The sequence below is a fragment of the Phaethon aethereus genome, assembly GCF_964289735.1.
Source record: "Phaethon aethereus genome assembly, chromosome: 1".
NCBI lineage: Eukaryota > Metazoa > Chordata > Aves > Phaethontiformes > Phaethontidae > Phaethon > Phaethon aethereus.
In genome coordinates, this window is record NC_138575.1 from 77,724,656 (window position 1) to 78,013,013 (window position 288,358).

General features: G+C 41.1%; 4 protein-coding genes across 5 annotated transcripts in view; 2 read left to right on the plus strand and 2 right to left on the minus strand.

Annotated features, from left to right (window-relative positions):
- Positions 1 to 6,913: 6,913 nt before the first annotated feature.
- Positions 6,914 to 56,196, plus strand: MPPED1 (metallophosphoesterase domain containing 1; the record flags this gene model as incomplete). 2 transcript variants are annotated; one of them, XM_082014469.1, is made up of 6 exons in its annotated part: positions 6,914 to 7,065; positions 12,189 to 12,374; positions 27,994 to 28,215; positions 47,549 to 47,664; positions 52,340 to 52,473; positions 56,059 to 56,196. In XM_082014469.1, the coding sequence occupies 6 exons, from the start codon at positions 6,914 to 6,916 to the stop codon at positions 56,194 to 56,196; spliced, it is 948 nt and encodes a 315-aa protein (XP_081870595.1). The 2 variants fall into 2 exon arrangements, with proteins under 2 accessions (XP_081870595.1, XP_081870596.1); XM_082014470.1 differs by having other exon boundaries at positions 52,340 to 52,453; positions 56,078 to 56,196.
- An 18,695-nt stretch (positions 56,197 to 74,891) lies between these two features.
- On the minus strand, positions 74,892 to 188,954 carry EFCAB6 (EF-hand calcium binding domain 6; the record flags this gene model as incomplete). Its single annotated transcript, XM_081999877.1, is given in 32 exon segments — positions 74,892 to 75,014; positions 77,402 to 77,551; positions 80,021 to 80,205; positions 80,636 to 80,813; positions 82,701 to 82,787; positions 86,187 to 86,399; positions 95,610 to 95,680; positions 95,683 to 95,797; positions 98,969 to 99,164; positions 102,252 to 102,407; positions 111,609 to 111,624; positions 111,627 to 111,835; positions 113,430 to 113,548; positions 114,580 to 114,676; positions 116,907 to 117,142; positions 118,276 to 118,409; positions 121,340 to 121,454; positions 126,487 to 126,623; positions 126,626 to 126,657; positions 132,791 to 132,942; positions 133,413 to 133,425; positions 136,675 to 136,835; positions 139,243 to 139,446; positions 146,035 to 146,152; positions 146,422 to 146,477; positions 146,481 to 146,535; positions 151,673 to 151,821; positions 158,267 to 158,394; positions 161,628 to 161,746; positions 183,625 to 183,740; positions 184,683 to 184,903; positions 188,900 to 188,954. Coding segments are annotated over 32 exon segments (4,116 nt in total).
- A 13,021-nt stretch (positions 188,955 to 201,975) lies between these two features.
- On the minus strand, positions 201,976 to 233,678 carry SULT4A1 (sulfotransferase family 4A member 1; the record flags this gene model as incomplete). Its single annotated transcript, XM_082003916.1, has 7 exons — positions 201,976 to 202,088; positions 206,681 to 206,819; positions 208,271 to 208,365; positions 211,602 to 211,728; positions 211,866 to 211,946; positions 213,374 to 213,504; positions 233,510 to 233,678. 7 exons carry the CDS (start codon positions 233,676 to 233,678, stop codon positions 201,976 to 201,978), a joined length of 855 nt encoding a protein of 284 aa, XP_081860042.1.
- A 34,354-nt stretch (positions 233,679 to 268,032) lies between these two features.
- Positions 268,033 to 288,358, plus strand: part of LOC309405271 (1-acylglycerol-3-phosphate O-acyltransferase Pnpla3-like) — a gene marked incomplete at its 5' end in the record, with an annotated part of 20,708 nt that continues 382 nt past the window's right edge. Inside the window, 9 exons of the mRNA XM_082000003.1 lie at positions 268,033 to 268,219; positions 274,083 to 274,315; positions 275,045 to 275,110; positions 277,952 to 278,161; positions 279,289 to 279,349; positions 281,336 to 281,551; positions 282,521 to 282,653; positions 283,903 to 284,019; positions 288,239 to 288,358. The exon at positions 288,239 to 288,358 is cut by the window's right edge and continues 382 nt beyond it. Of these exons, the coding sequence (XP_081856129.1) occupies positions 268,033 to 268,219; positions 274,083 to 274,315; positions 275,045 to 275,110; positions 277,952 to 278,161; positions 279,289 to 279,349; positions 281,336 to 281,551; positions 282,521 to 282,653; positions 283,903 to 284,019; positions 288,239 to 288,358 (1,343 nt within the window). The remainder of the gene's footprint in view (positions 268,220 to 274,082; positions 274,316 to 275,044; positions 275,111 to 277,951; positions 278,162 to 279,288; positions 279,350 to 281,335; positions 281,552 to 282,520; positions 282,654 to 283,902; positions 284,020 to 288,238) is intronic.

Sequence of the window (288,358 nt, forward strand, 5' to 3'; positions counted from 1 at the left end):
ATATAATCTTTTTATGACAGTTAAAGCTAACAGGTACGTTAGTGTTCTTTATAAATAAAGTAATGAGAGAAACATGTAAAATATTTGTGTTTGAGAGCGATGGAAGAAAGCTAATTTGAAGAAAAACATTAATTGTCAGTGAAGAATTTTGTCATACGGTATTTGACAGGTCATTAAAATCAGGAAAGGAGAACAATGTGTGTTTTAGCATGGTGAGGAATATCTTTTTTTTTTTTCTAATGCAGGTTAAGGCAATTGTAATTACAGAGAAATAAGAGGTCTTATTTAAGTCAGTGAATTTTTTTCACATTACAAAACAGATTGCTCAGTGCCCTGTAGATCTGCAGTTTAGAAATATGTGATATATATGATGAAGCACTGAAGTATTCATTGCTAGGTGAAATAGGAGATTCGAAACAGAAGAGGATAGATCTTGCACTCAGCTCATGGAATTCGGTAGGATTTTGAGGCATACAAGTAACTCAGAATTATACCCCCTGGTTTTGGTTATATGGGTGGGAATAGGTCTGACTTCCAGGAAAAAGATACGGTCACAGAACCGAGTATTATTTGACAGATAACAGTTAGGAAATACAGATTCTCTAGCACAGAAAACCATCTCAGACGCGTTTTAAAAAGACCTCCCAAAGAGTCCCCTTAATAAATCATGGGGATGGTATAGCTTCTTTCAGCAGAAGTCACTGAAGAGAGCAGAGACTGAAAAACGAGATGCTTGAGATCTCTGATCTCAAGAGATACACCATAGGCAAAGGTTTTTGAAGATACTGTAGTAGAGCGTATGCTCTCTAGTTACCAGTGAGGATTGTGAAATCCATGGTAAGAGCTATGGTAAAGAGGCATTTGTAAAGGTTTTATTCCAATCTTTGACCTTAAGACAACTTTACAAACTTGCACAGCAACGTACTCTTCGTTATGCCCAGAGGAGCAGATGGAGCAGTGTGCGTTGCCACCTCATGGCACTCAGTACAGATCGGTGAGTGCGTTCCTGTTTTTTCTTTTTAATTGGCGGACATAAATCTGCATGACAAAACTCACCCTCGTTTGTACATTTATTTGCTGCTTAAAACCAGGGATTTCTTAGCCCGTGCGGACGTGAAGTTAGAGCCGCCCTTCAGCGGGGTCGGAGGCAGACAGGCGGGCCGGGGGAGGCCTGGGCTTGGAGGCTGCAGCCTCGAGGTCTGTCACCCTGGCACGTTTCCCCACCGCTAAAGTGGCGTTTAGAGAAACATGCCACACTGCTTCTGTAGCTGAAGTAGGGTTAAGTTTCCCAGCGGGATTTCTCGGTCACTACGTTCATTGCGAAGAACTCTGGGAGGTTTGTAAGGGTAACACCTGTAAGGGTGTAACCCACTTGTAAGGGTTTGTAAGGTGGTAAACACCTTAAATAGCACCACAGGTTGTGAGGTTGGAATTCAGATACCCTCGAGGAGTCCATTTGTTTTTTAATGCTGTTGTTTAGTTCTCATTGACACAAACTGTGGGTACATAAAGCGTTTGCTTTGGGAAAAGGGCTTATAAGTGCGTGTTTCAATTCATTGTAGTTTTATTTGTTTATTTTTTAAACGTAATGGGAAATGTTTCTGCCTACGACAAATCGTATTCATTTAGAAAGCCTAATGATTCCATCAGTTGAAATGTGCGTGATGGACCTTCAAATCTGCAAGTGTCTCAATGACGTTTGATCTTGCTGCCTCCACTTTAAAGAACTGATTTGTCAAGTGAGTCCAAACCAGTCTGCTAAGGAGAGTCTTGGTGGTTTTGGTTTGCCAGGAGTTGCATTCTGTTCCAGAAGCTGAAGAGGAGGAAGAGGCGAGTGTATCCCTTTGGAAAAGCTTTCATCTGCAGAGTGATTTGCCTGGCTGATCCTTTCCCACAGAATCATGCCTTTTTAGGATTAATTCAGCATTAATTTCCCAATGGCAGAACTGAAGATAGCAGACTAATTCCATTGACTAGCTTCTGTCTGAAATATCTGACATGGCTATTTTAGACAGCAAAAAACCTTTAGGATTTTCAGCCTATTTCTCATAGTAAGTGATTGCTTTACTGGTTCCAGTGTGTCTGCTTGTCACTGGTCAGTCTATAACAAGCTTTTTTGGGGGGGAGGTTAGAGCAAAAACAGTAATTTGTGATAATGAAGCCAATCACTAGTGGTTATAAGAATGACAGTTGGGACCATTGCTGCAGAATACTCTGTAGTGCTTTTTTGGGACTGCTTCCCCATGTAAAAGATTACCTGATGGTTTATGAAGAGCACTGTAGTGCAGTATAGGGGAAGACCAGAAGCCTTGATGAAGCTCCTGGAAGGGTTTCTGGTTAACAGTGTCCAAGATTTGCACAAGAAGCAAGTGTGTCACTGTGCAATCTATCACAAACTCTCATGTGCTTCTTTAAGGTATTTTACTTCTATTGTCTTACTGGCTTTCCCTGAAAAAATACGGCTTTGGTATTTTATAGCTGCATGAAAATGCCTTTTTTTTTTTTTAATACTATGTTTCGTTTCTTCATTGCCTCCTCAAATCCCAGCTTGTCAGACTCTGAACAAAACTAACATGTTTTCAGTAGTTGCCTCTCTGCCACTGATGTTGGTACTGCTGGGAATCCCAGCACATCCTCCTCTATCTTTATGTTACCTCACTGTTATTAGTGCAAAATCTGGCAGCTGCCCCTCCTCAACTCTTGCCAGGGTGTGTTATAGCTGTGTTGTGCTTCTTGACTTCCAGATTTTTCGTAACATAGCGAAGGTCATTGCTCAACCCATAACTCCTTCATAGTTTTCTCTCTTAGTTTGTAACTTCTTTTTTATTATCAATATCATCATCACTATTTTATCTTGGTTTCTAATTATTTCAGTGACATCTGCTTGAGTCATGTTCTCTCAAGTCTAGGTTCATACTGTGTGTTGCTAGAATAATTTTCAGGAAGTCTCAATGTTGTTTTTAGGCTTGAGACATGGGATGTTTGATGGAGGGAACAGTGGGGACAATGGAATAAGATATGGCGAGAGACAGTGGAGATGGGAGTGAACTGAAGGATGAACATAGAATAAAGCAGAATCTGTGCATGAAGAAGTGAGATTAAAATAAAATGTTGGCTTGAAATGGAAAAAAAACCCCCAGAAATAGGATGCATAAAAAGGCTGGAAAATTCATGTAAAAGAGGGAAGTAATTATGCCAGCTATACAAGAAGGCTGTGAGATGACAATATCAGAAATTTCAGGCTGAAAAAGTAAAAAAATCTTAATACAAAGATTTATTTGAGGACCTCACCAAAGGACTTAAATATATGTCTGAGTGCAAGCACCTGCCTAGACCAGTAATTCCTCAGGAGAGATGTTGCAATCCACATAGTTTATGGCTTGATGCAAAGCTTTCTGAAGACGGTGGAGCAGTGCCCATTGTACACATCGGGCTTTGGGTCAGAGCTCTGTGAACATTTGAACACATGCTGGAGAAAGCAGCAGGAAGATAATGTATGAAGAACATTCCTGCCATCAGTAAGGAGATGGCTTAGCTGATTAAATAGCTTTTTCTCAGTCTGTGATTCCAACAGCCAGGTTTGTGATATTTATTTTAGTATTCATGTTCTTGCAGTCCTTTTTACATTTCTCTATTTTTCCCTGGCAGACATCCCGCAGCTCCATAAGTCTGGGGGAAGAGGATGGTTAGCGTGTTGTTGCTGTGGGGATTTGAGTCTTAATGCTCTGTGTTGGTAATGCTGGGCATATCATTTTAAAACTTGCATGCTGTAGAAGCAGGTAATTATTTTCCTGCTGCATTTTATACTCTGGTTTGGGAAAGGAAGAAATTTCAGAATATTGAAAGAAAAAAGTTACAATTTGGGGGACTGTTGGAAATGGAAACAGAAAGAGGGTGTCAGTCTGGTTATCAGTCAAGCTGGAAAGAGACAGCTTGTTCTGTCGAACACCAAGAATGTCAGTAGTCAGCCAACCACTTATGCAGGAAGAAAACCCTAGACTGAAAGGTAAGGTTCAAAGACATCTGTGTATGTTTCTGAAATGAGCTTGAATTAAGCTTGCTATTGAATTATGCTTACTGATTATGTGTGTTACATATTTGATTTTTGTTTATCACAGGCTATTCATATGATTGCTAGTTATTTTATTTTTATTGCAGGATCTGGCTCTTTCTTTTCTTTTCCAGTCTAGGATGCTTTTTATGTGTCCAGGGTTGACGCTGAGTGACTGTCATTTGGCAGAAGGCTTAGCAGTGCTGTGGCATATCTTTTTTTTTTTCCCCTTTTTTTGTCCTTACCTCAAGTGAAATATGTTGTCCTCCCATTTGCTACATGTTTATATGGTGAACTTCTTGTTGAGTGTCTGTGGCCAGCATCCTCTCAAGCTGGCTTAATGATGCGATTCACGCACTCTCCCATGTGCAAGGATTGAGCCCCTGCTTAAAAGAACTCTTCAGCACTAAAGGGTATATCAGCGGTGTGCTGACTGTGGTTTGTTTCTGTTTGCAAGCAAATTTGTTCTTTTGAATTAGTTTGTGTTGATAAGTGGTTTTTTCCACTTAGACAGAAAGAGGAAGCAGAGCTTTAGAGTGGATATTGGGGTACCTGCATACGTCTGCTGTTTCTGCAGCAGATTTGCTGTATAACTTGAGAGAAGTCATAAAAGACAGGACCCAAAAAGGAGGCTGACAGAAGCCTTTTTCCCAGCTGCTGTGAGCTCCTGAGGATTTACTGAGGCCAAAGGGAGATTCTTGGTCCCTAAGGCAGTGCCTTAACTCATTTGAAATTGCAGTTTAGTTGTGTGTAAAGTGGGCATAATCCCTGAATTATAAAACAAAGGCTGTATTTTTCAGGTGGTTTGAAATCCTTATGTAGAGCTGTGGAATCATAAATTATTAATCTTAGTGGAGAATATTTGTAGAGGTCAGCAGTTCTAATAGTTTCTTTCAAACAGAAGTAGGTTCACTTAGAACAGTTTGCCCCCTATAAAATCTCTGACCTTGCCTATTCAAACTTCTTTACAAATGCATCATTTAATACAGGAAGCTCCTCAGGGAGAGTTCTTCACATCTGCCATCATAATTTCTTATTTCCTAAATGCAGCAATTTGTACTTGATTATTCTTACAAGGATCGTGCCTCCCTTCCCTCCCTCTCCTCTGGCACATTCCGTTGTGTGGCTGCTAGTTCCGTAGCCTGAACGCAGCATCTGAGAGTGTTTAAAATCCAAAATTTTCTTTGCCGTTACTCTAGCATTTCCTTACCACTCAATTCTAGGGGGGGGCATGAAGGAATCTGCTCTTTTATTCTCAGGCGGTTTTCCTGCGCGTTGTTAGCGACAGCAAGTTGTCATCATTTTACAGCCATTCAGCAAGTAACAAAACTGAGCTGAATCTCTCATTTCAGTTTGCTAAGAACAAGATTTCCCAAAACAAAAATATGCTGCCACTTCTTGGAGCACTTAACATCTGTAGTAGTTAAGCAAAGGACTGAAGCCCAGATTTTTCAAGATGCTTAGATGCTTGACTGCTGCTAAAACTGAATTGGACCTAAATACCTGTAAATACCTTTAAAAATCTGAGTGATTTACAAAGACCTCCCTCATCCATCACTCTTGGCAGTGGTCCCTTCAGAGTGGAAGTAAGGCACATCAGCAAGGTTGCATGAAATACTTGTAGTCCTGCGTTCCAGAAACTGCACATATGAAGCGAATTGCTGCATTCTGACATGGCTTTCCATGAAATATATCTTCTGAAGCAGATTACTTGGACTCCCGAAAAGAAAAGAGCCCTCGTTTGCATGAAAGTAAATATTTAATACAGACAACTTTTAAAAAGGATGCAAAATTATACTGTAAAAATACCCACCTTTATATCTTATAATCCATTTTTTATTAAAACTGGGAAATAAAAATAAAACTCACATTTAAATTACTTTCTGCTGTTTCTAGGGATACTCTTTGCATTCCAGTTGCTTTCACTTTGCTGTTCCTCTACCCATTTTCAGTGCTGCTGTTCTAGACTTGCATAACCTTCAGGGAAGAATTTATTCCCAAGCATAAAACCTGTATGGATTTTACTTTTTAAAATATTTAATAGCATTTAACTGTGTGTTAGCCTTTGAATCACTTTCTTTTCCGGTGAATCCAGAATGTTGGTCTAGTGCTGACTGAGAAGAGAATGTGTTTGAAGTGGGAAGCCCTTCATATCTGTCTCAGGAGTTCCTACCAAACCAGGAACAAGTGCACAGAAGGCCATTTGCTCTGTTCCTTAGGACATAAAGAGCAACCGCGTGCAATGCAATGCTTCCCCGTAATAATGGCGCAGACTTTCTGAAGAATCGGTTAAACTGGTCCTTGTTTAATTAACTCGCATCTTAGTTGTGCACAGCCGTGTGTTCCATTTCAGGTTTGGTGGGGTTTTTTTGAAGGAGGATGGGAAATAAACATTCAGCAATGCAATAAAAGAAGACAGTAAAATAAATGATCGCGTTGAAGAATCATTATTATTTGACGCACCATTCTGAATGACTGCCTTGTCTTTTAGATTTGTATTAAATGTCTGAAATATTTGAGCAACTTGCCCCTGTGTTCTTTAGGAAGTTTACTTCCACTCCCTGCTTCCCACTCCCAACTAAACTACACTCATCAAATTGCTGAGTTGGAAATGTTCGTGAGGCGTTCTTTGAGCTGTGTGTCTTCGTCCCTCTATGTTCCCCTCCCTTCATCTCATATTAAATAAAGCAAATTCCAAACAGATTAACTGTTGAACAGTTATGCTCCGTCTCTTCAATCTGTTTTTAGGATTTTCGAAGGGGAGTGTGCTGATTAGGTAAGGAGATGTCATGGTCTTCTTCCGTCGATGTAGGAAGATAGCAGGTATGATCGCCTGAAGAAGCCGAACAACACGGTGCAAGCATGGCTTTCGCCCAGTCGCACATTATGGCAGCTAGAAGGCATCAGCACAGTAGACTCATAATTGAAGTGGATGAGTACAGCTCCAACCCCACACAGGCTTTCACGTTCTACAACATTAACCAGGGACGTTTTCAGCCCCCACATGTGCAAATGTAAGTATTATAGTTTTGTTACTGCTCTAGCACAGCCTTCTGAATTGTTATTGCCTTGTCGATGTGGTATTTGATGGACCAGTCGAAAAGAATTCAAAGAACACAGTTTTGCTGCCTTTCTGATAATAATTACTGTGATGATACAAAATCAGTCCATTTGGAAAGTATAAGTACTTCATTAAAGGATGGGGAAAAGATCGCTCCACTAGTGTAACTTTAATACACAATACTTACAAATTAAAAAGAGAAATAAACCAGCAGTGGTAATAAAGTGAGAGATGCTACAAGGATGATACTTTCTGCAATCTTAATAATACTTGTTTGCATTGTGCACGTGCTTATTGATGTAAATAGCTATTGAAAATACCAAGCCTGTATCTGTACAACACATCCTGTTTGGTTAGTTATATTACAGCTACATACAAGGGAAAAATCACATCAATAAATAAAATAGTGTGGGCACCCATCCGACAACTTAACTTTCATACCGATGTGCCGAAGATGCCAAGTGCTTAAAGAGTAATTAAAATAATGTGTTTGTTTCTGACTTCTTATATAATGACAACATCAGTAAAATTAACTGCTCTAAATGATTTACTTGTAATGTAAAGTTGAGAATTATAATTACAAAATGAAACCTGCCATAAAGTTTAAAGCCAGAAGGAAGAGCAAAAACAGTAAAGCTATTACAAATAAATTAAGTATAAAATTCTGTAAAATATTTTTATAGGGAATAAAAATGTCTGCACCATTTTATTGTGTTTATTAAAGGGAGAAGCAGCCTTATCTTTGTACCAGAAGGCTGGTTTTCATTTTTTTTAAAGGAAACTTTTTTTCCTTTAGGAAGACTGAATAAATAATCACCTTGTTCACATTTTTGGTATTTAATATGATTTGGTAATTTACAAACATAGGCTATGATTTCTGCAGCTAAAAAACTCGGCAATTACGACGGGTTGAATGCTATGTGTCTGCTTGGTGAATGCTTACGTGCATTCTTTGCCATAAGTGAGATATTATCTGGAGACTAACATAGAACAGGGTGGTGAGCAAACACTCAATTTTTGGGGGCTATGTATTAGTTTACGGCCTCTTGTGGGGGTTTTTAGGTACTATTGAAATGCAAACAGTAAAACGAGTTGAGTGGGAAACATCTTTTGTTTATAGAGCTGGCAAATGGTAGCAAGAGTACAAACAAACAAATGTGAGTTCAGAAATACTTTTAGAAATGAAAATGCCAAATGCAGGTTGCCTTATCTGTCGAAGCGTAGCTATTCTTTGTGAATATTCAGACAGTTCCTTGAATTTGTTCACTGGTCTTAAAAGCTGAAAGTTTTTTACTGGGCTGAAAGTAAGTTAAGTTATTAGTATCCACTTGGTACTCAACAATATGCTGTTCAGACTTCTAACCATTAACAAATCGTATTACCGGAGGGCTTAGACAATCAACTGCATGATAGAAGTTCGTAATAAAATAAGCTGTCCTTAGAAAATGGTTCCTCAGAAGAGTTTAGCAATCTCTCATGAATGATTAATACTAGTGAAGAAGCTTGTGCAAATAGAAAAACAGGCTAAATCAATTGAAACATTTACCAGAATCTGACCTGCTCTTTCTCTTGGTACAGAAATTGTAAATAATGTTTCTGAATACCAGCGGGATTGCTTTTGCCTCCTACCAAGGAATAGAATAGTAACAGAGAAGGGAAAAGTAAACATAAAAAGTGTAACAAAAGCACCTTTTATTCACATGATTGCTATGGGTGAAATTTTAGCCCTGCATTAGTCCGTACAAGTTTTGTTGTTAACTTCAGGGAGGGGAGGGCTTTGCCATGTCTTTTTGTCTGTCCAGAACGCCTAGGTTAGTGATGTTTCAGGCAATCATAAGCAGATTTCACAGAGACCTGTTAATATCTGAACTCATATTAAGCTACTTTAACCACAGGGGCTTTTTTGTGCTCCTTTTCTTCTGAATTCAATCTCGTAGCTCTTCCTTGGTCCTCTGTGCAGTTTTATATTTCTTGTTTCACTTTTTAGCACCCGTAACATGCTGACAGCCCTTTCCTAGCACCATCTTAGTCTGGCATCCCCATGCTTGTGAGATGACTGGGTTGCCATTGACACTAAGGGTGGTAAATTCTGCCGGTGTTTTCAAGTCCATCAGTCATATTCTGGAAAGTTCCTGTCTTGCTCCTTTGTGAGACCACTGAAATCTAGTATATAAACTAAGCTCAGGCAGTGTTTTTTTCTCTGAGATTTTTTAACTTTGCTTTTCAGTTTCTTTGCCAGTTTTCATACTGATTTAAAGAAAAACGAAAGCATTTGCACAAAAATAATCAGCAGATCTTTATTCTTCTGCTCACGCTGCAAGCAGTGCATTGGGTGTTGGTGTGACAGCTGCTGTGGGAATGCGTTACACAAGAATACAGGGATCGAGCCTTCAGAAATTATTGCCAGTAATACAACTTAGATGCGTTTGTGAAACTCGACATATGTTTTTACCTATATATGGCCTCAGCATGTGCATATCACTTCAACGTGAAAAATCTGCATCTCTTTTTTTTTTTTTTTTTTTTTTAAACTGTTGTATTGATGCCTTTTTCCCATGAAAATTCTCTGGCCCGTTGCACATCTTCCCTGCCCCCATCCAAAGTATAAGAAGAATCATGTGTGTGATGTGCTGCATGGGTTACCGTGGTAAGTTGTCGTTTTTCCATTCAGCTTCGGAGGAGCAACATGTGAAACGCATGCTCCTCCCCAGCACCCAACTTACTGCTGTGTGGAGCTTTAAAAGGTTTCTGAAGGAGAAGCAGCACCTGTTTCAAAGGCTACCCTACGTGAAAAGTCAAAAAGTGGTATTTTAGACCAGCGTATATCCTTATGTTGTGCCAGGGTGGTATGCATAATTTAAAGCTGGTTTACTAATACGATCGGTAACCCACTTTGTGAAGTGCTGGGCGGGGAGAGCAATAATCAGAAATTTGTTTACTGAACTGATGTTTATTCTTTTTAGCTTGATAGCCAGGGTCAGCTCCTCATCATTTTTATCCAGCCATCCCAGTTCACTTTGTGGAGGAACTTGGTGAACCGGATGTGTTACCCTTCCCCCAGCTCGCACCTTCTGCGAAGCCTCTCTCACGCGTCTAAAACCCACCATTCCCCATCCATATTCCTGTGCACCCCTGCTACCTCCGCTCACCGCCCACGGAGCTCGCCCTGTGGCAGCTCTCTGCCCGCCAGACCAGGCATTTTTCCCGTGCGGTGGCAGTCATGCAGCTGCGCTGTTTTGCCGTCGTGACCTCCTGTGCCTGCCTCCCCCCGGCATCCAACTCCTTTTGCCATCTGCCCTTCTACCTGTGGCTGCGGTCCTCTCGCAGCGTACGCGCTCCCTCAGCCCTACACGCCGTCTATGCAGCCGCTCGCTCTCAGGGGCCGGACGTCCCACTCTTTGTCAGCCAAGCTTTACAATTTCCAGTCCGTGCTTGCTTACGTATCCCGCTGCGCGTGTACGTATCCCGCTGCGCGTGTACATGCCGCTGGGCGCTCATTAGGTCTGATTTGGCCACAGCTGGTTTTGCTCCTTACCTCATGTTTGGTTACTTTCTGCTCAAAAACTGGAACTTCAGAGAGACGACTACAAGGTGCCTGTACTAAATGAAAGGCTGTTTCTCCAGTACTGCTGTAAAAACCCCAACATTTCTTCTTCCAAAAAAGGTATAGGAAAGACGGGTACAAAATGATGTCTTCATACTCTAGTTTTGTAGTTGTATTGTAGAAAATCCTAAGAACTTTTTCTATATTTAACAAGATTTGAATGTTTTGGATTTATTCCTCACTTTCTCACTAATCTTGTGAAGTTGTCAAAAACACCTCGGTTTACCCACCTATAAATTTCATAGAATTCTTTGACTTAGAGAAAAGATTGTGTGATCAAAGATTATTATCTTATGTCTTTCAGGCAATAAAATGCCTTTTGAAAATTTGCCTAGTAAACAGGGGTAGTATTATTCATAGCAAAGATCTCTGACTTTTTTTCGGAGATTATTTATGTAAAAGTAAGCTCCTGAATTGAAGCACAACCAGCAAGGGGTAGGAATATGTATTACATACTGCGACAGTGAACAAAACTAATTTTATTTGTCCTTTCAAAATAAATGTTGTAAAAGGAAAATAATTCATAACCATTCTGTATACCTCTCTGGTTTCTAGTGACAGAAATATAACTCTTGCACCTCTGGCTTTTTGATGTTATTCCACCAGAATTCCCCAACTGGACTAGCAGATATGGTATAGATGCATATAGATACATTTGCTTCTATATATTCTAAGAAAATATGGATTGAAGGTAAAAAGATTGAGTTGAAAATAAGTATTCATCACACAGCAGAGAGGTGTTCTCTGCTTTCCTCTTCTAAATCATAAGTAATTCTCATCAAACTGGGTCAGATCTTTTAGTTTCCTCAGTTTTGAATATTGAGATTGGGCTCTGAACAATGCAGCCTCACCCCTCACAGCATCTGATTTCACTTAATATAATTAAGCCCAGAAAGTTGCTACATTTGTCCTGACAATAGTCAGACTTGAATGTACATTTACAGCTGTTGTCAGGAGAGTTCTTATCTTGCTTTGCATTAACACACTGAAACATATCTCCAAAATGTGTTAATTAAATTTACTGGAATTATATAACTTGTAGGAAAAAAATTATAATTAGAAAAAATGCATTTAAATGTATTTCTGTATCTAAAATAAATCTTTTCCCTGTGTACTGCGTAATCATATTTAAACAATGAAATGGGATAGTACTATTCCTTTGAAACTGGCAATGCCTTTGATTTATTTGTAAGTATTTGTTTCAGAGTTACTGCCATAGTTCAATCTCTTTTGCTTAATCTCTTTAAATTAATCCATCTACCCAACAAATACTGAAAATGTTGTGATGCGAACATCAAGAATTTTTACACCTCCCATTAGTGTTGGGTTTGTTTTAATAAATCCCTGCCATCAGTCAGATCTAGAAGTCTGTGTAATCTTTTGTAAAGGTAAAAAATAGTGTTAGAATTGCAAAGTATACGCTAAGAAGTACATAAGTACTTTATAACCTTGTTGCGATGCATTTCTTACAGGGTTGATCCGGTGCCCCACGATGCTCCCAAACCTCCAGGGTATACACGATTTGTCTGTATTTCCGATACTCACTCAAGAACTGATCCCATCCAGATGCCATATGGAGATGTGTTAATACACGCCGGTGATTTTACTGAGCTGGGACTTCCTAGTGAAGTAAAAAAATTCAATGAGTGGCTAGGTAGGTACTGAATTCTGTGTGGATTTAAAAGTGGATTTGTTTACTGATTATATCTGCCCCTTCTGCCTCCCAGTAAAAACCATCATGCACTCAGAAATGATGAATATTAATTTGACTTTTAAATTTGAATGACAACGAGTAGGAATCAGATTTTTTTTTTGCAAGTATTTTTGCATTTTTCCAACTTAGCAAATAAGATTTGCGAGACTATTCATCCGTTCTGCCTTCACGCTCTCAAGTGTACATTAAGCAACTTCTTGGTGTTAGCAACAATGTAAGTCAGTAGGCCTTTAATGATTTACATAAAACCTCTTACATACATTGTTATGGCTTTGCTTCTTTGCAAAAAAAAAGTTGTTGTGACTGAAAACATTTGTCTGTTTAACCCCGGAGGCTCATAGTTTTTTTTTAATCTGAGGCTCAGCTGCACCACAGTGATGAATTCCAAACAAAGCAAAACGTGTGCCTGTCGTTGCTGTCTTGGATGTAGCAGACCAGATGTAGATGCCTTCTGTAGGCAACTGTTGGCATTGGTAACTGAAATTCTGTTCCACTGGGCAAGAGAGTGGTGATTTACATGTGCTTCTGCAATGTTCTGTATATGCTAAAAAAAAATGACAGTGAAAATTAGAAAGCATGCACTGTATCCAGACAAAAACCCTGATCGGTATTGTTCCTGCAGCAGTGCAGGTACCTCAGTTTAGAATAAGAATGGATTCTGGATTCTGATACTTTATTATCAAAAAAAGGGTGAGAGGAAATGAAGGAGTTGGAGAGAGAAAGGACAGAGTTTAAGGATAATGGATTTCAGTTTTTAGGTCGATTTTCTTTCCTGTAGTTGATATTTTTGCATTTTTCCTGTCTCTTTGCTACATGATACAGCATTCCACACTGGATGGCACAAAGCAGACAGATGCATGTAGGCTGAAATGGAATACAAAAAAAAGTCATGACTTCAAAATTTAAATGCATATTTACTAGCAAATAATTATCAGCAAGGCTGATGCATATTTGTTTGAGGTTGGGAACCCAATAATATGCCCCACATGGAATAATTGCATTGTTCTATGAGTGTTAAGGTCGGGGCAGCTTGTGGAAGTAACACGCTCTGTTGTAGTGCCCTCACCTCTGTCTCTGTACCCAAATGGAACAGGTTGGTTGCAAAACAGAAAGCAAATTTTAATCCTATTTTGTAGGTCTCTACCATGTATTATAATAATGTACTGAAAATAGCATATGAAGATTATACAAACCATATGGTTATCCCTTCTAAATAATACCCATTTTATTTATCCACTGGTGTGGGAAGAAAAGTGCTTTGGGATATTGCTAGCGAGCAAGGATGGGGGCTACACACATTACTTGCTGTACAGTTTTTGTCTCCCTAGTTCTCCATCTGCCTCACTGCTGGTCACAGCTGTACAGTGTTCTGAAGAAGTCCTTAAGCTGAAATCCTCGCAGTATGGTAGGGAGATTTCCCAAGGCATTTCTGTGATGGTCTCTTCATCATTTTTATTCGAAAAGAAGGCTTAATTTTCTGACTTTTCAGGCATGCTTCCAATTTCATGGTAGCGTGCGGTTTGGGAGAAGGTGATCTTGGTGGTTTGAGTTATATTTTTGCAAGAGCATCTTTGAGATATGCAAATTGAGCAAGTTAAAGATATTTTTTTTAGTTTCTTGGCAATTTGAAAAAATGGTAAATATAACTTCATTTTTTAATGCATTCTGGAGAATCCAATAGAATAATAATTTGGCATCACTACATAGGTTTTATTGAGCTATCATTTAAGGATTTGTTCCAGTTCAAAACTGTAAACTTTTAAAAATTGCAGTCAATGAGATTTCAAAATGGAAACTTTAGCTTTTTTTGAAAGTTTGTTTTTTGTTTTAAAGGAACAATTTATCAACTCGAGGATACCTTGAGTGTTTGCAAAATCTGCAGTAAATTGTAGAATGGTTAAAAGTGTTCTCTTCGAGAAGAAGAAATTTCAGAATTTTTTTCTCATTCGTTTTGTTGTGAAAGGCACTAGTCTCCAACAGTTTTGATTTTTCTAGATAGCTGCTGCCAGTACCTGCCATGATTTTGCGACTCCCACAGCCTACCCAACCTCCTCCTTCTTCCCTGTCCTAAAATTTCAGTAGTTTCTTGAGAAAGTAATTGACAGACTGTGGCACGGACTTTTACTTCCACCGTCATTCTTACCTGCTGCTGCCAAATTCCCCTGTCCGTTCCTTCCTCCCATAGCAGAGGGCTCACCCTCCCATGTAGTTATTTTTTTCTGTGTCATATCTATGTCTTCTGCCATCATTAGACTATAATTTTGTTTATGCCTTGGAATAAACACTAGAATATTTGTTTGTTACACCTTCCCTTGATCTCAGCTTCCTCTTAGGCACAAGATTCCTATCCTACTCCTGCTTTTGCACCATATCTTTATGTGTAGCATTGATTCCTACCTGTTAGCTTTCTGTTCCGTCATACCCTCTTCGGTCTGTGCCACTCTGGTCTATCGGCCTTTTTTCATCTTTTCAGGAGGCCCTTCAGCAAGTTCAGATTTCACCTTTCTGCTCTACATAAAATTTCAGTGCCCATCTGATGCAAAGTGTATTTTCATTAACATCATTAACTTCCATGGACCTTATGGTTATATCAAGCACATGCTCAAGTGTTGTGCTAATAGAGGCACGTTGGCTTGCTTAGTCATACCCTAAAATATGTTCTCTCTTTTTTAGGCTAACTGTATGTGGGTACACAGGAAGGCCTGTACCAGCTCAGATGATGTGTCTCTCTAGCCCGGTCTTTGTGGCTAGCAGCCGAGGTGCTCTGCTTTGTCTGCCCCTTAGTTACCTCGTTTTATACTTTTTGTCATCTGACCACTAATGCCTGCCACTTCATTTCATTTCACTTCGTTCTTTTCTGTAATTAGTTGTTTTCTTTCACTTTTCTTTTTTCAAAGCCCCCTCCCCGCTTCCCAGGGAGGGATTTGAGGTTTTACTAGGGCCAGGTTGATGCCTAACTCTGTGGAGGAGATGAAATGGTGGTGATAACTGGATGTGCATATTTTCTCAGCTTTCTCTGGTAGGCAGTCCAAGGACATCCTGAGCCACAGCATTACTTTGTATTTAATTTATAGATTTTTCTTCTCTGGGCCTTTTAATTGCCTTTGGGATCTATGCAAATTTTGAGTGCTGACAGAGTCTTGCGTCGGAGTTCCACAATGTGATATGGACTGTGTGAAGAACTGTTTATGTTTGAACCTGTCACCTGCTAGTTTCATTTGGTATTTCCTAATACTGGAAGGGGCAAGTGAACAATTTCATTCTTCATTCTGCTTAAGAATTTAGAGGCTCTCCTCAGATCTGCCCTTAAGGTATTTTTCAGGCTGAAGGCTGTTTAGAAGTCCTTAAATGCCTTTGATCATCTACGTCAGTCTTTGTATCTCTTTGTTCTATATCCTTTTAAAAATGGTGAGACCAGAACTGCACATGAGCTGAGAACACCACAGATTTATCCCCTGGTATAATGAAATTTCCTAGTTTGTTCTCTTTTGCTTTCTAGTGTTGTGGATTATTATGTTTTTATTTTTGACTGTGACTGAACAATGAGATGGCATTTTCATAAAATTGCCTATTATAAATCTATGGGTGATATCTAGTTCAGAACCCATCAGTATGTATCTACAGCTGGTACATTTTTTCCAGCACTTGAATTATTCTGCATAAATTTATATTCAGTTTCGTCTGTCCTCTTATTGCCCAGTCAGGCAGTATCATGATGTACTTTTGCAAGTCAGATTTCTGTTTTGGTACCCTTATTCAGGGTAGCTTAGAAAAAGAAGGGAAAAAGGGACGAACAGTCAGTTTACAAAGCTTGCCAATGATGCCAACCTGGTCTTTTCCTCCCCTTTCTTTTCCCAAATTGACCTTTCTCCTGTTTTTCTATTTAATCTTTTCCTTTTTTTTACCTAGTTTCTTCTCTGACTGTATTTGGCGATTTTGGAGAATCAGAAAAAAGGAAGCACAAAATACGTGTTACAGTAGGGCCAAATGGAAGGCCACGAGGCCAGTGAAACTTTCTAATGGTGTTATGACAGCTTTGAATATACGGTAATTTTCCGGTGTGTCCGGGAGATTTTTAATGACATCCCTTTAAGCAGCCAAAAATAATTCAGGGGAATTGTTTCTAAATACATGGATCTGTTAGAGCAGGTCCAGAGGAGGCCACAAAAATGATCAGAGGGATGGAACACCTCTCCTGTGAGGACAGGCTGAGAGAGCTGGGGTTGTTCAGCCTGGAGAAGAGAAGGCTCCAGGGAGACCTTATTGTAGCCTTCCAGTACTTAAAGGGGGCCTATAAAAAAGATGGGGACAGACTTTTTAGCAGAGCCTGTAGCAATAGGACAAGGGGTAATGCTTTTACACTAAAAGACTAAAAGAGGGTAGACTTAGACTAGATCTAAGGAAGACCTTTTTCGCAATGAGGGTGGTGAAGCACTGGCACAGGTTGCCCAGAGAGGCTGTGATGTCCCATCGTTGAAAATGTTCAAAGTCAGGTTGGATGGGTCTTTGAGCAACCTGATCTAGTGGAAGATGTCCCTGCCCATGGCAGGGGGGTTGGACTAGGTGATCTTTAAAGGTCCCTTCCAACCGAAGCCATTCTATGATTCTGTGTAATCAAGGCTAGGTAAGGTGGATTGTATCGTAAGATATATCAAGCTCACTATGCACTATCCTTGTCCTCAGCTTTTTCATTATTTTTGTTTTTGTTATTTATTCCCTACCTGCATATAAATCGAATGTGTTGTAGGACAAATACAAAGACACAAGTCCTGCTTTAGTGCACTTATCAAATAATAACTCCAAAACCATCCCTGTTTTTTATCTCCCATATTGTTGGCACTGGAAATTGCCTGCTTGGCTCAATTGCTTTTGTAATTCCCCTTGCTCACGTCTGTAATATCATTTTCAAATTGTGTATGCTCCAGGACCCACTGTCACTTTGAGCTGCTAGGTTACTTTCCTGGAAATTTAACAAAATAGCTGACCTGTGATGTAAGCTGCAACACATACTTCCATATTCTCTCTGAGAATTTTCTTCTGTCCATGGATTGGAAAGATTACTTAAACTAACACATTTTATAATATCCATTGTTTCAGTGTGTTTGCTTGAGATTTTCCAATGTCAAAGACAGTCTTGCTATTTGAAATTCAAGTTCAAGCTAAATTTGAAATAAAAAAATAGAAGGTGGCTTTGCATTGTAGTGGAAAACAATAATACTCTTCAGAGTATTTTCCTGAAAATACTAATCTTACTTGCATGTTGTACACACACCAAAAAAAATGGATTAAAGTATTTGACGTGCGCTTCAGGAATTGACTTGGGCAGATTCAGCTCAAAGGTTAATATTTTTATTTCAGACTAAAAAGTATTTAGAGTGAAGGTGCCTTCCCAGCTATAGTAACTAGCACTACTAGAATTCTAATATTAGATTGTATAACAAAATCAGCTAATTTTGATCAATAAACATTATCCCTACTTTTAAGTTCTTCATAAAGAGTAAGAGATTTTCAGAAAAACCTGAAACACTAGGCTTAGCTTTACTTTTGCTTTACAGTTCAGTCTTGCAAAATAATGGTAGTTATTTTTCTTCCTCTCTTAACAGGTATTTTATATTTTTGGGTTCAATAATACATTTAAAACAGATTAAAATCGTGTTGAAGAAGAAAGAAAATCAGCTTCAGAGCAGCAAAAGAAATTAGAATTTATAAATTGTAGTCATGCCATTTTGACCATCGGTAATTACACTATTTTTATGTTAATGTAGAAACCCCTTGAAAGAAGTATTTAAGGACTAATTATCTATTTACAAAAGAATGGCTTTGGAAATGCAGTGAAAAACATTGAGCTGTGTAGGGATTTAGAACAGATGTCATTTTTAAAAGACTGGGCATACTAAAAAAAGTGTTGGTTTTTATTGCATTTCTTAAATGTGTGATGGCTCAGATCCGTTTGTGCATCTAAGACTCAGACAGTACAGCATAGAAAAGTGCACTGCAACACTCTATTCCAGTATTTCTCCAGTTCCAGGGAATTAGCATGTCCTGAAGACTTCTGAATGTTACACTGGCTGCCGAGTCTCGGGGAATATTTAAGCTACATCCCTGTATTGGGAAGATGACCCAGCACAACTGTTTTCCAGGTATTCCTCCCACGCTAGTGGTGAGAAGCTGTAGAAGCTACAGGAGTGGTAGGTGCTAAAGGATTTTTCCTTCATTCCCTCCTTCCAAGCACATGTATGCTTTTGGGGGAGTTCTTGCGCTTCGTACTAATCCTGAGGTTGCTTCTTTCCACTGACGGAGTGGGAAGTGGCCAAACTTCAAGACTCTTGAGTCTCTGTGATTACTCACCTAAAAACATCCTGTGATATTCATAAATATCGAGATCCCTGACCCCCAAAATAAGCAAGTGAGTAAAAATATGATGAGTCTTATTCCTATTAAGTGTAATTATTAATTAATTCCTATTAACTCTAATTATAAGTCTAATTCTTATTAAAAATAAGTGAGTCTTATTCCAGACTAGCAGACAAGTGTAGCTTTAGGAAGGCGGTGTGGCCCAGAAGTGCAGAGAAAAACCCGGGTACTGAAAAATCTGGAATATTATTCTGTGAACTGTCATTGCCTCTGGCGGAGATACTTGAAAGAGCCTGAGGAAGACAGGCAACCAAATTCTAGTTAGTCCTCTTCAGATTTGACAGCCTCTTTATCGTTTCCCCTTGCAAAACAGTGAAAATGGTGCTTGATCCACCTACCACATGCATGTGTTGGAGGATTAATTGTTCTCAGTACAGCACTTTGAACACCTATTGCAAAGCACTATACGCAAACATGAAGCGTTGTTATTAGTGCTGCGCAACCTCGTGCGGTGACGTGACACGCAGCTCGTTGTAGTCTTCCCTTCCAGAAGCTGACAACTGGGAGATACTGAAAGCACCTTTGTGGGACCTGAAGATCTGAATAGGAATCTGTATCGGTGTGCAGAGAAATCCATGTAGGAAGTCTAAAGTTTTTTCAGTTGTTAGTTTTTAACACAGTTCTCTTATCTCCTTTGCTTTCACTGTCCCCAGATAACATGTTGTAAATAAAAACTATAATATTCTAAAGGGCAGAAAAGCTGTTGTAGAAATTTATCTCCTCAGAAAGGTGTATGATTTAAGACTATAACTATTCCAGGAAGTAAAAAAGAAAAAAATATTTATGAAAATGGACCCTGTGGCTTAGGTAGTTGGGGATTCTCAAACCATTAATTGCCACAATCTAAGGGGACATATCAGAGGAAGGTTCAAGCTAGACGAACCTTGCAGTTGTACAATTTTCTAGGCCCCTGTTACTGACTACCAGTGGACAGAAGGTACAGAGCCACACAGTCTTTTGGTTTGACTCACTACAGCTGCTCTAGTGGCCTAGTTTGCAGCATACATTGTGGTGTTTCTGGATAATTACAGGGTAATTAAATAAACCAGGGTAAAAGGAAGCCACTTTTCCTTTTGAAGTAATTTTGTCCAATTATTATACGTGTGTGGGTGCATATAAGACACGGTATATCAAAAAGCCTAAGTTGGACTATTATCAGATATTCTTTAGTTTGATTTGCCTTTATCTATTTATTTTAAGAAATGCTGTTTTGCAAATGCGAGCAGTGTTATGTGTGTTTGCTGTTTTAGTGTTTGATATAATTACTGGCTTTTACAATGCAAGAATGTCTAGAGCTAGCAGGTTACAGATGACTTAGGAGGGAGTGTTCATTTACAATGTTATTCCAGATTACACACCATACAAAAAGTATGTTAATGTGAATTTCCCAGACATCAGCCCCAGTGTTTAAACACAGAACTGTCAAAGAGATGCTAAAAAAGCAATCTGAGACAGTTATGCAGTCATTTTACTGTATCACTCACTGCTGTATTTTAAAAGGTTGAAATGAGAGGGAAAAAGCATTAAGTGGGCACTTATATGATTGCCACTGCTTTTAATGAATACTAAAATTCTGCTCAGTACAATACCAGGAGAGAAGCAAAGCACATCTGCTTGCAGAAGTTTGCATTTATTGTGGTGAAGTTGCAAGTTGATAACGATTGTAAGCTGCAGAGGAGGTCACTGGTTGATAAAGACGCCTAACCTCTTAGGACAAGAGGAGCCTGGAGTATAAACATCGTGCATGTGCTTTTGAATTATTTGCAGTGTTGATCTAATTTACGGAGAAGAAGGCTTGCTGATGGAATGGGATGAACCTTTAAGCACACAGAATTCTACTTTGAACCAACTCAGATGCAGAGAAATAGCAAACAAAGGCATATTGTTCAGTGCTTTGCATGATGCAGTTTGTAGTTCAAGTAATGGTTCCCCAGCATTTCAAGTTATTTTGTAAAAATAATGTTCAGCATAAAAAGGACCTACTGTAGTTTAGAAGTTAAGAATTGCTGTAATAATTTTGTAATTGGTGCATAAACATGAAAAAAATTAGATGTTCAGTTCATTTTCTTAAATAGTAATCTACAGTAATGAAAGGAATAAACAAAGATGTTACTAGCTAAACAATATATAAACTCTTATACACATTATATTACCAGAACTACTATCAGATTCTTATACTAAGCAAACAAAGGCTAAGAAACTTTCTGAGGAGGGCTTGCCACAACTGACAAAAACTCCATGTGTCTAATTAAGAAGTTAGTAAGATAATAATACCATCTGGCTATATATACGTGAAATATGATATCCTAGGCTTTTTGATAGTAAAATAATCTCAAAGAATAATACATTGCATTGATTTAGGAGATTTAGGGCAGAATTTTTTGTGTGATAAGTCGTTCTGGGAGCAGAACCACTGTTGCCTGACTTCTTGGATTTTGCCTCCTAGACCGTCTGTGGGTTCCTAGGTGTCTCATTCCTTTAAAGCCTCTCCTTCAGACTGGGCATTAGCCTTCTCAGACACTTGCTTTCAGGAAACTCAAGGCAACATAATTATCTTTGAGGCCTTTACTCTTCTGCTGAATACAGTAAATGTCTTTTGAATCTGTTGGGCATTTTCAGAGGGATATTGAGAGACAACTGTACAGAAATATAAAGCATCGTACTCCTACAAGTTGTGTTTCTGTGAGAAAAAGATACCCTTTGATAAAACCGCTGAATTAACTGCAAGATAATGTGTCTCCAGCATTTTTCTGCATACAGGGGGGAGTACAAAAAGGAAAGGAGAGGGAAAAATGAGGCAGGAAACAGGAAGAACCATGTAGCAGAGACGAAGGAAAAGAAAGGGAAAAATCTCTCATCCCATGTTAAGATAGAGGCTGAAAAACTGGATGGTGGCTTGGAGCCCCATTCCAAATTGGCAGAAGACAAAAGTTGGATGTGGCCTGAAAGTGAAAGCCCTGAAGCCCAGGACAGAATTTGAACAAGTGTGTTTCTGATGGAATTTTGATGTGTATACATTTCTGTTGATTCAAAATTCAAGTAGGATGAAGTGGCTAGAGGTTGATTACGGAGGAAAATAATTTTAATTTCTTGCAAGTTAGACATTATGGGAGGAAAAAAAACTTCATTTAGGAAAAAAAGTGAAATTTTGCTTAGAAATGTAGTTTTTACCCCAAAATATTTTAAACTGACATTTTGCTTCATTTTGTTTCCTTGGTAATGTCAGAATCACTACATAAATTTCCAAATATATCCCATTCCATCCAAGTGGTATTTTAATAATTTTAATACAGAATACTGTTCAGATAAAATTTTTCCAACCAATTCCAGTTGTAGTTCATCTCCAGGTTACAGCGATATTTTAGCAGAAGCTTCTCAGGTGAAGAACAGGGCGATCCCTGGTCTTTGGGCAAAAACATTTGTTTTGGCTAGTCAAAATAAGAGGACAGGAAAAAAATGTAGCTTTCCCCCAAATTCATAACTTTTCCTTTTTTTTTTTTTTGTTTCAAAATACATCTTTGACTCCCGTAGCATATGTTCTTGCCTGTGTTTCTTGGCACTCCTGAAGGGCAGATCTATTTCTTACATGCTTGCTGCCTTAATTTTACTGGGGAGCGAATTTTGTCCTGGATATGTGTGTAGAATTCCTGTGACAGCCATAAATTTCCTTTAATATTTTTGTATACATGGAACTTCTGTATTAATACCAAGTTTGCTACCTGCCCACCAGCAAAGCCATATGCTAGCATCAAATGTTAATTGGCTATCAGTTGGCTATTTAGTCCTACTCATCTGCTAAATGGATAGTACAAGAAACTTATACCAAAGTTAATGGAACATAATCTCTAGTCCTGTTGAATTGCTTGTCTACCATAGATTTGTTCCATTAGAATCACAACAGAAAATGAGTTTTTAATTTCTTTCAGCATTGCATGCTGTTTAAAATTCATGTTTGTTTTCCAGTATAGACTTTACTGAAACCTAGAATCACACAGGACGGAGGGGACCTCTGGAGGTCATTGAGTCCAACCTCCTGTTCAAAGCAGGTCTAGTTAGAATAGGCTGCTCAGAACCTTGTCTAGTTGAATTTTTAGTGTCTCCAAGGATGGAGATTTCACAGCTCTCTGGGCACCTGTTCACTATTTGGCCATCCTCAGGGTAAAATTCTTTCCTTATACTGTGTTCCCACTTGTGTATGTTGCCTCTTGTCATATCTGTGTGCACCTCTGAGAAGAACCTAGCTCTGCCTTCTCTTTATCGTGAGATCAGGTAGTTGCAGACAGCAGTAAGGTCTTCCCTTCGTCTTCTCTAGGCTGAACAGACTCAGATCGCGGCCTCTCCTCACATGCCACATTCCCCAACCATCTTGTCGGCCCTCTGCTGGACTTGCTTCAGTTTGTCAGTGTTTCTCTTCTGAGGAGCCCAGAACTGGACACCACACTGCAGTTGTAGTTTCTTAAATGCTAGATAGAGGAGAAAGATCACTCCCTTTGTTCAGCTGGTTTCACTGTTACTAATACAGGCCAGGATGTGGTTGGCTGTCTTTGCCACAAAGATGCTGCTGAGTCTTGTTGAACGAAGATACTCCATCCTCGGTGCAGGACTTTGCATTTGCTTTTGATGAAGTTTATGAGGTTTCTGTCAGCCCATTTTTCCAGCCTTTGGAGGTTCCTCTGAAGAGCAGACATGCCCTGCAGAGTGGGTCAGCATATCCCCACCCCTGATTTGGTGTTGTCTGCAAACTTGCTGAAAGTGCACTCCATCGGATCATCCAGGCTGTTACGAAAGAAGAGAAGCAGTATTGGCTCCAACATCACTAGCTGGGGGATACCTCTAGTGACTGACTGCCAGATGGACTTTGTACCATTGATTCTAGCCCTTTGAGACCAGTATTCCAGATGATAACTCGACCCACCTTACTATCCATCCTTATCTCGCCAATTTGGCTATAAGGATGCTATGGGAGATGATTGTGTCAAAGGCTAAAATCATGGCGAACAACATCCAGTGCTCTCCTTTGTCCAGAAAGCCAGTCATCTCCTCATAGAACACAATTGCATTAGTCAGGTATGACTTACCCATGTTAAATCAATGATGGCTGTTCCCAGTCGCTTTCTTGACCTTCATGTGCTTGGAAAATTACTTTATGGGAAATTTGTTCCATAATTTTCCCAGGCCTGATGTGAGGCTTGATGGCCTGTAATTCCTTTTTTCCAGCCATTGGGAACTTCTCCAATCCGCCTGACTTTTCAAAGGTGATAGACGTGTGGTAGGCAGGTGATAGGCTTATGTCCATCTATTGCAGCACTCCAGTCAGGTGAGCTATCCCTCCATAATCCCAGAGATGTCACAAGCTCTCCACTGTGCCTGGACTTCTTCCTCCTGGTTGTACCCCATGCTCTGTGTGTGTGCATACAGGTAACCTGAGAGGAGCACCAGTGAGGCTGCTTTTACAAGGGTAATGGAAGAGCCTTCGCCATCCTGGGGGACACCCAGCTGCTTCCTCACTGCCTTCACGCCTTCACTTCTCTTGACAGTATGACAACCCTTCCCCAACACACCTAATTTAAAACTCTTCCCACTGTATTAGTGAACCTGTTGGCAAAGACACTCTTGCCGCACTTTGCCAGGGGAATGCCATCCCTACGCAACGGTCCTTGCTCTTCAAAAAGGCTCCTGTGGTTATAGAAGCTGGAGCCCTGCTTGCAGCTCGAGCCAGGCAGCTTCGTGTGCATTATGGGATGCGACCACTCCCACCAGGCCTGCATCCCCCTCACTGTTACCTCGGGGCTGCCAGCCACCCTTGATACACTCAAGGTCACTCTAGTGGTACCATTGGTGCCCACAAAAGATGAACAGTTAGGGAACCTAGTGTTTAGCATATGGCTATTTTGGAAAAGAAGAAGAAAAAGGGAAAACAGCTTAGCAAATGAAAATGTTAGCCAGTGCTAGTTTCCTAAGGCTTGTTTTCATGGAGTTTGTAAATGGAAGACAAAAGGAACCCACTGCAGTGGGTACATTGTAGCCACAGCTGTCTTTGGTAGGAATCTTTCTTAGCAAAATACAATTGCTGTAAGAAGCCATGAAAACCTGCGTGAGTGGGAGTTGAATCTTCTCAGCTCAGTTTGTTCAGCAAGGGACAGGAAATGGTCCTGGTGTCTTTTCTACCCAGCTTGTCACTAGTACCCACTAGCTGGTGTGGGAATAAACTGGTCAACCTGGAAGTTTTTGAGTTATCTCTGATCAAGAGCTGGTGGCACAAAAAATAATAGATGGAAAAGTGGTTGTTCTAAAGGTATGGACACATGTGGAAACACAGCCATACAACAGCTCTTCGGTTGTGTGCTCTTGGAGAGGTCTTGGTCCTAGCCAAGGACGAAGCCAAGGCTACAAATTGTGCAGTAGTCTGTGCCTAGGGCTGGAAAGCCATGTATTTGTGTTGGAAGGACATAATGGAATAAGAAAATACAGAATAATTTAAATAATAACATAGAAACAGGCAAAGTAAGAGATTGTAGGTCAGAAGTAGGACAGAGTTGCTGGTTTAAAGTAGTTTTCAGGTAAATACTGATGGGATATTGCTAATGTTTGGTGGATCTTAATGCTATAAAAGGCACTCGAAACAGTCAGCGTTTCTCAGGATTGTGCTGACCCACCATGCTGGACTGTGGTCCTGCTGCAGTAAGGTGATGTTGGCCCCTCTGAGGTCGGTGGTATGGAGGACTATGCCTTTAGTGCAAAAAGATGTTTCGCATTCAGTGTAGACTTCTGCATGTGGACTAGAGTGAGCATTGGGAAGTATGGATCACACTGGAACCAGGGAAGATGGGAAATACGTAACCAGTGTTGTTGTCTGATAGCTGAGGGTCTTCATCTGCAGCCACTCTACTGGCGTCTTATATATATAGGTCATGACAGCAGTGCCCAGCCAAGAACAAGGTTTCAAATATTTATGGCTAAGGTTGACTTAGGACTTAGAGCAGTTGGGGTAAAAAGTGAAGCATGTGCATAAGTCTTCTAAGGAACAAAGTTTAAGCAAAATATTATTAAATTTATGTGCAAGCAGCAAAAAATACCCATGTTAGACAAAAAATTAAGATTTAAAGGGTAAGGAGGGCTTGTGGAGATGGAGAGAGGGAGAGAGGTTTAGCAAGTTGCCGCCTGGTATGGAATGAAAGGAAAAAAGACTGAGCTGCAAACTCATCAAAAACACAGTTGTTAATTGAAAAGCTGACAGACCTGTAACTACAGCAGCGCTTCTGGCCGCCACTGTAATAAATGTAACTGTACATTTAGAGTAATTTGCTAATTTGCCTAAGTAACACCCACAGACAGCAACATGACATAAATACATTAGTGGAAGCAACAACTATAACCAGCTCGTACAGGTTCTTGGCTGCTAGATGGATGGATCAGATGAGCTGGAAAAGATTTACAAAACAGAATAGAAATGGAATTGTTAACAACATTGCGGTATACAGGATTTCTTTATTTTCCTATTTCCCAAGAATGCTTTAAGGCCTGCAGATGCCCATACATATTGTAGCATGTAAGTAACATCTTTAACTACTGTGTGTATCTGTGCACACACCCGGAAAACTTGCGGAGATGGAGTACACATCTGCAAAATGCTTAGCATCTCAGAAGCAAAAATGACAACATTTATATCTCAAGTAGTCTTTCAGGTAAATAATTGAATCTCCAGCATTCAGTGTATAATTATAAATACCTGAAAAGGGTTTCTGTTAACAAATATTCTAAAGGCACATATGTATTGTGTCCACAGGAAAGACCGGAACCTGTATGATCATTTTTCATATTACAGGTGTTACAATTGTCAGAAACTTCTATTTCAGAGTTACTCAGACCTTTTCATTTGGCAAATAATGAGTTCAGCCATGTGGCATCTCCTCTGGGCTAGCACTGTTCTCCATCTCCCGTTTCCATAATTCTCAATCAAGCTGTTGAATTTTATTCTTAAGTCCTACTCATGCCAACTTTTGCCACTGCATATTGACTGGTGTTTTAGGTTCTCTAAACATCCTATGTCTAGGTTAGGCTTGGGGTCATCACCTTTTTTGAATAAAAAATGACAAGATTGCTGCTATGCAAGGTGGGTATCGTCTTCAATAAAATATTTCTGCTCCCAATCCCCTGTTTTGACTGTCTTCATCCTGATGAAAATTAATAGTGCAGAAGCAAAGCTAATGAATGCAGCTTTACACCGCTTCAGTCTTTGTTTCCTCTCAGATATACTTGGAAGGTTTCTGTTGAGCTTTTTGAGAAAGGTGATGCCTGCTCTCAAGGGCAGACTCCAGTTGATAACCAAATGTGGAGTCAGCTGGAAAGTTTCTGTTGCAGTGCTGTGCTCAGGAAGAACCCGTGTGTGTGGGCATATATATTTTTGCCTTCAGCAGGAGGTTGTTGTAAGGTTTTTCACTAAATACAGGTTGTAAAATATTCTTGAACATGAGTCACTTTAAATTATAGTCCCTGGATCTAAGGAAGTCACTGAGAAAATGGAGCAGGAAAAAACATGGGATAGAGGCAAACTGCAAGGCTTCCCTGTGGGATGTGGAGTTTTGACAGCTAAACCCAAACGCTATCTTGCTTGAAGGCATGATCTTAATGTCAGGGCAAAGAGGGCAGCAGACCCCTCCGGCTGACCCAAGTTCTGAGCCTGTAAGACCACCTCAGTACAAGCTGATAAAGACCACAGCTCTGGGAGAAGAAAGCTGACATTATTTTATGAAGCGTTAACGGCCGATCTTCTTTGAGCCCTAATTTCTGTCAAAGACTTATCATCACTGTCACAGTAAGTGATACTTGCAGCATAAATGGCAATTAACTAGAAGTAAATACTAGAGCAGAAGTCTGCAGACTGGTTTTTAAGGTTGATGAGTTGAAAGTAGTTTCAAGACATCAATGCTAAGCATGCTAAATCATGGTGTGCCCTGAAAAAAACAGTAATGATGTCATTTACCCAAAATCGCCAGGAATTACAGTAACGCGTAGTAGGGATATGCTCGATTGTTTCAAATATGTGAGCGTATTCTAGGAATGAATAGTAGTTTGTGAGTCTGTCTGTTTTCTTTTATCAGATTTTCCATAAAACAAGTAACTTGTTTGTTTTTCACTGTTTTAGGTAGCCTGCCCTATGAATACAAGATTGTGATAGCAGGAAATCATGAATTGACCTTTGACCAGGAATTCATGGCTGACTTAATCAAGCAGGACTTTTACTATTTCCCCTCTGTTTCTAAGCTGAAGCCAGAGAGCTATGAAAATGTACAGTCTCTTCTAACAAACTGCATCTATCTTCAAGACTCTGAAGTGACGGTGAGGGGATTCAGAATATATGGCTCCCCTTGGTAAGCAGGTTTTTAAGCATACATAAAAAAAATACTGTTGATTGCTATCACATCAGCCATTTCATATGCATCAGCTGTATTTGGATTGCTGTGTTAGGAAGAAAAGTAATACTCATTTTGATAAAGTTTTATATTTTCTTGCAATGAATCATTCCTGTGACAAAATAATATACCTTTATATGGGTATTGTTAACCAAATAATGATGGGGAAAAGATAGTGTGCTCTTTAAACTCTCAGCCAGGAGCAGTTCTCTAACATAGTCCATGTAGGGGGTTTTTGTGCCGTAAAATATGTTTTCTACACTTAGTGAGTTTATATAATTACAATTAATTTTATTGCACGGGTACATTCTTTTGACAATTCCCATCCTACAGATAACATTTAAGGTTCATTAGTGTATACAGTAGTCATTTAACACAGCAAGATTGTTTCAGTTTTTGTTTAGGATTTTTTTTTTTCAATATCCCTCAGAACCTTACTTTTTTTTGTACAGTAGTAGCTTTCCTCAAGGTATAGCTGAGCTTCTAAACTTAAGTCAACAAATCAGTGGTAACCTAGTATTTCATGGATTTTGCTCTACTGCATAGAGTGAACACTTAGAACTCCTTGACAGTATCAGAGACAGATGGGCTTTGGCTTCCTGACCTCCACCTCGGACCTCGTATGTGCTGCTTCTGTGTCTCTTACTTACGTTACGTTACTACTATGTTTATTTCTGCTAACAGGACTGTAAATTCGGTCTTACGAGCATTTGGTATATATTTAAAATCAGTTAAAATTTATTTTAAAAAGCAGTTTTTTAAGGGAATCTGTTATTCTTCCTTTTAAAATCACATCAGGCTGGAATGTAGCAAACAAGTTGTCAAACCTGATGCATATACCCCAGTGTGAATTTCCAGTGTGAATAAACTGTGAAATCTCTTGGATTTTTTTTTTTTAATGAAAATTGGCATTTTCCCATTTGGTTACTTGAGATGGGTGTTAATTTTCTCTAAGCTTCTTATTCTACATTTGTCTACATTAAGTAGCTTCCCTCTTAAATGCACCCTTCTCTCTCTCCCTCTTAGATCTCCAGATCTTTCTGGGTTTTTTTTTCAACCTACCCACCTGCTGTGTTGTAGTTCATCTTCCTCTTGTGTCTACTGTGTAGTCAATCAATGTACAATTTACTTCATTTTCCAAATTATTAGGGAAGATATTAAATGGTATCAGTCCCAATATTAACTTATGAGAAATGCCACTTGGCATCTCTTCCCATTTTGATGTTCAACTGTAAATACTGTAATTATGTTCTGTTTACAATATGTCTGGCAACTTCATATCTTCATTGCAATATTCATAACCAGGCACCGTATTTCCAGTGTCAGTAATAATTTTCCAGGCAGTAAAGTACCAAAACTCTCAGCAAAACACTATCTATAAAGTACCACTAAGTAGAGGCTAAAGGAAACCATTTGAACTTTCTGTGTATGATTAGATCTGTAAAAACCTGTAAAGAAAACTTGTGTCCACCCACTAACCCATAAATAATGTTTCTGTAATATCAGATCTGCTGCATTCCCCTTGTGTGCTAATCCTGTCACTTTGCACAAGTTGTCTAAGCTATCTGGCATGACCTATTCTTCATGAAAAAAGATTGCTTTTCATCTTATATGCATTTTCAGGTTATATCTAAACTTCCACATTACATGTTTCACAGTGTTGCTAACTCATCTCCTACCCCCTTATGGTCCTGGAAGATGAGTGTTGTAAGGTCCTTTGAAGATCTTTGATTACTCCATATGGGAGAATGTCTTGATGAAAGTCTTTCAGACAAACTGGGGTTTTTTTGTTACTATGCAATGCTGAATGAAGCTTCAATGCTAATTGACATCATGTCCAGTGGAAACGGCAACAACAACAACAATAATAGCCATAATAAGTTGCTCCTCATTAGTCTGTCAGAAGAGCAGATGCAGAAGTAATGAAGTCACATCAGCCAGCCCACCAGTCAACAAACTTAGGAAGAGAAACAGCTATTTTGTGTGGGTTAAACTAGCTGCCTGCTAGATTGAACGCTGTAGTACAAGTCTGTGCCGACTGATCACTACTGTTCTTTAGTGTTTCTTTTTATTTCTATACTTCATTCACCCTGAAAGGAGAGGCTTGTCATAGCCTTTTTGGAAATCAGTCTCAGTTTCTTCCTACGTCATAGTGATGTAATCTCTAAAAAACTAGAGAGCTTTGGTGAATTTTCCTTGGTGAATCTTTTTTTGCCCTTGCATCATGAAGCCAGTCCTTTAGAAAATGAGGAAAAAGACTAGGTTCCTTATGAACCTAGTCAAGACTTCAAAATTTAGAGTTCTTTAAGATCTCAGAACTCAGTAAGACAGCTAAATTTCATGCAGTTGCTTCTTTAGTGTCCTAAAATATTTTCTTTTCCAGCCTTGAAAATATGTGTATAGCTTTTTGAATGGATTTGTTTAATTGGAGAACTCCCAGTTATGGTCTGTGTTTGTGGTCCATACATGACTCTATTTAATGAGAAGGTGAGCCATCTAGAAATGAAAGAGCCTGTGGCCCCAGATCCTGCCTTTCCATTTCTGGTTTCAGCCCTGACCTTCTGTCTTACTTCACCCTTTATAAAAATAAGTGTAAGCTAGAGATATCCCTCCTTTATAAAACAGGTTAATCGATAGTTGCAAAGTACGTTGAGAATGCTGGAGTAAGGTCTGAATGAAAGCCAACCGGCATTAACTTAGTGTGTTTACCTGTAGCCATCTGCGTTGTTATATATGACCTTTACACAATTAGATTGTTCTTCTGCTTGAGATGTTTTAGTTGCAAAGTAAACCATGAGAGCTTGATTGGTTTGCATAACGTGCCAATCTCTAAGGCCTTTTAAATATGTACCGTTTGTGTGCGGTTAAATATTTTCAGTAGCACTTGGGTATTTTGACCTCTACTATTATCTAAAACTCAGTGGTTGTTTTTAATTGCATAGAAGAAATGGGACACTGTCTTGTCTCAGAAACCAATGCTCTAACTCTCCTGGGCTCCAAGGGCAAGATTTCAAGTGCCAAGTTGAGCCTCTATTCACTAACGAAAATTTAACTGCCTTAAATGTTAATTAAGCAGGGAGCAGCCATTTTTAAATGCAAGCTGCAACACACAAAAGCTGCTGTTTAGGAATTAGTATTTGCAACACTGGTATCTTGGACCACGGATTATCAGTATAGATGGTGAGGGGGAGGAGTATAAAAACATTAGATGCTTCATGAGAAATTTGGGAATACCAAGATATTGCATGTGTCCAGAGCAATCTTGAATTTTAAGGGTGGCTGTGTTTGGCCTAGAGGGCTGATGCTTTTGACAGTGCACCATGCAGTGTTGGTTGCCAGATCTGGATGAGCAGGGCATCAGTAAGAACGCAACGTGCATCCTTCTAGCGTAGCCCAGACTGTTGGGTTTTTTCCCCCCATATAAAGCCTGGACGCTGTGATTTTTTTCATAAAAAGTTAGGCACAGGAAGATGCACTCTGGTTTCATCTCAGCAAAACCCAGGACATGGCCAGAACATATTCACAGACCTGGAAGCAATATTGTTTAAAGAACAGCCATAGTTGTTATGAATGTAAAACAATAGCATTTATTGTAAATTGGAAAGCTTCTTTTTGGAAAGTACTTTTAAACACCCTATTTATTCTGGACTACTATGTCAAAAGTCAAACTGGCAGATAGAATAACCCAAGTAATTCTATATAATGTACTTTTGACTGCTAAGCCTTTGCAAAGATGAAGCCATTTTCCAGGGGGCTTTAATTTGTTTTTCAGTAACATACAAAATCATAGCATAGAAGTAAAAATACAACAAGCAGGAACACCAGAGAGGTGGCAGAGAATCCATCCTTAGGTGTTTTCAAGACTTGGCCAGGCAGTCGTGGCTGACCAGATCTAGTGGTGGTGAGTGGTAGCATGTGGTAGGTTGGACTAAAGGTCTCCAAAGGTCCCTTTTGAGCAATGTTTCTGTGATTTTGTCAGTCCCACTACGGAGCTAGAGCTAGGCGTCAGTGTTGATACCTGAAATGAACAGGTATCAACAAAGTCCTTACAACAGGGAGCTTTGCTGCTGGTGTCAAACTTCCTACAAGCAGTAGCTGGTCCTGACTGGTGGTTTGGAAGTCAGGAAGCTGAGATAATAGTGGAAATTTGAATTTGGATTCGAAACAGAAGGTCTTTTCTGTGTCATCAGGCTGGGTATTATCTCTATGACAACATCATTCATGGAACCATGTTAATAAATAATAAATGATTAGTGAGTATTTCAGTTACAGCTTTTCAGCCATTTAGACTGGATATTAGGAAAAATTTCTTTACTGAAATTAATTACTGAAATTACTGAGAGAGTGGTCAAACATTGGAACAGGCTGCCCAGGGAGGTGGTGGAGTCACCATCACTGAAGTGTTCAAAAAACGTGTGGTCGTGGCACTTCAGGACATGGTTTAGTGGGCTTGGTGCTGTTGGGTTGATGGTTGGACTTCATGATCTTAAAAGTTTTTTCCAACCTTAATGATTCTATGATTTTGTGAATTATAGTTCATTACCCCCACAATGTGTTACTATTTTGCAGGTTAAGAGTTTTAGTGTTAGCTACAGCTGGAAAGAAGATAGCCTATACAATCCCCTCGTGCCTCTGCGCTGCTAAAGATTTTAATTGCACATTCACACACTGTGTTTGCACAAAAAACCCTGATGCACTTAGTGCACAAGATCTGCTGTGCTTGATGAATGAGTCAACTACATATTATTCCTTTCATAGTCATTATACAGAATTGCCATGTAAAAATAAATGCCTATAAAGGTGCACGTACATCGACGCGAGAATGCCTCTCTGAGGCTCATACTTGCATGTGTGATCCTGAGTGTTGCTACATCTGCTTCCCTGCTGCACAAGGTTCCAATAATGGACTACAAGGTTCCAATAATGGACTCTGCCATACTATGTGTCTTTTCCATTGACTTTTTTACAACTCTCTGAGTAACTAACTTGGCACTCTGTTCTCCTGTTGCATGCAGTAACTAATGACAAAACCTGAAGACTAATGAAATGACCACTGGTGAATAATCAGAAGCTGTTTGTGTCTGCCAAAGATTATACTGGCCATCCCCCCAATGTCTAATATTAGACCTCTGCCTCAAATTCGTAGAAAATATGTGCATTTACAGAAGTACAGGTATTCTGTGTGTATGCTCTGGTCTTGTGGAAAATGGCATGAATTCCAGTGGCATTTTCTTTTAAAAGGTAGATTATTATGCATTAGTGGCAGGGTAAGAGTACACCTTTTGCTTGACTTACCAAGAGAAATGCAAGTGGCGGAAGGAAAACACCTTTTTCCTAGGCGCTGAATTTCCATAATGCTTCCAAGCAGCGGTACACAACTGCAGGAGAAATTTGGTCCTCCTGCCCTCAAACAGGCATACAAGGTAGCAGGAGAGCATTTTATCTCTTTCAGTGCTTTTTTTCATTTTCCACAATGTGGAAAAGGAAGGGACAATCTTGCCAAACATATGACAATTTCATTATTCTAAATGACGTATTGGCCTGGATAGCTTAAAGAAGCCCTTTAGGATGAGATTGCCTCCAGACTCATTATCCAGAGAGTGGGTTTTTGCTTGGCTTTGATTATCTGGAGGGATCTATTCCTGTGAAAGAGAACCTCATTTTTCTTTTTGCAGAATTACAGTTTTTTACTAGTGTCTATGTATTCTCATTTCCTCCTTCATTCTTTTGTTATAGGCCATCTGGAACTTCAGAAACTTTCATTTCCCAGTCAGTGAAAATGGGAGAGCAAAGATTAATATCAGCTTAGAAGGACATTTGTGACCATTTGTTCTGAAGTGACAGACACCCGGGCTGGACTCCTGGATTTTTTTGTAGCCTCTCTCCAATGGAACCTTGATTAGATGTTGCCCCCACATGTTTACACATGGGCCAACAGCTCTCGTACAACATTGTTGTTTAGATAATGGGAACTGAGTGAAGAAGGTTGGGGGGGGGGGGTGTGGGGAGTGTTTTTTTGTTGTTGTTCAAGTATTGTTTTTACTGAGCTTAGCATCCTGGGTCAGGGCCATTCATTGACCCCAGGCTATGTCAAGAGAAGATGGCTGAATTCCTTCCCGTGTAAGAGACACCAGCCTGTAGGTTGCATTAGTGAGTATCAGCCACCAGCTCAGCCCAAAGCAACCTTGCTAATTCTCAGCTAATTCTCTGAATCGTCACCCCGCTTTGATGTGAGGGCTGGAAATCTCTTCCAACCTGTTGGCCCTTTTCTTGGTGCACGGCAGCCATCTGTACTGTTCCAGTATGCGGCCGAGTGTCTTCACGTAAGCTGTATAGTCCAGTGTGATCAGTCGTGCTGTAGGTGTGTAACTCTCATCTGATCTGGTATTTTCTTGGCTGATGTGTTTTTTCATCACAAAGTAGGTGACTCCTTCTCGAATGTTCTCTCTCTTTGTGTGCGTGTGTGCCCGCACCTGTGCACTTCGCGTAGAAGGACTGGTGACTCCCACGTGGGATTGGGGTAGTCTCAAAGGGCACGCGAGGGGCAAAATCAGGCAGGCTTCTTTCTGTTCCACAGACTCTAGGCCACTCGAACCCTCTGTTTCAGTGCCTTCCTCCTCCATCTTTTCAAGAACAGCTATAATAGTCTCTTTCATTCCTCACTGAACTCAGTTTCCATCAGTAAAATAATGTAGCAAAGATTTATAGATTCATTTCATGAGAGGGACACGCTTTCACTTTGCCAGTGATGAATCATCTAATGTTTACTTTCCCAGACCTGGTACAAATCTTTACAGTCATTGAGGAGAACATCAATTAAAATGAAACTGTATTAAAATAAAATATTGACTTCATTTAACATAATATACCTCCCAAGTTGAGAGTGTGGCTTCCAGATAGAGCAGCAGCAGCAGCAGCAGTGCAAGATGTTGTACTGTGAGTTTCATTCCCTGTAACATTCGCAGAAAATAATAACTTCTGCCTCCGAGGGACCACTCTGATTCTTAGTTCTTATGCCCCCTTTCAAATCTGCAAAAAAACGATTCAGTACCTTGCACATGACTAAAATATAGAGGGAGTCAAAAATTTGTGTTACTGGGCAAAACCATACTAGAAGTTTTTCTATGTAAAATAGCTGATCCTCCTATGTTCTCTTCTTTCTGTACCCTCACTTGGTCAAAAGATACAAATAACTAAATTACAATTGCTTCCGTACTGTTTTCTAAAGCTTTAAAATGCCACTCCCAAATTCTTGCAAACCCCAGCTTAAGTAGATTTTTCAGCAGGTGGCTTGTTTTCACATCTAGCTCTGTCAGTGCTACAGTTTTGTATGGATGGATGTGGACATATTACAGAATGGTGGGTTTTGGTTGCTCAGAAATAGTTTAAAAAATCATAGATGTTCTCTGATTTTTAAAGTTGGGAACTACGTGGAGCTTTTTTAATTAGTGACTTTGAGGCAGGCAATATAAGAGTAATTTAGGTAGACTGACGTGGTTCTTGAAGAAAATGAAAACCAGGAGTGGGAATAATAGACTCCACTTGCTACTTAGAATTGAGGCATCTCAAGTTTCAGAAATTTTGGGGAGAAGGCTGGCATCTAAGCCTACCTGATGTGGCTGCATTACTGTGGTTAGAATGCTGAAGATGTTTCATTTCAGGCATTCAGTAAAAAGTGGGTAAGACGTGACAGATGTGTAAGAAACAGCAACGTTTTTAGAAGAGAAGAAGCAAAATTCATCATCTTGTTAAAATATATTAATTAACAGTCTGAGGCACATAGATACAGTTTTAATTGTCTTTTAATAGAATGCTGGAGTGATATTTTTATTTCCTTTTCCATACTTATCAGAAACCATTTTGTATTTTGGAAAGTGTTGCTTCTAAACCACTTAAAACCACAATACACTGTAGTTTAGTTTGCAGCATGTGGAAGATCGTAAGAACGTTTTTTCCTGAAAAATTATTTTGATCTATTAAATTCAGCTGTTCAGGGAAGGTGGTGGGGAGAAACTTAAGATATTGAACTCCTGAAGTATGGCAGAAGGTGAGACATTAAGAATGCATTCTAGCTGTTTTAACATAAGAAACAGATCACTGGATCATTTTTCTCCTCACTTTTTCTTTGCTAAAATTGGTGCATTTTGTGTGATAAACACGTCTTAGAAAGCTGTTCTTTTACATGACATGGAAATACAGGAAATGTGAGTCTCATTCAGCAGACACTAGGTATACAGGTACTGTTGCTCATGTGAGCAATCATACTGAATTCAGGAGAGATCTTCTTAATGAACACTGCAGTACAAATTAAGTGATTGAAACAAATTAGCAAGTATCCTTAACATTGCTGAAAAGAAATGTGCATGGAACAAACTAAAACTTTCTCAGACTCCGAGTGAATTTTCTACAGCATGTTAAAGGAACATAGTTGTTACTAATTAAATTCTGCAATAGGTGTGTGAGCGAATGAAAATGTAAACTGAGCTACACCTATTGTAGCCTATAAGTATCATCGAAGTCAGACCAATGTGGTAAGTTCTAGTTATCATGTGCTCCTGAGAACTTTTATTTTTTCATTTCCCACAAGATTTTTTTTTAGTCACAGCTGTTTAGAATAACCCTTTTTTCTTTTCTTGTTAATGAACATTACAGAAAATGGAATTTTCTCTCAAATAAAATTTCTTCCCAACATTGCCCAGGGCTGAGGAGTCTGGAACAGTTCAATCCTAGAATAGTCACAATAAAGGAAAACCAGTAAGTCAAACACCTTTGCGTGCTGCTTACTTGTATGTGCTCGTGTAGTAGGGATATGGATCAGTTCTCTGACACGTTTCACAGGGTTTCCCATAGAGAAGGCTCCAGGGGGACCTTCTTGCAGCCTTCCAGTACTTAAAGGGGGCTTATAAGGAAGATGGGGACAAACCTTTTAGCAGAGCCGGTTGCAACAGGACAAGGGGTAATGGTTTTAAACTTAAAGAGGGCAGATTCTGAGTAGATCTAAGGAAGAAATTCTTCACAACGAGGGTCGTGAAGCACTGGCACAGGTTGCCCCGAGAGGTGGTAGATGCCCCATCCCAGGCAACGTTCGAGGTCAGGTTGGACGGGGCTCCGAGCAACCAAAACCAGTCACCCCTTGCAGGGTCAGCTTAATCAGTTGCTGAAGCCAAAGATGCTTTGCGTCTGCTTTGCAGTTGTGTCCGTCCTCTGTGTCTTTACAAGTGAGCCGGGTGTTAACGCTGCCCATGTGTGCTGAACGTAGACCAGAAGTTACGTTGCTTTCACATAACGTTTTTGGGCGTCCTGTTGCTTGTAATATCTGAACACGTTGTGTGGCTTTACATTTCTTAATGTGAGTGGGGATTTGCATTTGCTTGTTTTGTTGCAAATGTTTCTAGGTTTAGTTAAATTTGAGAGCGGTCGAAAAATATATTGCTTTAGTTTTAATTAGCTCGGTAGAAAAAAGTCCTTTCTTTGGCAGTAATTATTAGTTGTATATTATTAAAAGGAAGTAGTTCACATTCAGTTACTTAGCAGAAATAATTGAATCTTCTGATCCAGTAAACTAGCTCACTTTGGATTCAGCTGGTTTTTAATTTAAGACCTATAGAAGAGGAGACCTGTAATCTCACTACAGGGAATTGGCTTCGCTTTCCTGCAGTTCATAAACCACAAGAGCGAAATTGCAATCCCCCACAGCAGTTTTCTCTATTTTTCAAATTTGCTTGAAAGTTTAATTTTATGAGACAGAGCTGATTTTAAAGTTTAAAGTGCTTTTTTTGTTGTTTTGGTGCGTTTTTCCCCATTTTTTCTTGAACAAAAGGACTACCAGCTCTATCTGCAGTCTGGGCTGTAGTCTCGGCAGCAATTTCAGGGTGTTTCAAAGATGTAAACACAGTTGCATACTGCGATGAGCCCTTGGGCGGTATTCCAAGAAAAACACAAACAGATAACTAGTTCGGAGCGGATCCACACGGAGCTGATTCTCAGCTGGAGTAAACTGGCAGAACTCCACCGGTTTTTGAGCTGTTTACACCTGGTGAGGGTTGGCCTCCCTACTTCACGGTAGCTTGTGTGCATGCGTTTTCCCTACGTTTTTACACAATAGATGCCCTGTTACTACATTCACAGAATCACAGAATCACTAGGTTGGAAAGGACCTTCAAGATCATCAAGTCCAACCATTAATCCAGCGCCACCATGTCCCCTAAACCATGTCCTGAAGCACCACATCCACGCGTTTTTTGAACACTTCCAGAGATGGCGACTCCACCACCTCCCTGGGCAGCCTGTTCCAATGCCTGACCACTCTCTCAGTGAAGAAATTTTTCCTAATACCCAATCTAAACCTCCCCTGGCGCAACTTGAGGCCATTTCCTCTCGTCCTATCACTAGTTACTTGGGAGAAGAGACCAACACCCTCGTCGCCACAACCCCCTTTCAGGTAGTTGTAGAGAGCGATAAGGTCTCCCCTCAGCCTCCTCTTCTTCAGACTAAACAACCCCAGTTCCCTCAGCCGCTCCTCATAAGACTTGTGCTCCAGACCCCTCACCAGCTTCGTTGCCCTTCTCTGGACACGCTCCAGCACCTCAATGCCCTTCTTGTAGTGAGGGGCCCAAAACTGAACATTGAGTTCTACATTGAGAAGTAGATGGTGACTTTACATTGTGCTCTAAGTGAAGAACTGTAAATAGAGCCACCATCACAGAAACTAATTGTAATGCAGTTATCTTAGTTCTTTTGCTTTTCCCTGACCAGATTTTAAGGGTAAAAGCAATTTACTACTTGTTGTGAAGTGTTCTGTGTTTAACATCGGAACATTTCCTTTGGATTTGTTGTTCATAAATTAATTCTATTTAATAAATCAGCATTGTTTAGTTTGAATTAATATGAGTATTTTCTTCCCCAGTAAGAAAGTAGACTAAATTGGAACCGATATTACAACGGAGGGCTGCACCTGTGTTTGTCAAATATTTCTAATCACGTAATTTACATCAGATAAGTATATGATTTTTTTGGAGGTTATCTCAGAATTCCTAGCTGGCTGAATGAGCATCCAGGTGTTAAAGCCGTACCTTTTTGGTGTAGAAAGTTATATTGCAGCAGTTGGTTTCCACCACTGTACTGTGGGGTGAATTTAGGACTGCGGGGATACATGCATTTGGAATTTAGGATTGCGCGTGGATGTTGTTCGTTTCAGGTAGAAACATGGCACACGAAGTATCAGTACGTGCTTAAGAAGTAAGTTCATCTGTTGCTAAATTGAAAATGTTAAAAATAATACACTTTATGCATATATGCACACATGCTGTATTAATTCATTAGTTTCGGAAGCATTTTCATGCTTGTTTAACTCAAAAGGGCTTTGAATTTTCTAAGGAAAGGAAGGTAAAAAAAACAAAAAGGAAGGAAAAAAAGGAAAGAACTGGCAGACAGTTAGTCCATATGGCCTAATTATTGCTGGTATTTTGAGAAAAGAATGTAAACCTGGTGAGTTACTAAACTGAGAAGTGGCTGCTCTGAAGGCCTTTTTTATCGATTCGCAGTGCACCTATTACACATCCTACATATTTAGTCATATTTCATCTAGGAGAGTCCCTCCAGGAGCTGCATCGTACAAAAAACCCCCAAGCGTAGCGTCTCCATTTGAAAGGATATTCCATCTCCTCAGTTAGCAAACTTCTGCAAGGTCTTACAGGACTACAGTAAACACTAACTAGCCGGATGTGTGGAAGAACATTCTTTTTCTTAAGCTGTCTGGTCATTTGATAGTGAAAAAGTGGAAAGATGCCGTGCAGAGATGGGCCTCAGGTTATTTTTCCTTATGGATTGGCCCATTCATGGCAGGTTTTACATTTAAAATGAGGTGGTGACTGTACTGTGGACACGGGGGCTGTTGACGACTTCTTTCTCTTAACCCTTCTTCTTCTCTGTGACTATCAGCTATCAGTATCTGAAGTACAGTGTGGATAACCTGACTGTACCTACATTTTTAGATACTGAGAATCAGAGAGACTGAGGAAATGGACTCCGAGACGTCAGGAGCTTGACAGCTTAGCCCTGCATTGAATCCATAAACCCGTACTGAAAGTCTGTCCAGTTCTACATCTGTACCCTCAGCGCTGAATCTCTCAGCTAATTATTCCAAATTAGCTTTTGAGTTTGTTTGTTGGGTTTATTTTTCTATTTTTAAAAAATATCAGATGGGATATTATCATTTGGCTCCCAGCAGAATTAAGTAAACTATTTGCATTTGGTGTTGGCATACTTTAAATTCACTCTTTCATTAATTTTTTCTCCTTACCTGTTATCTTCTGTTTTCTTGTTATGAAGATAAAGTAGATTTCATTTTATTTTTCATTGTTTTAGAACAGATTACTGTTTAGAAATGATCAGTTCCTATTAGTCACAGCTCATTCTTTCTTCTTTCCAGTCAGAGATGTATGAAATCCTTTACTAAACAAAGGATGAATGATTTCATGTGTAACTCAAATTGCAAAAGAAATAATCACTGACAAAGGAAGGGCCACATCATGATTTTTTACCCTCCTTTCCTTTTGGGAGAACAGTAATTTAATTTGATTCAGAGTTTCAAGGGTGACAACCTTGGATGCAAAGCAAGCAAGGCAAAAAAACCAAGAACACGGCAAACTTCTGCAGGGAAGGGATGTTGCCTGTTGTGGCCAGCAGACTGACGAGGATCTCGGCTCAATGCGCTGCTCACCGCGGCCTCCCGAAGTAACGCCGTGCAAGCTTCCAGTGTCCTGGCACCCACCCTCCCCTCCCTTCTGCTTCCTCCTTCCCACCCGCTGAGCTGGGCTTTGTGGCCCTGTGTTCCCCGGGATAGTCTTATGTGAGATGAACCTTCATTTGCATTTATTAGTTTTAAGTATAAGGCCTTAGCTTTCATTAAAAAAACCCTGGTTCCAATATTACGGATGAGTGAATCCAAGTTTCTTTTTCGTGTAATTTAATTCTTTTCGTACACTGCTTTCACACTTCTCCTCTAAAATCGTACCGTCCTTGTCTCTCTCACATGGAAGTTGGTCATGATGTGAGTCCCCTCGTACTCCTCAAAACTTCTGAAACCTGTTTTTCTTTAAATCTCAGTTATGCTGTTAAAATGCTCAGTTGCCAAGGTGTTGAACAGTTTTCAAAGCCTATAAACAAACAGTGCCTTGATAGTCCTTCTTAGCACTAATGGCCTAATAGCTAGTTTCGTCCCTGCCTGCTTTGGATTGTCCTCTTGAATGAGAGGAAGAAAAGACAGAAAGATGAGTGTTATTTCACAACTACTTTAAATGTAGAAACAGCCACCAAAAAAAAAAAAAAAAGTGAACTTTTATGAATCCTAACTTGGAGGGAAAATTGAGCAAAAAGCAGTAGAAATACTTGGTGAACTGGGTAGTTACTTACTGAGGAAAAGCTAAAAAGGCAATTACAGAGATCAGGTAGTATCAGCGAACAGAGTGATGGGGAATGTAAAAATATGACACCTGGAGGATGTGAACAGCAGGCAGACAGGGAAGGTGTACAGTGTATATAGTACTGTATACCCCTGTTCACAGGACTGTAGCTAGTTGTAATAGTAAGATTAAATCAAGACCGGGAAAAATTAGACTTAAATGTCCAACAGTGAGATTTCTTGGGCTGGGAATCGGGATGTGTTAAGAGCTTTGCCTGTGGTTGCCACTGCTGAATGTAACTGCTTTTTGGTGCTCGCTGGCCCTTGACTGGTCGCTTTTACCAGTATGACTTTCAGGACGCATAGTCCAGTCTTCTAAACATTGAGTATGTGCAGCTCTGCGATTGTCGGAGAGGGGAGCAGGCGTGGGAAGACTGATTTGGTCCGTTCTTCTCCCGCTGAGCTTCTTTGCAGTCACCGGCCAGTATCTGTTTATTTTCTGATAGGAGAAAAATGACAACTGTTGTGGAGGAAGGACTGAAGCAAGTTACGTGTGTTTGTGAACCTTTGAAATTTATTTTGTAAGCAAAGGAATTCTAGTGAGAGAACTTGCCTTTCAGCTGCAGAAAGGATTTCTGTAGGAAACTGCAGAAAGGAGGAGGCACGTCGTGTTTTAGTTCTGCCTTTTTTGCTATCAAGGTGTTTGCAAGGTGCTGCCGACCGATCACTGTGATACGCTGATGGCCATTCAGTCAGTTACCACCCATAGCTCTGCGTGGCTGTTGGACTATGCAAGGCAGTTTTCCCTTGAAGTCAAAGAGAGTAATTGCGTGCCCACTGGTGGCAGGATTTGTCTTGCTCAGCTGGACAACCTGGATGCAGCTGCTGCAGTAAACCTTGCAGTCCTGAAGTTCTCCTGGTGGCTGGCACCCTGCAAGCGCGACGGGCAGCGCCGCGGTAGGAGGATTTCCTTGGCTGCCTGCTGGCTGCCTGCCACGTTTGTCTGTAGCCGATGACCAGGTACCGTGGAGGGTCCCCTTGGGCTGGTAAGTGTACGGAGGGGAAGGAATCCGTTCTTTAAGTTCGAACATTTAAATTGAATCAAGGTAGTGGAGACTCAGATTTCACTCTCTCGTTGCTCGTAATAGAAGAATTCATGCACGTTGGTAGTTTCCCCCCGTCAAGGATCCTTTTTTGTGTCTCCTTTTTGTACGCCTGCTGAGCAGATTGAGATGGATGCCAGTGGCTCGAAAATTGAAAACCTTCAATTTTCACGTAAATGACAGGTCAAATCTGTGTAGTGCATCACCACCCTTTACAGTAAATCACATGTAAAACTTAAGTTATGCCCCACTTAAATGACAAAAGAATTCTTGGACGGCATGGTAGCTCTTTACAGTAGTAGCTGAATAAAAGAAGAAAACCTAATAAATAATTAAGGCTGTAATATGTTTGACCACTTTTTTTTTAGCATGACTTCTTTCTGTTATTATTGTAACAGAAATGCTCCTTTCAAAGACAACTAAAGCACTAATGATAGCCAAGAAGGTCATTCCTAGGAGGTTAAATGGGTTTAATTAAAATATATGAGAAGGTTACTATCAAAGAGCAGAAAGATGTTAAGGGGTTAACCTATAAGAGATTACATTGTAGTCAGTGTTCTGTTAAAGTTTGAATTAATTTTTCCCATGGGTTTTTCACATTCTAATTTTCAACTAAATGAGACATCTGTTTCAGAAAAGGAAAATTTGCTATGGTTGTCATAGCAACTATCATTCTGTAAGAAAATTATTCCAATGGTTACTTTAGAACAGATAGATAGAAATTCAGTACATAAAGCAACATCCGATTGCTAGCACAAATTCTGATAATTCAGCCCTTTTTGTATGGTAGACTATTTGACCTGCCAAACTTGTTCATATGTTTTTAACATAGGGTTAATTGTGCTGTAAACAAATTCACTTCCAATATATTTTCCCCTTAGAGTCTTATATGTAGACAGTCAGTATTCTTATCATAATAACAATACCGTTGAATTTCCTTGGTATGTGGAGACACTCAAATTGTTCACTTTAAGAAGATAAGACCTAAATTAAAGTACATTTCTACACCTGAGCGCTTCACTTCAGAGGTGAAATACATTCATGATGTATGTCTTTAATTGCCAAATACATTTTTCTTGGGGATTTTTTGAGAACAGAAGATTTTTCTCTTATCGAACATACATGACAGTATTTTCTTTGTAAAATGTAAAGTATTATTGAAAAATAATCTGTAAAAAAACTTCACTTTTCCTGAGCAAGCAGTAGCTGCAGATCCAAAAATTCTGTGCTTGGTGTGAAGACTTGAACTTTGCTTTCGGGTTCGACCGTTAATGGAAATTTTAGACAAAGTTGTCTTTGCATGATGCCCAGGTCACGGGCTCGTTAGTGGGTATTAGAGAAGATTTTGCTTCCCTACTCAGAAACTTTGATGGCTGTTTTTGCAGTAAATTTTCAGAAGAAGGGACTTGGGGATTTGTAAGATCCCGGTGTGCCTAGGAGGACGGTTTTGCTTTGGGGGTGGGGGCACTGAAGCGTATGATCTGCCTGTCTTCCCTCAGACGTAAAGCACGCCGACCTCCTCTGCCGAGTCCTTCCTCGGACTTCAGGTGTTCTTCACCAGAAATATTCCAGACATCTCTTTCAGTCTCGGGGTTGTCACAAAAGACAGGATAGCGGCAAGTCACGCAAGTTGTAACGTCTGCCCCTCACAAAAGAACGGCTCCGGCACGCGTAACTTACCAGCCCCGCGCTTGGGCGGCGAGGCGCTGCCGTCACCGCGAAGGGAGGAGGGGAGGGAGGGGAAGCTGCCGCTTGTCTTAATAAGCAGATCATGCCTATTCATAAGGGGAAACGGGCTTTTAAAAAAGTGGCCATGTACAGGCTGGCCCCAGCAGAGGCAGGCAGAGACTCTCGCCGCTGCATACGCCATCCCCGGCCGTGTGGATCTCAGCAGGATTAAGCTGACTTCTGGCAAGACCTGTGACAGTCACGAGCGTTTTATAAACACTTCATTGTGTACTTAAAATAATTATTCCGTAGGGTTTTGACCACTTCTTCTTGGACAAATACTGATCTTTCCCCTTGGGTTTCTTTCTCGGGGCACGGGGTGGCCACGGCCCCTTCTGCTCTGGCTGGCACGGCTGCGCGGTGCGGGACGGCCCCTCGCCTCGCTTCCCACCGAGGGACCTGACACTCTGTTTGCCTCCTGTTTGCCCTTGCAAATAGTTTCGGTCGGTGAGGTTTTGCTCCTGGAAAACTTGCCCTGGGCCTAAGGACAAGTTGCCCAACAGCTGAATGTTTTCATCTTGGTGAAAAAAGACACTTGGCATGTAAGGTGTGGAACGCAATCCCAAGGCAGGAGCGGATGGAGAGTTCAGAAAAAGCCTAAGCTCTATATTTTTATAAAGCTTCCCACTTATGGAATATCCAAGCCCCTCACAGACTTCAGTTCATTTATTCTCAGGGCATTCCTGTGAGATAAAAACACTCCCGTTCTGACAATGGTGAGCTCAACGTAAAGACAGGCTGATGGAGCTGCACGAGCTGGGGTGCGCTTCTGCCTGGCAGTCTTACGCGGTAACGTCGCTGGTAGCTTACTGCAGGGTAAGCCAGTAACTAGAATCGTAGAATCATTTAGGTTGGAAAAGACCTTTAAAGTCGTCAAGTCCAACTGTAAACCTAACACTGCCAAGTCCACCGCTGAACCATGTCCCTAAGTGCCACATCTGGAGACGTTCCAGGTCAGGTTGGACGGGGCTCTGAGCAACCTGGTCTAGTGGAAGATGTCCCTGCTCACTGCTGGGGGGTGGACTAGATGGCCTTTAAAGGTCCCTTCCAACCCAAACTATTCTATGAGTCTATGATACATGTCTTTTCAATACCTCCAGGGATGGGGACTCCACCACTTCCCTGGGCAGCCTGTTCCAATGCTTGACCACCCTCTCGGTGAAGAAATGTTTCCTAATATCCAATCTAAACCTTCCCTGACACAACTTGAGGCCGTTTCCTCTTGTACTATCGCTTGTTACTTGGGAAAAGAGACCAACACCCACCTCGCTACAACATCCTTTCAGGTAGCTGTAAAGAGTGATAAGGTCTCCCCTCAGCCTCCTAACTGGACCATGAGTCACCACCCCAGAAAAGTGTGATTTCATATTCCTGATACAGGGATGTGTCAAGCCAGCGGCCTTGGTCTGAGCAGCCTGACTCAGAACAAGGTTTCCACTTCATTGCTACTGCTGTTAGCGTCTCTTCTTCCCACACCTTCTTCACCTCCCTCATCACAGTTTCTGGAGGCTGGGATATATTGCTGGTCCCAGTGGCAGATGTACAGAGTTTCACTCCCCCCCACCCCACCCCGGGACACCTGCTTATCTAGACCCTGGTTATCCAGGGCGTGTGATGAAGAGCCAGGAGATGAGCTCTTAGCTGTGGACACAGAAAACCTTTCAGTCATCTGTCTGGAATAGTTGAGGCTCTTTTTGTTGTGGAAGAAAGGCAAGAAACCTTCTGCAAATCCCCCTTCTTCCTTTCCTTGTACCAGAATTTTATTTTCTTCCCTGGCATAAGCCACATCCCTTTATATTTTAGCAAGCTTTGTATTTTTAAAACTGTTTTCAATAAGTATGTGCTTTACAGCATTCCGAAAGGAAAACTGTAAAATACATCATCATGAACACATGCTAATTTTTGAAATGTTAGGCAAGCATCAGTAATGGAAGAGAATGAATAATAGCTTTATGGGCATTTTCTTTTTTTTTTACCATACATGATGCAAAGTGGAGTTCAGAGAATTTGTTTGTAAGAATTTTTTCTGCCTTTTGATGCAGTGAGGGAGTGTAAAGCTTTCTTCAACAAAGTAAGATCTCAAAGCGAACTCTGGTTGATGTGTATGTATTTATAAACACTAAGGCTGCAATTATCATAAACCTTATTAAATCACAGCAGCCTATTTGTTGTTCTCCCAATATGGATATGGCCAGAGGACGTCAGTCAAAAAATTACAAAAAAATGCCAACCCAAAAGTAACCCCTCAATTTTATGACCTAGAATTAGAGCATAGTCAGCAAGACATAATTTACCACTGTGATATAATTGCTGTGAAATACAGTTTTTTAATCAATGGGATAGCAAGATATGGATAAATTGGCTTCTGACTGGCAGCGTTACAGTCCCACTGCTCCATGATGAGCTGCTCCATAAATATGTTTTAAAAAATGTAAACGCCCGTCTGATAAGAAATCCTGAATATGGAAAGTCTGACTTAAAAGCAAGTCAACACACCTGAGGACAGAAGAAAATTATGTGTAAGAAAAGAAGCAGTATTCTTGTTCTGATGGGACATTTCCAATTAGGGAAACAAAGCAGCGTGGATGACGTCTCTGACTTTGGAGCGGGATCTGTCGTTGTGCCAGGGTCTGTCCTTGCCCAGCTGGTCATAGGCTAGCGGCCAAACGTGGTGGGAGCCAATGTGAAACATAAATCCACACCTAGGTATCTGAGACAGGTGGTCTTCTAGATCTTGCGGGAGTCCAGCATGCTAATCCACACATGGAGATCTTGGTATCTGGGTCTTTTAAGGGTTACTTTTCACCTAGTTAGAGGAATACTGTGAATATTTTAACGTACGCTGCCTACTGAAAGTGGTACGGACTGCACTGTTTTGCCACACAAGTTGAATAACGCTGGTTGTATGGAAAGAGGGTTTTACTGCGCACGCAAAGAAGAAAATGAATGCTATTTGTGTCTCCAAATTCCATGCTAGTAGAGAGTCAATCTCCGTATTTTAATTAGATAACCAGTACATGGAAGTAGCACTGAAGACATTCTCCTCCTCTCTTGGCAGGCAACCTTGGTTTTATGGCTGGGGCTTTAATCTTCCACGAGGCCAAGCACTATTAGAGAAATGGAACCTTATTCCAGATGGAATAGATATTCTTATAACACATGGACCACCTCTCGGTAAGAAACTACTAGTGCTCTTAGCTGTGTATTTCGGATGATTATTCAGTAACTGATGGCTCTCCTTAGACAAAGAGTGCAATCCTGGCTTGTTTACAGAAGTCAAAACTAACATCCGTACTGATTTCAGCAGCACCAGGACTTCAGCTCAGGTTTCTGTTTCATGATTAGCTATTCTCAATGGTAGGGAATTAAATAATGGCTTAAAAAATAAAACCTGAACATGTAAAGCCTTAATGAGCTTTGTAAATTAGCAAGGTCTAGCTTTCCTCTGCATCCGTCCTGCATCCACTCCTATGCATCCACTCTGCCACTGGTAAAATCGGTAGATGTAAAGCATGGGGCCTGCTTGAAGAGAAATGCAGGAGTGGGATCTTCTTTTTTTAGTACTGTCTTTCTCCCTCACTTGCAGTAACGTTCCCCCACCAAGAAGTAATTTGGTATTTTTCTGTATTTTTCCTTGTCATGCTGACTCGGTGCATCGTCTGCTTCAGAAACCCAAACGCTGCCATTGTTTGCCTGTTCTTTGGACAGTGTGGGTGAATTGCCTATCTGTAATACAATCTGGCAACACCAATAGACCAACAAGAAATAGTTTTGCATTTGTGTTTTACAAATATTAATATAGCTGATACAAAAGCCAGGAGACATTTCTTCTATTCCTAGATACTAGTGAAATTATCTGTGTTATGTAAATAATATAATCACAGAAACTTGTCCAGATTCAGTAAAGGCTTAAGGCTTTTAACATGATTTTCAATCTATTTAACATATAGCCAGCTGTATTTAACGCCGCTATGTGTTTAACTCTCACTAATTTAATAAATGGACACAAACGTGAAGCATGTACTTAAGTGTTCTGCCGAGCCTTACGGTGGAGGAGTGCTTTGTGTGAAATGAAGGCAGTGGGTTTCTTTAAATCTTTAGAGTCCCCCATTTCCTGAAGCTAAAACCCTCTTGTCTTCCACCCTTTCTTCTCCTCTTTCAGAACTTGGAGGAGAAAGTATCTAAAGGGTTTGTGTTTTGTTGTTTTCTTCAGAAAGACATGTTTGCATTCCACTGCTCACTAATCCTGGGGGAAAGGGCTTCTTTGTGAGCAGGGTTTCTCACAGTAAGGGCGCGTGTTTTGATACTTCACCTAAGGGGAGTCCCATGCCGTGCCATAGACTGATTTTAATATGGACCTGTATCGTAAAAGCGGATGGCAGAAATAAATTGTTTAGACCTTGAGATATCGGCATCAAACAGTGAGTACTGGGGATAATCCCTGTCAGGATCCAAGGCATGACGTTGGCTCTTTGATATAGTTTTATTTATAAGTCATGTTTAGAACTTTTTCAGAAGCTTTTCTAGCACTTTTAAAGCCATTTTTAAAACCAGCTGATCAGCTGTAAAGAAATTCAGGCTTCAGCTGATCCAAAGAATATCCCTGTATCTAGACTTGAAATCCGGTGTTGGAAAGTGGAGGGAGGGGTTCACACCACCCAGCTTCAGCCAGCTCACTGATTTAGCCCCCAGGCCTCTCCAGGCAGCCTCTGGGATCAGCAGAGGGAGGAGAACCTCTAGAGAGCACTGCAGATCTGGCACACAACAGAAGTGCTTTAATAATAAATTTAATAGTAAATTGAATAATTGAAAAGTAATTTAATAATTGCAGTAATTCCGAGGAAGAGCTGCCCATCTCCACTGATTGTAATGGGATAACGTGAATTCCCCCCATCTCCATGTCTCAGTATTTGTTCTTTTTTTTTTTTTTTCATTCTTAAGCTTCAACCATCCTCCAGGGATTTTCTTTTTAGAAGTTCCCATTTCTTTGTCTTTTTCTTATTGATGCATTAATAGATGGCTCAGGCACAGAGCCCTGTGCCTGAGGGCATCAGCTGTTGGTCTCCCTGACACCCATGGCAACAAATACATGAGGCTTCAAAAGAAATTAGCGCTCTGCCTAACTTACAGAACCTCCTTATTGTGTAGCTCTCTGTCCACAGACGTTTTGGGAGACGGGATCCTCCTTGACGCTCCCAGCCAATTATTTTAAGCAGAAGGCTGATTACTGTTGTTCTGATCTTGGGTAGCATTACTAGAGCTGTTCCTAATGACCATAAATAGCAATCAGTGCTCTTGCAAATTCCTCTTTTTTTTCCTCCAGGATGGCTGCCTAAATTCTGTCCATCATCCATTTTCTATGCTGCTTTCTCATTCCCTGACTTCAAAAGAATGTGCATCCTCCTAAACTAAGTAATACCACATTATTAGATAGATTTAAAATTGCCTGCATGATTTAGATGCAGAAGCACCATCAAGAGTTAATGGACTTTGTGTTTCTAAGTCAGTTAGCCACGTAACAAAAATCTGAGTCATTTTTTTTCTGCTTTAGAGCAGTGCTTTGGGATAAAACCAGGGCAGGGATACACAGGAGGTCCACACAGGATGAGAAAACAAAGGTTAAAACAGCTATTATTAGTGACCATTTTATTAGTAACCTGTTTATTATCAATAAACATATGCCATGTATTTCATAGCTTATGAAATATATTATTCATGATTATGGGATCAGTGCTAATGCTCATTTCTATATCAGCATTTTTTTGTTACTTTTAGGTATAGTATAACTTTTTAGGTCTTATCCCTGATTCCTAAAGATCTGCATTTATGATTCTTTTATTTCTCTTCAAAAAGTTCACTGTTTGTTTTTAATTTAATTTCACTTTTAAGTCTTCATTTGTAGCTGTCTGCTTGGTTGTCTGTGACAAAGATTTATACTTTCCTGACAGCTGCAGAAACCTGTTTCAAGTAACCAAACATTAAAAAACCCTAAGATGAACTCTAATTGTTAGCTAGGTGTAATCAATTATTCTTAGTTTGTGTAGTCAGGTGTACATAATAAGCTGCAAACATATGGGAAAGCTTCAGAAGGGTGATAATGCATGTAAACAAAAACATGTTCAACATAAATAATGCTTAATTTAATGGAGAAGTTAATTGTATGGATTTTTGTTTTAGTGAAGTTTTTGAAGTGGAAATACTTTTGGCTTTATGTTCACCGCCGACGTTTTGACAATTAACTGTTTCAAATCACTGAAGTAACGAAATCTATGGTTCTAATGCGTTTGCTCTCAAAAAAGCATGACTGGATTCCAGAGGAGTTGCTGGTCTCACTTTGACATCTTAACTACTTACTATTTCCTACAGTGAATTTTGACCTGCGTTGGATACCAAGAGTGACTGGTAAAATCAGTTACAGAACGGAGCGTTGCTCTGCTCTAATTCAGTGGGGCTTTCTCTTTGTATATACCCCCAACAGGAGCCAAGCAGCGTCTTCAGAGGCATCTGAGTGAATTAGGAGTCTATGGCCATTATCAGAACTTCCTCTTTTTGACACTTAGGATGCTGCATTCCCAACTCATTTCTGAAAATTGGACTTACCTTTCTGAGTAACTATGATATAAGGGCAAATTTTTACCATTTTCATAAAATCCCACAGTATACTGAGCCCAGTTTTCAAGTGCCGGCTTCTAAAAAGGTATTTCTCAATGTGTGAACCCAAATAGAGCTGAAGCTCTAGCAAATCTTGAGAGCTTTTCCAACAGTTTGAATACCACAGTTCTGGTCTGTTAAGCCAGTTGGTTAGCTGCTATTTAGCCATGCTTGAGTGGACATCAAAAGTAAACATCTGAAAACTAGGTCCAGACTCTATGGATCGCTGGCTGACTACACTTTTTGCAAAGGCACAGTGTGTTCACACTGTTGCAGCAATCCAAGAGGTACAAAGCTATGACAGGCACACGGGGAAAGTACCAGAATAACTAAAGAAAAACAGGATGATTGTATCTTTTAGGTTTCCAAATTTGAGCCTGATGAAAATGGCAGAACAATAGAAAGAAAACAAGATTGGTTATTGCAAACCCTCTAATACAAGAACATCCTTCTTACACTACTACTTTGAAGGAAACACGAAACAGTGTTGGCAGCAAGCATTCCCCTGCAGTACGTTTCTAGACATATAAGCAAGTTGATGTACATTTTTGTCTGTATTATAAAAAATGCATTTTTATACAAACTGTGTGCAAGTAAATATAGCACTTAAAAACATCTGCTGCAGAAGGGTTGAGTTTCTCTTCCTATCTGAGGGCCATAGATTTAAGCTGGTGGGGCTTTGCTGTTTCATAAAGTGCTTAAACCAGTTTTACTTGAGGATGTTGTTTTTAGGAATGCTGTGGGTTTCTCTGTAGTTTTATTACTAGCAACACGGATTCCATTACATCAGTTAAAGTGTACAATTTAAAAAACTAGATCCCAGGACTAGATTTTGGACATACTGCTCTGTACACCTCACTCTCTTGAAGGAAGAAGAATGGATAAAGCACTGAGTTTTCCCATTAACAGCAGTGCAAAAATGCTTTAATTGGAGCGATTTGTGATTTTTTTTCCTCGAAAAACAACTGGCAAAAGTTATCATAGTCCTTTTTCTTTGTGTGAGCTTTTATGATTTTCCTCAAACATTTTTCCTTCCTTCCTCTTCTACTTACCAAGGAAAACGCTGGTTTTTTCTATGTGAATTCTGTGGCTGCTTATGAAAAGCCATGAGACATGAAATCTCAGAAATGCTGTATAGCATTTGTACAGCTTTGCAGATAACCTATCTTCTTTTAAAGCTTTCCTTTCTTTTCCAAAGGTTTTCTAGACTGGGTTCCTAAGAAAATGCAACGGGTAGGATGTGTTGAGCTGTTGAACACAGTCCAGAGACGAATACAGCCAAGGCTTCATGTTTTTGGACATATCCATGAAGGTCAGAATACATTTCTTTCTGTATATATTTAGAAACCACAAACACAGAAGTTGTCTGGTTTAACTAGCATTTTCAAACTTGAATGTCTGAACTGAAGCACTTCTGGAATTCAGATACTTATTTAGCTGCATATATAGAGATGAAATTGGCTGATGCCCACATTTCAATATTTGTGCTTCAGCTTCTCTTTCAGTTTCTATATCTATAAAACAGGGTGATGCCTCCTTCACAGAGAGGATTACTGTGAATTTTAAAATAAGAACATGAATCCAGTAGTTACAGAAAGTGACTAAATATTAGGATTGATGGATTGTATTTTCCCCTGCTGAATCTCTGTGACTTAAGAGAATTCATATAAGCTCCCTGTGTCTCAGTTTCTGTGTTTGTAAAACGGGTAAGAATGCATTGAAGGCTGCTTCTAAGGCTTAATCTTCAAGATTATTTAATAAAGGTTGTCTCCTCATCAGTGCATATATGAAGTTGAAATCAAGAGGGATGTCACCACTGACTTGTGAAGAAGTTCAGGATACTTATTCATGTATTTATTTGCTTTGGCAGGGGAAACATTTTGTACCCAGACAAAATAAAGCCATTCTCTTGACTATTTGATTTTTAACGTGAAAAAAATGAGTTCCCTTCACGTAAGTCAGTATATGGTGACAAATACTCTGCTGAAGTCAGTGGCAGCAGGAGTTCACCTCCAGGCAAGGGGAAAGGTAGATGCTGTCTGCTATAGAGACATCTGTCTTGTTCACATATCATAGCAAGAAGACTTCAAGCAGTGCCCCCACCAAAAGAAACCACTGGGCTGTGCAGGAGCATATCCATTGGCATGTAAGCATGTATTATCAGCTGCTTAGTTCTTGGCAGTGTTAACTTACTGGCAGAAAAGGTGCTCTACAACTGCCAGTTTTCTGCTTCTGGGGCTGCTCCAGCCTTCGAAAGATACCTGTGGGTCTCACCAGTGGAGAAATGAACCAACGGAAAAACTGGAGTAGCTGGCACTCGGGTACGAGTGGTTTTGTGAAGAACCATTACCCTTCCCAAGAAATCCCACTCTTGACTTGCTGCTGGGGCCTTTCACCATGTTAGCTTAGGATTGACGTTGGTGAGAGGTGTGCTGGTGTAAAGTTGATGGAGAAGACATTCTAGATCAAGATCGTTATTTTACAGCTGGGGAGTTAAATCCATTCTCCTCACGTGTCTCATCTGCAGTGACCTGTTAAGGCCTAGTTAATGTCCAAAGTGCTGTTACATCACAGAGTAAACAAATAATGCATAGGCAGTATTTTTCCTAACCCTTCACTGTTATAGCAATCTTTGAGATTCCGTATAAGAGAGCTGGTGAATACAGTTGAAACCTGTCTTTTCAGAAATTGTAAGCCAAATGAGTTGCAGGGGGTATAAGCAAACAGTTAGCAAGCTATGAAGCTTCAGGCAGGTAAACAAAATCACATCTGCTAAGACCAAGCCCAACTTTGGCTCCCAAGGGAAAAGAATGGCACCTCCACAGAATGGTAAATCTTGTGAATTAATACAGTTGGCACAGTACGTATCAGAACACAGAAACAAGGTATTCTTCTTCTTAACTACCATAATTTAGAGAAAACAAATGGGGAACGGCATAGCCTGTTTTGCAGTGGGATGCTAAATCTCTGCAGAGGAGAATTCCCACTGCAGACAGCCTGTGCAAACGAAGCTGCTCTTTGTAGAGAGAATGCATGATTTGAACAGATGAGTTCCTCCCCTGACTGAGCATAGCTACATCTGCAGCAGTCATTTACTGAACGTCCGGGAGGAAGAGATGCTTAGAAGAGATGTTTCTTCTCTATTCCCCCTCTGCACTGCTGTCTCTGCCAAAAAATACCTCTACACATGGGCTTGCTGCTGATCGACCCATGGAAGTGACAAGCAGCATGGCAGCGACTCTGGCTAAAATCGTGGTTTGCCCATTACAGCCAGTACCTGGATGAGGTCATGGCCAAGGAAACTCTGTTGGCAGTAGGGTAGGAGTGAAAACTATAGCATTAGGAATCTTCCAGCAAAAAGAGCGTATTAGCAGGCAGATTCTGTTCTCTCCAAACACGTAGCCGAGGAGACAGAAAGTCCCAGCAGCAATGCTGACTGTCCTCTGTGCAGTTTTTGTTTTACACAGAACAATTGTTCTGTGCCAAACAGCAAATGATTTAAAGAAATGTCTGTGACAGGAACCTGACAGAGTTTTCTTCCCTCCCTAGTCCCTAATTATAGTGTGTTTTTTCCATGGGGAGTCCAGGGGGCCCTGCATTATTCAGGGTATTTTAAGGAACAAAAAAGAAGAGAATTTGGCTACTGTTTCTTTGTTTGTAAATTATGCAACTATCAATGCTTCTGTAAGACACGAAATTGCACTCAGAAAAACTGTAGGATCCTGGGTACCTAGGATTTGAATAGCTGGAACTCAGTGTATGTAGCAATGAGTACGTTTCACTATTAACTTTGTTAATGGTGAGATTGAATCTTAATACAAATGCTTTTCAGGTGATTTCCCCAAAATCATGTATTTCTGATTGTGAATGCATTTCTTCATGTTTGGTCATAATATTTCAATGCAATATTCAAGTCAGTGTTTCCAACATTAAATTTTTAGTTTTAGTGTAATCAAGCTTATGTTTTTTTCCTAGACATTCATGATAAGATTTTTGACAATGGAGAGTATGTCTACTTTTTCATAACACCAGGGCTGCTGCTTCACTTTCTGAAACAGCATTTCACTGTATTTCTACAAGCATTAGAGCTGGAATTTTGATTTTCTGCAGATACAGCTCTAGAATTGTTTGGCTTGGGTGTCTAGTCAGACGTGAGATGTAGTTAAAGCTTTTTCGCCACTGGTGAGACAATACAGAAGGGTGTTTTCTCGCATGGAAATGTTATGGTGACTTGGGGTGTGAATTCACCTTGTCTGTCAGAGAATGCATTAATAAAGCCATTTTTTCTCCGCCTGGGCAGGCATTTTAGTGTCTTTCCATCAAATTTGGTGGAAATCGGTCAATAAATTCAAACACATAGGAAGAATAGGTTCCCACCAGACAAATCCTGCCCAGGTGCACATGGACACGTATTCCCCTTAGGCAAGCAATGCCTTTTCTTCATTGGTTGCTTAAAAGATGTACAACACAGGACAGAAAAAAAGGTGGAAAGATGAAAATTGCCCAAAGTTTGCTGCATTGATGACAGCGAACCTAGATGATCAGAAGTATGTTTTTTTCAGTGCTGCAATTGCCTAAGCTTTATCTCCTCATCCTTTCCAAGGCTGAGAAAGTTTTAAGAAAAAAAGCTTTGCAGAGAAAAATACCTGTCTTTCTAAGGAGGTTTGGTGAGCTGGCTGCCCGAGATTATAACCAATAGCTAGTGAGGGTCCATTTTGCTTTCCTTACACAATTTAAAAGATGGCAAAAAGTTCTGCTGTAGGATGAAGATGGTATTAACTCAGGAGACTTTTATGTTTTTCATGAAGAGAATTTTTAAATTTCTTCTGAGTAATAAAAGCGGCACTTGTCATTGTGTGATAAAAGTGAATAATTAAAAAAAAAGAGAAGATAATAATGAATAATGAGAATAACCAGAGTTTTTCTTTCTTCGTAGGTTATGGTGTCATGGCTGATGGAACTACTACCTATGTGAATGCATCTGTGTGCACTGTGAATTACCAGCCACTTAATCCACCTATAGTTATTGACTTACCCACTCCAAGGAACACATGATTATAATGGGGATTTAAAGTTGTGCCCAACACATTAGCAACTTTATATTGCTGGCTGAGAATCCCAGTAGGGAACCATTCAACAAAAAAGCAAAAACCTTCTTCTTTTTTCCCTGCTAGCTCTTCACAGATAAATTTTGAGTGACAAAAGTGGATGAGGAACAAAGACATTTTGGTGCCAGAAACAGATTAAAGACTTAACATTTCACCATTAAAATATTTGTGAACACAGAAAAGTGAATGCATTCCACATATATATATACATATACATATATATATCTCTCAAGTAGGGACTTTTGTATATACCGTACATTATATTGGACTTATTAAAAGAACAATGTCTTTCAAAGGAGTGTTTCTTTAAGAAAGTTTGCAGTTTAAACTTAAGTGTTTAGACTAGGATTTCCTCATTTCAGATGTTTCCCAGTGAGCTCTTGGTAAAAGAAAAGTGATGGTAAAGATGTTTTCCCTTAATTAACATGGCAAATATAAAAGATGGTGCACGAATGACCGGTCACAGGAGGAAAGCTATTACTTCAAGTCCTCTAGGTCTAAGTCTTTGCATCTTTTGAAAACCAATGCAGTAGAGGCCCTAATTCACTGTACTGAAATGAAGTTTTACTACATCTGGCATTACAGATGGTAAGGGAAATGGTGCATATTGCCGGCATGCTGTAAACAGCTCAACATTGAAAAAGGGAGACTGTTAAGTGCAGTATAAACTCAGGAATTTGTAACCTGGCCTCGCCTGTGAAAAAAACGATGACATTTCCCTTAAAAAAAAAAAAAGAAAAAATATAACTGTTTTCATATGGTAAGGCGATATGTGATTGTATGTAAAAAGAAAAAAAAACCCCACAAAAAACCTCACTCAGTGTTCAGTAGTGGTATTTTAAATAAAACCCACTGGGACTAATTGTTTAAAACCTGTTAATGGGACATGCAGCCAATGATGAGATTACTGGTTTGAATTTGGCCCGAGTCAGAAGTGATTAAACGTCATTGTGATCATTTTGTCCTTGGGGAACACTATGGATGTCAAGGGGAAGGGGTCATCAATCCCGAGGTGGAGTTTGGGCATTTGCTTTTGGGTGGCTATGTAGTAGTGTGAGTGTGATGAGCAACAAGTACACACCAGTGGGTACGGGGCAGGGGTCACCTCACAGAAGCTGTCATTGCTGTTTGCCCGCTCATGAACGCTGCTGAGAGAGGCCCCAGACAAAATCATCAGCCCAGTTGAAATCCGTCTGTCACGTTGCATGTGACACCAGGCAAAGCAGGGGACGTGCCAGGAGCTGGTTGGGATGGCCAACGCTAGTACCGTCCATGCGGCTTTGCTGCAGGTTAACAGAGGTGTTGAAACTGCTGAGATTTCCATCCCATCCTAGGCAGAAGCTTGAGAATTGATTACAAACCCATCCAAACCAGTAAGTGCTTCAAACATGCCCTACAAGAAATGGGTTTCTGCCTTGAAGTAACAAACACCTCCATGCTCAGAGAGGAGCCTGTTTTGCTTTGATGGAGATAATTTAATGCTGTATTCTGAACATGGACATCCTGAATTTGGGGCTGATGGCATCTAGATACTAATTTTGTTAGCACATATTGGGCAAATCATTGCACTACCAATATTGGGTTGTTTGCAGGTCTGTGCAGAGCCCACATCTGCACACATGCCTTGGATAATTGTGTGTGTTACTTTTTGCCTGATGTATGGATATAAATGTGATCTTCACGTAGCAGCTGCGTCTACAATTGTGCATACACAATTTAAAATACCTGTGTTAAAAAACCAGGCTATGTTGGCCTCAACTCCCAGTGAGGTGGGCAGAAACACTGCATTTCGCTGGCTTCCCATGGGCAGCAGCTCATCCACCGCTGCTGGGAGCCGTGACATTCGAGCCCAGTAACTAACGCTGTGGACCTACCAGAAACCACCAGACCACCAGAAAACATGACAAGTCGTGGGTCTGTCATTTCTTGTAAGCTGTTGGGCGACTTGAGTCTAAAGTAACGTGCTGCTTTTTTTTCCCGAAATGAAACTCAGAACAACTGTAGGTGTCCTGCAACTGTATTTTGGGTGAATAGTTCACAAGCGCATGAGCAGTTGGCCATGAATTCCGATGGGGCCACTTTTGTCAAAACTATTGGGGTAGAAATTGCAGGATCAGCTCCTAAATCAGCAAGGACTGAAATTCATAGTTGAATATGAACTCCCGTCATCATTGGGAGGATGAGCAATAGCATGTAGTTAGAATAAAAGTGTCTTAGCTAGTCACAATTCAAGCGGGTTGCAACAAATGTGGCAGGAAATTGGCTGTATGTTAAAGAAGTCTGAAATGTTTACATTCGCTCACGGCACTTAAGAGACTAAAATGTTAAAGTGGGGGGAAAAGGTCCTTTTATTAGCCTCAACAAAATTTCTATGTCAACCATAAACTATTCTGTTAAAAATAATTTTTCCTAAGGTATCTTCAAAATACTGTGTATTTTTATGTGGAAAAGATATGAAAGCAGCTGTTACTTCTAAATATCATTTCAAGTACTTGAGGTATGAAAGCGTAAAGGTTATTTAATCATTTTGGCATAACTTGATTGTTGTTGTAATTTTTGGTCAAGCATGTTAGACAAATAAAGTCTTAAAAAAACCCCACACAACAAAAAATTAAGGCCTCTTTATATCCACCTCATGCATTCAGCTCCATGTGGGAAAAGCTGCCTGTCTTCTCCAGGTGTAGGAGCCAACCTGTGGGTTGAAGGTAGCGAGCTGGAAGTTGGGGTTGCGGAGAGAGGGGAAAACAGCAGCCGCTTCCTCGAACAGCTATATTTTGGTGGGGGGATACGCCAGAGGCACCTGTGAGGCAGGGAAAGGCTCACGTGAGGGAGTGCTGCAAGGGAGCTGCGAAGCAGTCGGGAGCTGGGGTGCCAACCTTGGAGAATGGGCAGCATTCGGGGGGAAGGACGGTTCGTGCTCTGGGTTGAGTCTGTAAGGACGCAACCCGCACAGAGAAGGAGATTAAGAGGAGGTGACTATTATTTTAATTTAAGCTTTGTGGGCACAGTCAAGGCCTGGGCTTCTTGCCTCAAATCTGATCCGCCTCAAATCTGATCCACCTCAAATTAGCGAGGCCATGAAAAGGAAGGTTTCCACAAATGCAGTTTTGCAATTGTCAACTCGTATTTAAATTCAGGGAAGCTCCTTCAAGTCATTTCCCATTTCTCCTTCACCCACCTCCCCATTGCTGACCTTCACTGATACTTTTCCAGGTAGCACCGCTCCCGAAGGTGCGCTGATGTGTATCGCTCATATGTGCCCATCACCAGGCAGAACCGTTACCGAGATTAATTTCAGTTCATTTCAACGGCAAATAGGCGAGATACCACTGCACGTCAAGGAAAAAAAGAGGATTATTTTTACCTCTCTCAGTCACGTATGGCTGAGGATGTGAAATGTTCCTTGGCCACAAGGAACGAGCAAGCTGGGACTCAGCAGCTGCCTTTCCCCAGGCAGCCCCCACCCACCGCAGCTGCATCCCTGCCTGGGGAACTGGCTTTAGGCTTTCAGGTGATGCTCTTTGGTAGCCCCTGAAGCCAGAGACCCCAAAACTATGACTGTCTTCAAGGAGGTCGCTGCAGGCAGCAAGGCTGGTGGCAGCAGCCCCTGGCCCTGCCGGGTGCTCCACCGGCGAGGTGGCTGCGGGGAGGGAAGGTGAAAACCCCCGGCTGTGGGCGACGCGTGGGGACAGGGCGGGTGGGAAGGTGCTCTGGCCTTGCTGCAGGAGGGATCCAGAGGGGATAAGGAGAAGCAGTTCATCTTCCCCCATCGCTGATTGCTGCCAAAAGCTGACGTAAATGCTTCAGAGGAAGGAGGAACAAGACATCCCTTAGAAGGCAATTTTTGGACTAATCTGCCCATGGGGATCTTTGCCCCCCTCCCATTTATTCTTATTTGTATGAGAATTTCTCTCCTAACCCCCCAGATTATTGCTCACTGCTAATGTAACTCACATATAGCAAATATAACTGCAAATGTTCTTTTCTTTCAGGTACATTCCTGTCCCTTTCTTGAAAGTCTCTCTGCATCTGCAATTTTAGCGATATTTTGGAACAGTGATCTCCCCGGGTGGTTGTGCACAGTGCATTAGAACAACAGTATTTCGCTTATCCTTCTACGTGTGCTGCCGTTCGCGTTTATTGACTGTCCCTTTGTTCTCTTTTTATGTGAAAAGTGTAAATAGGAGTACTTATATGTACCTTCTTTGTGCCATTCTTTATTTTGTATACTGCCATTATGTTGCTTTTTACTCACTTTGTCTAGAAATTAAAATAACTTCAATTCTAGCTAGAACTCTACTTCTAACCCTCTTACTTCCCCACCTCGGAAGCGCTCCCCTCCTCTTTTCGATGTGTCCTTTGGGGGTTAGCGCGAGGCAGCAATGCCAGGAGAGGACCTCCTGTTCCTTCCTCTCCGAGCATTTGGACACAGTTTCCTGCGACTTTCTTTCCTGATCTTTATCCAATTCCATTCTTCATTTGTTCAGGATTTTTGGGGGTGTTAATATATATTTGCAACCCCCACTGGAGAACTGCGGTGAGCTGCCCAGGGCCTTAGCTGGGTTTTTTCTTCGCGAGGTGACAGCTGATCTGGCCTTCCCGGGTTTTCGCAGCCATTACCCCCTCCCTGCAGGGAGCCCTGCCCAGGCTGCGTCCGGGGGGGATCCTTTTCCCCGGCTCTGGCCTGTTGCCCCGGCTTTGGTGGTGCCCTTGGCAATCCTCATCGCCCTTGGACGGGCTTTGTGGTTGGGGACACCTCGTCCACGTGGTGAGGAGCCCTGAGGCCGGGGGTGTGCAGGGTGGGCTACGGAGCCATGTGACCTTTGCCCAGTCCTTGTCCTGCGTCTGGGTTTTTGTTTCTTGGCTAGTGCCTAACCTGGGACCCTTCTTTGCCTCTCAGGAATAGTGCTTTCACAAAGGTCTTTATCAAAACCTTTGCAAGTGTCCACGCCAATTATATCTGAGATATCTCTTCTCGCCAGGACTTTGATGTACCAAATGCTTTCAAACAGATTAAAGGAGGAGGCTTTTCTTTTCCACAAACCGGTCAGCTTTGTTTTACCCCCCGGCCCGGCAAAGTGTGTTCCCCGTCTCGAGCATGACGGGCTAAAACCGAGCGGAGTAATTAGCCTGCGAGCAGGCCAGCGCACCACATGCCCTCGCGCTCGTGCCGTTGGCTCCCACTCAGTGCAATTCGGGCCTGGTTAGCTGACAAATCGCTTCCTGCCACCGGAGAAGATGCTTTACGCTCGCCCAGAGCAAACCACGGCCGCTTCTCCCCCGGATCTGCCTGGGGAGCAGCGCTGTGCCGCGAGGTTGTGCTGCCGGCTCGCAGCGAGCCACGGGGAGGGAGGGACAGCCGTAGGAAACGACGACCCAGGCAGGTTTGCCATTTCGCTTACTCTCATTACATTTTTCTTTTAATGCTTTCTGCTTTCTGGATGGGATGAGCAGCCTGGGGAGGGCCAGATGGGAAAATGCTGGATGCTGTAAACACGCTGCAGTGGTTTAAACTGCAAAATCAGGCTAAGGAAAATGCTCTGCCCCACCAGCTGAGCTACCCGATACCCAGCAAAGGCTGGGGAGCGTCGAAGGGGACGTTGAAGCACCCTCCCACCAGCCCAGCCCCAACTGTCCCTTCCCCACCGCAGTTTGAGCCCAGCCGTGGGCTCAGTGGGGGCCTGGGCTGGATGCCAGGGCTGGCCCCGCTCCCCGAGGGGTGCCCCATGGGCTATTAGAGACTGTTGGGGGTTGATGGTACGAACCTTTCTGCAGAGGCCACTGGAGCGGTGGGAAAGGGTCGCAGCGGGCTCTGGGCTGCCTTCCCCCAACGAATGCCCCCTGCTCAGGGGGTAACAGCTGGGGAGGCCGCAGCGCGTGCCCCGGCAGGGACCCCGCCCGCAGCTGCGCGAGGCCGAAGCCGCCGGCGTGCGGTAGGTGACTCCGCACCTCTGTGCGGCGCAGAGCCAGGTGTCCCAGCTGCCGTCGTCTGCTGTAGGTTTCGGAGCAAGGCTTGTCCCCGTCCTTTCAGGTTTCCATTTCAGATTTGGTGGCGCCGCCCCTCCAGCGAGAGGCACGAGGGACGCGAGGAAGCGATGGTCGGGTTCCCAGTCGCACGGCGCTGCGCCTCGCCCCCGGCGTGCTGACGGAGGGCCTTGTGCAAACAGAAATACTCTCACCTGAGCGGGGTAAGCACCCGCCCCGGCAGGCTGCGGCTGCTGCCGCGGGAAATTTCATAGCCTCCTGCAAACTTTACCACCCACCATAATGGCTTGGGCCAAATTTTCTAGAAATAATTGAAGTTATGCAGGATGAAGCAATCTAAGTGGAGTGGGCAATTAAACCCGTATTTATATTTCTTCGACTGTTTTATAAGGCTGTTGCACAGTGCAGCCATTCTCATTGCATCTGTTACCTGGTATTTTAAAATGAACGGAGTGCTGCTTCACACAGACGTGTTTCGGCTGCTGATTACCTTCCCTTTGTCACTGACTCCTCTGCTTCCCGCGGTCGGTCCTGTCAGTCCCTGCCACTTCATGCCACTCGCGGTGGGACTCCCTGAGCATCCTCTTGCCATGATCACCCCCACCCTGGATACCTCTATGGTCTCCCCAAGGGTGATGTGTGAGCCTTACCCCGTCCTGGTCTTGCTTTTGAGCTCACAGACAAACCCCGCCACCTTCCCCTTCAGCACTGGCTCCAAGGACCTGGAACAAGCCAAGAGCGGTGTAGGGCAAGGGAGCAGATCCTTCTGCTTGGAGTGAGCCTGGGGACATCTCCTGGCATCGCCCCACACCTCTCCAGGTGAGCAGGTATCCCCATATGGGTGGGTTTGCTTCACAGGGAGGGAACAAATGCCAACACCAGCCAGAGCAAAGGCAGCTCCTCACTAAGGTGGCCAGGGTGAGGCACGGCAGAGCAGGGCAAGCCTCCAGAGACAAGTGCCCAGCAGGGCCCCCCAGCCTCCCAGCATTGGGGTGTTATCTGTTTGTGAAACAGTGCAAAGATCTGGCGTGTTCGTAACCTCGTGGCCTGCCCATGGCTCTCTGCCCAGGATTTCTAGCCCTCATTCATGCTCCAAGGGATGTAGCACCTCTGCCCTTGTCTGCAGTCCTCTGTAGTCATGTACACAGGAAAGAAAAAGCCCCTGTGAAGCCACCGAGGAGCCAAGAGAAGTAACTGCTTCAAACCTGCTGCCCCTTCGTTTCAGCTGGTGCCCTCTCGGTTTTGTGCTGAGCAAGCTGGGGAGGGATGGTTTACCCACACACCTTCAAAGGCACCTTCTTTCCCCACCTGTTATGCTTGTAACACAGCGTGTACATAATTATGTTTATTGTTTGTTTGGAAAGAAATAATAGCTCTGAAGTGTTACCTACCGGGTTCATTTCTGTGGATGCCCATAACAATAATTAATCATATGTATTAACCTGTGGTCAAGAGACTTGTCAAAGCTGGAGCTCTCGAGTGGGAAGCAGAGCTCACGCAATTAGCAGTCCCTGCTCTGAAAACGCTTGGATTGATTCATTGTTCCTCCCAACACCTAAGAAAGTCAGGGAAGTAATAAATCATGAAAATATAGACAAGGCACTCAACAAACTATGATGAAGACACTTGATCAGCTGCCTTCAGCTCTGCATCAGCATGTTGCACTAGCACTGGCTGAGCTGGCTGCATGACAGCTGTAACCAGCGAGCGCTCACTAAAACTGCAGTAAACTTGGAAATACTGTGCTCTCTTCTAAGTTAAAGTAGAGGATTTCTTAATTGCTTTTAATTCACCTGCTACTGAGCATATGCCATCTCTTAAAATAAAAGTATAGGAACTTTTAGTGCCCAGATTTTAATCTGAAGCGTAGGGCCTTCTCCGCCAAGATTCTCCTTGGTTCCACCAAACTTTGAAGCTGGTGTTATCTATTAGAAACAATAAAAGGAACTCAAAGCCGGGAGATGGAAAGCAACAAAATGTATGAAAGCAAATGACTTGAATGGGGCTCTCAGAAGTGATGGTGAAGTTTCGTGCTCCCTGTTGGCTCCGTTTCTGTTTCTGAGGAAAAAAGGAGAGTGTCCTGTAAAGAACAGTGTTGTCTCAGTAGTCTCTGCACTGGCATTATTAACAAAGGTTGTGTTGAGCGATTGTGGTGTTGGTCTAAAAATCATCAGGAACTCACTGCCCACATGTAGAGTTGAAATAGGAGGGTGGTATGTAGGTTTTTAAATTTTAAATAAAGCAAAAAAAAGACTGTTTTTATTCTTTAAAAGTTCCTTATAGATGTAAAAGGCAGTTACTTCTCTTGGCTCCTCGGTGGCTTCACAGCGGCTTTTCCTTTCCTGTGTACACGACTAGAGGACTGCAAACCTGTTCCCACAAGAAGAGGGTGCTGATACCAGTGGAAGTGCAAAGCTGAGCTGAATCCATGCAAAACGCTGTCAGAAACCCAAGGTCCTTTGAATCTGGAAACCAACTTACTCTGTGAGGAGCAAAATGACTCAAGTGTGGTTTCTGAGTCGCTCAGGTTGGAGTACCTCTGGTGGTACCTAGCCCAACCTCCCACTCAAAGCTCGTACAGCTGGGTGAGCTGCTCAGGGCTCCTCCAGCTGAGTTTTGAGTATGTCCAAAGTCAGAGAGCTCATCACCCCTCTGGGCAGCTGTGCTGGTGTTTGACCACCCTCATGGTGTAAAATGCTCCTCCTTGTAGAAAGGGAAGCTCACGTCCTGCATCGCCTGTGCTGCTCCCTGTCCCCAGTGACCCCCAGCCTACGTGGCTATGTGGTGAGGTCCTGTGCGGTGATGTCTGGTGCGGTGGCTGGCTCAGAGCGGGCACGTTGCCTCCAGGCAGCCAGCACATCCCTATGGCTGCCCTGGCCACTCTGAAACCTAATGGGAGACACAGCAAAACCCTGAAGGCTGCTGTTCTATCTTCTTCAGCACTGATGTCTTCAGTGCAACAACTTGATTTACTTTGATTGTTTTAGGAGAGCGGAAAGAAAACTTATTCTGAAGAAATGTGTGCTGGAAATTGTCTTGGTCCTATTGAAGTCAGCAGAAGTATGAGCACTGACCTCAGCAAAACAAGTGTCTAAATAAGTTTGAACCAAGACCATCCTTATATGACTGCACCCTAAGACTTACGTAATTTTGGGGGATTTTTTCAAGAGTAGCCATGTTTATCTCTGCACTGTGCCCTTTTGTAGCTGAGCTGGAGTAGTTGAGAGAAACACCCACCGTGCTGGGCCTTCACTTCACCTGGCCGCATGAGAGCAGCCTCCTTCCCAGGGGAAACACTCTGATCATGTTTTAATGAAAGCTTGTGCTCATTATACCTGAATTTACAACCCACTTGCACTTTATTTTTGTGACTGTTTCCCAAAGGACATTTCAGCTTTTCAAGGGAATACATCTTCAAAGTAGAACAACTCCTCGTCGGGACAGGGGTACATGCCCCTGCATCACTGGAGTTTTATCCTTGTAAGAGTCAGACATTTGGCATTCCGGGCTATGTAGTTATTTGTAAACCATGGTGGTTTGGGTCAGGTTTAGCTGGGATGTGAGACTTCAAATGCAGGAACTTGAGCTATAGCAAGTGAAAAGGTTCATTCTTTGGGGAAGGATTTTGCTTTAGGAGTTGTTCAGTTGATGGTTGCCTTTGATAAATAAATACAGTGCACAGTTTTTCTATGTCCGCAAGACAAGTCTAAGAAATTTTGTGTACTGGGACAGTGAAAAGCAGAGAGCATCCTCTCACTGGGTACCAGGAAGAAGCAGAAAAAGATAAAACTGGGGAGGCAGATCGACTCCTGTTCCATGGAGAAGAGGAGGAAGAAATATTCTCCAGGGGACAGTCTGGCACAAGAGTGGTGAACTGACACAAAGAGTCAGAGCAAAAAGGGCGACACTTCATGAAATCAAAAGACATTGGTGCACTGATTCATGATGCTCTTCAGTAAAAATTACACTCCAAAAGGATATGAGGGAGAGGGATGTCTGAGGTATCCTCCTGGAGGAAAATGAAGGAAATCAGAAGATGCAAGGTATATAGAAGGTATAAGTTGAAGGATTTGGTTTTTTAGGACACCATAAAAATTGCACAGTTTGGAAGGGCTCCTCTTCTGCAGACAACCAAGATGCCTGGAGCTGCAAGGGGGGGTTCAGTTAACAGAAGAGTGTGAAAAAAAGGGACCACCAAACCCTCAGAGTGTACAAAATCTTTGTGTTGGCAACATGTAACAGAAACAAAGACTATGCTGTGCAGAAATTCATAAATTGATTATGTATCAAGATTAGAAGCCCAGGTAATAAATGCAAGGAATAGAAATTGCTTGTTTAGAAACATGCACTTGAACTAGCTGATATTAATGAAACCTAATAGGATGGCACATGACAGGAATGTTGATTACATTATTTATAATCTCTTTAGAAAAGATCAACTCTGGAAAAGGGAAATAGAACTGGCTCACTCACAGAATAAAATGGTCATACTAGCAACTATGAAGTCAGTCAGCTGGAATATTTATTCATCCACTGCACCTAAGAAGTAAAGCTGCTTGTGTCCCTCCAGGTCATATGCACTTGACACCATTAAATCCAATTGAGCCTTTTAAGTCATCCCTATAAAGGATGACTACTACTTAAACACGTTATCAATAATGTTTGCAACATACCCCACACTCATCATCATGAGGCAGTTCGTTCTGAATGATATGAAGTGGAGATTTCAGTCTGCCAGAATTTCCAAAACCCCCGGATGAAAATTTTCTGACAAAAAGGCTATTTCCAGCAGGAACAACATCTGCATCATGTCGCATCTTGATGGACAAGGAGAACTGGTTCACAGAATGAGGATGCTGAAGCAGCTTGGACTTATCAGCAGCCATGACTTTGATCACATCCACTGTGTGAATTTAAAATAGATAGAACAAGTCAGATAAACTCTTTGGCTTTCAAAAGGGCAATTTCACAAAGCCAAATAATAACACATCAGTTAGGAGAAAAAACATTTAAGCAGGTAAACATAGATGGTATTTGCAAACTGTTTAATCAAGTTTGCCAAAGAACAGTCCCAGAATCCAGAAACACCCAAACTAGTTTCAAAAAAAAAAACAAACATTTTTTTTTGAGGGTAAATAAAAGCAGACTGGGGAAGAAAAAAAAGATACCAAACTGATGAAGGGAGAAAGTTGGTAAGTTAAAAAGTGATAAGGAAAGCAAATGTACACAGGGAGTATCAATGGTTTGAAATGATTAAAAAAATACAAAAGCAAATGGGAATGGAAAATTCATCAACAGTATCATTAAAAAGGTGGACTTTTAAAATTAATATCTTTGCTGTATGCAGACAAAATGGCCAGGTGCTAGCAGGACATTACACACTGCTGGTGACCAAGTACTTCTAAGCCTAGGAGTCCTTAAACAGCATGTTAAACCTCAATTACCAAATTTTTTGAATCAGAACTTTGTATCGGAGAAGTTGGCTAAGGAGCTTTTTAAAGAGCTAATAATGAATTTTCAGACACGTTAGGACATGAGAGAAGTCTCAGCAGTCCAGAGAAAGCTGAAATTGTGCCAGTATTTTAAAAAAGGAAAGAGGATGGCCAAAGTGAGAGAGCGTTAGCCTGACTTTGATCCCCAGAAAAAAGCAGTGATGGGATTGATTGTGCAAGGCTTGAGTAATAAAGAATTAAAAGGGGCTAATAAAATTAAATGTTAATCAAGGTGGGTTTAAGTAAAATGGATCTTCTCAAACTAATTTGATGTCTTTTTATGAGATTACAAGTTTGGATGACAAATGAAATAGTGTTAAGGTAATAGACTTCTGTAAGGCACATGACTTGGCACCATTGCCTAGTATTTTGAGGAGGAAACTGGAATGATATGATTTCGCAGGGCACACGTTAAATGAATTAAATGTAATTAAATAAGGAATCATCTTTAAGAGGCTATATGTTTTGTAGGGTCCTCCAGGTAGTGGTTCCTGTCCCGACATGATTTAATTGCTAGATCTTGACCGGGAAACTTGCCTCCCCTCAAAAAAAAGGTGTTATTGAAACTTTTTCTAGATGAACCAAGTGTTGGACTGCAGGAAATACTGAATAGGACGGCTCATAGGTACAGCCTGATCTAGTTTTTTTTTAGAAAATGAAGTACAGCAAATTGGTCTACATTTCAGTATGGCCACGTACAAAGTTGTATGCCTAAACTGAAGGGTATGGGCCAGAGTGACTTTGCCTTGGGGAGAAGAGCTGCAAAAAAAAACCAAACCAAAAACAACTTGGATATGGGTCTGGCTGGCAGAAAGTGCCTGGTGTGCGCAGCCAGTGCCATGGCCAGAAGAGCAAATGCAGCAATTGAGTGGGCAAAGCTGGCAGAAAGAGGTTACATGTCCTCTGCATTTGGCATCCCTACAGCTGAGATTTGAAAACGCCCCGGTTTGAACATCTTTGACTCTAGCATGATTTTGAGAAGTTAGAACTAGCACCAGGAGGACCCATGGAAATTGGAAAAGGACTGGAAAATTTGCCCTAAAGGGGTGAAAATCTGGGAAGCTCACTCTATGTCTTGCTGAAAAAAGAAGAGGTTCAGGATGATTTCACCATGACCTGTATGTAACTGTGGGATGCACAAACTGGAAGCTGTACAGAGGCAAATTCATATCTGAAATAACATAATATTAAAAATACATATATATGTATTCATATGTATGTATATAGTGTTTTCATTACAAAAAGTGTAATCAGCCACTAAAACAACCTTTGAATGATTGCGCTGATTCTTTGCAACTAGTAATTTTAAAATCAAGATCTGATGTGTATCTTCAGACAAAAATTAATTATGGGAGTCCCATTCATTAAAGATAAACAAACAAACACCCATGTGAACCCTTTCAACCTAACTTATTGGGCTTTCAATCAGGCCCTGCCTTAATTATGGGGAATGCTGCAAAATGACCAGGGGCCAGGGTGCTTCCGCTCCTGTCGCCTCACCGGGACTGTGCAAACCACTGGAACCAAGAAAAACGCTCCTTTACCCAGACATGTCATTTCACACCCTGGCAGGCAATTAAAATGCAAATTAAAAATGTTAATTAGAACTGTTTCAACATCTATTCTAATGCACAAGATGGGAATTCTGTACAGTGTATGGAGAAAGATGCATTGTTCCTCGGGCAAAACCCTCCCGCCACTCTTGCTCTGGAGCGAGCAGAAATAGCTGCTACTTTTTTGAAAACCTGATTGCAGGGGAAAAAAAAAAAAAAAAAAACCAAAAGAAAAGAAAAGAAAAGTGCCGAGGTTTGATCCTGATCTCAAATGCTAGGATAAATTCACCGAAGCCAGGGAAGTCACGGTACGTTGCTGATTTAATGAGATCAGAATCAAGTCCTGTAAAAATACACTGAAGGAAGGTGGGAAAGGGTATCCACCCCAGAATGAAACTTCTGTGTTATACTATTTTTGCTATTCCCCCACTCTTTTTTTTTTTTAATTTCAGCCAATTTACATGTAGCGATAAAGCCAGACACTAGCGAATGTAAAGCTCCAACGCACTGGACAGCAGCTGGGGGACAACCTTGTTTCAGCAGGGATTCAGGAGGGAAGGAGAAGGCTGCACCATCGCACTCAGCCCCCACAGCTGAGCCCACACAGTACCAGAACCGTGTTTTTATAACTACATCGTCTCTGTAAATGCACGCTGGCAGGTCTCCTTTCAACATTAAATATGCAGTTGCTCCACTAAGGCTCATCCCAATACATCCTGATGTTTAAGACAACTTTCTTCCCGTTCCTACTTAAAATCTACCTACATCAAAGATGAAATTTGGATGCTCCCAGAGCTGTGATGAGGTTGTTTTTACAGCTATTTGAGCAGCGTGTTATACCTGCTTATTTGAGGATGATGATATTTGTATTGTTGCTAAGAATTCATGCCAGGCATAATTTTGGGGCGTTGTGAAGATATCATATTTGCATATTTTAAGTATTGATATAACACAAAATTCTTTTTATGACTCTTTTCACAGCATAATAATGCTCTTTCCATTGCATGACAGCCTTTAGCATAGAAAAATTCAAAAACAGAAGAAAATTAATTTTTAGAAAGTGGATTTTTTTTAATCTGATTTTCATTTCCTGTGTTTAGAGCATCCCTTACCGCTCATGACCTGCTGCATATCATCCAGATAAAAACAGTAATTGCACAGAGATATAGGCACTTCACACAGTAATGCCTTAATCAAACAAACGAAATGACTGCATTCTGAAGAAGTTTGACTTTCCCCTCTCCCGACAGCTCACTCTATTTCTAGCCTTGCAGGCTTTGCGCGAGCGGCTGATGTAAAAGATAGCCCATATGAACCTCTCCCTTCTTTCCTTTCTCTTCTGTCCCCTCGCCCAGCCCCAGCCCTCTCTCTGCCCTTCCCTACTTCTTCTTCCTTTGAGCACAGAGAGGCTCTATTTCTGCTCTCGCAGGCTCCACGCCAAGCCCTAGGATAGAAATAGCTGGTACAGCATCTACAGACCGCTCCTTCCTTCCCTCCCCTGACTGAATCCTGGCCTTCATTTCCCTTGGTCCCCCTCCCTCACGCTTCTAGCCAAGAGCCTTCCCGCCCCGCTCTGCTCCAAAAGGGCTCTCCTGGAGCTGCCCCCCCACAACCCAGCCCCTGCTTCTTGGCAGTAGCAGCAGGCTGGCCTCAGGGCAGGGGATTTGAAGAGGCCAAGTAGCTCAGGTGGGCTTGAGGATGTGCTAATGAGCAGCACATGTTACTGGTGAGCAGCCATATTTACAGGGGCTTCAAAGTGAGAAAAACCTAGGAGGAAAAAATAGGGGAGGAAGATAAATCCAGAGACAGGCACTGGCTCTTCTTCTGTAGTCTGATTCTATATGAAATTCACTTTCTGTATGGAAAGAGATATTTATACTGTATTTTAATTACCTGCACACCCTATGGTGCTTGGCTGGTGGGATTTTTTCTGCAGTGCAGGGTTGTGATGGCTGGTGCCAGCGGTGACCTGCTCCCTCTGGGACAGCTGCAGCTCGGGGACAGGCCAGTATTCCTTTGTGATGTTTCCTTACTGTAAAAAGGTTTTCTGACCAGTCGGAGTATGTAACATGGCAGTGGCGAGCTGGAGGTGCCTGTTTTCCAGCCACTGTCGGAGGCACCGGGTGCAAGCGGCTGTTCTGCGGAGGGACGTAGCAAGGAGCAGAACCTGGATGTGCAGGTGGGGAAGCAAGACGTGTCTGGTGGGCACGTGAGCTGGCAGCAACGTGAGGCTCCTCCGCAGCAGCGGATATGGTTAGCGAGTCTCCTTCAGTTAGCTTATTCTGCTCTGGAGTGAAGGAAAGAAAGCTTACGACGACGTTAAAACACTGCTGAAGGACCTGTTTTCCTTTTGCCGTTGCAAACCTTTTGTCTCCAGCGCCGGAGAGGCATGTGAGCAGTCACAGGGACCGCTGGTTTCAGGGACAGAGCAGCAGGGAAATGTTGGGCCTGGGTGGAAGGAGCTGGCACTGCTCTTGCAGGGAGCCGGTTGCTGCCCACAGCTGAGCTAACCCCTGGGGTCCTTGTCCGCCGCTCTCCAGGCGTTGCTGGAGAGGCTGCTGAGGGCGGACGTCTCCCCTGGTCACGGGGTGTGCTACAGCCAGGAGGCCACGCCACAGCCTCTGTGCCTGAGGGCAAACACCTCCCTTCCCAACGGCCGCCGCAGGACCTTTGGCGAGGGAAGTGGGAGACCTTGCTTAAGGACTTTTCTCCACTGAGCTGAGAAGAGGCATGTCTGGAGGGACCAGCCAGTGATGGCTCCCTGCGGCTTGATGGCTGGTGAGGGGCAGGGAGCAGGCCATCGCCTGCTGCTGCTGCGTTTTGGTGGCAGCAGAAGCCGCCTCTCAGGGAGCGCTGGCAGGGACCCATGCTCCCAAAATCCCTCTGAGGCTTTGTGCTCCTCGCCTCCTGCCCAAAGCAGCGGCCCAGCGGGTCGAGGGCAGCACGGCGGCAGCTGGGCTGGTGTCTCTGTGCCCCAGCTGCTGCTCCAGGGGCGACAGAGAAAATGGCGATCCTGAACAGGCTTGGGATCAACGTCCTCTGCTTGGAAATGAAATTTCTTAGCTTTGTGCTGATGTTTTTATTTTCTTAACCGCCTCAGCTTTGCCGCAGTGTTTACATACAGCAGCAGGAGGCCATTACCCTGGGATAATGCTCAATCCCACTGACATTACCTGCCTTGCAGTGGAAACACAGGGGATCTCTGCCAGGCTCTCCCGGCTGGGTGGTTGGCCCTGGTTTAGGGGGAATGGCTGGGAAAAAAAAAAAGCTCTCTTGTATTACAAAGCTTATCCATCCAGTTTGTGACTTTTAGTATGACAAATTACCTCAGTTATTTCAAAAAGCTGGGAGTTGAAATTCAATTGGGGTTTTTTTGAGGTTGGATAAACAGTTGGTAAGTGCCATCCCCGCCTTTAAGAACTCACTAAAAAAACAGCAGGATTTGATTTGTTTGTACAGCGAAAAGATTGTTCTTTAATCCCTGCCAGTCGAACTAATGAAAAATCCTCTGGCAGGATGTGTCAGGAAACCCAGAGACATCCACCGCCTCGCCTTTCCTGAAGGTGGTAGGTATCTGGAAAATGGCAGAGCAAGGAACACAACTCCCGCATCCTTTTGTGAAACGTGGTAGCTGCGCGGCATGCCAGAATGCAGCGCAAGGATGGAAGTCGTACTGTACTTGATATAAAATTGGACATTATCAAACAGGAGGTATAGGAGATTTCTTTTGAGGGGAAAAAAAAAGCTTCACACTAGTTACAAGGATAAAATTAAACAAAAATAGGATAACTGGATCTTAAGAGGGGCTAAACTGATCCCCCCCTTTGGGCTCAGCTCAGTTGCTGAAGCACAGCTACCTGCTGTGGTTTGAGATGCCCTCGGATGCTGGAGGCATCCTCGTGGGGCTGGCTGGTGTTAACGCAGGACCTGCCGGGGGGATAACCAGCTCATGCCTGGGCTCAGGCAGCTGAACCAGGAACAGCCCTTTTCAGTCACTTGCTGATATATGTACAGATATTCTTAAACCCCTCTGTTTTCTATTAAAGGAAATTTTTAATTGGTTAAATATGAGAGAACATCCTTAAATAATGGTAGTTGCAGGCCCCTCTGTTAATCAAATATCTAAGCATCAGTTTCAGGGACTTACAGATAGCTATTGGTTTTGGAAATAAGTCTAGCGAGCATTTTTTTATGTTACTATTTCAACTATATCCAATTCCAAATGTATTTATGTTGTAGTACAGTACAAATCTTGGAAGCAAAAAGAGGAACAATACAGAACACTCAACCTGAAACCTCCTCAATGCTTTTTACTCAAAATCTGCAAAATATCTCCTGAAAAACTCCAAATGCAATGAAATATTTTCTCAGAAAACCGTGCATTGATGTTCTGCACTGGGAACCGTTCAGATTCATCGCAATAGTTCACCTGTTCACTAGAAATAATAAGAAAACCAGGATTACGTTCCTCTGCCTTTTCCCATTTCAAAGATGTTCCTTGAGACACATATATATGTGCTTTTGTACATGTATAACATGCTTTCTTATTTTTTTCTTAATTTTTGTTGACTTATCTTTGTATGTTACCTGGGAGAAAGACAGGCACAAAATAAGTACAGATGATGAGGACAAGGCTCTTCTGATGAAAACTAATTCAGGAACTAGACAGTGGAATATTTATCTAACAATTCTTCAGAGCAGGTAAGAGTTTAATTGTTGATATAATTCCAGGAAGCAGGCTCTGATCGTTGCATTATCCTTTAATTACCACAAGAGTTCAACAGTCAAACAATTATCTTTTTATTTCCTCACCAAGGTGTAAGTACCTCACAAGCTATTAGAACAGATCTTTTTCTAGAACTGGGAAATCTAACCAGAAGTTTTACTTGCAGTTTACTGTGTAATGTATAAATATATATATATATATAGTATCCTTAAAAATAAACCTCAAGGCTAACATTGGGAATATTTCTCTGCAGTTAAGAAGCCAATGTTTATTGGGAAAGTAGATACTTTTTTTTCTACAGCCTTCATCACAGTTTAGAACAATTTTAACAGAGGAAGGTGTGGTGTCCACACACAGTTGACATCTGCTCAAATTTCAATGGCTGGTGCAAATTAACATGTCTTTGACAGTGCAAATACGGCACTGCAAGTAGAGAAAAAAAAATGCACCAAGAAATGGTATGATTTTTTTTGAATAATGAAGGATAACGTATTAAAAGTAATACACTTGGAAAATGACAGCTGAGGAAATTGAATAGTATGCCTTGTAAACCTTTTTACTGAAGTTAAGAGTATGTCATTAATAAAAAGCGTAAAATTATAAAAAAAGAATTTCCTTAGATGAATTGCTTTTGGAGATGTCTTAGGAAGCATTATTTTGATAATGTTAATTGTTGTATTTTTCTTTTTTGATAAATGGATTATGCAAAATTAATTCCATCACAGTGTAGATATAATCCACAACACAGGACCACTGTCAGAATTTTAAAGTATTTTGAGTTTTCTAATGAATAGATACAAAAAAACCCATACTCAATTAATTTATTAGTTTGAAATTATAAGTCAGTCACTGTCTTTATCTACTGTTTCCTGCATTTAACCAAATCCTACTGTATGAATGCCCAGAGAAAATCATTATAGGATATTTTTGAAGACAAAATTTTATCATAATATTCCAAAATGTTGAATAACTCCACTTCAGTTAGGTCAATGCAGTAGTCATGAAGAACCTACAAAAGACAGAGAGAACTTTAAAACTTATTCCAGTGCTTTGGGAGAGCAAGAAGTAAAAACATTAGTTTCTATTGCTAAGATTTCTTTGTAAAGTAACTTGGTGATTCAGCTCCACCCTGTCTTAGGTTTCTCAGAATATTAGAAAATCAAACCTTCTTTTATCATCTCTTACTCTGCCCATGCCAATACTGGCCCTCTGGGTTGCCTAGTTGAACACCTGCATACCCAGGGGGTTTTGTCCACTAGCCCAACTAGCTCTTGCCTGAGGGAGCATTGTGAAATGGGGAGCACCCATGTGCATAGAAGCTAATTTACAAAATGTGCATGTTTAAAAGGCTTTCATGCTATCTGAAGATGAGGTGAAGAGGTGGAATATCTTCCTTTCTGTCGTCCTTCATTGATCTGCAGCCTTTGCATCTGGGGAAACAGAAGGAATAATCTAGTCACTCAAACTGTGCAAACCCCTATGTATATAATAATGCCCATGGTGCACTCCATACTTTTAATTTCCATGGGACAAATGATCAGCCTGTAAGCATGCTTTCCTAACACTTCAGTGAGAACCCAACTTGAACAGGATGCATCTGGTTCACCTGATGCTAAAAGCCAGGTTAGATACTTGCACCTTTCAAACATTTCACCTGGTGCGTTTTTCAGCACTTCAACAGTATTAAAACATTTTCTTTCATGTCAGGGTATTGAGAACAATGCATTAATTTCTGAGGATTACTTCTGGTTTTAGACACACTTGGGAATTTAAACTCTGAAAGTTACCAGCAACACGGTGTGTCCTTGTGTGCTATGCCAGTTGTCATTAGTTTTCTGGCAAACTTGGATTAATCCGCCCCTTTCCCTCTTAACAGCTCAGCATCAGAAATCACTAATGACCCCTTGCAGATAGTACAGCCATAAATAGCAGTGTTACTGGAGTTGGTAGCAAGCTAATTTCCCCGTTTCAGTAAATGAAGTTACCTAGGAGATAAGGGGATCTGTACCTCCACAAATCACTTGATATCTTGTCAAACAGCAGATTAACACTTTTGTAGTAGGATTTTGGAACTGGGGATTGCTTCTTGATCTAGATCCATGAAGAGTTTTTTGCTTGTGGTTTTTTTTTTTTCCTTAGCTTACATCATGTCAAGAAGCTTGATTTGAAAGTTGTTGACATTGCTTTAACTTGAAATGGTAATCATCACATGTCTTACAGGAATATGAAAAATTAAGAACAAATGCAATGAGCCTGATCTTCACTCCTTCCCTGAGCCTGGTCTGCTCAGTGCCCAAGCAGTGAGAAATCTGCAGTGATAAACAGGGAGCCTCAGGCACAAAGTTGATACGGCCACATTGATGCGTCTTGCTCCTCAGCCTTTAGAGAGGGACAGGCAGGGACCTGGGTTTCAGCTGTGCGACAGTGCCAGAACATATCACATTCCCACCAGTCCTAAATAAGTGCAGATTTAAAAGAGCAGTTCTGTGACTCGTATAATGAAGCAAGCTGGCTTCCTACAGCTCCGGGGGAAGGGGAGCATCAGAAACACACCTTATTTTTGCTTATTGCAGTCAAGCATTTGTTTTCTGTGATTGAGCATCCTGTCTGCTAGTTGATTTTTTTTTTTTTGAAGTTGTAGTGATACCAAGGGGTGTCCTAATGCACACAGCATTAAATGGGTTTACGGCCCCACTCTATTGGGTTTTTTTCTTGCAGTTGAATAGTAAATATTCAGAATTACTCCAGAACTGATAGTGATTATTATTCCTAGTTAAAACAGTGTCAAAGGTTTTGAAATCAGTAAAGCTAAGCAAAAATTAAACTCCCCATGGATCTAGATGAAGAATTGTTGATATCCAGAACACACAGGTGTATTTGCTGTTTGAAGAGATAAGAGGTGCCTAAATATTTGCAGAGGATACAGATCCCTTGCCTGGTACAAAATTATGCTGCACACCAAAGAGCAAAGAGAGGAACAAGAAACAGAGGCTCGCAAATGAGGATTACTTGTGGTCTCTTCTAAATGTGGAATGCGTTCACTAGTTGGGGTGTTGCAGGATCCTGTAGCTGTAGCAGTGCCTGTAGGGAGACCTACCAGAAGGTATGCTTCTATTCCATTCCCATGTGTTTGTGAAAGGTTTGCATTTAAACTTTGTATAAGGACTAAGGTTTTTCTGTTTTATTTATTCAGGACCCCACCAAGACCTCAGACCCCACGGAAGTGTAATTGCATGTGGAGAAAGATTACTGTGAGGAATGGTCAGAGCTGAAGTCACAGAGGGGAGCCATGATGAGTTTATATGCTCTAGTTCAGTACCATTTTTCAGAAAATTTTCAATCAGGAAGCTTAGATACCTGTAATTTTCTGACTATTATTTGCTAAATGCAACTTACTTGTCTGAAATCTGCGATACTTAACAGTCCAGTACGACTTTCATCATAGGATTTAAAAGTTTGCTTCATTGGTCTCCAGCAGTGCAGGATCTGGGGCTGAATTCTCAGCATTGTGCTGAAGAAAGATGTGGTTTGTGGTCCAGGACTCAGCTAACAAAGTTGGATGAGAAAGACTTGCATTTACTAACAGCATCATGAACACAACTGGGCACAACTATAATGCAGAATGAAAAGATGTTGGACTGTAATACTGCCTTAATCTGCCACTGGCTGATGAATAGTTGTTTACAAATTATTGCAAGATACTGTTTACACAAGATTATTTTAACCTATAAAATGTTGATATTCTTGGGAAATGCAGATGGTACATTTACTTAATCACTGTCAAAGCCCTAACTTTATTATTTGAAACTGATTCTGAAGTCAGTGTTACTTCTGCTCAGAGCTCAGTGCTTTCACATGTATTATGCTTGCCCTTGTGTCAACTGCCTCTTTCCGTCTTTCCGTCACTCTTAATTCTCTGTGGTGTTCATTTTTTCAGAGTGGAATTTTTGCTTAAAGGTGACTGAATGCATAAGCCAACTGTGGGAGCAGTATGGTATTTATTTAAGAATAAACAAAACCCTACTGTACACTTTCTTCCAGCACATAAAATATCTTGTAACCAGTTTTTGAACATTTTTATGGTTCCACAGCTGGACCATAGGGTTAATTTTCTTTGGGACATGTGGCCTGTTGTTTTAGCCTGGCTAAATCTGTTACATTGGTATACCCTGATCACACAAACTGGGGAACTATTCATTAAGGCAAAATTAATTCCACTTGTACAAAGCTTTAACACTGGAGTGATGAGTAAAGGACTTTGGGGAAAAGTCAACAAGGTCCAATCTACCTTCTCTACTACCTTTTTAAAAAAAACAACTAAAACATACCCATCTCAGCTTCCCCCTGTGCTCTCCCGGCATTTATTATTGTTATTGTGTGCCAGTTGCACATGTCACTGGAGTCTCTACATGCATCTCCTTGTGAAGGAAATGTACAGTTGACTTCATACATCTGCTACATGCACACAGAGGCTGTGCTGCACCTACATGTGCTGTATGAACCTTGGGGCAGCTGTACCATTTTTCTGTGCTTTTGGGGTATTCTTCCAACAGACTGTGCAGCTGAGGAATGAGTGGGTAAATGAATAATGCATTTTCCAACCCAAAGTACTGAGTTCTCTTGAGAGCTGATGGAAGGGAAAGGGCGCTTTACGATGACTTCAACTTGGGTTGTTTTTGTAGCTCAGAGCCTGGATGCTTCCATGAAACCCTAGGCCAGTGTTTCAAGCCTTTGAAAAAAAGAAGGAATTATGCCTGACACTCCAAAAAAAGTTTGTTTTTTATGATTTCTTTTGATCTGTATACATCCTATGTGGAATGGAGTGAGCAATTTATGAGGAAATTTCACTCTGAATATTACATTATACAAAGGTGCTCAGAACATGGACTGAGACCTTCATTGTTTTTTCCAAATGAAATAAATAAAATAAAAATCGAGACTACTACATAGGGACTTAAAAATTACTGCTTTATCCACTCCAGAATACTGGTATGGAATTTTACAGCATCAAATTTGTGTATAAAAGAAACCTTATGTAAGATAATGAAGTTCTTTGATACAAAATTTAATAGTTTTACCTTACTCTCCCTACTGTTAGTGAATACTTGATAATTCCTAATGATACTATCTTCATACCCTGGTAGCAATCTGTTTGTTTCACATCTGAAAACAGTTTGGTAATGTAATTTCTCTATGAAATGCTGCTACTAACCATATCTAAACTAATTAGGCACAATCAGAAACAGCCTAAAAATGCAGCAGGCTTGCTGAATGAGCAGATTTGGAATTTGGCACTGTTCCTACTACATAACTTGATTGGGATGCTATTACCAACACCTTTCTTTCTGGGCCACGAGAGCCAGATTTCTGTGTCTCTTCTGATCTTTCCTGCCCTAGAGCAGTACTGTGGGCAGAGGGGAACAGCCTCTGTGTAGCTGCCTTGCTGGGACTCTTTTGCCTCTTTATTGCAGCTTGGGGAGCTGGTATGTGTGGCAGGGAGAGCTGTGAGGGCACAGTGTGTGCTGACCAGTCCTGGCTACAGGATGTGTTTAATGGCCATTAACAGCAGTGCAAGTAAGAGCTTCCTCTGGGCTTTTCTTACAGTGCAGGGTATGGAGCAGAGGGATAGTTTGCTGACAAGGTCTCTAGTCAGGGCCATCCCAAGACACAGCCCATGCACTTTTTATTTCTACGTTGTTTTTTATTCAGTTCAACAAGAGCTCTTAAACCATTGGCTCCTATGGATGGTTTTCTATTTGGAATTATTATCCACATTTTAGCAAATTTGTCCAATTTACCATATAACCTGGACATACAGAACATTATTCCAGAGAGTTAAATACTTCAGTTGAAGGAGGTACCAAATGAATACTAGGCAACTAATATCATGGGATTAAATAAGAGAAAGAAAAGCTCCTGCATAAAGTGACTATAGAAACAGGCCATGAAATATCCTATCAGTACAGCAGAAACGGCAAAAAATAAGAATTTTGATTTTAAGTGCTTTGTACCTACTGGCTTTTGTGGCTTCTGTATAATCACCCTCTGTAGCAGTGAGCTTTCCTGTGGTTTGAGCAACAAGATACAACTCTGAAGGAAGTCATAGTGTGCAAGTCTTCTATTTTTCTTTAAATCATATTTTGTTGTTATTTGGTTAATTTCCCCTTCACTTAAATCCAAATTGAACTTCTCTGCTATATCTGAAATGCAAAGAAAGTATTCATTTTGTCATTCTTAAAAATAGCCAATCATTGTCCCATGTTCACAATTTTTAGCAGGACTATGTTGACAGGCCATCAGTTGCAGTGACTGCTGCATAAATGCTATGCAGATCTTGCTGTATGCAGGTATATGCATATGCCTTCACTTATGGTGTGGCAGTTCACATTTTACAGGGTTTCAGAGGACTGATAACATGTCATTTTGATTTTAAATGCAGAAGAAGTACTCCTTGACATTAACTGAGATAAGAGATCTGAAGCTAACGTGTTCTGCAATAGCAGGGTGGTACCTGGAGCCATCATGCAGTGGATGTCACACTAGAGGCCAGATGTTCCTATGGCTGGGACACCAGAAAGAAAACAGAATGCATCTGAAAATGAATAAAGCACTTTTCAGATGGTAACAAACCTAGGAAGTCTGACACTGGGATTTCTCCTAGCTTGCTGACATCCTTCTCTTTGCATACTTTCAGTATGCCTCTCCAGGAATGTTGGATGTTCTTTCTTATCTTATTTTCTATTGTTTCACAGTTAAGGATAGGTGCAGAACAAGTTGTTGTTGTCTGAGGACGACTGGATGCTGGTATCTAAAAGAAGGAGATAACAGATTTTTCCATTGAGTTTTACTGGTTGTGTAGACAAGCCACCAGATGACAAATCCAGTTTCTGGTCTTCCAGATTTGAGGTTAATGTACCTTTTGAGCCACTTCTAAGTCTGATTTGAATTGTGTCTGCAAAACTGTAGATAAGAATGTGAGAACACTCTTTGTGTCAAAATGATGCTATTCATTTAATGGGCCTTAATCACTTTTTCTTTATTTAGCTTAATTTGTAAATCATTTATCATTTCTCCAAACTTTCTTATTAAATGGCATGAATCTGTGTTCAAAAAAAAAAAGCTACTTGGCTATCTTAGAACAAACAAACCAGTGCAAAGTCACTGAATTACAAAATAACATTGCTTTGATTTGTTATTGGGAGAACTCCTGGTCCTATGCAAAGCCACAGAAGGAATAATGTGAGAGGATCCTGGTGCTCAGTGTCTTTTTGATTGCTGCCTCAGCAGTGCTATGGGTGAGCTGGAAGCAAAACCTCAGCCTACCACTGGACAATATGTGCACAAATGGTATTTATGCTTCTAAATCCAATGTATAATCTCCTTATTTAGTGAGATTTCCCAGCCCTCTTTTGAGGGTCTCACTGGTGCAGACTTGCTGAGGCCTCACACACATTTCCATGCAATGAATGCTGCAGGAACATTCATCCTGATTGGTGTGCAGGCTGGCCAGGGTCTTTCCAACAGCCATGAATTTGGGGAGACTTAAGTTCCCTTCCTATTGTCTTATACTACCCAATCTAGCATTCAGAGGCAGTAACGAGGAATTTTCCATTGCTTTCTCTGGGAACTGGATCAAAGCATGATGGATGCATGTAGCTAGTTGTCTGAGCTTTTCAAGAAAGAACCTATAGTTAATGCAATAATTGAGTGAGCAATGGGCCAATGTTTAGATTTACCAACCCTGACAAGTTGTTTGCATCTTTAATTTGCTCAATCTGTTATTTCTTTTTCAGTATCTAAACACCTCCATGTAGAAGTAGTCAGAAAATCCAAGCATGTTCCAAGCACGGAATAATTCCAAGTATTTTATTTTTCTGTTTTAAGTTTGGTTGTAGCTAAAGAACATGGAATAGGTAGGTGCAGCTCCACAAGGGAGATATTTAATCTTTCTGCCTGTAATGATTTCCCCACCTTTCTTTGAATTCTATCACTAGGGTAAGAGGCCAGCATGGCAGTGGAAAGGACCAAAGTGCATTATTGACATGAAGTATATGTATGGATGCAAAAATGAAGCAAAACTACTGCGTTCCTAATCTGCTGCTTTTACTTCTCTCAGATCACTGGCCTTCATGGCAAGTCTATCAGACTATCAGGCATTAGCAGCTATAATTTGGCATCCACCAGAAAACAGATAAGACCACCAGGATGTTATTGGACAGGCCAACAAATACCTATTAGAAAACTGGAATTGCCAATCCTAGCTTTGTCGGATGACCACAGATATGTGTATGATAATAGCATTTATACTGATACCAATTTATTCCAAGCAGGGAATGTTATTGGTATAAATTGACATATATCCTTTGACTTCAGTGGAGCTACTGTCTGGCCCAATTTTTGTCAGTGTAACAGAGGTTTGCAAGTTACCTAATTTGCTTATTGACATTGCTTATGGGCAATCAATAGGAATACCTGCACTGAATTCCACAGGTGTTACTTTCAGCCTATGCACAGAAGTGAAAATCCAGAAAATTCATAAAACAACCACACTTATGCTCTTTTGCCCTGCTAGAGAAGATTGTGTCTTGGGACTTTCAGGCTGAGAAGACATGCGTGGGTCCTGCACAGCATAGGTGGCTGGCTTGGTAGAAGTTGCAGAAGTAGTTGCACTGGAAGTGCTTGATGACATCATTACATGTTCCAAGCTAAACTTCTTCAAGAAGTCCTGATACTTCAAGCATCCACCAGCACTGCCATCCACTGTCTTCCAAAGATTTTCAAGCTAATGAAGAAGCAAAAGATGACTTTTGTAAATACTAGTTTTACAACAACATAATCCCCTTATGTACTAAGGATGTGACAAAACATATCAAAAAGAAAGGGAGAGGATGACTTGGAATAGAAGGAATCCTAGGGCCCATCTTATTAAAAAGAAATCACAGTTTCTCTGCAGAAGCCTACACAAGGCTGGGAAAACAATATGAAAGTATTTCTGCAGGACATTTTTTAATTGAATTGGGTCCTTAGTGTGCCATTTAAGCTACTAAACCCTGTGATTAGACATAGTGATTGAGCTGAAGTATAGAAGAATAACACTTTAACATGAGATGTAAATCAAATACATGGTGCACCTGTATCCTGGCTAAATACCATTGAGGCAAATTTCTCATGCTATCAGGTGCACCTAAGTTATACCACCATCTCAGGAGGCCATTAAGGTTCCTCAGTTATTGTATTTGCATCAACTAATTATTTCACCTGGAGGGCAAAATGAATCAGCATGAAAGAACATAGCATGAAATCTTTACAGCCTTTAGAATCACATATAGTTATGATCTATGGCCAGGAACTGTACCTTTACAATACAGCCAGCCTACAGAAAACCTGGGCCCAGCTGCTGATACCCTTGCTTCTGCTGCCCATGGAGGTCCTTGTGGCTGCTTGGCTCAACACAGCCCAGGTAGCCCACCCTCCAGGCTACATATGGAATCAAGGACAAGGCTGGGATGATTTCCCACTGAATAGCATTTTATTCAGTAAATCACTGCACTAAATTAAATGGGACCACTCATGATATAGCTACTAATCGAAGCAAGGATTATCACAGCCTGCCCTTAAATGAGCTGCACTCATTTCACAAGTGTTTCAAGAGCCATCAGTATGCCTTTTTAGGGTCTTCATTATTGATTTTTAATATAAATCTAATTGGGAACCTCAGATTGCTTTTGATTTGATTTTTTTTGGCAGAGATTTAAACCCTAAAGGAAACTAGTCACCTCTTTGATGCATGTGCCAAATTGCAGTCAAACTTCAAAAGGGCAAAGGATACATTTTGAATTTCCTTTCAACTTTCCCCCACTGGCCTGGCTGCTACCACATTATGAATTATAAACAATTCTATTTTGCGCTTGTGATTATACTTCACAGTTCATACAAGGATCTCAAAGTGTATTACAAACTTCAATTAACTAGAACAATACCCTGATGAGCTGGGTTAGCTATAGTTAGAAACTATTTCAACACCCAACAAAGTTTAGCCATTTGGGGGATTGCAGATAGTTCAAGCAAGTCAAGGGACTTCAAGCAGAGAGGAGAAAAGTGCCTGTGATAAGGAGGGGGATGTCAGTCAGCAAGATATTAATCGACACATTGCTTGCAGCATTGTTTACCATCCTTAGCCTTTTATGAAAAAGGTCACAGTATCAGAACTTCCCAAGACCAAGAATCCAAACTTCAGGAAGAAATTCTTCATCCACTACTTGAAACAGATTCCAGCTGGGCCTTCTTAATAACAAACAGTAAGTGGCCATCATCCAAAGAAGGATAAAAGAGGACATTTTTATAGTCATCTAGACTATGACTATTAGTAACACTTCCATAACAACTCTGAGCAGTGACAACAGCCTGAACAACAGGGGTTTGGATTAGCAGTGGCAAACCCTGTACCCAGATTGGAAGGCTCTCCTGGGGCATCTTCATATAGATATACGTAGGCATATCTTTGAGAAGCCTGTCAAAATCAAAATATCTCTGGAGATACAGGGCTTGAGTCTCACTCACACTGAGGCTGCTGCTTATATAAATGAGGCTCCTCAGGCCTGCTTCTCATTGCTATTATGGATGACAGTTTCTATCAAATTTTTTTTCTTCACTTGTCTGAAGTATGTTTTTAAGTATAAAATAGCTCCTGTGTCCCTTCTCTGCTTCTTGAGTGTAAAGTAGACAGGATCTAGTCTGGAGGACTCTTCAGCTGGAGATGCCTGCCTTACTGCTTCCAAAAGAGAAAAAAAACGAGATTTTTCACAGCCCAGGAAGGTGTACATTCTCCTGCCTCAGTCAGGGCTCAGCCATGAGCTCACCCTGGTGCTTCTGCTTAGTGGTTCACAAAGATGAAGAAAGAGTGTCACCACATTTTCACTTTTGTTTTCACCTGGTGTTGAGGCTCCAGGTTCAGATCTGGCACTTGCACTTGGTACCCTACCAGAAGTGTGGCCACTAGGAATAGAGCGCACAGGCCATTTGGGTTTTTTTCTAGTATTTTCAAAGGGGAAGTGGAAAAATATTTTTTTTTCAGTGCTTTCATCTGTACCTTTAAACATGCGTAGCAGTGCCTGATAACATGGTAGACTGTGCAGCCTCTTTGCTGTAATTACAAGCAAGCCCTGCTCCTGTCTGCAATTTATAGTAAAAAATGCTGGACCAAGAAATCAGAGGGTATATCTGCAATGAGCAAAGTACCAAAATAATTTTCTCTAGTGCAGACATGTGTATGAGTTTGGAGGCTCCGTGTCTTGTCTTTCAGTTTGCTGCCAAATGGCACTGATGCACTCATGAGCATGAAGGTTAGACTGTTAAATGAAATCTGAAATCTTTTAGTCAAGGTTCCCTCTGTTTTATTATTCACCTAGTCTTTGGACTAGGAAAAAAAAAAATCACATTGAACCAGCATTAGAAAAGATTAAAAAAACCCTCAAGTTCAGCAGAAGCAGAATCTTACAAAAGACTGGCCTCTCACGTTCACCTGAAATTAGCACTGGGCTAATCAGATGGTTTGTACTGCCAGATTCATGCCATGACTTCAGTCGCTCAAGTTAAATCCTAAGTTACATAAACTCTGCTAATCTGGGGGAATCTTTAACCCGGAAAAGTAGCTGAGAGGTGGCCAGGAAATGTCAAATGCTTGCCCCTTCCTTTGTCCAAGGAGTGCAGTACAAAATAGCTGCTGAGAAAAAGGAATTTGCATTAGCTTCCCATGGAAATACTTTTTATTCCATGCTGAGAAGGCTTTTTTCTCCTATCAACTGGAAGTGAATTAACTTAAATCTGAAAAAAAGAAACTTTTAAAATGGCAAAATATACAGATAAAGAGCTAGTTAAAGAGAACTACTGTGCTTTAAATTCACACCTTTCCTATTAGCAATAGCATCGCCGTGACTTTGCTTTAGAAAGCCTGCGATTATTATAGTTCACAACCATACTCAGAAATAAGGAAAAAAATAATCTCCCACAAATGTAGCAACAAATGTCCATGGAATGATAGTCTTAAAACATTTTAATTTCATCCAAATTTTTAAACTACTTGCCTATACACAACAGTATGCAAACCACATGTCTCCAGCCATAGCCAATTTACCCAGTTGTACACTTAAATTAACAAGACAAAATAATATAGTTTTCTTACTTGATCTTCAGTCAGCCACTGAAAATGCCGATTACCTATATCCCAGAACCCCCCTTTCGATACTGTCTTATCTTTTGAAGAGTCAATGTCTTTAAGCTCTCGTGCAATTGTGTTAAAGCCAGCAGTCACTACGTCTTGTATCTGCAAGAGGATGCCTCTCTCTGACAGCTCCCAAGAAGATTTAGGTGGAATGACTTTTTGCCCTTCACCAGTCTAGACAAGAAACATACACAGAGAATCTGTAATGGATCCACTGAATAAATTATAAATCGCGATGTGGCATTCAGCCAGTCAAAGAGGGAAATGTCCATGGAGAAGGCGGCCTTCGAGATCCTGCAGGCAGTAAAACCTGCTTCCAGGAATTCTGGCTTGCACCACAAAAGAGAAAAGGGGCTATGCAAGTAGTTAAAGGGAAAAAATAGACCCTCTATAAATGTGATCCAACTGGTGACAGGCCAACAAAAGCACAGGATTCCAAGACTGACCTAAACTTTTACAAAGGTCTAAAAAATTGGGTGATCTTACAAAGAGGGCTATTCTGTTAATGCAGAAAAAAGGGAAGCGAGCGCTAACTAGCCCAAATATCCCAAATGTATTCTTCTCATCTGAATAGTCTTTAGCAAGCAGTGGAAATCTCTTTGATTGAAAAGGCACTTCAGTCCTGAGATGAAAGAGAGGGCAATTATTTCCCTTTCCTTTCTAAGTTCCGGGTATATTTACGGCGACACTTTTTAATCTGGTCATCCACAGAAGGGATGCGACAGCTAAACTATGTAGTTGAAGGCTGCAAAGGTACAGGATGTGTGAAAGGACAGCAGAGGAGGGGTTGGGTACAAGTGTGTTAATGCTAGCACAAGATGTGCACAAACCCCTTCTTTCAGTGTGTTGCTTTCAAATCTAACAGCAGTGTATGGCTTCTAGAATCTGCCACTGGAGCTTATGCTAACTAAATTATGCATTCAGCAGGGTGGAAAATCCACACTTTGAGTAAACACAGTAGAAGGTTATACGGCAAGCAGAAATAAAAAGGACAAAATACAGTTGGTTGGAATAAACTGCAGAGTAAAGCACTGCTAGGCTTTGATATGGACATACCTGAGAATACCAAAAGTCTAACTGTGCTTGCAAAAGCCTGCATTTCATAAAATAAAATATCAATGAAATCTATTCAACATTTACATTCTGCCTCCAGAATTAGCAGTAAACTTCAGTTTTTAAAATAAAACCAAGTTTTACTTACAAAATTATTCTCAGGAATGGCACAATGTGGAATAACAATAATAATTTTAAAAAGCAGTACCAGAATTTTGAAGAAACTACTTATTTTCAGGAATGGAAGCAGACTTCCCACCCACCGCACTGTCTAAACTAAATATGTAAAATATCTTGAAAGCAAAGTTTTCACAAACACAATTGGCAGCCAGTTTTACTGTAGCTGCGGTAAGAGATCCTGGTAAAACCAAAAATAAATAAATCTGGTTTTGGTTCAAATACATTTCTTTACAACATATTAAATGTTACTGTCATATTTTATACCCTTATGTTTAAGCATATAAGCTTGCCATCTTCTTGCTCCATGCAATATGAAATACCAAAAAAGAAACAGATGGCTTTTGGTCCTGAGCTCCTGTTTCCTTGTCACGTCTCACATGATCATTATAACTGGATGGAAAAGAAAATACGTTTCTTACAGAACTGCAAGAAACCTGCCTCCTAATCAGAAAAGACTCTGCTATCTTCAGATGCAAATAACACTTTTCAATATTAACCATGCTTTACATAAAACATACATGCGGGACAGGATTTATGGCTGCATTATTAGTAAGAGAAGAAATACGAGAAGTGGAATCACGGATGCAGACGCAGAAGCCCGTCCGTGCTGTAGTCAGGAAATGAAGATTGCCAGGCGCGGTCCAGCGCCGGGCACACCTCCTGCCTGCCTGCCATGACTGCAACTAAAAAGCGCTGTACCGCTGCTTTTAATCATTTTAATGAATCCAAAGACTTAGGGAAAGTGTTACTGCCCTGCAACCTTTTAAAGAAACATGTTTTGTAAGCGCAAACTTTCCTAATTTATTTAATTTAAAGATTTTTTGTTTATTTCATAAGACCTAGTACACTTTGATCTTAAAATGGTTAGAGAGCCAATAAAAAAATAAATCACTTGCTTTTATTGCAAGCCACGGATTGAAAACTAGAAAATCTTTTATAGTCAGCTATTGCATTACATTCATCTGCCACATGCAGTTAGTACATTCAGTGTGTATCTACGACTATCATCTGCAGCTAAAAGAATCACCTTTAGCTGAAATAACGGAGCTGGAGCCTAAAAATCTCAAACTCCGGCTCAGGCATCCGGACATTTAAGTGCCATTTCTCCATTCGAAACTAACCTTATATACATGTGGGTACATTTCTTAGCTTTGCTGTGACTCACGTCACCTTTGGAAGGGAGCAACAGGAATGAAGCTGTCTCAGAGCTGTGCAGCGCCCTAGCAGTGCTTACAGACCATTTATAGAAGAATTTCTGTTGGACGAAAAAGGAGTTATTTCCCTTTTAGCTGATTTTCTGACATTTGCTGCCACATGCTCCACTCCTTCCATCAACCTCTGCAGGTATACCACTTCAGAATTCAGGGGCCAGGACTCCGCAGCCTGCTTCGGTTCCACTATCGCCTGGCCGCCGAGCGGCACCTGCCCTGCACCGCGGCCAAATGCCGGCTGCCACCGTAGGCTGGGAAGTCCAGGTTACCTGACTGCCCTGCTCAGTTCTTCACAGGCTTTCTCGCCCTTCCTAACAGAATTTGAGAGCGCCATGGGTGGACCACGTAAATCCACTTTCACCTCCTGCTTTCACCAAGGGAGGGGGGACATTATTATGAGGCTTTTCTTATGGGCCACCCTATGTAACTTGCTTGCTGTTCAAAGCAGGGCTATATTTTTCTTCTTTAGAAAGTTCCTTGCACAGCCTCATGTCCTTTTCTATAAATGGCATAACTATGTTGATTAGTAATAAAAGAAGGCTCTGCCACCCACACCTGCTCAGTGAAACTCCGTTCCTGCAGCTCCTTCCTGTTTCTAGAAGATTTTTCTATTAAGAGGAATTCTTAATTAGAAAGTAAATCAGTACATCAAGACAAGTTACAATTTCTCTGGTCCTTTTCCCTGCCCTGTCACAAGTCTGACCTCTCTCCCTTTCTGGGGAGGCTCAGAAACCAAAGGTCTTGGGAAACAGCTTACACAAGAAGGCCCTTGTATCTTCCCCTGAAAAAGGATGCATTTTCCTCTTTGTACATGAGAATGACCTTTGCCAGAAGTAATCATCCTTTTGACAGCTTACACAGTTTTAGAGGCTTCTGTGGATAGCCCATGGGCCCTCCTTTACCCTAACAACACGTACCTTCAAGTTGTTTTCCATAAATGCTTTTCCCTAAAGATGCGTGGAAGCAGCAGAGTTAGTTGCCTAAGCGTGGATTGGGGTGGAAATGCATTTTCTTCTCCTGTTCAGACAACCAGTAATTCACCAGCCAGCCCATCCTAGCTTTCAGAGTCTCAGCACTATAGAGAAGCTTGTCTTTTATCCCTGGGTTACAAGTAGAGCTGTATCCTCATCTGGCAGCGATCAGCTCCATTAACCTGAGTGCTGATTTATGTCTGCTGAGGATTTGATAGCTGGTGTGCAACAGGAGCTTGCAATAATAAACCCAATTATAAATAAAAGATGAAAATGCCATTGAGGGTCATTTTGTAATGTACCATTTTCCTTTTGACCAACTGCTTGCAACAGGCAGATTCAAGTTTTGAGGTCGCATTTCCAGGATACTAGTGTTTAGAATCTGTAATTACATACAATGGTTTGCCGAAAAGATTTAACACAACGAGTCAAAGGTGGTTCCACTTGCCAATCTCTGCCTTGTCTAGAAAAATGCCATATTCCTCTAAATGTAATTAAAATAACTACTGTATTAAATAACTATGAAATATTAAGCCCAGGTAGAACTGGGTAGAGAAGCATTGAGGCTTCCCTACTCCTCGGTCTCCCCAGCCGTGTCTAGACCATCAGCAGTAGGTCTGGTGGCCTAACACTGTGTTTCCTACTTTCCCTAATCCCTATTTTCTCCTTTGCCTCCTCTCTTAGTAAATATAGAGTGAAAAGCTTCCATCCCAAGGAACAATTTTCCATTTTAAAATTCCATTAGATCCTTTTCTTCATTACTCAGAAGAGAGAGGGGAAGGGAGGTACAACTTTGGCAGACTTGTCCGTGGGGAAAGATCTCAAAACAGTTGCCCTGGCACAGGGAGGGACAACACATTGTAGTCATGGGGAGGGCACTGCACAGGAGATCAGGGGCAAGGAAGGGGAATTTTCAAAACAGTTTCTCTAAGGATAAAGAGAAACTTGGAGCTAGATCATGGCATAAGGAAAGCTTTGACATTTCTCATCCTGAAGCAGATGTAATACTGGAAAGTAGACACAAACAGGGACATATCCCAGAAGGGGTATTTCCCTGGAGCACAGCTGTTCTACATGAGGACAGACAGAGATTGTGGTGCTGCTGACTGAGGGCAGGGACATAATCAGCAGGCCTGTTAATCTCTGCTGCTGGGCACAGGGTCGTAACTGATGGCAGTCAGTTGTCTGATCAAATCAATGGCCCAGAACAGGAGGGTCCAGAGGTTCAACAGAGGAGGACAGAGAGTAATGAATAAACCTGTAAAAATCCCACCCCCAAGACAGGGAAAAGCACTACCTCCTTAAAGTAAGTCCTTACGTATTCCTGGCACAATTTCACAGGTAGGTCATGGCAGCAAAATGAACTTCAGCTCCCCATGCCTGAACACAACGCACGAGGGTTGGCTTAGTAACACTGATGAATTTAGGAAGCAATGTTGTGGAAAGACTTGAGGGTGTCACTTCTTTGTTTCATGGGTTTTTTGAGCCCCAAAACTGTATGGTTACAACAGATATGCCGTAGCATTGCACTCAGTGCATTTCATCGCAGGTAAATCAGTTTTTGGGGAGTCACAGCACAGCCACCCTCCATTCATGGAGCTGGTAAGCTATGTCAGTGCTGTCCCCTCTGTTGATTTAGGAATAGTTTCCAAAATCACAAGGAAACTGGTTAGTTTGCATTTTCCAGGAAGGGGTTGTAGCAGCCACTGCGGAGAGTGATGTGATGTGAGAGCAAGAGGCTTTAGCTCTGTAGATTTTCCACCAGCAGCATGCCCAACAAAGACGGAGGCAGTAATGACATACCCCGTGCTTTTCAAATAGTGGAAACTAGTCCTGGACCCCAGTCCTGGGATCTGGAGGTAGGGTTCTCACAGTGGCAGTCTTCAAGAACAGACATGAACTTGCTATAGTGGGGGAATCCTCTCACAGGTACTGGTCCAAAAAGAAGCAGGATGCTCTCTCTGGCAGGAAGAGCATCAAGGATGAAGAAACAAGCCTGCAGTTTTGCAGACAGGTAGATCAGATGGAACTGGCTGAAAACAAAATGCACTCAGCTGGTGAAGAAGGCACTCTGCAGCATGAGACAGACTGCAGAGAAACTCAGAACAGGAAGCTAACACAAAAATGGAGAATTTAGAGTGGAAACAAAGTTCAGGACAAAACTAAATCAAATGCCTGATTTGATATTGAAATGTTCTGCAAATTTTTCTGTGAATAAGTCCTGGAAGTCAACGTCATTTCCAAATGTCATCATTTTAGGTGAAATCACGTTTTTTTAAAGAAGGCTTTGCTGAATATATGTCTACTCATTCCAGTAATTCCCTTTGTCAGCTGAAAGACACGTTGTCAGCAAACCCCTGGTTTACTCAGTTCCTGCCCTTGAACGGGCACAAGTGGTAACCTGTCCCTTCTCTCTAGCATCTCCTCAACCTGCCTTGCCCTCTTTCTCCTCACTGCTGGACTGGACAGGTGAAGGTTTACTAAGCTTGCAGCAAATCACTCAGCAGTCGCAGCTCCAGGAAGGCTAAACAACAATTTGTTTGGCCCTGATCATAATCCCTCCTTTCCCCATATATTCCTCCTTATAGGCAGCTGTGCTGATCCTGTATGGACACCTTGCTGTTCTAGATCTGACCAGCACACCCTGAACCGTCGTTTTTAGCACGTTCTTTACTTTTTCTCTTCCCACGTCTGAGATAACTCACAGTGGGGAAGGACACGTGGATGCATTCTCTTTTGGGGGAATCTGATTCCCAGCTGCAGCTTTCATCAGGCCAGACTGCATTAGCCACTTATTTTAATGCAGAATAGCTCCAACCAGGCCTTATTAATCAGAAGGCTGGCAGGCCAGCCAAGAAAAGTTCCTGATGTCTGGACTTCCAGAGTCTGGACTTTTACGAATATCCTCAGAGAGTGCACCGGTGGTTAATAGCATCCCACCTGAGACAATGTCCTCTCTGTCTCCTTCCTCAGGTCTTCTGCAGTTGGTTAGCAACATCCAAGTTAAGTGCCATAGCCATGGTTCTTTCTTACCTGAATATTAAGCTGTAATCATATTGCTTAAAATACTTTAGATTTCTTTAATTCTATTTTTGTATAGTATAGCCCTACAGCTCTACAGAGCTGTATTTCAGTGGTCATCCTGCTCATATACAGATGCCGTAATGTGTATGCTAGAGAGTTAATCAGAATATAAAGCTCATCAACATATGTCAAAGCCATCAAAAGATCCACGTGACACATAAAACATTTAGAAGTAATTTCCACAAGAGTCTTTTTCATCTCCCCTTATTCAGCTGTTTTCTAAGGAAAAAATACAACTTAAACCTGTATGGCCTTTGGGTTTGTGAATGTTTGCCTTTGTGGTTGTGGGTTTTATTTATGAGGTGCCATTTGAGACAAAAGTCATCCCAGGCTAGTTCAGTAAATTTTCCATACTTTAATGATCAAGCTGCATACTTTACTTGTTACTTTTTAATATACTTCAGTGATCAAATTGTATAGCGTAATGATCAGTTTTCTTAACGCGCCTGAATGAGTTGCATACCTCATTAATTTAGATACGCACTTTACAGGCCAAAATTGTAGCGTGTTTGGATGAAGTGAATAATTTAACAACCAGCCTTCTCTCAGAAACTGCACAGGAGCCCAGGAATATGTGTGAACCCGGGGTGGGATGAAATTGCAAAGGCATGGGAAATTTTGGGTTGAACCCAAAATGAAAATATGAGATTTGAGAGCATCTGGAAGCTGAACCAGCACTGTGAACCTGGTTTGTATTTGTTTTGTCTTTTCAAAAATGTTCCCTTGTGGATTAATTTGGGATTTTAATGATGGATTTATCCCTTCTACCCCTAACACAACACAGAAAACTGTTCAAGGTGAATGCTCAATATTAAAAAAAGCACTACAGGCTCCAGTCCTGTCATGGACCGAGTACCTCCTGAAAGAGGTGGAGGGAGCTTATTTTTTTGCTAAGTTGAGGTGGAAAGTATTTGGGGTTTTGAAGGACTAACTGTTAAAGAGACTTCATGTTAAAACAGACACTCCTGCAGAGTTTGATCCCAGGAGTGTGCAGCTTGTCAAGTTGTTAAGGAGGCTTAGCCCCTACCTGGAGGATGAGAAGACATTACAGCAAAACCTCCCCTAACAAAAGCAGCTACCTATTCTAAAGTTAACACAAAATCTTGCAGGTGGGTCAGTATTACAGCACACAAATACATTCTTAAAATAATTATTCAGATATGCTATATTTCATACAATTGGTCTTTGTACTGGTATGACTCAGTTGAAACTTACTGCATTTATATCAGCATAAAAGCAAGAAAGGGGGAAATGTGGCATTTTCTAAACTAATATAAAGTATTTCATTGTTTTACACTTGAGAACCATGTAATCTATTATATCTGTTAAGACTGCATTTTAATTTTCATAAGCTGAAAATGTAAATATTTTAAAATCCCCAACTATTTTTTAAATAACTATAATTAAATGTAGTCCTGCCACTAAGGACAAAGTAACAGTTGCACTACTATAAATATTAATGCTAAATTTACAGAGAATAAAATACATTTAAGCAACCTTATAAAATTTTGAATAAAGCTACACTTATAATAAGCACTTTGGTAGAGCTATGCCTGTTGGTAACTGCCACACACAGATAAAGTCTCTAACCCACTACAAAAGCCTATAGCACATTACAAGCCTTTGGAGCAGTTTATGGGTCCTCCTTCATTTGAAACCTGCGGTCCCTCCTCCTCCTCTTGTGAAAATCACTTGAGCCCTGCGAGTATTTGAAACCTGACAAGACTGACTCGGGGCCTGAAGAACCTGAGACAGATCTCACTGGTTTTCCAGCTTCTACTTTATGACACAAGATTTAATCACTGTGTAGCTCTATTTGTTTAGCACAACATTCTATTATCACCATGGCAATAAAGTAGTAGGCTTTTTATATGGCTTTCCATTGGGTGATGATTATTATTTTTCTCATTTTATTTGTGCTTCGAGCATATACTTTTGAAAATTAAACAGTTACTTCTTAGAACATAAGATGCAAGTTAATACCTACTTTTTTTTTTTTTTTTTTTTTCCAGGACTGCTTTTTATCTAGCTAGTAGCTAGCTTTCCCATCCTTAGCCAAGTTCAGGAAAGAACTGTAAGGTAATGTCATTTAGAATCCTGTACCCTCAGATCTACTTACACCTGCTTCCCGCAGGGTAAGGCGGGCTAAGAGGAGAGACGCTAGAGGAAAGAGATGGACTGTGAAATTTAAATAGGACAGAGACTTCTTTTACTTACACCTTTTGATAATGGTCCTTTTATTTACAAACATGATAAGGACTGCTGCACTGATAAAAGGATGGGATTATGAACGGAAGGATCTGTTCCGGCAGTCTGCACCAAGTGGACAAGTCTGAGCAAAGCCCTGTAGACACAAACCTCTGCCACAGAGAAACAGCAGCTCTGGTTTGAGTTGTTACAACATGCATATTCAAAGCATCAGAAGACTCTGTCCGTGACTGCAGTTAAGATTTTCTCTGTTCTTGACTAATCTCTGCATTTGACCTTCCTGTTACATCTACACTGCTATTATTGTTTGACACCAAGAACTTGGTGGGCTTCCCACTCCACTCATTTTTCTCTCCAGCCCCTGCCAGACATTTAGACAGTTCAGGGATCACTGGGCATATTTGGATATCCCACATCCTATGTCGCCCAGTTGGGGCAATCTGGCTGTATCCGTCCGTGGTCATGCTTTCAGCTTGCCACATGTACAGACCTAAATCTATGTGAATGCAAGACTTAACTTCTGAGAGCAATTTGTAAGGAGATAAGGGCTTCCTGGAGCTCAACAGAGGTCAACAGAAAGACATGTGAACTTGGCGTGCTTCGTTAGTTAGTCAGTCACGTCTAACACAGATCTTTTCTTTTAGAGAAATATATTATAGCCTGGTAGCTCTTCTTACCTCTATGAGGTGGCTTATGTTTTTCAGGAAAACTTTCCAGTCTACTGTGAAGTCCTCACAAATGTTAAGGTTTTGAGAAGGTGCCTGAATTGCTTTTCTGATAATTGAAAGCAGAAATGGTCAAGTACTTCGTGAAATTCCAGTGCTTTAATTACTCTAGTGTCTTCTTTATCAAATAGAGAAAATACCTGAGAAACAAGAATTCAAATTATTTAAGCAAACCTAGACATTCCAAAAGAGAATTCTTTTTTAGCAACTATTTAGCAGTTAGTTTAGAAGAACCATATGCCTCTTGCAGGTACTTTACACATGAAGAAACAAAACACATTTCTCAGAACCTTACTTAGTTTGAAGCTTTCTTTTCTTTTAAAAATGAGATGCAATTGTTGAAAGAAGCCAAAAATAGCCTGCATTTCTGTGCCACATGTAAATATAAATATGGAAATAAACCACTACCTACAATAAAAGCAAAAAGGCATTATATCAAGTATACAGAAGTCCCAGAAAAGGTAATGGTTAAGACAAGAGAGGAAACAAACAAAAATATTTGTGGGCTGCTTTAAACAATTGAAATTAAAATACTTTTAACTAAGCTCACCTGAGCATATTTAATTTGCCTTTTGTCCCATTCTGCCCCCCCAATGATTGCCTCTGGCAGGGTAAGTTTGTTTCCTGCTCTCTAAAGGACTCGATAGTCCTTCATCCTCATTAGCTTCAGCTTGTCCTGCCTTGCACAAAATACCTTGCCTATTCTTCGTGGGAGTTTTCCAAAGGTTTCCCAGGGGAAACAGATGAGGTTTAGCACAGTTGCAGCAGGAGGCATGCAAGAGAGTAGTTAAAATGAGTGGCAGAAATACCGAGGTCTAGAAAAGTTGTGGGTTGTATCCACTCTCATTCTGCCTGGATGCTGCTAACTTACTATGCAGCCTTGTTTTATTCTGCCCCTTATTTGTGATGCTGCACATATAAACCACTGACTTCATAAAGGTAAATGAATATTAGACCTTTCAAAAGTTTAGGTTAAAGTCCTATTAGTCTGCTAACACTATAGCATACTGGTGAAATACAGCAATTTTTATGTTTTACCATTAGAACTGTCCTAAATAATGGGTTTTTATGTTTTGCCTAGTGGCAAAACAAATGCTGCCACATCCAAAGGACATTGGAAAGGAATCCTTTGAACACTAAAGAGGATTCTGTAACTTCTTAATAAGAAAATTTGATCTTTGCTTATGTACTGAAAGTCTTATGGGAAAAACAAAGCATGTATGCATTATATTGAGTATGGTGAAAAAGAATGGGAAATTATTATACTGACAGAGATGACACACCTGAACTCTTAACCTATTTGTTTTGAAACTTCAGAGGTCTGTATTCAGCTGTAGAAATGTCAAGGATGCGATGTGATGACATTTTTTTTCCCTCAACTAGCTGGACTCTAGGAACTGTGCTTTCTGACCTGCCTCTTTACAACAAAATATTTGGTTATAAACAAACTTATGTCGGTAGAGTCACCCATCACAAAGGTGGCAGCAACTGTTACTCAAAAATGGCTCAGGAAAGGGAGAACTTTCTTACTTTCTCACATAAAGGAAATGAGAAAAAGTTCTGCTTTTCCATCGCATGGTAGACAGACTCTGTCTCTCTCTGGAGAAAATGCCTTGGTCCCTGAAGTTATATTAACCACCAAATGGTATCCTAAAAGACTAAATGGGTGATTTGTTCATGCCAAAAGTAATTTTCAAATCATACCTTCAGCAGACAAAACAGTGACCTTCTCCATGCCCAAGACACCCAGAGATGAGAGGACAGATACTGTCTTCTATTGAAATTTAACAAATGCTAACCTGTGCTATTGTATTAATCTATTTCTTATTTCAATAATGCAGAGCACAGGAAGGATTTTTTTTCCCCTTACTATGAAAAATGTATAGTGATTATATAAATATTTCAGTATTCTGTTCAATACTTAGTCTATCCGGCCAAAAATGGCTACGTGGCCCCAATAAGGTTACAAGCATGGCAGGAGTCTCCAGACAGCGCGAAAAGAGATTTCTGTAAAAAAAACATCATCTCCCATGGTACTACTTTTTTTTTGGGTGCTTGTACTGGTGTCATCACTAGCGATGTCTTTGTTGGAAGCCTACGTTATTTTTAACTGCAGGACAGAGTCCACAGATTGAGATTTCAGAAATGTGGCCAGGGAATTTCTACCCCCATCGTCTTCCCAGCCACATTTCCCTTCCCCTCCCCAGTGTGGGCAGCAGCTCTCCCATGGCCACGCACAACTGATCAGGCTTTTGTCAGGTCGAAGTTCCCTGACCCGGGTCATTGAGCAGGAAGACAAGTACTGGTTTTGACACAAGGCAGGGCAGGAGGACCACGTTGCTGGGGATACAGGGGTAGCGAGACCATCTTTGCAGGCAATAAGCCTGCCTTTAAAGCCATGAGCTTAAACTGGACCTGAAACTGCAGGTCCAGATAAGATGGCTCTACAGTTCTTTGTGATAGGAATGTTTCCTTCAAGGTCTTTTTGATTATTCTTTCCCATGGTTGAAAACAATCTTACTGTGGCATCAAGAATTATTTACTCTAGAGGCTGCTGCATTTCAGTAGACTCTGACACAACAGTCTAAGGCTACTTAATATACAGCATTTTTTCATTCAGAGCTTTCAAAATTCTAGAGAGAAGTGGGTTTTTTTATTGTTCTCATTTTACAGGGGAGAAAACCAGGAAACTGGCTGCTCGACAGCTAATGCACCTTGTCTGTCTCTGTCAGAATCAGAAGGGGCCAAGAGCATCGATGCAGATAGTCGCAGAGGCCCGGCTGACAGCCGCTACCATGGGCTCACATCTGATCGTGCGTCGGTATCCTCAGTTGCTACACGAGCCTTTCATCTCATGCTGATAAAACCATAACGCCTGCCTGCGGTAGCGCGTTACATGTACGTATAATAACTCTCGGCTTTAGGAAACTCAGCAGAGCGATTGGAAAGACACGTGATATTTAACACACCTGGGACATGGTTTACAGACAACTGGAGGGGGAAAGAGGGTTGAGGAAGGGAGGACGGTCCTGATCATTTGCTATTCGCTTTTTCCTTTCCAATTCTTATCTTCACAAAAGCTCTAGGCTTGATTTGATAAGCTTGTTTTGTGGAGTTACCAGAATACAATTAATTAAAGAGTCTGCAGTTGTTAGAAGATGCTATTTTGTTAGAAGATGCTATTTCTACACAGGCCAAAGTTGTTGGTAGCACTCAATTAATAGCAGAAAAGTTTTGAAGCCTTCGAGGTATTCCCCAGCCAGGCAGAAAAAAAATAGAGATTAAATAAGATGCAGTGACATGAAACTTACCTTGTACAACAAATCATAAGATGATGCAACTATTTCTTTTATCTTAATTAGGGTCTGTTCTAAGCTGAGTGCTGCAAAGCTTGCAGGTGGTGCAGCCTGCTTTTGTCTCTGTTGGTATTTAGATGCTCTGCCATCATCAATTGCTCTCAGGAAATCAAAAGAAGAGAGCTTGCTGTCATGAATGCTGATTCCTAAGCTACGGGAAAAACACAGACTGAGATATCAATGATTTTAAATAATTATCTCACTGTTGTCTGTGCTGATTAATTATTATGATGTATTATTTGTACCACAGCAGCACTTCAGGATATGCTTCTGCTGTCAGTGTATAAATCCTGTTAGTTCCAGCCCAAGCTCCTTCTCAGGTCTAAGCCACCAATCCGATCAATTAGACACAACCACACACTCAGATGCAGATCCAGACCAATCTTGAGATGCTCAAGAGGAGACCTGCTTTAGCCTGGGCCCAGGTGCACAACCTTCCAGTCCATCAGCATTAATTTTGTGCTTTTTAAGCACAACCTACTGCTGAGCTTACCATCCCCACTGTGGCTGGAGGACATGTTGGCTCCCAACCTTGCCCTTGAATCTCCTTTTCATGTCACAGTGTAAGCACAGTCTAATAGACCCTGTTGAGAAGGAGATGCTCCTTGTGCTAAGCGCTGGTACTTCCCGTGGACTTTCTGCAAAATACCTTTGACTTGCAGATGTTGAAGTGCTGCTTAAGCCTCACAATATGTCGTGATCATTACAATGCTGGGAGGAAGAAGCAGAACCGCATGCAGCCTGGTAAGCTGTCACCAGACACAAGCTAGGACATCCAGTACCGCTCTGTGATACATTTCATGATAGTACCAGCACAGGTCTGTACTCAGGATTTCTCTACCACATGGGAGGAAACCAAACCTGGTTCCATACAACACTTCAACTTACATTTGTGGTAGAAGGGCTTACCTTCCCTCTCCGCCTGTACTTCACTCTGCGTGGTTTGGCAGGCCACTAGAGAGCCATTTTACAGGTTCTTGGCACTTGGCAGGACTCAACCTCACTGTGTCTCAGGCACTGGCCCTCCCTCCTTTGGTGTGTCCACAGAGCTGCACAGAGGGCTGGCACATTTTGGCCCAGCAGCTGCTGCTGCTGACTGGTGGCACGCTATGTCCAGTGAGGGCTTCTCTTCTGATTACTTGTGGTCAGGCTGTACCTGGGAGTCCAGCCCGCGGGCTCTGCAGACTGTACTCGCAACTTGCCGAATTTCTGTCTGTCAGCTGAAACATCTGTTGGATCACGGACACTGGGGAATTTCATGTTCTGTCACATTGGAAATTCAGTGGATTACAGAGCTGACTACAGATAGCTCCAGGTAACAACAGTGAATATATTTTTGCATCAAGTATCAGCATGGGGAAAAATGAGCTCTTGCATATGATTTAGGGATTTTTTTTTTTTTTTTGCAGAGGACTTTGTTACCAAATTAAATTAATTTTTATTCAAAGATGTTTTACCATAAAAAGACTGGAATCAATGAAAGCTTCACATATGCAGAAAATATATGAAAATAAATGTTATTTAGCATGAAAGATTAAAATGAGATTAATACCACTAATTATTACATGGAAAGCTACTTTCCTCCAATGTCCTGTGACTTGTGACTGCTTAATGAAAAAGCACCTGGTATGTTTTAAACAAGGACTTCAAACCTGTCTAATGAGCCCATAGAGTTCATCACCACAAAGGATACAACAGCAGGGGCTTGCTCTGCTCTCGCTTACCCAGTAACAGTCAGTATATGGCATTTCCTACCGTTGAAAGACTATCAGAGAGTCTCCAGACTACAGGATACATTAGGTGTTTTTGATGCAGATACATTGGCTCCCATGGAATTATTCCAGGTTGACCTTAGAGTTACCATCTATGGAGAGGTTTCTAATAGACTTTAATGATTTTATAGCCAATTATCAGAACTACAGATTCTTTATACACATGTATTAGGGAGACAATTCTTATACTGCAGGGGAAAGGCTGGACTTTTTTAGTCTTGCATTCAGTTTTTTTGTTAGAATTACAGTCAAGGTAAGTCCTAGAAGCCAAAATTTGACAGAGGAGATGGCCCCACTACACAACCCTGATTTTCTTGTTTAAAACTGAATTACTGTAACGTACTTTTATCATCTGTTTCCACAGTAAATCACGGGGGACCAATGCCTCAGCTACCAATCACCAGAATATCCAGTTACAAGAATGTCTAATTAATGGGGAAAGGCAGTAAAACAAAGAGGAAGCTTTATAAAACAGGCTGGAAAAGAAATTAACTATAGACCCCATATCTGCTAGTAAGAAAAAAATTATTCAAGAGCCCTGATTTTGCATCTTGCAGCTGCACAGCACTCCCACATACTACCCGTGTCAAGCTGGCTCCAATATTGGAGACAGCGTGTGGAAAAGGAAATAATCAACACCATTTCACTGGAGAAATAAATTGCCAAGTGGGCATTAAAATTTTAGTAATAAAACTAAATGCATATGCTAATCTAGTCTGTATTATTTAGAAAAGACTATTTTGGATCAAGAAAGGAATAATCTGCACAAAATTACAATGAATGGAGGTGTTTATCATCAAGAGGTCTTTGAGAAAGAAACAAGCAGCAGATTCCTATTAAGGTTTCAATTCATAAAAAGTTGATCACCCAATTAAAGGTGAACTGTGAAAAGACTTTGTTAATTTTATTTCAAAAAAGGGTCTGGTCTGGCAGGCTCTAGAGAACAAAACCCAGTGCTGCCAGGCATATGACCTTTGGGGGACTGTTTGGTGCAGAAAACCGCGGTACCTAATGTTGGAGCAGGTCCTTTGTGTTCTTCAGCCTCTACAAAAGAGATTTTTCTTCTTACTCGTATTAAGAGAGAGGATTAAAAGCATGGTTTTGCATAGAATCAGCATTGGATCATTTGAAAAATATTGCTATTTTATAACCTGATTTAGTTCTATTTCTATTTTGAAGTTTCACATACTTGCTCTATTAAATTGAAATAAATAAACAAAACAAACTAGAAAACAAATACACATACTCAAAGCATATTTTTTTTAGGTAAGAAACAATTTCACTTTCATTACCTACAGAATCAATACATTACCTAAAAAGATTTTTCACTCATATGCAGTTTTAAGCATGTGGGTTCTATCTCCATTGGTTTTAACAGAGCTGCTTATGTGCTTAACACAAGGTACAAACTTAGACTTTGCTGTGTGTGAGCAGAGAGATGCTTAGGAGATGATAATCATACAAACCTGTTTAGAAGACTGTTGAACTGATCATGATCAAGGTAATAGTTGAATTCTTCTAGTATCCTGTGCAGGTCACATACTGTTACATAGCCATCTCTATTTTTATCCACTTTATGAAAGGCCTTATTGAAATCTTGGAAGTAATCCCTAAATTTATCCCTGAAAGAGAGCAGATGTTTATTTTAGCTCCTTTGTTAAATCAGATAAAAAGGATACAAACAAATATACAAAATAGGGTGGGGGGTGGCAGAGAAAGATTTTGAGCTTATTTGTGTGTGGTAAGTTCATATAATTTATTCAAAGACTGCCAAATTGTTCACAGATAAACCTCAAACCCAACATCCCCCCCCTTTATTTCACATATGGAGTTGCATGGCTCACGCCGCCCATTGTAAACAAATGATCCTTGGGTGATTAACTGGCCCCTCTCCCGGTTCAGAACTGCAGCTACAAAACATCGTTTTCTCTTTTGCAGCCTGTACTGATCAGAGTTGCAAAATATTTAGTACAGCTGTTAAAATGATAAGGGTTTGCCAGCGTACTTTCTGCAATTCGAGGCTCCTGAAACTTTGACATTGTAAGAACTATTTCAACAAAAAGAGTTAGACCTGAGCAAAACCCGGAGCAGCGCAGGACCTTATCCATGCCCATGGGAAGAAGAGCACAACTTTTGCTCATTCACGTGGACTTTGGGTCAGCACCTTAAAAACTCTCAAATATATTTATAATTTCTTACACATGATTAAATCCAGGCCTGAAAATCTTGTCCCTTCCTCCCACTTTATTTCATCACTTATATTTCACTGATATCGGGGACCTTTTGAACCAAACTTTGGAAAACCAAACCCAAAGCTTCTCCACATTTTAGCTCGAGAGCAGAAGGCAGGTACAGACATCTCTACTTACTGCATGTTTTCAACCAGCAAAGTCACTTAAGATTAATGTAAGTTAAACTAGTTGTGAATTACGTCCTGAAGCGGACTACCAAACATACATAGATTACCTATGCATATTCGGCACTTAGAAGACGCTATCCTTATGGCAAAACCGACAACTCTGGATCTGGGTTAATACCTACAGCCGCACTCCATATGCTTTGAGGTTGCTCTTTCGGACAGCCCTAGGGTACAGAACGTGGAAGCTGGGTTCTTTCGAGAGTCAGGATGTGCGGAACAGCAGCCTTATTACAGTGATGACACGGTTCAACAGTGTAACCCACATAATCAAGCGTGATTCATTGCCTCAGCCTCTCACCAAGCCTGTCTGTGGATCTAACAGCTCAGGCCAGCTCACTCCGCTCCTTCATAAGCACCGTCAATCAGCCAGCACCCGAGCCACACATTTTCTCCTTCATATGAACACCGTGCAATCAGTTGTTATAAGGCTAACATGGGACATGCTGAATCTCATATGCTTTTTAGCAATACTCAGTAAGTCTTTTCAGAGCTCTGCAGACTCTCACGGATCTCCTCAGAGGCGTCTGGCCTCAGCTGCAGTTACTGGGGCTGCCTTCCCTCTCACGACCTTGCGGAATCCTTGGTTTTCCATTTGTTTTCAAGAAGCTCTAAGTCCAGTCTTTACAAGAACAATACTTAGCACTTCATATGAACAAAGAGTAACTTTCCCACAGCCCACAGGGTCCAGGAAAACACCACTGTGTATGCAAACAGCATGACCTACCATAAAAAAAAAATCTGTATTATGATGTGACTTAGGTGGGTTGTTAGCAATTTATTATAAGCTTCAGGCACGTTGTATCTTCTGCTGTTATATGGACTAAATTGAGAGTAGTGGGACTCTGCTTAACCAAGTTTCAGCTGGCAAGAAACCATTTTTCAATTATATTCCTCTCAAGTTCAGTGGAAGTATGGATCACTTCTTAGCTTCACAGCTTGCTTGAACCGTGTTTTAACAGTTTTAACTCAGCTCACCAATGTACTCAGGATAATTGGATATCCTTCATTCCTTACAAATCATTTCAGGTCTGAGCTGCTAAGAAGGGCACCATTGCTAGACAAAATTTCTGGGACCCAAAAAAGTAGAGCATTAATGTATGCCATAACATGTTCTGATGTTAAATTCAATCGAAATGCAATTTCAGGTTAATGCTGAAGTCAGATACTTACAACAGGTTCTGAGGTATCAACATATGGTCTTGTCTTTCACATTTTTCAGCAGCTTTGTGAGTGTCCTGTGCTCTGCGAGGCACGTCAAGTCATAACACATTGACACCACTATGCTGTTAGCTCTGAAGTGTGTGCCACTAAACACAGAAAACTCTGATCCAAATTGGTCATATGGTCATATGACCTCACTACCCAACAGGTGGTAACCTTCATGACTTCCTGCATTGTGTCATCTTCTGTACAGCCTTATCAAACTTAGCCCACTTTCTTCTGAAATAGGATAATACTTTTTTGTTTTTTAATTGTATTTCCAGGTGTTGTGTCATTCTCTGTGGTTTTTTGAAGAGCAGACTCCTCGAATGCTCTTGAAAGTATGTCTTTGATCAGTAATTATTTTTCCAACTTAAACCGTATTGTCAAATTGAATGGTTTTACCTAAAAAAACCCAACACTAAAAGTCACACTATTTTTATGTTCTGGAAGCTGGTGTTTCTTTTGCCTGCAAAGTGGTTTGTCTCAGCTCTGGACATAACCATTCAATAAACAAAAATGTGACATTTCTTACAATCAGAGAGCAGAGAGCAGGTGCTCTGCTCTCTCAGTCTGTGTCTTGAATCGTGGTGTTGACAAGTGCCCTAGAAACACAGGCCACACATTTTCTTGATTATTTTCTCAATAATACTGCCTGTAAGCCATCTTTTGAAGACTCTGTCTGTCTTCTGGTGCCAATATACGTAAGGCCAGGAGCTGTCTTTAATTTGGAAGTGTTCCAGTTTTAAAAGTTGTCTTAATGCCTTTAATTTGGGAATTTTTTCCCAGATTTACGGCCAAATTATGTCCATTTTGTGTAGTAACTCAAAAGGTACTTTCACAGATTGCCTGTGCTATATGAATTCTCATGTAACATTCACATGCTAACAGACCTGTGGACACCCTCGTTATCTTTGTGGATGGCATATTTGTAATGACTCTGTTTTATCTTGCGTTCAGTTAATATTTTGTGTTATTTCTCTGCCCTTACATTTGCATTTCTGTCTAATCCTACTTCTCAGGCCCTCTTGGATACTTTTGTCAGACTCCCTACTCTTTTTTTCCCTACCCAACACCTTCAATATCTAATGAAGTAGCCACAGTTGCTTCAAGTAAATGGCTTTTCCTACAAGCTCCTGTGAAAACTCAAGAATGAACTTTAAGCCTAAAGGAAGTCTTTGAAAGCAGAATTTCCTGTATGGTGGCCAAAACATGCAGAGTGTCAAACTCCTGTCAAGCAAGGAAGATTGCTTGAGTCCAGCAGAAGAATCTGAACTTGTAATTTGTGTGAAAATGTGTCAATGTTTTTAAAAACATATGCAGTCCTTCTACCTGAAAGTATCTTGTATAGGACAGTGTCTGTCCTGAAACATATACTTAGCTCCATGGGATGTAAGGACAATCTCAGTGACTTGCCCTTTGATCTTCCTGTTGCTAACTGGCTCTTCTATTTTTAAACTTCCCACCATTACTCCTACGTAATCCAGCTCCTTTACGAGCATCTCTCTCATGATCAGAGGAATGTTCCTAACAGCACACGTTGCTGTGAAAACACAGCTTTATATTCTGGGTCTAATTTATCTCTAACACGAAATATTTCTGGGTACTGACGTCCTGTGTTTATGCTTCCTTCATCAGACTCACTGCTTTAACAAAGCCCAGGGCTAGGCATATTTTAGAACAAATATTAGCTCTTTCTGCCTATAAACTTAAAGCCTATAAACTTAAACTATTGCTTTTATCTTCACTTTTCAATTGAAGTTCATACAATCCTTTAGTAGGAATTAGATTCTCGGTAGACACCCCCAGTTTCAATAGTCTTTCTTCATATGTAGATACCTGAGCCAAAATTCTACAGTGTGCTTGGAGGTAACATTGACTGAGCACCAGCTTGAACTTAGAGGTGCTTATATTCTTTGCAGCCACCTTCTGCAGCTTTTGCACAGAATTTCTATGTGGTATTTTGGTGTATTGCTGGTTTGTGCACCATCACATAGGTCTGGGGGTATGGAGGGTATTCTCTTTTGTTTCTGCTTTTACAGTTGCAAGGTCTTGCTGTGGAATTTCTGAATTCCTTAATATAATGTGAATCTGTGAATTTTCATATATTTCACTTTTGCTGCTTCTTGCAGATAACTCTGAAGAATTTCTTCAAAACTGTCTTCTCGTTTCCTTTCCTGATAGACACTGTGTCTTGCTTCCCTTCTGATATTTTCATGCTGTCCCTTATGACTGTCCTAGATTGACTAAACAAATTTTTCTATCTTTTTTTTTTCTTTAGATCCTACTTTCCTGGGATCTTTTCTGTATATTTGGATCTTTGATTCCAATCACTATCTGATCCCTTAAAATGGAATCTCTCAAAACATCATAGCTACTTGACTGATCGTTATTTTAAGATCAGCCAAAAATTCTTCAAGAGATTCCTTCTTCTGCATTCTCATATGAAACCCATGTCTTTCAAAAGTTCAAGCTTCCTTGGGAGTGCAATATTCCTTCAACTTACTTTCTGTAGCTGCATGGCTTGCCCTCTCACCCTGGCTTTGTTTCATGCCATTAAACACTTTGATAGCTCCTACTCCTGTAATATTCCAGAAAATAGTTGTTAGCTTCCTTATGATTAACCTAGCCACTGTATATAGGTTTCAAAGCATGATGTGAATCTTTTCAAGGAAACTGCAATATTGCCAGTGTGTTTTAGAGTATCTAAAAGCCCCTAAAAAGCTATCACTTTTTCTCCTACTTTCAAATCTCATTTTTCTTGTTAATTCCTTCCTCTTTTTCACATTCTGCTCCTGTTACCATGCGGTACTTGGTTTACACTCAAAACAAGACTTGTACTGGAAAGAGCGTAGAAGTATGCTGCAGAGGGTGCATATCAGTCGGAGTGCACTTGCATTGCACTCAAGCTGGCTTTACTGTCTTGAATCTCCATGTATCTAATTACTGACTAACCAGCTCAGACTCCTTCAACCTCCTCTTAGATATGAGACCCTAGAGATCCAACATCTGCTAATTACATCTTTGGGTTTTAACTTTTATTACGTTCAGAAGCCTACAGACTTTCCAGCCGAGACACAAATCCAAAATCTCCTGACAGAGGGTTGGCTTTTTTTGAGTTACTGTAATATGCCACAGCTTAAAACCCACAGCTTTACAGTGATCGCAGGTGGGCAATCGGTGGTGGAGGAGGATGAGTGCTGGGGCCTAGCAAGAGACCAGGAGAGTCAGACATAGGAAGCAGGATACAGCAGCCTAAAAGCCAAAAAACAGCTGGCCACCCGAACGGCAGTTTGTGATTTCACTGAAAGGTTGATCTCTCCAGCCCCGCTGGAAGACTATTCAGCACCACTTTTTCCATCTTGCAAGGGTGTGCTTTGAAGGTGTGATATGGCCCACATTGTACCCCCATTCCAGAAAAATTCTGGAACCTTTTTCAATGGTATGTTACTTGCAGTGCCACTCTTCGTCACCACTATTATCTTCCACTTAAATCTTCCTAACGGAAGTAAAATCAAAACAGTTTTTGAGGGTCATATTTTTGGAAAATTGAGGCATTCGACATTTTTGGACTGATAAAAGATTTCCAAGCATTAATTATTCCACTCACAGCAGTAAATATGTACATGGAGAAAATGAGGATTAAAACCATAGATCAAGCTGCATTGCCAAAAAATAATGCTTTCTTGCATTTGTATTTTCTTGTTTTGTATTTTTCCTGAAGAGCTGGAGAGCCACCATTCAACGTCTGTTTCTAATTTCGGCAATTTGTTCCTGTGAGTTACAACAAAAGCAAAAGGCGGGGGGGGGGGTGGAAAAAGTGCACAGCAGCATGTTTTGAATTGTAAGATGTCCGGAGCTTTTGTCTGCCTTGCAGTGTGTAATCACAGGGCACTGAAGCTGCTCCAAAGCTGTTAGGGCGAGGTTCACAGCCCCAGGCAGCCAGAGGGAAGGACACGTGCTGGATGCAGCCACTGAGCAAATAGGAATGAGAGGGCCTAAGCAAGGTCACAGGAGAGGGAGCGGGCGCTGCTGAAGTGGGTCCGATAACCAGCAAATTCACCCCTCAGGCATATACCTCCTTCCAGTCCAGATTTGACAGGTGACAGGAATCGGTTTTCCAACTCATTGGGAATGAAGTGGGGGCCAAGACCCACACGGATCACCAGGGTGAGGTTTTGCAGCCAGCGCCTCTGTTTTCCTGAGCGAGAGCAGATCTCCTCATGCCCACCTTTATGGTAGGAGGGCAGGGTGCCCACCTCCGCTTCCCGGACCTCAGATACCCTCTGTGGTCCTGCAGCGGGAGGCCAACACTCGGCTGGATTGCCACCTTCACCGCCACCACGCGGGTGGATTTCATCTGTCGGACAACGACTCCAGCCTAAGAGTCACTTACAGCTTTCCAGAGCCTTACGTGAAATCTGAGGAGCTCAGAGGCCTGGATGCAACTCCTCTTGCACTTACTTCCAGCTTTCCAAGAGAGAAAACCAGACGGAAACTGCTACCACTGGGCTGCAGGAGGTAGGTGAGGAAGTGTGGGAGACGAGAAGAGCTCATTCAGTGGAACGGAAAGGTGGCAATAATCGATAACAAGACATACTTTCGCAGACCATGAGCGATTAAGCTGTGAACTTAGTCCCAAAGGAAGCTGTAGATGCCAGAAATGTCAAAAGATTAAGAATAGAACTGGATATCTTACATATATAAATCAAGAAAAGCCAGGATCTAACAAATAATTAGAACATAATTTTTGAAAGGGATATGAAAGTCTCATCCGCAGGCTTAAACCAAACTCCATCATTGCCCAGGATGAGATAGCCCCAGTGCAAGGGGCAGAATATTCCACGTCCATCTATTAGAAGGCTGCCCACCTCAACCAGAAACATCTGGTTTCAGACCTAGCAGGTAGCTCAGTCCAGTTATACTTGACGCAATCTGCCCATTTCTGTTTTCCTCCAAGTTACGGCTGAGCAATCGCTATGCACTCATATGTATGTATTTGTGTGTCTAGTTGCCATATACATGGTTCTATACATAGTTGTTGTTATGGTAGGTTCTCAAAAGTAAATAATTCTAAGTGATGTGGACCTGCCAGCATGTCACATCATGACTATTTTATTTTTACCCGGCATGTCTTCCCCATTGATTTAATTACTCTCCAGCTGCTTCAGGATGAGTATTTGCATCTTTGAGCCACACTGCGTAATTTCTGCTTGCAGCACAGCATCTTCCCTACTTGCAGAGCTGCTTCTTATTTATAGCATTGGAGGCAGGACTGCCTTGCACTTGGCATTGCGCTTAACAGGAAAGAAATAGAAGGTTCCTGACCAAAAGTGCTCTTCATCCAAGTGTAAGATTAGAGACAACGGGCTGATACAATAAATGGAGCGGAAGAGCCCGGTATGAGACAGTTAGGGCCTAAGTTTCACATCAGACAGTTACAAATACAGTAATAAGCAATGCCTACAACACAGCAGCTGCCTAACCATCTCTGTTGTATATTATGCAATTTTTTTTACAGGTGGAACGCTCGTTGATACCTGTGGGTGTCATAAGTGCGGTTTATGCCAGAAAGCTGCAATGCAGGTGGGAGAGTTGTGATGCTGAAAAGAAAGGAGAGTTTTGGCCTTGATTCCTTCAACCTATTTGGGATACTGAAAAGCAGAATTTAAAAAAGCAGGGTAAAAAGGCAAAAGCCTTAGCTTACAGCCTTCTCTCCGTGTTTTGTGGAGTTTTTTTGCTCTAATGATTTCCCAAGCTGCCTCTTTATCTGCAAGACAAGGCTGCTCTTCTTTGTTTATGAGTGTATCACCTTTACCAACAATGTCATGGGGAATTATCATTCTTATCAATAATAATTTATTAGTTCCTACCACTTCCAGACACTTTCCAAGCACAAAAGAAAGCAAATCTGTGCTCTTGGGGGTATATTTTCACATGTTTTTTGCTCCTGAGGTTTTATATTCCTAAATAAATAAACAACAGTTCAGGAGAAGAGTGAAAGCACAAACAGAAAACATGATAAGCGTCCAGGTGATGTCTATCCATAACCTGGGAATATAAAGTTTTAACAGCACTGTACTGGGGTAGAGGATTCTCCTGCTGCCTCAGTCTGCTGGCAGGTGCCGGAATTCTACAGCAGCAGCAGGCTAACCACTGCTGACTCACTAGGGCAAGCATGGATCATTAGACCCACTCTGGGTAGGATATCATTTTGTCATTTTTTTGCCAAACGCTCTTCTCAGGAGCAGTGACCTATTAACTCTGTGAGTGTTGATTTTGTTTGAGGCAGAGACTCCTCTTCCGTGGAGACAAGATTCTTATTTCTACCATATGGAGCCAGAGCCCATCCTTGTCAAGGCTGTTTTTTGCTGCATCCACAAAGCCATCTACTAACAATTTAACTAGCTGATAGAGGGATGTGAAACCAGCTGTGATGGCTACTTGTGGCCCTCACCCAAGGGGCAGGGGAGGATATGGGACCACAGTGACCTACCTGCCCAACCATTCCAACTGCAAGAAAAGCCCCTATTGAGCGTAATCAGGTAGGTCTAAGTCTACGTCGCCTGAAGCAGTCTGAGAAGAAGAGACCTGCAGGGTGACACAACTGCACTTGCTCTTCCCCATCAATCTGAGTTGAAAGCGGTGTTAGGACTGGAACCACAAGCTGAGACTACACCAATGAAGAGGCCAGGGAGTGCTCTGGGCACAGACCCCAGGTCCCTGTCAGTGAACCTTCCTTAGCTGCTGAAAGGTAGCAGCTGTCTGCAAACGGCATATTAGGAATAGTCCTTGAAGCATTCTTGCTCCCAAACAGTGTTGGGAGTAATCAGGGAAAACATTAGCTGGCACAGGCCAATGCATGATGAGGACTGTTTGGGCAGTCGAGCAGCCCAGATGACCGAGTCTGGGAATGTCTCTGGACATTTTGATTTGTCAGTATAGATGCTGCCATAAAGTCTGTAAAATAAATAATATAAGCCATGGAGAATATCTATTTAAAAAGTCTCACAAGGCACACTGAGCTAGGCTTATCTCTAGCAAATCAAGGGAATAACACTATTTATAAGCTTGGTCCGGTACCTTCTGAGACTCCTTTTCAGAGCCTTTTGTGGTAAAATTACATTTGTATTATACACAGTGTCATCTTAACAAACTAAACACAAGCATAGAAAGTTATATGCTAAGCTCATAAATAAATAACTTGATCTGCTTTTTATTTTTTTTACATGCAGAGCTTTAGTTTGCTGCTTCTGTTGCTCTTCCAGCTTTGAATCCTTCTTTTGCCGATTATTATAATGTGCTTGTAAATGTGCATACCTATCTTCTGTGATGTGTCTGCTGAGCCCTGTGTCAGCGGGTGCAAACTCTATCCCCAGTTTCTGTAAAAATTCTCGGTGAGTAAGATATCCTTTTGCATCTGCATCATACCTTGAAAAAGAAATGCTCTTTTTAAATATTCATGTGTTCCTCATAGAAAGGCATTACAGATATCCTTAAGTGACTTAACAGCTTAAGTCTCACTGACTTCCCTTCTTTATAGAGGTGCCATACCACACGGAGAACGAGTGAGTGACTTTATATGAGACTCGAAAGATAGGGCTTCTGCGTTGTAATCACAGAGTCGATTCTGAAAATACTACCCTGAGGACCAAATTGTCGGGAGTATTCTCCACTGCTCAGTGCTGGTGCCTTTCAGTGTCTGGCTTGAGATGCAGAGAACCGGACTCCTAAAAATTCAGCCTCAAATGTCTCAAACTGGTCACACAAGTCTGAGATGCTCGGAATGGTAATCACCCTTCAGAAACATGGCTTTAGCTTCGTAAACACTTTTGATATTTTCTTAGGTATAAACCCTTCCATAGGTTTTTTCTCCTGCAGATTCTCTGCTAGTGCTAGTGCTCTGATGCATGGTAATGCCTGATTTAGCCTCAGCTTCACTCTAATTCCTTTATTCAAGTTACAGACATATCAGGCACGTAAGAGGTTTTAGCTATTCTATGAAAGGAGTGGCTGATGGGAGTGAAGTTGTGCAGTCGATAACTGCATGAGGAGGATACTCTTCAATGTGCCATGGCATCCATAAGGAATAAGAATGGAAGGTAAAATCTAATGGAGTAGAAAATAACTCAGAGATGAATCAGTGCTAAGGGAAAAACTATATAGTTAATGCAGTTTGAAACCAAAATGCAATACACTCGGGTTCTATATGTTAGGGAGAGTGATTTTTTTTTTTTTAAATAGACCTGTGAAAAAGGTAGCTTTTTATATAATGTCACATACAGCTGACATCTATGCCATTTCAAACACAGTTTATAGCACAGCTCCTCTTTTTGAAGGCAGACAAGTATTTTCCCCCACTTCACAACATATTAGTTGTCTATAAAAACATTTCACGATATTACTTGCCATCTTTACACAGCATGAGATTACCTTTCTTTTGTTATATATTTGGTATGTAGCATTTTTCTGTCCCCTGAATCACTTTTATTTAGGTTGGAAACACTGTAAGTAAATTTAGTGCTCTGAGAAGCAGAGCCTGGTAACACTGCCTTCAGACAGGTATGCAAGGCGGGCTGTCCACAGACCTCCTCGATGGAAGCTTTGTCTGCAGTTTTCACCTGACCTGAGACACCTGGGGCTGACTTTCACCCATCACAAACCGAGGCAGGAGTTTTGTGTGTATAAACAAAATTGATGAAAAGCAAACTAATTTAACCGGTGACCTAAGATGCTGCCCAAGAAGAATATCCATGTTAAGTTAAAGGGATCAGTAATACTAAAGTCAAGAGAAAGCCCTGGCTTTGATTTCATTGCAAACTGATGGATCTAATCGTATTCTTGAGCTGAGTATGATAAGACATAGCTTCCTGCAACACAGTGTCATGATCTGAGGTCACAATCATAACAAAATAAAAGATTTCTTGTGCAGTGTAATCTATTGTCATTCGCTACACCACCAAAGGCTCTGTAATCCTATAAAAGATGCATTATTGCAAGAGCTAATCATTTAGAGTTGTCATACCTTGCCCAAAGCTGCTTAAATTCTTCTGGGGTGATTGGAATGCCAAATCTGAAAAATACTTTCTCCAAGTCCCTTGGCTGTGTAATGCCATTTCCTTCACTGTCAAATTCCTGAAAATTCTGGAACATAAAAGAAAATCATCACTAACAAGAACCAACAAGTTTGACAAAATGTTTGATCTCTCTATAAACTTAATGAATAATGGGAATTGAGAAAGAAATACAAAATCATGCACGTCTGAATTTAATCTTTTAAGGTTTTTTCATTTGGTTTTTACTGTTTCCTACTTTCTGCTATGGATGTGCTACTCAAAAGCTTGAATTGGGATTGACATCATAGGTGTTTAAGTGACGTACTCTGTGTGGAAAGTTTCTGCTGATGGCAAATACGGGGGGATATGAGCATGAGAAGCGTGCATGTAGCTGTGGGTATGGCCAGTGCTGAAGCATGCCAGTGGAAGATGCAGGCACTGGAAAATGGCAGATCTGCAGATTTTCTTCCCAACCTGTTCTATACCTAATATGAATCAGATTTTGCTTTGGGTTTTGGTTGGTTAGTTGGGTTTGTTGGGTTTTTTATCATTCATCTTGCAAACTGAGACCACCAGTACCGCTGTCTGATACACACAAACAATTAATGAAAAAATGATAATCATTTTTCCTTGTGCTACTGTGTTGTCCAAATATCACAGCTATTCGACAAGTTTAAAAAGATTAAAAGGTGGAAATAATTTTTATAGGCCAGTTTTGTGGGAGTCTCTTTGGATGGTGTAAGCATCACAGTCAATGCTTCACTGTGCTGGGTGTCAGCATAAGAGTAATTGTGTGTTTGTGTACAGCACGTAGTCAAAGAGGCCTCAGGTGAAGCCCATCACTACTCTTACAACAGACATATTAAATAAAACCAACAATCATAAAATATTAAGAAAGTTTTAGAAATAACTGTAATAGCATTTACTAAATAATCAATGTTACAAAAATTGAATATTACTCAAACTGATTTTTTTTTTAAATCATGTAGTAAATTTTTATCATTAATGAGCTATTTTGCAAGGATCTCTGAATATTTATAGAATCTGAAGATCAACATTGCATAATGTTCTGAAATCTATTAGTGCTGCTTATTTATTTAAAGAAAACGTTGTTCTTGCCCTTGCTAGGTCATGCCATCTGGTTCTTGCTTTGATAACTAGGTAGTAATGAGCGTGATCACAAGCTAGCTCTGCATCCGTTATCATCTGTTTTTTTCTCAGAAAAGAAAAAAAACCCAACAGCTAACTATGTTTTACATTAGTGGGATCTTTAATCTCCACAAGTTTCCTTGTCTTTTGTTGTTCTTCACGGTAGTGGTGGTTTTGTTTCCTAGTTTCTAAGGTACCCATTAGAGACTGCTACTTCACATCTGTGTAAACTTAATTCTTTAAATACTGCCTTATTTCCCTAGCTGCAGGTTAGTGAAGATGTTTTAAATTTTGTAATTCCCTATTTATTTTCAAATCAATGTTGTTCAATTCTCCCTCAAACTCAAGAGCCAGCATGGATCATTTATATGCGTAGAAGGAAATGTTAATTATCTCAGAAACAATTATATCCTGGAGTGACTCCAGGAAGATTATCCTTGATTTACATCAATAACGTAGATCAAAACTATCTTTGTGAGTCACCGAGGCATGGCTAGTAAGTCTGGGGAGTAAGACTCCCCTTTGCAAATTCAAGCACCATTACAAGTGCCTAACTTTTGGGGGGCCTGGTGCTTCTGGTTGAATCCAAGCGCGCAGAGGACTAAGGGTGTCTCAGGTTGGGGTCCAGCACGGCTGTTGCACGGCACAGGAAGCTGACGAAATCCACACGCTACGCTAGGACGCACCCGCCCGAGAATCTCACCCTTCTTTGAAAGAGGACCCGCTTCTCCCCCGGCTACTGCCTTGTGAGGAGACGTGGCGGGCCTATGGCTTCAGAGCCTGGTTCAGCTGCGCTCCAGGAATACGCTGCCTGGACCAAGGTTCTCCAAGGAGAGGCAGAGGAACGTTAGGTCTGCAGAGCAGCCGAGGCGCAGTGACTACGCCTGACCTACCCGCTGAGTTCCTGCGCTGCCCGCCGCAGGCGCGGACCAGGATTCGGGGCCTGGAGAGCTGCCAGGCTGCAAACTTGGCCCCTTCTAAGCTCCAGGGGCTCTGCGCCTTGACAGCCTTTGCTGAGGGCTCCTTTCGGATTTAGGAACGCTAATGCCACGTTAATCTGTTTCGGTGCCTGGGAACCTTCTGAGTTTTCCCCACTCCCACTGCTTGAGACAAAATCCCATAGGCCTGAACGATCGACCAACAAAAGGAGCCTGAAAACTTTGCTTGGAAAATGCAAGTGCTCTTAAGGCTTTCAATCACTGTGTTGTCTTTGCTGGACTTCTGAAACAGTAATAGTATTTGAAACAAGGAACTTCTGGAGCTAAATTCAAAATGCTGCAATTTCTAGCTAAGCCCAAACTGAAACAGAAAGGAGAGCGTGGCAGTAATTGGTCTCAGACTCCAACTGTTAGCGAGACTCAATCATCCGTTTCCTTTCTTCTTTTAGACTGACGTCCTCGATTCACTCAGTTGTCCAATTCAGCAAAAAAGATAAACAAACCGAGCAGACAAATATTCCTAACATCAGAGCCAGCAGTAATGCCACAAGAGACAAATGAAAACTGGGAAATAAGCCTATGTGTATATATCACGTCTTCGCTGCCACAGCAGAGCTGAGTTGCCGATCATGAGCTTTTTCAATCCTGCTGTATCTTGTCATTGTTTTTATGAATTTATCTCTGTTTGCATAGTTAAACAGAGTTTCACACTGAGTTTTTAGAATGAATATCTTAGTGCCAAAATGCGATTAATCACTAAAGTTAAGCCCAAGCTTTAAAATTCCAGGTGTTTTAAGCAGCCTCCTTTCTCACAGGAAGGGAGGCTGCAGCACTATTCTCCCTGTGCTTCTGGTCTACCCTCAGCACCCTGGCACCAAAGGTCTGGAGCATGAGGCTTCGGGCCACTGTTGTGTGCACTGGCAACTATCTTAGTCTCAGAACTGACAGATGCTGTGCCAGGCATGTGATACCCTGGCTGCTCCTCAATGCAAAACATCAGATTCCCAAACCACGTCCCCAGTTCTGCATGCTTGGAAGGTGCAGCAAAGTTGTCCAGTTTGGAGGCTAGCTCAGTTCTGAGACTCCAACTCAGGCACCAGTATATATGTTTGACCTTACACATTTAAGCAGTCCCCAGGGGTAGAGATTCAATATCTGATTTAATGGAGTCATGAATCACTGAGAACTTGTGATCTTTCTACTGTCTTTAAGTAGAAAGCTACCCAACTTTACCTTTTCATAGACATATTTTAATACTATTTTTTTCCAATTATACCCAAGACAAATTTTCACTCAGCATATTCATTTCTGTAAACACATCAGATTACTGTAGGTACTATACAACTTTTTCTTTGTTACTTGTGAGATGACACAAGCTGAGAAGGTACCTCCTTAGTTTCTTGGGTGTGCAACAGTTGACAGAATTCTTGGTAATTTAACATGGAGGGCAGGCTCAGTCCCAATAAACCAAGTAGGCACAGGATTTCCTCATCTCTCAGGCAAAGCAGAAAGCTGTCCAAGAATTGCCAAAAGTCAAGCATGTTGATGATACTGTCATGGTTACTGTCTGTTTCATGGAAGGCAGAATAGGTGTCCTAACAAGGAATATTTAAATATATTTAACACATCAACTACATATTTTTAAACATAAATAACAACTGTTTGCTCTAGACTTGTTTTGACAACAGGCAAATATTTCAATGCAGTTCGAGAATACAAAGCATTTATAGCACTTCCTTACTAAACACTTGGGATAGTCCACAGTAAACTGCAGTCTTGTTGCTTTCACCTCAAGCATGTACAAAGTGACCAAACGTAGGGAACGTGAAAAAGCCACCCCATACAAATTTACAAATTAACCTCCACTTTCCATCAGTACTATACTGAGAGGTACCTCATTTCTACCCTTGCACACTCTTAGAAAACCTATAAGAAAAGAGACTTTACAGGAATTGATTTGCCAGCTGAACAGCTTTTCCCATTAAAACTGATGTAAAACGTTCCAACAACTTTAAAGTGGTGCAGTTCTTCAGAAATCTGAAGTAACGCTGATCAATATGATCAGCTTTGCCAGGGGAGTCCAAGCTGGTTTGAACAGAGGATGCCTTTCCTGAATGATGATCTTTCCACTTTTCCCAGGGAACAGGGATGGGATGGGATGGGATGAGCTGAGCAAAAGAGAAAAACTGTGGCTTCTCTCCTTCGTAAAATGTGATCTCTTATTCTGTGCATACCCATGGTGGGAATTCAAGGAGTACATTCTAATGGTAATTACAGAAGATAATAAGCAAATGTAGAAAAGCTAGAAAATAACTCTTAATTAAGATCACTGTGTTTCAAACTTTAGGGTCTAAGAACATCTTCTTGAAAGATCATTCTCATGAATACATGGTCTCTTCCATGAATGGGTAGTACAGAGTTATTCTTTTCTAATTGCAGAATCTTTAATAGCTCTGTTCACAAAAGGATGGGAAAAAAATAACTCAGATCTTATTTTCCTGGTAAAGGTTGCAGAGAAGATAATTAGGAACAAAAAAAGAGTTTTTGCCTTGAAAACAGAATGCATTTGAAATGGAAGTTTCTGAGAACACAGAAGACATGAAATCCAGCTTAATTTTTAGAGTCACTTTCCTGACAGCTACTCCAAACCAACTTTTAAAACAAATGTCTGAATCAAAATAACAACCAGCTTCACTGCCAGAAGCAAACCATGGCTTGATGTATTTACCCTGTAGACTTCCATCAGCTTGTTATTAAGCTGATTGAGACATTCATCAGCAGTCACGTAGTGATATTTAGCATCATTTACTCTGTGGTTTGGGCTGTTCCATAATGTAGCTCCTGACCCATTCAGTCTGGCACCTGCAATAATGAAATCAAAGTACAACAACATTGAAAAGATGATATTAAAGATACCTGATAAATAGAACAGTAATATAACATAAACAAAACAAGAAACCCTGCAACTGTATTCTTTACAGCCCAAACATGACAAAGTCCAATAGCTGTAGGCAGTATTCGCGGTGTCCACCCAATTTACAGTAATGGCCTCAGCTGCTGTTGTGTTCCCAGCACAAGGTGAAGAACGTAATCTCAACTGAAGAAAACGCAGCTGAGACAAGGGCTTTTGCTTTTGCTTTAGCCTCCTCTGGTGCCTGGTTGCTTTAAGGAAGGGAGCTATCAGACTGGAGGAGGAGAAAAGGAGCACTGTGAAAGCCGTGACTTGCTGTCATACCGCTCGTCTGTCTCAGTGCGGGAATACAGCAGCCACAGACGGTGTCAGAGAAAGTAATTTGTTACGTCTTTGGCTGTGTAGCACAACCGCTGCATGCTAGACCATCACCCCTGGAGCAATTCTATCCTGCCTAAACCCTTCTCTGGTTTGCACCGATGTGAGCTGTTTCAGGAGATCTGCCATCGAAACACTCCTGACTTAACATAGCATCACCCCTGAAACTATTTTGCCTGATGTTCTTTTCTGGCAAGACTCAGTGCTGCACAAACAGCAGCTTCATTTTGTCACAAGTGTGTTATCCCACAGCCCAGCAGGATCAGGAAAGGGCGACAGCCAGATTCCCAGCAGGGCACCCACGTACTTCCAGTCCTGAAGGGCTAAGGTACTTCTAGGCCATAGGAAATCTATTTTGGTCGCTGTTCCAGATCTGATTCCTTCTGCTCATTGTGCAGTGATACTCTAGGAATCTATTTTGCTTTGCTTCTGGGGAAAAGGAGACTAAGCATCTTTTGTAGCCTCTTGAGCATTTTCAAATTTTTCTGCAACATATGAGCCATATAGAGGAGTAAAGTAATTAATGTAGATTTTAAAATGGGATAGACTTGCAAAGAAAAACGTACACACTGACATTTCACTACTCCTGATTGGTAAGAAAAATGCTAAGTTAATGGCCTGCTCTAAAGGAACTTTTCTTTTTAAAAGATTTACATACACTGACACACAAGAGCCTGTACAATGACTCTAAAGAATCACTAAATAGTATTCACTGCATCATTTTAACTTCTCCTAATTTTACCCTTTAAATCCTACTCCTCCCTACAGACATGCACTCTCCTTCCCTTTTTTCAATTCCAGTTTCAATTAAAGTCTAGTCAAGAAAATTTGTACTCGTGTTATCTTCCCACTAAAGCTTATAAGAAGAAAATCAGGTCTCTTTTTCTGTAACTACAGACTACCCTCCACCCCAGTGAATCACAAATCATTGAAAAAGAAAAGTTAGGAGGGTTTTTTCTTTGCCTTCTAGTTTCTGAGACTTACTTAATGTTAAGTGTGGGCCACACTTTCTTTTACAAGTATGAGATATAGTAATGTGTGGAAAAAAAAAGCTGTGATTCTCTTAATTGCCAAAAGCAAAAACTTCAACTACAGACAAAACATTGTTGTTTCTTGATTTAAATCAAAGAGCTGTCACATTCATTTTCCCTGAAGTTAACCTGTTTCAAACATCTTTTATTAGGCTACTGGATGAAGGTGCTCATATTTTGGTGGACAGATGATTAGCTGGCTATATTCATAAACTTCTGAACTTCTAGGCCTGAATGAAGAAAACCCTGAATATTATGTCAGCCAGCCACAAGTCAGCTATTCCTCTTGTCTTAGTTCTAAAAGAGAAATAATGACAGCAGAAAATAATAGGAACGGTGTGAAAAAGTAAATGCACACCTCTGAGAAAAATAAGAGAGGCATAATATGAAAGTTAAAACAGGCCTTGAAGCCAAGGGCAAAACTGCCATTGACTTCAGTGGCATCAGAATTTTACCCACAAAATCAAGACTTAAAGTATAAAAGAAATGAGAAATTAATAATTACTTACTAGCTTTAGTTTGCACTCAGAGTTCCACCCTAAGAAATCAGTTCAGATTTCATCAGCTTCATTTTTGAGAGTTGAAAATCAAACTCCTTACAGTGCCTTGAAATCAGTGAAATTACTGGTGGGGCAAGGTAATTAGCTGTGGTGCAAAAATGTGCTCCCAAATTATGGCTATATTCCTCTGGTAGTCATTCCTCAGCAACAGTAAATCAATGAAGACCACATCCTCGTTACATGGGTGGACAATACATCTATATCTACACAAACAGTAAACCTTGCTCTCTCACTGGGATTCTTAATACTCTAATAAAACTGTCAATTACCTTATAGATAACCACATTTCAGTATTCTATAGTAGCACATCCCTTAACAGCTTTAACATTCAAAAGCAATACTTTCAATTAAAACCATAAAGCATTAAGTAACCAGATCACACCACAGAGCTCCAGTTGTATATACTGCTACTAAAACTCATCACTAATGGCTTACTAACAGATTTTTCTTTCCTGAAAAGACTAGTTACTGTCTTCTGGCTTTTTACACAGAACAGAAAAAGTTGCTGGACATCACTACTGTAAAATCATCCACTGGAATTTAGGATACGACTCAGTTCCAAGACTGTGAATAAAAATTAGAAATGCCGAGGACAAGGATCTACTCATGGCAGAGCAATCAGTCAATTACTTTTTGCAATTTGTTAGTGACAACTGCATTGCCCCTGTCTGTGGACCTTTAGTTAGTTCACATCCGACATGTTCCCGTTTCCCTCTCATCCCGAGTTAGATACTCAGCAGCTTAGCTGGATCAGGAGTCAAAGAACTAGAGACAGGAAGATCATCCATGTGCTAAAATTCATATCACTGATCTCTTCCTAATTCCACCAATAGCCTTTCCTCGAAAGAGAAAAGTTCTGGACTTCCCAGGAAAGGCTTGTTTCATGCTTTATTGTTGTAAAAATTCCTTTACCTTCCAGTATTGCCACAAAATCCAGATGACTCAACCCTCCATCTGGTAACCCTAGTTTTTCCGTTAGTAGACTGAATTGACTGTCATCCATTGGCATGCCATGATCTTCCAACACCTGTTAGAAGAGAAATAAAATAAGTTATATAATGGCCTATTTTCTTGCTTAATGTGCCATTTTGAATACCAAATACCTGGGTGTTTTATCCTATAGCCCAACTTGAAATTACTCTGAAAATTGATCTCTCTTCCTTACCTTTACAGTAATTTAAGCCATTTAAATATAGATCTATTCTGTATAACTTCAATTCTATACAGCAAGAGACAGAGAGCAAAATTTGACTATATTTCTGAGACTGGAATTTTAAGCAAAAGCACTGAGTGACAGGCTAACATTAAACTTCACCTGGAAAGTAAAAAGTGCCAGAAGAAATGACGTTAGCTCATTTAGCAGACTGGAGAAAAACTGTCGTTTGTAGAATTTGCTGCTACCACTTTTCCCCACAAGCCTGCCACAACTACCGCCTGGACAAGAAACGCTGCAGAATGGAGTCAGGCCGCTGAACCACATACAGCGAGGTAGAAGGCACAATTCCTTCTGCATTGCTGCTCTTCAAAGCAGATTTGGGGATCCATTTTGGGTCATCTATTTTGGCAAGGAACTTTCTGGTCTTCCTACGTTCCTCCCATGTCCCCTTCTCTCTTTTTTGCAGACCCTCTACCTCTCTGCCCCCAAAAGGTGCAGCAGCCCGGCGTGGCGGCAGTCTCTCATTGCGCCCTGATCAGTGTTACCCGGCAGTTGACTGTGGAGGGGTCCCCGGTTCCCTTCTGCTTCTCCCACCTCCTGTTTCCCTGAAAAGTTGTAGTTGCAGCCCCTGCTGCTGCTGAGGGCTTTCTCCAAAACCTTTCCTTCAGCTGCTTTGTAACGCCTGATTTGGGTGTATTTCTTTCTAACGATCCTGCACAGCTCTGTCCTGACAGTCCAAGTGTTCCTACAGCGACCAGTCTTGCCATTATATTTTAGTTAATTGTGCAGATTAAAAGAAGAAATTCATTAAATAGCTGAACAGCATAAAGAGTGTTAAAAAAGTGAGAATGATTAACAAATTATCATTCCTTGCCATGAATATAATGCTTCTGGAAAAGCAAGCACGTTTTACGTTCAGTTGAACAAGTATTTACCGTCAGATCAAATGCTTAATAGTAGCAATAAGGAAATCTGGTCCCACAAATCCAATCAAAGCTGGAGAGAATCAGTCACAACAGTAATGTTGGTGACTACAGTCTCAACTATTAGCACTTTCATCTAGAGAAAAAAAAAAAAGATAAAACTCTGCCAAAACTGCATACAAGATTAAGTCATATTAAATTGTACGACTAGGTCATTGTCCTGTGCTGAATGGCTCACAAAAGCCATAGGTTTTAAGTTTTATTTAAAGAAATAGGATTGATGACAACCTCACAGTGGGGAGATATCGTAATCCTTCACAAAAGTGAAGGCACACATGCAAATTGTGGATGTTACCCCAGGACCCCTGACAGAGCTTCAGTTACCATCTTCCTGATTTTGAACTGTATTAAAAATTAGACAAGTCCAAAGGGGCAAAATCAGGGTCTGTGCCTACTTGCCCAGTTCCTAGGAAAGCCAGGCCAGTGAAGCCAGAGGTATTACGTTACTCTTTGGTAAAGGAGGTGGAGTTCGGCATCCACCTTCACTAACCTACCTCACACCTTTGGTACTCCACAGGCAAGCAGCTAAAAGGTGTCCTTATGCTGTAAGCTGTCAAGAAAAGCACAGAGAACTGACAGTGTTGGCATAACCCTGCAAAGTACAACTGGTGATTTTATGTCTGCATTTTGGGTTTTTTCAGGCATACCAAGGTCGGTTACCCTTCAGAGGAATGTAAGGGTGCATCCTGCCTGCTCCCTTAATGCCCTTGTAAAAGAATGTTATACAAATAAACAGAGCTTATCCACTCCCAAATTGGGCAAACAGCTTCTGCCCACTTCTATGTCTTGACCATAGAAGAACAAATCACAAAACAAGTATGCTTTTATGTTTACTACTACCACACTACGCTATTACTGTGTGAATAACCTGTTCCACCTCTGAGGACAAGCAACTCTGCCCAGCTGTTGACTGGCTGCCCAGCTGCTCTAAATGAAGCTGTAGATCAGAATAGCAGTTTCAAACGTACCGATAAGGTGGGCAGTGGTTTTGGCACATCTGCCCAGCTACAGAGTCAGGATCCAGTCAAAGAACAGCATACCATTGTAGATCACTTTAACTTCAGTGGCACCCCAAAAGGCCTCACAACCTACCCACCTAAATGCACTTGGGACATGTCATATTGCCTACACCATTAGCGATAACCTAATGGATCCAAAACATCTATATGCAGCTGGAAAGTGTGATACAGGGAGTCCTACATCCTTCTGAAGCAGCAGTTGGAGGCCAGGAGAGATTCCCCACAATGCCTACAATGGTGCTAGACACCCATTTCTACATGTTCTTTATCTACCACTGAAACTCCACGAGCTCCAGGATGAAGAGCAGCTGTGCTCCCAGGGCAGGGATTGATGAACGTCTTGCTAGAAGTGTCAGGGAAATGAAAGCAGGAAGAATGTGAAAACTCCCAGTTAGAATTCCACCTGGACAATGAGGTGGAAAAACCCTTTCTCTTGCAAAAGGTGCAGAGATCTTAAAAGACCACAAGTAATAGCCAACCAGTTCCAGCCTACATTTCACCTGAAAACACACATGCCCAGGCAGTTCCCAGAGACACAAGGTAGTCTGTCACCTCCCTTCTGACAAGGAATCCCTTTTAATCACCCTTATTCACACAGAGCTCTCATCCTCATTCATTCCAGGGTAGGCTTATTTCACTCGGCACGAGGCAGGGAAGAACACGGCTGTTGTGAGGAAGCGTGCCCCTTTTGAACAATCATAATCAGCAGCAGCAGGGCAGAGTTCCTGGGCAGTGTTCCACCCAGCTGGACTCTGCTGAGCTTGCAGGATCCAAGAACATCTCAGTGCAGTGATGCATATACCTGACTGCAGGTACACGATGATTTTTTTTATCCTTTGTGCATTGCCAAAACTTGAGAAATGCATCATCTATCGTGTAATAAAATGACAACGAAATCACAAAGACTAGCTGTTCAATAGCTTCTGGTGCTATACAAATATCTTAAATGTGACTTGTATACAGACAGCCAATGCAGAAGAAAAAGCAGCAGGTAGAATGAGTTTGTTCTGCCTAAGAGTGACAAAACACATGTTACTGCATTAGCTGCAGGCAACATATAAGCCTCTTAGGTACCACACTGTAGTGTAAATCACAGCAACCAAAGCCAACATCCCAAAGGTATGTGCCACAGATGTCAGATCTGTATGGGAGGAAGGGTTGCAGCTTAACACATTCTTAATAAATGTACTATTAATAAGAAAATATTAAGAAAAATGGAAAATGTTTTATGTGTTTTGTCCTCCCTCTTTCCCTCCCCTTCGTTTCAAAGCAATTTCACTTCCAGCATGCAATTGCAGAAAAATATCCACCTGAGGGTAAGAAGATGTGTGGCTGAATGCAGCTACAGTGTTCACGGCGGGAAGGCTCTATAGTAACAGCCTTCATCCTGTCATATGATGTGGGGTACATACCTCGTGGGTCTATGCTGAGAAGGGGAGAAAGGAAGGCAACAGCTTGGCACCCGTCACAGTCAGCACATTTGGCCCTGCAACGGTAGCTGGCGAAAACATGTACAGTCCGTGGTACACGGATGGGAAGGTGATGTTTATTACTGAACCAGAGTAAAACCAGATTGGGACAAATCTTCTCAAGGGACTATGCAGGCCATTTTCAAAGGTACAGTTCTGGTTTAACCCTTGCTGACTCTTACTTTACTTCAGTGCCTGGACAATAATGCAGGCAGAGCATGCATTACTGTCATAACACTATTCAGCAGCAGCTCTTGTTTAAACCTAGGTAGACTAGGGAAATATTACTGCCATCATGTCTCTTCTCCTGCCCAGTCTCAACTTTCAGAAAACCATTTTGCTTTGAAATGAGAAAAGAAAGAAATGTACAGCTGAGTGCCATCAGCATCACAGGTACAATCCCAAATCCATGACCTCAAAGGTCTGTCCAAAGCACAACATGCAGTCAGATAAGCCATCAAGGCTGTGATGGGTCCTGGGAACACACCAGAAAACCCTACCTCAAAAAAGACACCTACAAAATTCAGTCAGAAGTCTTGGCAAGTGAAAACTATACAATTTCAATACATTCGTATTATTGTGGATCCTCTCGGCATTGAGATGCTGTACCCAAATCAGCTAACCCAGTTCCAAAAGCCACCCAGCATCAGATACTTACATTGGAAAGTTACAACATGATAAATCCACTGAATTCAAACAAGAACTACAGACAGGTTCTCCTCTCCTGCTGCCCTGAAATGCTACTAGACCTCAAGAGGAGATTTCCCTGAGACAATCACTGCAGGCTCCTTTAAAAGTAGAGTAAGAGTGAGCAAGGAAGAGGGCTGGGACCTCAGGGGGTTCTCCCTAGTCCCAGAGTGGTTACAAACCACACTGCAGTCCAAGAGCGGTTCAGAGGAAGCTGAGGCTCAGAAATCAGAAAGATGGTATAAAATTATAGCTTAGGTCATTCTCCCTGAAGTGTCATGCTGTATTTGTTAAGAATCTTGTTATTCACCTACCTGTATTCAGTTCTTACCAGCTACCACTGTGGAGTTGCAAAGAGGGCTTAAGGACTCTGAGTTAAGGCTCAGGTGATTCTTCAAGGTATGCCCATTCACTTCACATAAGTGAAGTTGTTGGTTGAAATTAGACCTCCAAGTCCCAACCGTGTCTTGCCAGTCCCAATTCATACATGTCCTTTTTGACAGCTGAGAGCAGTTGAAGTTTTCAAGTTGTTGATGCTGCTACAGGATGACAATTTTATGTCTTTAAAGACAAGCTGAGATTCTTTCTCATACAATAACCTGCATGAGAACTGTTTAGCTCATCAGTAACTGAAACAGTCCAGGAGGATTTAACTCTATCTGTGTGAGCAGGCACATTGCTAAGATAATAAGTATCTTTCTGGGAAAATTACAGGAGAGAGAAAAATAGCTAACATTTTCCCTACCTTCCACAAACCACCTTTGTTAGTTTTCCCATGTGATTGTTTGTTGTAGGCAAAAAAACGGTCTTTAGTAGCTGCTGCCTGTTGTATCACTCTGTCCTTCAGCCTTTTAATTGCTTCATCAACAGTTCTATTCCGGCGTATTTGTTAGCTTGATCTTCAATCTGCTTGATTCTAAAATTGAAAGATTGTGCATGAAGATAAGTCGCTTATTTTTTTGTAGTTTCATTTGGTTCAGCAATAATGAACAAGACTGCTTTAATGACAAACAATACATAGACATGGAAGAAGCTTCTTTGATGCAAAACAGAATGATAGGTTGATCAAGTTAGAGCACACATCGATTTCAAGGCCCATATTGTTCAAACATTTCTTATGTGTAGCTTGCTTTACAGAAAAGAAAAACAAAACAAAACAAAAATTGACTGATACTGCTCTGAAGTATTTGTTTTGCAAATGGAGATCCTAGACCTCCAAATCACAGACTTATTTTCTAATGAGCCCAAGTTTCTACATCAGCTAAGGAGTCACCTTTATCCTTTAACCTCCTCAGTTAACATGGGACAGCTAAGCTAACACAAAAGAAGTTAATGAAAGTTTTTGCATTGATTTTAAAAGGAAAAAACATCTCTTATAATGTTTTCTCTCTTCTTGGATCCCAGGTAAATTGCTTCCATGCTTTTTCCCTTTGGATGAATGGCCAGAACACCTTTCTTTCTCTGTCCCTATAAGTCCATAGATACAGACTATATAGTCTTCTTGATGAAGTACCACAACTTTCATCAATAAGCCATTAAAATAAGTAACAATTAAATATTTAGTAACTTTTAAAGACAGTAAATAAATTAAATTAAAGGGTATGTCATGTGTCCCACTTGTACCTATTTTACATCCATTATGAATTTACTGTAACCCATGAAAAGGAAAGTTAGAACAATTATTTTTGTTAAATTTTAGAGCATGTATTTCCATGTAAGCAAAATGCAGAAATATTCAGCAGTCTTATTTTATAGATTTATTAAGTGTGTTGTATAGTATTCCCTAAACTTGAAGATAATCTTAACATTTTAACTCTTATTCTAAAAATATGCAAACAAAAAGTTTTACTTTGATCTGAGCAGCACACAGAAGATTAACTCTAAGCCTCCCAAAAGGGATCAAAAGATAGCAGTTACTGGTGACTCCCTCCTGAGGATCTCAGATGGACTCATGTACTGAAGGCAGCTGGTCTTCTGAGATATCTGCTCTCTTGCGTGAATGCAAGAGGTTGCCAAAACATTACCAACTTTACCTGCCCCATCCCACTGATGATTATATTCTTCTGCCTATCAACATAGGCCTTGCCATGAATGATCCTGAGAAAATGAAAAAGTAATTACAGGATAGGTGATGAAGGTAAACTCAAATGTTTTTTATATCTTTCCTCCTTATTGAAGTTCAAGACTGAGGCAAAGGCTGGTCACATCCTGGAAATAAATGAATAATTACTTGCAGGATGAGAAACAAAAAAACCCATCTAAAACTAAAAGACCGTCTTCCCTGTCAGGGGCTTATTCACAAAAATCTCCCTTTATCTACTAGCTTTATAACCTAGTAGGGAAGCCTTACACTAGATTGAAGAAAGGAGCTGACATAAAAGTTCACAGGAAGGTATTAACCACAGCCACTTATCTGAGGACCTAAAACTACTTGGAATAGGGTTATACATTACAGAAGAGAGAAAACCAGACAGAATGGATCAAGTATGATGGTTGTCAGCACATGAATGTAAGAAACGTGGTGTAAAGAAGGGGACCTGGAAGTCCTTATGGTTCTGGAATGTCCTGGAATCTTACAGTTCAGTAAATTAAACCTTATTTAGAGTTCTACTGATAAAGACCTATAAGAATATGACAGCTACAATCATAGGATGCCTACTATACATCACCAACAGGGAAAATAGGATTTGGATTTGAAGCTCTTGGAGATTTGGAGATTTTTTTCCGGGGGGGGGGGGGGGGGGGGGAAAGAAGCTAAATCACCCAGGCTAAAAGAGCTGGCTGTAATTGGTTGGGTAATGATTACAGCAGAACACAGGTTGTCCAGCAGATTATCAGAATGTGTCACTGACATCCTGTTGATGCTGCAAAATCTAGTGAAGGGAAAGTCTTTCTAAATTTTATCCTAATTAACACAGAGAAACTGCTTGAAAAGGTGAAACACAGCTTAAACAGGAATGATGATGGAATGACAGAGTTTATGACACTTGTAAAAGGAAGGCAGGAGAACAGTAAAATAAAGTAGCTTTCTACCTTCTCAAGGAATTTAAGTCTCATGGGAAATGAGTCTAAAGGGACAATAACTTAAGGAGAGCTGGCAGTGCATCAGTGAAACATGCCGTCACAGTATAAGAGAGAAAAGCATGAGTATATATGACAAAATCTGAAAGGCCGCAATACAATCTGAGATTCGAATCCAAAAATATCAAGAGTAATGAGGACTCACTCTATAAATGCTTCAGTAATATAAGGGGGATCAAGAAAAAAATTGGCTTTCTATTCAACAGAGAAAGCAAGCTACCAACAGATTGCATTAAGAGGATGAAGCACCTAAAGCCTCTTTTTGTATTGGTCTTCAGTAGAGTCAAATATAAGCAGGCTGCTTGAACAACAAATACAAATAACAAATAAGGAAAGAACAAATTACAGAATATTGCTATGTATTCTTATTGATTCTTAAAGAACTGGCTAAAATTGTCTCCCAAATTTATGCAGAAAAGCAAAAACAGCTAGCTATGAAAGAGGGAAGGAGAAGAACTGGAGAGTTACCAACATATTTCTAAGAAATCTATTCCTGCTTTCAGGCATTAATTACAGAGTCACAAAGAGTTCAAAGCCTGTTAAGAGGCACAAGAGCCACTAGGGATCCTTGAGATCTACCCTGATTTCAGGCAAGCTTATATTTTAAATTATACTCCCCTCCAACCAGAACCACTTTTACCTTGGTTTCCTAGGGCAATAAGAATAATGCAATCAGCCTTTTCATCCACATCTGTCAGCCTTTCCCCTAAATTTGGGGTCCATCTACCAATTTCAGTGTGACTTGAGAGGGGTAGGGATCTTCGGATACAGCGGTTACAAGTTTTGTGAAATTGTCAGTCATGATAAGGAGACAGACTATTCATTCTCCTAGCTGGGGAGGCAGGGACATTATTTTTTCCATCTGTTAGCAGCTAGCCAAGAAATCAGCATATGTGCTTCTCTGGGCTAGCCACATACTGCCTCTTGCCCAGCTGCCAGCTTGAAGTACTCAGTGAGAAGTACGTTCTTTTTCTACCTTTAAGTAATAAATCATTTACCAACGGTGTGAGACGGCAAACCCTACTCCCTGCACATTCCCATCTCACTGGGGCTGGTCTCAAAGTTCTTCATTCAGGCCTGACAAACCTAACCTAATCTTCTGCTCTGACACATCAGTTCTGCATGCCAGAATGCTTGCTGAAGGTATGGGTGGTGGCTCAGATGGTGGCTCACCAGAAGTTGGGAACAGATATTTATTAGTGAGGCCACTGATTTATCTTGAGTTTAGTGTACTGTATTCTCTTGACAGAACTATATTCTATGTTGGTGAGTCATCTGCATTGTTTTTTGTATTGCCAGATCTCTGCTTTGACAGCCCTTCAGTAGAAATGGCATTGGACCTCAGTAAAAATAACTGGGGAATTTCTGAAACATCTTTTGACCTCAAGAACAGGAGGGACAAACTCAGCTTGCAGAAAACAAACAGGTTGATTTGTTGATTGAAGTACAGCTCATATTCTGCTTTGAGGACAATCTTGGAATGTATCCGCAGGAACATTCTGTTCCCCAAAAATATTACATAGGAGCCAACCATAAGGTCTTAGGTATTTCCTAGTGTCTCGCAAAAGCAAATGAGGAAAGAATTTCAGAGGCAGAGGCAGTCTGCTAAAAGTCCTGAGGATTAAGATGAAGACATGTGGAACAGAAACTTTTACACGTAGAGACACCTTAACCACCCCAACCTTTTAAAGAACCTACAGGTGGAAAGATGTGGGAATATCAGGATGCCACCCATTACAGACTGTTGGTCTAAAATCACCACTTTGGTAATAAAGAGGCCAGGCTTGCTTTCCTAGAGACTTCATGTAATAATTCTTATCTGATACTGGTCATGATTTCTCACTAAAGAGAGGAGCAGCCATGCTCATTTGGCAAATGAGAGCCACGCAGCACCCACTACATAATAAGGAAAGAGGTAATATTAAGATTTATAAGGATAGTGAAGTTTCATTTTAGTAATTGCAGGAGGAGGGACAGAAGCCTTGAACTCCAGGCTAGAAGGCTTAGAAGGTGTTGATACCAGAATTGACTTGGCCACCACAGAACATCACTGGGACAAGAGGAACTGAAGGGAAGATGTAAACCACTGCTTTTACTTACAGAAGCAGCAACTCATCTGACATAGCTCCAAGACACTGAGCAATTCAGGAACCGAACATCCAAAGGTTCTGTTTTAAACTTGTCAGAATGCCTAAACCAACAGTTCTTGTCAGTGTCATAAATAAAAGGTCAGACCTGGCATGTTTGCAGCATGGTCCCAGCTTTCTGCATGAGGGATTGACTCACTCCTGTGTAGGCCTGACATAGCAAAATGACTCAAGCCATGTGCCTGAGAACTTGTTTCGCAGGAACTGCTGGCAAGTAGCCAGGTAACACTTCCAAAGAGTTGACATCCTCCCAATAGCTATCGACTGACTACGCTGTATAAAGCAGTTCAAAGGCCTCATAGCCAACAGTCACCCTGGCAAGAAGGTAAAGGAGATTGTGGTCTTTTTAAAAATATCCCAGAAGTCTTGTATCATCCCAAGACCTTGCTAGGAGAGACAGAAGGATGTCTTAGTGCCTGAGAGGCCTTCAGAAGGTGGATGGTGTGCTCATTCTCTGCTTTGCATTTCTACAGTAGAGCTTGGCAAAGAGTGATAAGTGAATTCTGGTGAGTGCAAGCTGTCCTTCAGCAGGGTCCTTCAGCAGGCATTTGCCGATTCAAATGCCAAGTATCCACTGCCAATGTCTCTGTGTTCGTGACAGAAACATGAAAGTCCTGGTGGGCCTACAAACTGTTTTATGAGAGATTTGCTGCAGGTTGTATTAAGAGTGGCACTGAAATTGGTATTAAAGGTCAGAGCTCAGAGGCCGTTGTTTATACCTGTGTTTGGTGTCCCTGCAACATCTGGCCTCCTTCGAAAAGTGTATGGAGATCCTGTGGCAAGGCTCTGAGACAACAGAACAGAGACAACAGAAATGGGCTTTTTGAACCATAGGAATAAGCTGCCAGTTCTCGTGTGTGAATGCACAGAAAAGGCAATGCCTAGAGCTGCTCTGAAGGGGTTTCAGATGGGGACTTAAGAAACACAAATAGGTCAGATTGTTGAAGAGGAAACAAACAAGTCTGGGGAGAATCTGGGGCACGACAGGGCGTATTCCTGTCTTGAGAGCTGTTGACAGAAATGTGAGATTTGCACAGGGCATTCTGTTTTATGGAATACCAGCCTAAAAATGAAGGAAGACAGGCAGTGAGCATGGGTCCATGGACATATTAGAGTAAAGCATTATCTGGGTTCAAGTGAAAGGAAATACATGTGTCCTGGGTCTGACCGTACATATCATATATCATGCAAATATAAGAAAAAAAATATTTTTAAGAGAAGCTCGTCCCATTACAAGGGGAAATTTGTTGTTCCTCCCTCAGATTATGCAGGCATTTACATATATTCAGAAGTAAAAAGTGAGGAGAATCAATAGGAGGAGAACCATCTTCATAACCTGGATGCCAATATCAACGATTCTGGTTCAGTTGGAGGCTGTAGCTGTGGCCTGCAGTAGTCACAGCCGTCAGATGTGCCAGAGTTCCTGATCCTCTCAGAATGTTCAAATCCAGTTCCTGAATAATGAGCCACGCTGATTCTACAGAGGATCACAAGCTTACTCTTCAGACGTTATCCAGAGGGCAAAACCCCAGCGTTTGAATGATGCAGTGAGATATAATTCTTGTGGACCCTGTAAAGTGAGCTCAACCATTTTTAGCTGAATCCTAGAGTCTTTGATGAATGATCCATGTGTGTTTGCTCTCCTGATGCAATGCTTTGAGTGTTGTACAATTTTGAATATATCTCTGCGAAATGAGAGATCAGCCCAGGATAGTACTTACCATTAGAAAAACAGCATGTATCCTTGGTCTATCTGAAAGTCTCCTTTCTATACATACTTTTTCTTTACATAAAATAGAAAATTGTCTGTAATAACAGTACCTTTTTGAAAGCTCTGTTTGCCTTTTTTCTTCTCTTTGTTGTTTTTTCTTTGATATATGTGAGCTGATACCATTTAAGTCACCAGTAAGAACAGCAACTTTTAAGTTACCCAAAAGCATCTTGTAAAAGATTCTATCAGAAGAGTTATCCTTCTATTTATAGCATAACCTGGATAAAATAATAGTTTTAAATAATTTGGAAGGTTGAGAACAATGCATAATACAAATGTCTTAAGGCAAAGATGATCAAAGTAACACATTTCCATTCCATGTAGAGTTAAGGGCATTATTCAGGCAGCTATCCTTAGGCACTGGAAGCTAGCCTTCCCAGGCTCCTTCTGTAGCCTACAGAGAAAGCAAGAACCTAACTTAAACACTGCATCATTACCTGGAAGTGCTCCATTGACTCCAGAACATGCCTAAGAACACAAGTCTCCCCTACCTACAGTTACCCTTTCTGAATACTCTGTGTAATTAATGCTTGAATTATATGGTGGACACTTGGAAGAAACTTGGCTCACCAACACTGTCGGATTCAGCTGCATTAGTGGGAGAGGGAGCTAAGATCACAGCCACTGCACAACTAAATCTGTTAGAAATGATGAATGAAAGCCCTTGTTTACCTGAACTTGCTGCCTGGCATATGAATATAAAATGAAATCACTAGTGGCCTGATACTCCTGAATATGAACCTTAGCAGCCCGGGAGCAGACACGCTGTTTGTTCAGCCCCTTCTGTTGTCCTCAGGGTAACTTCTAGTGAAGAGGTTGAGTTGGTAGTTCCCTGGGCCTGTTAAATTACCTTCTTAAATCATTCCCGTATAAATTAGCGGAGCTCATGAATCAGAGCCCTTGTCATCATTGTGTCATTGCTTCACTGAGCTGCTCAGCCTTCCACGATTTCATTCATGTTCACAAAGTTTTGGGGCATTCCCACATGAAAGCAGAAGGCTCCTGTCTTTGTGCTGGGGACGTGTAGCATTCTCTGCACTCCACTTATTCCAAGTGCCTTGTTCTACTTAGGACAACACTAAAAAAATACCTGTGGTAAAAACACTCCTAACTTAGGATACCAAATGCCTCAATGCCTTCCTTCTGAAAAAATAAAAATAAAAGCTTTAATTTCTTTTTAGAAATATAATCTACACCGTATACACTGCAGGTGAGAAAGTGTCAGGGAGGTGAGAGGGAGTGGAAAGAGTCTCCATTTTCTAGCAATTGTGAAGCTCTGCTCAGTTAAACCAAGTGTAGCCTTCACACAGAAAATGGCTGTGAACACTACAGAGCAACATCTGCTTTGTGAGCGTAATCCATAAAAGGCTTCCAAATGCCCTTAAAAATTGTTCCCTCTTTTCCCCAGTCTGAATGTCATCTCACAGGAAGCCATCTGGGACAAGCATGCCAGCTATTCTGCTGCAGCGATAGCAGTATTGTCCTCGAGTGCCTTAGGATGAGTCACATCAATGCAAAAGTCCAATTATAGTAGAAGCCCCCCAAAGCAGAAGTATCATTTCAAATAAATAAGACTGATGTAGCTGAACCACTGGAATTCAGAATGTAATTCAGTCACTTCATCACCTTTTGCTCAAAAACCCTGCATCCCTTAAAGCACCCGTGCTAAATCCCCAATCTGGTTATGACATTCCCAGCACAGATGTGATAGTCTTAAGCCCAGTGTGTATGCATTTAGAAGAGTCAATTACTTTTTTTCTTTGCTTATTATTTTAAAATACAGCCTTTTTAAACCTGGCATTTCTTACGACTTTAGAGCAGCGAATGAACAGTGCCATCCACTGTTCTCTGCATAATTCACAACATTTTGCTAAGATAGTCTTAAATAAGATTTAACATAAAAATTAATGTCACATTTGAAACAAAGCAATACAGATTGGTAAAAAGGTGTGAGTCAAAAGGTATTTTTAAGGAGTGAGGCTAAGTCCTAGAATGACAGCTCTAAAAGTAGATTACAACAAAGGAGATTTTTTAAAATATCTCCTCACCTGTGGATGAGCCATTCTAACTTAATTAGCTATATTGGTAGTCATTTATCCTAAACCCAAATAATTCTCCAATCAAGTAGGCCATCTATTGCATCGTTGAGTATAAATTCTCTCCTCATCTTATTATAAGAATTACATTTCTCCTTCAGCATGGTCACCAACTCTCTATAACATGACCATGATGAATGATACTGCTAAGAACAGGTGCCTTTAGAAATGTTTACTACAGAAGAATTAATAATATGGTGTGAATGAGACCCTGTTTTCATGGACTGAACATGGCCAATGAGAGACTATATGTCCCTGAATCTTTGACAATGGAATCCAAACCTTACCTTTTAGATGTGTATTTTAGATGCTATTCCTATAAAAAAGATTCCAAACTCATCCCACCTATGGTGTTGCACATCTTGCTTTGCTAAACACAGATACCTGCACGACAATGCCACAGTTCAATAATGTAAATATGCAAATGTGCTCAGTCTTCACCATAATAGAAATCCTAGAAGTATTATACCCTCTTCTTCCTGTGTTTTTCTATAACACAACCTCAGTGCTCAGCATTTTGCTAGATTGATCTCACAAGGCTTATCTTGCATCCTTTTAAAACAAAAGCAAAACAGCCATTGACCACAATGATGAATGAATTAAAACTTGACAGTTTGCCTCTCATTACTTTACTCTGTACTATTTTCTTATAGGGAATGTTCAGAATTTCAAGGAAAGACCACTTTCCAATTGAAAGTGGCTGTAATTCCTGACTTTTCTTATAGTGCAGACCACTCATTGACACAAATCATGGTAGAAACATTATTTAGAAAATTGTATAACTGCTGAGTCCCAGGTAATTCAAAGGATAATTACTTGTTCATGATCAATGACCACTAATTATATACTACACAACACAGAGCTATAAAACTGACAGATGATGAAAGCGTATAGTTGTAACACACTGTGCTGGGAACATGACTTTTATGAACCCAATGCATAGCACCCTAAGTTTTCTCAAAGACATTTACAGAAAGGAAAATGCATACAGTAGAATTGGTTTTACTGATCATGCTCATGCTCATTCATATTTCAGGATCAAAGATTATTTTCCAAAAGCCATTTCCTATTGATGTTGTTGTGTTTGCTCCTCACACACAATGATCAGCAGGACACTGGGTTGTCAGGGTCAGACTGGAACTGATTTCTTTGATTTTCCTATTATGTTTTCAAAGCTAGGAAAGAATTCCACATCTTTCTGAAAGTCACTGCCTGTAAGCAGAGAAAACTAGAGCTCCTGAGAGAGTAGATTAGACCCGATTATAACCTGACTGAAATGTTACTGCAATAAAATGCCTAATACAATTCCCTCTTCTTTGGACATAGATATTTTGACCCCGTGCTCCCCATGCTTGTAGCTCTTTTGACTCCCCACTTTGGGGATCCTGCTCATATTGAAAATGAGATTTCATGTTGACAATATTAAGTTTCAATTCCTTGTTCTTTACAATAATAGTCTACTGAGGAAACACATAACATTAATTTAATTAATTTTGTATTACATTGTGTTTGGAAATACTAAATAAAGTTCAATAATGTCTTGGATCTCCAGCACAGTTGTTCCTTTCTTGAAAAGGCTTGTCTCACATTTGAAATGCTGACATATTATCAAACTCCCAAGAGTTTCCAACATGGAATTGCTAAGAAAATAAATAAGGAATTTACAAGCTGATCACATGAGGAATGGGGCATCTCTTCCACCGACCTTTTCTATATGCTTAAGACAGACCAAAATACTTAATGCCTCCAGCTATAGCTGTCATATTAAAAGACAGGAAGAAAGATACAGTAAGAAAAGAAATTACATTAAATCTGTTACAGCTCACACATCAACTTACTTCATAAATTGTTGATCTGACAAAGAATGACAACACAGCTGTAGGACTTTTCTTAGATGACTTCCATTAATAGTGCCAGTACACTTAGGATCATAGGACTGCAAAGCCTTATGAAAATCTTCCCAATTTTCTATGATTTTATCTGAAAAGATCTTCTCCACCTACCAACTGAATGAATTAGTAATGCAAGAAAGAGAATAAAAGCATCCCTGAGATAAAACCACGATAGCATTATCACATGAAAAAATGTACTGAAATGACAAATCTAATGTTGGAAGACCAACACTTACTGAAAATGAACTATGTTATCACTTACAGTATTACAAGCTAGAACAAGAAGAGCAGGCTTCTTTATTTGGTTTATTCCATTAAATTATTTGTGAATCATCTAATTTGAAACAAAGTTATGTTCAACTAAAATGATTGTAGTGTACTAATTTCAAAGCATGATGCAACATCAGTCCCAAAATTTACCCTTGAAAACATTTGTTCTGAAAACTGACTGTGAGAAAGTGTATACCTCTCTTCATAGATCTGCTTCTTTGACTGATGAGGCAAATCTACTGATTGATAACAACACAGAGCTTTTGCTGCCTGTTTTTCCCCTCAATCCTGTAAAACAAAATCTGCTAGGACTGAAGGAATGGCAAGTGGCACTCAGCTTACTCAGGATGTGATTTGAAGACAATGGGCTTGCAGAGGGGAAAATAATGACAAAATCTGGCTTACTGAACCTGCTTTAGGATCTGTCTATAGCACTAGCTGTCAGAATGGAAGTGGTTTATATTTGTAAATCGAGTACATTAAAAACACAAGCTTCTGAGAAAAAACAAAAGCAGGATCACATTTTGACAAAAAATCTCAGTATAATTGCAGATCTGACTGAACACTGTACTACGTAAAATTTCAGGTGAAAGGAAGGTGGTCAAGGTGCCCCTTGGATTGTCTGAACCCACTGGGGATCTAGATTGGTTCCAGGTTCTGGTTCTGCCCATTGCTGCTTTTAAGATTCCTCTGACCAAACCATTTTCTAGAGGAATGATAAAAATGAAGAGTTTTCTTGAAAAAGTTGTCCTGTTTTATTTGTACAACCTGTAATATGCCTTTTTTACAGGATGAGCCATATTGATGGAACTGGCATCACTACTCAGGACACAAAAGAAAAGGATTCCCAGACACTCAGGCTTCCTTGCAGCTGCTTTTCATCAAGAGCTGGGTAGAAACACAGCCACAGAGCCCAGAACAGACCTACTCCCCTGGGCAGAATCACTCTCCAAGTGTGAAACCACAACCACCAGGGCCATGTGTGGCTACTGTGCCATCCCTGGTGGTATTTCATCCCAAGGTGACAATGTTCTGTGATGTTTGACATTTTCTTTACCTGCCTTCCCTCATGCTAGCATTTACTTCATTCGGGATGCTTATTTTAAATGATAAAAATGGCTAGTTATCTGTGTGCATCTCTAATTTGAGTCTAACCAGCTTAATTTGTAAATCCCACTTAGTGTGCACATCAGTTGTGCATGCAGGCGCTGTCAGCATTTGCATTTTCCCCAGCATGCTAAATTTACAGCTACTAAAGTTTGCCCCAGAATTTCAGCCAGACCATTATTCTACTTAAAACCAGCTGGAAGGGACTTGAGCTGCTGCATCAAATGTTGCTATTGTTGGAGCCATCAGAGTGGAAAGCAGCCTGTTTCAGCTCCTAACATCAAAGCATTTCAAAGCAATGCACACCATTCAGGGCCGTTCAATGGGACCTTCTTTTTGTGTGTCTAGTATCTCTCTTGACACTACTGTGCTCCTTTGATACCTCTCAAAAATACTGTCCAGACTACCTAAGACAAAGCTAAATATGGACTTAGCCAGTTGACATACTAATGCAAACCTAAAAGAGAACTGATATTGAAAATTATAAACAGCTTCTTAATATTAGGAAGTAGATTTGCAAACTGCAGCTTAGGTTATTTCTTAGAATAATTTGGTAAGCAAAGAAGTATTGACTTATTTCTGTCAAAGGAAATGGACATACTGCACAGAAGTAGTGACTGTAGATTTCAGCATATAACCTCTCTGTACCTTTGGTGAACGGTTCTAAAGGAAAACGTTATAAGACAAATGCAAATTCGGAAGGTGTCAAAGCTGTACCCAGGAAAATATGTAATGTCTGTGTAGTATATAGCAAATATTTTTGAACCAATGTATGTTATAAAAAATAATAGATAAAAGAAGAAACAACAAAATATCAGCAATACAGATCTGACAACTGAAAACTAAGAAGTACTACTACTGTTCCTCTTCTGCTGTACACACATGCATGAGCTAGTGTTTCTGCTGGGGTTTTCAAAAACCTCTAGTAACCATGAGATGGCTTTCCAATCGATGGTTCAGAAAAAAAGACTCTATAAGTGCTGATTATGATTATTCCATTGCTGGAATGAACGTGAACATACTAACTTAGATAAAAACTGTATGCAGAGTGTAACATCTTCCCAAAACACAATCCAGCATTTTGCTACAGCCATTATAAAAGATGTTCTGATTAGAGAATTAAAAGTAAACACTTACTACTGATTCTTTTTCTTCAAACAAGTCTAAAAATCCATAGTAGTCAAGGTATCCAGTCTGTTCTGGATCAATTATCTCAATTAACTCCTGGAAGTCTTTATCTTTTACTTGAAATACCAAGTTATGTAAAACATGACGAAGGTGATCTTTCTCGTGATCTTTCCATCTCATTTCTAAGACAAAAAAAAGAAAGCATGCACAAAAAAGAACAAACATTTACTAAAGCAAGGCTGATTCCAACATGCCGTTCTACACTGCTATCTCATCCTGACCTACAACAGCTGAGAGCTCCCTAGCTGTTTCAATAGCCTGCATATACTCCAGTTCCCAGTGAACATACAGCTGGAATATTCACTGGATGGAAGACTAAAACAATGGGTAATGAAACTACAATGACATTTCTGTTATCTTGGGATAGATTATTTTGTATGCTGGTAGACTGTGCCAGAAGTGAATGGATGTGTAACCTTGCTTTGCACAGACCAGCTCACATTCAGGTCAGTTTATCAGCTGCGTTTCATTCCTTACCTGGTCTGGAATCAATGTTCATAGCAAGTTGTGTCTGACTGAATAGTTGCTGGGTCTGAGTGAACTTGACTCAGTTGAGTCAAGTTGAGTCTACGTTGCTGTCACCATGTACCCCAACCATTGCCTTACGTCCACACAAAAGTCCATCAAGTGATGTCTGTCATTAGATCCTAATATAGCTCTCAGCATATTCATAGATAGCACAGAAGCCTAAATTTATCAGTCCTCAGTCATCTGTGGCAGGAATTTCTTCATGATTTTCTTCAGAAAAACAACCAAAAACTCAACTAAACTTTTTGAGTACAGCTTTTTCTAGAGCTGCAGTTTTCAGATGTTGTCCATGGACAGTCCATAAGGCCAGAGTAAACGCAAACACCTGGGTCATTACAGAGATTTCAGTTGAAGATGCAATTATAAGTACATGGTGAGCCTTGAGAAATTCTGACTGTTGACAGTGGTGTGTTAAACTGAAACGTTTGAGACCTACTGTCACTGGACCTCCTCTTCTTTCCCCATGCTTCCCTTGCATCTTTTTATGCACCCTTTAAATCAGCTATGCCACTAGGCTGGGTCTGTTGGCATTCTTGACCTGGCTACTGAGGGGGAATCAGCTGTCAGGGAGAATCTTTATCCAGGGCTTGCTGCCCAGTCACATAGTCGCGCCAATGGGTACTCATTTGGAATGTAAGGTAATAGGTAAATGAATGTATTCATGCAACAGAGGCAGGATACTGTTATTTTGCTACACTTAAGGCATAATTTTTCTCCCACTTCCCATGGCAAGTAATATCCATAATTTATGTAGGAGATTTTTAAATATGGGTTTGTACCAACTCTTTTCTATGACTGTCTGTTGCATTTTATAGTTTTAAATTTGTTCCTGAATTTTTACTTTTTTAAAAAAATAGTTTCTTTATTTTCTCTAAATAAACCCGAGGAAAGATAATGGAGGGAGGGAGAAGAAGAAAGAGTGGAATAAAGGCTTTGGAACAATAATAGAAAAATTAGGAGTAAATAGTTCCTTCAGTGATTCAGTTTTCCTGGCTAAGCACTAGACAAATATCTTTCTGTTCATAAAATTCACCCTAAGAAAATTCTGTTTCCCTTTAGTCCCCCACAGAGATCCAGGGTGGCAGTAATAATATAGAGGATGAACAATTATTTACTTCATCAGTTGGTCTGGGAAATACTTTAAAGTTTTGCAATCAAAAGATAATGGTCTTGTGAAACTACTATCTGGTATTTGAATTTTCTTTAGAGACTGTTGTCACGGCATTAAATCATATGGAAGAAAAACCTGATAATATACCTACCTCCCCCAGTAAATAAGTTAGGGAATCTGGTACTGAAGCTACAAAGATAGCTTGTACTTCACAAGAAACAATTGTGCAGAATGACTAGGTCCTACCCATGAAGATGAAATATCTGTTATGATAAAAATAAATCACATTTTGTTCAAACCTTAGATAATGTGGGAAGTTAAGATATACTACATCAGGATTTATTAAGCAGATCGCATTTGCTTATTTGGCCACCTTGCAAGTTCAATTTTATTTATTCAAAGGGATTTAATTTTATTGCTTAGGTCATTATCTAAATCAGTGCAACATCAGTGATGTGACTGGGCATGTACTGGTCTATTCCAACAAAAAGTCATGATGTTATGTATAAATATAAACCATTCTTACATGTATTTCTTTCACTGTGGGAGCCTCCACATGCTGGGGATTAAATAGTTCTTTCTTCAGCCTTTCTTTCCACCATCTCCTATACCTCTGCCTTTGTTAACAATTTCATTCAGTAATGTTCCAGTTCAGTAAATGAATTAAAATCATGTAGTAAAGTGCCTTACTGAATCATGCCCTGAATGCTGTAGGCGTTATTATTATCTACTGCAATGTATGAAACGGATTTCTTTTCCTATAAATTGCTAGGTGAATTCTTTTTTTTTGTGGGCATATATATATGTATATAGATGAAATACTGCAGAACTAAAAAGAACAGTTTTTATGTAATTATATTAGAAAGGAATTGTGATATATCATCTATATAAAACCATCTAATAAAAAATGCCAATAGTACTTCTGAAGATATGCCCAGTGCTCCTTTTGCTTGTGTCAACCAGACTGAGAGCTTTAATTTTTTCAGTCTATTATTGCTCATTCAATTCAGAAATACAGAGTCTACAATTTAAGAAGTGCAATATGTAGCAAATCAAAGTAATAAAAAAAAATCCAGCTTGTCCACTAAAGAGATGATCATGCAATCCAGTGCATGGGACATCCATACCATGACATTCCGTCAAACCTGACAGAAAGACATTTTAGCGTAATTCTGTACATCGTGAGGGCCACAGAACTGATAAGGACAGACAGGTCTTATCAAAAGCGCATATTCCAGAACTAAATATGAAAAGGCAATCCAAAACCTAGAAAAAGTCAGATCTTGGAACTTTTGAAACTGGAGTGAACTATGCAACCGTAGACTCAACATTGCCAGTGTCAGACATAAGTTAGTCTGTCAGATGACAAACGTTTACAAATACATGACAGCACTCTCTGTTTACATTATATAATATGAACTTATAGTAATTACTACACAGTTCTGATTCTCATAAACTTTATCTATCACACTGATTTTCTCCCATCATCGAAAGAGATTCACCTCATCTGTAATGCCTCCTGTGTGCGCAGGGACCATGAGAATGTATATTCATTGCTAAGCAGTGTATCTGGATGTACACACTTAGGACACCTCCCTTCTTTTCCAAAATGCTGTATCTTGGATTAAGGTGTAGCCTTATCCTGCACGTATTAATGCTTGTCTTCAATTTAAATGTCACAGAATCACAGAATCACAGAATCACTAGGTTGGAAAGGACCTTCAAGATCATCAAGTCCAACCATTAACCAAGCGCCACCATGTTCCCTAAACCATGTCTTGAAGCGCCACATCCACACGTTTTTTGAACACTTCCAGGGATGGCGACTCCACCACCTCCCTGGGCAGCCTGTTCCAATGCCTGACCACCCTCTCAGTGAAGAAATTTTTCCTAATATCCAATCTAAACCTCCCCTGGCGCAACTTGAGGCCATTTCCTCTCGTCCTATTCCTGGTTACTTGGGAGAAGAGACCAACACCCTCATCGCCACAACCCCCTTTCAGGTAGTTGTAGAGAGCAATAAGGTCTCCCCTCAGCCTCCTCTTCTCCACACTAAACAACCCCAGTTCCCTCAGCTGCTCCTCATAAGTCTTGTGCTCCAGACCCCTCACCAGCTTCGTTGCCCTTCTCTGGACAGGCTCCAGCACCTCAGCATCCTTCTTGTGGTGAGGGGCCCAAAACTGAAACTGTCAATCACAACCAGTTGGTCTCCTTCAGCATGTAATGTTAAATAGGTATTCATGTTCTGTAGTATTGAGATATAACAGTAAAACCACTAACTATGTTCCTTTAAACATTTTATAACACTGGGAACACTCTAAAGTTTACCTGATGCCGTGTTTCACCACAGAAAACAGTCTAGTTGCTTTTATAAATCTGATACATGTAAGAAGTTGAGTTAGGAGACTTGCCAATACTACTTGAATTCCTGGCCCTGAGGTGAACAAGTTCTTTTTAAAGGAGACTACAATAAAATAAAATAAAATACAATAAAAAATAAATCAGGCAGGTGAAGGATTACAACTTGATACTGCAATTCTAAATGTCTAAATTTACAGGAGATGCAACAACATGACTCTGAAAGTCATAAATAAATATGATGCCACATCTTCAAATGACACAAATGCCAATGCTTTAGGTGACTGGGACACCACGTGATCAAAACCAAGAACTATCAAACAATGCACTCCATATAATGGAATGTATAAAAATAACATATACAGTAATAATATTTTTTAATTTTAAAAAAATCAACTAATTTATACTGAATGTTGCCCACGCAAATTATTTTTAATGCCTTTTTGTTTCTGTGTTCCAGAATACATGGCAAACATTTCTGAAAACATTCTAGGGAGGCTAGAGAAGTTACTTTATTATTAATTCCTTGATGTTGAAACACTTGTATAACTATTTTTGGTAGGATCTGAGTTTTAAAGTAAATCACAAAATATTGCAAGACTCACAAAAGAACATCAAAGAGTGCTTCAGTCATCCTCTTATAAAACATCAATCTGATTCAACATTTTAAAGTCAAATTTGTAGTATAGTTACAGGGAACATTATATTTCTGGCTTGCACGTTGGAAAGCACTGCTACGAGGTTGGGAATTTGTTTTCAGAAAATAATTATTAATAGGTAGGGACCAGTAGCATTTTAGACTCCAACACGTCAAGAACAATTCAGAAAGAAGTCAGCTGGAAGAAAAAGGGAGAAGGCAGTTGCTTGTGGGCTGGACAGTGATGTGACGAAGTATCAGAAGGATGCTGCACGGACCTATTAAAAACTTTTAGATAAGAACATGAATGTGTTTAAGTCCTGGAACAGAAGACATTCAAGTTCAAATCTGTTTCTATCTCCTGAAAAAAAAGAGCAGGAAACTTACTTTTGTTAACTCTAAGACAGGAGCAAATGTCTTTACTTGGTTTACATGGGGTTTTCACAACAACTGAAAACCCACTCACACAGTTACATAAATATTTAGGAACGTTACAAATTCATACATGTTTAGACATTAATATTGGGTTCACTGGTGAGGCCACTTCCTTGTCAAACTATTGCATACAGCAGCTGAGCAGAATAGCATTTACTAAATGTTACTACGCACACCTGGCTGTGGAAAGGAAATAGGACATCCAAGCAGACTTTTCTCGTGTTGATCACCTGAGACTGAACATTTTTCGTAGCATTCCTTCTGCATTACATGTCAAAGCCGGCAGGTATTGCATTTCATTTTACCGATAAGGAAATCAGCTTTTCTGGGAGCTGCCACGCTCGATGATAGACTGTGGTAGGCAACGAGAGCTGGCGATCCACGTGGTCCCAGAGAGCCCTGAGCGGGAGGAAGAGCGGGGAGAGGGAATGCAGAGCCAAGTTTGGAGATGAACCCTGCATAATCAGGATGTAATGCCCAACACCAATGGTGCCCGTCAACATCGGGATGTCAACGGCTGCAAATTAACACATCTGGATCCCTCTCTTGGAAGCAGCAACTAACTGGGCTGTCCAGGACTCCGGCAGAGGCAAAACAGCCTGTGCTGCTGTCCTGGGGCGGTCTGCTGCCCGAGGCACGAGCGCACCTTCCTTACGCCCAGCGGCGCGCACGTTTTGACCAGGAAATGAGAACACTGCGGATGCAAATGGCAAGTGTCAATCAAGTGTGACAGGTGACAGAACCCTTCACATGGAATGGTAGATACTCATTCTCAAGGAAGTCTGTTTCTAATGAGGTCTTGCAGGGGACTGATGTTTAGCCCTGTGCTGTACATCCTTTTTAGACGTGTGTCTCTGTGTGTGTGTGTGTGTATAAGCAGAATAAACACAGTGCGCGCTCTCTCCCTGTATATGTATTTATATACATACACATGTGTACAAATAACCTGAAAAAACCCTGAAAACTTTAAAATATCAGATGACCATAGATAACTGAAAGACAAATGGAATGGTAAAATGATGAAGAGAACAAACTGCTGACACAGCATGGTGGGGAAGGATAAGCACAAGAAAAGAATAAGCTTTCTCATAAAGTCCTACACTAAGAAATGGAGAAAATATGGCAGAACAGAAAGAAAATCTTAATTATAAGAAGCAGTTACTCTTAAAGATTTGCAGGTCATAATATATAAACAAAGCATAAATAAATTGCCAGTATGATGTTAGGCACAAGGGACTCGGGCAATCCTTGCATGTAGAAACAGGGGAACACTTAGCAGTATCTGGAAAGTTATATTTATTTTTGAGGTATGAGTGCAACTTCTATGAAAGCACCAATTCTCATTTCTGTCGTAACATTTCATGAAATATACAGAAAAACTAGCAGGGGTTCAAAGGCAGCCACAGGGATGATTAAAGAACTGGCCAACATGACTTCCAGTGAAATTGTAGGAGGTCAATAATTTTTGTTTATCAGAGAGGTTGTTACAGATTATTTAGTCCCCGGTTGCACATATCTATGTTAAAGGAATTTGAAAAACAGACTCTCTGTGCTGCTGGAACAGAAAACAAAGACTGGCAACCACCAGATTACTTTGAAGCAGATACAAGACACAAATGTTTAGCAGTAAGAATAATTAACCAAGGCCACATCTAAAAATAATTGCTCTTACTTCATCAAGTGTAAGGAATACGTGCTTTAAAGAGGGATAAGCATCTTGGATGTATCTGCGCAGCTTCTGAAGAACAGTGTCGCTGGGGAAAGCTTCATCTCCTCTAGGTGGATTTACTCTGCAACAGGAAAAAAGACAGTCTTTGCAATGCTTTCATGTTTCACCCTCTTCAGCACACTATATTCTTCTCAGAGCAGGAAGAATAAATCACCTCGTTAAGACTCAGGGTTTGACAGGATTCAAAATAAGAGTGTGCACTTAGAGAATTGAAAAACTATTTTTTTATGTGAATTTAATCAAGGGTGATCATCGAGTGGATACTCTTCTCGTTTTCAACAAATATGTATACCACAGGTTACTCACATTAAAAAGGAACTTCCTACTTACTTATGTTTTTTTCTCATAGGAATTGTCTGCCTGTTTTCAAAGGTGCTCCTAACATCCTAGAATTTTTCTAAAAATTTTTGCCAAGCAATTTTACCTGTGGCTTTCAGTCCAAATCTGATTTAAAAAAAAAGAAAACAGTTTTAAAAGATTTTTTTATAAAAACACTCTATGTTCCAAGAAGAATTTTGAATTAGAACATCACATCATCATTATAATATCAATGTGTGCAACATTCATAATTAGAGTAAGCTTGCATAGCTTTTCTTTGTTACTAAATATGTAAACTGAGCCAACTTGTTTTCTCAGTTCCAAACGTCTAGCTGTGGAACAACTAGACCCCAAGCGAGAATTCATCTAACCAAATGCACTTGCCTGCACCTGAGCGAGTCGCTCGAAGTTCCCTTTATAGTCATTGGGGAGAAACAAGCACTTTCAGGACAGGCTTCAGCTCATCCTAAAGTAGACATCTAAAACTGGTTAGATGAATCCTGCCCGTTGTTTCTCTCCGGTGACTATAAAATAGTGTCTAGGAGGAGCAGTTCAGACACATTCACATTACGGATGTCTAGAATGACATAATATTTAATGCATCCCTTCTCATTATTTACACATAACAGTAGAAAAAATAACAAAGGGGAATAGTATGTTGGTTTTTTTAAGTGTTATGGTGTTCGCTGTATCCAAATTTGAAAACTTCGAAAGTGCTGGAAGTGCTAAACTATGGTAAAAATCCTGGGAAGTTACCTAGTATCATATTCCGTGAATAATTACTTTAAAATCAATAAGGACCTGATCCCATGACCCCCCAAACCATTGGCATATCCCCTATTCAGTTTCAACGGTACTGCAGAAAGCTCCAATGAGCACGGGTAAACACCCTGCGACTTCAGATGGTGCTTTGTAGGCAATTACGTCCCTCACATATTACCAGAAACCTGCCGACTTGCTACTCTAGTCATCTCAGAAAAGCTTTTAAAACTCCTAATGCTCCTTGACAACGGTGGCAGATGGTGTTTAGAGCATTTGCTAATCCAGGATGCATAGGACAAAGCTAAAAAATTACCAAATGCAGTCAGAGGTATGCAAGACTTCCTGGATCTTTTGCAAAAAAACTCCACTTTTTTTACTACCCAGCAGTTTCCCAGTCTCCGCCAACAAAGCTGAAACCCGAAGTTACAAGAATCACAGCATCCAGGCTTTGGCCGACTGCAACCAGACAGCGCGGGGTATTTAATGGGAGGGGAGGTTTTTCACAGTGGTTCCACCTACGAGTGGCACGCACCCACACACCACGGCTCCGTGGCCCAAGGGCTGAGCATCTTCCACTGCACAAGCAGCACAATTGCACCAGAGCCCAGAAGAAGGGCTGGGAAGGGCCAAGCACTGAAGACTCAAGGTAAATGAAGACAGAGGCTGTGCTGGCATTCAGATTTCACCAGGGGAACCATTTCAGTCTCTGCAGGGGCAGGCTTTGCCAACAATACTATTGAGGCATGGGTTATTAAAAAAAGCTGTAGGAAGGATAGATATTTCATATCTGATTATTGTCTTGGATAAATGAATATGAAACAAACAGTGTGAAATAACAGATGATCTTTAAAATAAGGCCAAGATAACAACTGTTTATTTTGAGCCCCCAACTGAGATGCCTTCACACTCAAATGTCTATGGTCTCCTAAATCACTCAAATCGCACTGCAGAGAGCAATTCTGCGCTGAAAATGAGCAACCAGCCAAAGCTGCATCAATAAGCGCAACAGACCTCTTCACTTCCACCTCCTTGCTTGGAAGCCCTACAAGCGCCTCTCAGTCTTTAGCAGTGACAATTGCCAAAATCCTGGGAGCTGAAGGGAACTTAGGAAGAAATACTAATGTGAGGGTCTAGCATTACTGGCTATTATTGTGGTGCCATTGATCAGTCCACAAGGTGCAGTGGTTTTCCCCTGTTCCGCAGATGGGAAATGGATCGTGGAGCTCTTCCAGTTCTGCCTGTGGCTGGCCAGCACAGCACTTTTCTTTCGCAGTTTTGTCATGGAAAGGGATGAATCAAGCCCTCACGGGGATGGGAAGGAAGAACTCCGCAGCATTAAGTTTTATGGATGAAATTGAAGAAAGCCCTATTTAGACAAATCTAAGTTAGTGGGAATAAAAACTGAGGAAGGATTTTGTTTTTTCTTTTTTTTTAATTTAAAAACAAATTCTCTTTATAGTTATAATACTGGTGCTCAGATTTCAAGCTATGCTAGAAGGGTAATAAGTACAGCGTGTAGATACTGTAGGTGGAATAACTGAGGCTTAGGAAGATCGTTCCTCTGTAGGGCCAGAAAAAATACACACCTTTTGTGCGTGGTAATCCAGCATTTTATCTACTATAGTAGGCCAGCTGACTTACTGAAGTAATAAAAATAAATTCCGCATGGCTTTTTGGAAGCATGCTTATGGTTATGTCCAAGTACAAAAGAATATACTTCCAAAAGAATTGACTTATTAGAGCTGTAACAACATGGATACCTGGTAAAAGCATGTGATAAATCATCTCACAGTGACCCTTTACAAAATATTACCCATTGAGAAATTTTTAATCATCAGTGCCTCAGCATCTGATGCTTTTATACAAATATTAAATTAATTAAGTATGAGGGTTACACAAAAAGTTTAAAGCTACGTCTGCTGCTGCAAATTGTCCAGGTGTTTTTAACTGATGTGACGTTCACCCAAGTCCTGAGCAACTGAGCACAATGATTTACCTTATAACATAAATAAAAGTTGCCAATTAGAAATCCTGGCAGCCACCAGAAATGAAAGTCTTAGAAGTTAGGCCCTCAGCTGGCAAAGCCTTTATATTGGTTATGTATGATTTGCTCCCAGACATCAAGAAGAATACCCTTTATTCACACCCCTCAACCTGTGAAAGGACACAATCCGCAGCGAAGCTCCAAAACATAACCAAAATATTTCTCACATGGTAATGCTGAAATACTGTGAAATTAATTCCCTCAGTTTATGCAACTCCTTGAATAACCTCAAGTTCACAATGTTTTATTTCTGAGTGAAAGAAGTTTCAAGAGTAGAAGTGATGGAATTCAGGGTATTTGGGACTCCGACGAGTGATGTCCTTTGAATGAAGTACACCTCAATGGTCTGCCTCTGATGTATTTGATCTTGCTGCAGTGAGGACATAAACTGAGAGATAAATGCATGGGTAATCTGGTCCTAAACTAGTCAAGGATGAAATCCCAGCTGAAGTCTAAGGCAAAACTGCATCAACTTCAATGGGCCCTGAATTTTGTATCAGGAGCCCATGAGATGTAACTACCTCAAACAACCATAAAATGCTGTCATGTATTATTTCTTATAAACAGCTCCCTGGAACATCTCATGTCATGTTATTTAAACAGAATCTTAAAAACCTTGAAATCATGCCCCTTGCCCATCAATTACTATTACATTTATTATCAGCTACAGTGAAGTTACTTCATTATTAGAATTAGATAACTCTGAGGAACTTTTGTTGTTGTTCTGTTCACCTGGTGGATCTTTTGAATTACATTATCTGAGAAATATTACCTGTAAGAAATATGGCATACATAGGCTTGGACATTTCTGTTTACAGCATCATTAAAATGTCACTATATTTTTCAAATGCTAGAGAAAGTTCCAGTGGAAGAATACATGCAGAAATCTTTCCATTATGCAACTGTTCTTAAAAGCAAGATTTATTTTAATATTTAAACTAGCAAGTGACATGAATTAACAAAAGAAAACAACTATAATAGTGATTTTTTGACAAAATAATAGTTGATCATTGTTATATAACACCGTGAATGACTATAAGCAAATCATATTTATCTGCTGAATGCACAAAGCAATATGGTTACTGCAGATGACACTCTCATACAGCACCTGCTGCTGTAAAGCTTATATCTGCGCTGAGCTCTTTACGGCTAACTAGCACATGTAAAGAAAAAAACAACTCCACTGATTATTTACATGGATGATTCTATTCTTCCAACAATTTAAACAGATAAACTATAAATTGTGGAATCATTAGAACAGTAAGGCATGATCTGGTTACCCCACACGGTATGATTTGGGTGCCTTGTCCTGTTGTAAGCTTAAGCAACATTTTGGACTAAAAATGTTGAATAAGAGTTAAGTTGTTCTTCCTTTCTCTTGGACTGGCCGTATGCCCTTGGCGCTGCTGCCAACAAGCGTAAAGTATATTCTGGCAGTTTTCTTCTCATAATTTTTGGTTTCTGAGTACAAAAGTTTATTCATAAGGGATCCTGGTCTAGATTTAACCAAAAGCCACAAAAGTATCAATATCTATGGTATTTTGTCTTTAAAAAGGAAATAGTGGTTTAGGAAGCTAGTCAGCATAAGCTGAAGTGATCATGTCCAGGAAATCATATTTTGGAAAAAGTCCTGTGGCCTAAACTCTGCTGAGAACCTTGAAGCTGGGCTGGAAAACTTTTTCTACCCATTTATCTTCGGTACGCTATACTGCCTACAAGATTATTTCAGTTTTGATCATAATATGACAAAGGTGCCTGGTTACAGTAAAATAGTACGTTGACTTGAATCCAGTAGTTGGCATGATTTCTCAGACTTCATAGCAGTTTCAATAAAAATATTTACAATGTCAAAATCTAAGTTCAAAAGATTTTTGCCTCATTTTAATTTAAATTCAAGTTTCCTGGTATGAAATTGCTTTACTATGCAGCACAGAAGTGTCCTTTCAGTTATATTTTTCAGTGACTGACAGTGAGCAGTGCAGAATGAAAGCTTTCAGCATTAGTTCATTCATTCACTTTAGTTTCATTTCTTCCTTTCTTTTCCTTGACACACCAGCATATTTTAAAAGGAGAGGCTTGTAGAATCACACTGTCACCATGCAAATATGGTGCTAACATTCATGAAAGTGCTCTTCCAGCAAATTCACACCATCCCACATCACTAGTCATTTGAATTCAAGACAGTAATGCTCCGTTTAGGAAATTAAATACAAATTTGTGAGTAAATAGAAGAAAGCAAGCAGTAACTTAAAGCTTCTACTCCATTAAACTTACATACCTTGCTGCAAAAATCTTGGTTTTATACCCAGCTATATCATCTTTTACATGCTGTGCCTTACATACTGCAACACAGGCACAAGTAAGATGAATTAATGATGGTAGTCACAAAATGCAATAATAAAGTTATAAGGCAGCAGCGCTAAAAAATGTCCCCTAAGAAAATAATAAGATTCTTACCTATTCATTAGCTCTTGAAAAGTTTCATTTGGCAAAGGAAATATAAAGCCATTTATGACTGACTTCAAGTAATCCAAAGACACAAATTCACTCCAACTGACATCAATTGCTCTGAAGGCTTTTTCGATGTCCTGATAGGCTGAACATAGCTGTAATGAATACAATTTATAGTGTTTTGTTCAGAAAAATCAAGTTTGCAAAGCTTTTAAAACAATAATGCATTTTTTACAAGACCTTTTCAAATGTTCTTCTTTGTGAACTGATCAAGTAGGTTACCCTGTCATGCTCTGACCGTCAGATGTTTAATTAATAAGCTCACTACAAAACAGTATTCCCAATCACACACTCTCAAATGACAAGTCAGACAAGTTTCTCAAATAATAATTCTGCCTCAAAATTCAGAGCTAAAAATACTTGGTGGATCAGCCTGCTTGATAACACCTGTCTTAACGTAACTTTAAGACCACCCATTGCACAGCCTAGGATCAAAGTTCCCTTTATTAAAACGGGTTGTTAGCACAACGAATACTGGAAAATGTTAGAAGACGTGGAATAGTTAACGTAGCTGTTGTATAAACATATCACACATTTCTCTGGTTATTTCTCTGGTTATTTTTTTTAATTCAGGGGCTGTTGCAAAAGAGCTGTGTGGATGTGTTTTTGCTTATGGGACTTGTAAAATGTCTGAAAGTTGACTTACTGCAGATTTTGATAAGGCTCATGAAACAATAGGAAGACGGGTTTGTTTTTCTGACATGTTAGCTCACACTGGCTTGTTGAATACTGCAAGCATCCCTGAGGCTTTTCTCTCCCTGCCATTTTTTGACAAGTACCCCGTCTGCTTCTAAGCTGATTAGTGTTCATCCAAAACTGCTGAAATCACAAGTGTAAAGATGATGTATAGAGAGACTTTAGAAATCCCCCAAAAAACATTAAAGACTGGGAGAGCTTGTAAGGTGAGAGGTACTGTGCTTCCAATCCAGGCCTTGACCTCCATATCAAAGATATACAAGATGAAAAAGGGTCAAGATGTTGCATGTCCCTGTAGCCTTGTTTGTCCCTCCTCTCCTGTCTTCTAAAGGCTGTGAAAGCACAGTTACAGGTCTGTGTAATTGAGTTTGTAGCAGAATATGCAGTCTTGATGAACAGTACCAGCTTCTCTTTATGAGAAAATATGAGCTTTTCTTAGAGTCAGGATTTTCATGACATGAAGGCACAAGAGTGAGTGTTGGAAAATTTTGTTTCTTTTCACTTTCCCATAAAGCAGGTGGAACACAGTTACGTTCCACCATCACACTCCCCAACCCTCTTCAGTTAAGATCACATCTAAGGGCGTGTGGAGAGGTCACTTGCTATGTCTATTCCAGCTACATCCTCTATTCTAAGCTTGCCACCAGACACGGCACGGCAGTTCGCACGGAAGGGCACGCAGGAAGGGCACGGTCGCCCTACCAGCTCCAGAGGTGAGTTCAACTGGTGGTCATGACCCTCTCAGAAGGAGCTTAGCCGTGGCAGAAACCCATGTCTGCCAGAATGGATGTGGCAACCCAGAGAGCTCCCGTGAAAGCGTGCAGCCATCCAGGTCTCGGGCTGCAGAGGGTGCCGGAGCCTCTCGCTGGCAGCGGATGGCAGCAGTGAGAACCGCTGTGTGAGGTGTCATTGGGTGGACGATCTGCTCAGCCTCCTGGCAGATCTACAAGAGGAAGTAGAAATGTTACGGAGCATCAGAGAGTCTGAGAAAGAGAGAGACTGGTGGAACCATGCTTTGGCCTCCCTGCAACAGAAGCAGGAACAGCCACCAGAAAAAACACAAGATCAAGGGGATCCTGTATCCTCCACCTGCCAGGCTGAAGGCTGTAGCTTAAAGGAAAGGAGCGAATGGAGGCAAGCCCATGCTCAGGGTGGCAGCAAACCCCCTCCTTGCCCACCTCGCCTTCTCAGGTGCCTCTATATAACAGGTATGAGGCTCCGGATGTGGAAGGTGAGTCCATGACAGTCCATCTACAGCAGAGATGTTGCCAGGTCAGAAAGGCCAACTCCCTGTATCACAACCACCTCCATGAGAAAGAAAAGATGGGTTATAGTTATCAGCAACTCCCTTCTGAGGGTAACAACAGGTCCAATATGCTGGACAGACCCTCCTCTTAGGGAAGTCTGGTGCCTCCCTGGGGCCCAAGTTAAGGACATCACTAGGAGTTGCTGGAGCATGTCCAAAGAAGGGCAACGAAGCTGGTGAGGGGTCTGGAGCACAAGTCTTATGAGGAGCAGCTGAGGGAACTGGGGTTGTTTAGTGTGGAGAAGAGGAGGCTGAGGGGAGACCTTATCGCTCTCTACAACTACCTGAAAGGGGCTTGTGGCGAGGTGGATGTTGGCTTCTTCTCCCAAGTAACTAGTGATAGGATGAGAAGAAATGGCCTCAAGTTGTGCCGGGAGATGTTTAGACTAGATATTAGGAAAAATTTCTTTAATGAGTGGTTGGGATCACCCTGCAAGGGCTCGACCTTAAGGAGAAGGAGCTGTGGCATTGAGAAGCTGGTAAACAGATGGATATCTGCACGGCTCGGCCTTGAGGAGAAGGAGCTGTGGTAAACAACTAAGAGGAAGCAAAGGAGCGCATGGACACCTGCAGGCAGCGAATCCTGACTGTGTGAGAGGTGCATGGACAGCGCGTGATATTTTGTATATAGCCAATTGCAATAAAGTGTGTAACAAGCTGTAACCAATCATGAGTGTGTGCACGGTGACTAAAGAAAAATTATGATATATATTGGAGTCAGCCAAGACAATAAACGGCTTTGGAATATAACTCTCATAGAGTTGTGAAGTCCATCTTTCTCCTGCAGTCAAACATTGGCACAGGCTGCCCAGGGAGGTGGTGGAGTCACCACCACTGGAAGTGTTCAAAAAATGTGTAGACGTGGCACTTCAGGACATGGTTTAGTGGGCATGGTGCTATTGGGTTGATGGTTGGACTTGATGATCTTAAAGGTCTTTTCCATCCTTAATGATTCTGTGATTCTGTGAAACCGCAATGCGTAGCCCAAGGGTGATGAACAGACTTCAGGGCCTTGGGACGGTTGGTGAGGGAATCCGGAGCACAGGTTATTTTTTCCTCTTTCCTTCCACTTACAGGCAGGGACACTGGAAGAAACAGACGGGTCCAGTCTATTACTATATGGGTCTGTGGCTGGTGTCACTGCCACAGATTTGGATTTTTTGATAATGGGATGGCCTACACAGCATCAGACTTGCTGGCATCAGATGGGATTAACCTTTCTCAAAAGGGGAAGAAGGTCTTTGCTCGTGAGGTAGAGGAGCTTATTGATAGGGCTTTAAACTAGACTTGAAGGGGGAGGGGGACAATATCAGGCTTACCCATGACAAGCTGTGGGATGACATGCCAAGGCTAGTGGGATGGAGTACTAGCAAGGCCCCTCAGCCTGTTGCTACACTGCAGCACACGTGAAGTCTTATGGAAATGAGCCGGGGGCTCCTGAGGCAATAGGAGCCAACAGGGAAGCACCAACGAAATACCTCACAAGAATTAAGGGGTGTTCCTCTAAGAAGGTGACACGGCCAGCTGAAGTGCCTCTACACCATGCATGCAGCATGGGCAACAAACAGTTGGAGTTGGAAGCCATCGTGCTGCTAGAAAGCTACAACCTTGTTGCCACTACTGAAACTTGGTAGGACAAATCCCATGACTGGAGTGTAGCTATCGATGGCTACAGGCTGTTCAGAAGGGACAGGCAAGGAAGGAGGGGCGGAGGCATTGCCCTCTACCTCAAGAAATGGATAGAGTGTGAAGAGCTGTCTCTGAAGAATAGCCATGAGCCGGTTGAAAGCTTACGGGTAAGAATCAGGGACTGAGGCAACAAAGGGAACCTTGTGGTTGGTGTGTACTACGGGCCACCCAATCAAGGGGAGCCTATTGACTAAGCCTCCTTACTCCAGCTACAGGAGGCATGGTGCTCGCAGGCTCTCGTCCTGCTGGGGGACTTCAACCACCCCAGTATCTGCTGGAAAAGCAACATGGAGAGCTATAGGCAATCCAGGAGACTCCTGGAATGCATTGAGGATAACTTCCTGTGCCAGCTAATAGACAACCCTACCAGAGAGGATGAGATATTGGACCTGTTGGTCACCAATGCATGTGAGCTAGTTGGTGACATCAAGACTGGAGGCAGCCTGGGCTGCAGTGACCATGCACTGGTGGAGTTCACAGTCCTGAGGGATATGAGGCAGGGAAAGACTAAAGTCAGGACCCTGAATTTTACAAAAGCAAACTTCCAGTGCTTCAGACAGTCAACAGGACCCCCTGGGAAACTGCCCTCAGGGACAAGGGAGCAGAACAGAGCTGGCAGATCTTTAAGGATGTTTTCCATGGAGCACAAGAGCTCTCAATCCCCACTAGTAAGAAATTGGAAAAGGAAGGCATGAGACTAGTACGGCTGAGTGGAAACTTGATGGGCAAACTAAAGGGCAAGAAGGAAATGCACAGGCAGTAGAAGCAGGGAGAGGCACCCTGGGAAGAGTGTAGGGATGAGGTCAGGAGGGCCAAGGTATGGCTGGAGATGAACTTGGCAAGGGATGCAAGGAGTAACAAGAAGAGCTTCTACAGGTGGGTCAGCCAGAAAAGGAAGGTCAAAGGAAGCATTCCTGTGATGAGCAGGACTGGCAAACTGGTAACAATGGATGAGGAGAAAGCTGAGGTAGTCAACAACTTCTTTGCCTCAGTCTTCACTGGCAATCTCTTCCCACACCTCTCGAGTGAATGGACTGCAAGATGGGAACTGGAGGAGCAAAGTCCTTCCCACTGTAAGAGAAGATCAGGTTCAAGACCACCTGAGGAACATGAACATACACAAGTCTATGGGACCTGACGAGGTGCATCCCAGAGTCCTGAGGGATTTGGCTGATGTAGTTGACAATGATATTTGAAAAGTCATGGCAGTCGGATGAAGTCCCTGGAGACTGGAAAAAGCAAAACATTGCACCCATTTTTAAAAGGGGTAGCAAGGAAGACCCTTGAAACTACCGACCTGTCAGCCTCACCTCTGTGCCTGGGAAGATCATGGAACAGATCCACCTAGAAGCTGTGCTAAGGCACATGGAGGACAAGGAGGTGATTCGAGAAAGCCAGCATGGCTTCACCAAAGGCAAGTCCTGCCTGACCAACCTAGTGGCTTTCTATGATGGAGTGACCACATCAGTGGACAAGGGAAGAGCTACAGATGTCATCTAGCTGGACTTCTGGAAGGCCTTTGACATGATACCCCACAACATGCTTCTTTTTAAATTGAAGAGATATGGATTTGATGGGTGGACCTGCACCCGGGTTGGGGCAACCCCTGGTATCAGTACAGGCTGGGGGATGAAGGGACCCATGCCCAGCCAGGAAGGACTTGGGGATACTGGTGGATGAAAAGCTGGAAATGAGCTGGTCTAGATGACCTTAAAAGGTCCCTTTCAGCCCAAAGAATCTATGATTCTATGAGCTGGCGATGTGCGCTCAGAGCCCAGAAGGCCAACAGTATCCTGGGCTGCATCCAAAGCAGTGTGGCCAGCAGGTCAAGGGAGGGGATTCTGACCCTCTACTCTGCTCTGGTGGGAGCCCATCTGGAGTACTTCATCCAGCTCTGGAGCCCTCAGCACAGGAAAGACATGGACCTGTTGCAGCAGGTCCAGAGGAGGCCACAAAAATAATGAGAGGGATGGAACACCTCTCCTGTGGGCACAGGCTGAGAGAGTTGGGGTTGTTCAGCCTGGAGAAGAGAAGGCTTTGGGGAGACCTTATTGCAGCCTTCCAGTACCTGAAGGGGGCTTCTGAGAAAGATAGGGACAGGCTTTTTAGCAGGGCCTGTAGCAATAGGACAAGGGGTAATGGTTTCAAACTAAAAGAGGGCAGATTCAGACTAGATAGAAGGAAGCAATTTTTCATAATGAGGTTGGTGAAACAGTGGCCCAGGTTGCCCAGAGAGGTGGTAGATGCCCCATTGCTGGAAACCTTCCAGGTCAGGTTGGACGGGGCTGTGAGCAACCTGATCTAGTTGAAGATGTTGCTGCTCATTGCAGGGGGGTTGGACTAGATGGCCTTTCAAGGTCCCTTCCAACCCAAACTATTCTATGATTCTATAAAAAAAATTGTTTCTGCAGTAGCACCTTTCTACTAATAATTTATTTCATGCAGGTCAGAAAATAATTGTCAGACAATGATAACTAGTTATTACTCAGTGTAAGTCATTAATTTGATCTGACAGAGTGATCTAGCAATTCACATTATGAAACACCTTAGCCATCAAGCTCAAATGCACTCACATTGTGTTTTAGCCTAAGAAATGTGGAGTTCTAATACATACGTTTTTAACACGGTGAATCTAATAAGCAAGACTGGAACACAGAAAATAAAACAGAACTGCTGCTTCTGCTATCCAGCTTTAACAGAAACAAGAAACCCTGTGCGTGGAATTTGTACATAGAAGAAGTTGGTATAATTAACCGGCCTCAAAGCTTGTAAATTGTCTTTTCCTGTGATGCCTGGCTCAGCTTCTCCACCTGTCAAAGTATTCTGACGTATTAATGGCACTCCCTTACCTTTTCTTTAAATGCCCCCTCAGTGCTATCCAGTCTGCGCTCTGTGACAGCACGCTCAGCTGGTGAAGACTGTAGAAGAAGTTTTTTCTGCTTCTGTTCCTTCTCTTTTATTTTCTGGCAGATTAGTGCTGTTAAGAAAACCGATTTAGCAAGTCTGCAGCTTTTTCAGCTTCAAAGAAATAAAGCCATCTAAAGCTCTTAAAGACTTTATTTGTTAACTGGATCAATTTTTACGTACAGACAGCCAAACCTGAAATACAACTTTCTTGTATTTTCTCGTATTTCAGACTTGATCAATAGTTCAAAATTATGCTAGCTAATCTGTGCATTTGTTGTAGTCGTTTTTCATTTCATGTTTCTTTCAAACCGCAATACACAGAACTTACAATATTGACGGGTAACTTTATTACATTTAGTATCAGAAGGTACTACTAGAAACTAACTCCCTCTCTTTGTCAGTACGTTTCCAGAATGATGCACTACCAAAAATATGTTTTCAGGAAATGGAAGACTGTGTCCTTATAGGCCTTTGATAATAAACATGCCTATTGACCTTGAAAAGGTCATTTTCCATTTCCTTCACATACTCCTGTCTCACAGTCCCATCTTAGTTCCCACAGTCCTTGGAACAGCTTCCAATTGCTGTAAGTCAGACAGCCCTCCTCAATGATTCCCTGTCAAAAAACCCACCACCAAAACCAAACCAATTCTGTGGAATATTTATTTCAGCTGGGCTGAGCATTTCCTTTTGTGGTGGTGGTTTGTTGTACACCGCTCTACTTAATGTGCTGTTGGCACGTACGCTCCTTGGGATAACGATTCTGGTATGGAGGTGTTATGTTTGATCCAGAGCATAGCAGCAACCACTGTGACAGACAAGACACAGGCATTTTAAGAACCTTTTGCACAAAGGGTATGTGCACCAAACTCTGTCAAAGGTCATTCCAATAGGGTTACATAGGAAACAAAATGCTATTCTGTACGGAAAAGGATGTCAAATTGTGACTACTCTGTGCTTAGGGCATGCTCTACACTGTTCCCTCTGCACATTCAGTGACCTGCTGAACACAGATTTTTCCTTCCTGTTTAAGTAAATCTATACTTTTTATTACTTATCCTTTTGAAAATTATTTGTGTGAATGCTCAACAGTGAGCTGCCCTATTTCAATTTAGTTTTGGTTGGGTACTAATATTTTTTAAACAAATATCACTCAGTTTTGCACCTCAAAAATGCACCAGAGAGGTTACCACTAATTTATCTGGATGCTTTTAAAATCTATTTTTAGACCAATGTTGATCAGTAATTAATTCTTTTGCAACTACTTTACATGGACAAGGATCCACTTCTCAAAGTGGGCAGGTGAAAGAGATGGAACTGGGAATCAGAGGGCAAGGGGTGAATTTGAGACAATGTCAGTACAGTGGGGCTGCAGGAACACTCCACAAGCAAGGTGTCTGAATGTCTGAGGCATCCTATGGTGGAATGAGTGGGGAGGTTGTGCCCCAGGTCCCATTAACTAGATGGGTTTATTACAATGGTTAATCATGCACAATGCAAGGCACAGCATGTATTTGGAAGGAGGAGCCTTCATTCATAAGGTTATTTCTCCACAACTTCAGTACCCCACACGGGCAAACACCTCTATTTTTGGTAGTTATATTTACTTCTAGTAACGGTTTCAAAACAATCTTTGACAGTACTGCACAAACTTTCAAACCTCTATGTAGTCACACCATGGTCATGTAGAATGGTGAGAAGAAAAAGCATTATTAAAATACTAGATATTCTGACTTCATGATTTCAGAAGAGTTCGGTGGCTTGTGATCCCACTGAAGACAATGTGAAATGTTGTTACTGAGGGCCTTTGAACATCAGGCCATCTATTCAAAATTGGTTCAAAAACAATTCCTACCACCTAAGAGAAGACTTTTTGTCAGGAAGAGGATAATCATAATTCAGAGTTCTGGACTGCTGCCTTCTCTCTTCTAGACCAGGATCAATTTCTTTATTCTTCTATAATGCTCTTCATGAAGTGCTAAATTTTGAGGAGTAGAAATGAAAGAGACAATGTTTGAAACTAATGCTCTTTAGTCTGCAAAGTATAGCTAAGTCTTTACTGGATTTCTTCAGCAAAGGTAAGTTTAAATGCTTCTTTTTAAACAAAAATAAATGAAAAAATAATTAGCAGTTAGCCTCACACTCATGAAAAATCCTATTGCCAAAATATTGTATGAGTACATGTGTGATGGAGAAAATAGCTTGTTAAATACACTAGATTAAATTTCAAGATATGCAAACAGATTTACATTATTTTAAAATGTACTGGAAGGGCCTTTCTGACTGTCTTAACTTGAGCACCTTCTTAAACTCACACCTCCACAGATCCTCACATTCACATTATGGGTAAATCTGGCAAATTTTTGCTGTATAAGCTCTCAAATACAAGCTTTTTCATCCACATACACAGTTAAATCTCTTCACTGCCTCCATTCATCCAACAACTGAATTACTGAAACACACATTTTCTGTCTTTGAGGAAAATAACCAATGACTCTTCCTTCCCTAGGCAACAAACATAAGCTAATGCCTTAATTTTAAGGGTCTCCATGGCCCATGTCCTCCATGTCAATCACCTTTTGCTCAGGAATGACCCCTCATGCCACCTTGGACTGTCTGGTTCTTGCAATTTCAAATAAATACGTTTTGTGTCTAGTCTTATGCTGACCTTTATATTTGAGGGGATCTGCCCACACATGTTCACAAATTGACTTAATCCTGAACATCAATCCTTCTTAAACATTCTTCTTTGAGTTGACGCCTACAAAGACATTCCCAACACTCCAGTAAGTTCGGTTGCTGCTGTGCTTGAAACTACTCCTGTCATGCTGACAAAAAATGTCTTACTGTCACCTTGACCTCCCCAACCTGTCCAAGTTCACCATTTTGTCATTGTCTTAGAATGTAAGTTCTTTGTTACATAGATTACCTGCGAAGTTCAGTATGATTGAATACTGAGCAAAAACTGAGTTTCCCAAGTGCTACAAGATTCCAAGCTGCAGTAACAATTTTTTTATCTGGGCTTTAATGAGTTGGTAATGGTGATTTTGTTTTTTGGCCCATGTAACCTGTCACCTTTTGATCCTAAAGGCAGTTTTCACACACAGTTGGTAGAATTTCCCAGGACAAAGGAAACTGGCTTTCTTTTCCTCCCTCTCCTAGCTGTATCTGCTGAGAATCAGAAGCTATCAATGTCCTACAAAATTGCAAACCAGATCCATCAAGGCCAACAGAAATACTTCTTTTGATATAATTGGAAAGAGGAAAAGTACCCAAGTTTCCGCTGCTTTTCTGAGCACATACCTGGAATTATGTTTTCTGTGTTTTTTTCTTTAACTGTGTCTGTATTTACATCAAAATCGTTCAGAAATTCTCCATAAACCATCGCATTAGAGTCTCTAACACAGTAACAGTTCCACAGCCTAGAGAAAAAGAGCCATTTTTTAGAGAACACAACTATTCTAGATCATACTTGTAGTGAACTGAAGAAATAGGAAATTTATTAAATCTTTAGAAACACAATATGTAAAAGATTGTGAAAAATAAGAAATTAATTACTTGTTTTCTATCTTCCTACTACATTTCTCTCTGGTCTCTTTCCTTTGCCCAAGATTGTCTATAGTATACAAGTTGTCTGCATAATATCATTCAAATGCTACATACAGTGCCATTTTCTTGGCCATCTACATGAGCATGAATTTTAATATATCGGCACAAGGACATTCCTCTTCTAATAATATAAGAATATTATGATATTCTTAAACAATTTCCAACATAACTTATAATAAGTCATACCTAAACTCTGTAGCAAGTTGTCTGGATTTTATAGCAGGCTGGAAAATTTGCAGCAGCTTCATTTGGGTTGAATAGGCACCTCACTTTGCAACTAGAACTCATTTCCACATGGTATTAACTTCTGTAGCTTGGAAATTAATCTTCGATTGCAAGCATTTATTTTCTAGATATTTCCTCTGATTGGCAGTGAAGTTGTTAATACTGTTTACACTTGCCATCCTCAGATTGCATACAAATGTTTGGAAAAAATGACTAGTTTTCACCTCTCAGAATGTCTGTTTGTTAGAGAATCCAGGACCAGTCTATCTAAGTTACTGTGGGATTTATCTCCAATCTACCTCAGAAAACATGACTGTGACTCGTGCTCATGTTTTATCTTCCTCATCATGAAACCTAGAAAGATATAGTTTTTAAAATGAAAATTAAAATTCTGTTGCATAAAGAGGATCCATAAAGTCTTAAGCTAAAATGGTACCATTAGAACATCTTCTGTAGCACAGGCAGCTAAGTTTCTCTCAACTTGCTTTGCATTTAGCCCCATAATTAGTCTCCAAATACAATAAAACTTGTGTTTGATTAAAGCATGTCTGTCAAAAATACATCTAGTTAGTCCTGATGAATTTGTTCCAAGGACTACCAAGGACTAATAACAGAAGAATTGATTGCCTTATTTCTTCATTTGAATTTGTCTATCTAGTGAAGATACTACACCATATGATGTAGTCACCTCTTAAACTCCTTTTTCAAAGGCTAAACAGATTATCTACTAAAATTAAGCTCTAGAGCATCCATACCATCCCTTGAATTATGATTGTGGCTTTTTTTTTTTTTTTTTGCAATTTTCCAACATCCTGGGAATGAGAACACCCGATGTGAAGCTGTGTTCTGGTTTCGCTTTGACAAGATATGAAAATAAAATTCCTATTCCTGCTCAGTACTTTTTCCAGACATCTTTGGGACATTAACCCTTTTGGAGAGCCTCATAGTAGAAGCCAAGATCTTATGAAAAAAAGATAGATACCACCCATCTATAGCCCACCGTTTGCATCAACATGGGGGGCAAGGAGGGGAGGGGCAAATTCCACTTGCGATTTATGGGACCGTTTACATGACAAAGAGCAGAGAACCTGTTTAGCCATTTGGCAACTTCCATTCGGAACAAGAAAAGAGCGCTGCACTGTCACATACCCTATTTTCCTCTCTGTTCTTTGGGTTGTATGGCAAAGGGTGAAGGAATGATTAACTGCTAAAATCATCATAATTCCACCACTTTTGTGGGGTATTGAAGGACAGAAATTCCCGATCACAATATTAAATTTACTTAATAAACTTGTGAGGTCATTGACTTGCCTCTTGCCTCAGTTTCCCATTTGTAAAAATTGAATTACAATCCTGCCCAACCCATGGGGCTATCCTGGTTATCTCAATAAACCACACACCTACTTTTGATGCATGTAAGCCATGCGTATATGTATAATTCATGGAGGACTTCATTTCTTTTCCCCAGCAATTTCCGCACATCCTATTTCCCCTTGAGACTTCTCTTTGTGTCTTACAGCATGGGAATTATCTGTGAATTTATTTTCAAGGAAATTTTAAAGGGATTACGATTATCTTAGCTGTGAATTGTACATATGGAAATACAGAATGAATATACAGCAGTACTCCGACATATCTGAAGTGCAGTAGAAACATATATAATAAAATTCCACTTCGAACAAACTTCTCATGCATACATTCAAAATAAAAGGAAAACTTCAAAAACATTTGTGTGATTGGATTATTTGGAGACTGACAGTTCTATTTTATGAAAATGCCATGAGAAAGATCATGTTAATAGTAAATCTTAGCATCAGAGATGATACTTTGGCAGATTTTAGGAGTGCCTGAAATTCTCCCTTGTTTACAGCTCAGTTTTTGATATACCAAGAAACTCCAACCTACAACAAACAAACAGGTACATACACAAATTACCATGACCTTGCTACAGAACAGGAACACTCTTCAGTCGTTATCCTACATTAGTGACAGTTAGTTTTCAGGAAACTCTGTTTTCTGTCACATGAAAACAATTGCATTCCCTTTGCTAGGAACTTCCTACTATTACTCTCGGGCAATTTCTACTGTTTTGAACAAAATGGCTTATTATGGATCTGCTTATATCAAGGCTGGAAAGTAAATCCCATTTAATAAACAAATGGAAATACAGAACTAATTACTGGTTCAAAATTGCAGATTTGCCTGCTGTTCTTCATACCTCAGCTTCTTATACAGGATCCCCACCAATAGGCAAGGGTCACCATCATGCTTTGCACACAGCTAACCACATCCTTACAGAAGGGGCAGGATACAATCTGGACATGTAATGAATGGAGGTTGAGTTGGTATTTGCAGCAGCCATTAAAATTGGGCCAGAGCCTGTTTTCATGATAAAAATCAACAGGAGACTTGCTATTGCCCTCGTCTGGACATATGATGAGAACATAAATTACGTAGCATCATTCTTGATTCATCTACGTTAATATGTCTTAAAAATCAAATTATTGGTCCTAATCATCACAATTATTAGTTTGCTTCCCTAAGTTTATTGACCAAGGAATGTATTCCCAAAGACTATCTTTAAACACTGACAGCAGTCTCTTCCACCCTTCTCTATAGAGGGAAGTAGAAAAACAAGTACTACCACAGGGTGATTCAGGAATCCTAAATTATGGTAGTCATCTGCTTGCTCTCTGGATATGCTAATATCTTTTCATTTAGTAGAATGGGCAACCAGCTTCAGGTATTTTAAGCTAGCCTTTGGACTGCCTTGACCTTCCTGTCATTAAATGATTTCCTTATTTATTTCTATGACCTCCCTATTTATATAACCAAAACCAAATCACAGATTATCATCTGAAAAAAATATTCCACTACCTGCTTATGTTCTATACCTGTTTAAATTTCATCACGGTTTCCTCTCTACACCCGAGATGGAAGGACTGGATTAAAATCAGTTGAACACAATGAAAATATGTCCATTACATTCAAGGGGCACTGGATCAGACCCTCTCTAAAGTCCTGCTCTTGCAAACACACAGTCTTTCAGAGCACATGGATCCCAGCTACATTAGCTTTACCACAACTTTTGGCTCTGATAGGCTGAAGCATCCAGTCTGGTGCAGCATAATATTCTTGAATCAGTGCGCTGAATATAGCTGGACTACCCAGATCCACAATGGAAGATCTTTGCACAAGTTTTGCTTAAAAGCTAGAAGGCTAGCACATACATCAGTGCTGATAAGACTATTACGCAACTGAGCTTATAATCACAGAATCACAGAATCATTAAGGATGGAAAAGACCTTTAAGATCATCAAGTCCAACCACCAGCCCAACACCAGCATGCCCACTAAACCATGTCCCAAAGTGTCACATCTACATGTTTTTTTAACACCTCCAGTGATGGTGACTCCACCACCTCCCTGGGCAGCCTGTGCTAATGTTTGACCACTCTCTCAGTAAAGAAATTTTTCCTAATATCCAGTCTAAACCTCCCCTGCACAACCTGAGGCCATTTGCTGTCATTCTGTTGCTAGTTACTTGGGAGAAAAGACCAACATCCACCTCGCCACAATCCCTTTCAGGTAGTTGCAGAGGGAGATAAGGTCTCCCCTCAGCCTCCTTTTCTCCAGACTGAACAACCCCAGTTCCCTCAGCCGCTCCTCATAAGACTTGTGCTCCAGACCCCTCACCAGCTTCGTCCCTTCTCTGAACATGCTTGAGCAACTCAATGTCCTTCTTGTAGTGAGGGGCCCAAAACTGAACACAGTACTCAAGGTGTAGCCTCACCAGTGCCAAGTACAGGGGCACAATCACTTCCCTACTCCTGCTGGCCACGCTATTTCTGATACAGGCCAGGATGCTGTTGGCCGCCTTGGCCACCTGGGCACACTGCCAGCTCATGTTCAGCCGGCTGTCAACCAGCACCCCCAGGTCCCTTTCCGCCGGGCAGCTCTCCAGCCACTCCTCCCCAAGCCTGTAGCGCTGCATGGGGTTGTTGTGACCCAAGTGCAGCACCGGGCACTTGGCCTTGTTGAACCTCATACAATTGACCTTGGCCCATCGATACAAGCCTGTCCAGATCCCTCTGCAGAGCTTTCCTGCCCTCATGCAGATCAACACTCCTGCCCAATTTGGTGTCATCTGCAAACTTACTGAGGGAGCACTCAATCCTCTCATCCAGATCACTGATGAAAATACTAAACAAGACCGGCCCCAAAACAGTCCTGGGGAACACCGCTTGTGACCAGCTGCCAACTGGATTTAACTCCGTTCACCACAACTCTCTGGGCTTGGCTGTCCAGCCAGTTTTTCACCCAGCAAGAGTACACCTCTCTAAGCCATGAGCCACCGGTTTCTCCAGGAGAATGCTGTGGGAGACGTTGTCAAAGGTTTTCCTGAAGTCCAGGTAGACAACATCCACAGCCTTTCCCTCATCCACTAGGTGGGTCACCTGGTCATAGAAGGAGATCAGGTTGGTCAAGCAGGACCTGCCTTTCATGAACCCATGCTGGCTGGGCCTGATCCCTTGGTTGTCCTGCATATGCCCTGTTAGCGCCCTCAAGATGAACCACTCCATAATCTTCCGTGGCACGGAGGTCTGGCTGACAGGCCTGTAGTTCCCAGTATCCTCCTTCCGGCCTTTCTTGTAGATGGGTGTCACATTGGCAAGCCTCCAGTCTTCTGGGACCTCCCCTGTTAACCAGGACTGCTGACAAATGATGGAGAGTGGCTTGGCAAGATCCTCCACAAGCTCCCTCAGTACTCTTGGGTGGATCCCATCAGGCCCCATGGACTTGTGGGTGTCCAGGTGGCTTAACAGGTCCTTAACTGTTTCCTGCTGGATTATGGGGGGGTTATTGTGCTCTCCATCCCCGTCTTCCAGCTCAGGGGGCTGAATACCCTGTGGATACCTGGTCTGGCTATTAAAAACTGAGGCAAAGAAGGCATTAAGTACCTCATCCTTGTCCTCGTCCTTGGTGACAATGTTCCCCCCCACATCCAGTAAGGGATGGAGATTCTCCTTGCCTCTCTTTTTGTTGTTAATGTATTTGTAAAAACATTTTTGTTATCCTTTACAACTGTGGTCAGATTGAGTTCTAGCTGGGCTTTTGCCTTTCTAATTTTCTCTCTGCATGACCTAATGAGACCTTTGTACTCTTCTTGAGTTGCCTTCCCATTCTTCCAAAAGTGATAAAGTCTCCTTTTTTTCCTGAGTCCCAGCAAAATCTCCCTGTTTAGCCAGGCCGGTTGCCTTCCCCGCCAGCTCTTCTTACGGCACATGGGGACCGCCTGCTCCTGTGCCTTTAAGATTTCCTTCTTGAGGACTGTCCAGCCTTCCTGGACCCTTTTGCCCTTCAGGATGGTCTCCCCAGGGAAACTCCAACTAGTGACCTGAACAGGCCAAAATCTGCCCTCCAGAAGTCCGTGGTAGTGGTTTTGCTGACCCCTCTCCTTACTTCACCAGGAACTGAGAATCCTATAATTTCATGGTCACTAAGTCCAAGATGACCTCCGACCGCCATATCTCCCACGAGACCTTCTCTGTTGGTAAACAGCAGATCAAGCGAGGCACCTCCCCTGGTGGGCTCACTTACCAGCTGTGTCAGGAAGTTATCCGCCACACACTCCAGGAACCTCCTAGACTGTTTCCTCTCTGCTGTGTTATACTTCCAGAAGATGTCCGGTAAGTTGAAGTCTTCCACAAGAACAAGGGCCAGCAATAGTGAGACTTCTGCCAGTCGCTTATAGAATGCTTCATCTGCCTCTTCATCCTGGTTGGGTGGTCTATAACAGACTCCCAGGAGGATACCTGCCTCATTGGCCTTCCCTCTCATTCTTACCCATAAGCACTTATAAGGTCTTATGGATCTTGTAAGAAAGATGGGGACAGACTTTTTGGTAGGGCCTGTTGTGATAGGACAAGGGGTAATGGTTTCAAACTAAAAGAGGGTAGATTCAGACTAGATAGGAGGAAGCAATTCTTCACAACAAGGGTAGTGAAGCACTGGCACAGTTTGCCCAGAAAGGTGGTAGATGCCCCATCCCCGGAAACATTCCAGGTCAGGTTGGACGGGGCTCTGAGCAACCTGGTCTAGTTGAAGATGTTGCTGCTCATTGCAGGGGGGTTGGGCTAGATGGCCTTTAAAGGTCCCTTCCAACCCAAACTATTCTATGATTCTAAGCACAACAAAGCTAAGTATTGTTCTATACGTTTTAAAGTATGGGTTTACTTTTCATTTCAGTATATATTCCTTAAACAACATTACATTTGCAATTTTTTTTTAGTTAGCAATTTTCAAAAAATTTAAACTGACAATGCACATTTAATAAGCATAGAAATGGCTTCTGATTTCCTAAGTATCAAAATATGCTAATTATAAATACAACTATTCATTATTTTCCTACTTTCTGTTTTTACACACATACAAATACCTCCTAATTGTAAAACTGAAAAACAAACAAATGTACCCATTATACTTTTTATGAATCCAGCCCATTGTTCAAGGAAAAGAAATCATTCTTTACACAAAGATTTGCTCTGAAATTGCTGCCAAAGAAAATAACCTTGAGTTATTTGCTGCATAACTGCCATATGAGTACATTAAAGGTGCCTAGGGACAGCTTCGTCTTGAGCATGTGACTTTTAAGAAAAAGCTTTTAAGTTCAATATTTAAAAATTGCTGCCATATCCCTTTTCTTTTTCTGATTTTTTAATTAAATCCAGTTATAGCATATAGGAAGAAGTCAGTTGGCTTTTGTTTCTACGTTTTCAGTCATTTATCTAACAATGAAGGTTTGTATTGCCTGGCAGCAATGAATTCGGGATATCATTGGCATGTTAAAGAAGTAAGTGTGTGTATATATATGTATTTCATGGGTGGTTTTTCCCACAAAACTGGAGAATGTAGCCCTGGTATGAAACCTGAATAACTTTCCTGCCCATTAGGACTAGATGATCAAGAGTGCCCAACTCTGAAAGCCTAAAAGCTGAAGTCCTGGTATCTGGTCTTAAGGAAAGTTATATTTTTCACATAATCTAATAAATCTTTAGATGGGAGGTCCATCCAAAAAGGATTTATTTCTTTCTGGCAGAGGCTGGGTTTCAGAACTGTTAGACATCTGGGTTTTTTTCAGAAAATTTTTAATATCCTTTTGGTGAGGTAATACAATTGCTCTGTCTCTCTGGCGTTGGGCTGGCCTATCTGAAAGAAATGCTATGAGTGCAAATAGGGCTCTCTGGCAGAGTTTGTGGATCCAAAACACATCTCTGAAAATGAGTATTTTCCCCTGACTACATAGTAAGTGTCCCCAGCCCAAAAGATATGTATGGGCAGTGCCTTATGTCAAGATCTTGACAGAAAAAGCCCTCTGAATAATTAAAGGACTGGTCCAAAGTCCATTAAAGTTAATTGAGAGACTCGACACTGTGTCCCAGAACAACCATAACAGGATTATGGGAAAAAATATTTGTTAATCAATCCAAGGCAAATATTCAGCAGGCTCTGGCTTGAACCAGAAACAGCTGCAGAGTCCAAAAGCAGAAACCAATTCAGGAGACCACACTGTGAAGGGACAGCAGGAAGAAAAGTGGCAGCAGAACTTGGTCCAAAGAATAATACTGGGTTGTTTGGGTTTTTTTCTAGAGCAATGCAGAAAGAAGCGTTTTAAGTAGATTATAGTATACTGTAATTCAAAACTAGAAACCTGAAGGACAGCAGAAGCCGAGGCCCTATCAAATAACATGCATTTTCTCTAAAAGTCACAGCCACAGGTCCACGCTATGAAAGATATACTGTCCAGAGAAATGAGATAGACAATCATATCAAAGAAACATGGCCTTGGAGCTGGTTGGGCATCTAATGCCCTAGAATATCCCTGGACCCACAGCTTTCAAGCAGAGGCTCTTTAGATATACAGAAACCTCACCCGGAACCTCAAAAATAGAAGAAAATTTCTTTCTGATGACACCAACATTTTAGACTGCTGGGTTTGGAATATGACACTCCAATCTTTTGCCTGAGGAGGGGAGCTGAGTGGGAAGAAAGGGGGATAGATCTAAAAAGTCTAAAAAGACTGTTAGAATTTACTTCACCTGCCTGCTTATCTGCCTTTGACATGCTAAAATAACACCTAAGCAGCCCAGGAATTACTGATTTTTGTCAAGGAATTTCATAGATGCTTTGGAAAACCTAAATATTCCACGGCAGGTGTGTTTTGGTTAAATGTTTTGCCCTTTGCCTTGGATTTTTCCAGTTTCTCAGCCATTATCATGGCTGTCAGCAGTGCAGATTTTTGGAGTGGCCAAGTGACTCAGTAAGGTTCCCAACATGCAAAGAAAAGTGCTTGCCCCAATTTATCAGGAATTCAGAGGGAGACATGGCTATACTTTAAAAAGCGGAGGACTTGGGTTCCTTTCTTGGGTTGCCCCTGCCTCCCCAGTCACCTATGATACAGGCAAAATAAACCCAAACAATATGACCTAAGTCACTCACTTGGACAATGTTCTACTAGGGCATGATGGTTTCAGGACGTATAGCTTTTGTACTTTAATAATGCGTGGACAGAGTATCAGAATACATACATCTGTTTTATGTTGTCCTGAGATTTAACTGGATCAGTGCAAAATTACCAGCACAGAAGCGAACTTGACTCATGATTTTAACCACACTTTCAAAAGAAAAGAATTTTATTCCTTTGACTAGGGCCTTCCTTAAACATATTATTAACGTTAATTATCTTGCAACTTGTACTTGGAGAAGAGAATACACTTTCAGTTGCTTTAAAGTTCATCCATAAGAAATTCAGGTATAATTTGGGTATATTTAACATTCTGAAATTTAATAGGTTTCTTCAAAAGTGGTTTGTGTGATTTTCTGTCAGTAAGAAAATAAATGTTACATTTTGTCTCTGTATAATTTCTGATATTCTCTTGTTTCATACAGAGGTGACTTGGTACCATTATTTTTATTTGTTAAGCTTCAGAAGCTTTTCTGATAAAATTTCATCATTTTAGAGCTTTAAAGCCCCAAAACAAAAAATTGTGTTCTTTTTTATTATTCAGCACTTAGGAGATGTAGTAACATTTTTATAGATTTATTACCTTTCAGATTGCAATGCCAAACACAAGGTTTATTGTCAAATAAAGCATCATTTTGGTTTTTTGATTGCCTGTTTTAGAAGAGTATTGCTTCTGTTCTATAATTGCCTGTACCAAATTATTTAATTGGTTTTGTTGATACCTAATTTGGGAAAGTATCCCAACCAGAAAAACTACACAAAGTGAAACAGTGTAGCCAAGCAATATAAACTGTCAAAAATTATTTTGGAAGTTGCTCACAATGAAAAAAGAACCAAATAAAAAATCCAAACAAAAATCCTCAGGCAATAAAGTACCATCCTAATTTGCTTCATTTTTTTTAGGTCCCTATCCAGCAAATAGTATCTCCAATGGTATTTCCTGATGGATTTCACAGACTCCACAGAAAGTAATTCAAAATCATAAGACAGTAAACATTCTTTGGAAACGGAGCATATAATATCAGATTCATGCTGGTTTAAGGCAGTTTGTAGCTGATCTCCCTGTACGTCATTGTCATCAATTCACAGGCATTGTCATCTCTTGATCTCTTCCAACATTTCCATCATAGTGCCTTCTAAGCACAATTTCACAGCAACCCCTTGGCAAAGATACTAAGGAAGTATTCCACATGCTCTTCAGATATGTACTCTCCTACTCCATCATGTTTGGGCCATCCTTCTTCCTACAACCTCTGCTGCAGTCAAAGCTCCAGCTACTTCCCATCCCCATGTCCCTGCTCTGAGAGAGCAGGCCCTGCTACAGCTTCTGTCAGTAGAAACTAGTAGGGGTGCTGGATCCACCATATCAGAAGCACATATGGATTCCCAATATTAATTGGGACCTAGACAAGTTTGAGGAATGGGTCCATGTGAACCTCATGAGGTTCAACAAGGCCAAGTGCAGGGTCCTGCACCTGAGGCAGGGCAACCCCCAGTATCAATACAGGCTGGGGGATGAAGGGATCGAGAGCAGCCCTGCCGAGAAGGACTTGGGGGTACTGGTGGATGAAAAGCTGGACATGAGCCGGCAATGTGCGCTCACAGCCCAGAAGGTCAACTGCATCCTGGGCTGCATCCAAAGCAGCATGGCCAGCAGGTCAAGGGAGGGGATTCTGCCCCTCTACTCCGCTCTGGTGGGACCCCATCCGGAGTCCTGCGTCCAGCTCTGGAGCCCTCAGCACAGGAAAGACATGGACCTGTTGCAACAAGTCCAGAGGAGGCCACAAAAATGATCAGAGGGATGGAACACCTCTCCTGTGAGGACAGGCTGAGAGAGTTGGGGTTGTTCAGCCTGGAGAAGAGAAGGCTCTGGGGAGACCTTATTGCAGCCTTCCAGTACCTGAAGGGGGCTTCTGAGAAAGATAGGGACAGGCTTTTTAGCAGGGCCTGTAGCAATAGGACAAGGGGTAATGGTTTCAAACTAAAAGAGGGCAGATTCGGACTAGATAGAAGGAAGCAATTTTTCATAATGAGGTTGGTGAAACAGTGGCCCAGGTTGCCCAGAGAGGTGGTAGATGCCCCATTGCTGGAAACCTTCCAGGTCAGGTTGGACGGGGCTCTGAGCAACCTGATCAAGTTGAAGATGTTGCTGCTCATTGCAGGGGGTTGGACTAGATGGCCTTTAAAGGTCCCTTCCAACCCAAACTATTCTATGATTCTGTGATTAATACTTAGCCATCGCTCTGCCACTGAAGAGCAATCTAGTTTCAAAACGCTATACAAACATTAATTAAAGTTCACATCACACCTCTGAGGTAAGCAAGTATTTTTCCCCTATGTAGCTGTGCAAGATACAGCCCTAAAGTTTAAGTGTTTCTTCTGAGGCTCCTGGTGAACCAACTACCAGGCCTAGGTGACTGGGTCACTGAATCAAGCCCCTCCTTGCTTTCTGGCTTCACCCTCCTTGGAGGCAGCCTCTGAGTTTCACTTCACATGAAAACCACCCTGAGGGGAGAGGGAGCAGATGATAGTACCCATGATACAACATTTCCCTGTTCACCACCTCAAGCCGCACAGGATGTGAAGATGTGCCATGGTACCTTTTTATTTCAAACAGCAGCGTTGTTCTGCCTCATGGTTGAAAAACCAGTCATTTTCAAACTACCTGCAGGAATTCAGCAGAAGCATGAAACAGCTGATCAGCGCTGTTGTCTTTTTCAAAGGCAAGATTTCACTAGTCAGCTGGTTATCAGGATCTTTTTTCCAGTGAGAGGCAATGGCTCTCAGCTTTCTCCACTCACTGATATCAGCAGGAGTGGGAAGACACTTTCACATTCAGAAACCGGCAAGTTCAAATCGGCTGTGAAAGGGAGGGCTTCCTAGCTCCTGTAGGTAAGTCCTGCACACACACTTTGTCCTCGTGATACATTGGTTCTGCTGAATAATATTTCAAAAATGTCTTATATCTTATGTCAGCCAAAGAAACAGAAGGGGTCAAGCAAAAGGCTGTCCTAACACCTCTTATAAGCAGAGTAAGGAAATCCTTTCCTCTCTTCACTACTTATCCCTCTGGAAAAGCCTCTAGGGTTCTCACTATCTCTTCTATTCAGCTTTCAGAGTGGAGTAGGCACCAGCATCTCCATTCAGACTCCTCAACCCTGTCCTGATCTGAGGCCAAGAACGTCCAACCCCAATGTCACTCTGTTAGACTGCAGGCAAGGGGAGTCTCATATTGTCCCTCTAGTATCTTAACCCCCATCCTGAAGATCAAGCTGGTTGGGATGAATTCTTTGCTTTGGAACGAATTACCAACATATTTGTCCTTGCATATTATTGCATCCATTTAGACAGAGAAAGGCTGAAGGCTGCAACTTGCATACAGAAGATAAACTGCCAAGTCAAGCTGCTGCAAGCAGCCCCCAGCCACTGTCGTTCAGAGGATCAGAAAGGCCCCATCGTTTATTGTTGTTATTGCTCTCGCAGAAAAATCATGGCTGCTTCTTTACTTACTTTTCAAATTGTGAGTCCTTCAGCCTAAAACAGGTGAGCTCAAGAATTTGCCTCACTGTGTGCCTCTGTACCCATCCTGCATGGCTCTAGTCAAAAAGTCTAAAGCACCTGATAATGTTTTTCACATTCTTTGCAATCTACAAATTACAGGCAATTTCAATGAATAAGAAACAAATACTGACACAACTGACACAAATGCAAGCACTGGAAAGCTTTGCTAACTTATAATACAAAATGCCATTTTATGCCTATTTTGATAATACAGGACAACCCTCCCTGGCACAGTGGAGAATGTTACAATAACATGCCGTGAGGAATTAATATTTTGCATTTACTCAATATGTAAGGCAATTTCCTCTTCAAATGGCATTAGTAAACTTCAAAACTCTTTTAGGCGAAGCAATAAATTTCAGATACGATTCATATATTTTAAACAGGAGGCAGAGGATGATCTTCCTTCAGTGACTGAAACCTCGACATTTGCTGGAAACCGAAGATCAAAGACCAAGGCAGGTATACGTTTCATAAGTATCAGTGAACTTCAGAATATCAGTGAATTATTTGTTCTACATATACCAAAGCATTCTTTTTTCCCCTCTTTGCTTCAAAAATTACCAAAATCAAGAAGATTTAGCGGTTGAAAGAAAATGTATATGTGGGACAAACTGACAAATATATTAACAATCTAGCAATTGCCATTGTCTTCTCCAAGCCTGTTAAAAATCTCAGCAACCTGGACCTTAAAGTAAACTTACAAACTGAAAACTGGCAACAAAAGTAGTATGGAAGGCTTCCATGCTTACTCTGTTCTGTGTTGAACTGTTCAGCTTACAAGAATAAAGCCTTGTTTAAAACTATCACTCTTTTTAACTTGCAAATGCAACCAGGGAATTGAGTCAGGCTGTGTTCTTTCTGGCTCACATAATAGCAGCAATAATAAAGGTTCTGCCACCGCTCCTTGCTCACTCATTCAAATGTGGCTGCCCGAGACAGCATTAAATCCAGCTCAGTTGCATATGCTCTGCAGTGCTACCAGAGGTAAGAGGGAGGAAAGTCCTTGGAGGGAATCCTGACCATAGTGAAGTCACTACTTCAGTGGAGCCAAGATTCCATATCTTGTTTGTTTTCACAAGGGTCGAGAGTCCAGGTCCAGTACTCCCGCTGCAGAGCATTTATGCAGAGTGAACAGGCCTATTTGTGGCTACAACCATACACCGAAGCAAAGGTGGCCCAAAGTAAGTAGCTGTGAATCAAGCAGATTTGACTACTCCTTGACAACTCTGCCTGGCAAAAAAAAAAAAAAAAAAAGTGGAAGGGGATAAAGCTTTTTATCTGGCTAAAGACACAAAGAAGAAAACACAGTTTTTATTTGATAAAAAAAAAATCTTTTCCTATATTGATAGATATAAAACAACAACGGAAATTCATATTCAAAGAAAGGATCAGAGCAGGCTAGGATTTCTCTTCCTTGCCATGACTGGCAAAATATTTCCACCACAACTCCAAGTTTTTCACGGAGAAAAAAATGCAGCAATCTTGATTCATTTCTCCCTGTAATCAGATTTAACTGAAATGTATTATTCAATGAGCGAAGCACAGGTTTGGATACTGTGGTGCCTGGTGCCGGCAGTACATTCTTCTGCCAGCTTGATACGACCATTTGTCCTTACAGGTGAGATAAGCTACGTACCAAGCCGTTTACGCTATCACAATCTTTCAGCAGCGGCACCAGAAGCAACGCTCCTGTTTGTCCCCCGGAGTATTAGCGATATCACAGCACTTTTAGCAACCGCAGGGCCTTGCCATAGTGCCTTTGGCGTGGCGCGCGCTGCTGTCACCGCGAGGCCAGCTGGCTGCTGCTCCCCACCCCAGCAGCGACCGCATTTCAGCAGCATTTATGCGTGCAAAGCGCCTGGGGATCCCTTCAGAAGAAGGAAGACCATGAAAATTTTAAATATTTCCTTATACTTCAGAAGCACAAAGGATATCCATTGAAAACACATCCTCTACAGGCATCGCCACAGGAGGAACTTCCAGCCACTCCGGTATGCAGACTGCAGCTTACTGTGAGACGGTTTCCTGCCACGGATCACTGAAGTTCGTTTTGCTACCCACAGAAGTATTGCCCGTCGCTGTATTTCAAGGCATTTTCCGCAGCAACGGCGTGTCCCATGGATCTGGGCTTGTAAGCTGCTGCCTGCGTCATGCGTTGCTTCCCTCTCCCAGCCTTTATGGTGGCTCTGGGTATTGGCAACGGCGGGAGGGAGATCTGGAAAGGGGCTTTCACGCACTCCTATTACCCCGAACTCCTGAACTCTGCCTACAATAACATATACCTTCTTTCCGGTGTTGAAGGAGTCCGAAAGAGGTCTTAGGGAATCCCTGAGACAAACAGGCCCCCAGCACTAGAGTTAGGAGAAGGACTGTGCTTTGCAGAGAAGGCAGCTGGCTGGAAGGGGAGGCAGAGAAGTTCCGCACAGACGCGCTACGATGGCTTGCCTGTGCAGGGGTATCCGCACGGAGGAGACTGCGGCAGACCCAGTCTTTCTTCTGTAGGTAATAAAAGCTGCTTGCCCTTGACATGAGGATCAGAGGCAAAATCTGTGTTCAAACTTGTGGTTGCTGCCCCTCATTAGAGCCGAACAGTCACCCTAATAAACAACATATGGGAGATCTGGGGTTATTATTTGCCAAGAAAGAAAAATAGCAAAATTTTAATGGCAGCATTAAGAAATATGCTGCAAGGAATAAGTTGGGGACAGAGTGGTAAAACATGCTGCCTTCTTCCATTTTTGTGAAAATGTGTCTAAAATGCATAAATTAGTAAAGAAAAACCCATACCGTAACACCTGGCACTCTCTCTGGCGAAAGGACTAGAGCTCAGATGTGCTTCCAAGGCAAACCCTGCAGTACAGGACAGCTTGGAAGCTTACCACCCCGCTAAGCATCCCTGAAGGGACTGTGCATCAGACCCACGGCCTCCAAAACTCCCTTCTCGAGCGTGGAGGAGGCGCAGGTGAGCCAAGCCGGCCAGGGCAGGCAAAGGAAGACCTTCAGTCGCTCTGCTTCCAGTCTGTCGCAGGACAGTCTGGCAGCGGTCTGCAGCAGTCTCTCTGTCTGGCTGTCCCCCCCGCTTCGGCCAGCACACCCGTGCAGAGACGTAGGCTCGGATTCCCTGCCCTTCACGGCACCCTGCTGGAACAGGCACCGGGGGGAGGAAGGGGCTGGTGGGGAAGCTTTTAGAGGTCTGGTTATGTACCTTAGAGACAAATGGAAGACGTCGATCTGCAAAGATCTATCAATCTAGCATATTACAGGCAGAGAGATACACGCATCAGATTTTGTTTGTTTTGTTAAAAAAGAAAGAAAGAAAATAAATGCCTGGAAAATATTCTTCTCTTGCTATAAACACATCAGTGCTCATTTTCCCTGCATTCTACTTTGGGCCATTTTGTGTAAAATCTTTAATTAAAGTTTTTCTTTGAAATTGTCATCATCAAACCAGAAGAAAGAAAGTAAAAAACGGAAGGACACAGCTGTGCATATATGAAGTGCTATTCAGTACCAAATGAATTGGAACAAAATAAGTATCGTGACTGTTAGTGCTCTTAGTTTTGGCTCTGTATTCTCAGTAGCACAGTCTAACTTGTCACTTTATATTGATTCCATCTGTTTACACTCTGCAGAGTATTGGCTTCCTACAGTGAACATTTCCTATTTACCAGCTGGTAAAGATAGGCCCAAACCAGATAGAAAAGAATTAGACTATTTTCAGATCCTCATAAACATAACATCAAAAATTAATGGGGGAGGGGAGATAACAGTAGGGAGAGTGAGGAAAATATATGGGCCTGATGCTTGTTCATATCCATAGCCCTTTAGAACCCGTTAGCAATTTTTAGAGACCTCGAAATTTGTGTGAGTACACAAAATAGATCAATTTTCTGTCCTTTTTACATTCTGCTTTACATGAACAGCCTTATTGTAAATGTGACTCAATCCCAGTACTTCAGTGATCTTTAAAGAGAAACAGTTGGGGTCTGAACTTAGCTAATACAGTATTCCCGCTCCCACCAGCCAGCTGTGGGTGAAAGACCTCCATATAAAACGAATGTACACATGCACTGCAGAGCCATCTTTGCACTCTGACAAACTGAGTTTTAGTTATTTCTTTCTCATTCTTTCTGGATTCCTTTCATAAGGAGACTACTATTTGGAGGGGCTGACTCACTTCAGAAGAGTCCTTTTACTGTCATTAAACTGTTTCAAGTTGCAAGCTCTTCTTGAACAAGATTTTATTTTTTAACGTTCAGGAACACCGTGTCACTGAAGTTGAGGCTCCTTTCTGTGGTGCCATGTCCTTTTGCAAGTATCACTGAGGAACAAATCCCGGACCTATTTTTGGAGTCCTAGCAGCCAAGTCAATGAAATTGCACTCTATAAAGCAAAAGAAGGCAGATTTGGGCGCTTAGAAGACAAGCTGCCCTTTACTGAACAGGTCTCTCCGGTGCCAGGGCAGTGGCGTGGAGTCAGGGCATCAGCCGGCCGGGAGTACGGAAAAGAAGAGTCTGGGCTTCTGGTATGGTACGAAAGTTCTGGTTCTTGTTACTCACGGCACGAAAAGAAGCGCGTAAGTACCCCAACTATATTGTTGCCTTACTACCCTGAATGCTCACTGAGGCAGCAGAAAAGAGCTCTTTCATGTACTGTCATTTATATTCCCAGACACACATCTGTTCAGCATTTGGCCCTCCTTCCCAGGCTGTTCTTTTCTAAGGAGGCAGCACTGTGCATCCTACACATGGTGGCCATTTTCCTAATTTGCTGTTACTTTTCTTTCTTGATCAATTGGGGTTTTTCCCCTTTTCTTTAAACCTGCTTTTCCCAAGACAGTGGCCTTCAGGTTTGACTGGAAATGATGGAAGGACTCCTATAGTCAAAACTAAACTTAGAGTTTTGCCCTGGCATTTGAAATGCTCAAAATCTTTTCCTAGCTTATCTCTGCTTTACTGAGCAGTAAGAATGACTGCAAAGGCAGTCAAGCTTACTTCCAACAAACACAACAAACATCTTTGGTGTCATAAAAGCCGGCAAGTCGGTCCTGGATCATTAGATTACATGAACTGTCAGCATGGCTAGAGTTTCCACGTGCAGGACAGTGATGAGAAATCCGTCAGGCCTTGGTTCCCTTATGTCTTTTCACTGACTAGAAGATGCTCTGAACTACTTGCTGCTTTTCTTGTCTTGGCCATTACGCGTATTACAATGTCTAAATACAGGTACATGTGGTAGGTGGTCCAAATGTGGTTTTCTGCCTATATAAGGGGAAGATTTTTATTGCGTATTTTCCTGATGACATCAGGGATTTTTTCTTGTGTGTTTGGTTTTGGGGATTTTTTTAAACATGCACATGCAAATTCAAAACCCAATCAGAGTTACGAATATAAATGTATCCTTGACTGATGATGTGCATCCAAATGGAAGCAGAATAAGGTTTGGCTTGGGAATAACCACTGTGGTACATTACAGATAAGTATTTCAGACTATATATGAACTCTTAAGAGTATCTGAATAATTATCTGTGTACATCATGCATTTACATATCTTGCAGTACTTCTTTAACTGAATTGTTCCTGGGTTATATATGTAGCAGTAACCTTGCCTTAAGTTAATGATGTTTTCTGTTAATGTACTAAATTATACGTAACAGCTCTATTTCACAATGCTGTTAAAAAAATAACACAGAACCTTGTAAATTAAGTATACTTCTAATTAGGACTTTGGAGGATATTTTCAATTCATGAATTCTATAATAAGAAGATATTTCAGCAGCTTCTTTTGTGATAGGAAATGCTTAACATGAAAACATAAACGTTACTCTTCAGTTAGCTGCATATAGCCAAATGAATAAAAGCTATGACACTAATAACAACTATACGAAGTTATGATTGATAGGCTTTTCTACAGCGAGAAAAGATTGTCTTGGACACAATCTGTCCTAACAGCCTTGCGATATGTTAATATTTTATTCAGACTAGAGTGAGGATGTATTCAGATGTCCTACTCAGTGGAAGGGAAGCAAATGGTTTGCAAATACTACTGCAACCCTGAGGTGCAATAACAGCTGTGAAATAAGAAAGATTTTATTTCCCCCTCCCAAATTACAGGCCAAGCCCATGCCAAGCACAGCAGGAGGTTGGATTTTCCTTGGAATTTACATCAGGTTATGTTTAATGTATTTCTTCTTCTATGAACAGTCTTATGGTAGAGCCAACAGACTGTCACATAGTGCTCTAGCCAGCATGGAATACTCTTCTGTGTCCTTGTAAATAGTAACTTATTATGCGTGATATGTTTCATTAGGTTAACTAGCAAATGCCCAAATATAATAAAATATGACACTGATAAACAGATTTTCATGACTCAGTTTTTGCAAAAATTAAATAATAAAAATCTAGCTTTCCCATAGTCACACCACCACTTCCTCCTCAATTTAAAAAAGTGTGTTTGCACTGTTCAAATTTGTGTTGAGATTTAAGTAGACTGAGCTCTCAGGTGGCTGGATACTTCTACATAAAAAGAGTAGAAAATGCCTAAAATACAGTTCTTCCGATGTGACAGAATGTTTTATACCAGTCTTGCAAGGGGCTAAACAATTACAGAAATTGTACTGCCATAGAGAATCTAGTTTCTTAAATAAGTCAAGCGTTGTGACTCAAGCCACCAGGATCTAGTAACTAAGAAATAAAATCACAGTGGGACTATGCCAGTCCTACACCAGAGATTTGTTGCAAGACTGCTTGAAAAAGAGTGCTTAGGTTTTTCATGCTAAGAAAGGATTCACAGTGTGGACTGGAGAGACTTTTAAAATACTACTTAGTACTTTAGCATAATTTAAAAAAGCAAAACAACAACAAAAAAACCCCTAAGCATACAAGTATGACCAGATCTTCATGATACAACAGGGCGAAATCCTTTTAAGCATGTTACCAAATTGATATCAGTACATCAAGAGCAACATCTACTTATCTGAAATGAATTACTACCCTAGCATGTGGTTTCTGTTATTACCCTGGTCAACATACTTTCTCCCTGAGCAGGGATTCCAGCTGACTTAATATCATTATTTGGCAACTGTGGCTGTTCAACTTGAAAATAAATATAGTAAAAAAGATTAGATGACCATAAACCACAAGTGCATCACAGTACTGGTGAAGACCACTGTAGGGACATCAATGGGGGAGTTTTGTTTCAGCTTGTGATCAACTACAAATGCAGGAAAGTGGCTCTGTCCTGCCTTCATTGTGGCTGTTCTTCACAGCTCTGCACTGCTCTTGGAGAAAGTCACCACAAATATGGATCCCTGAGCAGAACAGAGATGTGGCAGCCGGTCCTCTACCACCAGTGTGATGACTGTTAGTGTAAAATATTTTTTCTTGAAGGACTTTTTTTGGTTGCCCTAAGGGACACAAAGGGATATTAGCAGCTTGATCTGGCCCTTGGGATGACAGGGTACTCGGGAGTCCCGAGGTCAAGAAAGCTATAGTACTGGTTCTGCCCTCTCCTCTGCTCCCATCAAGTGCTCTTCAGAGAACAACAAGCATGTCTCCTCCCTTTCTTCCCCAGAATGACTCTGAGATGCACTCTTCACCAGTAACTTTTAAAACTCTTTTAAAATTCTTTTAAAAATTAAAAATATATTGTCTTGCTTTTGCCTTCCCCCCCCCCCCGCCCCATCCTATTGACTTGCATCAAGCACCACAGGTGGTCATTTTCAGAGTCAACTACCAGCCAAGTTTACTGTCACTGGTGGGTTCTGCAGGTGCCAAATTCCCCTTTCCACACATCCTTCTCTGGTTTCAGCCTTTACCAACTGCTTCTGAAAAGCCTTGCGCAATTTCATTCGTATCTCTTGTTTTGGGGATGAAGTCCTAGAAGCCCAGCTCTGCCATCATTTCAGCCTCTAAATTGAGTAGAACCGCTCGAGTTTTAAATCGGGAGAGGAGGTAGCGGGGATGATGCCTCCCAGCAAAACCCCCGGGAAGCAGCCCCAGCACTGCCCTCCGGTGGTGCCGTGTCACCGACCGGCGCCCGAGTGCTGCCGCGAACCTGCCGTTAGTTTTTGCTTGCGGACATTGCACCGTCTCAGAGCTGTTCCCGAGCAAACCAGCTGGCCGAAAGACCAGACCGCCTAAGCACCATCCTGACTTGCCACATCTTTGGTGAGTTTAAAAGGAAATCGAGAGTAACGTCGTATATATTCTCCTTGAACACGGGGAGAAAATCCAACCCCCAGAGTACAAAGAGCTTTACCATTTTATTATATTGCGTGTAATAAAGAAAAGATTAACCTTTTATTCCAGGAAAGATCCCTCGTTTGTTATTTAATTAGTTTTCACTAATTAATTAGAATATTTTAAGCTCCCCTGTCTCTCTGGGAGAAAGTGGCTTAGGTCCCTCCCTTTTTCTTCTTTTCTTTTGCTGCTCCTCTTCCTCCTCCTGCTTCCTTTCAAAGTCCTAATCCCATTTTTGTATCCTCAGTATTACACTCCCTCATTCTCTCTTTGTCTGAGAGTTTTCTTAACTTTGCACTTGCTGGGAAAAAAGTTGGACTGGAATTTACAGAATATTTTTTGAGGCAACTCTTTATTGAAGGCCAGATCATACAAGCCCACAGGACAAACTGAAGGAAAAGGAATTTCCCTGCAGATCCCCTTGCAGAATTTCACCCTTTATATTTCACTGGGGGCGGGGAGTGGTGCAGTGTGAAAGATATTTATTGCTCCTCTAAGAAAGCCACTGTGAGAGCACAGGTTTGAGGGGTTTTATTATTTTTATGTGGAGTATGGCTCTACTTTCCATTTTACTTCATTGAAGGTAAAATCCAAACGTAGTCCCAGTTCATACACAGCTGGTATCTTCTCACCTTTATTGTTGAAAAATTACTTGCACTGGAAAGGAAGGCGGATGTGAGTTATTTACTCTTAAAGGTTTGAATCGTGAAACATTGTAACTTCCCCCATTGCCAGGTCCCTTGGCTTAGCTTCTATGTTTCACTTAAAGACATGTCAAGCTGAATGGCATGTTTTCAAATCCCTATTAAGCTGAATCAGTCATAATTTCTTTCATACACAACGACGCTCATTGATTATTTATAGAACAGACTGATTAGTCCTAAAGGTTCGTATTTTTCTGGTAGCGGCGCAGTGGCTTAGCAGACCATTCCCTTCCCTTTGGCAATCAGGTAACATTCCTATGGCAACTATGCCAATTACACATACAGAAAAAGCCATTTTAGAAAAAAGTGTATCACATCTCTATGTCACTAGAAGCTCACATTAGCAGCTAGATTCTGCCTTGAGAGCTAGACAACTCACAAGTGATTTATGACTACAATTTAGGAGCAATTTGACTGCATATACGGAACACTTACCTTTTGAGTATGCTGGTACTTCTGGCAATTTTAGTGAATTTTGACAGGAAATCAAGATATGGCACAGTAACTTTGCCAATATTTGGGATCTGTATTTCACTATACATGGGTGAGTCCTACAGCGATATCAGATTTTTTAAGTACTTCATTACATTACTCATTCTTTTCTGAAAAAGCAAAAATAAATTTATCTTATAATTTTGCTTTTGTGTATTATGCATTACTGCTTCTCAGCAACTTGTCTAGAATTAAGCAGAGTATATTCATTCTCATCAGCCTCACTGATGCATCCTTCTCTTGTTCCAAAAGGCTATTAATGTGTTTCAGGTCTATAAGTGTCCCCCTAATGACAATTTATTATTAGCAAAGAATTTAACATTAATCTTAGCTGAAATGGGCTGATTAGTTTAAAATGCAAATGTAATAGATCAGTTCACCCAAATTAAACAAACAAGAGTCAAATACATTAGAGAAAAATTATATATACAGAACTTAGTCACCTATACCTTCAGGATAGAAATTTAAATGTACAATAATGCTGGTGCAGATTGTGCATCAGAATCCTCCTCTATTTTTGATAAGCATCAGTCGTGACATCATATAAACACCCAATGTTCTTTCAAGTCCAATCTGACGATGGCTTATAAGGTAGTAAATACCAAAAGTGAGCAGAGAAACCCGCTGCGCAGACAAAAAACAGCTGGTCTCTGACTCAGAGATCACAACCTAATCTATACATATTCATAACACTGCATGTATATGACTTTAAGCTGTGAAGTTTTTTTCTAAAAATCAAAAAATCTGCTAGCAAATTGCAACTCTTCCAAATAGTGAGACACAGTACACAGACAAAATCCTCATATAAACATACCAATCATCAAATTTAGCTCACATTACTTCTGCAAGTTTTCTATGACTTTCACTTGAACAGAAGATTTTGACCATGTGTAGCATCTTTTTGATAATATTGCTCTGGAACCTGCTCCCATTGAAATTTTGCTCTTGACATAAATAAGAACAACCTCTAAATGACTATAAACAGCAATGACGTAGCATACCTCTGCCAGCACGGCATCAAATTCAGCTTCTGTTAGATGGAAGAAAAAGGTTTCAAACACTCTCCTGAATTCACCCTTTGTGACTGTCAGGGTCTGACCAACATCAAGCATCTGAAATGCTTTTTTCAGTTCATCTTTTTTTTCAGCTGTCTTTTGAAGTAAGATCTGCCCAATGTCCCAGGAAAATAATGTGGGATCTGGGACAGAGCTCACAGACGTAGCTGTGAAATACATTAAGCAGTCATTATTTACTCCTAAGTCTGGAAAAATCACATATTTTTTCTGAAAATTCAAGACAAATCAATTAATTTGTAGAAATATATAAGTAAATCAGTTATTCTTTGTCCACTGTTTTGAAAGCAATAAATAACCAAACACAATTCTAAATATTTAAAGAAAAGATTCCAGGGCTTCTCTTTCTGCTACTACAGCCAAAACAGTAAGTTGGAATACACACTTCACTTTTTAAAGTTAAAAACCAATAAATAAAGTTACAGTGCATAGATGTGTTCCATGACAGCAGCCCTCCCACTTCCAACTACAGAGAGGATCTCTTTGTCCTGTAAAATTTAGAGACTTTATTCAGTTATTGAGCTTTGGATAGAGATACCAACGTAGTAGTGGGGTCAACATTCATTGTCTGTGTATGGAGTCTATGGCTGGCAAGTATTTTAGCACATGCCAGCGCCTTTCGCTAAAAATACAGCCAGTAATGGAGGGTGGAAGTACCTGACAGTGCAATACAGTGTACAGGGGCACCTTATATTACTTAAGACACCTCTGGCTCTCATTAGACTTGAATAAGAACTAAACAAGGACCAAAAGATTTGGCTTGATGTTTATTTTGGATTCATCATGAGCCAAATTCAGCCACAGCTAAGAGCTTTTAATTACCTTCTACTTGAATCAAAGGAGGTTTTGCAAACAAACCTGAACACTGGGGCTAGTTCATAGGCATTTAAGTTTTTTCCAAACTTTAATCTAGGACCTGCTCTTGCAAACAAAATGCAACTTTCTTCAGAAGCAGCTTTGTTTACAAAAAGCAAGATGGCACAATACAGCTTTTTGTTATTTACAGCTTTGCTGCAGTTTTATGAGAGCCAAATTTTTTCTTATGCTTATCCCTTCTTTACAATGAAAGTATATGATCACGGATGCCTTGCACATTTCATTTCAACTTTGAGCCATTCCAACAAAAGAAAGCATTCAAATTCACAGCTGGATACAGCTTCGGTGAAATCAATAGAGCTGTCACAGCTTGCTCCTACAGTGAATCTGACCCTAAATCTAAAACTACATAGCAAGGAGAGGAGGAAAAGTGACACGAACCATGATGAAGGAAGCCTCACATGATAATAATTAAAAATTACTTGCAAGAGGAATGTCCACATTGGGATTAACAGCAAATTCATACTTGATTGGAACAAACTATAAATCTTACTGCTGCAGAAAATGAGCTTTCTGTGGTAAGTGTATAGTCATTTTCAAATGAGTTCCCAAAGGATAAGATGTATATCAAATCTGGTAATGTGTTATAATTGGAAACAGTGATCTTGTAGTGACTTCCAGAACAGAAGTGAGACAGTGGTCCAAAGAAGGCATCCCTCTCAAGTTCCAATGGGCTTCAGAGAATGGAAGAAAATAAAGACCCCATTTCCTCACATACAAGCAGAAGGAACAAGAATTGGGTAAGAAGGGCCACGGCTCCCTCTTCCACCCTCTCTCCATCAGTAGAACTAGATTTATTTTGTTCATGTCCACAAGATCCAGCAAACATGGTCTGTGACAGTCGGCTTCTCTCAAAGTAGTGAGGGAAATGTGCCCCAAACCCTAAATAGCACAAGGGCTCCTTGGCCACTGCAACTTGCTACATTGAAAGGCACCACTGAAGCCCAAGCAAACAACAGGACAGAAAGGACTGAGAGGATGATGCCACCTACAAGTTACACAGTGCTTGTCCTCTGAGGAAGAAAAGGATTTTGATTTAAAGTCCCAAGACACTGAATACTTAGACTTCAGTACAAACCTGCAGCTGATTTAATTGAGTGCTGCCTGCTGACACACAATGATGCTCTGCTTTGTGTAGAGTGAGGTCCTGGGGTAAATGTGATGCCTTGAGAGGGGAGGTGCAAGGCACTGGGGTCTTCTGCAGTTGTCACTCTGGCCATGGTCTCCCCTGGGTCTAAAAGAGGATTACGAGAATGCACCAGAACATAGGACATGAAAAGCAGCAGTGTGGCTGGCAACAGCAACAAGAGAGACAAAAACTGATTTCTTGACACGAGATCTAATTTGCTGACAAAAATATAGATTGAGAAAGTTCCCGCTGACTAGCAGTGACCAGATAAGAGGCGTTCCCAATTTCTGTGGTTGTGCTGGATACCATCCCCTATGTAAGCACTTTCAGATATGCAGTTTAGAGTAGAGGACTAGAGTGGCAGACTAACTCCTTTACCAAATAAGAGAGAATTAACTCTAGAAATGTTTTTGGCCATTATCTTGAAGGCTATGCACATTAAAGTACTCTAAAAATCTTTAAAAATGCAACCTTTTAGTTAAGAAAGCCTGCTATTTTATTAAGCAGTACAGTTGCTTAGATGTTTATTTAGACTTTCAGGCTTTTACAAGAGGAAAAAAGCATCTACCAGACATCAGCTCATTACACTAATTACTCTGTTTTATGAAGAGCTATTATTAATTTTCCGCACCAGGAAATCTGAGACAAACTATACTGTAAGTATAAATGGGAGAGCTAACTGGGAAAGTAACAATCAGACAGAGATAGTATTGCATGGCACATGCAACAGTTTCGTAAGCGTGGCTCACTGGTGACCCGCTAGGCAATGTTAAATGGTCTGCATCTGCTCTGCGCAGCCGTACAGCTCAAATGGTGCCTGCGACTGCAAACACCGATACGTGAGCTCCCAGTCGGAATGCTGAGAGCTGACGATGCTCTACCGAGCAAAACTTCGGGAGATGCCACGCTGGGGCTTATTAAGGCATGATGAGGCATTTGTCTTTGCCATGAGGAATGTGTTTTGAGTGCTAATAAAACAAGAGTATCCAGGTGATGGCGCTATCACTCAACCTTTTCCATGCCATTTTACCATCATTAGTTATAAAAATATCTTCAAATATTGGCAGTCTTATGCACTGGATCACAGAGTAATTCTATTGATACTTATGTAGTTAACCCAATCCGACACTTCAAAGGAAATATTTTTAAAGGCCCCAATTCCTCTGTTACAAACGTAATTCAAAATTAGACTTTTGGTTTCTCCCCAAACTGAGTAGCAGTCAGAGAGCCTGCTATATTTCCTCTTCCCTCTGATATGTGCCAATCAATTGCACCTTGCTCCTGCCATTTAATTACCACAGTACAGAAAGCAAATGTTAGCACAGGGAATTCTCTAAGTTCTGTAGCCCTCTGAAGGTCCAGCATGCTATGTACAAATGACAAAAGCCATATAAGGAGGCTCAGTCAGTTCTCTGTAAAGGCAGATGAGAAGTAAAAACAAAGCAGACATTGCACAGCCAAGTGAAAAACAGTGGGACAAGAGCAAGACTTACTAATCCTCTAGCAAAAATGCAGCACTTAATACAGGTAGAAAAGGCCTTCTGCCCCCCTCCCCCAATCCAAAATGAGTAAACAAACAAAACCACCACAGTTCTAACGCTTCAGTTTTCATTACCTAGCTTTGGACTACTAGGGAGAATGAGAGGGGGAAAAAAAAAAAAAGGAATGGAAAGGAAAACATCAACTTTCTGACAACTTAAGCAATCTTATCTTCACATTATCAAACAGAAGTTAAGTAGATCTGAGTAGACCATCCCTACTGCTTAACATGCAGCAAATTAAGCAGTCCCTGGGCACTGCATCTTCATCCTCTGTACACTCAAATTGTTAGAATAATCTCTGATTGGGTTTTGACCCAAGCTTGGCTCAAGCAGCTTCTTGGGTACGTTTTGGGAGTTACCTTGGTCAGGAACCATTCCCAATGGGTAGTTTGCATGCAGCCATCCTGTTTCAAAAGGTGAGGAGAGTTTAACAGTCTGGACATGGACTATTCCATGCCAGTTCACCTCAGTGCCAAGAAACAGTCACAAGCACGCTTGATTTACTAGCATAGCCCATCTACAGCAGTAACCCCTTGCAGATATCCTAGCTCTGTAGCCATCCATTAAAAGAAATTAGCCTCCAAGCATTCTTTATTCACCATTCAGGTGGAAAACAACCTTTTCTTCTTCATCTGATACATGGCTAAGCGCCATCATTACTACAGTCACTTGGCTGATACACTTGCAGTGGCACCCATGCAAGTTTGGCTCCCTAGAAACCGTAAACAGGGAGGATCCATTTCTCAGAGACCAAGAGCTCAAATAAACAGGTTCTGGCTGCAAGATCTACCCCATCATAAATATGGGCAGACAATAAGTGTATTTGAAGCAAACGCAAGCCGATTCTGCTGTTGCCTCCTCAGGCATCACCAAGCTCTATCTCAGGTACTGGGCGTTTGATACTAAAGAGGCTGTGCCAGCTATTTGTACCATGCCCAAGCCAGAGGGAAATTCATGGACCTTTCAATGCTACTCTGCCCTTTTTACAGGTTCAGCAGACATATTTAAATCAATTTGTTAGCAAAAGGACTGTTCAAACAGCTAAGACAGCAACAGCTATGTGGCTCAGTAACTAGGCTACAAGAAGAATATGGCAAGTAGAAGCACATCCTGCTGCTGAAGCCATTAGCAAAGCTTTCTTTGACTTCAGAAAGTCAGGATGAAGCTTTCAACTACTCTTGTAAAAACCAAGTGTAGATGGTATTTCTCTGGACTCTAGACATTTTCCGGTGGAAATACATGCCCGTCTGGTCTTCTAATAGTCAGCTTGCCTTTCTTAGCTGTCTTTCACAGACCCTTCAGAAATAGTCTGTGGTGCATAAGAAGTCCATATACTGAAAGTCAAAGATTACAGATACAGAGCAATTGAATTTAAAGTTTCATCAGATACTGAGCCTGGTTCTCTTCTCACTTACACTGCCTTTACACCTGCAAAATATCAGTGCATGAATCAAGAGTAACTTACCTGTACTGAGTAGCTCCTGATTTATATGTTACTTGGAATTCATGCTGGAGCATAAAAAGTCATAAATCAGATCCATTGCTTATATTTTTAAGTACACTCCTAGTAGTACGAGGGCAAGATCCTCAGTTACCGTAAATCATATAAGCAGAATAGCTCTGCTTGCTTTCCTATCTTCAGAAGAATTACAACATTTATAGCCACTAAGGGATTTGGCCCTCATTTCTTCTCATTTCAATAATTTAATTGATAAGAGTTTCCCAAGTATCTATATATACCAAGTTCCTGCATCAGAGGCATGTTTCACTATAGTTACAATATGGATGGATCTTGCAAATAGTATAAACAAATTTCTGGCCAGTTTAGGTAGAAATGTAGAAAGCAATTTCTAACTAACAGAATAATGAGGATGTGTTACAGTGTTTCAGTCAGAACGCTGGGACCATATCCTTTTCTTTTATTGGAAGAATAAATAAAGCTTTAGAATGGAACGCTTTTTCTATTTGTTCGTGAAAGTTTCACTATTTTGTATTGTGTTTGGCAAGTCTCACCTTAATTTTCTCTTAGCTCTTTTTTTTTTTTGGTAAGCCTAATGCATCTTATTTTATGTAACCTAAAGCGAAAGGATCACTGTAACCTTGTCCTTTACTTCATTTTAATCCCCTTGAAAGAGCACCAGTCTCTGCAATTGTCAGAGAACAATTAAGGGGATGAATTCCCCCATGCAGATCAGGGGCAAACAGTTTGTGGCTCCAGCACAAGTTGTTGTTCTCATGATGGGGTTATAGCAAACAACTGGCAGCAGAGCCATCAGACTGTAAGTTCCTGTGTGATCTGAAATGGGCTACCAGAGGCTTCCAAAGTGTGGTGGGTTGACCTAGGCTGGCTGCCAAATCCCCATGCAGCTTCTCTCTCACTCCCTCTCCTCAACAGGATAGGGTGAGAAAATAACATGGAAAAGCTCATGAGTTGAGGTAAAGAGAGGGAAATCACTCATCAATTACCATCACAGGCAAAATGGACTCAATCTGGGGAAAATTAACTTTATTGCCAACTAAAAATATAACAGAATGGTGATAAACAAAGACAAAAAGCCTAAAACACCTTCACCCCACCCTTCGCTTCTTCCCAGGCTCAACTTCACTCCTTCAGTCCCAACTCTTCTATCTCTTCCCTGCAAACTGTGCAGGGGATGGGGAATGGCAGTCCATAACAGTTCCTCTCTGCCCCTCCTTCCTCCTCACACTTTTCCCTTGCTCCAGTATGGGTCCTTCCTGCAGGCTACAGTCCTTCATGAACTGCTCCTGCATGGGCTCCTCTCTACAAGCCACAGCCTCTGTCAGGAGCCTGCTCGAGCATGGGCTCTCCACAGGCTGCAGCTTCCTTCAGGGCATACCCACCTGCTCTGATGTGGGGTCCTCTGTGGGCTGCAGTGTGGACATCTGCCCCAGCATGGTCCTCTCTGTGGGCTGCAGCAAAATACCTGCTTCACCATGATCTCCTCCAAAAGCTGCAAGCGAACCTCTGCTCCAGTGCCTGGAAGTACCTCCTCCTCCTTCTCTAACTTCAGTATCTGCAGGACAGTTTCTCACACTTTCTTTCACCTCACTTCTCTCTCTGACACAGCTGTGCTGCATTTTTTTTTTTTTTTTACCCTTTCTTAACTATGCTTTCACAGATGCACCACGGCCAATGGGCTCACCTGTGCCCTGCAGTGGGTCCACTGGAGCTGTCTGGAAGCAGCTGTGTCTAACACGGGGCAACTCCTGTCTTCTCTTCACAGAGGGTGCCCCTGCAGCCCACCCCCCCAACCAACACCTTGACACCTACATCCACTACACAGGGCAAATCACCCTGAAATCCAAATGGTGGGTGAAGCAGGGGAGTCCTGGGAACAACTCTTCATGGAGCTCCCTGTCTCTGAGGCATGCAGCATCTTCACCAGTGTTTGTTAGCTGTAGGAAAAATTCTGGTGTGCAAATCCAGTGACTATCCACTGTAACAATGGTGTCTTCTCATTACCTTCCTTTTCGTATTTCCCAACTGCAATTATGGAATCCTTAATTAATATATTCTCAATCTACAGTTCCAACTTCTCCCTATTCTCTTTCCATGGCTTGAGTGAGAAAGGCTGATTCTAGAAATCTCACCCACTTAGAGACAGATTTTTCCTTACTCAGAGGATAACCAAAGAAGTTTTCTCCTCGTTTCATACAGCGTCGTACAATCTGGGGAAAACAGAAGTAGCACTTGCTTTATGGGAAATGCAAACCAGAAACAACTAAACATGAAAGCTCCCTCTAGAAAGAGCAATCTGTTGCTTAGGTATCATAACCTCTCCTGCCTGTAGGCTGTCCCTGTGTGAGACATTAAGGCAGAGCTTTCCAAATTCCAGCCCATGTGACTTTCATGCAGACAAACCACCTCCAAGGGCCCTGCCCCATAAAAGGTCTAATGTTATTGAAGTGGCTGAGCATGTTCACTTGTTTCTGTGTTTATCAGACAAGGTGGTACAACTGGAAACATACCTCCTACTGATCAGGTAGGGACCTGGCACCACTCTAATCTGTGGTGATAACCTTCTTGGTACAGCAGATGGTAGCTTTTCAGCAAATATAGCAGTTTCCACTCCAAGATTCAATTCTGATGAGTAATGCAAAAGACTGAAATAACGTACAAGATGTGCATTTTATTTTGCAAAGAGAATTTTACATATTCTGAGCTCAGGGACTGTGTAATTTTGTGTCCCAAAGGCATAAGTTCCCCCCAAAGTTAAAGACAACCTGCAACACATCAAATAAGGCAGTTCAATAGCACACAGGCTGCCTCCTATCCTGCCCTGTACTTCCCCAGTGTGGAGCAGGTCATTCTGATTATCAGGATATGCTCTAAGTTGAGCCACAGTGACAGACTCCTGGCCCATAAAGGTCCTGAACTATAAAGCCTCTCTGCTTCAGGTACTTCAGAGAAAAGGTGAAAGAACTCCTAGCAAGCAGAACTGTGGAATTAACCACATGTAAACCAGATTCTTCTTTATCACTTAGGGGTGGCCTCACTCATAAGATAATTTATTTTCTTTCTTTACTCCCCTTAAACATAACAGTGGAAGATTTCAATACAACCACACTGTCTTTTTTTCAGTCCAAACCTGCAGCTCTCACCCTGACAGAGCACGAAGCTCAGATGCCCCTTTCCCTCCACCCTTGCAGTCAGCCCTTGTGCCAGCAGAGTCCCTGACCCCAGCCTCCAGCGCACACGCAAACCGCACAGCCCGTCTGCCTTGGTTCAGGCTGCACTTATCATTAGACAACAGAAAATAAAAGTGATCAATTAAAATGATTAAGACCACCCTTCATGTAGGTGGAGTAGGTGGACTCACGAACAGAGTCCCGACACAGGGCCTTCTGGCCGCCGGGCCGGGCCCCGCTCGGCGCTGAGGCGGTGCAGCGCAGCCGACTCGCCCCGGCCGGACCTGGTTGTTCCCCGCCACGTCCCTGCACTGAGCTGCGGTAGGCTCCGGGCTCCCCAGCCCCGGTTCGTTACCTGAGGCCCGGGACGGGGACACGGAGCCCACCGGTACCAGCACCATTCCGGAAGGCTTCCACGTCCTCCTGCTGCCGGGACGCTGTTGCCGTAGTAACAACGGCCTTCGCATCTGATTGGGCAGAAGCGCCGCCGTTCGCATGGCAACAGTAAGGCAGGTCCCCATTGGGTGCGAGGCTGGAGCTGTGGTGAGGCTCGCCTTGCCCTGCCCAACTTTGCCCAGGTCTTCTAGCGGTGCGGCTGGTTCATGGTCGTAGTTGACGACTGCTGGAAGCTGGGAGACGGTAACGGGAGCCATAGAGTCGCGTTGTGCCACCCCCGGAGCCCCAGCAGCCGTTACACTGCCCTCCGGTTCCCTGGCGGTGGCCTAGTAACAGTCCAGGGCCTCGGGAGGAGGGTGGGCCCAGGGCTCGGGCCCGGAGCCTCACGTGGGGAACCGGAGATCACGCCCAGGCGCGGCTCTGGGGGCCGTGGCCGTGGTGTGCCCGGGGACCGGGCCCAGAGGGTGTTTGTGCCTGCTCACCCGAGTTTGTGTACGAGTGCCTTTGGTTTAGGATTTCACTGAGGCTGAGAGAGTCGGGGTTGTTCAGCCTGGAGAAGAGAAGGCTCCAGGGAGACCTTATTGCAGCCTTCCAGTACCTAAAGGGGGCTTATAACAAAGAGGGGGACAGACTTTAGCAGGGCCTATTGCAATAGGAGAAGGAGTAGTGGCTTTAAACTAAAAGAGAGTAGATTCAGACTAAAGATAAGGAAGACATTTTTCACAATGAGGGTGGTGAAACAGTGGCACAGGTTGCCCAGAGAGGTCGTAGATGCCCCATCCCTCACACCATTCAAAGTCAGGTTGGACGAGGCTCTGAGCAACCTGGTCTTGTGAAAGATGTCCCTGCTTATTGCAGGGGGGCTGGACTAGATGACCTTTAAAGGACCGTTCTAACCCAAACTTTTCTGTAATATTAGTGAGAAATCTGGCTCTTTAAGGTTTGATTCAGTATAAAATAGATACTTTTTCATGGTGTGGTGAGCCATGTAATGTATTGATAGGGTGTTTTCCATCTTGATATAAGACCTTTTAATTCCTAAAGGACAGCATAAATTATTGCAGTTGGACTTGAGAAAATATGCCTTACTTTGTGGCCTTCCATAAGCTTTGATATGGTCTGGGTGTTTTTTTAATAAATTGAATGAGATTTGTTGAAAACTATTGTAGCCATTGTCTGGAAAAAATACAGCCTCTTGCACAGTCCAGACACACTGGCCATGCATCAGCAATTAACTGATAATCACAGAACCTTTAAGATCATCAAGTCCAACCATCAACCCAACACCAGCATGCCCACTAAACCATGTCCTGAAGTGCCACGTCTACATGTTTTTTGAACACTTCCAGTGATGGTGACTCTACCACCTCCCTGAGCAGCCTATTCCAATGTTTGACCACTCTCTCAGTGAAGAGAGTTTTCCTAATATCTAGTCTAAACGTCCCCTGGCACAACTTGAGGCCATTTCCTCTCATTCTATTGCTAGTTACTTGGGAAAAGAGACCAACACCCACCACACCACAACACCCTTTCAGGCAGTTGTAGGGAGCGATAAGGTCTCCCCTCAACCTCGAGGCATGTTAAAGCTTTGATTCCCACAAATATTTGTGTATGTAACAACTTTCATATGTTGTCCCTTTGAATTCAGTGGTAGAACTCCTTTAGAGACAGTAACTTGAGTAGAAGCATGTAAGATTGCAGGAATGTAATGGCAGTACATAGTGTTGTAGTTATTGCTAGGAAAAAAGAGTAATTTTTAAATGATTTCTTCATTTCAAAGACTTCCTGTAAATTGCTTTAGATTACTGAGTTAAAAAAAGTGACCAAATGATCCCTACTTGCATGGTTAAAAACCAAATATTTACAGCTTGAATTGGCCAATAGAATATTTTTGTTTATATTCCTGTTTCATCCTGTTTAGGATACACAGGCTTACACAGCTCTTTAATAATAGAAACAAAGTCAGAACTAGTTTTAGTCTCGGTGGGATTTACTGAAGGAACAATGAATGTGTCCAAATGGGTCTGGCTGTTAAAAGAGACCGAACCCTAAGTGTGTGTGCCTGAAGCAGAGTGGTTAAAGAATGGAACTGGAACCTACTGTGGATCTTCCTTTGCGGGTTAAATCCTACCAACTATGGAGTAGTGGCAATCCCAGGAACTGAAAATCTCTTGCAGCGTTTCCAGGATTATCTGTTTCAGTGGGGTTAGAATTGCCTTTTTTGGAGGGGTTGCAGCACCAGAAACAACTAAGATGCAGAAGCAAACAGGAGTGGTACATGAATAACCTGGGAAAAGTTAAAATCTGGAGTGGTGCAAGCTTTGAATAGGGAATATTCATCATCACCTTTCTTTCCTCTGGTAAATTTTTATGTATTTATTAAGCCCCAACCATTTGATTATGTGATGCATGGGCAAAAATAAAATACTGTCTTCCCAGTGGAGCTTGAAATCTAAACATTTTCCTTGGTTCTTGTTTTGTTCTAATTGCTTCACTTGTGCTGAGTTTTTAGAGCTCTCACATATTTTATGGGTGACTCTTTTCCAAAGCCGTGAGAAAGCAGATGTAAGGCCTGCGAGGGCTGAAGTCTTAGCACACTGTTACACCAGCTGTGCTACTGCTATCTGCGTGCGAGGATTAAATTGTCATCTTATGTTCAGTGCTGGCAAAAGCTGACTATGTGACAGAGATGGTGACAGTGGATTTAATGTCTGGGTGGCAGTTACTTTGAATATCACTCGTACCACACATATCAAGCAAGTCGGCATATTAGTGATTGTGATTGGAATCAGTCTGAGCAGTCAGCTGCCATTACGTTACTGTTCTTTCCGCATCTTGCATGCTGTCACACGGCATGTCTTATTGCAGCACTCCCTCCTACAAAAAAATATTCCTTCCACAAGTAGGTTTTAGTTAATTCACTCCATGTGGCAGTGTGGATCTGTCTCTCTTTCTTGCTGAAGGACATCATTCCACCTTTATCAACCATCTTTCACAGGTGAAACTTGGTCCATATGTGGAACGGACTGTTCCCAAGTAGAGACTGCATTTGGCCGATTGCAGAGCTCTTTCAGAAGAGCTCTGACAAGGACTTGGGACATCACCTCCAAGCCAGGGCAGCACCCAGGGTCATGCTTTGTCTCCGTGCAGCTGCAGTTCACAAATCGGCCAATGATCTGAAACCACCATCCATATCAGTTGAAGTTAATAATGTCAGCCTGTAAATTACAGCAGCTGAGGAGCCAGCACACATTTGCTTCTGCCGTCTCTCCTCCATGGTGGCCATTTCTGGCAGAGAGGCAGAGTGGACAGCTGGAGGTGGTAGCTTCTAAAACTACGCTAGCGTGCATTGCCAGGGCTTGTCATCTGTGCACAGTGAGAACTCCAGTAAAAGTTGTTGCATGGCTTTACAATTTTCCCATTGATGAAGTGGCAAAATCCAGAAAAATTATACTGGCACGCACAGCTTACCAGAAGAACCTCATGTAGGTTCCTGCATTAGCTTCTCCTTTCTTTTTCTCTATTCAGTTGGTGTAAACAGCTTCACTGTTTCTAAAGCCAATTCATGGTAAGCAGTCCTATGCTGCTAATAGTAATTCCCACATGTTGGGGTCCTAAAGCACAGAAAATTGCCCTGCATTTTTGTAAACTTTTCTCACGTTGATTTTTAAAGACCACACAGCTCAGACGCTTTCAGAAGGACGCTGGATGTTACATGGGCGTATGTATGAGTCAAGCCTGAGAGCTGGAAAGAGGCGTTGTTCCAGTCTGCCTGCAGTATTTGCCATCGCTCTCCCATCATTTAGAGGGGTGATTTATATGCAGATAGATCAGGGCAGTGTGGCATCAGTGTTGTTGACTTCCTTGCCACTCCCTGAAGATAGAACAGCAGTTTTTACTTGCGATCTAAACCTCATTATGCCAAAATCTGGGTAAGTTTTATTTTTAATGAAGGTGCTCATTTTGGCAGACTCTCTTTCCATTGCCAGAATAAAGCTGATTATTGGTTGCAATTATTTGTGTTCTATCTGTGTGATATACACCATGACAGGTAGCAGAAAATACTCACCTGCATATATTTTATGATCCAAACACTAGAGGACACCAGTCTGCAGATCCTGCAGTAAAGAAATCAAATGGATTATGTAGTGAGATTGCATATCATAATTTCTGTACTGTATCCTTCCTATGGGTGTGGTCACTGGGTTTGGGGTTTTTTTGTTATTATTATTTGATTCAGCTGAATCTCTGTTTAGCCTTTTTCTTTTGACTGAAGAGGCAAATGCTGTTCCTTAATCCTCCGTCTAAACCTTTGCTGGTAGCTACTAAGTGGTGTTATTTATAGCCCAGGCAAGACTGAATGGCTTATAATAATGGTGACTCAAGCCTATAAATCTTTATAATTGTTGCCAGAAGTATTGGTGCCATGTTGTGTTGTGATGCTTATACAAAAGTGCCGAGAATCTTTAATGGTGACTCATTAGCTTTCCTGTCTTTCCTCTTTAGTGCCCAGATTCACTGCAACGAACGCATAAACCTTTTGTATACAAAACTGTGCAAAAATTTCTTATCTAGATTAGTTTCTGCTCGGTTCCTTTGTGTTAACACTTTGGAGGGCTCTTCCTGAGACAAGACAATGCTGCTGGCATTTGAAGCGCCCTTGTCCTGGTTTCAGCTGGGATAGAGTTAATTTTCTTCATAGAAGCTAGTGTAAGGCTATGTTTTGGATTTGGGATGAGAAAATGTTGATAACATACTGATATTTTCAGTCATTGACTGAGCAGTCAAGGACTGCAGCTTCTCATGCTGGCCTGCCAGCGAGAAGGCTGGGGGTGCACGGGAAGCTGGGAGGGGGCACAGCCAGGACAGCTGACCCAGGCTGGCCAAAGGGGTGTTCTATACCATACGGTGTCATGGTCAGTATATAAAGTTGGGATGAAGAAGAAGGAAGGCGTGGGGGGATGTTCGAGGTTATGACATCTGTCTTCCCAAGTAACTGTTATGGGTGATGGAGCCCTGCTTTCCTGGAGGTGGCTGAACACCTGCCTGCTGATGGGGAGTAGTGAATGAATTCCCTGTTTTGCTCTGCTTGCATGCGCGGCTTTTGCTTTACCTGTTAAACTGTTTTTATCTCAAACCGTGAGTTTTCTCACTTTTACCTTTGTGATACTCTCCCCTGTCCCACTGTGGGGGAGTGAGTGAGCAGCTGCGTGGTGCTTAGTTGCTGGCTGGGGTTAAACCACAACAGCCCTGAAGCGTCAGCGCTGGCGACTTGAAGCTGCAGGGGTGGAGAGCCAGGAGCCACAGCAGTGCTGAGCACAGCACTGGGGCTTTCTGGGGGCCTTACGGCCAAGGCCTTTCAAGTACTGCTTGATGTATACCTGCTTAGTGATGGAAAATATATGGACAGTGCTGGCTGGTTTGAACTAATGTTGAGGGTACTCCGAGCTTTACAGGAAAGGGGGATGCCTGTTGGTGATCTGAAAAACCATTGCAATGAGGCCATCCAAATCCTCTCCGTGTCTTGCAGGTATGTGTCAGTAAGTGGACTACCAGCTGCATAACTATGATAAATCTCGCTAGCATGCTAACTTTGCAGCAGTTAACTCCGCAGGAGCAGCTTACCAAACTTGAATGCTGTGGGGAGAAAACAAACATTCTCTTGGTTTTCTGGTATTTTTGTTCTTCATTTGCAGTGCATTTGTATTAACAAGGCTTTCTCTCCAGCGACAATTTGGGGCATTTGGCCAAGGAATGTCTGTGTGTGTATAGAGGGAGTCATGGTGACATTTGGCCGAGTCCTGAAAGTTCAAGTTGTCAAAACAGGAAGGAGCTTACTGCCTATGGATTTTGATAGAGACTGAAATGCTTTCAAGGACCAGAGATCCAAAGGTAGAATTTCAGCATGGCTTATGTGGGAATGGGCTTTGACCAGACTTTCGATTCTTGGATGAATTTCACCTGATAGCACAGAAGGCAACAGAGTCATGGGGTAGGAGAGAATAGCTCTGGCTGAGGACAGTCTTTCTGGTCCTAGAAAGCAGGTTCCTAGCACACAGCAGCTTTGTTGTCTAAAACAAGGGAGCCACAGCACAGCAGTAGGTGCACAATAGATTGTCACAGTGTGTTACTCTCTACAGTAAGGAAATGGGTTTTTTGCCAAACTAGCTATTCCTCCTCCAGCCTCATAGGTGGTAGCCCTCTGCACAGGCTCAGTTTGGCTGTTAAAAACATCGCCTTAGAACATTTTTGGCTTTGGGGACTGGGGGGTTATCACCTGCTGTAGCAAAGGAGACAGGCTGTGCCTGGGAACAGGAATAGGATTCCCTGGGGTCTTCAGAAATGCAAGAAGCCTTTTAGGGAGCTGGTAAGGATGTATTGCTCATACGTCCTCGGGATTAAGTGATTTAAGTAGATTTTTGGTGCTAATGAAATTTTCCTGACTAACCTGCAGGAACTGCAGGGAGATTTTGTCTTCCTCTGTAGCAAGAAGGAATTCCCCTAATCCTGTCTTCTTGCAGCTTGTTGTTTGTGGGTTTTGGTCTCCTGTATGACAGAGACTAGTAGGACTGCTCAGCATGGAGCTGCCCGAGAGGTACAAGATAAAAGCATGTAAAATCTTGCATGGATTGAAGAGTGATTGCGTATCATCTGTCATACTGCAAGAACAAAGGAACACCAAATTACACTATCTGGTGGCAGTCTCTAAGCAAATGAGTCCTTTTTCATACAGTGTACATTTAGATGAAGAACTCATTGCCATGGGATGCTGTCAACACCAGCATGAGGGGAAGAAAACCCTGTGGAGGGCTATTAAACACAAAGATGCTCACGGAGTCCTCTGCTCTCTATTGTACTCTTGCACAGGCATTCGTTACCGGCCACTGTCAGAGACAGCTCACTGGGTCAGATGGTCGTTTGAGTTGATGCCATCTTTCTCTGGTTCTTCTGTTTTAAGTTAGGTGGTGTGGGCAGGGGAAGAGGATCTCTGGCTTTTACAAAGACTACCCGACCCAAGAAGGAGGTCTAGAAAATGAGCAGACCACAATGCATGGAACACATCTTTTATTCAATAAGCAAGCAAGCACAGAAGTATAATGTGTAGTGCTTAATATTCATACAGTACTAAAAATATAAAAATAGAAATAAAATTTCACTGAAAGCATTTTCACTCACAAATATACAAGGAAAAGTGCTGTCAAGCCACATCATGCTACACCACTTGCCAGTTGCTGCACTGACAGTTTGTTTCCCAACAGAACTGAAACACTAAAAATCTGCTAGTCCTTCCTCACAGCTTTTGGTGAGTTTGAATATTTGACTAGCAAAAATAGGCCTCCTGCAGCCGAGAACCTAAAAAGCATAGATATCATTACGTAACAGAATAATAGAATAATTCTGGACAGTTTTATAGTGATAGTAGCCTGCTTCAGGCTGTTTGTGTACCTGTTGTAAAGAATAAAAAAAGGTACAGAAATAAATCTGAATCTTGATTATAATCCAGACCAGCCATGGCGAGCAATTACTGAAACTGTATTCTGCATCGCTATTTGTGCAATACTCCCACCTGGTGGCATACTTTGAAACTCTCCTCCTTCAGTGCTGCCGTTTCCTCTGCCTGCTTACACTGGCGTGTACATTCATCTTCCACTTAGGTCTGGTGGAGTCCAATCGCACGAACCGCAAACAGTGCTAGGTGCCCTTAACTTTTAGTGGAACTAGAGAGTATTCAGCACCTTATCTTCTCTTACTGTATCTAATGGGTGAAATTTACATCCACACAGGAAAGTGATACGGATCACAGACTCCGATTCCTCAAGACCGACCCTGCACCAGATGCCTTGCTTTTAATTCAGCTCCATTTTGAAGGGCTGAATTAGAGTTGGGGGCTTAAGAAGCTTCTGTTTGCTGACCTTTGCCATGGAGTGAACTTCATCCATCAGGAAGACAGCTGTGTGCTGTCATCCATGAAAGCATGGGTAGGTTTTGAGATTAGGAGTGACAATCACAGATATATTTCATAACAAGGACTGTCTTGCAGAGTGTGCCACTGCACAGAACCTACTCAAATTATACAGATAAGGGTGTGCAGAACCTAATGTGAACCCCACTTTGATCAGTTACTATTTTAGAATGGGATTTATTTATACTTGATATACCTGCTATAAAAATAAATGTGACGATTAACCCCTGAGATCATTCTAGCATACAGTTTTGGCCTGTTACTTGTTTCCCTCTGAAATAATTTTTTATTTGGTTTATGGATGTTTATTTAGGTTCTAGTGAAAAGCTTTTATAAAAACACATTAAGTAATCAATGTGGGGCTGAAAAGGTGTATATTCTAGTTGCATATATGATACATACCTTATATGTATATAATACATTCCATCACAGCTGAGTATTCTAGTATTGTCTAGGAAGTTCTTGCATGTGGACAAAGGATTAAAATACTAGAAGATAAACAGCTGTTTAGGATCAAAGATAATTGTATCTGATATTGTTTACTTAGATTGTTTCTCTTTCTTTAAATCTTGTTACACATAATAGCTACAGTAGTTTGTCCAGCAGGTAATAAATGAACGCATTAAGCACTTCTAGCTATATTTGGATATCATATGCATGCGTTTTTTATAAATAAAAATCAAATGTGAGGTCACATTTTCCCATCTTCTGTTTATAAACTAAATCAAATTTCTCATTCATTGAAACAGTGAAGATGTCTTTCCATAGCCCAACTCGTCCTGAAACACAGAGAAGGAACACAAGTCAGAGAGTGGACATAACAGGACACCAAATATCTACAGTTTAATTGTGCAAGGCACCAAGTATCATCCCATCTGTGAGATGCTAATCAGTCTTAGCTTTTCTTGAAAGCTCAATGAGACCTAAGGCTGTTTATTGTCTTATTCAATTCCCCTGCTACAAGCCTTACAAAGTTTTAAAATAAGTACCATACACCTTGTTAGCTGCACCAGCCAAGTATTCTACAGGAAGAATTCAGATTTTTGTGAGATTTTGCTCTAGCCTTAATCAGAAATTAATACAGATTTTTGTTTGGGTATTCATTTAAAAGTGTATTTCTGGTTTCATTGCAAACCATGGCCATTTAATAATTCCAATAGCTAACAATAATACATTTCAAAATTACTGTGCCTTCAGCATACAGTGGTTACGAGAACTATCCAAAAGGTACGTTGAAACTGATTATTAAATTCTCGTTATTGAGATGTAATATTATAATTATTAATTTCTACTATTTTACGTTTAAAGAGAAGTTCAACATATGAATTTATGTTTCTCAATATGGAGAGAATTATTTGTTAAGTATTAGTGCCTAGATTATATCTATAGAAGAGAACAAGCGCCACGCACCCAATTTGTGCCATTTAAATTTTAATTTTGTACACAAGGAATAGGAAGCTTTTGGTAGATGCAACATGGACACTAACACTTTTTTCCTTGTATGGAGTATTCTTCTACTCTACTGAACCCAACTAGTAACATAACCTGATGACACTGCTGAACCCACGAGTCAAAGGCTGCGGCCCTCTTAACCACTGTTTCACTGCAGTCCAAAATTTATTTCACTCAAAGTCAGCCAGTGTTACTTGTTGGTGGATAAACCCCATGGAGTAACCAGACTGAGAGGCCTAATTCTCTTCTCATTTATGTTGGATATAAATAAAGACAAAATCCAGGCTTGTTCAACTGGAATAAATGAAAGGAGAATTGGGACTGTGCTACCAGAGAGTTTAATCATAACAGCAAGAACAAAACTACATGCAGAGAGCTTAATTATGCATTTGATGCATAAGAAGAATACCCATTTAATTTAATTACCATTGCTTTTATGCAGCAACTCTATAATTGAGTCCAAAGACAAAACTGTCTGAAACATCTACAAATTACATATTAACATGATGGTGTAGTATGTAGTATATGTAGCAAGGACTGTTTTATGAAGTCAGGATTTTCCTGTAACTCCTGAAGTTATGATAGTGTTCTGGTTCGTTTTCAGGATCCAAAGATCAAAAGAACCTGAAACTGCCTGAAAATACATCATTTGTTTTCTACCAAATTTCTCCTGTATCAAAAAAAAACATTAAGAAAACACTTGCAATCATAAGCATCTGATACCAATTTCAATTTTGCTCTAGCAACTATAATTGCATAAAGTACAGCATGAAACATAAAAGCCTGTATTTCCCTTTCAATAACAATAATAAAACATTTTCTTCCTCTGCTTGGGAAAGATAAGCCTTTTATTTCTGAATCTCCCCAACAACATGCATGGACAAATGACAAGTTTTATAAAGGACATATGCAGTGGATTATTTGTAACATTTTTTTTTACCATATGAATTGATAGCTTGTCAAAAAATCACCCACCTGGTTTATGATTTGAATCATGCAACTGTGTAAATTATGGTGTGATAAGGGTCAAATATAAGTAACATATCTAATCATTGTTCTGCTTTCACAGCAGCTCAGGGTTATCTTCAGAGTAAAGATCAATGTGCTAAAAGAAAAAAAATGAAGAACTAAAATAAAGCAAAATAATAAAGTAAATGTAACTAATGACAAATAAAAAATATTTGAAACAAATTACAACAAGCTGTCATGTTATTGCCACAATTCTTTGTCACAGAAACAAACAAAGAACAAAGCACTGCTAATGAAGCTGCATTCTGAAGTAACAAAATATTGTAAAAACCAAAGACAGCAAACAAAAGAAATTCAAAATAAGGATATTTTTAATAAAAAGCATACAGCGAACAAATGACAAAATATTACATTAACTGCTGTAGCTCCCTTCATTCTCTATTACAAAATGGAGGCTCCTTTTTGAAAGATTTGTAGAAGGTAGCCATAAGAGGCTCTGACCCTGGACGGGAGGTTTGCAGGCTCCACTACAGAACAATGAACACTAACACCACATACAGAACGGTGCATGCAGCAGAAGTGGTCATCTCCCTGCTTATCTGGATGGAGATCAACTGTCCGGTAAAGACAGAAGTTGACACTTCTGCCTTCTCACCAGCAGCTCTGTTCTCTTTTTTTTTATATTACAATCTCACTTTTCTTTCACAACCACCTTCCTGGCTTTCACTGGACAAGGAGGCAGGGTTTGGGCTGTGCATAGCATGTAGCAGTGCTGCTGGACCACAGATCTCCAGACTGAGGAGGTTATGAGGAGGTTAAGCACAAACCTAGGGTTTTGTGCTAGTTCAGGCAAGTCAACAGAGGAGGATGTGGCTCTGTATGTAAAATCTTGCACTGACATAGAACACTTTATCTGCTGCCCTCAGGATGTCTTACCAGACTCATTAATTTGTGATCTTGTCTTCACCTAATCAGAGTTAGGTAACGTGCCATAAAATTCTACTGCAAATGAGATGGTCTGTTGTTTTCACACAAGATACAAGTTGTGTTACATGCTGAATTTTCAGTTTGAAGTAGTAGTAGGGAGGGTAGGCTGGGAGTTGAAAGCAAGATAAATAAGAGTAGAAAAACACACTATGCAGTGAAGACTCTACCAGAAACTATAGGGCATATATCTGGGCTTTCAGTGAAACTACAAAGTCCTTTGTCTTCATGGGAAGTTTACCTCAAGCCAGTAAACTTGAGATATTTATTTCAAGAACTCATCATTTACCATAATGTATAAGTGAACTGGGGCAAAAAGAGGTGCCATATCACAATTATGACCAAGAACTGCCCATAGGAATTTGGTTTCCAGGTCCTGCTCTAACAACTGGAGTCTATAGCCCCTGCATAATGTACTAAGAGCCTTTCCATACCAGGTGTACAAAGTTACAGATAAAAGCAAGGAGGTGTGAGAATGTCATATCTGGAAAAAAGCCATTGCTGAAATGTTTGTGCCAACACACAAACAGGACAAGTTACACTGGGTCAGTTACTCTGATGATAGTCTGAGCTGAGCAATGGAAACCTGGCACAAAGCTCTGCCAAGAAAGACGCAAAGGTAGTGCAGAATACCAGTGAACCTCCTTTCATGGGAAACAGATACTCTCAAACAAACCCCACTGACTGTTGGTAAGGTTACAGTTTGACTGACTAAAGGTCAGTTGCCAACTTACAATGGACTTTTGTAAGGCATGTGATTTTCGTGGGTTTTTTTAATAGAACTATATAATGCTAACGGCATGATAAATCAATAAACAACTGGCTAACTCAAAATTAGTAGTCAAGAAGGACTGGTGATACTCAGCATTTTTATCAGAGATTTGAAAATTGTAAAAATTATAGCTGATAAAATCGGCAGATAACAAGAAGGTTGGCTGAGAGGGGTAGTATGGAAAGGGCTCCTACACAGAAACCTAAGAGCAAAATATTCAGGTCATGCTCCCTGAGTAAGGGACAAGAACCCACAAATTAGGTCCTCAGAAAAGACTTTGTGGTCATGATAAACGACACATGCTTCATGTATGATGCTGTAGCAAGTGCTAACGTGGCCATGGATGGACAAACAAGGGAGATAGGGAGAAAAAGTTCCAGTTAAAACTGGATTAAATCAGTGGATAAAGTGACTTTATATCTGGATAAAGCATTTCTGAGTCTCACATAGGAATCCTCCACCTTGAACTTATGCCCTGATTTTTAAAAAAGAGCTGTTAAGTGCTGTGAAGCAGCTACAGAAAATAATTTGAGAGAGACTTACTGAGGTCACTCTTTTATGCTCATCAGAAGGAAGACTGAGAAAGGACTTGATTTCCTGACATTATCAAGGGACAGATGTATCAGCAGTTTAAAGGGCACTTCAGGTTCCTAGAGAAAGACCTCACCAGAATAAACACCTAGAAGCTAAACATGTTTTAAACAGCTGAGGTAGACAATGAAAGGAAAAAGCTCTTAAGAAAAATTACAGCTCCTTGTCATTTGATGCCTTCAAATTAGAATTATCTGCTATTCTAGAAAATACAATATACCTCAACATAAGGGCATAGGCCATGATAAACTGTATGAACTTGTGTGGGCTCTGACGTGGCAAAGGTCAGCAGTGGAGCAGTCTTCTCCGCATGAATAGCTCAAGCTGCTGAAATAAGCCAAAGACATCTTGTCTTCTCTAACAGAGTGGTTTGCATGGTATTGAATATATACTGTTGATCTTGGATGTTTCCTTTTTTTTTTTTTTTTTTGTAACTTTAACTTTATTTCAAAACAAGCCCCCAAAATTGCACCAACAGTCAGTTATCTCCCATCATTTACATAGCAATATTTTGCCATCTTAACATACCCTGCAGGTTACTAAGTTGTCAGTTACTTCTTACAATTTCCACAATAAGAGTTTTAGTGTGGGTTTTAAACATACCCCTGCCAACAGGAAGTGCTTCTGCATTACAGCACTGATCAATGAGTTGATGGCAGTGTTCCACCATGGATTCCAACTGTGCTTTGTCGTAAGAAACTCCTAAGAACCTCACCAGTTGCTCAACCATCGTTGCTAGGTCCTGTAAGAGAGTATTTAAAAAACAGTTTATTTTAAATTACCTTTTTTAAATGAGTTTAAATATTTCAAAATTAGTTATATCCTGGTAAGTGTGAAAAATACAAATGCAGAAATCGTAGAAACACCAGGGTCTTAAATTTTTGCCACCTTCCAATTTGCTGAGAATTAACACATTCCAAATAATTAGGATAAGACAGGCTGGCAGAGAACACAATCATGTAAGCTTGCCTCTTCAAATATTAGAATGGGGAACTGCAAAGTAATTGTGACGCTTCCCACTTCAGACACCACCACACCCTTAACTGATCCCTTTGGAATACCAGTGTATTTTGGAGGAATTAAAAGTTAGTTTGATTTTCATCTTGGTAAAATAAATGACTACAAATTTTAAAATAGCCCTTCTTCATTGTTAGCTTCTGGGGCTGCATTTATGTAGATAGAAAGGATCTAGTGAGGTGGCCTCTGAGAATAAGTAGTCATTAATTTACATATCCAGAACTCCAGTGTTCCTCAGTATGAGTAAGACTTCTGGAGTTGCAAGGACAAAATAGCAATGTTTATCAGGAAGCAGAAAGATACTGGCACGCCACCAGCTTTTGGCAGCATCCATCAGTGAGCACAGCTAGGAATATATCATTAGTCAAAATCGTTGGTTTGGAATAGTTTCTACTAATTTCTTTTAATTGTTCTGATTGTGTTACGTCTTCTTTTAGCATCCCGGTACATCAGAAGGCTCAGTGAAGCTGAAATTATAACTTACTCAGCTTTATTGAGTTCTACCCTGATTTTGCGTTTTTGTAGGTTTAGATATAGGAGCTGGGTTTTTCCTATGTTTGCATTCATTTTCCAGTCAAATAAACATTTTGAAGTATTTTCATTAATTCTCAAAAATGTATTATTGCAATAGGAAATGGAAACCAATGTGCTATGTAGTATTTCCACTAAATTTGATTAAAAATAAAATTGATTTATTATCCAGCATCCTGTACAGACCCAATAATTATGTTCACTTTATGCTACACCATCATCCCTAATTGTTTTCAACACTGTTTCACAGAAGACAGTAAGAACAAGCAAACAATCAGAATAAATGCGAAATATATAGGACAAAACACTGATGATATACTTTTTTTCTCATTGATACAGCACACACAGCAAGACATTTCTTTTAAATGAATGCTCAGGGCTGAATGTAACAAGCACTGAACAGTTACACACCTCTGCCTTCTCTGTGAGTAAGTTTAGTGCCTATGGATGCAGACAGATTCCTGAGTAAATTACTAAGTCTATGAAACTGCTGATGTCCATAGAAGCTATTGAGTGCCTGTGCTATAAAAATGGTGTCGGACATAGTGAGCCCAAATATGGACATAAGAAGCAAATTTTGTACTTTATGTATTTTAAACACTACGATGCTAAATGTAAAATACCTTTTTGCTACATCTAACCTACCTTATGCATATCTTCATACTTGAGAAAAAGTACATTGGCATCCATGTGATGTTCCCAAAACTCTTGCACATGTTCAAACCACGAGCCATATCCTACTACAAAGACATTATGATTGGCATGAGGAAAATGAACCCTTTTGTTATTAATCCCTCTTCAAAAAAGAACAAAAAGGAGAAAAACAGATTAACTGGAGTGGTTCATAGCCCCAGGAGAACTGTGTCTAGTTTTGACCCATTGCCATGCACAGCAAGGAACTTAGAAGAAAAGCTTTTTCTATCAGTTTGGAATATTCAAAAGAACTTACCATAAAGATAAAATGTTCCACTGAAAATGCCACCATATTTCATGATGGATCTCTTGGAGCTCAGTATTAATAATGCCTGAGTACTGAACGGAAATTGAGCCAAAATAAAAATTACACAGATAGCTTTGCAGAAGGCAAATTGTCAGTGGCTCCAACCTGTGTGAATTCCTGTAATTAACATACCACACTGCAGCCTCCTTCACTTAGAAGCTAGATACAGCATCTGTGGAAAGTTCCATAGAGCACCCTCTATTACAGATGAAGAATTGCTAACAACAATTGTCTTTTCTTAATTAAACAAGTATTGAGGAAACAGACCTATAAAAACACTTCATGGTCATTCCCAAAAACTTAGGATGTACTGACAAAATATTCTATTTATCATTACATCTTTTGCCCCCCTGCTAAAATCTAAGACCTAGTCTCTTCTATTGTTATTTTCTGAACACTTCCACCCAACTTCTATAGATATGCCAGTTATACTGTTATTAGTTATCTCAATTACACAATAAATCCAGACTACCACCAGATGCCCATGGGGTGTTGAGTGCTTCCAAAAGCTCAAGAGTGATGTGATGGGGTACTCCCGATATATCACAAGTTGTGAGCAGGCTCGACGTACAGGGTTGCCAACGATGAAAAGCTTATTCCTCCTACCTCCTGCATGCCACCAGCAGCTTGTTTTCAGTTCCCCATAGCTTCTGTGTGGGTTTTAGAACTTGAAGAGAAGCTGAGGTGCTAGGCTGGGAGGGCCTGTGCTCCCAGCATGGCTGAGGCAGTGGTTACTGAAGTCCTAACCCTCCCCGCAAAACCTCTCCTCTTCCACTTCTCTGATAAAGTCCACATTTGGAATGGTTTCAATCAATTTGTGTGTCTAGCAGAGGTTCAGACGCTGGTATTTATTATCTAGAGAATGTCTTTTGCTGCCAATATTACCAGAAAGGCAACCCAAAATGGAATGCATTCTGCATATTTATTTGTTACCAGTGATAAAATCCCCTGAAGTACTTAAAATAATCAAGGCAGGAATTAAGCAAATATGGAGAGCAGTTTTTCCCAGTATTTCTTGGTCCATTTTATCTTTTCAGCAAAGCAACTATAGAAAAATATTAAACTTTTTAGGTTCGTATTTTGAAGCCACCTTTCACTTTAAAAAATAATTATTTAATTTTGGTAACTGGAACATTTTCAATGGACAAAGAAGTCAGTTTCACAGGAAAATTATTTTAATCAGCTGACTCATTTTCAATTTTTATAAAGGTATCGGAAAAATTCCATTTTTGTTATTCCCATTCCATACACCTCTAAAGAAAATCACGCATGAAACTAACACACCAGTCAAGTAAAAAGTGTTCCTAACTGTATGATACAGGGCAAGAATCCATTAAGATTATGTTAGCAGAGTTTACCTGTGTTTTATGTAAGAAACTGCCTTAAGCTTTAGAGGATAATGCAAAAGAATTAGCACACACAAGACTAACTCCCATCCAACTGTATGCTTTCAAACAACATAGCTAACATGCACTGAATTTGTTTCAAGATAGCCTGGTATAAGGAGGGATCAAAAGAGTAGGACTGCACCAATTGGGTTAAGCGCTTCTCCCTCTAGCATTGCTTTGACTTATACAGATTTTCTTTTGCTGCTGCATTGCTTCCATGAGATGCACGCATTTCGCTAAATGCTAAATTTACTGTATTACGAAACACTCCATTTGTACAATTATGGACACAGAACATGTTGTGATACTTTGTTGACTCTGGGAGGTTGTGATAAATCAGCTAGCTGCTGTAAGATGAAGATAGAAATAACTCTGGGGATTGTTGTACGAAGAAGAACCCTCCTCCGACCTTAGAAGACCACCTAATGTATCTTTCCTGTATCTCCAGACTAGCAGTTCCTGATCATGGGCTACAGACAAATGTTCCATTCTCAGGGAATGCAAACAAAAAAGGTGAAGGTGGACTAGAATGGAAGGAGAATGTTTACCCTCTCTGCACAAACATGCAGGAGAAAGTAGCAAAGGTTTTTAAGGTCTGTTAAATAACCTCCACTGGTAGGCTTTTATTTTTTTCCTTCCCTTTGGTATTATACAGCTTCTTTAGCATCAACTCTGCCAAATTCCAGGCTGAAGAAAAGTTTGCTGCACTGGATCTAGAGGAGATCCTGCTCTCAGAGCACAAGGTAGCTGGTGAATTCTTAGCGTTACATTAAAGTATCGTAGAGGAGATTTTGGAGAAAAATGTAAGACAGTAAAAATTTTTTCTCTTCCTCGCTAGAAAGTGTGGCAATCCATTGGCAAAAAGTCCAGTGGCAGCCAGTTATGTGAGAACTCCTTAAGGCAGTGCAGCCTGAGTGGGTGGGTGGGTTGTGCAACAGCCCTTGCTCAAAGGAGTTACTGAGTGAACAGCTGATGAGTTATTGTAAAGCAGGTTGTTGTAGTCTCATCGTAGTGCTGTATTTTTCAGACAGTAGCAGCCTGCAACTGCCTTCTTACAGAGCTCACTTCAACTTACTGATGTACTCCAGATCAATCTCATGCAAACTAGAGATTTTTGTGAGTTCTTGGTGGCATCTTGCTGGGGACAAATCTTGAGTTTTTGGATGAAATAAAAATATTAAAGGAATTACTAGGGAAAAATCCTTCAGGAACAGAAAGGCTCCTGAGAAGTAGACAAGCACAGTGAGCTACAACTGAAATCAAATGGTGCCGGGAACATTCATCACTTTTCACAAGGTACCTGGTACCTTGCAAACTGAATTTTAATAGAGTAGACCAGAGTTTTGTCTGAGCTAAGTGAAACACTGCTGAGTCCATGGGGTCAAATATTGTAAGGCAATTATTTACAAGGCACGGCCATAGTTTGCATGGACAAATTTAAGTCCACGCAGCACTGTATCTGTAGCAACCTCCTTGCTGTATATGCAAAACAAATGCACCTTTATCCAGTTCATTTCTGTACTTGCAGAAGGAATGCAGAGATGAAAATAAATGTGTAACAGCGTGTGCAGAGAGAACAGCTCCTTACACTTGTCATTCATAAACCTTCTGCAGAACTCCTGAAACGTTCCTCTGTAGCTCATGGTCCTTAGGGAACGGTGAAACTGGTAATAAGACACCACCAGGTCTTTGGGGTTGCGAGCCATGTATATTACCTATGATGGGGGGGGGACACAAAAAAAAAAAAAAAAAAAAATCACCATATTGAAAGCCTCCCCCCTGCCATTTCCCAAAAGACTTGAACAACTGCTGCTGATAAGGTTAAACAAATACGATTTAATTTAATTTTTACCTTTGAATTCCCGTTATGAAGGTCTGAAGGCAAAAACCGGTAGGGTAGGTGGCTTTTTATAAGGCGAGGAGATGTCAGTTCCTAAAATTAAGCAGACAAACATTTCTTATTGTGCATTAGTTCTTGGCACATCCTGAGCTGTCCTGAACTGTTGTACTTGAAGTCCTTTACTGTACTGAGTCACATTCACAAATTCACTTTTTAAATTAACAGGGGTCTGGGACTAGAAATTAGGTCAGGGAGTTACATCTGTTTTTAAATATCAAAAGGCTGGATAATGTGTTGGGGTGGTTTGTTGTTTTTACCCCTTCTGTTTTCAAAGTAATTCCATTTATAGGACCTTCTCAAGAAGAAATTTTAATAGTTAAGGCTTCTTAGTGTCAAACTAACTTTGGCCCCAGTAAGACTTCCACTAAAATTCCTTGAAAAATATTAGAAGCTGAAAACCCCACCCTTAACTTCTTCACTTGAAAATTTTACTCTTGCAATTGATTTTATCCTCAGAATTAGGCCCAGACAATCCAAATGTCTGAGTGTGAATGTCTTTCGAACAGATAATTTTTCTATAATTTGAGACAAAATCATCTTATGACACAAATAATCTTCCAGTAGTTAAAAGCTGCATAAATCCATAATGGATCAAGTTGCTAGCACATAGTATAGGTAACAATGTGTAATCTCAGACTAAACCTCTCACTATTGCCACTGCTGCTTTGCCCCGAGGTAGCACTGAGGTCTCATTGCACTAGGCGTCACACAGATGAAAAAGAAAAGCAACCTCTGACCCCTAAATACTCTCAGACTAATGTAGGCTGATGCTGCAGTTGTCAGTGACCAGAAGCAGCTTAAATCTATCCGTGCCAGCCTTAGCTAGCTCAATTCAACAAGCACTGTAGCTGTTCTAGGATGGAGCCCAGTATTTTGCCTAATCATTCCAAGATATGCCTATATCAGAAGTAGTTACAGCAATGACATATCACACTTATAGGCCATCTCACTAGTCTGAGGGATTCTTAGTAGCGTAGAAGTAATTTCACACAGAATATTCCAATCTCCTCAAACTACGCGTACAGAGTCTGTAGATCCACAGATCCTGGGTCTCTAAGGATTTAGATATGTAAATCCAGAGCAGTGGGTCTACAGATCCATACATCTCCGGATTCGTAGTTCCTCTTTCACAAATCCAGGGAATGAAACAAAGCAAATTTGCCTCATCTGGGCAGCATTCTGTTTACATAAGCAAGGGAGGCCTGGAACTTTTATTCAGAAAACCCATTGCCAAAATATTTAGGACATGGAGAAACATCTCCTAAAGTACTGAAGAGAGTCTAATACAGCTTAATAAAAGCAATTTAAAAATAACCTAATAATACTCTCAATCATTCCAACAAACTGAACAAGTCCGGTGATGAAAAGGACCAGGACACAGGATGAAATGAAGTGATAAATATGAAACCAAGGAAAAAGATATCCAAATGCTGAAAGACTTTCTTTGCAATAAATTGTACCTTTATGATGTCCAGACCAGGCTGAGGGTACTCTAGGACTGGAAGTTGTTCATCTATATTCATTAGTCCAATCTCATCTGGATCAGCTCCCTGACTCACTAGATATACCACTTCCTGTAGCAAGCCTGTGCCTGCATAAACCAAACAATGAAAGAGAACAGATTGTATTACAGTTCTTATCTAAACAGAAGCGTATGAAGGGAGACCTAGACATAGAGATAATAACAACTTTTGTCCTTAACAGTCTGCTGCGAACTAAGTCTGTAACTACTGTTTTAAGATGTCTGCTCCCTTTGTTTTATTTTAAACACATGAAGATCTCCTTTCACATAAAACACCTGAGACTTTTCTTTCATAATAATTTAAATACGTTTCTGTCTCCTAATCATTTCACCTGTGAATTAGAAAGCATTTCACATATACTGAGTTTTCCCACTGTGAATGTTAGCTAGGCAAATACTACTATTTCCATTTTAGAGATGAAAAAAAGATCGTCCAAGCTCACAAAATGCATTAGCAGCCATACTGGGAGACTGCCAGTGTCCCCTATTCTAAACTGTAGGCAATTCTACTGTTACACAATGATTTGAGAGTCTATTTATACCTCCACATTATGGACTGGATAAACCACTGAACACACCAATGCTTAGTGAGTTAGTCATAAGCTTTAGAGTTCCCAATTACGTATCTCTCTCCAGTCCAAGGACATTTACAAAGCAACCATTAGATATTATAGCCTTAATGACTGCACTTTAGAAAATTAATAGGTACTCCAAATAGAAGTTTGAACAGGGAAGCTATTTTAAATAACTTTACCTTCAGGCAGGTAAGAAACCCTCAAAACAGGCAAAACAACTGTTCAGAGATATTTGACAGAGGCTTATGAAGAGAAAGGCACAGCATTTCAGTGAGATGGAGGAACAGAATGAAGAGAGATTAAAGCAAGCTAGCAGGGAAGGGACCCCACAGTTTAGATGACAAGTCACACAGGCATGGGACATCCTGGATACAGCAATAGATTGACCACTTATTTAGGAGTTTTGAGTGGCAAGGAAAATGAGACCAGGATTTATTCTCTCTCTCATGTTGCCTAAAGGACCAAGTACTTGTTCTAGAACTCTTTACAAAGCCCAATCCTGCCTCAACATCCCATGTCCTTGGAAGGATGAGCTGCAAACTCTGAGATCATGCCTTTCGTTCCCATTTTAACTTGAAAATAACTTGTAAATTGCAAGTAACTTGTAACAGTCACCAGTTAATTCATGTCAACTAGCATGAACTGTACACACTAACAGACACATTTTGTACAAATTCTGTATGTTGTTCCAACACAAAGAAAACCAGTGCATCATTATTCAGATTTTTTTTTAAATTGAGCTAGGAAGATTTTAAAAAAAGCTGACGTACTTTAGAGGGTGGTTAGAGTGAACACAGTCTGGATACAATGTAAAAGACTACAAGTCTCCAAGAATTGCTTTGGAGACTAAGTACTTTTAAGATTCCTCTGTTTCCTGACTGATTAGTGGGTAAATTAAAATGGCTTGGAAAAATCAGGAACTTTTACATTATCATCAACCACAGAGACAGCTGTCACAGACTTAATACACACTTGCCCTTGAGGCTGTTCACTCTGCATTTTTAAGTCCAAGCATATATTTTATATATTAAAATTAACATACATATGGTATTTCAGCATCAGTCCTTGTGACTCTGAATGAGCACAACCCTTGTTTTCATTAAATATTTATTCTGACAGGAGACACCCTGGTTCTCTATAATTTACTTCTGTATTTCCAATTCTGCTTGCAAAGAAAAATGCTATTACAGCACCCTTGTTCTATAAAAGGAAAAAGAATAACTGTATGGGGATAAACAACACCACCAGGACTTACTCATTTTTCGTTACTCAGCTGCTCTCTAGGAAAAAGCCGCCATCTTCATTGTGCCTCTGAATACAGAAGGGCCACAGGGTTGAGGCAGAACTATGCTGAAACTTCAAGAGAGCAGCATGTTTCCTATCAGCTCTCCACAAAGTCCACCAGATAAGTAGGAGGTGACGACCAGGGAGCACACCCCCCATGGCCTTAGCTAGGTCTGCCCAGACCTGTGACCAGGTAATAGATTTGGTTTAATTGCTAGCAGGTCCATGGAACACCAGAGAGATAGGAAATGACATATGTAGGAGGGTTCCGATTCAGAAGGAAGTGGACCATTGGAAGCTCAGAAGTCTTCCTTGTCTTCATCTAAATGTGCTTCCATCAAAAATAGTGATTCATTGAAAGAGTAATGCTAGGCACATGACAGGTATTCAAGGCAGAAAAATCTCCACCAAGTACAGGTTCTTTAAAACAGTGCTTTAAATCTGTGAACCTCAGTGCTAATTATTAGCATGCACGTACACAAATTACTGTAGTTATGTATGTAGTGCTGCACATATTCCAGCATCCTATTCCAATTCACACAGCAAACAGTATTTCTGCATTATCTCTTCTACAAAGGGGAGGACTGCAAGCTGACACTTTAGGCATCCAGCTTCTGGCCAGCCAGCAGGTTAGAATTTCTCCCCCCTGCACCTGCAGTATGACCACTGATACTGAATTCCCCCACTCATGAACTCTGTGCTAGTTTTCACTTTCGTCACCCACTACATTAACCTGATTTTCTTCCACATTACGATTCAAGTTACTGTGCTTAGGACTTTCAGAGTCTTAATGAAAATGAAAACTAGAGATTTAACTTTTGAGGGAACTAGGATTTTTTAACTCATCACCCTTAATCAATTATCATTTATTCCACACTCACATTGCCAAGAGCCCCATATAAAAAAATTTATCATTGACCTGATCTGTTTTAAAAAAATATATAAAACACCATGTGCTTATTTGTTTAAAAAGAAAAAAATAGCTAAAAGCCTTTATATATCTATAAAATTATATATATACAGATATAAAAAACCTCCTCACATCCCTAAGGGATTAGAAACAACTCAAATTAAATTACAGATATCAACAGAGTTTAATGTTCTGGTTTAGAAACGATGGCTTAACCATGCCACAGAGAAATGGCAGCCCAGATTCCAGACCTAGATGCTAGGGCAAGATTTTCTAGCTCCTGGGAACACCAGCTGGCTGGAAAGCCAAACAAACTGAGGTACTGTACCTATGCATGTGATGAGAGGCCCACGCCTAGACTGGAGCTAGCAGAATTTGTTAAATTTGCCACTGTGGGAGGTGAATGTGAGTCTTCTGCTGTAGCCCCTGATTCCCCACCTGCATATAAAGCATACAGAAATTGGTCATTTGTACCAACTAACTTAAACTGATGTCTGAAGATGTGCAAGAACCACCATTTTATGGGTGAAAGCTAGAGTAAATTGCTGAAACTGAGATTTTCAACGGAGATTATGGGAATAACCTTTGATAATCCCAGTCTATCACAAAACTTGGCCAGATCTAAATGCCATAGAAACTTTCTTAGTAAAAGAGATAATAATGACAGTTGTTGAAGAAAAGAAAAAGATGAAGGAAGCTAAAAAAAAAAAAAAAAAAAAAAAAAAAAAAAAGCAGAATTTAACCTTTATACTCCCTAGATTTCTGGCCTGGCTGCCAACTATTTATTGTCATTTGAGTGTTACTCACTTTTAAGTTAAATTAAAGAATTAGGTCACTAAGCGGAAAAGCTAGCATGTATGCATATGAAGCTAAGGTTTTTCTTGGAGACAACTGGTGGACCTTGTGTATCTTTAGTGCTTTCCATCATTTTCTCCTTGTGCCGCTGAATGTATGCACGTGTATGTGCATGCCTCACTCGGGATGGTAGAAAGAATAAACAGCCACTGACAAACAAGATTCATCTATCAGCCTTTGGGCACGAGGCAACAGATGCAACAGTCTTAAGTACCCACCAATTCTACCCTTCCTTTTTCCAGCTGTGGCAGATCCACACTTCATCCTGGAAGACTGCTGGCCCTGCTACCTCCAAGGTCATATTGCCAAACCAGATTTTGGAATTCATTTATGTTTATCCAATTCCAATTAAAATGGAGCCAGTCAGCATCTGAGGAACTTCACTGCACTGTACCAGAGAAATGCTCTTCCCTGACAAGCTCTTCTGTTATGCCTCAGGAGAAAACAAGAGTGTTCCAGTTTATCACGCAATATCTGGAAAGAGAGCACAGAATCACAGAATGGTAGGGGTTGGAAGGGACCTCTGAAGATCATCTGGTGCAACCCCCTTGCCAAGGCAGTATCACCTAGGCCACGCTGCACAGGAACACATCCAGTCGTGTTTTGAGGGTCTCCAGAGAAGGAGACTCCACAACCTCTCTGAGCAGTCTTCCAGTGCTCAGTCACCCTCACAGTAAAGAAGTTTCTCCTTGTGTTGAGGTGGAACTTCCTGTGCTGCAGTTTGTACCCATTGCCCCTCATCCTATCACTGGGCACTACTGAAGAGAGACTGGCTCCATCCTCCTGACAGCCACCCTTCAGATATTTATAGACATTGATTGATAAGGTCCCCTCTCAGCCTTCTCTCCTCCTAAAGAGCCCCAGGTCTCTCAGGCTTTCCTCATACAAGAGATGTTCCAGTCCCTTAACCATCCTCGTAGCTCTCCGTTGGACTCACTTCAAAAGTTCCCTGTCTCTCTTGAACTGTGGAACCCAGAACTGGACACAATACTCCAGATGAGACCTCACCAGCACAGAGTAAAGGGGGAGGATAACCTCTCTCGACCTGCCAGTCACATTCTTCTTAATGCACCCCAGGATACCATTGGCCCTCTTGGCCACCAGGGTACATTGCTGTCCCATGGATAACATTGTCTACCAGGACTCCAAGGTCCTTCCCCATGGAGCTGCCTTCCACCAGGTCAACCTCTAACCCATACTGGTGCATGGGGTTGTTCCTCCCCAGGTGCAGAACTCTACACTTGTCCTTGTTAAATTTCATGAGCTTCCCCTCCACCCAACTCTCCAGTCTGTCCAGATCCTGTTGAATGGCAGCACAGCCTCCTGGTGTATCAGCCACTCCCCCCAGTTTTGTATCATCAGCAAACTTGCTGAGGGTACATTCCAACCCTTCATCTAGGTCATTGATGAAGATGTTGAATAAAACCAGACCCAGTACTGATCCCTGGGAAACACTGCTAGCTACAGGCCTCCAGTTGGACTCTGCACTGCTGACCACAACCCTCTGAGCTCTGTTGATGGGATGGGAAACAACAATGATAAGGTACTGCCAGAACTTGCAGGATTTTAGGAGAGCTTTTTCAATTATCTGTGAACCTGCATTTCTACTCTGCCTAAGAGCATGTATAAAAGCAGCCCAGTGACAGCAGTTTGAAAATGTGCTAGCTGGCTGCACTGTCCTTTTCCATGATGCCTAATGATGCACAGAAATCAGGACTCACTAAGAGTACTAGGACCCCTACAGCAGCCCCTGTGATGAACGGGAACTGTTCATTTGTACCCTTTTTTATGGCCAATGCCTCAGCAACAATAGCAAAGTCACTTCATGGCCATACTGCCTCTGCTTATTGGTAACTGCTGCAGCAGCAACCAGGCAACATTAGCAAGATAGCCAACACTTTGAAACACCACAGCTACTCCTTTCTGTTTCTATGCATTAGATGCTTTTTGACATCAAATTTAGTCTCTGTAGGAAGGAGAAATATTCTTTACTGCAACCGTTACCTGGCTTCTCTCACCACTTTCTGGCCACTGGCACACTCCCATGCAGCCACTGAACCTCACAGATTTGTTCAAAGTGAAGTGGTAGATATAAAAACATAAAGCTTCCTGTGAAATTCTGCTTCCCTGCATAGTTTCTAATATAGTTTATTTCAGCTTTCTCCTCTCCGTATCAGCTAACATGGGACAAACATGTAGCTCAAGGATGCAGAGGTCTTTGGTATATTCATTTTATTCATCCCTTTTTTGAAAACCACATGGGAAAATAAAGAAATACTAATGTTAGTATTAAAAGTCTTCTAGCACTCCCAATTAGTTGCACTTTGTTTGCTCTACCAATGCTCAATCAAGCTTCAGCAAATACAATGCAACAGACCCATTAATGACTCATAATGTTTTTTATGGCATCGGTATACGTAAGTGCTCATTAAAAATGAGGGCTGCTAGAGCTGTCAGATGGGCCTACCAAGTGCTATAAAGCAATTCCCCGTATAGTTGTTCTAATTGCCTGCAAGCTCATTCCCCTTTCACCAATTTCACTGTATATCTTCAGGTAAGTATGACAGATTCATACTTACCATAAAGGAGGGAAAATTAGATTTTTCCATTAGAAGAAAACAACTTCCAAACTATAAAAATATCTCCTCTTGAGGTTTGTATGTTCTAAGTTCTCCTACATCTTGGAATTCCAACTGGCTTAAGAATAGGGATTTTCATTATCAATTAGGGCTTTAATAATAAAAATAATGTATAGACCTTGGTACCATATTTTCCAATTCTTCTGTTCCTAGATGAGAGTCGGGATTCAGAATAAAGGCTGAAATTGTGATGTTATATTGCCAATATTTTTGACTGCCCAATTAAATATGTATTAGAGGGCACAATTTTCAGAAAGGACTGAATATTCATCCTCTAAGATTAATGTATCTTTTACATGGCCTAAATGCCCTGAAGTTCAATAGTGACCTGCCAAGGAAGTCTGTGGAACATGAGCAAACTGAATCCAGATCTTCTGAAACTGATGGTAACAGCTTAAATAAGATTGGATTTAAAACAAGTGTTAACTGCACGATTTCCAGTAACATTCAGTAAACAGGGTTTTGGCTTTTTAGACTTATTAATCAGTTGATTTTTCACTTGCAGCTACTGGCTTTTAAAACATACGCTAAATTCTGCTTGCCTTTCGCTAGACTTACATCAGAGAACATAGAAATGGGTCCATGTTTCAAATGTGTTTCACCAGAGGCTGTAAACAGTGAACTATGAAAACTGTATTCTGTTTAGGACTAAAATGTACTTCCCATTTGGTAAAAAAGCTGTCACTGAATTGTTTACACACATTATCCATAGAATTACTGCTACTATGTATAATACAGTATCTTAAAGCACTGCTTTAATAAACTGGTTACAAAACAGTGTTATTTTTGGCTAATGCGTTAGTACTATTTTTTAAAAATGGCCTGAGTCCTAACTCTCCCTTATATTAACTACTCCATAGAGGACAGGATGAAAAGTGCAATATCAACCACAGTGCACCTCAGACTAGGCACCAACTGTTGAGGCACTTCACTTCCATACAGCAAGGCAGGGGATGCAGTATGTTTCACACCTAACATCGACAGAAGCAGCTCAGAGAAAAAGGCTTACTGACACTTTTGAGCATGCTGGATCCTAATGCTAGAGCAACATTAGCAAAGAAAACACACCAAGGCCTGTTCTCTGGGAGGACATGTGGGACAGCCAAAACCACATCCACAGAGATCAATTTCCCAAAGCAAGGCAACTTCATCCACAGCTTCCTAGGAACAGTCCCTGGCTCCAGTTCTCCCCCACACCATGCTGGGGAGCACACTGTCTGGGGGACAGCAAAACAGTCAGGGAACTACTAGCAAGGAAATAGCATTGATGACAGCCTGTCGGAGCCTCTGTCGTAGTTAGGTTTACTAGCATAGCCATGGTGATGTGGATAACTGGATTGTCTATGTTGCCTACTTTAGACTTTATAAAACCAAAAGAAAAATACCTCAAGAGTCACATAATCCCTAACCAATTGCCTCTAACCTGTGGCTACCCCAAACTGTCCCAGCAGGCAGAGGTCCACAAGGCAAAGGCCTCTTGTTGAGGACAGCTGGGCAAAAAGTGTTTCTTTTCTATCCCTCTTAATAAGCTACAACATCCTCACATGCACCGCAGCAAGGACTAGGTAAGTAGTATACTAAAAGCCCTAAGAACTATGATTCAGGTCCAGACTGCTCAAAATCTAGGGATTAAAAACAAGACGACACCGGTTTGTCTTTATTTGCCTTCTGATTGATGACTTATGATTTGTATCTATCTTCGAACTTGTCTCCACAACCATGATTTCATCACATTTAGGTGTCCCAGATTTTGTTACAGGTCCTTCACTGACAGATGATATTGGTTGGTAGATAATAATTTCTTGGTATCAGCTATTTAAAGGGAAAAGTATTTTACTCTACTCTTTAAGCTTTAGCTGGGCTAGTAAAATATGTCCATGTCTATGGATGCTCATGAGGTCTGCACCAGAGGTTATCACCAATGGAGCAGTTTGTGTGAAGTGACTCCAATTCACTTAAAATTAAATCAGACAAATTAGCTTAAGGAATTTCTATTTTTGGCATCAACTCACCCAACAAATTTTGCCTCGGACAAACTAGAATGCATTCACACAAAATACTCTGCGAGTGGTTCTTTAAGAGAAATGACAAGCAGCGGGATAAGGACACTAATATCCTGCACTAGCGCAGATGCTTTTAAAAGACGGCATCTACCCATACCCTTAGATTATTTCTCTTTCAGTTTCTACTCTCCAACCAACCATGCTCCCATGGTGTAGGAAAGCACAGCACCTATCATGCTAAAACAAACAGCGTAGAGTATAACATGTCAGGAACATGACAATAACAGATAAGCCTGCTTGCTCCCTTACAATGATCTGACAGAATGACATCCCTTTTCACCCTTCCCACACTTACTCAAGGTTGACCAGGTATAAAGTCAACCCAGTACATTCAGTTGTTACCTTCTTTCCCCAGGCTCCTCCCTTTGATGAACGTCCTCATGACCCAATTCAGACACACTGTGCCTTTCATGACAATAGTGCGAGGACATAGGATCATGCAGTCATACCAAAGGGTTGGCCAACAGGACAGTAGTTCACAGAGGAAGAGTACTTTTATTGTCTAATATATGCTACAGGGAAGATTCTGTCTCAAACATGCAAAAATTACCTGGCAAACTTTGGCCATGTAAACTAACCATGATACCTCCTCACAGACATGGCAAAAAGGTGTATTAGCAAATTTTCAAATCTCACCTCTCTGGAGCATACCTAAGAAGGCACATGCCCTAACCCCAATCTCATCTCCTTTGTATCCTGCCTTCCTGCTTCCTCTGCAGTCCTATTCTTCCAACCTTTTAAAGCTTATACCAAAAATATGCCTAAATTGCATTGTACATTACCATAGCAGGAGCTCAGTTAATCTCCACCAGAAAATCCCCCCACTGTCTCCAATTGCCCTTTATTTTCATACCGGTGACAACACTGTAACCAAGGATAACAATGCAGAAAAGAACTTTGCTGCAATGACAAAGTAATTGTTTTTTATAATCACTTTCAAGAACTTCATTATGTTGAAGAGAAGTGCACAGTTACCCTTAGTGCCACTAATTTCTAGGACAACCGTATCACTTTCTGTGTTCTGTTCCACAGAGTTGTAATATGGTCTGTGGCTAAATGCAGAGCCTCATAGTGAGCTCTGCTGATTGAAATAGGACCAGAAGGCAGAAGAGAATAAGGCATCTATACTAGAAACTTGCGTTGAGGTAGTTCTCATACCTTTTGCTGTGAACATGTTCCTCTCCCCATATGGTAAGCGTGTATCAGAAGATGTCCCTCACCACTCAAAATGCAATTCTATGCCTCAGTTGCGATCCCTTCCAGGAAAATTGTTAGGCAAAACCTGCCTACACATTAATGTGCATTTGCATATACTAAACTGCAAGAAGGCAGCACACCACAGTATGATGTGAAACCACTGCAGATGATTATAAATGCAAAAAAAAAAAAGCAGCAGCACATTTTTGTTTCATAATTGCAAGAAACATTGTTTAACGTCCATGCATCAAACTATAAAGCCTGTTATAGTCAGCTGTTGGTTGTCTAAGGTCAGGAAGTAAAGCATTTTGTCTCAAACAGAGTCCCCCTCAAATTATAGCTGCCGTACCATTCCTTGCAAAACCATTCTTGCCCCCACTCATATTTAGCACACAGTCATCCCCTCTGTCTACTGAACTGCAGTTTTAGGCAAACTATAGACATGTCTATTCTATTTCTATTGCTGCTTTTCAGAATTAGAAATGGAAATACATCTAATTGGGAAAACAAAATGGGATCAGCCAATCTATATCACCATGGGTTTTCTCAGTATTGCAGAAAAATCCTTGAAGAGAACACACCTTTTCTGACAGAAAGCACTGGTGATCCAGTAGAAGCACCGACATTGATCACCTTTAATGTGCACTACAGCTATCTATGCTTAGAGCAATCCAATTTTAGCAATGCCTGTAGCTGTTCTGTGCTACTTTGGCAACCCTGATCAGCAGTAAACCGGCATTTAACTGGATGGTTAACCTGGGTTTGTGATTGCCTTGCATCAACAGAACACTGCAAAGTGGCCAATGTACTGCCAAATCTGGACTGCTGCATGTATAGCCAGTGGGTGTCTTCTGAACATTATTCTCATCTCACCTGCTTCACGCTTGTCTTATTTTGTTGTCTTAGATGAATTTATTACTCACGCAGCAAAGGGCTAATTCAGCACCATTGTCTATATCCCATATGGTGTTCTAATGTCATTATACAGTATCTAGAACTTGCAGCCTTACAAGGGATGATGGCTTTTCACATCCTGCACTATAAACAGCAGGTGCATAAAAGCATATGAAATCAGCTTGCATTTTTTAAATTACAGATGGATTTTGACACAAAAATCCCCCCTCAGTTGTTTTTCTAGTGCTCTTCCTTTTACTTTTTATTCTTTACTATCTCAGCCACTGCCTCGGATTTAAGCAGCTAAATCTCTCCTCCACACTTTCAGCACCATGACACGCTTCTTCCCTGATGTTCCTCAGTACTCCTTCACCCCCCTCACAGTGGCTTTCCTAAGCCTACAGCCTAATTTGGCTGAGATGTTATAATGATGGACCGTTTCCTCTGCCGTGTTGTCTTGTCTGCACGCACACACAGCAAAACACTTCTCTTGCTTCTGAATCTGCAATATATTACAGCATTAAGACATGATGTGAATGGTTTATTTCTTTTGTAAGAGTCTGTAAAAGACTTTGGTATACAGAACCATAATTATTTCCACTCTTGTGCTTCACCTTCCTGGATTCTACAAGGTGTTACAGAGACCCTGAATAGGGTCAAAGTGATGAGATGCTGGGTGCTTCACATTATTAACCCTCTGTTCATTGCTCCCTCCCATGGAGGGGAAAAACGCATTCCTACGTACTAGGATTACGTGCTCAGCTTTAATACTGAGAAGCTTAATTCAATTACAAAACCATAATTTGCTAGTTGCTCTATAAAAAAATAAATGGTGACACACTTTGTCCAAAAGAATTTCTTGTAATTATACATGAAAAATTATACATGAAAAATTCTTCCACATGGCTCCAGTGGAAAATGGGGATTGTATGTCCAGAAGATTATATGACTTATCCAAGGTCACAGAATCTCTAGCCAAAAAGTCATATCACATGCCCAGTGTACCACCTTGCATCACTTCTAAAGCAGCATTGATGGGACAATGTAGAGTGTAGTTCCTTCCCCTCAGCATAGGGTATATGAATCCCTACTGTACCCAACAAGAGAAGTCTTCATTTAATAAAAGACTGAATAATAACAACGAAAAATAACGTGTGCTTGATCTAATTCAGTCCAATGTTCAAGCATTTTGCTTCCTTTCATTAGTATCTTCACTATGAAAGATGAACATTAACATGAAATGAGAATGACTGGATGATGAGTTTGGCCAATTTACATAATTTTCTAATTCTTTAGTCTCTGAGGTCATTATCATCTCGTCCAGTCAATAGTGATTTCACATGTCCAGAATACACTGTTTTCACAGGATAAAACCTTTTTTCTTTTTTTTTTTTTCCCTCCCTTGAGCCTGTTTTCAAAAAGCAGGTTGCTTAAGTTTTGCACTACTTCACAGCAAGGGAGCAATTATGCTACATTTGCAAGAGATACAGCAAAACTTCCTAGGTAGCTGGAAAATTCTTCCTTTTCTGAACCAGTTGTTTTGTCTCTAGTAACATCTCTTTCATTGGTTTGATAAAAGGCTCATGAAAGAAACGCTGCTAGCTAGATAACAAAAATGTGTTTTCCTTAATAATGTATTTTTCTTCTCCACCTTTATTTCCTGTTTGAGGCACGTAAGGACCCATTCAATTCAACTCCCACTGAAATCAAGTCAAATGCATCAGTGGCAAACTTAACACTGTCTTCAATTACTTATTATTTGATGCTTTTATTTATCATTTCTGCACCCAGCAATTTAAGACTGATTCAATACCAGAAGGTATTTTGAGCTGTATATAAATAAAACAAAAAACAGACCCATTTCAAAAGGGGTTTCAAAGCACAGGAACACAGTGGCCCTAACCCCGACAAACACTTGTCTACAGGTGTTACTTTCTGCACCTGAGTGGTCCTCAATGGAGTGAGTTTAAGCAGAGTATTTACTCTTCTAATTGGTGGAAGGAACATGGCTTCAGTCACCAAGATCATGAAATTAGATCCAAATATGGACCCTGTACATCAGTCCCTAAAAGGACAGCTCAAACATATCTCCATCATCCAATGCAGTTTGCTGTTCCCTTTCTGTTTGAGTACAGAAGTCCATTCTTTCTTGCCAGTTGGCATGATAACAATATCTGAGCTTTATAAATTAAATAGAGAAACCAAGTAAGTGTGATGTTATTGTAAAAGAGAAAAAGTTAAATACCATATTCTTATTTTAAAGACATTAACTAACTTGTTCATCCACATTTATGAAACTAACAGAGGTTTCCTATTGTTCCATGTCACAGGGAAGAGCTTGTAAGTGAGCATAATATTGCCCCAAAAACAAGAGGTAAACGAAAAATAATCCCAAATGTATTTTGTGTAAAAGTATCTTGATTTTCAAGACAACCTCATGATTTCTTGAGGCATGCCACTGGGCCAGTAACATTCTGGGCATTCATTCTTTAAATGAAAATAGATTAAGCTCACGGCACCAAAATTCTGCAAAGAGAACAGGACTGTAAATCCAGAATAGCAGAATCTAGCTCTTTTGCAACTGCAAAACTGTTGTTACAAAATAATACCAACAAAAGTCTCAAGAGGAATTCCATATGAGAACACTGGAAATTAAGGCAAGTCAACTAGTTTAATACACAAACATCCACATGGATGCTCGTGTTGCCTGAGGAGCCTTTGCTACAGTGGTGTAAGGCCATCTCCGACTATCCATTACCAGGGCAAACCTCTGCAATCCACCGCAGCTGGCTCACATCACTGTGTCCGACAGCTCCCAGCCTAGAAACTCCCACAGCTTGAGCACATCCTTGGGCAACATTTCAGTCTGATTCTCCTCTCATTTATGACTGTGCAAATCAGGACTGACTGTCAGTTGTGTTGGACCTATGCATTTCTGGGTAGGTGGGAAGCACTGGATGCCTTGCACTTAGGCTTACCAGTCTGTCACATCATGCAGAGGCCACTAATACATGTTAGGAGGTTAAGCAGCAAGCCAGGGCACTGAAAAAGTACAACTTACCAAGCCATAACTGGGGTATGCTTACAGGCAGGTAACAGAGGACATAGGCACAGCGATTCCCTGCCATAATGTTCAACCAACATACCTCCATGCAGATCTGTCACCTACTCACTGACTGCTATAGCAGGTAACTGCAGCTATGTTAGCTGGTGGGTTAGATGTCCACAGACTGCAGGATGCCTGTGCAAGCATAGGTCACGTGTAGCCACGTAACCTTTGTCAAGCAAGAATAATCTTTATATTGAATAATAAAAGTATTATTGTGCAGTACAGTAATGCTTAACGAACCAGAAACCAATCTTACCAGTAAATACAATCTCGCTGCCAAGAGATTTTTGTAGTCTGTGGAAAATGTGAAGGGTAGGGTTGCACAAGACAAACAAAGCAAGATTCCACATAAGGCATAGTCATTTGGCACATTTTCTTTACAGTGTATTTCTTAAATCAAGACATTTTGCCACTATGTTTTTATAACATGGTCCCACAGACTGACTATACAGGGAAAAAACAAGAGGCCAGAGATAAGAAAACCTTAAACCATTTTCACAGTCAAAGAAAAATTACATGCGTCTACATCCCTAATGGTTCAAGCCCTACTTTGCCTTAAGTGTAATAACTTTTGAGTGCTGAGTCTGATCAAAGAATATTCTAGATGCTGATGAGCAGAAGTCTATTAATTTTACTAGAGAATCAGACAAACAAGAAAAGTGGGGTTTACATTGTACCCTCTATATTTGGTTCACAGCCAAGCTGCTGTAGCAGTCAATGGATCAAACAACTGTTACCCATAACAGAAGAAAACCCTGGGGCACAGTGTCCCTGGCATGGAAAGATTAATAGGGATTATAGCACGAGGGAAATGGGCCACAGAAAAACCTAGATGGAGCCCCTGACACGTGGCAGAGAAAGGAGATGCACACAGCAATGAACAAAGCTCCTTCCACCAGCCACGAAAGGGACTGGGGCATACTGGTGTCCCAGCAAGAGGAGGTGTTGGATTCAGGAGTGCTGGAAATAGAAGAGGATAAAAGAGTGGTATGCATGCAGTGGGAGAGGCACGCCAAACAGGAGGAGACAGAAAACCCACAATGCGTGCAATGCACTTTATAAACAGATGCAACAAGAAGCCTGACCTTCTTCTGTACATACGGAATCCTTTAAGCAAATAAAATAACGAACAACTCAATTTAACTTTCTCTGGTTGATTTCATATACCACGGGAGGTAAGTGTTAAAGAATTTGAAAGAGGAGAACTCAATGAACGTACACACAGGAAAGCTGTCCTTGAACTCATTTGCAAATTCACTGCCAGCTCTTCATTAAGCCAAAGGCCTAGTCAGACATCATATTCCCTACAAGGTAATGGGCAGTTATGAAAATCCAGTGCTGCAAGGAAAATCCAAAATGCTATCTATAAAAAAACCACACCTCCAGGCAGGTAGAGACCATATCCAGCACTTGCTCTTCTGACCTATTGTCGGGCATTAAATGCAAGAGTTCTCACGAACAGGCTGGACTTGAAGCTGACATTTGCCCAACAACTGACATTTTTCCACACAGAACTCAGAAAATTATTTGGCAAAATAATCAACATGGGAGAGATAGCTTCATTAGTAATGTAAATAGCTCACTTTCTCAAATTACCAGTTTTGCAAAAATGCATTAATTTGTGGGCTTTGACCCAAGAATGCAAAATGCACATTCACTCAGAACAGATACAAGATGGTATTGAGAGACCTACTGTACATCACTTAGGAGTAAAGCAAATGGACAGGTCATATACAATCGGGGGTTAGCATCATAAGACACAACAAACTACTAAGTGAACCTGGACTCAATACTATACTTTCGGGACTGATTTAATACCATTGAAATCATTGACCTTAACAGACAGCTAATCTAGCTCTTGGCATGATGACTGAGGGAATACCATGAAATAATGTGCTTATTCATTAATTCTGTAGTTTAAGTTCATGGAGGAGAATTTTAATTTTCAAGTAGGGTACAAAAAATCCCATAGTACAGGAAGGTTCAAGGAAAGCTGGGACAGAGGCACACTGTTTCATAAATAAGATACAGATGCAACGTTCATAGGAAAAAATCTGTTGCATAAGCTCCAATTATTTAGTGTTATAGAGAATGGTATTCCATTTTACATTTGCAGCTACTGTAAATCTCAGTGTCCCATTCCTCCTGCCTATTCTATATTACAGTTACATGAAAGATGAAACTTGTGACTTCATTTCTTCATGAGCAGTAGCACACCTCATTTCAAATTATGCATCATGATAAAAAGGTTTTCTGTAATTACAGTTCTATCGTATGCATGTGTATAAGCATACATGCACATTCACATACTTACATGTCTAAATGAGTCCCTGGGTTTTAGGCATAAGCTTCTCCTAGTCCAGCAGCTCCCAAAAGCTGTTGCCATTGATTGGACACAGGTGTTAAGAATAATTAAAGACATAAGGAGTATCATTATTTAGCCATCCATCAGTAGAAATCACATTAAAGCAGAGCCATTTTCCATTAGGCTTATTACATTATTCCCAGTAAGGCTGCTGGTACATTCAGTTTTCTACCAGTATTGGACCAGCTTTTTCCTGGGTAACTCCCAATTCACCATTATCTATAACTACTTCCAAGCACTATCTCAATTTCACATGTTTACAGCTATATCATAAACTGTATATAAGCAAAGTATAATGGCTTCAAAATGGCATACATACTAACTCATCAGTCCCTAGGATTACTAATGCAGTCCTGACCCTATAAGCCACTTGTGTATTTTCTTTGCCAGATAAACCAACATATGGTCAACAGCTACTGATGGAGCCTTCTGCTATTAGATTGTAGCACAGGACTCAGTAAGAGCTAGAAGCTCTGGCCTCTGACACATCTAGCAGACGGACTTGTTTGTGTATTTTCCATAGTCTGAGCAGATGGTGAGCTGGTGAAACATTGAACAAAACTGACTTTCTTAAGAACAACAACAAAGCCTTTCACTGAACCTATCTGACATTGGTGCATTTTTCTTTTCCTAAAATTCTGTTGTCAATAATATTCGTGAAATGTTGTTCCATTAACAGAAACTAGATAAATAGTCCAAACCATGTTTTACCTTTAAAGATTACCAAAAAAAGCCAAAGTATTTCACCCCAAATAATTATATTTTGTGCATGACATCTGTTTTGTAAACCTACTTTTTTTGATTACAGCAACATAATGAAAATTCTGATTAGCTTCAGTAAGCAGAAAAATCTTTGTCAATGCTACGGAGAGACAGGAAGATGAAGCTATAGTTAAGCTAATACAGAGGAGCTTAAGGTTCTGGATTTAATTTCTGGCTTTGCTATAGACTTACATGCAAGACTGCATGACCTTGGCTAAATCAATGGGAACCATATTAGGGCAGCCTGATTTCTACTGACATGTCTGTCCCTAGCCAGCAGACCCTTTGATAATTGATTCAGAAGCCCTAAATAAGGCACCGAGCTGCAAGCCACATAGGATCAGCTGGCAAAACAAGCCCCAAGGGTCTCGGTAGACTTCAGGCTACCTAAAGGTGGAGCTTGCAGACGTTACTATTGTCTAGAGCCTATTCCCATGACAAGGACATCAGATTCCTCAAGACCCAAGTATGTCTCCTTGTATTCAGCACTGGTGAGGCCACACCTCGAATATCGTATTCAGTTTTGGGCCCCTCACTACAAGAAACACATTGAGGTGCTGGAGCATGTCCAGAGAAGGTCAATTAAGCTGGTGAGGGGTCTCAAGCAAAAGTCTTATGAGAAGCAGCTGAGGGAACTGGAGCTGTTTAGTCTGGGGAAAAGGAGGCTGAGAGGAAACCTTATTGTTCTCTACAACTACCTGAAAGGAGGCTGTAGCAAGGTGCATGTCAGTGTTTTCTCCCAAGCAACAACTGATAGGACAACAGGAAACAGTCTCAAGTTGCACCAGTGGAGTTTTAGATTGGATGTTAGGAAAAAATTTCTTCACTGAAAGGATTGTCAAGCATTGGAACAGGCTGACCGGGGAAGTGGTTGAGTCATCCTCCCTGCAGGTATTTAAAAGACATGTAGATGTGGTGCTTATGGATGTGGTTTAGTGGTGGACTGGGCAGTGCTAGGTTAATGGTTGGACTTGATGATCTTAAAGGTCTTTTCCAACCTAAATGATTCTATGATTCCCTATGATTCTATGATTCTCTTTCCCGGCAAGTATGGCACTATGGCACCTATTTTGATCCCAAGGCTGTTCCCCCAGCTCTTCCACACAACACCGTACCTTCAGTTTTGGTGTGCCAGTTCTCAGTCTTCTTTTTCCTTCCTTCACAGTGACTGTTAGTAAATCCTCTTGTAGTAAGCGTTTGTCCTGGTTTCAGACAGGATAGAGCTGGTTTTCTTCACAGAAGCTAGCATGAGACTGTGTTTTGGATTTGGGATGAGAAATTGTTGATAATGTGCTGATGTTTTGGGTTGTTGCTGAGCAGTCAAGGACAGTCCAGCTTCTTGTGCTGGCCTGCCAGCAAGCAGGCTGGGGGTGCACGGGGAGCTGGGAGGGGACACAGCCGGGACAGCTGACCCAGACTGGCCAAAGAGATATTCCCTACCATCCGACGTCATGCCCAGTACATAAACTGGAGCTGGCCAGGGGGCGGAAATCGCTGCTCGGGGACGGGCTGTCGATCACGGGGTGGTGAGCAGTTGCTGCGTTGGGCGTCACTTGTTCTTGTACATTCCTTTGTTGGTGTTATCGTTGTTGTTCTCGTCTTTCTTTCTGTCCTGTTGAACCGTGTTTGTCTCAACCCACGAGGTTTTTTTTCCCAATTCTCTTCCCCGTCCCACTGCGGGAGGCGGGGTGGGCGAGCGGCTGTGTGGTGCTTGGTTGCCGGCTGGGGCTAAGCCACGACAGCGTTGCCACTAACTTTGTAAGTGAACAAGTTCCCTGTCACTGGCCTCAGCTGGAGCCCCAAGAGACCTAATATGATGCTGCTATATTAACAAAATAATAGCAAATTAAATATGGTTATGCAAACTGGCTTTCCACAGCCAACTGTATAGCCATCAAAACTAAGCTATCGCCAGCTGATATATTAGCTATATTGTGCCCGGCTGCTGGAAACTGAGGTTAGCTGAGGATATTTAACGATCCGCCAATATGAAGTCGGGGTGCGATGCTAACACAGGAGCCCTGTAAACCCAGATTTGCAAAACGGAAATCTTAAAACTGAAAGAATTAAATTGTGTTCTTGCTGGATGCCACAAATCTTTGAGAAGACAGTTTAAAAGAATAATAAAGATGTAGCTATCTGTTCCTAATCCTAGCATTTCAGGGGCCATCCGTCTACATACTATCTCTTATCTAATGCATAAAGCATCTATCAAGCTCTAGCTAGTCTTTAACAGCATCATCAGTAATGAAATATCAAAAAAAGGTGAAGACAAATATTTGGAACTGCTTGAGAAATGATAACAGATACTGCATTGTAGAAAATGCGTATATGTTCGAAGCAGCACACCAAGAAATTGAAAAGCATTAGCCATTCATAGAACAAACAATGAAATAAGTCAGAAACCTATGATACTGAAGCATCATTTTACAAGGGTATTTACAGAGCTAACATCTGTTATTCCCAGTAGACTTTGAATTTTCTAGAAAGGGATCATCTTATTGTCAGGAAAAAAAAAGTCACTCAGGAATGCACTTAAGAAAGAGTCTATCTGGTTTTATCGGGTGCGTTTTAAAGCTACCATATTGTCTGCCTTTTTGCAGGCAGCACTATAATCCAAGTTAATTCTGTTTAAACATTCTTGCTTGGAAATGCAGAGGGTAAGAAATACGCTATTAAAAGCAGACACATGAACAGTATAAAACGGTTAAAGGATGCATTTACTGCAGCAACACGCACTTATTATACTGTTACTACGGGGAGGTATTTCTGGCAATTCAGACAGCGCAGCAAGAACGTACTTGGAGCACATGTTCTCCCAGAACGACTTGAGCGGCCGCCTCGGGACCACAATTCGTAAGGCCGTACAGGAGACAGCAAACCCGTATGCCACATGAGACATCCGTACGCATATACTATATACGTTCCCGCTTTTCCATGTCTAGACTGAGCGAGACTTCCCTTGCCTGCAGCAGCATTTTTACCTCCGCGCAGTTCAGCGGGCAGGCACCGGGGCCACCGAGGCGAGGACCACCAGCGGCAGCACGGGGTGCAGGCTTGCATCTAAACGCGGTGGGTACGCCCGAGGGCAGGGACGCCCCACCCGTGCCTGGGACGCGGGGCGGGCAGTCCCCTCAACTCTCTGGGGCTGCCTGCCTTGAAGGGCAGCCCCTCTCCTCACAGGCCTGTGGCGGCAGGGCGCAGGCCTCGCCCGGGCCTCCCGCGGCAGCGCGGCGCCACCGCTGCGCACCGCCCGCCCGGCGGGGACGGCTGCCGCCGGCCCGGGGCCGAGGGGGCGCCCCCCGCCTCCCCAGGGCCGCCTACCCCGAAAGCGGCGGGGAGAAGAGAAGCCGCCCCCACCACCCCGCCCAGCCCCTCAGGCGCAGCCCCCGCCAGGGGGGAGGGAGTGCCGCCCGCCTACCTGATTTGGGGTAGGTGACAATCCAGACGTCGCTGTCCCTCACCGGGAAATTGGCGATCTCCTCCATCTTCCCCCGGCAGAAGGGCGGCAGCCGCACCCCATTGTACTCGAAGTACTTGCTCTCGAACTCCCCGGGCGTGCTGGGGGTCTCGGCCTCGCTCTCCGCCATCCTATTCCCTGACGGCCGCGGGGAGGGGGTGGGCGACGCGCGCGGGCCGCGAGCGCTCCCACGGGCGGGCGGGCGGGCGGGCGGGCGAGCGGCGGGCGCGGCAGCCCCTGCCCCCGGCACGCCCCCACGTACGGGGAGGGGGCGCGGGCCTGGCGGGGCCGCGCCGCCCGGCGGCGCATGGGCTCCGCACACGGTGATGTCATGCGCGGCAGCCGCAGCGCGCGGCGCTAACGGCCGCCCCGCATCAGCGCCCGCTGGGCGGGCAGGGGCTGTCTGCCCTCTCCCAAGGGTGGTCCGTCCCCCCCAGGCCGGGCCACCTCACACGCACGGTCCGTCGGCCGCAGCCGGCTGGAGCAGAGGCAGGGGATGGAGGGAGGACCTGCCCTCCCCGCTTCCGCCTCGGCCCGCGGCACAAGTCTCCGCGGTCCTGCGGCAGCGGGCCGGCCGCTGTAGCAGTGCCAATGCACTGCCTCAGAGAGGGCAGCTAGCGGGCTGGGGAGCCATGCAGAAGAGGAGCATGAGCAGCGGTGGTCGGGTGCACCGGGGACCTACCCCCATCCCTGCACTGAGCCCAGGCACGGTGCATGAGGGGAGGGGGAGAAGAGAGTGAGGAAAGGGGCACACCCGCACCTTTTTTAGCAGTGCAAGTCATTTGCTTCTTGCCCTGCATGGGTTTAAACCCATACCTGTGTTGTGTGGTTTTGTTGGGGTTTTATTTACCCAGTAAGCTCTTCATCCTGTGTCCCTCTTTCCAGTCTCATGGGTGGCACATCTCTGTATCTGGTAGGGTAACAGCTTTCATTACAACATGAGACATCTTGGAGGTGGGCCTAGGCCTGAGCACCCATCCCCTGCCATTTCTGACTTGTTCCCTGGACTTCCCATGCTGGCATCACAGCAGCTGACTTATTAACTTACCTCACTTGGTGGACATTAGGCAGCAAAACCCAACCCTGTCCCAACAGGATTGGGGGCTGGTTAGTGAGGACACAGGCCTGTCTGCTCATCCTTCCTATTAGAGCAGCTCCCATCTCACTGCTCCTGGCAGCGCTAGTAAGGCCTAGGCAGAACACAAATAGCATTCCCAGCCAGACTTATAGGCAAGACAGCCTAGGTGCTGCTGTTCAGGGTATTTAACACCTATTGGAGCCTGATAGGAAGCTATAAAAACTCTAACCTCCCTTAAGATCTCTTTGTACTACAGAAATGAAAACTGTTTTGGCTGTTTGGTCTGTCGTGAATGAAAAGCTAGCAGTAATTCAACGAAATTAAGACTTCTGTGAGTTCCAGAAAGGTCAGTGAAGAGTTTTTGCTTAATTTACTCTTATTAGCCTTCTAACAGCTGCTTTATTTTGTGTTTAATTACGTATGCTTCTGTAATGGTGCTAAAATATAATAGAAATTCTTTGAAAGCTTCAGATACAAAGTATCTGTAGCAGATGTGCATTTGAAAGAAATAATATAGGCATGTAAAGAAACAGTAAAGCAAGGGAAGAGGGTACAATGACTTGGAAAATATATGTCTTTGAGTATTAGAAAGTAAATTATAGGTAATTTCAGTTGAGTTTACTGAACTATGAATAGCAACCAGCTGGAGGTTGTGTGTTCTGTCAAACTCCCTTTTACAGGAGCAACCTCAGGAAAAACAACAGTGCAAACAGCTGAGGGCAGTAACTGCTTTCAGCCTTTATCATTCTGTCTACTAGCATGCATAAATCAATGCTTTTACTATAGTTTACTTACATTTGTTCATATTGATAATAAACTGCAGACATTGAAGCTATGGTTAGAGCAGATAGGGAAAGTTCACCAAAAACTAACATCAAAAGTGTTGTTTCATTGAATGAAAATGGTTTAGCAGGAATGTGTTAGGTTAAAAACAAAACAAAAAAAGAAACAAAACCAAGAAAAGAAACAAACCTTGGAGAGAAAAAAATAATCCCAGAGTCAGTCGTTGACTAGTAAGACTTGCCCTAGTAGCTGATAATGCAGGTTTAAGTCCGTGTGATACTAAGTTTAATTTTGAGTCTGCTTCTTCAAGACACTGAAAACAGAATTATCTGTTGATACCTAAAAGACTTTTTCCTATTTTTTTTTTTTTTAATGAAAAGTGGTTTGACAAGAATAACAGGCAGCTGGGTAGTTGGTATTCTTTATTTTAAGATAATATTGTAAACTCAGAAGCAACTGGCATTCTGGCACTGGTTCCTGTTCCTTTCTTTCCTATGGTGTTTTAAATGGCCTGATTTATGCTTTTCCTTGCTTAACAAAATAATTCAAAACTGCAGTTTTCTACGGAAAGTGGATTTGTGGGGTTTTCTAGCCAACCTTTGAGGCACAATTTATTCATTTATCTTTTCTGATCATTAAAAGCATTATGCTATACTAGTAATAAATAACTTTAAAGTCCAACAAAACAGACAGACTTGAATTCTAGTTTCTATTACTATTTCTTTTGAGTTTTAATTTATTTTTTTAAATTCCTAACTTAGTCCTTCAGGTGTGGATATGGTCTTTGCTCAACAGGTCAAGTGGAGGGGGCTCTACTGAAAATAAAAAAGCCTCTGTTTCTGTTTTCTCTTTAAGTTAATTGGAGTTGTACAAATGTATCTCAGGGTGGAATATCAGCTTCTGTAGAGCAGAAAGCCAGGCAGGCGTTACCACAAGGGATACAACAATAATTGGAGCTATCTCTTTAGCAATGGATGCTTTCACTTACCTTATAATGTTTCAAATGAAAGAGTAATTGGAGCCCAATGTGGCTGAGAATACAAGTGCCCTGGATTACCTGTTGTTGGAAAGATTATCGCTGTATTACAGGTGCAGTAAATCCTAATGTAGGGATGGTGGACCTATAGTGCAGAAATTGCGTAGCTAATGTATGCATGTGGATGTTAAGCATACAGGATTTAAGGCATGCATGCAGATCACCAGCCCGGTGCTTACTCAGATCTGACACATCTGAGACACATCAGATGTGCTGGGAATTCAAAGACAGCTGAACTACAAGATGCATGAAAGCCGCTTGTTTAGGAATTCCCTGTAAAAAAAGACTACTGTGAGTACATTGTGCTCAGAGGCAGTGCATTGTTAATAAAAAGGGTAGTCTACAACAAAAATGGTGAAGCAGTCAGTTACCAAAGGGTATATGCAAATGACCTGGGGATGATCCAGTATTAGAGCTAAATAAAAATCAAATATGCTGTAACAGAAGAACCATGCTGGAGTGTTTCACCCTCAAACTAGAGAGGAGTTGTGGAGGGGACCAGAACATGTAGCTTGCAAAGTAATTTTTGGCAAATTGCTTTTTTCTGTTCAAAAGAAAAATTTTAACAGTATTTTGATCTGTTTGAATGTGTTCCCTTCTTCTGTAACACTTAGACCATTCTGTAATGTAACTGATTCCAGCTATTCAGGGTTCCCATGAAGTAGCAGGTAGAAATGTAGGTGCAAAAGTTTGGATTCTCTTACAATGATGTAAACTGGGACCAACTTCACAGAAGTCACTAGACACCCAAGTTTTTTACAGAGGAGAAAGACATGGGAAAAGAAGATTTTTAGAAAAATAACAAAATGCTGACCTTAGGAAAATGTCATCATTTTAAGATCTGCAAAAGTAGGTTTTAACGCTGGAAACAGACTGTCTGTTCCTATGCTGTTTAGGTATGTCTGTATTTCTGTGGCCTGTCACTACAAAAAGCACTCCTATACCTTTGTATTCCTGAAGAGTCAGAAGGCATCTCCTTGTCTTTGCTGTCAGATGTGCCAACTTATTATCTGAAGGTACTGTAAAGAATCTCCCTGTCTTGAGAGGTGTGTGTACTGTTGCACAAGCAACAATGGCGTTTCAACTTTCAAAATCGATCTGATGAAAAAAGATAAATCTGGTAATGTTTTATCTTACCTTTTTATTGAACTATTGTAACAGCAACCTGCGTCAAGGTTGGAGGGGCATGTTCAGAGGAAGATAACCTGCTTGCATGTTTTGGAGTGCCAACTGCAGTTTAGTTTTAGACATGAAATCTGTAAATTCTACCACAAGTATTACATGAAGTTGATGTAGTGATACCCTAACAACAGCATGTGACATTGTATTCATGCAGTAAACAGCTGTGCAGTAGATTGTTTATAAAACACTGCTGCTGACTGCCAGTGGCTTGCATTTGTTCAGTGAGTACACATGAACTTTCAGGAATGTTTCTTCATCCAAAACTCAGCCCAAATATGTGCCATAGCTGTGAGGTTTAAGCACATGATTCTAACACAGCATTTAATTCTTCTAGTGAATGTGGCTTAGGATCAAGCCATTGATTAGCACTTGGCATCTTTTTTTTGTCTATGGTAGCTGTAACAGTACGCGGAGTAACAGTATGAGGCTCTGGCCTCATAGCCAGGATGCTGAGGAGTCAGATCCCTTTTCTGCTAGGATTTCTATGTAACCTTAACTCGGTCTCCCTGTGCTCTAATTTCCACCTGTCAAAACAGTACAGGGACTGTAAGCCACCTCACAGGACTACGTGAAGATAAACCTCTTGCCTCTCATTACCCAGGCACAAGAGTCAAGGTCTTTCTAGGAGGCAAGATTGATGCAAATCATGATTTCTTTGATACGGTCCTAAACAGTATGGTCAGAATGCAAAGGTCTGTATTTCTTGTTAAAGTGTCCATAACTAGTACTTGACACAAGAGCCAGTTGCTTAGAGTCCCAGGCTCGCAGAATACCACTCAACATTAAATTCAGTAGCAATGCAAATCACTCAGTGTGCCAACTCTGAGGCAGGTCCTTACCATATAATATTTTTCACAAACTTAAAGTGCTTCTAAAATTATACCCTACAGCATTTCAAATTCAGCAGACTTGGATCATGAGTACATGTAGAGGTCATATATCATCTTTATTCTTAGCACTATGCTTCCCAGCAGGCTGTGTAGGGACAGGCTTTCAGACAAGGTGAGCTTCCCTTATCACCAGCCTAAACAGTATAAGGAAAAGTGTGGTCAGTTTGCTGATGCGTCATATATGTTATGCAAGAAATGAGGGCGGGAACATAAAAAGGCAAGTAACCAAAAATAATCAGTAAGCTGTGGTATCAATTCAAAGTAAAAACCGCAAGAGGTGCACCAATCTTTTCAGTGAGTCAAAGGAAAGATCACATGAGAGGAAGATGAGCAACAAATTGAGTCAGCCCTGCGGAGTAATGGCTTTGCTTTCCTGAAAGGTCAGAATGGCAATTTTGTAAACCCCCACCACAACTTGTGCAATGATAATTCTACCAGACAAGACAATATGGGGTATCTTGCATAACTCAGCTAGCCACACTGTAAATATTTCCCTAGTGGGTTGCGGATGCCTTTAGCTATCTGCACATTTCTATCTTCATTCCATCCTCCCACAATTTTCAATTTGTGGCTATTTTTAACAGCAACTTTTATTCAAAAAAAGAGCTAATTTTTAATTGGGGATAATTTTTGTAGCATAATTGTTTATGGGTTGGACTAAGCAATAAGGAAAGAAATATTCTAATTTAATCTGCCCTAGGTTTTACTGGAAGTGTTCACAGTGTGGCCTTGTAGGCACAGTGCTGACCTGGGACATAGAGTATCTGGATTCCATTGCAAACTCTTGCCTCTTCCATAGGTGAAGTTGGGTGAGTTTTCCACCTTTCACTTCAGTCACCCTTCATTTTAAAGGGGGACAGAGACAGTTGATTGTATTTATGTGTTCATGGGAGAAAGTACAATTCAATATTGATATATAACGATGCTATCAATTAATTATGCTTATTAATAATTGCCTGATGTTCATTATTTGTGTCATTAAAGTTGAAGAGAAACATTTTGGGGATAACTTAAATGGTCTCTTAAGTAAGATCAGGGCACTGAAGGCAAATGATCGTTTTAAGGCAGTAATTAGTGTGGCTTTCACTGTATTCTTATAGTAACTATTTGTTAGTTTTCAATGTGTCAGGAGAGTTGGACAACTGAGTGGCCTTTGGATATGCTAGTTTCATTATCTGTGCATAATAAAGGTTGTGCAGCTATCTCATATAAAACTGGTTTATTTTTGAAGGCCCTGATTTGAACATCTCACTGATTCGGTACCACAAAAACAGATCAGTTCTACAGGAGTTTTTGTGATTGGCATGGTTACAACACCAAAAAACCCCAACTGAAGCCTAATAAGAGATGAACTGGATGTGGCTGCTTTAAAACTATGGGCCAAGAGTTATTTTCCCTTCTAAATGCTTCTGAATTTATCTATCTCAAAGCAAGCTACTGTAGAAATGGCACAGATACAGTTGTCCCTGATGAGAATCAGTAAAAAAATTTTAATTTATGTTATGCTTCTAGAAGTATATTAGTATGTTTTTTAATCTAAACATGGGCATAGATGTATGAGGATGGATAATCTTCAAGTCATGGGCCTTAAACCACACAAGAACCTATGAGTTCCTGAATGGACTTTAAACTGCATGCTATTGTATCAGTTTTCTGCTGCTCAAACAGCTGCAGAATGTCATGTCTAGTTAACTGGGAGCATGTGTAGATGAAAGACAGCTCTGAGCTGACTCTGTGTAAATCAGGCTGTGGTGTAGCCAGGTTTGTGTAGTGATGTAGGGAGGCTTCACTGCTTCCTGACAGTAGCTCAGCCTTCTGTGTGTGGCTGAGTAACTGTGTGTGGATTTGAAGGCTTGGGATGGTATTGGACTAGGGACTCTGCATTGTGTTTTGCAATGCCTACCCTTCAGGCACTTCTGTAAAACCACTCAGATATCTGATCAGCATCTCCTAGCAATTACAGTTTTATAACTGTGGTCTCCAAACTTGGGAAAAAAAAAGTGTTAAAGGACATTAGCTACTATAGCTGTGCAGTCATTTTTACAATGAGGATGTAGATAACAATAGAAGGCCACAGCAAAGAAAGGAGCTGCTCAACTGGGCTTCTGAAGAGCGTCTAGAGTTGCTTTAATCATCAACAGGTGTTGATGATGGTTCTAGACCACTCACCTCAGAAGGTAGTAAATACACCATCCTTGGCAATCTTACCTGTTTTCAGAAAGGTACAGAACAACAGTCTCTGCTGCACATTCATTACAAAAAATGCCTTGCATCAACACGGAAAACCAAATGGATGTGCACAGCTGTGAGGCAAATTTCTGCCTCATTTACTAATGAATTTCTGGGAGACGAAAGGCGAGAAGGAAGGAATTAGAGAGATTGAGGGGAAAGCATTAAAAAAAGAGAAACATATCTCTTTTATTGAGGTTAATAAGCTAGGGAAGAAACAGGACTATCACAGAAAGGCAGCGTAAAGGTAGTCCGTCTAGGAAGAGTGGAAATTTTTACCAGATAGAGGTGGAAGGATCTGGATGCTGAAATGAATGTGCCAGGTTGCTTGCAAGAGTGGGTGATGGCTTGGCAATGAGCCTACTGCAGTCAGGAGCATTAAAGGTCCCAGAAACATAAGACACAGAAATCAAGGGGGATGGGAAATGGAAGACCACACAAGGGGCCTAAAAGAAGGTAAGAGCAGATTTATCTAGTAATGTGATACTAGTAGTGATAAACTAAATGTTGACTAGGACTTAAGATGCAAACATTGAAGAATACATGACTTGAACTACATGAGCCCCATCAGCATGAATGTGGCTATTCACATACCTAAAATGAGTATGTGCATTAATACTTTATTGCATTGATGTGTCAATAATAAGTGTTAAAATGTGCAAACTTTGAGTGGGAACTGGTAGTAATGTCATTAGTTACACAACTGACATAATGTTGTGTATGTTCATGCATGTATGTATCGCATACATATGCACTTAACTAGTCATCTACTACTTCAGAACAAATTTGGGTCAAGCCAACTAGGATGCTCAAGAAAATAGTCACTGTTGATCTCAGTCCTGACAGTTCCTCTGTCAAGTAGTTATACTTTATATTCTGTCCGCATGTGAGCGCATACCCATGATGATTGTCAAGGTTAAACTCATTCTCAAAGGCATTCCCAGAGAGTCTGGTATTGTGAGTTGTATCACCTGAGCCTCAAAACATGCACCTCAGGAAGGGTGATGAGAAAACCTTTATCTGGGACACTAAGCAACTGGCTCACATGGTTCTCACAAATATGTCTGCTTCTTATTTTTAACTCCTTGGGGTAAGGACTACCTTCATTCTATGTAAGACACTAAATGGTGACAAAATGTCTATCATGTAGACATCCCGTTTGTAAGAACATAATTCTTACAGACTAGAATCAATGCAAAATCCTCCTTCCTTCTCTTTGGTCAGCATCTTTGAAGCCGGTGGTGCCTGGTATGTTACCTGTGAACTTAAGCTACAACAGTACTGCCATCCAACACTGTCCTCAGGTGAACATGTCTCTCATATTCTCAAGACAAGTAGGTAGTACCATATATGATTTATCATACAGCTAGAGTGCTGCTTTTCAATCTTCAGAGGAAGCTTTGCTTTTTTTGTTGTCTGAGTCTGAAGTTTGTCTCCTGAGCTGTTTCGTAGTGACTCCTTTGATTCCCAGGTGTGTGGTGGAGAAAGAGGAATTTTAAGGGACTATTTCCTCTTATGTAATTGTAGGCAGTCCAGGGTGACAGCCTCTATGGGGTAAATATGCTGGACACCTACCATTGCTGCTGCTGAAGCTACTCTGAGGAAAAGTGGCTGCTAGATTCTATCAGAATACTCAGCAGTGGGAAAGCATAGTGGTGAGAAAGAACTTGGAAAGGCGGAAGGAAGTGTGGTAGTGCCTTGAGGAGGGTAGTTACTCAAAGCATCAAAATGTCGTACCTACAGCTCATAGTGTAGAAAGCACAAGCTGCAAGTGTGGACCATGATCGTGCTGCTTGGTGAACATGGGGCAAAGTAAATCCTCTCAAAATTATTTCAGATGCTGGTGCAGTAGCAGGCATATCCTGCTGAAAGGGAGGGAGATATTTTCTCGTACAAGTGTTTGAATAACATTTCTCGTTATGTAAATGGAGTGCAGACAGAATAGCTGTTAGAACTTGAGAAATTGTGGTCTAGACTTTCCCCATGTTTTGCTAAGGCTTCTTGTGTGTGATGGCAACCACTGGAGTATTATTCAGTACATGTCTTATCCTGCTTGTTGCTCCTTATGCAAAGTGCACTCCCTGAAGGCTTGTGTGGTGCAGGAAGGGAGAAGCCAGGCATTTCCTCTATTCTTACCATAAAAAGTCTGTTCAGCAGGGGGCAGGAAGAGATGTGAGTAACGCGTACAGCATCGCCTGCATGGGTTGCATAAGGCACAGGGAGAACAGCCCTCAGGTACCCAAGAGTGACTACACCAAGCTGACTGAACCTTCCCTGTGTGTAGGGCACCATGACTGGTTCTGTGAGAGCAGTAGTATTAATTCATAGTGGCCTGATTGTGCCCAGGTGTCTGTAATGGAGATTAACAAACCACATGACTATTGTGCATTGCTATATGCCAGGCTTCAAGGCCACTCTACCCTGCAAGTTCTGAAGTGATATACAAATGGAAGGGCAGGCTCTTTTAGTAGCACTTGCAATGTTTTGAAATGAAGCAGCTCATCTTTCAGCTGCCAAATCCACATGTTTGCTATTGCAAAATTCAGAGGTTTTTGGTTCCAGACCACCTCCAGCTCCATGCTGATCCTAATACTTATATATACAGTTCTTCAGACAGTCACGAGGACTATGGTACAGTGTCTGCTGGCATGTGGTGGTTTCATGATGATTCTGGATTAATCATCAGCTGTATCATGAAAGCACCTGTGAATAGTTCAGATGTAACATGTCTTCTGCAAATGGCTGCAGTCATCTCCTGTGGGTGGACCTGTAATGAGGTTAGAGGTCACAGTCTTTCAAGAGTATGTCATATGTTCAGGTGTAATATGACTTATCTTAACCAGACTCATTAATTAGCCTGGCAAATAGCTCTGTATGTTTTTCTTACACTGTGTGTTATACCTTCGGTAGCAAGTCTACCTGTTTGCTAAATATAATTTGGAGCCTTTGGTATATAGTAACCTGATGTTATTCCTAATTACCTTTATTATCATAGTTTAGGTACTGAGTGCTAAGAAAGCATAGGTGCTGGGTTAAAAAAAAAAAGAAAGCCAACAAAAGCATAAGACTGCAATTTAAATGCTTTATCCTTTTTTCTCACTAGTTTCTATGGGACTGATCACATGAATTAGGGATGCAGGCTGTCTCTAAAAAGAGGAACAGTACAAATCAGATGTACTCCAGGAGAGATAGTAGTATTCTGAAGTTTAAGCATGTGGACGGGAAATAGAATTCTTAGTTTCTAATCCCGGTTTTGCTCTAATTTACTTGATGTCCCCACTCAAGTTCTTAAATCTCTTCTTTCCATACTTATGAAGGGTAGAGGATGTCTTTGTCTTAGTGTCTTGGAGTCTTTATGATGGATTTACTAAAGCCTCCTCCATTATAGCAGCCTCTTCTGAACTAAATGTGTGAATGTTTACCACATGTCCAGTGCTATGTTCTTCCCGCCGCAAACTCCAACTCCTAATACTTCATACTTGTTCAACCTTCAGTTACACAGCAGAGCAACAATGACTTTGCGAGACTGTTATAACTTATTCCTCTCATTTGTCTTCTATTGCAAATTTAGTAACTCTGCCACCAGGACATGTATGATGAGATGAACAGTACAAATCCACTCAGGGAACATCTGATGCCCACACATTTAGTATATTTGTATAAGATGGGGGGGGGGGGGGGACGGGCGGGCATCAGAGTAATAGGAGAAATTAAGGCCAGGAGAGCTACTTTTATGACTTCAGAAAACTGAGCAAAAATTTACTTTTAGTTGAGGGGCAGCTGCAATGAGCACGTAATTAAAATCTTCCATGGGGATGATTAGAGGAAATGAAATTTGTTTATATCAAGCACTGACACAGAGAGGACAATTGGTAAGGGAAAAGGCTGTTAAAAAGGAGCTATTGCCCAAGAAGTTCTGCATTGACAGGCTTGGGAGTTTCCGAGTTTCTTAGGAGTACGGCAAGCTATTCTGGTTATGTCCAGTATCTTGTGTGGCTTGTGCAGGAAGCTGTTCCAGGAGCAGAAGGCAAGGTGTCTGAGTATGCCTGTGTTCAGATGCCATCTGAACCAATTACATTAAGCCTCAAAAATAAGTCTCATTTTCTCACAGATGAGCCTTTCTTGTGTTTACATTGAAGGACCCTGAATGAGGGCCTGAGCAAACAAAGATGAAAAACACATTTGTGAGAAAGCTTTAAAGCACCATCATCCATCTTCTTTGACTGTGGGCTAGTCATCAAATTATACGCTGGGTGAGAATGAAGGGTCCTCCTCCCCTCCATGCTTCCTCTGGAGGCTGCAGACTAGAAAAGTCTTGGGGCCAGGAGGAGGGAAGACTTCAGAAGTGCATCCCAGGAGTCTTTGGATTCTTTCCCCTGGTACAGGGCACACAAAGCGCTGGGGGAGTTGGGTAGCTTAGTCATGCAGTTGTAAGCAGGCTGGGATTTAGTATGCAGCTTTAGGGTTCTATAGGTAATTTTTTTTTTTTAAATTTGTATTATTTTTTCTTTCTCCTATGTGGTCTTAAAAATCATGGTAGAGTTCCTCAAACTGGCTGTCTTGAATTGCACTGAATAGTCATAATAAATACAGCTCAGGTCATAACTGAAGATGTTCCACATGTAATTGAAGATGCTGTACTCAGCAAAGCATTAAATAGCAGATAGAAATCAGGATAAATTCAGTTGCCACTGAATTGCTTTGCCACTACTTTGAGATGGGTAGTAAAGGAGATTTCTTTGGATGCATATGAGAAATCAACATGAAGCAAAACAGATCCAGTCCTTAAAGGAGCTATGTGCAGATGAACATGAAAGGCTTTCAACTCTCCTTAATACAGATAAAAGCCTCCTGAACAATTTAACTTCAAGCCAGTAGTTACTAACTCAGTGATGGGTGTTCTGAAAGGCTGTGGCAGGAGGAGTACTTTCATTGTGGAGGTGATTTGGAGAGAAGTTTACTCCAATTACAAAAGCAACTCCAAGGGTCTTGTGCTCTTAGGAATCCGTCAGAGAAATGGGGGAATAGGAAATGAGCTGCTCAATCCCAGCTATTCAAGCTAACATGCTATGGAGAAATTTGTTCTATAAGACTCCAAATACTAAGCCAGAGTGCCTTAATTTTTCAGATTGCATCTGTGAAGTTCACATTGCTGTTAGGTAGTGAGGTGCAACTGGCACTGATGTGCCGAACATCTTACGCTTTACAACAGTTAGGTTTGATCCTAGTCCTAGAGGCACTAGGAAAAGGAAAATGCACAGGGGCACTCTCTAAATGTTAATATGAAATTGTTCAAGTCCTTACTATTCTCTTGCTCAGCTATAGTCTTCCAATGTGCGGCTTGATTATTATTTTGCTCAGAAGCTCAAGCTGAGGGTGATACTCTGGATTGCAGCTGAAGGTAAGGCTTTCCTAAGTAACAAGGGATGTGAAGTCTTCAGCTGTAGTGGAACATTTGGGCAGCAAATGCTTTTTGGATAGGTCTGCTCTGCCTTTCACACATAGGCCCAAATCCATTATCAAGCTTCAACTTCTTACTCATAATGGAGGCCAATATGTTCAAAAAACATTAATATTTTTTAAACTACTTGGATATTTACACTGTGAATTGCACTGAAACTGAAGATAGCCTGTAGAGGTTCTCCAAAGCACCACTCTACATTCGCTACAGGCTGTACTGAACAAGTAGCCTGCGTTATTCTTATCTAATTTAGTCTTCAAATGGAGCGCTATCTTTGACCAGAATCACTGTTTACTCATTGCTCATGTTTACTCATCACCTGAAGAGCATTCGTTTTCAAGTGATGGGAAGCTGCCGTGTTTTGCATGGGTGTCCCTGCTTCCTCAGCCGGGGTCCCACAGTAGTAATGTATGCTTATTGTGTGAGCAGTCCTCTGATCTACTGATTTACTACTAGGTCATTCAGGCTAGCTTAGTCACCCTTGCATTTCTATAGCAAATAAAACTAAAATGTGTGACTCCACGTTGAAGTGAACAGTGTATGCTCCCGCTGCTTTTACCAACTTTGCTGTGGAAGCAGTGATGTCTAGAAAGAGGTAGCAGGGAGATGAACAAGATGCAACTGCTCCATAGATTTACAGCATGAACTTGTGGCCAGGCTCATGTTTCACAAATTAAATAGCATGTAATTCTTCAGTGATTCCATTGCTTTTGGTCTGCACTACAATAGTCACTACCAGAGTCAGAATTGATGTGTTTCAAAATTAATACTTTTTTTACTGTAAAAAATAATAAGTATCCACTATTCATGTTTAATCTGGCAATGTTTCCAGTGCTAGAGAATAGACTTAATAGCAGTATAACTCCAGGCAATTTAAAAAAAAAAAAAGTGTACAATTTCCTACATTGCCATTTTAGACAATGCAATTTGCATTCACAGACTGAAATGGCAGTGACTGATGCAACTTCAGATGCTTCTTTCTCTTTCAAGGGGATGGCTTCCAACTGAGGGCTACGCTGTGACTACCAGGTGACACCCCTCAACACTAGGGACACATGGAGCATAAACTGCATTGCTTTTCATTTCTCCTCTGTCACAGGGATGAAGCAGTCTTGGATTTAAATGGATTTTGGTTAAAAAAGGACACCTCCTAGCCCAAGTAGATAATATATGCAAGGAGAAAGCAAATAAACAGAATAAAGAATGGCACTTTAGCTATAATAGGAAGTCTGTTTTCCTCCCCAGTTCCAGGTACTGCATGACCTACCTTTGTAACTCCTGTTTAAACTATCCTTTAATTACACTGTTGCATTTGCAAAAGCCAGGCACGTGTCGAATGGGGCTGTCAGAATTTAGCAAGAAATTAATCCTCCTAGTTTTTGAAAATCTGACCTGAAAGGGAGTGTTGCTTCTTGCACAACAAACTACATCAATTTCTAGTTCTCTTGCACTTGGCTTTTCTCTCATTTGATTTATGTTAGCATTACATTCCATGCTGTTACATGCAAATGAAACTGGAAAAAATTAATAAGAAAGCAGAATTTGACTTAATAGGTCTGGCTTTGGAATTGAGAAACCAGAACCCCCATTGCCTGTGTCTGTGCCTTCTAGCTACTAAGACTGTAAAAGTCTGTGTTGGGAATAGGACTGCATTAATCTGTGCTAGACCTGCTTTCTAGATCATTGCTGTTGGCATTACAAAGGAAAAGCTGTAGGATTAAGCAAAACAATAGTTACTGTACTACTTGTCACATACTTACTTGTAAATACTATAACACCATTCACTTTTTGCTTTATGACAATTTATATCAGCTAAATACTTGAGTACTATGTTTTTCCTCCTGTAAATGTCTAGTGATACGTTGCCCATTAGATCATAACAAATCTTAGTTTTAAGTGCAAAGCCTCAACCAAATAAAGTCTGTTTGTATATATGATTCTTTGCAGTTTGCTAGAAGTGGGTGAGCAGTTAGGTCTTAGATCTGCTTTTTGTTCCTTCTCTGTACAGGAAGGCAAAGGAGCTAGAATGAGAAAAATAGGAGTTATATTTTCTACACATGATGTTGCACTAATAATGAATAGAGAGGTAACATTCTGTGGTCCTTTGACTCTGCTGCTACATAGGGAAATCAAACTACTGAAATACAGAAAATGGACTAAAAGACAAACAACATTCAGAGATTTTAACTGGATCTTAAGAGCTGCAGAAAGGATTTTTTTTTTTTTTTACTATGTAGATTGTACTTGCAGATTCATATATGCCTCAAAGAACTTACGCAAATGGCATTATTGCAGTGCCGTGTTCTCCTCTGCTCTATAACCTTTTTTCTGATATTTTTGTTTTAAGAGTTGTTGCAAGATTTAAAGGTGGTTTTATACAGCCTTTCTCTATATTGTACTCCTGTCTTATTGTGAAATGAACATTTGACTAACTTGGTTGCATTGTCATGCTTTGCAGTGTTGCTCTGAGAATCTAGCTGCTTTTGTCATTCCAGGAAACTACAAATTAATCAAGCTTACTTGACATCAGGAATGTTTTTAAACAAAAGATAAAATCTTTAAATAGAATTAGGATTGTCTCTTAAACTCAGTTAAAGCAGCTATTTTGTGTGCATCAAACTTAGCCATTCCTGTTGTGAAGCAATGACAGCACATATCCCTGATTCCACAAAAAGCTTAGCATATTAAAGAACAGTTTCAGACTGCTGTTCCACCTCTTGACCAATTACTTCCCCATCTCCTTCTTTTCCCCAACCTTAGCTGTTTATTCTTGCTTATTTACTTCTGTGCCAGCTTCTCAGTTTTGTTATTTTGGCTGTTTCTGTAGCTGCTCATTCACCTAGCAAAATAGACCATGATGACAGATGATAAGCTGCAGTCTTCTCTAAGTTCAGAGTTTTTATTGGGAGGGGGAAATAAAAGGCGTGAGGGTGCTGACAGTAAGCACTTAACTGAGAATGATTTTTCCATTAGGGAGCTGGGCTTCTCGTTGGCAGAATATCAGTGAATGAACCATACAGAGTAAGATGTTTCTTCACAAGAAAACCAGAAATATATATGTGTTAGGAACAGTACAATATAGAACTATTCCCTCTTGGTACTGCAGGGCAGTACCTTCCAAAACAAGGCATTGTTTCTTTGACCTAGAGTCTGTGTGCTACTGATGGGCCACAATACATGAAAGACAACAGAAAAATCTTGGCAGAAATGGACACAGTCTCATGCCTGCCTGTTCCATTCTGGGAAAATAAGAAGACTTTATAATCTAATATTAGTTGGTAGTACATGGTGACCAGGATGGCAATACTGAATGAATTTCCTTAAATTTATTCGGAAACCAGTTAAGTGGTCATCCAGTTATTTCTTGCCCTTTTTAAAGGTGATGTGAGGATCTGAGGAATTAGTCACTTAGCTACAACTGGAAGATCACAATGAGATGTGGGGACAACTTTCTTTTTTACACATTTTCTATGGATGTTTCTTAGGCATCTGAATTGGAAGTATGCACACTTTCTTCAGAGATAGGAAGCAGTATGTTATGAGACTTGGTAAATTTTGAGAACAGCTTTGGTTTGGTTTGATTTCTCAGGAATGGAAAACGAATAATGGTGTTGGTTTAAGCAGAAGACTGGGACTGAAGTTCTGGATTCACTAAAGCTAGCAATAGATACCAAGGAAAGGAATAGATGCATCCCCTCAGTAGGGGACATCACAGCCAACTCACAAAATTAGGAGTTGTAGGAATGTGTTTTGTCCGTGTTGGTTGCATTTGAAAGGCTCTTTGAGGTCTTGGGCTGAGAGCTGACTGAAGTCTTTACAACTCAGGAAGAATAAAGTGCTTGTGAGCAGTTTGGGATATGTACTGGGAAAACTGTACAACAGGCCTCTACCTGACACTGGACTTTCTGTACTTCTAGGATTCATCAGTGAGGGATTAACAGCTGGACAGCTAAGAGCTGCTAGCTGGACCTTCCCATCAAACTATGGAGGGTTTTGGGGGAATTCCCCCATGCTCTTTCTGTTGGACATTGGATTTGACTGTTCATTATATGAAATTGTGTTTTACAAAGTGACTGGTAACTTTAGACTTGTCTAAAGACCTTTTCAAACTAGCTACACCCCTACCCCACCAATTTGGAAGATTATGCAGGAAGAGTGGTTTGTCTCTACATGCTCCTTGAAAGAATTATAGAATTATGACTAATCTCAGTTGACCCATCAGTGGTGACCTACATGAAAATATTTTTAGCTGTAGACTCAATAAACCTCTTAACACATCTTTAGGAAGACATCCGTGAAAAGTTCGGTTTTTTCCTGGATTTTTTATTTTCCATGGAGCAGACAGCCCTTGGAGTATTGATGTCAAGGGCTGGCTTTCACAGCTTACCCACTGCTAATACATATTTTCTATGAAGAGAATATATTGCTGGCATCTGACAACAGGAGAAAGTCCCATGTTTGTCAATGTTTCCATTTTGAAAAGCCTTTTGGCCAGATTAACAGGGAAAGAGCTGCAGCACGTGCTGGAGGAAGGCTGGAGTGCTGCCTGGTGTTAGAGCAACAGAGCAAGGAGTCTGCTGCCTGCAAAGGCAAAAAGGAAAAGCGCGAGGAAGAGGGGCAGAACGGAGCAGCTCATGACTCCTGAGGAGGTGCTGCAGCTTATACAGCTACCTCAGGTCAGGAGGAGTCACCCTGCTTTGTTCCAACAGGCTTTCTAAGCCTAGAGGGCAGAGCTAAGTGTCCTCAAAACAGTGCTCCCAAGACTAATCTTTTTGTCTTTTTCTCTGACCTTCACCCTGTCCCTTGTCTAGCTTTGTCTAGCTAGACATGCCCCTAGGCCAGCTTCCTTGCTCCCTACATGCACCAGTATGCTTTAACACTCTGACTTTAGAGCACACAACTGTCACGTACCTCTTTAGGAAAAATCCTCTCATCATGTCTGGATAGCAAATAGAAAGGGGAATGTTTACTTCAGTTGTTCCCTATTATACTCTTAACTATGTTATTAAACATACCTCAACCTCAGCAACTATTAGATGTGAAATGTGATATGGAAAGACTTGCTGTAGGCTGCAGTATGGTCTCCTATATGCTTGTCTGTAGCAAAGGTTGTGGTCTGAGATTTGCCAAAATTGAATGAACAACCCAGTAGCAGCCGATGGGCATGGACTGAGACAAATTATATTCACCTTTGTGGCAGGTAATCATGACTGAATCGTGGTATTTCTAGAGACTGCACCTTGCTCTTTGGACAGGATTTCCATGGCCCCACATAGAACAGCATTCTCTTGGTACCCACAAAAAGGCTGAAAAAGTAAGCAGACACCAAGGTTAGAAAGTGTGTCTATAAGCATATTATGTGCCAGTGTAGTTAAACCATTTATGCTAATAGCTTGTGATAGAGTAACACCTCAGTTTATAAACCTATGATGCAGCAAAAGACCTAAAATTGTATTTCAGTGCTTATGCTGTTAGTTGTTTTGTAAATAGATGTATTTTCCGTTGTAGAATGGAGGTAGGCAAAGCTATGTGGAAGTCTTCTCTGAGTAGAGAGATATCAAAATATGTGCCTTAAATTATGCCAGAAAAACAGCACACCCTGATGATACACTGAAAATTCCTGTGCATAAGGCATGATTATTTAGCTGAACTTTGAAATGCCCCCATGAAATCATGCTAAGCTTCTAGTTCTGCTTGGCGAATTCAATGCAAGATAAAGATTAAAGCTACTAGGTGCATTGTCTTTTTGCTTTCTGAATATGCAGAACTTGTGCTTATGTTGATCTTGGCAACAAATGAGATTAAAAGAGGTCATCTAAAGATAAGATTGCTTATCCCAACTACCTGTACTCTTTCTTCCTCCTAGTCTCCCAGTTAACCTTCACTTACACTGGTGCATGTCTGGAGTGGGGGGAAAAAAAGCAGTGGTGTTTCTTCTGAGCTAGTCTAGAATTGTCCCCAGTTCCATGGAGCATCCAGAAACAATGGAACACTTTTGCTGTGGTAGAAAAAAACCTGTTGTGTTTGGGCGGGGGGGGGGGTAAAGTTTGCTGTAGGAGAGTGAATCGTCTGCCTGGCATGTGTTGCAGTCCTTATGAGCTTCCCGTGACCTAGCTGTATTTTCTGGGAATAATCAGTATTAGCCTTATCTCTTGTGCAGTGAGATACATATCCCCTTTTAGAGGTGGCAAAGAAGGGGTGGATCTGCTAGGTATCAGGGCTGCAGTGTCTTACACCAAACATGATCTTTTGCTGAAATGAGAACCACGATTCACTTAGATGTAATGTGTTTGGGACTGTGCTTTGCCTAGGTGTGTGTGCATGCTGAGGAGGGACATCAGTGGGCAGCAGGCTGGCAGACAGCAACAGCACTCCCTGAAAGAGGAGTGGATAGAAATAGGGAACTTTCGTACTCAGAACTTGACTCCAGTGAGATTAAACTTTATTCTTTGCTTTTGAAATTGATTGAAGTAAACAAACCTCATTTTTGGGGTTGACCAAAGTCAGTATTTAGTTAGGGAAAGGACAATCATTGTGTTTACTCCTGTTTCTGGAGTAGTATAATTCATTCCTCATGACAAGTCAGGGCCAGATCTATCACTGTGGGTAAAGTTGAAGTTAAAAGTTTCTCTGAATTCTCTGCAGCTGGGAATTAAGATGAGTCTGGTTGTTTCACAACTGACATACCACTCCACAGCCAAACTCCCTACAGCAAGCCAACATTCGGCAGCTGGGAAAGAAGGGGAGTGGTGAGTATGGGGTGGTGGTGTGACACAGTGGCTTAGATTAGTAAATTAGAATGTGTTAGGGGGAGAAGGGGGTTTTGTGCCTTCCCAGTACATAGACAAGAACTTAAGGCATGAGAAGGTGACAAGTACTGTTTTGTACACAACTTAAGATGTTTAAAAATGTAAACAGTGTGGTTCACTGCAGCATTTCTCAGAAGGCACGTATACAGAAATCAAGGGGCATCAAAAGGTCAAAGAAAGTGTACCCCCCTTTGATGAGCAAGACTAGCAGACTGGTAACAATGGACGAGGAGAAGGCTGAGGTACTCAACAACTTCTTTGCCTCAGTCTTCACTGGCAGTCTCTACCCACACCTGTACAAACCTATAACAGAAGATCAGGTTTGAGACCACCTGAGGAACCTGAACATACACAAGTCTTGGCTGATGTAGTTGCCAAGCCACTCCCCATGATATTTGAAAAGTCATGGCAGTCAGGTGAAGTCCCTGGTGACTAGAAGAAGGGAAACATTGCACCCAGTTTTAAAAAGGGTCAAAAGGAGAACCCTGGAAACTACTGACCTGTCAGCGTCACCTCTGTGCCTGGGAAGATCATGGAACAGATCCACCTAGAATCTATGCTAAAGCACATGGAGGACAGTGAGGGGATTTGAGACAGCCAGCATGGCTTCACCAAGGGCAAGTCCTGCCTGACCAATGTAGTGGCCTTCTATGGAGTGACCACATCAGTGGACAAGGGAAGAGCTACAGATGTCATCTATGTGGACTTCTGTAAGGCTTTGACACGGTCCCCTACAACATCCTTCTTTTTAAATTGAAGAGATATGGATTTGATGGGTGGACTATTCAGTGGATGAGGAATTGATTGGATGGTCACATCCAGAGGGTAGTGGTCAATGGCTCAATGTCCAGATGGAGATCAGTGACAAGTGGTGTTCCTCAGGGGTCCGTATTGGGACCAGTACTCTTTAATATCTTCATCAATAACATAGACAGTGGGATCGAGGGCACCCTCAGCAAGTTTGCAGATGACACCAAACTGAGTGGGGTGGTTGAGACGCCTGAGGAACGGGATGCCACCCAGAGTGACCTGGACAAGCTCAAGGCACGGGCCTGTGTGAACCTCATGAGGTTCAACACGGCCAAGTGCAGGGTCCTGCACCTGGGGCAGGGCAACCCCTGGCATCAACACAGGCTGGTGGATGAAGGGATTGAGAGCAGCCCTGCTGAGAAGGACAGCTTGGGGGTACTAAGTTGGACGTGTGTTGGAGTAGGTGACCTTAAAAGGTCCCTTTCAACCCAAAGATTCTATGATTCTATGAATTGGCAATGTGCACTCACAGCCCAGAAACCCACCATCCTGGGCTGCATGAAAAGCAGCATGGCCAGCAGGTTGAGGGAGGTGATTCTGCCCCTCTACTCTGCTCTGCTGAGACCCCACCTGGAGTACTGCGTCCAACTCTGGAGCCATCAGCAGAGGGAAGACATGGACCTGTTGGAGCAGGTCCAGAGAAGGGACACCAAAATGATCAGAGGGGTGGAACACCTCTCCTATGAGGACAAACTGAGAGAGTTGCGGTTGTTCATCCTGGAGAAGGTTCCAGGGAGACCTTATTGCAGCCTTCCAGTACTTCAAGGGGGCCTCTAAGAAAGATGGGGACAGACTTTTTGGTGGGGCAAATAGGACAAGAGGTAATGGTTTTAAACTAAAAGAGGGCAGATTCAGACAAGATCTAAGGAAGAAATTTTTCACCATGCGGGTGGTGAAGCACTGGCACTGGTTGCCCAGAGAGGTGGTCGATGCCCCATCCCTGGCACCATTCCAGATCAGGTTGGACGGGGCTCTGAGCAACCTGATCTAGTGGAAGATGTCCCTGCTTATTGCAGGGGGGTGGACTAGATGGTCTTTAAAGGTCCCGTCCGAACCAAACTATTCTATGATTCTCTATGTGCCTGGTGTATACAGAGAGCAGATAAGGGTGCGGACACACAACATGACAGACCAAAAAACCCCACACTTTTGTCACAACAGCACAGAAACTGTAAACGTCTAGACTTCTGAAAGAACTGAAGGCAGATACAACAGCAGTCTAGTTTCATGGCATGTTTTTTGGGGGGAATGGCAGAGGGCAGAGGAGGTGAACGTCAGTCTCTTCCCATGCCAGAGGCAGCCGACTGACCCACTAACCAGCTTTGGCTGACACTGTGCTGTGCCCTCTCCCTCACACACCCAAGGGATGGAAGCAGGGGCTGCCCACAAGTCACAAGACGAGATGACTACGAATGTGCCTCAGCACCCAGAGCTTCACTGCACTGACCCCCATCTTAAGGTGAAGTTATGCTACAGACAGAGCCAATCCACCAGCTGGCTCCTGCCACGAAGGGAAAGGTTGCCTCTGGTGCTTCCTTAGCTGCTCCTTGCTAAGCCAATTCAGCTTTCTAACCCAGCAAACTGTTCACTTTTGTCTTTCTGAATTTAGGTAATTGAATTGGCTAAGCCTAGGATCAGAGAAGTGGCAGGAGAAGGAAAGGAAGATGGGGAGCATACAAACATGGAAGCAGAGGAGGAAGAAAGAGGAATTGGGAGCGGGACAAGGGGCAAAGGGATGAAATACGGACGTGTCAGGAAGAGTCCTTGGTCTTACAGTAGAGCAGAGCTGGGAAAGATGTCAGTACTCCTGGTCCAATGAAATGCCTACCACAAGCTGCATAATTCCTTAGTTCAGAGTAAGAAATCTTACAAATAATGATAAAATAGTGAGGAAGGTCCCAGAGCACAGGGTGTCCCTCTACATGAGGGGTTTGAGCAAATCTGAGTGAGAAAATGGACAAAGTAACTATTACAAAGAAGGGACCAAGAAGTGATAAGGAACCACCCATGTGTCCTAGGAATACATTCACATATTTCTATTGTGAAAACAATAAGGTGTCTGTAGATGCCAATTCCTGTATTAGAGTGAGGAAAAGACAGTTGGTTTAAGGTGAATAAAGGATGTGATGCCCTATATGTGGCGTTCAGTTTAATTGTCCTTGACCTTGTCTATAAGCACAGTGAAAATCAAAGAGGAGGATTATTCAAACTTTTGTGATTTAAAGTTTGGCCAAGGGATGAATAGATAAAAATGAGGATATATCAGTTCCAAATAAACTACAAACAACATAAAACAGTTTCTTCCTTCAGAAAACTCAATCTCATGGAAATAATAAATCACAGGAATATGACAGTTTCAGCAATTTTCAATGATAAAAGAACAAAATAGCTGCCTCAACTCTTATATTTAACTTTAACAACCAATTTACCTCCATTGTAAGTAAGGTAAGATATTGAAACTCATTTAGTTTTAGCTCCATATTAATATTAATTTGGTTCATATATTTTTAACATTACCAAAACCACTTATTCAAAGGAAGTATTTGAATTTTCACATGGAAATATTTCCAAATAACAATTTATTTTCTTCATAGTAAAAGAAAAGGAATCTGGGTTTAAATTCTAAATCAGAATGCAATCATAGTTTAAAATACTAGACTTTCTCAGAGGAAGGAAGCTGTAAAATCATAAAAACTGGAAAAAAAACATCTACAAGAGCATGTATCTATTCTGTTCTCATTTTTCAGCTTCTTTTTTGCTGATACAAGAATAGGATTTATCAGATATTCATATCAGGTCAAGAGGAAAAACATGCTAGGGAAAGGTGCATATCAAACTAGAAAATATTTAAATGAAGATCAGATGCTGCAGCAAAACAAAAATTTAGTGGGTCATCAGCACAGTGTGTGAACTGACAGTGCTTGTTTGGGAAATCTGCTTCAGTCTTCAAGAACTTAGTTAAAACTCTTTGTATGAAATTATGTAATGAGAAATTCTGAACATATATGCTTATGAAAGGAAAATCTGTATTATAAAATGTGTATTGCTACAAGCTATTCGTTTAACACTAGACAATGAGCCCTGTAGTATGAATTTGACTGAACCTGATTGACTCAGAAGTAGAAAAACAGAAACTGTACAATGAAAATGTGCATGCAATTTTTTCTTGAGAAACAACAACAAAAGGTTCTGTAGCAGTCAGCACTGACCTATAAAAATAACTCTCAAAGGAACTCACTCTACATACAGTGTCAAATTCCTGGATGAGCTATGTGACTTAGTTTCAGAATGATTCACTTCTAACAGGTAAATAAGATGCTTGTATTTTAGCAGACAGATCTTGGGATGGGCTTTAATTTAGACAACTTTGGTCACCATAGTGTTTTTAAAAAGGCCTTCAATCTCTTCCTGTGGAGGCCAACAGAAGTTTCTTGAATGATGCAGACTGTGATGCCAACATTGCTTATGCAGATTGTCTCTAGCTGAAGTAACCCTAGGTACATTTTAATTATAAACATTAATGGGTGGCAAGGGGGAAGGAATATATCTTTCAATTGTCATCTTATGTGCTCTCAAATCCCTCATTAATTTATTCTGCTGAGTTGCTTTTAAGATTTTTGCACAATAGTGAGAGAAGTGCTAAGTCCTGATAAATACTTACTTTGTAGAGAGATGGTTGTTTTACTGTTCCTTCACTATCACATCCTACACTGTTGTTGCATGAAACCCCATGCCTTAATTCTCCAAAGCCTTGTGTTTATACTTAAAGGATGAGTACAGGGTCTCTAGTCAAAAGACAGACATTCATTGACCTCACTTATCACTGTAAGATTGGAGCATGAGTTTGAGTGTACTGTGAGAAATTCCTTTTCTTACAACTGTTTCAAAATTTATAAGGAGTTGCATTGGTCTGAGCATACTAATCATTGACTGGGGACATTACGCAACTTCTCAGCATCATACATGTAGAAGACAACTAATGTGACTACATAGATGTGCTTAATTTCTGCTCTGTCTGTTCCTACCTTTGTTCCTCCTCTTTTCTGTTTTCTTCAATCAAATCAAAGACAGAGCTAGAGGCCACTTCTCTGGACATGTTTTAGCAGAAAAGAATGGCAGCAGTCCCCATCCTGTCATTCACCACCCAGGGTAGCATGTTTGCTCAGGGTCACAGCTCCCTCCTCACCTCAAACCATACCACAACTACATGCAGCTTCTCTTCTAGTTATCCCTGCTCCTCAACTGAAGTTCAGGCAGCCATACCACATACGTGACGTTTTCTTTCAGTTAATCACTGTTGTCCTATTTTATGGGTATAGTACAAAACTTGGTCTGGTACAAATTTTATACTCACTGAAAAGCATCACTGAAGTAAGGGGGACCACTCAAAGTAAAAGTGTTATTCAAGCAGAGCAGCTTACTGATTTCTAAAACTAAATGCAAATTCAACAGCAGATTTGAAATGTGAATAAAATGATTTGCAGCAGTTGAAGATCTGGACCTGGCATTTATTTTTAAATCCTAATACCAATGGAAAGGAAGTTGTTGATTTATAATGGCATTTAAACAACTGGTGTCACTGGAAGTCTACAGTAATATTCTTGCTGATTGTGAACTTCTGTAGGATTCCTAGTTAAGTTGGGAGCTTAACAGGTTCTTGTTTTCTGCTGTATAGATTATTTGCCTACTAAACAATTAGATCGTATCTAGTGCCATCTAGATAAAAATTAAATGGTAATTAGACCAAGAAAAGGAATTAGGTGTTGTTATATTTGCCATTTCAACAGTTCTCTTGAAACACTTGATCCCCTGGGATAAAATTTACTGCCTAGAGTTAAGGCTGTGCCTAAATTTCCTGTACAACACTTGGGAAGAATTGTGAATTCTTCAAAATGGGATTGACAACAGCCAGGGCCTTGTACAGTTAGCTGCTTAAAATAACTGATAGGAGGATGATGAGGACAGATGTTTACTTTAAGCCAAGGAGAGATGCATAGCTTAGATGCCTTTCTCACTGACCTTAAATAACATCCTTCCTCTATAAACAAAAAGAAAAAGCTTTCTATTCCTGTTAAAGCAGAGCTATAGAATGAAGAGCCTTCCCCAAGTCCTCTTCCTCACACTATAATTCAGTGATTAAAACAGAGGTCCAGGCTGAGGAAGGTCACTTGCGACAACTCCTGTAACACAGCTGGTTGGCCCAGAGCTGAAGCTGTAGCCAGCTTTCATGGTTTCAGCCTCTCTTCTCTAGCTATGTTCTGGAATAGCTGCTCCAAACTTCCAGCTCCACAAACAGGGTCCTCAGAGACCTTTTGGGAAAAGGCAGACTCGCTAAATTGTCTTATTCTTTCCTCCCCATTTTAGGAAGCCTAGAGGCTACAGAATTAATTTAGTGTGACTGAACACAATGGGCACCAGCCAGTTGTCTAACATCTTCACAACAAAGGGAGAACTTTCATTAAGTCCCTCAAATCTCCCATATAGCTGACTTGAACAGAAAGGTCTCTAAACACTGTGCTGCATACAGTGTACATCACCCCCATCTAGGCTGCCTCCCCTCCCACCCCTGGTCTCTCAGCTCCCCTTGCCCTCTGTTACGTGCCAGTGACCTGCCCTTCCCCAGGTCACCTGGCTTACATAAGCAGCAAGGAAGCTTGTCCATGGTGAGGCCACTGGTGGTTAGCTGTTCTGCAGCAGAATGGTTTAAGTTGAGAAACACCCCAGAGGAAAAAAGTTATTTCCTGGCAGCATAGTTCCTCCAGCCAGTCCACTGTGCATGGATGCTTGTATGAGCACAGCCAAGGGTGGCAGAGGGCTGGCAGTGACTGCTTAGGTTGGTATTGTTGCCCAAAAGCTCACTAGAAATTTTTGCTTTGCAAAACAAACTGCGTGAACTCCTTTGGACAACCTTCTGTGGCACTTTGTAAAGTCCCTGCTCCTTTTGTGCTGGCATTATGTGATTCTGTTGTTCAGCCTGTGGCTTGGTTTAGCCATCTGCAAGGTGCAACTGTTCAGTATAATTTTCTTCCCTTCTCCAACTAGAAGGAAAAAAATCCAAGAATTTCAAATCCCTGGTATTTAAAGAACCAAGGGAACCAGGACTACTATAACAAAGGCCTATATTTATGCACAGTTCATGGTTATATCCCACCCACACGCTCTGCTGATGGCATCTTCACCTATGTTCGGCTCCATAATCTCCTCTCCAGAATTTCTTACTACAATTCCAAATGTTAAGAAGGAGCTAATGCACGCTAAGCAGCTTACTGGTTACTATTTACACAAGCAATAATTTCCTTTTATTACAAATGTATGTTCCACACTGTTCTCGTGAGTTTCTACCTCTCACAGGTGCTGAATGAAGGACCAGCTGTTTCTGTGTCCACACTTTCTCTGCAGAATGGGAACCTCTGGAAGTAGGTGAATATAAAATAATCTTCATGTGTATTTCCTGGCTGATGAATCACTGTCCTGCAAAACAAGATTCAAAATGCATCATAACTCTTGGAAATATTCTGCCAGAGCAATTGTTCCTTAGGTACATATCTATCTCTAGAATAAATCACTAAATATTATTAGTCTTAGAGTTGGGAAGACAAATACCTAGTCTTTAGAGCAAGAACAGGTTTGAAGTCTTTTCTTAGGTCAAGACCAAGGAGGAGGCTTTGCTGAGAATCTGTGTCAGCAGCTGTTGTAAGGTACTAATTATTAGGCTTTTTTATGACAAGATATTAGGTCTTTAACATGCAACATTATTTGCCACCCAGCAGTTACCGGATATAGTAATATACATAACAGTAATTAAAAATAATAATATAGTTAATGTAGAAATGACACAGCTTGAGAAAAAAAACAGTAGCCTCATTACAAACTGAAAAAGGACTTTGTGGTCTGCAAGACAAGATTTGAAAAATCTAACTCTGGTGGCTCTCTGAATTTCCCCCAGTGCCTGTCAGCCATACTCTTTTTTCTTAGTTTTCTGTCTTAAAGAATAACAAATCCTTCAAAAGTAACTAATTTTAAAAAAAAAAAAAAGCTAAGGTTGCAAGTTAGCAATGGGCATGGTCATTGCCTTATATCATTTTGTATAAAACTGTATGGGATCTTTTGCAATAAACTGTTGCCACATACGTATCAGGCCACAAAGTTATGAAACAAAAATAATGCGAAAAACATTTTAAAAAATGGATCATGTTCATGTGAAATAGTATTAGGCTGTTTGTTCTGTGCAATAGTTTTGAAATTATGAAGAGTAAAGGCAATGTTTGTGATATCAGACCTGAGAAGCAAATTGTAACTCTCAGGATTTATCTGTTTAACTTTGAGAATGAAAACCAAAGATCACACCAAGGAATTCAAGATAGGAAAATTCATTGCTTCTCTTATCAGAACCAGTTACACCAGTCACCCGTGGTTTCCAGCCACCCTCCAATATGAAAATATGCTAAGTGCTGGAGGATTTTTTCCTGCTTTTAGAAATAAATTGGTAAAGCAAGACTCTGGTCACAAAACTCAGTCACTGTTTTCATTCCTTTAGCATGAAGTGGATAGCTCTTGATTATTGGTGAGGGCATTGCATGCACTGTGGATTAACTAGACCCTTGCCTGCAGCAGAGTGATGCTGGAATGCATCATGCATAGTGTGTGCCCGTTGCACCATGCTCTTCTCTGCCTGCTGTCATTTAAAACACGCTACGTCCTTGAGAGTGACCTGTTTACAAACAAGTTAGTCAAAGGCAAATGCGCTTAATATGGTTTGTTAGTTAACACATGTTTTGTATTATCTTTTCTAAATTTGGATTACCACATTTCTCCCTCCAATATCACTTGGAGTAAGTGAGGGTTGGCAGCAGAATTAGCATTTCAACAGACATAATTTTTAGGACATGGGATGCACCTAGATCTGGGAACCTCCTGTATATTTTGAGATTCAGCAATAGTTACTACAACAGTTTACACGATACCAGCCAAAATAACCAGAGAAGTACTTCTGATATAGCTTCCACAATGAAGTTGCCAGTTTTCTAAGAGCATGCAGCTTGAAATAGGGCCTGTAAAGAGATTTTTCAAAAGCTAGCCACACTACCCCCATGCTTCAACCATCTTACAGAGAAAATTGGGCTCTACCTCTACAGAACTCTACTTAGGGTTGGATCCTAGCAAAAGATATGTGAAATGGATGCTTGATTGATTTTTTTTCCTTTAAAAAAGATTACGGCAGAAGCCTAGAGAAAACTCCAGAGGTTCTTTATCTATCTGGGTTTAGATTTTGTATTGCTTCTTTCATACAGATCTTTACAGTTGATTTCCCTTTGCCCAAACCAGAGCCTGTTAGTCCACAGTCACAACCAAAACTCAGAACAGACAGCTTAGCTTAGTTCAAAGCAATCATTAGGATTATCTGGTGAAGCTTGGAAGCAGCACTAGAATTGCTCAAATTGTCAGCTACTGTATTAGGTGTGTACAAACCAACTTTTGAGATCATACTCTTAAATTTCTACTATAGACCACCATAATCACTTGGGAACAGACTGTTAACCCAAACTCCAAAATCTTACTCAAACACTAGAAGATCAGGCCCAAGGGAAAAGCAGTTCAGTAGCTTTCCCTGAAATGACCTACTTTCCATCTCTTGACAAAGAAACCTGAGAGTAGTTAACTTGAGACCTTTGCAAGCTTAATGGGCCGTGATATGACATGCAAAGAGGGAAAAAAACCCACAAAGTGCCTATGTCTTTGCTGGTTGATATCACTGTTTTAAACAGAACTGGGGCCAATAATGGAGTAAGAATGATGATTGTGCCAAGTGTAATTTCTCTGTGAAGGTTATTTCAGTTGGTGCTGAAAACAGATTAAAAACTGTGAAAACTTACTTTGGCCAGGAAAATTTAAATATCCTTTCTCCATCCCTGCTCCCCAGTGTACAGCCCTGCGGCAGAAGTTGGTGAAGACAGCGGTGCAGTGTGCGTGTGGGGCCTTGGCACAAGGAATGTAATGGGATTCCTTGTCCAGGTTATGATCAGTGTTTTTCCTCAGTTTATCTCCCTCTGTAACTCCACACATCTCTGTTCCTGCCCTGTGGTTCCGCATGCGTTTTAAACAATAAACAGTCTTCTGGCCACCGATCCAGTAGGGTTTCTCTTATGGTCTGCCCAAGCAGGGTGATCAAACAGCATGATCATACAAAAGGAGTAAAATTAATCTCTGTCATTGATTATAATTTCTGTGACAAGTTGGCATCTTCAGAGGAACATAAACAGGAGTTACCTGAATAACAAAGATGGCAGAGCTCATGCTCTTTCTCCACTGCATGCACTGAAACAAGAGGGGTAAACTTGCAGCATCCCATATAAGAAATCTCAAAGGGCATGTAAGCAATCCCTTGGTTTCTCTCTTTGTATCCTTTTCGGGAGAGAACAAGGCTTTCTGTCATGAGACAAGGTTGCATTTACCAAAAGCACCTAAACTGTGCCAACAAATGCTTTGTGTGTCTGCAGAAAATCTTCACAGAGCACTCCCAGAAAGGTGTTAGGCAGAGATAAGGCCTTGATCTTTTTAGATTAGGTAGATTATCACCTGATAAGGCCAGAATAATGTCACACACACACATGACAGACTGTACTAGCAAGTTAAGAAAATTTTCCTGGGCTCCAGAATTTCTAGTAGGGACTTTGTCATCCTTCTGGCGAAGTGCTAGGCTATTGACCTGGTTTAGCACTTCTCCTGCAACTTTGAGACTGACCTTGCTGAGTGGTATTGGGCCAACTTCACTACTGTATCCCTTTCCATCTCCCCCGTGAAAATGGCTATCATGATACATCAATCTCTTCTAAAATGAAAATACTTTCTTTATGAAAAGTGAGAGATCAATGATTACCAATGAATCCCTGAAAGTCAAAAAGGTCATAGAAAACATTCCCTGTTTCCAAGCAGGGCTTAGCAGCCATCTCTTGGAGCTCATATCCTTCTCTTTCCGATGACAGAAATTGTCATCAGATTTTCAAGGCTGGCCAAGATATCAGACCTGGTGACTTGCCACCTGCCCAGTAGTGCTCTTGTTACCTCCTGGTAGTGCTCTATCCTATGTGCTTCCTTTTCCTATAAATTTTATGCCTTCAGCCAGGCTAGCACTTAAATGGTACTTTTCTTCTAAGGAGTTTAAGGCACTTTATGAGTGCACTATAATTTCTCTCTCCTTTTACGATAGATTTGATTTAATCCGTCAGTATCTTAGGAAAATCGCACACCTATATGGTAATTAACATGGTAGCTAAATGGAAAGGATTAAGGAAGAAGCTTTCAGCGATTAAATGTTGGACAGATGGTACGCCTGTTGAATTTACGTGCCAGACACTGGGTTGGGTCGATGTCTGTTTACAGAAGTGTTTAAGCTGCGTGCAGGTTTCCTGGTAGATTGTACTCCCATCAAACTATATTTGATTTTCATCATGTGGCCTTTCAGGCCTCACTTCATATTCCTGGAGCTATGGGGAAATTATAATGGACTGGATTCAGTAAAGGATTTAGGATATGTCTGCAACACAGATTGCAGCATAGTATATGTAGTGATACTTGAGACAAATGGAACAAGCTTGAAACTGCATATTGTACAACCGCAGCAGGGTTAGCTGGTAGTGCTTGTGACGAGGCTGCATCAGCTTTCTCAGATGTCCCAGATTTTAGACCTAGCTCCAGGATCTTTATCCTAAACAGCTATTTGCAGGGCAGCTAAACCTGTAATTGGAATTAAATGAATAAACGGAAAAATGTGAAGAAAGAAAAAGAAGGGATTAGAACAGGTTTTGGGAGGAAGGACAATTATCTTTATAGGCCTGGAGACTGGAGATAAAAGGGAGATGAGATAGCCAGTGATTAAGCCAAAGGTTCAGTGTGTCAAAGTAATCTACCTTTTTGACGAGACAGCTGCTTTTCCTGGGAGGGGAAATGGGATCCATCCTGCCTATATGCACCTCAGCTGATTTTTTTTTTTTCTGCATGAGAAGCTATTCGCTAAGTTGGAGATGATGTAGCGAAGAAATTGCAAGATCTGTTGGTGAGCAGTCCAAAGAGAGAAAAACACGTACTGAAAAAGAGGAGGCATATGCAAGAAGGGGAGTCCAGTGCTGGGAACAAACTTGGTGTTGTGTACTGAGGAACTGCAATACGTTTTAAAAAAATTGATCTAAGCTGAGATGGGGAAGGATCTGTATTTATCAGCTTATCATAATACGATTATAAGTAATCAGAATCAGTGATTCGGCTTCCCTAGAAAAGACTGTGTAAGGCTCTAGTGAAGCCCCGTCTGAAGGACTGGTTGCAGTACTGGTCAGGGAGCATTTGTAGCACCTTTCTCATGAGAGGAAGCTAGAGGAGCTCAGCTCCCCGAGTATCACAGAATGAGTGCTGGCAGGGAATAAGGCTTATCACTCCAAACATTGTGAGTGACAAAGAGGAGATACTAATGTAAAAGGATAAAGTACAAGAGCAGACAGTTATGAACTGGTCATGTGTCATTTTACGGTAGAAATAAGACTCCTAACTGTTAAAGAAACAAAGTTCAGGAACAGCTTTCTAGTGACAGTTGAGGGATAAAAAATATTTTTAAATGGAGTTTATCTCTACCAGCAAAATTGAGATTAGCCCTGAAAACCTATTGATGGGATAATGCTCTGAAAATCCCTTGCTCCCCTGCTGTTTAATTGGCTCTCCCTGACAAATTTCTCCACGTGTTCAGAAATGTCCCTCTCTGAACACCTCAGTGTCTCTTTTGCAAAAGACGTGGAATAAGAAATGGTACTCTCCTGCACTTAAGTTGCCAGCTGGGGCTAAACCATGACAAAGCTCCAGTTAAATAGCTTCAGAGCACACATGGAGAGAACACAAAATACAGTGGAGATGGTCCTTTAGAAGAGCATGGAAAAAGACAGAGGTCACAGTCACTTTTTTAATGAAATGGGACTCTTCTAGGAAGTGTGGGATGTGGTTTCATCTCTCTTTTCAGCCCCCTCCTTCCCTGTGAACTGAAATGGGTTCAGTCTTGCACCTTACTTTTCCCTAAATGAAGGGAAGTGCCTAAATGACAGGCAGGATTCGGATTAGGACACTCTCTGCTCTACTCATTGAAATGGTGAGACAATGAATGGATGAAGATGCATGGCCCAACAAGACAGACGTGGCTAGAGAGTGAAGTTAAACATGGAAAAACTGGAAGTATGGCCCAGTGCTTGTGGTGCTCACTTTGATGAGAAACTCTTCGTGTTTTGTCTGAGGCTTGTTCAAAATCTCCCTGTTAAAACTATCTAGTGATTGCTCCGTATGGCTTCAAGCCCACTCAGATTGAAAAAGAGCTTGAATCCTGCCCTCTCCTCCTGTCAGTGTGCTTTTTATAAATAAAAAACTGCACAACACAACCTCTCCTAGGTGTATTTGGGAAGTATGAGCTCCTCTTGGACTCTTTTGAGTTGTTTTTAAATTCTGTTGTTAGGATATGATGGTGCATGCAAGTAGCTAAAGAGGTTTTCTGCAGCCCTGAGTGAGGCAATTAAATCCTAGAGGATTTCAGACATGCAGTTCTCGGTTGTTTTGTTCATCGTCCAGCTCTGGGGGAGCTCCCTGCCAGGCAAGGTAATTGTTGTGAATTCCCTTGTAGGCCGAGGTCTCTACCAGCATTACAGCGGGAGCCTAATGGAAACTCTGGGATTTGTGGTGATGAAGAGGAGTCACATACAAATACCAGTTCCTCTTACAACTTTTAGAGGAAACCAGCACCTTTTACAGGGAGCTAAACCCTGCCTGGATATGTTCAGATGCATTTAAGACTTCCAGAGGACTGGAGCAGAGAAACATTTAGGGCACATCTCTGGCCTGCAATGCAGCGCTCCACAGAAATACCTGAACTAGTGGTGAGGAAAATAGCCTGCAGAGCTCAAAGCGTGATGCTATTGCTGCACTGAGGCAAGAGGCAGGGCTGGTTGTTGCCACCACAGCACCTTCTTCATACAGGTGTATCACGTAGCAAATAGATACGGCAGAGTGCTGTGCTAATAAATGTATGGGCCTGCTTGCAGCTAAGTTAGACATTATGATGCAGCACTGCATTAAGTAGTCCTGTAAAGACAGCTGCAAGTGATGCTATTAATCAGTTGGTGCCAACCACTCTGTCAGCATCCTTCAGATTTTCTGGAGGTCTTCAGGTGCTTAAAGATGCCATTGTGAGACATCCAGAAGTCCATCAGTACCTAACGTCTGGTTTTGATGGATCAGTCAGCTGGGTACTACTGAAACGCTGTTAGAGGACACTGTTCTAGACTCCAAATGGCATTTAGCAGCTTTGCTTGTGCTTCTGTCTGTAAAATGTTGGTAGAACATCAACACAGAATTGTGTTAAGTTAGAAGTTTGAGATACTCAGAAAAAAAAGCAGATTATTCTATAATCTTCCCTTTATAAACCTAGTATTATCATCATGAATTTCTTTCTCAGTTTACTACAGGATTATTAAACAGTGCTTGCTCTTACAGCAGGCCGTGAAATAGGAAGTGCGTGCTACCACGGTACATCCATTTGAGCCCCGGATAATCAGGGTAATTGCTAAACCCGCACCTCCCGCGGCCTGCACGGTCCCGCTACCCCTCCGTGACTGGAAGCAGCGGCAGATCCCCGCGCTGGCTTGAAGGGCGCGTTTCGGCGTTACCGCAACACGGCTGCCAGCGCCTTACCCCACCCAGCCCGCGCCTCATTCCGCGGCTTACGGCCGTGGGCGGGGTGTGCGGGACCGATTCAGCCGGTGGCAGGGAGAAGCCAGCCGCCCCGCAGGGCGGAGATGGGGGTGCAGGCAGGGCTGGGGAACCCGCGGCAGAGCCGCCATAGGCGCGGGGTGCGATGGACCCGCGACCGTGACACGGTGGCGCGCACATCACGCAGCGCCGCCGCGCGCCCTCCCTCCCTATGACGACCGGAGCGAGAGGAGGCGGGGCGTCATTTGCATCTGCCCTTGGGTTGGTTGGAGCGTCTTGGGCCACGGGGGCGGGGCAAGGGGAAGCGCGGGATTGGCTGCTTGCGGGGGCCGGTGGCGCTGGGCGCGGCCGCCATGTAGGCGGCGGGACGGCTCAGCTGCTCGTGCCCCAGTCGTTGGTCAGCGGCTGCTGCAGCGGGAGCTGCGTTCTCCCCTAGCGGCTCGCCCGCGCCGCTCTTCCCCCGCCGGTGACGATGCTGGACCGGGAGCGCGGCTGGAGCGTCTCGTTCGCCGGCTGCGGCTTCCTGGGCGTCTACCACATCGGCGCCGCCACCTGCCTGCAGGAGCGCGCCCCCCACGTCATCCGCGACGCCCGGCACATCTACGGCGCCTCCGCCGGGGCGCTGGCCGGCGCCGTGCTCGTCGCAGGCGGCTCTCTGGGTCAGCGGCTCCGCCCTTCTGCCCCGGCGGCGGCGGCGGGGGGGTCCGGCGGGCTGAGGGGAGCGGGGCGGCGGGCTGAGGTGACTGAGGCGAGGCGATGTGAGCCGCGGAGCGGGCTTGCGGGGAGGGGCAGGCGTGGCGGGCCGAGTCGGCTGCCGTTGCGGCCGCGGCACGGCCCCGGCTCCGGGGAGCGCCTCGGCCCGCCGGCGCTGCGGGCTGGCGGGGTCGGCGGGGCTGGGCTGCCCATCCCTTCTCTGCGGGGCTGGCTCTTTTTCTCTCTTTCTCGTTTTCTGTCCCCAAAAGAGGAACATGACCACTGTTATGAAATTAAATCCGAACGCGTTATGTGGCCCTGTAGGTGCTGGGCTGTCTTTTTCTCTATTCCCTCGCGTCTCATCCCGTGCACATCTTATCTCCGAGTAAAATACAGGAAAATGGGGTGTTTCCTTGAGGGTGGGGGAAGAGGCAGGTGGTAAAGTTAGCGTGTCTTCACCTCGGATGAATATTTAGCAACCTCGCTGGCTCAAGAAATGGTCTTGTCGATGCCTGATCCGATTTCAACACTTGTTTAGTCAAATGGTCGGAGTTTACGACCCCAGGTACAGGGACAGGTATGTGTGTCCCTCTGAGGAGTTCCTCCGGTGCCGCCTGGCCTCGGAGTTGCAAATGTTGGTGACGACTGCTCTTACCTGGGTGCAAAGTAGGGGAATTAAAAACTGTCGGGAGAGCAGGAGGTAGCTGAATCGTAACACCCTTCAGAGCGAGCAGACTAACCCTGTCATCAGTTTGAAACGAAATACTTACACTTCAGTGGGAAATAATGCATCTCTTCTGTGGTTACCTTTGCACATGAAGTTTCAGCTAGCTTTAACTTGCTGCCTCTAAAGCTTCTACTTTCTTGCTGTAGGGCTAAGAGAGTTAAGGTCAAGGGCTTAGGTTAGCTTTAACATGCTTTTCCTCTTTAATCTGTGCGCAGTATATATTGCATAGATCACTTGGGTATATCATTTGAAACAGTGGAATGATTAAAATCACTGATTTTAATTGTGATTTACGTAATAGTTAATCTTGTTTTGTATCTATACTGGATAGAAGATGTTAGTTTGCAACTAAAGATAGTCTCTCCTGTGAAATAAGCTACTTATTTTCTAGCAGTAGGAATATAGTAAGTATACCTTACTTTTATTTATTTAGAGCTCATGAGAACCCAAATAGACATTTATCTAGTGAATTAGACATGCTAGACATTAAAGCAAGCTTAATACAGGTAAAATACCAAGGTGTTTAGGATAGTGCCTGGAATACAGTTAAAAAAGTGTAGGAAGTGTCTGGAAATCTGAAAATGTTTTTCCTTTTAAACCAAAGAAATATACTGAATAAAAGCTTGTCTAGTTCATTAATCAATAGTGATTGTTTTTAAGTGTACTCTTAACAGATTTAGAACTACAAGGTTTTGTAAATTCCCATTTTATCTTTCTTACTTACAATGAGTGCTTATTTTGAGTTTGGACAAGGATTGGGTTTTGCTTTTAAATTTCTGAGGGAACAATTTATTGACTAAAACAAACAGAAGTTCTCTGTATATGCAAGAGACTAATGCTTATCCCTGCTGCTTAGCCACTGATCTCTTATCACACACGCTCAATTTCTTCGAAGCTTTAGCAGTAAACTTGTGCTACTTAAACTTTTTAATTTAATGTTGGTGTAATGTCCTAACACAATACACTTATTATGAGCCTAATATCAGCTTTTAAAACAAATCACATTTATACACAATAACTATTTTTAGAATGTATCCAATTTTAAGACTTAAGTCATTGTAAATTACTTAAGAAGGATGCTGCTTTAAATATTTGAAGTTCTCTTAAGCACAAAAATGTCTATTGTTCACCTGAAAGTATGTGTTATTAACAGCTTTTAAAATTTTTAAGTAATTGAGACTTGTAGACTTCAAATATTCCCTTGTCTTTCCCTTCTCACATGCCAACTGAGATTTTTGCTTTTCACTAACAAATAGAATAGCTAGTATGTGTGCAATCACTGCCCAAGGTATTGTATATCATGGGCAAGTGTATTTGTTCTGGAAACTTAAAAAAAAGAAGCAACTTGGGAATCTTGGAAGACAATTCAGAACCAGACACATTCTAAAATCTGTGAATCATTGTAAATTCATCAAATGAAGAAGGTATTTCCATGTTAATTCTGTATCTTTTTAGCTGTTAGTTTTTTATGAGCTTGTGTGAAAGCAGAGGATTGTAAATAAGCTCTAAAGAAACTCAATGTGGTATAACAATTTGATATATTTCATTAGTTTGTATTGTACGCCTCCCTTACATTGATATACTTTAATATGCAGTATTTGTGTTTTCTGCAGTTGTGGTTAAAAGTCCCATGTGTTTTCACAGTTGTTTCACTGTGGGGAAGACAGAGCCAGACTCTTCTCAGAGATGGGTAGTGGAAGGATGAGAGGCAGCAGGGCACAAGCTGGAACATGGCAAATTCTGATTAGGTATAAGGGGAAGAAAATTAACGTGAGGGTGGTAAAATACTGGAACAAGTGTCCAATGAGGTTGTGGGACCTCCATTCTTGGAGGTGTTCAAGACTTAAGTGGGCCCAGCCCTGGGTTGTTGGTGCACATAAAACTCTGAGTGTGTACGTATACCTATGAACAGGGTTTTTGACAAAAATTGATGTGCATTTCTAATTTCTTACAGGTTTGTAGCCGGATGTTTTAAATAAAGGATTTTCTTTGTGCTTCATGTTACCTGTTAGATAGGCAAACTGAGAGGCTGTAGAATTTCACATTTGAGTAAATGTAAATATTAGCCATTGAAGGGGAGGAGGAAGTATACTTTTCCAGACTGAGGAAGAAGTTTACTTCATTGAATTTGGGGGAAGGTAGAGGGAGAAGCGTAGACATGACTGTTCTTTTGAGGATGAAGTGCATTCCAGGCTATTCTGAACTGGAACTGTTGAGGTGCACTTTTTAGATCTTCCCCATGGATGTTTTGAAGATCTGGTATGTCGGTGGTGATGTAGTCATCCATTCTAGTGGGACACTAAAGAAAACAGGTTTGGTAGGGGCAGTAAATTCAAGGTCAGGTTTTAGTCTGTGGGAAATGAATTAATAGTTATTTAACCACTAAAATAGGAATAGAGAAACATAACTAGGAATATAGAAATAAAACTAGAAACAGTTCACATTTAATAGGTATATTCATTTCTTTAGCTCTCTTGCACTTCAAAAAATAAAACCGATGTACCGAGGTCTGCCTAAAATTCCAGTCTGACTTGAGCTCTAGCCTTCTGTCCCTTTCTGAGAAGATCCCATTTTGGAATACACCAGCCTAAGAGGTAACTGTATTTTTTTTTTTTAGTCCTGTTGAGGAAGGAAGGGAAAAGGAAAAGAAGTTGGAATACTCTGAAGTCTGTTGAATTAATAATGAACAGCTTTTTAAATTTTCAGTGTTTTAATATCACATACTCTTGGGTAGACCACAACACAGTCTTTTTTTTTTTTTTTTTTGCCTTTTCATGTTTAAAATAGGTTACAATAAACAAAATATGTAAACATGATTTTTTTTTCTTTTTTTTCTTTTTTCCCTATAGACTATCTCAAATGTAGAAATTCTTGTATGCGGAAGTGATGGGTAAACTATGAAATCAAATTTCAGCTTGATGGGTAGTTATTTTCCGAAAGGAAGTTGAAATGAGAGGGGTTCAAATCTAAACTGTTAGAGGTCATCAGTTTTACAGCTCTTTAATGGGGTATGTAAAGTGAGCTGATATTTGCCTGACTTTTTTTATGGTGAGAGGTAAATAATTGCAACACCAGATTAATAGAGGGCACTGGTATACTTCATTTTTTTCTGCAGAAACAGGCCTGCAGTGCAAATAAGTGAAGATGTTACTGTGCTTCAAACTTAAGTAACAGCTTGAGTGTCAATTTGACAGGATGCTAGCTAGAAAAACGGGGTCAAGACCTGGCAGAGAAGTGAGAGTGTATTTGTTTGCTCATGTGTCCGTGCACCCAAGTGCTCTTGGTCTGTTTTTTAGAACAAGCAATTTACTTGCTTGGGGCATAAGTTTTTAAAAAGTACTTATTTTGAAAAAGGAAATTAATGCATGCACCAAGACTACTGTTCATGGACAGAGTTCTGGTAGTTCAGTACCTCAGACTCCTGCAGTGTGTCTGATTTCTGTCTTTAGAAAAGTTTAGAAGATTGAACATTGGTAAGTTAGTTAGGGAGGTGGTAATTTATATTTGAGTGCATGGAAGAATAGAACTGAGAAAACTGTCAACATAACTAACTGCTTTTGGAAAGAACTTCCTCACTTGCCAGAATGTGACTTGTGCCATTTTTTTAATTGCATCTAAAATGTGTTTTACTAACATAAGGATATATTTGACCATGAGCAGTGAGCTGTGTCTAAATTGTTTGCTGTCTTACGGGGTGGGAGGTGGAGTCTGGGTACTGGTATCAGCAGATTCATGGCTCAAGGCTTCACTCTGCAAAGGTGGAATGAAAAAATTGTAATGGTAAAAATGGAGTATGTCTGATACCTCAGATTTTTTTAGAGATGCTCTACTGAACATAGACTCTAGGTTTACTGAGTTAAGAATGAGGAAGGTTTAGGTATTGCTATTTGAGGGGCGCAAAATAACATTGTAGAAAGAAAATATCTTTGGAAATTAATCTGAACTCAGAGGCTTAAGCAGAATTGTTTCCAGTGCAATGCTCACATTTAACTCGATAAGTTGAATCCTATCTATCCTAGGAAGGGTCAATGTAAGTTACACTATGCGAGTTCTGAAAATATTCTTACGTGATCTTGTAGCGTATCACTCGGGTTAATAACCTGTTACTTTGACCTTCCTCCCCACCCCCTTTCCTCTATCAAATTCCGCTACAAGCTTATCAGGCAATTTTCTCAAAGTATGCCCTGGAGAATCATGACATTAAAAATTAAAACAAAACATTGCAGGTTGAGCTACTGTTCTTACAGTGACTAGGTACGTGGTTGTTAAAATGATTTTAGTGTTTTTCAGGAGCAGTTGTGTCTTCTGTAGTGATTTGATCTAGTTCCCAAATGCTGATTTAATTGGAGAAAAAATTATAAAATAAAAACTAGTATGTCCATTATATATTGGTAAAAATGCTTATTTTTACAGGTATCCACCTATTTAGGTGGAGACCTGTGTGAGAGGTGTTACAATCTCCTCCATAACCCACTGCTTTAAATACTTCCCTCCTGATCTTCCTTACAATAAGATCACAGTTAATGTTCCCTTTACTGTGTTTATATATAAATGAAGATAAATGGTGCCCTGAAACCTTAAGGTTGGTTGAAGTCCAACAAGTGTTACTAGCTGTGATGAACCCCAGGTCCTCTGCTTCAGCAGACATACTGTAGACCTTAAATCTGTGCATCATACACTGTAGGTTTTTATGATGTTGCATATGGAATATGTCCATGCATACCTGCTTAGGAAATGTCACTCATCTTTGTTTTTTCTTAAATAATGTGTTTCTGGAATTAATTCCCTACCGAAGCATCTTTATATTGGTATTTTATACCTACAGTCTATAAAAAAATAACATACGAGTAACTTAGCGGCTGGGTCTTCACCAGGAGTTCTACTTGAAAGTCTAAAGTGACTTTTTTTTTTCCCCCTCAGAAAACTCCTAAACTCTGTTAAACACTAGTGGACAGTTATTTTATCTGTTAAAAAGCTCTTTATTTTTCATGCTAGCAACCAGAGAGAAAAATTGGAGCTCTAGACATGCTTTATTACTGGAAGTGTGCGTTTTGCTTTTTGACATATCTTCTGTTCTTAAGTTAAATGTATTTTATTTTCAGCTCAAGCTTGTGCAGATGTTCTGGCATTAGCCAAAGAAGCTAGAAAGCGAAATCTTGGTCCTCTTCATCCTTCCTTTAATGTGATAAAGATAGTAAGAGATGGACTGATGAGAAATCTTCCAGAAAACGCTCACCAGTTGTCATCGGGCAGACTGTGTATTTCACTCACCAGAGTATCAGATGGTAAAAATGCATTGATATCTAATTTTAACTCTAAAGAAGAAGTTGTCCAGGTATGTTTGACAGCTTTTAAAAGTTTCTATACCCTTAAGTCCATTTAACATCATCAACTGGATTTCTGTTGTAAACATTTCAGGATATTGTGACTTTGACAGTATATTAAAGATGAATTCAAGCTTCGTTACACTAATTTCACTTACTAGTTTTCCCAGTCAATGTATCTGCAAACTGTTTTAGTGAGTAGGTGTGAGGGATCAGTCTTAAAAAGGATAAATGCCTTTAAAGTGCAATGTATAAATAAGAATTTTTTTTTTTTAAGGTCATGCTTACAAAAGCAGTGATCAAGAAACAGTCAAAAATATCTTTTGAAGTTCTTAATGTCGGTTACAAAGCTAGTTTAATATGATCCCAGAATGTTGATATTTGTGTCTCTAGTTAGTTACTTTGGTTACTCAGAAAATGCATATCTTGAGTGGATGATCATAAACTTTTCCTTGCTAATTAGCATTTCCAGAAATGGTCTTTTAGTGAGTCTTAGATTTTTTTTTTTTAGATAGAGTGTGGTTACATTCTAAAAAAGAAATGTGGAATATCCACACCGTGTTTAAAATAGTGCTTGATAATACCTTTTTCCCCCTTCTTTTTATTCAAGTGTACTTGATAGAGATTTTTTTGGTTGCTTGATTGGTTGTTATTGCTAACATCTAAAGATATAAAGATAAATGATCATTTCAATAATAGAATAGTTACCATTTAATTTATATGGTCTCATTTTCCTACAGGCTTTAATCTGTAGTTCATTTGTCCCTATTTATTGTGGCCTAATTCCACCATCATTTAGAGGTGTGGTAAGTGTCTATTGCTAAGATCTAAAAATAGTTCTAGCTATTCTGAAAAAATAATTAAGAGACAATGTATATATGTGTTTTGTTATCCGATGGTAAAATAGATACCTTCATCATAGCTTCTAGTACTGTAGCTGTATGTTACAATTTTTTAAAAAAAGCAAAGAAACACTAAGTATGTGGAAGATGTTATGTATATGTCTTCTCCACTCTGCAAAACACACACATGCTTGAGCTCTTTTAATTACTGCAATCAGCAAGCAAGAATTTTAAGGGGGTATTCGAAGATAGCAAGTGTTTTAAGTATTTAACTTAAGGATAAATATTTATTGAAGAGAGTGATGCTCATTCACCTGTACAAATTTATAGGAAGGGTCGCTTGTTTGTTTAAAAAAAAAAATCTTGTAAGCTAGTTTATTGCATATCTTTGTTGCTGCTGCAGGTAGATCTGCCTTAAAACTGGATTAAGTTCCATGTTTGGTTAGATATAAACAAAGCTTTTTAATGTCTTCTGTCATTTGTATTCAGTGTAAGGTTGCTTTTTAAAGGTACAGTGTCAGTGTATTAATCTGTTTTATTTCTTGACAGGAACTGTTGGTAACAAAACCTCTTAATACTTCATGGCTATATTGGGTTTTCTAAAATCCCCCATTAAAGGGGCAACAACTGCAGAAAAGTTAAGAGTTTGTTATAGGTATTCTGATTAACAGGTCTGGAAGCATACTTGCATTTCAAATCAAGGCAGTGACATTCATGGCTTTTTGTTATAGTGTTGTATTAACTTGCATTTGCTTTCCTTCCAACTGTGGTGCTCCTTACAGAAGGAGAGGGGAGGCATATTGAAAGAATCAAAACATCTTTAGCAGTGGTTGATTACAGACTGTTCTCAAGGCAATTTGTAAGTGCTAAAAGGTCAAGGATAGATATGAAATGTATTTTCTTCATGCTGAAATTTAAGCAAAAGTGATTAAAACTGTATAGGGGTTTTTCTTTATCTGTACTTCTAAACCTTGTATGTCTCCTTAAACTCTTCTAGATTAAAGGTGTTATGAAAACAGGACGTTGGACTGAATCCAAGGTTTAGGTGGATCCAGGCTAATCTGGCTATTCAGTTCTTGTCACCAGACAACAATGTTATTTTAAAAGGCTTAGTTCAGAGTACAAAAACATACAAGTGATGCTTTATTTGGACCTATTTTGAGGGAAGGGGAAGGAAGGAATCATTGTATGCTTTTGATCTTTGCAATTATTTTGATATGATTTTAATGCTTAGGAAGCATTTTTCATGTAACCTGGTAAGAATACCGCAGTTACATATGCTTGGCATGACTCCTGTAGGGTTTAAACACAGTAGAATGTCAAGTATGTAAAATTTGTAGCATCTTGCTGTATTTCTGGCTTGGTGCTTCATGCATGTATACTTTAAAACAAAGACTTCCGGATAACTTTCAATAGGTATGTCTACTTGCCAGTTGTGAAGCTTTTGGGTGTGGTGTGTTTTGTTTGTTTTTTTACCCTTTTCAAATGCAGCAATGGTTTCAGATTAAAAAATTACTAGGGGGGATAGGCAGAAACTCCAAATGATTAAAACTGTTTACCTCTGTAGAACAGTGACTCAGATGTGTACTTCCATCTTTTAACAATTTCATGAGAATGCTGCATGCTATGGCTCCTCCTTTGTTGTATTGTACTTTCCACAAAGGACTTGGTGATTGCATATGTACGTTGGTGATTGCATTATACATCTATAGGAAGTTTGTCAGTGGCTGAGAAAGCTGACAGGTAGGAACAGGCTTCTCTAGAAGAGTATGTTGGATAAATTGCTCTGAGTTGTCCTCTTACTAATTTCTAATTTGTTTCTCAGAATGGTCAGGGATTGACTATCAAGGCAGATGAAATTGATAATCCAGGTTGCTCCTGCTCAAATCACCTGCTGTGTTACATTCAGATATTACAAGGACCTACAGGTTATGTCTGGTGCCTAGTTAGAAAGAAGGAAAATGCAGCCAGTAAACCAGCAAAACTGGTAGTCTTTTGCCACTGTCAGAACAAACTAGCTACAATTGGCCACGCTGGAAAGATGGCTGTTTTGAGTGAGTGGGGGAGTTGTCTTTAGCCATAGCAGCTGCTACACTATAGATTAGTTACCCCAATACAGAACTCTTCAGTTCTTAGATCTTAAAATGTCTAAAATGGTGATGCACTAAGGCTACAGAAATGAGCAATTCAATGTGAAGGAGACACAACCGCAACCTGGAACAGCATCTAAACTTGCACTCAAAGCAGAATAGATATCCATGACTGTTGGCAAGGTTTCTGAAGCATTATCCATTTTTACTTGCGGTTTCTTTATGTCTAAATATTTTTGATGCTTTTATACAAAATTCTAAATTACTAAGAGCAATTTTAAGTGACTCTTATTCTAACTGAATGGTTTGTTATTACAGAACTTGACCTTTGAAGTGTAGAGCTATTCTTTTGCTCGTATTCAGTCTAAAGAACTACCCTGGTAGCTCTTTGGTTGTTCCTGTCCTTTGAGGAAGAGGAGACAGCTGCACTACTTTTTCTCTGCACGTTGCGTAGGATTATGATCTTTAAAATCGACTTACTTTTTCTTAAATGTGCAGAAAAATCCCTAATAGAATACTCTAAGGCTATCTGCAGAACTTGGAATGGTTTTTAACTGGCATTAGAGGACAAAGCATGCTGCTCAAAATGTTTAGCCTGGGAGCATAGGCAGAAACTGCTCTGTTAGTCTTAAATGTTATTTAATTCTTGCATGGCAAATCTGCTAGTTAGAAATTTTCAGCTTTTGAGACTTCTTATTTTTGTTCATTTTTGTAGCGCTATGTGGATGGAGGAATCAGTGACAACTTACCTCATTATGAATCAAAGAATACCATCACAGTTTCGCCTTTCGCTGGGGAGTGTGATATCTGTCCAAAGGGGAATTCTGCCAACTTTCATGAAATGAATGTGACCAACACCAGCATTCAGCTCAGTTTGGGGAACCTTTATCGTTTAACACAAGCGCTCTTTCCACCAGAACCGAAGGTAACTTGCTGCATTCATGTAGTTACTAGAACATTTTTCCCTATAAAAGCCATGCTTTTGCAGAAACCTACAGCAATCTTAGCATTTCATTTAGCCATATAAACTTTTCTGGTGACATTTCTCTTCTTGTTTCTGTTCTTTTCATAGTTTGTCTTCATTCTCCTTATTTTTGGTCTCTCTCAGACTAAAAATGTATGTCCTGCTGTTGGCTTTCAGTATTTATTTGGGAATTAGCACAGGATTCTATCATAAAATCAACATTGGTAAATTAATAACTGTCAGTTTGTAGTCCTTTCATGTTTACCTGCTAACCAGGTGCTTCAGAATTTAGAAGCTCTAAAGCTTCATGGATTTGTGAAGTTTTCCATTAATACCTCATGTAGGCAAGTTGCCTTTAAACTTTGCTAAGCGCTGTTAATTGCAGATCTGATGGGGGAAATGCTCTTGAATTGCTGTTGTGGAAGCTGAAAAAATGAAAACTGACTTTGCCAATTGGCTTGGGATATACGACAGAGAAGTAATGTTCCTGACTGCTATAAATAGTTTTTTTTAATTGAGGGCTTTTTGACCTCTTGAAGAAAAATGTTAAGTTCTACTTATGTAGGCTTTAATTTTTTTTTTTTTTTTTGTCCAGGACTACTGTGTAGGTGAGCTGGTGTTGCATCTGGTAAAAGATGTTTTCATATGGAAGACTAAGTCTGAGTTTGAGCATGAGAATTGAACAGCTGACTTTTTTTGTAGTTTGGGGAAGTGGGAAGCACTGGGAGGGAAGGAGGGGAATTGGCATATTCCAAGCCACCCTGTTTCATTGTTGCTTGCATCTGCTGGCAGGCTGGTCAAAGAAACAAAAGGGGAAGAAATTCTTGCAAACTGTTAGAATGGTGTCCTTTTAGGTGAATGATTTGGTGCATCTGTAATAGGTGAAAGATAAGTTCATGTATGCGTGATCATGTGTGCATCATCACAGTAGGCACATTAGCCTGAATCTGTTGAATTATAACAATTGTTAATGTAAATTTTTCTTACATGAATGGAGGGTGGATGGAAGTGGCTTTTCATTCTGCAAACTGTTGATCTTTAGTTGGATCTCCTTTTATTTGTCTGACTAATTTACCCTATGCTTGCAGGTATTAGGAGAGATCTGTGAGCAAGGATATTCAGATGCTCTTAAATTCTTGAGAGAGAATGGTATGTTACACTTGTGGATAATTATTGATGATATGGTCTTAACCTGAGTTTAAAGAAAGAAGTGAGGGGGTTGTATGTCGTTAAGAAAAGACTAAGTCTTTGAGGTTTTTGAAGGCATCATGATAAGTTTAATTCTTGTAGAAATCACATAGTTGTAGTAACTATTCACCTGAGGTAAGTTGTGCTGCTACACAGAAATTGAACTTTTGGGGTTTTGTCAAATTTGTGTGAAGTGAATGTTAATGTATTGTTAAGTGAAATTACCAAAACATTCAAACTAGGGAAATCATATTACTAGTTTCTTTTGTGTTAATCGTGAAGGATAGAAATGGGCTATTGTTTCCCACTCCTGTGAAACCTGTATCTTCTCGTCACCTCCTCTCTGCTATCATCCAAATTAATTTCTAGGTAAAGCCTCATAGTCCAGAACTGGGAGCTGGTAACAAGAATATAAACTCAGTTACAGACAAATCCTTAGTAATGTAGCAGTTGTTGGGACCCAGATAAGTTTAGGAAGAAGAATTGAAAGTTGCTCTGCTGTACTCCTAGAATTCTAATAATATATTTTATGTTCGTAAATGTTACTGTTCTGCACACTTTGAGACAAACAAGTTCATGCCAATATCAAGTTACTGTCTTTAAGTTAACCATATGTTAAATATGGCTAGCCCCTGTAGTCTTTGGATGCAGAGGTAAATTGGTACTGGCTCGGATTAGAGGAATAGAAACTGAAATGTGATGTTTGCACAGATAGTACCAGCTGCAGTATTGTAATGCAGTCATAGATTGATATGCTCACTGCTTATACTCTGTTATAACAAAACATTCAATATTCAAGTTTTCTTGGAACAATTTTCCTCACTGTTAAAATGTCACGGTTCTGCTTAAGAGTTTGATTTGTCTAGTACTATTATTAAATACTTAATGAGAGTCCTGCTTTATATCTTTTACCAGATGATTAAAAGCACAAGATACACAAAGAGCCTATAATTTGTAGTTGTCTGTGCTAAGATGGGTTCTGTTGCTGTACTGCACCCGCAAGTTTCCTGTGTGCATGTTTCCACCTGACACTAATATCTGAGACTCATTGCAGCTCTTCCTTGGTGTCTTTCCCCCACATCCTTTGTGTATTACACTGTTGTCCTCCTTTTCATACTACTGATCCTGTGATCTTTGTTCTTATTCTGTCATAGGTTTGTCTTGCTTCAAGCTTAATCAGTGATAACCTTTCCAAACTCATTCATTATGCATCTCCTCTCTTACTATTTCAACTGTAGGATTTAATTTTTCCCCCATCTGCAACACTCCAGACAACTTTTTTTTTTTCTTCCTAAACTCATTGTATAATCTTTTGACATTTGTCTTTTGGGAGTAATTGTAAGTAGGATACAGATTCTGTTGTATGTAGGTATGGATCCTAGTCAAATTTGGTAGTCTTTACATATATATATATATATATATATATATATATACAGGCAACCAGTGTTGATTTAGATCTGTACTTTGGGTATATATTAAAACAATTGTGTACCCTACTTGCTTTGCTTCTCCACCCTGTTGTCGCAATGCCTCAAAGTACTCAGGTAATGATAGCTGCCATGTCAAATTTCCCAAATGTCTGATGTGGTTTAGGTGTTTTCTTTGAAATAACTATTAAATCAGTTTTCCTTCTGTTGTTTAAATAATTTGCTCTCTTGCTGGAAAACATCTTTGGTAAATGACTGTATGTTTCCAGTACCATTTCAGTTAATTGTTCACTTTTCCCTTTTCTTTAGAACCTGTTTTAAAGTAAGACCTAAACCTGCAAAAGAGTATTCACCAGTGTGATTAAACGTTTGTGGGATTATAAGAGCGAGTGTATTTGACATTGGGTAGATAATGTTCCCTCAGGATAGGCCTTTGTACAGATACACAGACAACAGGTACTGTACAGGTACTCTGAAGACCCACGGATCAAGTCTAAGTGGACGCTCTTAACTCTTTCAGGTATTCTGAATGACTCCATTTATATCCACTTGTCCTTCACAAAAAGAAATCCTCTTGAGGCTGCACAACACATTGACCATATGAAGAAAAAAAAATTGACAGAAAATAATAGAGTAGAAACTTTGAAAATGGAACTACTTAATGACCAGCTGAAGCAAAATCCATGGCCTTTGGAGAAGAGCATATTTGAGAGTCTACCTCCTAGGCTTCGTAAAGGTACATGCTTCAGACTGTTTCCTGTAACTTTGGATGACAAACTTGGATTTATTTTTTTCCTCTGCTTACTCTTATAATTTGCATAAGATGCTTTTTATTTAATCGTATAACTGCCTGTGATATTAGAGACTAGCTCAACCCAAGAAAAAGTCTTCAAATATTTTTTAAATGTGGACATGAACATTTTGATTTAGCTACAGAAATAAGGCTGAAGCAGGAGGAAGGAGCTACTTTCAAAAATACAGAGTCATGAACTGAATTCTTATTTGGTTTTGGATGAACTTTGTATGTGCACAGCGTTTTTGTATTTCACACCAGAGTTGAACCTCAAATCCAAACACTGGTTTATCCCCATCTTATTTTTAAAACCGACTTCTGTAGATGTCTAGTTCTCTGGCTTTCCTGTCTTTTTAATAAGCTGGTGATAGACCAAAACCACTTCTGATATTTCTTTAATCTGTAACTTTTACCTAGTTTTTTTTGTGGATGCTGATTGGTATTTTCAAGATCTGAAAGTTGTGATCCCAGTGACCTAGGAGAAGAAAATTTGAAGTGTGATACTTCTTACAAGTGTATGTAACAACTGGAATATGCGGAGCTCTAGAATTTAAACAAACTCCTTAAAGTTACAGAGTCTCTAACAAGACAGGAATGCTATCTAAAATACATAAGTATTTTTGGGGAGGTGAACTTTACATCCTCTTATTCTAAATTAATTCTTAGACTTGTTGCTTAAAAGTTCTGGGTAATGCCTTTTGTCCCTCTGGTATGAGTGTCTGTTTCAATATTTTAAAATAGCATAGAGAAGGCTTTTTATAACAGTGCCTTGAAATTAATTTTTTCATTTTCTATCTGAGCCTTATTCAGTAACACTTGATAGCGTTGACTGAAAATTACCAACCTTTGAGCAAATTATTTAAACTGTTTTCAAATAGTCTAATATCTTTTTCAAAAATCATTATTCTTAAGCACTGCAGGAAGCTTGTAAAGAACAGAATGGATTCTGCGCTCAGTTCTCTAAATTCTTCCCGATGCGGATTATATCCTATCTGATGCTACCATATACACTACCAGTGGAGTCCGCTTACTCTGTTGCTTTACGGTAAGGAACTTTAATGAACCATTTTAGAATTATAATACTTTTGGAAGTTTATTCACTGAGAGCTTATTCAGTGTTGTAGGCATTTCGGTACTCTGGAATTCAAGTGGTAACTGTCCAAAGACCATTATTTCTACCTCCATATGCATCCTGCCAAAGCCTCTATAGTCTAAGGCTAGGTAAATAAACATATTAAGATTCCTGAACAGTTTACTCTTATTACTAGTAGCTGTCTTCTCAAAAGTCTACTCAAAAGAAGCACCCTTAATTGTTTTCCAGGAGCACATTCTTTATTACCATTACTATATTCTGCAGTGGTATTTGAACTCTATCCAGATAGTTCTTGTGCTTTAGCTTCTTTCTGAAGTCAGGAGTGAGACCTAGTGTTTACTTGCCATACAAATTTTCTTACTAGGTTTGCTTAGGTTGCCTGAAAGTTGTACTCTTGAAACGGAGCTTAATTTTATAAGTTTTTTTAATTCTCATAAAGGAAAAATTATGCTAAATAAATGCACCATGAACCCTAAGCTTTATGCTTGCTTAAGAGAATTCCAGTCCTTAGCAGACCACCTCCATAGCAGAGGTGTCATTGCTATCTTTAGAAAGTACTTGAAAAATCAAATGTTCTGTAAATAGAACCACACAGAACTCCAGTAAAATATTTTGGTTTTTTACCACTTAATGTGGCACTTCTGTGCCATTTTTTTGGTGGATGGGAAGGAAGCAAGTTTCAACAGAATTTTACGTGGGTTTTTACCCCTCATCCCCCTCTGGTATAACTGACTTCTGTTAAGAAAATTATAAGGTAAAAAATACATTTGTGACATTGTTCTGTTTCTGCCTTCTATTTCTTCTTCCATTATGCTTTTTTTTTTTGTTCTTCCTTCCTCTTCCACCTAACTTTAAACTGACCTAAAGTTCCTACTACAAAGAAAGAGGTATTGGAGACAGGAATATTTTGCAAGTTTCCTCAATGTTGGTCAGAGAGTGTGGAATGCACATACTGGTCAGCCACTCAGCATAGATCAGAGATGCAGTGGTCTGTGCTGCCCCTCTTCCTAGCTTGTAGAAAAGGGATGAGTGGGCTAGGAGTTCAGGGAGGTTGGGAAGAACTGAAGACCTTGATGGGGAAATTAACTTGGGGAGAATGAAAGCTGTGTTATTTTGTTGGATGTTGGACCTGGTATGTAAAAATATAATGCAGATTAGATCTAGTGCTTACAAAACAACTGTATTTTCCTTTTGGTTGTAGGTTAGTAAACTGGTTTCCTGACATGCCTGCTGATGTTCGATGGATGCAAGAACAGCTTTGGCGGATTGCTAGTACAGTTTATTCCCAGGCTAAAAGCAAGCTGTTCTGTACATCCAGGTAAAGTGGAATGCTGCTGCATGTAAATGATGCATTTCTAGAAATTCTCTCTCTCTTTGTCAGAGCTTCAAGTGCTAATAAGCTTTCCTGTTAAAACTGGAGTTAATAATTTTCTCAAAGCTAACGCAAAACAGTTCTCACTCTTTCTAGTCCTTAGTGTTGTTTCTTAAGTATATTTTCAGGTGCTTCTTGTTTGTAAAACTGATCAATGACTGCTACATATTGTAGATGAAGAGGTGTTGCCTGTTGGTAGGCTTATGCTTTTTGGGAAGAGGGGTGGGTTATGGAGCAGGCATTGGACTGAGAACAGAGACGTCGTTTCTTTTCTGCTCCACAGTAGCTGGAGCAATCAGGAAGAGGAGGAAAAGGTTGCTCAAGATATTCTAGATCAGGTGTAGCACATAGGAACTGGAAAACATTGGGAGAAAGACTAGACTCTTAGGAGTCTGGACAGGAAAGGTTGTAAGAGTTAAAAAGTAGACAAATATGAAGGACAGTCTTGTAAGATAGTTGGGAAGAGTTAAAATAAGACACATATGGCAAATTTTTAGGAACCTCTATTTCTGTGGAAGAGGAACCTTTACTCTAACCGGGTTGTAACTAGCTTCATTATGCTTCTTTTACCAAGCTGGTGTGAGACTTATCCTTTCAGATTTTTACTTCTGTTAAACTTTGTAGCACTATGTGTATGGAGGAATCGGTGATAACTCCCCTCAGTATAAATCTAAAAATGCCATTACTGTTTCACTTCTTGTTGGGGACTGTATTTGCCCAAGGACATCTGCAAACTTTCACAAAATTAATATGACCAATATTCATTTTAGATTTTCCTGCTAAGAAGTGAACTTGTTGCTGGAACAGGGAGTTGCACAGCCATGTCAGAGTAGAATCGTTCAATAGTTTGGGTAGGAAGGGACCTTTAAAGGTCATCTAGTCCAACCCCCTGCAATGAGCAGGGACATCTTCAACTAGATCAGGTTGCTCAGAGGCCCCTCCAAGGCCCCCTGACCTTCACTGTTGCCAGGGATGGGGCATCTACCACCTCTCTGGGCAACTTGTGCCAGTGTTTCACCACTCTCATTGTGAAAAATTTCTTCCTTATGTCTAGTCTGAATCTACCCTCTTTTAGTTTAAAACCATTACCTCTTGTCCTATTGCTACAGGCCCCACCAAAAAGTCTGTCCCCATCTTTCTTTAAGCACCCTTTAGGGTACTGGAAGGCTGCAATAAGGTCTCCCCAGAGCCTTCTCTTCTCCAGGCTGAACAACTCCAACTCTCAGCCTGTCCTCACAGGAGAGGAGTTCCATCCCTCTGATCATTTTTGTATCCCTCCTCTGGACCTGTTCCAACAGGTCCATGTCTTTCCTGTGCTGAGGGCTCCAGAGCTGGACGCAGGACTCCCAGGTGGGGTCTCACCAGAGCAGAGTAGAGGGACAGAATCACCTCCCTTGACCTGCTGGCCACGCTGCTTTGGATGCAGCCCAGTATACAGTTGCTCTTCTGGGCTGTGAGCGCACATTGCCGGCTCATGTCCAGCTTCTTATCCCCCAGTACCCCCAAGTCCTTCTCGGCAGGGCTGCTCTCGATCCCTTCATCCCCCAGTCTGTGTTGATACCAGGGGTTGCCCTGCCTCAGGTGCAGGACCCTGCACTTGGCCTTGTTGAACCTCATGAGGCTCACATGGGCCCATTCTTTGAGCTCAGGATGGCATCCCATCCCTCAGGCATGTCAACCACCCCACTCAACTTGGTGTCATCTGCAAACTTGCTGAGGGTGCCCTCATTCCCACTGTCATGTTATTGATGAAGATATTAAAGAGTACTGGTCCCAATACGGACCCCTGAGGGTCACCACTTGTCACTGATCTCCATCTGGACATTGAGCTGTTGGCCACTACCCTACTTACGGTAGTGCTGTAAGCAGAGAAGCATAGGCTCTCTCTGAGGTCCAAATGCTTATAAATATGAAGTCCTCCTAAGATTTGGTCTGAAAAAGCATAAATCCAGATTTCAGAAGAGTAGGTCATATCTATTTTACTGTAATTTTTCTGATGATTGTCTCAACTCCTGGAGTTGCTGTGTAGGAGGTAGAAGGAGAAGAGAAATTAGCTCGAAAAGCTATTAGGAGTGAACAGAATTCTTAAGTTCTTCATAAAAGCTTCCAAGAGATAGCTGTAGCACTGGAGACTCCTAATTGCAGCAGTTATTTCAATTAAAGCATTGCCATGTTCTATATACAGCGCATTTTTTAATTAAAATGAAAAAAACCCCTTGAATTGAGCCAGGAGTTCTTGAGTGTTTGTCTTTCTGGTTTTAGTAATAAAGCTAGATAAGGAGGAAGATCAAAAATGCTCTCTTTTGTCCTGGCAATGCTATACACTGACCCATCAGAAATGCAGGTTTGATATGTCTGAGAAGAACTGGTTGATACTACTTCCCTGTAAGATGTTTTGCCAGGTTCTGGATTGGCATCATGAAGGATCAGATTCGTATGCTCCTTTTAGAAGTACAGAGTAATCAGACTTATTGTTGAATGTTCTGGCTTAATGGAAGACTTAATGAGGTTGAAACTTGGGTTTCCTTCCCCCTTTGGAAGTATTAAATGGAGGCTTTAACTAATTAGGTTGTAATTAATTTCTATACATAAATAGCCTCTCTTCTCCCTTTCTAAAATCTGTTAAAGCCTTTTGTTTTATAACACTAGCTGGCTTTTGAGGCCATCTTTCTGAGCAGAAATGTAGTTCTTGGTATATATTTGCTATCATCCTACTGTCATCTCTTCAGTTATTTGATACCACATGTAATCCAGTGTGCTTTTTTCCTCCTTAATGATATTTCTGACTCCACAATAAATTTGGCTAAAGTCATCTTCCTGCTTTTACCCTTATTTAATAGCTTCTTGATGTTGCTCATATTCCAGCCTCACCAATTGTGAGAGTCTTCATCTGAAACAAGCATTTGGAAGGCACAGTATCACATCTAACATTCTGACTTCTCAGAGGGGTTATTTGGCCATTGAGTCATGATTAACCAGAAACATTGTTTCTCCTCTTGCTGAAAGAGAAACTCTTGGCCTTAAAACAGAACATGGTGGTCATGTAGCTTTTGCTGTATGCTTTTATGTTATCTTCAAGGTGATCGGCTCCCACTTAACTGTTTACACCATCAAACTTAGAAGTTTTCTGAAGCCTTCCTTTAAGCGGATTCCCTCTTCAGGTAGCTAGGTCCCAAGGCTGTATTGTACAGGTGACTGTGGGCTTGTACTTTTGTTTTAGCATCCACGAAGAACTTATTGCTGCTTTTGCAGAAAGTAATCACCTCTTTTTTACACTCTTCCCCTTGAGGGGGGAAAAAAAAAGCTTCTCTTTTGGAATCAAACTTAAGACTCATGAAAGTGTGCACTGTTTACAGTTTGAAAATCCTTTTAGGAAACTTAACCTGGCAGATGGTATGTTCTAGTGCACCTAAACTTCAGGTATGGAATCTGGTGTTGACGTGTGTGTATGAGTTGTGGGGTTTTTTGTGTGTGAGAGGGGGCGTTGTAGGTTGTTTTGTTTGGTTTTGTTTTTGTTGTCGCGCCCCACCCCAAACCACTGCAAGAGAGGAGAGAGAACTTTTAAAGAAAAGACTAGGTATTCTTGATGACAACTTCTGTTTCCTGTTTCTCAAACTGGAAAAGACTAACCTGGTGATTGAGGTGCTGTTTTAGAGTGTAGAAAAGTTCTGTTCCAGCTGTTCAGGTTGGTGGTAATTAGCTGGCTGTAAAGTGGAATGCAGAGATGGCATTTGGGAAGTTGAACAACTCTATTTGCTACTCAACTTGTAAATGTTGAGACTATTCCTGTTAATTGTTCAGTTAATGCTGTGATTGGTAAATCAGTGAATATTCCAAGTGGATAGCTGGGGGAGATCAGGACTATTTAGGAAGTCATGTATAAACTGGGTCTATACTTCTGAGCCATCAGAATGGTGTGACTTTTAGTGTAACTATTTTATAGCTACTTCCGAGGACAGCACATCGTGGCAGAGTGCCCCTCTTTTAGATATGATAATTTCAAGATCCTTTTCCTATTATCCCTTACCCTAACTTACTAAATGCTTTTAGAATTAACTGTCTTCCTCTAGTGTTCTGCCTTTTATTCCCTGTTGGACGTCTGAACAGTAATAGCAACATCATTGAAACACTAATAGTTTTTGTCTTTTTTTTTTTTTTTAAACAGGAAAGACAATTATGCATCACTAAGAAAATGTCAAACTGTCCCATCTACTATGGAATTTCATTCTTCATACTGCCACCTTAAAATGCCTCACTCTTCTGCAGACCTTGAAACCTGGATCTG